This window comes from Amphiprion ocellaris, chromosome 11 (assembly GCF_022539595.1).
Source record: "Amphiprion ocellaris isolate individual 3 ecotype Okinawa chromosome 11, ASM2253959v1, whole genome shotgun sequence".
NCBI classification, from domain to species: Eukaryota; Metazoa; Chordata; class Actinopteri; family Pomacentridae; genus Amphiprion; species Amphiprion ocellaris.
This window is the reverse complement of record NC_072776.1, coordinates 32,030,450-32,318,749: the sequence shown is the minus strand read 5'-3', so window position 1 is coordinate 32,318,749 and position 288,300 is coordinate 32,030,450. Positions and strand designations below refer to the sequence as shown.

General features: G+C 37.3%; 17 protein-coding genes and 2 long non-coding RNA genes across 25 annotated transcripts in view; 11 read left to right on the top strand and 8 right to left on the bottom strand.

Moving 5' to 3' along the window:
* Positions 1 to 2,387: 2,387 nt before the first annotated feature.
* Positions 2,388 to 4,525, bottom strand: LOC129349967 (uncharacterized). Its single transcript, XR_008603140.1, has 3 exons — positions 4,191 to 4,525; positions 3,406 to 3,564; positions 2,388 to 2,475 (listed from the first exon to the last, which is right to left on the bottom strand). It is a non-coding gene; the product is annotated as an uncharacterized LOC129349967 (long non-coding RNA).
* Positions 4,526 to 5,221: 696 nt separating this feature from the next.
* LOC129349966 (elongation factor 1-alpha-like) lies at positions 5,222 to 7,257 on the bottom strand. Its single transcript, XM_055014972.1, has 7 exons — positions 7,029 to 7,257; positions 6,771 to 6,950; positions 6,384 to 6,680; positions 6,163 to 6,313; positions 5,786 to 6,042; positions 5,480 to 5,714; positions 5,222 to 5,404 (listed from the first exon to the last, which is right to left on the bottom strand). The coding sequence occupies exons 1-7, from the start codon at positions 7,170 to 7,172 to the stop codon at positions 5,295 to 5,297; spliced, it is 1,374 nt and encodes a 457-aa protein (XP_054870947.1). The 5' UTR covers positions 7,173 to 7,257; the 3' UTR covers positions 5,222 to 5,294.
* A 17,183-nt stretch (positions 7,258 to 24,440) lies between these two features.
* Positions 24,441 to 26,691, bottom strand: LOC111587262 (mannosyl-oligosaccharide 1,2-alpha-mannosidase IB-like). 3 transcript variants are annotated; one of them, XM_023297171.3, is made up of 2 exons: positions 26,389 to 26,691; positions 24,441 to 24,984 (listed from the first exon to the last, which is right to left on the bottom strand). In XM_023297171.3, exon 2 carries the CDS (start codon positions 24,771 to 24,773, stop codon positions 24,456 to 24,458), a length of 318 nt encoding a protein of 105 aa, XP_023152939.2. In that variant the 5' UTR covers positions 24,774 to 24,984; positions 26,389 to 26,691; the 3' UTR covers positions 24,441 to 24,455. The 3 variants fall into 3 exon arrangements, with proteins under 3 accessions (XP_023152939.2, XP_054871372.1, XP_054871373.1); XM_055015397.1 differs by lacking the exon at positions 26,389 to 26,691 and adding an exon at positions 25,801 to 26,368; XM_055015398.1 differs by lacking the exon at positions 26,389 to 26,691 and adding an exon at positions 25,155 to 25,737.
* Positions 26,692 to 45,106: 18,415 nt separating this feature from the next.
* Positions 45,107 to 69,665, bottom strand: trim45 (tripartite motif containing 45). 3 transcript variants are annotated; one of them, XM_035955886.2, is made up of 9 exons: positions 69,005 to 69,665; positions 66,800 to 67,088; positions 65,649 to 65,794; positions 63,931 to 64,247; positions 60,115 to 60,244; positions 56,628 to 56,742; positions 55,446 to 55,572; positions 53,699 to 53,868; positions 45,107 to 45,611 (listed from the first exon to the last, which is right to left on the bottom strand). In XM_035955886.2, exons 1-8 carry the CDS (start codon positions 69,448 to 69,450, stop codon positions 53,714 to 53,716), a joined length of 1,725 nt encoding a protein of 574 aa, XP_035811779.1. In that variant the 5' UTR covers positions 69,451 to 69,665; the 3' UTR covers positions 45,107 to 45,611; positions 53,699 to 53,713. The 3 variants fall into 3 exon arrangements, with proteins under 3 accessions (XP_035811779.1, XP_023143160.1, XP_035811778.1); XM_023287392.3 differs by lacking the exon at positions 45,107 to 45,611 and adding an exon at positions 49,117 to 51,374; XM_035955885.2 differs by lacking the exon at positions 45,107 to 45,611 and having other exon boundaries at positions 49,117 to 53,868.
* A 153-nt stretch (positions 69,666 to 69,818) lies between these two features.
* vtcn1 (V-set domain containing T cell activation inhibitor 1) lies at positions 69,819 to 79,451 on the bottom strand. Its single transcript, XM_023287387.3, has 5 exons — positions 79,265 to 79,451; positions 77,433 to 77,497; positions 74,395 to 74,760; positions 71,927 to 72,178; positions 69,819 to 71,731 (listed from the first exon to the last, which is right to left on the bottom strand). Exons 1-5 carry the CDS (start codon positions 79,294 to 79,296, stop codon positions 71,619 to 71,621), a joined length of 828 nt encoding a protein of 275 aa, XP_023143155.3. The 5' UTR covers positions 79,297 to 79,451; the 3' UTR covers positions 69,819 to 71,618.
* Positions 79,452 to 85,156: 5,705 nt separating this feature from the next.
* On the bottom strand, positions 85,157 to 117,927 carry LOC111579880 (MAGUK p55 subfamily member 4-like). 3 transcript variants are annotated; one of them, XM_035955887.2, is made up of 21 exons: positions 117,557 to 117,842; positions 111,935 to 112,001; positions 109,715 to 109,836; positions 108,153 to 108,230; positions 107,225 to 107,308; positions 107,006 to 107,137; positions 98,487 to 98,568; positions 98,314 to 98,399; positions 98,139 to 98,210; positions 97,093 to 97,289; positions 95,707 to 95,765; positions 94,770 to 94,787; positions 92,760 to 92,801; positions 92,653 to 92,673; positions 92,217 to 92,255; positions 90,574 to 90,741; positions 89,987 to 90,067; positions 89,567 to 89,660; positions 89,352 to 89,460; positions 87,735 to 87,869; positions 85,157 to 85,791 (listed from the first exon to the last, which is right to left on the bottom strand). In XM_035955887.2, the coding sequence occupies exons 2-21, from the start codon at positions 111,954 to 111,956 to the stop codon at positions 85,609 to 85,611; spliced, it is 1,824 nt and encodes a 607-aa protein (XP_035811780.2). In that variant the 5' UTR covers positions 111,957 to 112,001; positions 117,557 to 117,842; the 3' UTR covers positions 85,157 to 85,608. The 3 variants fall into 3 exon arrangements, 2 of the variants coding, with proteins under 2 accessions (XP_035811780.2, XP_054871572.1); XM_055015597.1 differs by lacking the exon at positions 117,557 to 117,842 and adding an exon at positions 117,509 to 117,527; XR_008603331.1 differs by lacking the exons at positions 85,157 to 85,791; positions 87,735 to 87,869; positions 89,352 to 89,460; ... (8 more) ...; positions 97,093 to 97,289; positions 98,139 to 98,210 and adding exons at positions 101,612 to 102,895; positions 104,262 to 104,562 and having other exon boundaries at positions 98,343 to 98,399; positions 117,557 to 117,927.
* A 3,693-nt stretch (positions 117,928 to 121,620) lies between these two features.
* Positions 121,621 to 123,834, bottom strand: LOC111579876 (olfactory receptor 13C2-like). Its single transcript, XM_023287386.3, has one exon. It carries the CDS (start codon positions 123,741 to 123,743, stop codon positions 122,817 to 122,819), a length of 927 nt encoding a protein of 308 aa, XP_023143154.1. The 5' UTR covers positions 123,744 to 123,834; the 3' UTR covers positions 121,621 to 122,816.
* A 2,324-nt stretch (positions 123,835 to 126,158) lies between these two features.
* LOC111579875 (olfactory receptor 6N2-like) lies at positions 126,159 to 127,102 on the top strand. The gene has a single exon (XM_023287385.3). The coding sequence runs from the start codon at positions 126,301 to 126,303 to the stop codon at positions 127,084 to 127,086; it is 786 nt and encodes a 261-aa protein (XP_023143153.2). The 5' UTR covers positions 126,159 to 126,300; the 3' UTR covers positions 127,087 to 127,102.
* A 2,639-nt stretch (positions 127,103 to 129,741) lies between these two features.
* LOC111579874 (olfactory receptor 11A1-like) lies at positions 129,742 to 132,887 on the top strand. Its single transcript, XM_055015438.1, has 2 exons — positions 129,742 to 131,406; positions 131,587 to 132,887. Exon 1 carries the CDS (start codon positions 129,812 to 129,814, stop codon positions 130,757 to 130,759), a length of 948 nt encoding a protein of 315 aa, XP_054871413.1. The 5' UTR covers positions 129,742 to 129,811; the 3' UTR covers positions 130,760 to 131,406; positions 131,587 to 132,887.
* A 2,394-nt stretch (positions 132,888 to 135,281) lies between these two features.
* Positions 135,282 to 136,294, top strand: LOC118471415 (olfactory receptor 11A1-like). The gene has a single exon (XM_035955884.2). The coding sequence runs from the start codon at positions 135,378 to 135,380 to the stop codon at positions 136,290 to 136,292; it is 915 nt and encodes a 304-aa protein (XP_035811777.2). The 5' UTR covers positions 135,282 to 135,377; the 3' UTR covers positions 136,293 to 136,294.
* Positions 136,295 to 137,383: 1,089 nt separating this feature from the next.
* LOC111579873 (olfactory receptor 4S2-like) lies at positions 137,384 to 138,741 on the top strand. Its single transcript, XM_023287384.2, has one exon. The coding sequence runs from the start codon at positions 137,384 to 137,386 to the stop codon at positions 138,200 to 138,202; it is 819 nt and encodes a 272-aa protein (XP_023143152.2). The 3' UTR covers positions 138,203 to 138,741.
* A 4,603-nt stretch (positions 138,742 to 143,344) lies between these two features.
* LOC111579872 (olfactory receptor 6N2-like) lies at positions 143,345 to 145,624 on the top strand. The gene has a single exon (XM_023287383.3). It carries the CDS (start codon positions 143,423 to 143,425, stop codon positions 144,356 to 144,358), a length of 936 nt encoding a protein of 311 aa, XP_023143151.1. The 5' UTR covers positions 143,345 to 143,422; the 3' UTR covers positions 144,359 to 145,624.
* Positions 145,625 to 151,299: 5,675 nt separating this feature from the next.
* Positions 151,300 to 153,266, top strand: LOC111579871 (olfactory receptor 6N2-like). The gene has a single exon (XM_023287382.3). The coding sequence runs from the start codon at positions 151,357 to 151,359 to the stop codon at positions 152,290 to 152,292; it is 936 nt and encodes a 311-aa protein (XP_023143150.1). The 5' UTR covers positions 151,300 to 151,356; the 3' UTR covers positions 152,293 to 153,266.
* A 4,326-nt stretch (positions 153,267 to 157,592) lies between these two features.
* Positions 157,593 to 163,382, top strand: LOC111579870 (olfactory receptor 6M1-like). The gene is made up of 3 exons (XM_055015564.1): positions 157,593 to 158,010; positions 160,335 to 160,694; positions 163,352 to 163,382. The coding sequence occupies exons 1-3, from the start codon at positions 157,643 to 157,645 to the stop codon at positions 163,380 to 163,382; spliced, it is 759 nt and encodes a 252-aa protein (XP_054871539.1). The 5' UTR covers positions 157,593 to 157,642.
* A 2,777-nt stretch (positions 163,383 to 166,159) lies between these two features.
* Positions 166,160 to 168,140, top strand: LOC111579869 (olfactory receptor 6N2-like). The gene has a single exon (XM_023287379.3). The coding sequence runs from the start codon at positions 166,239 to 166,241 to the stop codon at positions 167,187 to 167,189; it is 951 nt and encodes a 316-aa protein (XP_023143147.2). The 5' UTR covers positions 166,160 to 166,238; the 3' UTR covers positions 167,190 to 168,140.
* A 13,511-nt stretch (positions 168,141 to 181,651) lies between these two features.
* Positions 181,652 to 248,048, top strand: itgav (integrin, alpha V). The gene is made up of 32 exons (XM_055015101.1): positions 181,652 to 182,248; positions 190,212 to 190,339; positions 200,895 to 200,986; positions 203,312 to 203,426; positions 205,020 to 205,081; positions 206,859 to 206,907; positions 214,920 to 215,042; positions 216,465 to 216,509; positions 217,125 to 217,168; positions 217,304 to 217,360; positions 220,176 to 220,228; positions 221,902 to 221,977; positions 223,040 to 223,169; positions 223,645 to 223,742; positions 224,038 to 224,131; positions 224,212 to 224,257; positions 225,385 to 225,492; positions 226,087 to 226,142; positions 227,545 to 227,699; positions 227,952 to 228,089; positions 228,822 to 228,889; positions 229,169 to 229,313; positions 230,370 to 230,462; positions 230,751 to 230,830; positions 235,910 to 235,990; positions 236,260 to 236,365; positions 237,197 to 237,355; positions 239,185 to 239,316; positions 239,643 to 239,756; positions 239,960 to 240,067; positions 240,715 to 240,834; positions 243,080 to 248,048. Exons 1-32 carry the CDS (start codon positions 182,079 to 182,081, stop codon positions 243,170 to 243,172), a joined length of 3,138 nt encoding a protein of 1,045 aa, XP_054871076.1. The 5' UTR covers positions 181,652 to 182,078; the 3' UTR covers positions 243,173 to 248,048.
* A 719-nt stretch (positions 248,049 to 248,767) lies between these two features.
* si:dkey-69o16.5 (Alpha-aspartyl dipeptidase-like) lies at positions 248,768 to 258,767 on the bottom strand. The gene is made up of 8 exons (XM_023269544.3): positions 258,427 to 258,767; positions 256,761 to 256,849; positions 256,061 to 256,135; positions 255,864 to 255,943; positions 254,965 to 255,138; positions 249,674 to 249,733; positions 249,487 to 249,569; positions 248,768 to 248,933 (listed from the first exon to the last, which is right to left on the bottom strand). The coding sequence occupies exons 1-8, from the start codon at positions 258,519 to 258,521 to the stop codon at positions 248,867 to 248,869; spliced, it is 723 nt and encodes a 240-aa protein (XP_023125312.1). The 5' UTR covers positions 258,522 to 258,767; the 3' UTR covers positions 248,768 to 248,866.
* Positions 258,768 to 260,509: 1,742 nt separating this feature from the next.
* tgfbr2l (transforming growth factor beta receptor-like) lies at positions 260,510 to 279,307 on the top strand. The gene is made up of 8 exons (XM_023269543.3): positions 260,510 to 260,742; positions 266,639 to 266,795; positions 271,567 to 271,778; positions 272,534 to 273,273; positions 273,736 to 273,873; positions 275,307 to 275,448; positions 276,740 to 276,867; positions 278,179 to 279,307. The coding sequence occupies exons 1-8, from the start codon at positions 260,694 to 260,696 to the stop codon at positions 278,380 to 278,382; spliced, it is 1,770 nt and encodes a 589-aa protein (XP_023125311.3). The 5' UTR covers positions 260,510 to 260,693; the 3' UTR covers positions 278,383 to 279,307.
* A 3,512-nt stretch (positions 279,308 to 282,819) lies between these two features.
* Positions 282,820 to 288,300, top strand: part of LOC129349953 (uncharacterized) — a 7,359-nt gene continuing 1,878 nt past the window's right edge. Inside the window, exons 1-2 of the long non-coding RNA XR_008603126.1 lie at positions 282,820 to 283,335; positions 284,499 to 284,795. This is a non-coding gene — a long non-coding RNA (uncharacterized LOC129349953). The remainder of the gene's footprint in view (positions 283,336 to 284,498; positions 284,796 to 288,300) is intronic.

Sequence of the window (288,300 nt, the reverse complement as noted above, 5' to 3'; positions counted from 1 at the left end):
CTGGAACTCTAAAAACCTAGCTATACTTTTCCACCCAAATTCTCTCCAGGACAGAGCAGATGTACTTTTCCACTGTTGACTAATTATTTTCTCCCATGTTTCCATCTGTATTGTGGTGTTACTCTCCTTCTCCCATTTCTCCTTTATATGCAGTATCGTCCCTTACTAGCTCTTGTAACACCTTATAAATTTTCGATACGTTTCCGCGTCCAGGGTCTGACCTGTAGCTGAGTAGAAATATTTTCGCTATACCCAGATTAGTTTGTTGCAATTCTTCCTTTTTCGTTATTTTCTCTAGGTAGTGTCTTAGTTGCAAAAATCTATAAAAATCTTGATTGGTTAAATCAAATCGATTTTTTAGATCCTGAAATTGTCGCAGTGTGCCTCCCTCATAAAGATCGCCATGCTTTATTAACCCTTTATCAGCCCACTGCTTAAATCTTGCATCCATCCTGTTTGGTAAAAAATCTGAGTCATATCCTATCCATCTTAAAATCCAGTATGGTTCCTTGGTCTTATTTTCACTGACTACCCTGTGCCAAATCCTAACGGACATTTTTATCCATGGGTTTATATCTTTTAAACAGGAATACAGCCCACTGTCCCCTATAACTGCTTGTAATGGGATATCGCTAGATATCTGACATTCTATGTCTTTCCATTTTGCTTTATAGGAAGGATCCAGCTGTGGAGGGCCCGCCTTTCAGCTTTTAAGCTTCATCAGATCCTCCCCGATCTTACATATTATATGATAAGTGTCATTAACCTAATCCAAACGTCTCCCAAGGCAGTGAATTTTTAGTAGTTTGTTCCACAGTCCCTGCTACCATGCCACCTTACCGTGGGGAATCTGCGCCGAGAAAAACAAGTTCACTGGTCAGAGAGTCTGAAAGCGTCCAGTCTCTTTTTAAAACCCTGTCTCGGAGCTTCTGGATGCCGCTCTGCTCCTCTTGGTGACCGGGTTTTGTGCCACATCAGATTTTTGTGCCACTCTGTCGACCCAGCTCGTCGGTGGTTTAAATATCGTCACGGACAAACCTCTCGTCACCATGTCCTTCGTGGCCTCCTCTGCAGAGTTGTACAGGCATGTCTCTCCCTCATAAAACACCCTCATTCTGGCTGGAAAAGGAATCTGGAACCGTATATTATTCTCCTGCAGCACCTTCTTTGCCTCCGCGTACTCCTGGTGCTTCCTGAGGGTCTCCGGTGCATAATCGGGGTCCACAAAAACTCTTCTCTCCTGATACAGAAACTCCTTTTTCCGCCACACCAGTTTCAGGATTTCTTCTTTAGTTTTGCTGCTGGAGAACTTAACAACTATGGATCTTGGGGGAGTCGGCCGGGGTTTCGGTCCCAATGCGCGATGTGCACATTCAATGTTGAGGTCATCGGTGAGAGGCAGCTCTAGTTTATCCCTCAGCAAATTTTCCATGAATGTTATCATCGATGTGGAGTTGCTCTCCGACCCCTCCTCTATACCGTGAATTCGTATACTGTCCCGTCTCGCTCTTCCCTCTTGATCCGTTAGCTTATCTACCAGCTTAGCTTGTAGCTTTAGCAGCTCCCTCGTAGCCTCCTCCAGCCCCTGCACTCTTTCCTCTGACTCAGAAATTTGCATTTCAGCTTCGTCAACTCTGCTGTTAGTTGCCTTAATGTCCTCTCGTATTTCTCGAAGAGTGTCTGCATTTTCACGCCAAAACTCTCTCAGCTCTTGCAATGTCACCTGCAGGCTAGCCATGTCCACGTCCACCTGTAGCTCTTCTTTGTCGAGATGGCTAGCCGATTCTTCCTCGGTTGTTTGAGCTCTTTCCTTCGACTGTGAGACGTTTTTTTGTTTAGGTTTAGGCATACTGTAAACGCCTCTCAAACTTCTTCTGTTCATATGAAACATTTTTTCTAGAAATACGGCGTTTGTCTTGAAGATCGAGGAGCTCTGGTAATATGCTACCTATCGCATGGCTGCTAGAGCGGAAGTCCAAAGTAGCACCATTTTAAATGTATTTATTACCGTAAATCAGTAAAAAATAAAATACTGATAATCAGTAAATCAGTCAGCCCACAATTACTACAATTCTACAATGTATGTCTCTTTCCTTTGACTTGTTATTTGTACAATATATGATGATGGCGTTTTTTCATACCAAAGGCTATACTATGATGTTTTCTAAGAGACATACGATGCTACTCTGGTTGTTCTCTGGGCCGCTGCACTCCTCCTCTGTTGTTTTCTGGATTGTACTCAGCTGCATGCCTTCGTCCACCCGGCCTCCGTTGACTCGTCCCGCCTGCCGTCTCTGGAGCTGAAGCTGGATTGGAACAGACCAAAGTACAGTCCAATCACGATGCCAGCTGCCTCTCAAAAGGCTCCTTCATCTGGCAGGTGGCGCACTTCTTCTGAGGGGAAGCTGAGCTGGCCCCAGAACTTTGGAGATGTGTTCCAGTGGTTGGTGGATGTGTGGGGAGATAGAGAGGGACCTTTGAATTGTTCAGAAAGGAAAACAGGGAACCCATTGGTAGTTTTAGTTTAGGGTGCTACTGCGGTGTGTTTTTGGGTTTTAAGAGGTGAACAGGAAGAGTTTTTTTGTATTGATTATCTTTTACTTTGTTCCTGGTTGGAATGCCCATCAATGTCAACATGAAGTTCACTTTTAGTTCTGTTTATTTATTTTTATTTTACTAACACCCATTTGTTTTTAACCCCCTCACATGTTGTGTTGTTGTAAACTTACTCTTTCAAATAAATTCTCGTCTAACCCTCTGGAAACCAGCGTTTGGACTGTTTTTGTGTTGCTCCTCACCTACTGACAGCTGTGGACTAAAGGCTATACTGTGACGTTTTTAGAGCGACATGCTATACTATGATGTTTGTTGGGCGACACGCTATACTATAGGCTTTTTTAATTGACATATTACTGACTTTTTTGTTTTAGTTTTTTTTTGTTTTTTAGCAACATATAAGAATTCGAACAGTTTTAAAAGTTACTATACTTTTACTTGTGCAATGAAATTATTATTCTATGGCATTTTTTAGATGACATATTATACTCTGATGTTTTCTTGAATTACATACTATTTTGACAATATACTGCACTATGACATTTTTTGAACCACATATCATACATGACAATTTTAGGCAACATCCTATCATTTTGCGCTTTTTGAACCACATAATAATCTATGTTTTGTTTTTTTTTCTTGCCAACATGCTGTACTATGAACTACAGGCCATACTATGTTATTCTTGAGTAAAGTACTATACTTTGACATTTTCTGAACTACATCCTATACTATGGCGTTATACACAGAGTGCTTTGGTTACATGTTGATTTATAATCTAGATTTTTTTCTGTTTTGTTTTTTGACAGGATTACCACAGACCTGACTGTGAACACCGTCGACACCCACCTCAGGGAGACGCTGCCTAAGATCTCAAGGCTGCTTGGTCGTGGTCTTTCTGGCACGTACTCTTCCAAGATGAGCCGGGAAGTTTAACACTGATGGAATGACACCAGGTCTAAGCCGACAAACTTCCAATTCCTCCTCAACCCATAGTCTCTGGGAAACCTACATGGAGTAAGAAAAGTAGACAGAGAAGTAATTAAGTCTGTACACAACATATTAAAAAGAAATCATGCTAATAAATTAAGTACAAAGAACCGAATTCGCCAATATACTGGAGACCAGAGCTATTTAATTTGATAAGTATAACCTTGTTTAGTAACATTTCAATTATTTGAGAGCAGTCCTAAAGAACTGCCTGTAATCCCAATCATAAAATGGGTTTGGAGGAAGAACATAGATGGTAATCTGGATATACATGAGTTAGGCTTTATAACTACTATTGGTAGTATTGGTGGTAGTAATAGCAATGTGACTACTACTAGTAGTAGTGGTGTACAACTACTGCTGCTGATACTGGCACTGCTACTACAACTTGTAATACTATTACAAATGCTGATACTACTTCTACGACTCTAACAGCTGTTTATACTACTACTGCTGCTTGTACTTTTAGTATTACTACTACTGCTTGTACAACTATACTACAGCTACTATTAATCGTCTGGTATTTGGTTGTCAAGCTGCTAGCTCGCCTTAGCGTTTTGCTAGTGGCTAACTAGTTAGCTCTCATAGACTGGAAGCTCTCAACAAGATTTCATAATGAAAAAAGAGCCAAAAACTATTCTTACCTATGAAAAGTCATTCCAAGTTTCCTTGTCTCAATCGTACGACGTAGTGTGTAATTGTATGCAGCACAGTGAGCCGGCATACTTGTTGTTTCCGTTTTCACGCCGTCTACATCAACGGAATGCACTGAAACTTTGCCCCCACTAGCTTAGCCTCGCTGTAGCACGCAGCTCAAAGGGGCGTGTCCTATCTACTCATTCATATCTATGAGAACAACGATGGCTGCACATAAGGACGCCTGACGTTGATTAGCTGCGTAAATACCATTATATACAGTCTATGGTAAATACGTATGTGAATCGCATCATTGGCTGCAGCAGCCAGTCACCGGTCACTCACTGACTCACATGAAAAATAGCACAGAATGAATTGTTACGTGTTTATTTTATTTACAATTTAGGTTGGATTTTTTTTTTTTGTGCGCAGCGCAGATTTTCTGTGCGCGGAGACCGTGTCAGCAGTGCGCAATTGCGCGCGCAGCTTAGAGGGAACAGTGCTTCAGACTGCCAGTGGAACACTAAAAATGACTCAAATTCTTAAAATTAGCATTTCAAAGAAAGCATTTCCAACCTTGAAACAGGCAAAACACTTGGATTTATCCAGTGTTGCTTTATTCAAGCAATAACTGAAGTTAGGTTTTTAAAATAATGATCAGTTATGTGGAAGTGCAACTTAACTCATTTTGTGCTTGACAAGATAATTTGCTCACAATATATTCAGTTGCCCTAAAATAAAACACTTCAGTTTGCCTCATTAATTCTGCCTCAGAGCAAACAGGTTGATGTCAAACCACTTCTCTAATTCTACAACTCTAATTGTAAAACCTTTAGCATAACTTGCAGTGGTGTAACAGTCAAAGCATTTCAGTCTTTCCAACTCCAGTTCAACATTCAAGACAATTAAAATTCTTCTCCAAATCACTTTATTTCACACTTTAACCAAAACACACTGGCCAACTCCCCAGCTTCTTTAGGGTTTAATATTAACACAGGAATACTATAAACTTTGAAAACAGAAATACTTTGTGTCACAAGACAAAAACTGCATCTACCAAATAAAAAGGTTCACATGTAGTATTACCAGAATACTGGTAGAAGAAAACAAACTCATTTACACACTTGGGCTTTTTGCGGCAGTTTCGACGTTTGGTCTTTAACCACCGTCTTGATGACCCCCACAGCAACTGTCTGCTTCAGGTCTCTTGCTGCAAAGCGACCTGGAGAGCAAAATTAAAGTTAGGAGGATGTACAAGTCAACATGGGGAAAACTTATAGAAAAGTAGATGCTGTACCTAAAGGAGGGTATGTGAAGAAGCTCTCCACACACATGGGCTTGATGGGAACCAGTTTGACTGTAGCAGCGTCTCCAGACATCAGGACCTGCGGATTATCCTCCAGCTTCTTACCCGTCCGACGGTCCAGCTTCTCCTTCAGCTCAGCAAATCGACAGGTGACGTGGGCGGTGTGGCAGTCCAGGACAGGGGAGTAGCCCGATTTGATCTTCCCTGGGTGGTTGAGGATGATCACCTGGAGACCAAAACGTCACATGAGGGAGCAAGAACAGTTTGAAGTTCTATTATTCAATGCATTCAACCAACCTGAGCCTCAAAGCTGCTGACGTCTGAGGGAGGATCCTGCTGGGCGTTGCCAGCCACATCGCCACGCCGCAGGTTCTTCACGGCCACATTCTTGATGTTGAAGCCGACGTTGTGGCCTGGAAGAGCCGTCTGCAGGCCCTGGTGGTGCATCTCAATGGACTTGACCTCTGCTGTGAGCTTGGCGGGGGAGAACATCAGGGTCATGCCCGGTTTGAGGACGCCAGTTTCGATTTTACCCACTGGAACAGTACCAACTCCTAAGAGAATCAAAACATGTAGATGTAGTTTTGTGCATCGTCTCCTGAATACCTGGACCTCATTTAATCAATCAAACGCAATGAATTTAGACCTTAAAAAAACGATTAGAGCAGTCTGACCTCCAATTTTGTACACATCCTGCAGAGGTAACCTTAGAGGCTTGTTGATTGTGCGGATAGGCGGGTGGATGGAGTCCAGGACTTCCAGTAGAGTTCTCCCACATGCAGTCCCTTCCCTTCGTCTCACTTTCCATCCTTGGAACCACGGCATCTGCACACACATTCATTATTTGACACATTGCACATCAACCTGTGGCAATTTAAGGCCTCAGATATTTCACCTTCTGGGTTGCAGTGATCATGTTCTCCCCAGTCCAGCCGGAAACGGGAACAAACGGTACAGCCGTGGTGTCGTAGCCGATCTTCCTGAGGAACCCGCTCACTCCCCGCACCACTTCCTCAAAGCGTTTCTGGCTGTAAGGCGGCTCGGTCAGGTCCATCTTGTTCACGCAGACTATAATTTGCTTCACGCCCAGAGTGTAAGCCAGCAGGGCATGCTCTCTGGTCTGACCGCTTCTGGAAACACCGGCCTCGAACTCTCCTTTAGCTGCAGAGACCACCAGCAGGGCAACATCAGCCTGCAATGACAGTCACACAACCGTTTTTTTTTTTTAAAGAAACAAAGCAGCTTATTCCTACTGAAAATGCTGGAACTTGTGTGTCTTTACCTGTGATGTCCCGGTTATCATGTTCTTAATGAAGTCACGGTGGCCCGGAGCATCAATTATAGTCATGGTGTATTTCTGGGTGTTGAACTTCAGCAGGGAAATATCAATAGTGATTCCTCGCTCACGTTCGGCTTTCAGCTTGTCCAACACCCAGGCAAATTTGAAAGAAGTCTTCCCCATCTAGAAAACAAGTTTCATTAGAGTTGAACACTTAAATTTCCTTTCCTCATTCCTTACAGAGCACCATTTCTTCCTCACTTGAGCTGCAGCTTTCTCAAACTTCTCCAGTCTCCTCTGATCGATGCCTCCACATTTGTAGACCAGGTGTCCGGTGGTGGTCGACTTGCCGCTGTCGACGTGGCCGATGATCACCACGTTAACGTGAGTCTTCTCTTTTCCCATGGCTGAAAGCGGATTTACTGACCAAACGAAGAAACTGCAGGGCTACAAATATCACACTTGTAGATCCTTCTATCAAATAGATCTGACCAGCTGCTTTAGGAGCAGCTTTATAGGCTCCAGAGACACTTAAGTGGAGACAGGTGTGCTGCTTAATCAGCCTTAATTGGTGTCAGTTGATGAAGAATTAAACGGCGAAGGAAACCATGAGACGAGGCTGGAATGCTTCTGAGAATTCTTCACATTTTTTTAAATAATTTTTTTGGATGCAAACAACATTGAGGATAATGAGTGGGACAAACGCTTCAGCTTTATCTTTGATCAGCGAGCAGCAGCTAAACTCTGCTCAGGCCTTCAGCCACAGATCATCCTAATGATCTCAAATTACAACCAGGTGCATCGTGTGGAGACGGGAGCCTTTGAACCAGAAGCCTCTCCCTGTTTATCAAACACAACAGTCACAAAGCATGAAAGGAAAAACAGGCAACAGACATATTTTCAATATTACAGGCTGTAATTGGGGAAGTTTGAATCTATGCTGCAGTAACTTTATAGTAGGAGGAGAAAAGGTTGAAAGAAGTCCTCATATCACTAATGGGGAAGGCCGGTATGATTGACACCATAAATAAATCGCAATAAATTTGCATTTCTGTTGCTGTTTTGTGCAAGTATGATCATCTCTTTAGTTCAGAATATTTACACACACAGTTTACATTATGGACATCATTGATGATTGTTATTTACCACTGAAAACATGCATGTGATCTGGTAATGAATAGAGAATAATAATACGATATACCTAATATTTGGCTTATTATTTGGTGACAATTAAAATCTTTACAATTTAACCATTACAGATTTATGTTGTCTGGTGTAGATTTCAGGTGGGATTCAGGGCATACATCAACCTTTGACATTTACAGCATGTGCATTTGGAAATAATTATTAGAATTCTTCCTTTGCTATTCTTGATGGAGCATTCTGGGTTTTCTTTGGACAGATATTTTCCTGATTTCAAGGTGGTTAGCAATGGTTCTCCCACCGCATCCCTCTTCTTTTAGCACCAGAATGGCCATATTGTATCTATTGGGTTATTACAGGACTTTTTCATGTCTTTCAGAAGATGCTGTAATTATTTAACCACTATATTAACATTCAAACAAAATTATTAATGTTGAAGGTGTGTTGTGCAGACTTTGTAAGGAAAACAAGAGGTGGTCTAATAATTTCCTAAGCTTTATATGTAGTTATGGGTATCTCTGCTGCAGATATCCTGCTGGGAGACAAAAAAAAATATATGACCTGACAGAAAAATATTTAACATTTTTTGAAAATTTGTCGGTAGCAGTTTGGACTTGAAAAACTCAAAGAAACACTGTGTCCATGTAAGACTGAAAATGGGCAAAATATGGGGCATTTAAAAACAAATTTTGTGATACTTAACACCCTAGTTATGTAATAAAATTGTTTAAAAAATTAATAGCACGAATTCCTGTCCAATTTAGTGAATTCACACTCAGCAAATTCCAGATTAGCCTAATTCACATTGAGTGTAAAAGAATTTTGGGGTCAAATAACACAACAGCGCCCCCTGGAGGCTCTATGCTAGCTTCTTGTTCGGTGGCACTTCGGTAGAGTTGATAAACCTCCTACTTCTGCTTCTGCGAAGGTCTATCTGAACGACTTTAACGTCTTAAAGTGCTAATAAAAGCAGCCGTCAGACATATTTATAATCTAGTTCAGTAGTAATCCGCTAGGAATGACTGTTGAAATCATCAGCGGGTGCCGGTTGACCGGGCGGGGCTATTGTCAATCAGATGGCGAAGGTGTGTCGGTGCCCCCCTCAACCGCGCTGAGAAGTGACACAAACCGAACTAGCTCCCTCCGGTCTGACGGCCGCAGTGACGCCGGAGAAGCAACCCGGAAACAACAGCAGCAGCAAATCGCTTTTCTTCTCCTTTCAGCCCGGACCGCTGCTTCTAGCGTGGTATCCACACATCGACTCCCGTGTTTCTCTACGAGCATCAAGGTAAAAAAAAAAAAAAAGACAAAACTAACACTTTACCGCTTCTTTTTCCGTCTCCTCCACCTGCCGCCTTTACTACCCACTGGTTGCCATTTACCGAAGCTTGTTTTTAGTGTTAAAATTCTGCTCCTCGGCGCGAAATTAATGAATCACGAACGGTAAAAAAAAAAATAAAATCTAACCCGGGTGTCGTTAAGTTGCTGTAAAATTCAAGTAGCGGTATCAGTGATTATATAAACATGTCTTCGGTATACCGTTAACTTCCCCTTTTCAGAAATGGGTTCTCAAAGGAGGCGTCAGGCTGCTAACTAGATTTTTTCCTTTATTTGGCCAGAGGCAGTGAATGTTACATGCTCGACCCAAAACATGCTCCTAAATCCAGGCTATCAGCTGTGTCTGGTCCCGGGGTGAGATTGTGGAACCGGTTTTGAACTTTAAACTGTGTGGCTTGGATTAAGACTGCTCAGTTTCAGGCAGCAAATGATGCATCATTAAAGCTGCGTTAAAGGAAATGCACACACTAGCAGCTGGGACATGTGCAGAGCTGGTTTGCCTTTGATGGTTTTCGTTCTGATCAGTGCCTTTCAACAGATCTTGCCAGTTTTCAAAGTCTGACTCATGTGGCAGGAGCTTAGATTTGCATCTACTTGAGTAGAAATAGGATTAGAGCAATATTAAAATACTGTTGTACAAGCAAAAGTCCTGAATCTGCATGTGTGGCATTGTCAGCTATTATTCTGTAATTGGTTAAAAGAACTGAGATCAAACTAGTAGTGTTGCTGCTGGGTAGTTTAACCCTCGTGTTGTCCTGCGGGTCAAAATTGACCCGTTTTAAAGTTTGAAAATGTGGGAAAAATATATATTTTCACAGTGAAACTTCTGATGTCCATATTTCCAATATTTTTGGGAAATCTTTGAACATTTTTGGGAGAAAAAAATGTTTAAAATGTTTCTTTAAGAACATTCACATAAAAATCAACCAAAATCCAAATTTGGTTGATTTTTATGTGAATTTTTTAAAGAAATTATTAGAATTTTTACTGATATATATATATATATATATATATATATATATATATATATATATATATATATATATATATATATATATTATATATATATATAAAAATCACTAGATATTTTTAGGATTTTTTTGGAAGATTTTTACTCATTTTTTGAAAATATTTACAAGAATTTTCTTGCCAAATTATTTTTTTTTAAATGAAACTTTTAAGGGAGTTTTTTTTAAAGGCATTATTGGAATTTTCTTCCTGAAGGTTTTGCAAATTTTCAGAAATTTGGGGATTTTTTTCTGCTAAATTTTTGGATTTTTTTCAGATGAGAAAACTATTTTTTGGTGCTTGTAAATGAGGACAACAGGAAGGTTAATTCATTGCATGGTTTATTATAGGGATTTCTTAAACATCCAGCTATGAATGCAAAACTAGCATAAAGTAATGCTGGGATCTTCTTAACTCAAAGATATTTCACTGCAGATTAGCTTTTTTTTTCATCTGTACAACCTCAGAACCGTAGCACGGAAGTATACATTATTTCCTTTCCGCCCACTCTCTGCATAGGTGCTGAAAGTGGAAGTGAAACGTCCAGACAGCCGGATTTGTTTATGGTATCTTAGGAAAGTGCAGCGTCTACATTAAATTCGTCTCAGAGCTCTCACGCTCTTTCCTCTTCAAGGTCTACAACACTAAAGCCAAAAAAAATTGCTCCATGTTTGGTTCAACTCTGCCTTTTACGATGGCAGAAGCATTTTCAGTGCATGTCAGCAAAATGTTGCAGACTCATCTGTTAGTTCACAGATGTTCACTTTGACCTTTACCTGCATGCATCACCAAAAATATAAACAGGTACCTCAGGCATGGCTTTAAAAAGGACTATATGAGGTGGAAAAGAGGGTAAAATTCTGCATTTTTTAGTGTCAGCCAACCTAAAGTCAGCCAAAATCCCACATCTTCTGCTGCTGTATGGGACACATCCCTCCAGGTTATTTGAGTTTTCCCTTCTTGCAGTTTTTCTTCTTTACATCTGCACATTTTTGAACAACTGTATTTTGTTTGTTGGACATTTTCTCTCTCCACACGTCTTTGCTGCCATGGTTCCCGTCAGTATAGACCTGGAAGACATGACAATACCTGACTCTTGTGGGATGTTAGACGTGGTAAAACTTGTTGCGCCCTGATTGTCTCATAGCTTTTTTTTTTTTTTTGCACTGGTGTGAACAGATGGAATAATGCATGGAGTGACTCTTGAAGCTTATTCTTCCTTGTTTTGATTAGTGCTGCATGTAAAAGTTGCAGAAGCACTTGCAGAAAAACTAACAGAAGAAGAGAAGAAATACAACAAAGTCTGATGATGAGTAATTTCTGGGTTCGGGTAGTCATGTGTGAGAGCTTTTCTATTCTCACAGTCTTGATTTGTGAAACAACTGAGAAACGAGAATTTGGCTCACTTGGCACTGTGTATTCGGTCATAAATCCCAGTTTGATGCAGGTATAGGCGTGCAGGTGTGCTTAGGCATGATGTTGCTTACAAATGAAACACAGATTGGATACTGTGCAACAGGAAAATTATCATTTTTAAGGTGTAATCTTGTCGTAACAAATCAATTTTTGCTGGCTGATTTTTCATGTACTGTACTGTAAAATAATCCATTTTACTAGTCAACAAAACAACCAGTAGTGATGCAGAAAAACCCCCAAAACAAAACAATATGCATATCTCTCCTCTGATCCACTTACCCCCGGAGCAAACCCACGAGGGGAGATTTTCTACATACCTTCTTTTAGCAGACATGTTTTCTAGTTCAGACAATTGAGGATACTGCAGCTGGTGTAATACCACGAGGATAAAGCGAGCGTAATGCTGGTTACTTTTAATTATTAATAATGTTTCCAGGAGTTCTCCAGGGCCAGAGCCGCTCGCATGTTTTCATTTCTCAGATTCGCAAAACAGACCCACAGCAGGACGAGGAAGACGACTTATCTTATTCTGGTGACAACTAACCAAACATTGAAGGAAAAAAGTAGCTCTTATCACAGATTTAGTGGATCGATTCACAGGAATGTCCCAAAGATCCGAGGGGCTGGGATCCCTCTCTAGCAGCACACACCCAGCGTCATTGCCGACTTCAGGTTGGGTTACTGCAGTTATTCTCGGTATGAGGTTTGCCGTCGGACTACATTATATGCTGTCAGCAGCAAGTGGGTCCACACACACTCAACATCCCGTCTAGTCGAGTCATTGTTCCAACAGGTCCAGCTCATGCACCATTGTGTGGTTTCACTGTGGTGTTGTGACATTTCGATAGCGACCGCTTGCCTCAAGGAGTTTAATACTTCTCATAATATCAGCTGTGTGGCCGCTCAGCCGAGCAGCACTGGGAGTTATGTCCCCCTTTGAGAATGTCATTTTTTTTTTTATTCCTGTCGGTTGTTTTGTGATCTTTGGTTTGAGGAAACGGCAACATGTGTGAAGCATCTTGCTAACCCAGAAAATAACCACAGGGTCAAACCATCAGCTCTCTGTCACAGCCGTCGCACGTCAAATGTCTGTTAGCGTTTACGTTGTAGTGTCCACGCTTTGTGTTTCATAAGCATGCCGTCTTAGGCTTATTGATCCCTTTCTCTGGCATAGTGCTGTTTGTGCAGTTATTTGGATTAACTTCCTCTAACTGATCTGGCCTGTTCAGCGTTCTGCTCTAACACCATTACCATGACGAAGCTTAATCCAGGAGAGCTGGTGACTCCAGCATCATTCAATTTCAAGTTGTTGTTTTTTTAAATTCAGGCACCTCAATTACAATTCCAGCCTTTCTCCACCATCTAACCATGTGATATACTGTATTTCAGCTCGTGGTAATTTGACACTTCATACAGAAATGAGTTTATGGACTTCTCTGTGTGCGAGCAGTTATCTCATTTTTCCTCTTGAGTACACACAATTCTCCTTCCACTGCATGTCTGCTCTTGTCCATAAGCAGATCAGAGTTGAATTGATGACATACTTGAGTTACTCAGTAGGAAAAGCTGACTGAATCCCCCCTTCAGAGTGTTACTGCCAGTTTCTGCACATGATCGAATTATTAAAGAGCAGAATTTCACATTTATCACGTGTCTGATTGTATGTTCCTTGAAAGAGAGCGTTGAATTTGATAGATCCTTATCAGCTTTACATGATCTTTTTGATCATATCTCTTTGACATTTCAGCTCTTTTTGTTTTTTGTGCTTCTGTCTTGGCCAAAACAATCTCAAGGATCTTCTACTGGTTAGCTAAGGGACTATATTTTATCATTATTTAATTCGCATCACATATTCCCTGCTGTTTGGTTCACACACAGATTGATTTAGCAGTTTGTTTTGTTGTTAAATGAGCAGAATAAGATGTTGTGGAGCTGTGGAGGTCCTAGCCGTGGCGGTTTGTCTTCGCAGCCTTCAACAGAACCGAGTAATGTACTTTTGATGTGCTGACTCTGATGTGTATGAGTCAGTGTGTGTGTGCCAGTTTCTGATCTGCAGCGCCGGCTGTGCCGGTAGACTCAAGCATTCCTCTCAACTTTCTCACTTCCGTCCTATGATGTTGGCTTATCTGAAGCCCTAAGCGTTGCACATAATGAGAAGAGAGAGCAGTCTTGTGTGTTTTTTATCCTCCTGCAGGCAGGCCATCTGAAGGCCTTCAACAGGATGCTTTCATTTATCCCTGGCTGTATGCAGCAGCATCTTCACAGTCTAAAAGCAAAGTGGACTTTGCATTGAATCTCCCAACATAAAGCTATAAATAACGTGGCCTACTCAAAAGAAAAAAAGCTGTGACTTTGTGCGCTCCTACCCCCACACCTTTCACACATGCACCGAAAACCCCTTCAGGCTCTCATCTGAGAACGGCAGAAGAGGCTGCAGTGTTGAGGATTTTCTCCTTTCACCACCACTTAAAGCAGATTCAGTTGCATTCAGCGATTTGTGACGATGCTTTTTAAACATAGCATGTTAAACCGGGCGGGCATGAGATCCTCGCGTGGCCGCCTACATGTCAGCAGACATAGAACAGGCGTGTTGCCACAGATGGCGAATCAGCATGACAGAAATTCAGTTTTTGCATGGAGCTGTTGCTGCGCTGCCCCCACACCAAACCTCCATCACACAGTGTTAAAACTGTCATATAAACCCGAGGTGGATTTCTGTTCCAATATCAGCCTGAACATTATTTAATCAAGCCTAAATTTTACAGGCATCCTGGTGTGTCACATAGGCATGTTTAATGTACCTCTTTGTGTTGTAGTGATGCATTATTTTTTTGCTTTTAGCATGAATACATTCCTCTTTTGGCCAAAGCTGTAAAAGCTCCTGTTTGTTTCTCAGTTTTATGTCATTTTAAACTGAATATCTTTGGGTTTGGGTGTGCTGGGAGGATAAAACAAGCCATTCTGGACACGTCACCCTGAATTCTGAGAACCATGAGGCAAATTCTGCACTATTTTCTGACATTTTGTAGACAATAAGCCACAAATCTAGAAAATAATCAGATTAATCGACAATGAAGAATTGTCACTTGCAGCCCCAGATTATTTGTAATGTCAATATCCAAATCACTGCATTATTTTATATTTCACTTTTGAATTTAAAAATCAGCCCCAATCACTAAATCTCTCATGCTTTGGGGACTCAGAAACTGAAAGTAAATATCTCAGTGACACCTCAGATGATGCTTTTACCATTTCAGACTGAATTTCTGAACACAGCTGTTTCATACCTGGGTTTGGTGCCCATCACTTCCAGAACTTTCTCAGTATTGGATCTAATGGCTGTGCCTATTTGCATGTCTGAATCATGGCTTCACGTGGAAAAGAATTCCTGGAGGAAATTAAAACTGTGATTGAGAAAATTTACAAAGATGAAAACATTTAGAGGAAGATCAGAGACAAACTCAAAATCAATCAAAACAGAGCAGCAGCTTTAATCAGGAGGTGTAGAATGAGTCATAGTACCACTAACCAGAACTGCAGTAGTTCTCCTCAAATGACGTCACAGACAGTGCATTACTTTCACAATCCAGCTCTGAAAAACAGACAGGAAAGTGCTTCAGACGTGGCACAGGGGTTATCAACAGACTTCTGTCTTTCTGTGACAGCTCAGACAGTGTCGAGGTAATAGCATAAACTCAGCCTCCATGGATGGTCTTGGCACAAAACTTCAAAATGAAGCTTTGCTAAATAACCTGTAAAGAAGAATGATGAATATTGGAAGCTTATTGTTTAATCTCATGAGATCAAGTTGAATTGGTTTAGTTCAGGTGGGATCCATCATGTTTGGTGTGAACCTGTCAAAAACCACAGTGAATGCATAGTCCTGACAGTGAAGCACAGAGGTGGGAGTGCAAAAGGTGTTGGGGAGAAGACATTTATATGGTACCATGAATCCTTGTGGACCTACCAAGATACTAGCTGACGAGATTACAGTCTGTAGTGGCTTCTCAGCAGAGGAATACTCCAGCATGAGCCTAATCCAAAGCACACTGCCAGAATTACACGAGTAGAAAACTACGACCTGGCCAAGTATGTCATCTGACTTGAATCCAATAGAATACCTCTGGGGTATTTTGAAGGAAAAAGTAGAGTAGCTCTACCCCTGCAGCAAAGAGTAAGTTAGGAAAAAAAAAGTTCCTGAAGAATGACAGAACATTTCTCCACAAACACTGACATCCTCCACGTCAAGGAGGATTACGTCTGTCATCAACGATAAAGGCGAACATGTGAAGAGAAAATGACAGATATGAATCCCAGGAATGACTGGCTTTTATTGCACTGAGTTCCTACTGTGAGGTCTGTAAAGTAAATTTAAATAATTTATTTTTTAAATTTGAAATAAGAGCAAATACCCTACTGTTCAACTTAGAAGTGATGCAGTTACTTTAACCCTCCTGTTGTCCTCATTTATAGGCACCAAAAAATATTGTTCCCTTGTCTGAAAAATAATCCAAAAATTCAGCAAAAAAATTCCCCAAATTTCTGAAAATTTGCAAAACCTTCAGGAAGAAAATTCCAATAATTCCTTAAAAGTTTCCCTTAAAAGTTTTCTTTTAAAAAAATCCCCCAAATTTGGCAAGAAAATTCTTGTAAATATTTTCAAAAAATGAGTAAAAATCTGCCAAAAAATGTCCTAAAAATGTCTAAAATGATTACATATATATCAGTAAAACTTCTAATATTTTCTTTAAGAACATTCACATAAAAATCAACCAAAATCCAGCGAAATTTGCTGGATTTTGGTTGATTTTTTTTTTTTTTGTGAATGTTCTTAAGAAACATTTTTAACACTTCTTTTTTTCCACCAAAAAATGTTCAGAAATTTCCCAAAAATGTTGAAAATGTGGACATCAGAAGTTTCACTGTGAAAATATTTTTTTTTCTCCACATTTTTAAACTTTAAAACGGGTCAATTTTAACATGCAGGACGACACGAGTGTTAAGATGAATAATTTGGCAGTTAGGTGCTATTGCCCAGGGGGTTGCTCACTTCTGTTGTATATAGCCCCGCGTGGTGTAAATCATTGTTTAGAGTCCAGCTGAGTGAAACGAGCCCTCAGCAAGTCGTTTGTTGTATCATTTCAGTTTGAGCGTCTCTAGCGAGTGTTACTGATCTGTGGGAGTTTTCTTAATGAAATGATTTTCCACAGAGGCTCCGCTGTGCTCTGTGGGCTTCAGTAACTTCAGAAACACAGTTGATACCCCTCTTTCGGTCGCCAGCTCTCTCTCTCTCTCTCGCCAGTAGGACAGGTTGTCATGGCAACCCAACTTTTAATGGAAGTTTTATTCAGCGGTGTTAAAACCGACACCGCAAGACTGATTTTTATTTATTTATTTTTTGTTCCAGTGGTACTTGTCACCTTCTCATGTGCACACAAATGCCCACGCTGAAGGCACACACAATTTTGCATGAATGGTGCCACTTCTGGTGTAGAAAACGACTTTCCACTCAAATTGCATAAGCTTTATTTGAATGCTAACTGTTACGTCAACATAAGCGCCTCTCTCATACGGCTTGCATTTTACAGCAAGACTGCACAATTAACTGAAAATAAGAGACAATCTTATTATACGCGCTTAAGCTTAAAAATTATGTAAGGCTGCAGCTATTAGTGTTCAAAATGAACTTTAAACATTCTACACTGGGGGGATATTTATGTATTCTAGACTTCAGTCTCATTGTAAAGCCCTTATAGTAGCGGTTTTGGACCTTTTAGCCCTTTTCAAACATGAGATACTTCACATTGCTGCTTCATCAATCTGTTAAAGCCATAATATTTGTAATGCGCAAAAGATTACATCTAAATTAGGAGCACGCTTATCAAACTGTCCAAATAACTAGCAGTCTATAACCCTAAAAATCTTTTATGTATAATTTAACTACTACTTTATTACCGCTATGCAATAAATGGTTTACCTGCAGCTCATAAACCCTGACTCCGTGTGTGTCAGCTCACCTGTCTAATGTGTAGGAAAGTACATAGTTTGAGTTCTTGTTGTTGTTGTTATTATTGATCCTGCCTTTATGTTGGGGAAAATTTATAATTACAAGTGTGGAAAAAATATATTTTCACAGTGAAGCTTCTGATGTCCACATTTTCAACATTTTTGAGAAATTTTTGAATATTTTTTGGTGGAAAAAAAAATGTTAAAAAAATGTTTCTTTAAGAACATTCACACAAAAAAATCAACCAAAATCCAGCGAATTTTGCTGGATTTTGGTTATTTTATATATATATATATATATATATATATATATATATATATTATATATATATATATATATATATATATAAAAAATAAAATCACTTTAGATATTTTTAGGATTTCTTTGGATGATTTTTCTGAATTTTCTTGCCAAATTTGGGGATTTTTTTTGCTGAATTTTGCATTTTTTTCAGACAAGGAAACAATATTTTTTGGTGACTGTAAATGAAGACAACAGGAGGGCTAAAGTGAGTGGAAAGCTTTATTTGTTTTCTACACTGAGTGAACTGATGATTAGTTTAAAGGCTAACCCATATAAAGGACATTTGAGTGACATTCGAGGTTTAAATATTCATGTATTCAACAACTATCTGCTCTGTAGAATTTTGCACCGAGGGTCATTTGCAGTTTAAAGTGTTAAAAGGTTAATGAGTATTCATTTAATCAGGGCCCAGTGGGACCAGTTTAACTCACAAACCCACCAACTAGCTCTTGTTAGGTAGAAAAAAATCATCTTTACCACAAGTATAGACTGAACAAAGTCGTATGTTAAGAAGCCAAGAAATAAAAACGTCACAGAACGATGGATTTAAAATTAGTTTCCTTGGTTACACATCCAAGCAGCTTCACAGAAAAACAGGTGAGAACGTAATAAATGAAATGCCTGAACTTAAAAAGAACATAAATAACATCAAATCAGAACAGCCTAAGCAGCGTTAAACTCAAATTACTTCCTTCCAAAATAAAATATCGTTCAGTGCAGCCAAACAGGAACACCCAGATGTGTGTGGAGCTACGCTCTTATTTTTAGGCATTTGTCAATATCTCCAAAATTCAGCAGAGCAGGCGGATTACAGCCCTAAAACAGATTAACAACCTTTGCTCCCTCACAAGCTTTTATAAGACTATTAGCAGCTTGAATTAGTGGGCAGATAGCTGCTTCTGCAGGCTTTTCTGTGGCCAAACCAAGTAAAAGGTGAGAATTATTACGAGCCCGTCGCGTTCCTGAGGGTCTCTTTAAATGTTAGTGCGCCTCATTTTCCAGAGGCTGTTTGAACCCGGATCCTCTGAAGCACAACGCTGATGATTTTAAGAACAGCTGAGGCAGCTGGAACAAAAAAAGCAAACTTATTTCCATTAGCGGTCACAAGTGGAGAAAAGAATAAAAATATAACACATCAATACTTGTGCTCAGGTAACCCTTTAAAACCTACCACTGTGCAAGTTTGCCCAGACAAATTTTTACATTTTTACAGACTGTAGTGCAGTTTTTTGGATTATTTTTATTTCTTTTACATCAATATAACCCTTATGTCCCAAGTTTTAATAATATCTATTGACTTATGTCTTAACTACTACAATAAATTGCTTAAAAGTGTATTACAGTGGTCCCTCGTCTATTCATTTTATTCATTGTTTTGTGCATCGTTTTTGTTCATTTATGGGGTTTTTTGTCTCGCTTGTGTTTTCTATTTTTTTCAGTCATTTTGTTTCTCGCTTTTGGCATTTTTTGTCTCGTTTGTATCACTTGTCCATTTTTTTTGTTGCTTTGTAACTTTTTGTCTAATTTTTTGTCTCTTTTTTGTTGTGTTTTGGGTCGTATTGTCCCATTTTCTTCACAGATTTTCACCTATCGCCAGGGGTTTATGTTCCAGACCTCACGCAGTAGGCGAAAATCCGCTAAGTATAAACCATATTAATCTTATTATGTGTATTTTATGCTTTATAAATCTCCCTTACACACACCATAGAGCAACACTATGCGCAGCGATCAGACGTGGATGTGAAATGGACAAGGCTGATGCTACAGGTCGCTGAGCCAATCAGAGCCCAGCACTGTAATGCAACGCATTTTTAATTAATGATTAAATATTTCTTTTATATGTTTTAATTATTATTTCTTGTACTTTTTGTATTGTTTCCAATTTTTAAGGCTAGAAAAAAGTTTATTTTACCCGCAAAAATTAATTAAAATAACATAGGGACTGAAGAGCTAGCGCTGTGAACTGCCTGTTGTGCTGCAATGCACCATGGGAGTTCAGGGTGTTGGGGGTTTAAATGTCATTACTTGGTTTATGTTAGTGCTACAGCCTTATTAGTGTTTGGTGTTTTTGTGGTTTTGTCAGCCTATATGGGTTTCGTTAAGTGTTATGTTGTCAGGACCATGAGTGTGAAGTGTGTTTCATACTTCCTGCCACATTTTTAACTTTACGATGTCTCTGTTTCAAAATAAAAAGCACCTGCCAGTTCCAGAGTGTATAAAGGCAGATATCTTTCTCCAGCGTCGCTCTTCAACGCCACTTGCCACAATAATAAACACATAAAAATATTTATATAGCGCAAAATCCCACGATTTAGCAAAAAATCTGCGATACCAAATATTTAAAAAATCCACCATACAGTGAGACTGCCAAAAGTGAACCGTTATATGGCGAGGGACCACTATAAAACCTAAAAAAAATTAAAAGAATTCATGTTTTTTTCACATACATTTAGAAATACAGAAATTGCATAACTGTATCCCTCAGATTTGTCAAAAAGTTGCCCAATATCCCGTGGTCTCATTTATAAAGATTTTTGTTATGTGCGCTTCATTGTGTATTTTTACAAACCCATGAAAGCAACGAAAAAGTGCTCTGAGACTTGGTAAATGTGTGAAATATTAGTCTAACTCCCAGATTTTACATGCAAAAAGAATGATCGATCTATCTTATCTAATTCAAACCTACCGCCCACAAAAAATCAATATGCAATCCTAGCGTCAGCGCTATGCTGGGCTCTATAAAGGGTTAAACACACGAGATGCAAGTTTCCTACGTTTAATTTGCATAAAACTAATTTCAAAAGGTACTCTTCGTCCACGATACTTTACATTGTAATCACGCAGACCATCTCAGCCGGCTGCCTTTTTAAATCACACTTTGGGCCCGCCCTCTCAATTTCAATAAAACACGTCCGGATACATTTTCTGTCTTGTCACATTCTTGAAAACTGAACTCATTAACTCGCTCATGAATGGAATGTCTTTATACGAGTTTAGCACAGCGATGTCATTAACCCCAGTGGAGGTGGGCAACACATCAATCACAAATCTGCACTCTCAGAAAAATGACAAATCTGTTGATCGCAGGGAAACCTTCTGCTTTGTTGTTGGTACATCATTTAGTGGGAAAAGACACTGCCTGAGACTTACTTTAACCCTTAGATGCATAAGTGGGTCCAAAAATGACCCGGCAAAGTCGTTTTCTAAATGAAAACTTTTTATCGTTTACACATTACAACCTACAGATCACAGTGGATTTACAAATGCACAAAACATTTAGTAACAGGTATCTGGAATTGACCAGTATAGTATTTTGTTTTATGATCAAAACGACAAAATTCAGAAAAAAAAGACAAAAAACAACAAAAACAAGACAAAATATTACAAAAACGAGACACAAAATGACAAACGCGAGAAACAAAATGACAGAAAATGAGACAAACAAAAGAAAACAAAAAAGAGACAAAAACTTACAAAGCAACAAAAAATGGACAAACGACAAAAACGAGACAAAAAATTACATAAATGGCACAAATGAGAAACAAAATAACTAAAAAATAGACAACAAAACACAAGCGAGACAAAAAAACCAAAACAACAAAACGATACAATGATAATGACAATAACAATGAATAAAGCGAAACAAAATCACAAAAATAAGATGAGAAACGCAAGCGACACAAGAAGGAAACGCAAAACGACGTAAACGAGAAACAAAACAACAAAAACGAGAAAAAAACAACAAAAACATGGACAAAGGGCAAAAGTCAGGCAAAATAAGACAAAAAAAATCACCAAAAACAAGACAAAATATTTCAAAAATGTGTCACAAAATGACAAAAACGAGAAACAAAATGACAAAAACGTGACAAACGACACAAGTAAAAGGACAAAAAACAACAAAAACAAGACAAAATATTACAAAAATGTATCATAAAATGACAAAAATGAGACACAAAACGCCAAAAATGAGAAACAAAACAAAAACATGAAACAAACAACAAAAACGACAAAAACATGACAAAACATTACAAAAATGAGACACAAAAACGACAAAAGACCAATGAACAATTGAGTATTTTACTTTAAGATCAAAACAACTTATCATGGTCTAGAAATCTATAGTTTAAATTACAATCTGCAGATTGATGTCTACAATTTTTTACACTTCACAAAGTCGTCCGCAGTGTTTGACAACCCTGATCTAAGGGTTAAAGTAACACTCATCAAAGAAATACTCGCTGCCCAGAGAATGCAGCGCCGTCACGTTTCACCCCAAACGCTCCCATGGTCAGTCCCGTCTCACTCTCACCACCTCTAAAGAAGCCTCCAAGCCTCCTGCTTCGTGTTCCCAGAAACCCTCCTAAATCCGACTGCAGCACAAAACAACCACTTAAAGCCCAAAACTGTCTGCTCCGTCTGAGTCACCGGACAACAATAATTATGTTGTTTCAAGCAGGCAGCATCCCAGGGACTGAAAGGCTTTCGGAATAAAATATGGAAAGGGAAATGTTTTCACCGAGCGACTCGGGGTTCTTACAGCTGTGGATAATTCATTCAATAAATCAAATTAGTTGTCTCGTCTATAGAGGGTCAGAAAATGGTGAGAAAAGTTTCTCAAAGCCCAAGGTGGGGTCTTGTTCAGTCCACATCTGAAACATATTTAATTCAACATCTAAAAGGTGTAAATAAACCAGAAAATATTCACATTTAAGATGCTGGAATCGGAGAATTTGCTTTAAGAAAATACTCAATTTAAAAAAAAAAAAAAACAAAACTCTAAAAGACTGTCTAACTTGCAAAAATACATGAATTTCAGTTTATAATAACAGTAATAGATCAACAGAATACAAGGGAAATGATCCAGCTGCAACTCTGCAGGCACAAAATGGAATAAAATACAAAATATTAATCAATCAAGCGACAATTTTCAATAACACAGCCCTAAAAATGACTCAAAGCCATTAATCGATTATCAAAATACTGATTAACTGCTGAATCGTCGCAGCTCTACAATGTTTATAAAGCTACCTGTAGCTCTGACTGATCACATGACCTCTAAAACACACCTAATGAACCAGTTAAGTCCTACAACAATGGACGACAGTTATTTTTTACAGCTAGAAAACATCCAATGTCTGAGTCACAGCACAAGAATAATTATGTTGTTCCAAGCAGGCAACATCTCAGGGACTAAAAGGCTTTCGGTTTAAAAAATATGAAAAGGCACCACAGGGGACGAGGAGGCAACACTAGATGGTCCTCCCCACTGCGAAACTGCTCGAGAAACTGCTTTTAACACCTTGTATAGCACTGAGGAGAAAAATAGGAATGACCTCTATTACAAGCATGTAGATGACCTTTCCGTGAAAATTATGCTTTTTTTGTCATCGCAAAATAATCAGAGGACACTGCAAGTTTTTGTCAGAGCATGCCAATATTACAAAACAGTCTGACCTACAGACTAAAATCAAGTATTTGTCCATCACATTGAAATGTCTACATGACAGAATTCCCTTTGAAAGTAACTTGGGAATGACATTTGATAGCCGGGCATGAAACTTGTCCAGCACAGTAGCAGAGAAGCCAAGTCTGAATTTGATTTAGGAGGGGGAAAGAGCCTCAGAACGGTGGCTGGCGACCGGCCACGGAGGCTCGACAAACTGCACGACAAATGTAAAAGCTGTGGCCAAAAATTTGCCAGTACTGAGCTCATGGCAGGCAGTAATTTCCAAGCCCGTTTAAGCAGTTGGTAAAGCTTTTCAAACAGCCCGTGTGTTCTCGCTCATCCGGTTCAACAGCGTCTGCCTGCAGAACGGTACGACAAAACCGGGGCCAGAGCAATAAAATTTCTGTTGTTAGACGATTTAATTACACCCAACGGGGACACAAAAATCCCTGCACAAAGAAGTGATGGACAAAAAGAGGTAAGAAACACCTGTGCTGATGTGAGTCTAAACAGCCAGGTGAGTTCGCATCGCTGTACAAACTGAGGCCCACCCTTGGATGTAAATCAATCCATCAATCCATCCATCCATCCATCCATCATCTATATACCGCTTAATCCTCAAAGGCAGGGGACATCCGGACAGGTAAAAGTCCATCACAGGGCTACATATATGGCATTTTTCCACTGGCACGTACTCGACTTGACTCAGTTTAGGTCATTTTTCACTACAATTGAGTACCACCTCATTGTGGGTGGAGTTGTCACAGAAAACCCACGCATGCACAGGGAGAACATGCAAACTCCATGCAGAAAGATCCCGGGAAAGCCGGGACGCGAACCAGGGATCTTCTCGCTGCAAGGCGAAAGTGCTAACCACTACACCACTGTGCAGCCTGGATGTGAAAACAGAACAAAAAAAACAAACTAGCAATTAAACCTCTATTTCAGGAAGTTTGTTGAAGCAGTTTCGCTTTGCGCTTCGTATAAAGATGAAAAGCTTTGCCAAAAACCCCACGCTTGGTCCTTACCTGTGTCTGTGCTCATCGTGTCCCCCCTGTCCATGTATGATCACCTGTCCCGAGGCATGCTTCCCCTCCTTGGGTGTGTCGATGTGAGGGATGAGCACGTCCTCCAAGCCCAGGTCGAACCGCTTGTGCTTGGAATTGTCCGGGAGGAAAAAGAAGGCCCCAAAGCATAAGGTGATGAAGGCACTGAGGATGAGGAGGAGGATGAACTTCTCGGACAGCCTCAACGTCGCCCTGTGATGCGGGAAAGAGGAGGCGCCCGGCGACAGGGTGGGTATCCTGCGGCCCGACAGTGGCAGGAGAGCCGGCGTCGTCATGTTTCGAGCGTTTGAAAAATTGAAATTAACTCGGGGGTGGGTCGGGGTGTGGGTGGGGGTTTTACGGGCACCACAGGTGTTGTTGTAGCAGCATGCACCGGCTGGTTGACTTTATTATCTCATCCCTGCGTCGGTAAATCCGGAAACCGAAACGGGCCGAGGTCCCTCAGTGAAGGAGTGACTAGTCAGCAGGAAAACAGTCATGATGATTCTGGAGGGGAAAAAAAGAAAGACACAGTTAGGAGACTGAGTCCACTGGGCTACCAGAAAATTGCCACCATTTTAGAGAAACCTTGTTTGTGCCTCCTTTCATTTCAACCACTCTATCATCCACGCAGACACTCGGTACTCTGTGTTCTGTCAGAAGAGAGGAGCTGATACCCTTTATAGTCTTTCCTGTAGCTGTCATCTCTCCACCTTTGCAGCATGTCCCTTGCAACCACTAGTACTATCACGCCGAGTGCCTCCTGACAGCCTCCCGTTGAGCCCAACAGCTCTGAATTGCAATCAAACACATGGTGACAACTCACGAATAAAAACGTTATGTCACGTGTGAAGGGTTAGCTGAAATATTAGGGGTAATAAACAATTCCCTCGCATGCTATGGGGGGGGGGGGGGGTTTACAGCATGTCATCTTCAGTATAAACACCTCAGACACCCTCACACAAAACACTTAATCCTTCGGCCATGAAAAAAAACATATTTCTCAGAGGCTTAAGGTATCAAAAGGCTGCGCAGGATCTATGATCAGCTGTCCTTTGTGCATCACTGTCAGGACTAACGCTGCAGAACTAACCCAGCTTCCTTACTTATATCTTATAGCTATCATATTGACAACAAAAAAAGATAATAGGGATGAAGAGCAAGATATGTCTGCATGCTCTTCCCACTGGCATCCACAGGAGTCGAACGGAATAACAATTCAGAGTTGTCTGCTGAAAACGGGCAACAAATGCTAGCTAACACACCGAAATGCATGCCCCCTGTGCTGTATTTAATGTTAATTTTAATCCTTCCATGTAATACCCATGTGGCTGTCTCTGAAAAGGTGCAGGTTTTATCCTCCGGTGCCCGCATATGTTGGAAGAATGTGTTGATTCCTGCTCCAAGTGTGAAGGATGGATGGAAATCAAGCCCCTTTAAAACGCCCGGAGGGTTCTAAGCGAACCGGGCAGTTTGTCAGAAATATTTATCTGAGCGTATTCATTTCTATCCCGTCCATCGGCTCGGTGTGAAGCTACGATGTCTCCGGCGTGTGTCCACACAGAATACCAAGTTCATTCTGTGACAGTGCCAGCCTGTGTGAGCTCATTAGCCGATGCAAAATGCTAGCTTACGAGCTAACCTAGCTGCTAATAACGGCTAGCGCGGGGGGGCAAAAAAAAGAATAAAAAAACAACAACGTAAAATGAACTACCAAATAAGAAACGTGGGTAGAAAGATTAAAAGAGACACTCGGTTTGTTGACATTACAGCTGTCCCGTGTGTGTTAAAGCCCGAGCTCAGAAACCAACAATTCCGTTAAGGTGCTAGCTAGCTAGTCCGGCTACATGCTAAGGTTGGCTAAGCTAGCGGGCTAGCGGCTGACAGAGGCGGTCTCCGGTGCTGCATCACCTCCTTTTCTCATTTGCTCGGTGAAAATCGATGCCAGTCACAATTCCCGGTCCGCCTTTTGGAAGGAGCCGCGGCGGCAGGTGTCCTCATGTCCGTGGATGTCCTCCTCCGCCTCCCCCCCCCTCAGCAGTCGTGACCCAGCGGCGGTGAGAGCCTCCGTTCTCCGTCGCGTTCAGAGCCACATAGCGTTACAGCGCTCCGGCGGACGTCGGACGGGAAGGATGCTGGGAAGCGGCCGCTCTGTCGGACTGCAGCGACGGACTGACGGAGCCCCTGCTGCTGCTCGGAGAAGCAGCATCAACTACTCAGCCTGACCCACTTAGGGACCGTCTCACAATTTCACTCAGCACAAACACTGTGTGATACGATGGAGAAACACATTTAAAATCCCTCCTATCCCCAAACCTGCTGTGGGACCTTCTTTAAATTCTGATTCAGACATAGTTTTTAAAGCTGCCTGATGCATTTTTTTAACTAGTTTTATTGGAATTATACTGCATACAAAAAGTATTCACCCCCTTTGGAAGTTTTTCCTTTTTATTGCATTTCAGCTTTGAATCATTGTCATTCTTATTTGCTATAATTGACAAGAATGTACAAAAAAGACTCTTTCGTGTCAAAGTGAAAGCAGAATCCTACAAATTAATGCCATTTAATTAAAAAATATAATGTGAAAAAATAAGGGACTGCATAAGTATTTAGCATCTTTAGTTTCATTATTATCTCAAACTAATGGCTTTTGAGTTTTTTATTGTTTTATGTATTGTATTTATTGTTCTTTCAGCATGTTTAACACCCTAATAACATTTTGACTGCAATAACAGAATTGTGGGAACATTAGATTCATTATTCCTGGTCTATTATCTCTATGAAACCTCTATTTCTTTTGTTTACTTTTAATTTACCTTAATGTAGTGTGTTTCTAATTCTCAGAAAGAGCCACAAGAAAGAAATGAGTGAGACTGGCCACCAAGACACCTATGAGTCCTCTATAGAAGTTCCAAGAAAGAAATGAGTGAAGGAAGCCACCAAGACACCTATGATTCCTCTGAAGGAGTTACAAAAAGGAGATTAATGTGTGAGGCCACAAAGACACATATGAGTCCTCTCAAGGAGTTACAAGAGAGGGACTGGTGAGGGAGGCCATCAAGACACCTATGACTCCTCTAAGTCTTCAACGTGTTGTCTTCATGTTGAACTTTAACAACATGTGAGGCTGATTCTGCCTTCACCAAATGTTCTCATGCATATAGTAGAGCTGAATGCTGAAAACTGAGCGTGAAAATACAAAAATCCCACATCTGAAAACATGGGAAATTCTCATAACTCTGCCAAAATATTTTACAAAACTTTTTTTTCTTGTCCCAAATAACAAATAACTCAACAGTGGAGCAAGATCCCTATCTGTAGTGAAAGCCTTGAATTAAAGTACTTATTTTATTGGAAGCTCAGAAGTATTAAAGTCCTCCTTTTGAATACAGCATTTTGTTCATTTTGTAAACAATGATTCCATTTACAGGAAAAGACATGATAAAGCAGGGTGAGGCTACTTTGTGATAAACAAGTCGCCCTCTTATCTCCATGAGTAGCGTCCTCTGGTTTTCAGTTAGATCCACCTCTTTAACAGCAAAATTGAATTATTAAGTAAAAGCACTAATTATAAAGCAGAGTAAAAAGTTCCTCTGTTGTACGTAGTAAGTATACATGGACTATTGTTGCTGCTATGTACAATATTGTGTGGATAATGTAGCTTGTTTAGGTTAAGTAGTAAAATACTCTGGTAATGGAGTAAAATAAAGTACTTCAATATGTGTATGTACCTTGTTACTGGAGTTACTGATGACAGAAATGACTCTTTGCTACTACAGTCATCTTAGTCACTAAACTAAGTTATTCTGCAACAGTGCATTTTCGAGCAAACCCTTCAAGCATTGCTGGGTTTTGACTAGTTCTGTTTGTTGGTTTTCTATTTCTTCAGATCAAAAATTTCTCCAAAACAGCCCTAGCAACACAGACACAGTTCCCTAAAGTTATCTCCATTCCCTTCAGTCCATATTTAACTAAACTGCTCTCAGCCTGGCAAAGAAAATGACTCAAGACTCACCTCAAGTGCTGAAGTATCCTGATTTGGATTTACTCCCATATGGCCCACGTTTCTGCTCTCTAAGGTATACAACCACTCTAATAACTCTTTTGTTCCTTTTGAGTATAAAGCTGTTGAAGTCTCACATGAATGACAGGAATGTTATCAGTATGTTATGCATTGTTACGCAGCTGCTCAGGACAAATGTTCCCCTCGGGACTCATAAAGTAAATCTGATCTGAAGTTTGACTAAGATCCTTAAAAAAATCTTAAGTTTCCATGATATCATGCATGACAGAGAGATGAATGAGGTTACACAGTTTCTTTGTGTGCAATAAATTCGGGCTGTAATGAATGATTCTACATAAGAACTGATAATAAAATTAGGAAAAGATGTGTGAAGATCATGAGATCTGATTGACTTCAAGAAGGCCTAAAACAAAATGCAAGCTGATTCAGTAATGCACATCTTAGGTGGCAACTAGGTTTAGTAATAACAATAATAACTTCAAATAAATGTCAAATTAGACCAATATTGATACAGCAAATTCAAACAAATCAATAAGGTCCTAAGCATAAAATAAAACTAGATATGGTAGTTATGTCTAATTTATTTTTTCATTTTTATAAAGCATGTTAAAGAGAACAACTGTTGAATCTGAAAAAAAGGTTATTACTTAAGCGTTAGGAAAGTAACATAAGTATTTAATCAGGTATAATAAACTTTAAGTAAATATTTGAGTTTAGACCCTGCAGTGTTATTTATGGTGTGATTTAAGCCGAGTAATTTACATATTAGGGATTAAACCTGACAAAGTTACATGAAATACTACTTTACTGGATGATAATACATATTATTCTGCACTAAATCCGTCACTTTATCTCATGGTCATGTTTACATTTCAGTCAGTTCTGCTTTCCTTAGTTCTTAGTTGTTGCTTGGCTCTAATTTTGCTTCCTTTGTTCTTTTTTGCCCTTTAATATCTTATTTTCTAAGTCTTTATTTAATGTCTACTGTTGCGCGAAGAGAGAGTAACGAAATTTCGATTCTTGGTATGTCATGTACATATTGAAGAATTGACAATAAAGCTGACTTTGACTTTGACTTTGACTTATGGCTGAGGCCCTACAGTGTTATTAAGTATGAATCACCTAACTAATGTAATAATACAGCTAAGACCTTACTTTATTATAAATTATGGGACTTAACCCAACTAATATAAATACTACAGCCAAAATCTCACAGCATGGACTGACATATTTAGTTTTGACCCTGACCTTTGACAAAAATATACATGAAAACCCAACAAATACAAAGGATTAACTGGATGCCCTATTAGAAAGCTTTTTCTATGTTATGTGGATTGTTTTGTGGTTTAGTTTTGCTTTATTTTACAGCATTTTATGTATTTCATGATGTGTTATTATATATTATTTGCTGCAGTGGAGAAGAACAAGACCTCCAGTGGAACCAGGCTCAGGGAGGGCAGACGTCTGCCTCAACTAGTTAGGATGAGGGTAAAGTTGAAAGAGAACAGGATGGCAGACACAAACAGGCAACAAGTTAGACAAAATAAAGACTGGACACTGCTAAAACACTGCTCCAGAGCCGGAAATACCTCCCTGAAAGGGAGAAAGAAGACAAACTGCAAGAGTGACAAGACACAAGTTAATGACGCACAATAGCAAATATAACTGCATAAAGGTAGGACATGGACTGAGATGTTATGCCAGCCATATAAACAGGCTTCCTGACAACAAATACCATCAGTTAAGAAAAAGCCATACAACAAAAATGAGTCTTAAGAAAAGATTTAAAGGAGGACATGGAGTTTGCCTGCATAGATCTTCAGGCAGGAAGTTCAACAGCTGAGGAGCCTGAACAGCAAAGGTCCAGACATCTTTGGTGACTAGTCAAGAGTTCATAACTATCAGCAAATCATTCTTCTGAGTTCATGCTTTGGATGTATATTGGATATACAGCTGATTTCATCCCTGAGAGCGACTGTCCAGATCAAGGAAACTTTGGTTCTGCTGGGTTTCTCTGTATAAATTTTGTACGGCCTTGAGATGACAGATGTTGTGAATTGGCACCATATAAATAAAACTGAATTGAATCGAATTGGGTAGGGTGTGGAGGCCAGTGTCAGATCTTCTGAATGAGACTCACATTAAGCAGTGACCGTGCAAATGCTTTCACCATTTTCTTTGCACAGATTTCCAGTGAACTGCAAATCAACCGACTGTTAAGAGAAAAACAGGGCCGTATAAAACAGAGAGATCTTTGTAAACTATCATTAGGCTGATAAGCGCAACTCAGCACTGGCCTCCCACGCACATAAAGAGATTTTATGGAACAATAGGGTACATGATGTCCCCTGGTTCTTTCCTCAATCGTCTTTCCTCAAGACGAACAACCTCCTTATGCAGAAAGTAATGAAGAGAGAGTGTAATGTGAGCATTTGTTCAACTAAAGTCTGAGCTGTGTTTGTAAAACATTTAGCAAATCCTTCGCTTCACTGGGGTGAAATTATACTGAGACACAGCAAAACAGAAACATGTGAACAAGAAAACACATGGAGTATACAATACAAAACCATCAGACAACCAAGTACAGTCACCAGTTCAATCAGTCAGTTGGTGTTTCTGAGAATTACACAGTGTTACTGAAAAGCATACACCAGGGGATGATACAAAAAAAATTCCAAGTCACTGAATTTGTCTTGGAGTCCAGTTGAATCCATCATTAAGAAATGGAAAGAATATGGAACATGTATAAATCTGTATAGGCAGGCAGTCCTCAAAAACCAAATGGCCGAGCAAGAAGGAAATTAGTGACTGAGGCCACCAAGACACCTATGACTCCTCTAAAGGAGTTACAAGCTTCAGAAGTGGGAGACGCCATTCATACAACAACTGTTAATAGTTCTTCCCCCATCAAAAGTTAATAGTAGAGTGGCAAAGAGAAAGACATTGTGGAAAAAAATGCCGTATTAAATCTAGAGTAGAGTTCACCAGAGGGCATAATCTATACTCTGAAGTCAACTGAAAGAAGATTCTTTGATCTGATGAAACCCCACTTGAGCTTTTGGAGACTAGACAAAATGTGTGGCAGACACCAAACACTGCACATCATCACAAACAGACTATCCCCAACCGAAAGCATGGTGGTGGCAGCATCATGATGTGAAGCATGGTGGTGGCAGCATCATGATGTGAAGCATGGTGGTGGCAGCATCATGATGTGAAGCATGGTGGTGGCAGCATCATGATGTGAAGCATGGTGGTGGCAGCATCATGCTTAGAAGCATGGTGGTGGCAGCATCATGATGTGAAGCATGGTGGTGGCAGCATCATGATGTGAAGCATGGTGGTGGCAGCATCATGATGTGAAGCATGGTGGTGGCACCATCATGCTTAGAAGCATGGTGGTGGCAGCATCATGATGTGAAGCATGGTGGTGGCAGCATCATAATATTCATTCAGTGTTCAATGCAATTCAGTGTTAAAAGGCAATAAAAGGGAAAACTTTCCCAGATGGATAAATAATCTTTAATGGCGCTGTAGCTTTTATCATTCATTTAACATTCAGTAGATCATCTTGATGGAACCGGACACATCATCAATGATGATTTCAGAGGTCGTCGGCTCTTTCAGCATCACTCTTGCCCACACAGATGACCTGATCCACCCCGGGCCTGAGTCCAGGTAGCATCACTCCACCCACCAGCATCTATTGCATAACATATTGAAATGTCTGTCAGAATGAAGCTATTTATGTGCCTGAAGCAAGTTGGATTAATGTCTGAACCTTAACACTAATGTTTTTATTTGGGATTTTGCAGAAACATTGACAGACCAACTGATGTCCTGTTTGTTTCCCAGAGCTCACTGTGGGTCTCATTTACTTTTTTTGTTTTAATAAAGACCTGCAGCAGAACAGTTAGTGCTTCTTTAAATAGAGAGTATGTGTACATTTTTATGCAAATACAGTACAAAAAAGTGTCATTTTAAGGTCAAATATTATAAAAGATCAAAAGTACAAAAAAAATATAGTATCAATAAAAAATATTTACTGTGGACATTATTTACAGTGTTGACCTGTTATTTTACAGTTAACATATAAATTGTGATTTTACAAGCAATAATCTGTAAAACAACAGTATAATTTTATTTTTTTTACATTTTCAATCTTTATTATAGATAAATCTTCTTTCAAATAATTAATAGTAATAATAATAAGAAAGCAAAGGATAAAACTGCAAAGACGAGGCAAAAAATGATAAAAAAAATACTAGCAATGGTAAATTAATAAAAATTAATATATAAATAAATAAAAGGTGAAAGAAAATGAAAATAAATCTATGAAAAGATGACAAAAATAGACAATAATAGTAAGTATTATTGTATGAATACATATAATATATCATTAATATATCACAACAATAATATGTAATTTATATTATATAATAACATAAAATATGTGTGGAAATCTAATAATAATAATAATAATAATAATAATAATAATAATAATAATAATAATTATTATTATTATTATTATTATTATTATTATTATTATTATTATTATTATTATTATTATTATTAATAATAATAATAATAATAATAATAATAATAATAATAATAATAATAATAATAATAATTATTATTATTATTATTATTATTATTATTATTATTATTATTAATAATAATAATAATAATAATAATAATAATAATAATAATAATAATAATAATAATAATAAGTATAGTTATTATCCCAGTTTTGCTAAATTAAAAATAATAACCAGTAAAATCACACAAAAAGCAACAATATTAACTATAATAATAATAATAATTATCATTATTATTTTTATTATTATTACTATTGTTATCCCTGTTTTGTTAAATTAAAAATAATAACTAGTCAAATCACACAAAAAGTAGTAATAATAATAATTATTATTATTATTATTGCTAACATTATATATAATATTTATATAATACTGTATATAACAACAACAATAATATAAATTTTATATTTTATAATAACAAAAGTAAATGTCAAAACCTAATAATAATAAAAATAAAATAATAATAATAAGATAATTATAATTGTTATTGTTATTATTAGTATTATTCCTATGTTGATAAATTAAAAATAATAACTCCTAAAATCACAGAAAAAGTAACTGTAATAATTATTTGAGGACTACTTTTTGAACAAAATTGAACAAAACATGGGAAATCTGTAAAACAACAGTAAATTATTGACAAAATTTTTTTACAGTGTAACTTATAAAGGAGAATCCCACTTTCACACACAAGATCCTCAGTGAACAAGGATGAATTCATGTATAAACAGCTTCCAGCATCAGTACACATAAAGCTGCTGTCTTTGCATACATATGCAAAACATAAATGAGTCAAATAACTGAAAGAAAGACAGAAAATGAGACATCAGAGGGTGAAATTGAGCTGATGTGTTGTGGTGTTTTGGCAGCTCCATGCAGCAGCTCTCTGGGTCTATACATTATAAATAAATGGGCTTATCAGATGCTCTCCTCTGTGGAGCCGGAGCCAGGAAGGACACGCTTCATCATATTTGTGTGAGCTGAGAACTTTCTTCTTCCTCTTTTTTTTTTTTTTGGCCTCTGACAACGAGTCCTCTGTCTTCCTCCTCACCGCTGAATATGAGACAGGTGTCGCTTTGCTTCCAGTTTTCCCTTCGCCCTGGCCAAAAGGCAGCGCTCCCGGCCAAGACCTCGCTCGGGCTTTTCTCAGCAACTGAAGGGTGTAATTTGTTAGGAACCTCGGCGATGACACTTCTCCTGCCGCTGAATGGCTGAGCTTTCCTGTGCTGGGACCTGGACCGAGGCCACAAACCTGGAGTCTCAGAGGTGACGGTGATTTGTTCCGCCGTGTCGAGTCTCAGAGCAGCAACCTTCTGTCTGGGTCTGTGGTAGAACTGAGTCAGAAACATCCAACCCAACGCTTTAACATCACAGTGTTTTACATAGATGGACAGCAGCTTGGTAGATCCTCAGGAGAGAGGAAGAAAAGGTGCAAAAAAGAACACAAAAACAGCAATAATAATAACTTATTTATACAGCAGAAGGAAAGAAAACAACATTGAACAACATAAGGCTGCTCAGTCCAAACAGAAGGAGAAAAATTAGAGGCACAAGTGTAGAAATGGAGTTAAACATGGTAAAAGATTTTCAAAATAAAACAATACAACACCAGATTAAGTAGCAAAATGCCACATCCAAGTAAGAGAAAGAACAAGGAAGAAAATAGAGGGTAAAACACAAAGACATGGATAAAAATAATGATATTAATAGTGGTAATGGTAAATAAATAAAACAAATATATTAATCAATAAAGGGTGAAAGAGAAAAAATAAAATAAATAAAGCTTAAAAAATCTATCAATAGATGATAAAAATAGAAAACCATAATAATAATAATAATAATAATAATAATAATAATAATAATAATAATAATAATAATAATAATAATAATAATAATAATAATAATAATAATAATAATAATAATAATAACAACAACAACAACAACAACAACAACAACAACAACAACAACAACAACAACAACAACAACAACAACAACAACAATAATAATAATAATAATAATAATAATAATAATAATAATAATAATAATGGTATCATTATTATATATAATTAAAATAATAATTATTATTATTTCGGTACTGTATCATATTTGCATGTTCTTGATTTTTACTTTTTAGGAATTTAATTTTTTTTCTGAGCAATATCTTATCTTTTCTTAAATAAACTTGATTTGATTATATTTAAGTTAAAGCATGTTAGTATCCTGAATGTAGCATCCTGAAGCTGCAATCTGTCACAAACAAAACTTCTTTCACTTTCACTATTAACGTTTTTTGTAATTTTTGGTCATTTAAACCCAAACCAAGGCTCCCTGTTTGAACATTTCTTTATTCTACTGAGCCCACATACCAGAGTGAGATTGTCCCTGACGGTACATCTCTCCGTGAATAAAGCTCGGCCATCAACACAGCGACGGTATTTCTGCTGAGTCTGGACAGCGAGTCTCTGAGGCCATCAGCTGGTCCTTGAGCTGCCACTGATCTGTGCAACAACAGGAACCACCAGGAACGTCTGATTTACAGGACGACCCCTCAGCCAGGAGTGAATTAGTGGCTGTGAAGTCCTCCCATCGCTGCGTCACCGTCTCTGGTTGGATATAAAGAAAAAAAAACAACTCAAAAGAGCTGAGCAGACACAAAAAGGCTGACAGTTTCCAAATCACAGCCAAGTTTGCAGAGAAAAGCAAGGCGTCCTTTGCTTCAATGCGTCTTTGATTATCATTGTCAGAGGGATGGATGGCCAGACCGGGGAGGGTTCATCACACATTTCACTCCCACTGAGAACAATGCTGCACAGACAAAGCTGTCTATCCTCTTTGCGGCTGGATAGGAGGAGGAATGTTTACAGGAGGCCTTGGCAAAGACGCCGTCCTCCAGCCTGTAAAGCAGAAATCATCCAGCAGCTCGTCGCATTATGACGGCTTCACCTGAAGGAACCCGACCTCAACCTCCGGCTCTGGTGGAGCGAGTGTGGAGGAGATGTGAAGTGTTAATCCCACGCTCCGGTGGCTGCAGAGAGGGGATTCTACCGTACACATGATGTTTGATGTTCAGGTTAATGGAGCAACGCAGCAGCAGAGATCATGAGGCCCTGCAGGGAGTTTACTGCACAATCACAGCAGACGTCTTCTTCAGACGGACGTAACAAGAAGCGTAGACTGGTGGGATGAATGAAACCAGACCTTCACTCCAGATTAGAGCAGTTTAGATGGAACTGAAATAGACATTTAGGCCTCCCAGACTCCAATATTCATCCTGATTTCTCATTAAATGACCTGAAAGCAACAACCGTCACCTCCATTTTATCACAATATTCCCACATTTCTGCTTATATTATTGTGTCATTGTAAATCTGTCTGCTGGAATTATTGCATTACACAAAAGCCACCGGGTTTTGAAGGCATGTTATCTTTTTTTCTTTAAAAAAGCACCAGAATTACACCTTCATTAGCACCACAAACCATAAAAATTGAGATAGTCCTCTGATTTTTCACCTGTGTCTCAACAGTCCTTGTACTAATCAGTAAAAATGACAGTCTTGGTGTCAGAATTTAAAATAACACAAACAGCAAAAGAGATTGTAGAGAAGTAAAATATCTATAGTATGTAGAGCAAGCTTTTTTTTCCAATGTTGGTGCTTTTGTGGTCTTTTGCATCTGTTGCCTTTGAATTAAACTATAAAACACTCTACTGAACATGTTTTTTCATTGCTAGGGATGTCCAAAGCCTGATCAATTTTAAGTGATTAGTACCTCTACCTGCTTATTTGTTTACATCTGTTCTCTTAGAAAAACTCAAGTAAAGCTACAGAATTTGCCATCAGATATTCTGTCAGGATAGTAGGATCCAATATTCCAGATTATTCCCACTTGATTTAAAGCTTGTGTGCTGGCCTGATCTCACTAAAGTCTTGTGGAAGTCTCTGTCATGGTTCTCCTTTACTTAACTTCAGGCCTCCTCTGGTCGCAACAGTAGGAAAACAGTATCAGCAGAAACTAAACACTAAACGGCTCAGCTCGAATCGGGAGCGAAATAAAGAAAAAGAAGAAAAACTTGGTAACTTTTAGCACATTTGATTTTGGAGTAGACGTTCATTTTCTTTGTTTAAGTTGTCAGAGTTTAGACAAAAAATGCAAGTACAAGGCCTATGTATTGTTTTGTTTGTTTGTTTGTTTGCTACTCTGCCAAGGAACACAGAGTAACAAATATGACGATCGGCTGTCTGTCTGTCTGTCTGTCTGTCTGTCTGTCTGTCTGTCTGTCTGTCTGTCTGTCTGTCTGTCTGTTAGCAACATTATTCAATAACGGACTTACAGATTTGGATGAAATTTTCAGGGAAGGTCAGAAATGACACAAGGACAAAGTGATTAGATTTTGGCAGTGATGCAGCTTATAGTCTGGATCCACAGATTTGTTAAAGACTTCTGTATCATGGCGAGATAGCAGGATGGCGTCACTGTAACCATGACAACAAGTGAACACTACGTCAGCTGCCTGCTGATGATCACATGATTGTGATCCTACTATAAATCAACGCTGTGGACTTATTGGGACAAATCTGTCAGAAATGATACAAGGAACAACTGATTAAATTGTGGGGGTGTTTCTGAGTCCCATCAATTCCTGCAGCCCGCTACATATTTAGGTCACGTGATTCGGTATCTGTACATAACGTACACATGCATAACACACACCTGTACTCAGTGCAAGGTCATTTTTATTAAAGATTACGTCCGTCGGAAATGATACAAAGACTGAGCAGCCTTGGCGGAGTACTGCGATCTCTGAGTGCTTTTCTTGTTGTTTTTTCTATAGATTCCCAATAAATTGAGTAAAAAATGCACAACTTTGGCTCTGTAATATCTTACTGGTTTCACACCATGAGTACACTGAAAAATAAATGGCATTCCAACAAAGTTTTGTGTTAGAGTTTGTGCTGTTCAAAATTGCAGTTGAATACTAGTTCCAAATATCTGTTATCAGTTGCCTTGATTACCAATAATTTGCCACAAAATCAACATATTGTTCGACCTTTAGACAGGAAGCAGCCGGAGTGAAATTAATTTAAACATCTGGGACACAGTGCCAGTAAAAACGCGGCTTCTTCGCCCTCACTGCTGCTGTACCGGCTTCATCTCTGGCTAACATCAAGGTTTCAATATTTTAAATAAAGTAGGAGGCTGCATGGCGTCGAGAACTGATCAATTTTTAATTATGAGAGAAACAGTGAGTCAGAAGACAGAACAATACCCGGTTCAGAAAGACTCTGATAACGCTGTTCAGTCGTCTCCTGAGTGTCTGGCTGCAAAGTATTCATTCCTTGTTTTGTGCGACACACTGAAGGCCATTAATCCTTCTGTGATTCAGAAACTTTGTATCTGTAACTGTGCTGTGTTCATCCTCATCTGGTCTTACTGTAGTATATCGATCAGTCTCTTATTACATCCTCACCACACATGTTGGTCTTCAGATCCATTAAACTAATTCCAGGTCTGTTTTCTGACTCTGGTCTTCTGTGATCAATCGTTTCTGCTGAGTCCTATTGGAAAACGATACATATCCATTTGCAAACACATCCTCTTCCATGATATCACCGCTCGATATCTTTAAAACAGAGGCCGAGATAACTTTATAACATCTTGTCAGTGACTTATAGCCCGGCAAAGGTAGGATGACAGATTACACTTAATTTCATTAGACTGAGCAGCTCTTCAGCTTCAGCTCACTTCTGTTTACTTGCACTCTATGTAGTTTGTTTCTAAATTACTTTGAGCTCAACACTTCAATAGACTCTCTGTGATAACAGCAATGAGTAAATTACCATTTACCTGAATTAACATGTGAAAAGAAGCAGGGGTGCCTCCAGAAATGAGCTGAAAATGAGGTCCACATTAATCACATACTGATATAATTTGGTTTATCTGATACAGGTCAGTTGTGGTTATTACAGTGACACCTGTTCAATATAATCTGGAGAAAAGATGCAGTACTTGAGGGGGAAAGTTCACCTAAAACATCATGGAAATTCTGCCCACGTGTGATGAAAATGTTTCTATTTACAGCCACTTATGTAGCAATAAAATGAGTTTTCAAGGACAAACTGACACATTTCACTATGAATAATATGCACATTTAAAAACTTACAGAAAATGCTGCAATATCCGCATTTTCAATATATAGATGCAGTCATAAACGGACACTTGTAAAGACCATGTACAGCACAAAAGTCATGAGTTTCCAGTGACTCCTATAACTCTGAATTTTAAAACATGCATCTTTGTCGCAAAAAACAATCATGTATTTTGGATCTTTCATAGATTCTGGAAATATGACAAAACCTGCTGAGTCAAAAACATACTTACAGCAACTTGAATTACCAGTTTTGGTGATGTACAAAGTTGTGTTAATCAAAATTTCTTGGTTTCATGGCCTCTTAACTTCTCATGAGTGATTAGAATTGACTAGAGCTGGTGACTTCTCTGAGCCAGTTTTAATAGAACTTAATAGACTCAAACACTGTAGTAGAAAAGTCTTAACTTCTCCTGAGTGATTCTGATTGACTACAATTGGTGACTCCATTGAACCAATTTCAATAGAACCCATTGGATCCACTCATTAGATTGAAATGCTATAATAGGAACGTCTGAAAAGCTCAACAAAGATCTGAAGAAGCAAATCACTGAATTGACTTTTCAACCGACAGCCTAACAGAATTCCTAAAATTCCATCATGACTCTTGGTTTTTGTTTCCCACACTAAGTTTTTCAGTGGCCCCAGTCTTCTAAGAACCATTTGTGGGAGTGCGTTTATCAGTGCTCATGAAAGTGTTGATTATCTCTATGAAATTCCAATCAGTGTCCATTTTATAGTTCTGTTATGGATTCTTTTAATTACTTTTCAAACCCTTCCTGTTTAATCTTTTCACCTCGCTCTCTATCGAAGCTGCTCAGGTCTGGAAACCAAACGCTGCTAAAAGTCTCATGGCTGAGGCTCAGGTTTAAAGGTGGACGGTGACTGTTTTAGCTCCAACACTCTGAAACTAGGTCAGCTTGAGTCAGTGCCACATTTATTAATCTTTTTAAAGCCCACCTGTACTCACTGGCTTCTTTCAACTGAATAACTTACCATTCCAGTGTATTGCTTATGTCATTGTTGTATAGATTTTTGCTTAAAATCCCCATGTCTGACCATTCCTTGATCTTTTTTTTAAATGTTTATGTCCTGTAAGATTTTAAAATTTGCTCAAGAAATATTGTTTGAATAAACCCCAAGCAGTTTCTAGATGTATTTTTTCTGTTTGTTTTTATGCTCCTGGCACATTTTTACCCACTGTGGGCTCATTTTTTTTCTGCAGTATAAACCCTGCACTTCTATGGAAACCATGCAGAAAATTTTGTTAATCAAATTTTCTTAATTTCATGGCCTCTTAATTTCTCATTACATCTCACTACAGCTGCAGATTTCTGGAGGCTGTCCCTACTCATATGGACCCTGCTGCTGTTTGATGCTGCAGGGATTTAAATAAATCATGTATTTTGGTTCTTTAATGGATGATAGGCCTGCTGGAAAAAAATTGAAAAACTGCTGGGTCAAAAATATAAATACATCAAGTTGAACTATCTAACTAATTTTGGCCATGTAGAAAGTTTTGTTAATCAAAATGTCTTAGTTTCATGGCCTCTTAAATTCTTGTGAGTGATTACATTTGACTACAGCTGCTGACTCCTCAAAGCTGCTTTAAATAGAACCCATTAGAGCCACTCATCAGCCTCAGTCTTCAGGTTTTTATCTTAAATAGTTCCTGAGATACTGTTGTTCAAAACCCTTAAATTTCAAAGCTTAAATGGTTAGACAACCAAATTAAAAATCCTCTAAAGCATTCAATGTATTAAGCTTAAAATTCACAAACAACTTTATAAATATTCACATTTTATACATAAAGATTTCAGACAAATCAAAGATTACCAATCAGAAACTGTTAGGAAATGAGCCAGATTAAGATTATGATTATTCAATGATTTTTTTCAGGGACAAAGTGTTTTTTAATTACACTTTTACATTGAAATAAACAGAACACTGCAAAAACTTTGAGATATTACAATTGTTTATAAGAAAAGCTAGATTTTCAGACATTCTTGTGATACATGAACATGCAACATTTTTTGCACTAGATTATATATATAGAAATGTCAAAATGATGTATTTCAGTAGCTGTACTTTTCTGTACATTTGCTGTTCTGCTTCATAAAGCTGGTCCCACTTCCTGTAACCCTTTTAAAAGCGGTTGATGTCCAATCTACTAACCAAGGTCCTCATCCTGCTCCATCGGCAGAGCGTCCATGAACTTGTGCGGCTCCATAAAAAACAGACTTTATTGGCTTTTATCAACTGTACTTGTTCCCGGTGTCAGCTGGCCGGGCTGCATTTAGAGCGCTGTAAGTGAATTACTGTCATGGCTGCGGTCTATAATCAGGTTACACAGTGTTCAACCTGAGTGACCTGCAGATGTGCCGTGCATCTAACACTAAGGCAGGTTTACCTCTGAGGAAACTCAGGTTTTCTCCTGGATGAAAGCTCAAGTTTGCAGGTTTGGATTGTTCTGTTGAAGTCTTTGCTTTCCTGTTTGAGGACTCTCTGGTCTTTAGTTTGATTCATTTGTACAATATTTACATTGTTGGCCTTATTTTGTTGAGGTGTTTTTTGGCTTAGGGTGTAAATAAATACAATATTTCCTTTCTTTCACAGGTGTTATTTGACATGAATCTCCATAGTGCAAACGCTTCATTTTAAATGTTTTTGTTTTTTAAACGAGACACGAAGAAAAAAGTCATTATGATGGAATATCACAATTTTAAGTTAAATGAAATTTAGATTTGATTAGTTTTTCTGTAAAAAAAAAATATGGGGGAAAAAAAGAACTGATAAAAGTAGAAAATGATGATTTTCATAGACATTTTTTTACAGTTTTTGCCTGAGGAATACTGTTAGTAATTAAAAATATAACAAATAATAATAATAATAATAATAATAATAATAATAATAATAATAATAATAATAATAATAAGAAGAAGAAGAAGAAGAAGAAGAAGAAGAAGAAGAAGAAGAAGAATAAGAATAAGAATAAGAATAAGAATAAGAATAAGAATAAGAATAAAAATAAAAATAAAAAAGCAAACACAAAAATGTACTAAAACCTTCATTTGGCCTTCCAGAAGTTTTCAAGCGAGTTAAATCCACCAGGTTAATGCTGTATATGTTGACTGTCATCGATGGATGGATGGATGGATGGATGGATGGATGGATGGATGGATGGATGGATGGATGGATGGATGGATGGATGGATAGATAGATAGATAGATAGATAGATAGATAGATAGATAGATAGATAGATAGATAGATAGATAGATAGATAGATAGATATACATTATATTGCCAAAAGTATTCGCTCACCTGCCTTGACTGGCATATGAACATAAGTGACATCCCATTCCTAATCCATAGGGTTCAATATGACGTGGGTCCACCCTTTGCAGCTAGAACAGCTTCAACTCTTCTGGGAAGGCTGTCCACAAGGTTTAGGAGTGTGTTTATGGGAATTTTTGACCATTCTTCCAGAAGTACATTTGTGAGGTCACACACTGATGTTGGACCAGAAGGTCTGGCTCTCAGTCTCTGCTCTAATTCATCCCAAAGGTGTTCTATGGGGTTGAGGTCAGGACTCTGTGCAGGCCAGTCAAGTTCATCCACACCAGACTCTGTCATCCATGTCTTTATGGACCTTGCTTTGTGCACTGGTGCACAGTCATGTTGGAAGAGGAAGGACCAGCTCCAAACTGTTCCCACAAAGTTGGGAGCATGGAATTGTCCAAAATGTCTTGGTATGCTGAAGCATTCAGAGTTCCTTTCACTGGAACTAAGGGTCCAAGCCCAGCTCCTGAAAAACAAGCCCACACCATAATCCCCCCTCCACCAAACTTTACACTTGGTACAATGCAGTCCAACAAGTATCGTTCTCCTGGCAACCGCCAAACCCAGACTGGTCCATCAGATTGCCAGATGGAGAAGAATGATTGGTCACTCCAGAGAAGGCGTCTCCACTGCTCTAGAGTCCAGTGGTGGCTGGTTTACACCACTGCATCTGACACTTTGCATTGCACTTGGTGATGTATGGCTTGGATGCAGCTGCTGGGCCATGGAAACCCATTCCATGAAGCTCTCTGCTGAAGCACTGTTCTGGAGCTAATCTGAAGGCCACATGAAGTTTGAAGGTCTGTAGTGATTGACTCTGCAGAAAGTTGGCCACCTCTTGGCACTATGCTCCTCAGCATCCACTGACCCCGCTCCATCAGTTTACGTGTCCTACCACTTGGTGGCAGAGTTGCTGTCATTCCCACACACTTCCACTTTCTTATAATACAGCTGACAGTTGACTGTGGAATATTTAGGAGCCAGGAAATGTCACGACTGGATTTGTTGCACAGGTGGCATCCTATCACAGTTCCACGCTGGAATTCACTGAGCTCCTGAGAGCGACTCATTCTTTCACAAATGTTTGTAAAAGCAGTCTGCAGCCTAGGTGCTGGATTTTATACACCTGTGGCCATGGAAGTGATTGGAACACCTGATTCTGATTATTTGGATGGGTGAGCGAATACTTTTGCCAATATAGTGTATATGTAAACTGCAAAAATGATAGTTTTTGCTGATTTACATGCTGTAAAAATAGTATTTTTTATTACTTAACATAGAGAAACATTACCACTTTTTTAAATTTACATTTTTGACCTTTTTTTAAATTAAAGTGTAAATAAATAATGCTAGTTGATTTATCTGTAGTGTAACAGAACCAGCAGTCAAAAGGTCAAATCATTTGTTAAAAACAGTTTTTATTTATTTATTTATTTATTTTACAGTGCACATGAAATCTCCACATGAAATGTTGTGTATCACATGAAAAAGCACAAAACTTCAATATATTTGGATTGTGGGGTCCAGTTATGGTCCCCGTAGATCCGCCATATCAAACACTAACGCACATTTACACCAGAGGGGACAGTTTTTCTCCTGGACTAAAGCTGAAGTTTGCAGGTTGGGACTGGTCTGTTGAAGTCTTTGCTTTGGTGTCTGACGACTCGTTGGTCTTTAGTTTACTTCATTTGTTACACAACTTGATTCTGTGTCACCTATTAATTATTTACACCATTTTTAACAAAATCAGGATGAATAATTCACAGCTGAACACACGGGATTCTCTGTGTTTGCATTCAGCCTCCAGGTGACCTTCAGCATACAGCGTTTCATGTCCTGACAGTGATGGAAGCTGCTGCTGCTCACTGATAAAGTGTCTCATGGAACGATGTCAGCTGCTGTCACAACACTGGATCTGAGGCGACATGATGCTGTGGTGGCTTACCAGCATCTCTGTCCTCAACCTCAGCTTCTGCATTGTTCTTTTTCTCTGAAACCCACTGAAACACCAAACAGGTTCAGTAAAGTCCTGCAGCTCTATGAACAACCACAAAGAAAAACAGAGACCCACAATTTAACAACATTTTCCCCAAGTTCCCACAGGAGTCAGCAATACTGCGCAAGAAATCGACCTCCAAATGCTATAAATATTTTACTTTATTTATATATATATATATATATATATATATATATATATATATATATATATATATATATATATATATATATATATATATACGACCTCCAAATGCTATAAATATTTTACTTTATTTTTTTTATATATATATATATATATATATATATATATATATATATATATATATAAACTGCAAAAATCTGTGAAATACTGATAGTCTTTGCTGTAAAAAGTGTATTTTATGACTAAACATAAGAGAATACTCAGCATTTTTTAAGTATTAAATTTACAGCTTTCGCTTGTTTTTTTAAGATAAATGTGTAAATAACTAATACTATTTATTATCTGTAATGTATCAAAACCAGCCATCAAAAATGTCAAATCATGAGTTAAAAACTGTTAATTTTTTACAGTGTACATAAAATCTCACATTAAATGCTGTTTATCATATGACAAACCCTAAATTCCAATACATCTGGATTGTGGGGTCCAGATTTGGACACACGTGTCGATAGAACACGCGTGTCCTGATGTAACGTGACATGTTGTTCCACATGTGATAAACTCTGGTGTGTTTTATTGATTCTGGCTGTAATTCCTGGATGTTTTCTCAGGATTTGATGGCTTTTATTGTCGTTATTAATCCCTGAACCTCCTGTAACTCTCCAGAGGAAAAAGCTGAACATCAAACCGTGGAAACATAAAAAGGCAAAAGATTAAAGAGGAGAAAAGGTGTCTGGGACAATATTGCAGCGTGATCACTGGAGCTCTCGGTTACTTGGAGGCTCGATGGAGGGTGAAGGAGGTTTATGATCTCTGGCAGACGTCCTTCACTCTCTCATTGTTCACTTCTGAGTGTGTTTGTGTCGGCGGCTCCACTCCTTATAGATCCTGAAGACAAAGGAAGACAGGAATCGATGGTAAAGGCAGCTGTTGAACCTCTCCGTCATCTTTAACCCACACTTGGCCTCAGCTGATGGAAGTGCTGCTGATCTCCAGTTTCCTGCTGTAAAAACCTGCAGCTCTGGTGATCACTAACCTCCAATTACCTCCAACCAACCAATTACAGCGTTTGATTAAACACCACTGCTGATGTCACTTCCTCTTAGACGACTTAATTAATCCCCAGAGGGAGCATGGTTATTAAAAAAAGGGGTAAATAATAACACAACACAGAATATCAGGATATAAAGTGAAGATAAAATAGAATAAAATTAAATACAATTAAAAGAATTAAATTAAGTTAAAATGAAGTGAAATAAGTTAAAAAAGAAAATAAGATTAAATACAAATAAAATAAAGTGAAATAAGATTCTAAAAAGTATATAAAATAACATAATTTAAAATAAAATAAAAATAAATAAAAAATAAAATAAAACTAGGAGAAATAACATTTTTAAAATAAAATAAAATAAAAATAAATAAAATAAAAATAAAGTGAAATAAGATACAAAATAAAACATATTAAATTAAAATTAATTGAAATAAGTTTTTAAAAATAAAATAAAAAAGATAAAATAAAAATATAATAAAATGAAATAAGATAAAAAATATATAAAATAAATTTAAAAAATATAAAATAATAAAATAAAATGAAATAAAACTAATTAAGATTGAACAAAATGAAATAAGATAAAATATATAAAATTAAAAAGATAAATTAAAATTAAATTTAAATGTAATAAAAGAAAGAATAAGATAAAAAATATATAAAATAAGATAAAATAAAAATAAAATGAATTAAGACAAAAAATATATAGAATAAAATAAAACAAAATTGAAATAAAGTGAAATAAGATGAAAAATATATACAATAAAATAAGATAAAATGGAATTAAATAAAATTAAATAAAATTAAAATAAAATAATGTGAAATAAGATAAAAATATCTGAAATAACAAAAGATCAAATAAAATTAAATAAAATTAAAATAGAATAAAGTGAATTAAGATAGAAACATAAAAAATAGGATAAGATGAAATAAAACAAAATTAAATAAAATTGTAACAAAATAAAGTGAAATAATATTAAAAAATATATATATAAAAAATTAAGATCAAATAAAATACAGGTATGCAGAATGTGCAAAGGAGAATGTGTTTGGATGTGTAAGTGACGTAAGCAGGTGCTGATAAGTTTACAGATATGATGAACGACGTTTAGAATGTAAAATGGTTTCGTTAGCAGCCAAAGTGATAAAGTGTTTTTGTGATCTGCATTGAAAGATCTTATTGCAGTGGGGAGGAATGACTTCCTGTACCGTTCCTTGGAGCAACAGAGTTTAATCAGTCTTTTAGTGAAGCTGCCCCACTTCCGGGCCATTGGATGGTCCAATCCGTCCCACAGGATGACTTTGTAAAGTATAAAAATTACAGAGAAGACATTAACTGCAAATTGTAAATTAGTAAAACTATAAATTCTAAATAATTTCTACACCATGACAAGTTGTTTTGATCAGAAAACAAAATCCTATATCAATCAGTTCCAGATACCTGTGATTAAATGTTTTGTTCCTTGGTAGACACTGATCTGGAAGCTGTAATGTGTAAAAGATAAACTGAGGCATAATGTTGTTCAAAATGAATTTATTTTTCTTACGAAATTTCAGGATGTTCATGATGTTTTGTAAAAACATTTTCAGAATGCATTAAAACCACGGGAAACATGTGCAGTTGTGGTTATTTATCAGATATTAAGCTCTGATTTTACTGGTCACTGGAGATCAAATTGTGGCTCCTGAACTAAAAGCAGTTTTTCACCAGTGTCTTAGATGGTTGTTAGAGGAACATTCATCAAACCTTCATAGCACCAGAGTCGATCCTGAACAGCTTTTTTTAAAATGATAAGGCAGAATTCATCAGCTGTGGTTGTGAGAACGTTGGTTATGAATGATTTGCAGGAACGTGTTGAAAACTTAACATGACTGGTAGATCTGGGAGAAGAGGAAGAGAGAAGTGACTCTCTCCTGCAGCCTGGTGGTTTAAAGAGGAACTTACACACAGGATCTAAATATTTACACTAACGTTCAAAAGTTTGGGGTCACCCAGGCAATTCCATGTTTTCCATGAAAACTCACACTTTTATCCATGTGCTAACATAACTGCACAAGGGTTTTCTAATCATCAATGAGCCTTTCAACACCATTAGCTAACACAATGTAGCATTAGAACACAGGAGTGATGGTTGCTGGAAATGTTCCTCTGTACCTCTATGGAGATATTCCATTAACACTCCTGTTGTCCTCATTTACGGGCACCAAAAAATATTGTCTGAAAAAAATCCAAAAAATTAGCAAAAAAATCCCCAAATTTCTGAAAATTTGCAAAACCTCAGGAAGAAAATTCCAATAATTCCTTAAAAGTTTTCCTTAAAAGTTTTATTTAAAAAAAAAAAAAAATCCCCAAATTTGACAAGAAAATTCTTAGAAATATTTTCAAAAAATGAGTAAATAGCTTTCAAAATTTCTTAAAAATATCTAAAGGGATTACATACATATCAGTAAAACTTCTAATATTTTCTTTAACCAAAATCCAGCAAAATTTACTGGATTTTGGTTGATTATTTTGTGAATGGTCTTAAACATTTTTACCATTTTTTTTCCACCAAAAAATGTTCAAAGATTTCCCCAAAATGTTGAAAATGTGGACATCAGAAGTTTCACTGTGAAAATATATTTTTCAAACTTTAAAACAGGTCAATTTTGACCCGCAGGAAGAAACGAGGGTTAAAAATCAGCCGTTTCCAGCTAGAATAGTCATTTATCACATTAACAATGTCTAGACTGGATTTATGATTCATTTATTATCTTCACTGAAAAATAAACTGCCTTTCTTTCCAAAATAAGACATTTCTAAGTGACCCCAAACTTTAGAATCGTAGTGTACAATTTGGCAGAAAAGTTCAAGAAAAGCCCAAAACATGGAATCCAATCCTGCAACCAACAGGAACTAGAGGATCTGCAGCCAACGTCCAGAAAACACCAGTGAAGTTCTGTAGGTTTGGATGTTGTGGCGGATTAAAACAGTCGTAACTTCTGTCTTCTGGTTTGAAAGAGTCTTCTGATCGATCAAAGGAGCGTTGGATCTTCTAGATGTTCCAGGTTCAAGAGGAAAACTGAAAATATTGTTGCTGTTGTTGCTCTTCAACTCTTTACCCGAAGCATTAAGGATCACAAACGATGGTTTACAGAAAGGCATCAAACTATTGGGAATCTTTTCTAAACACTTCTGAAGCACACTCACTTTTTAAAAACACCTCTAGGTATCATCACAGATCCTCAATCATTAGAAGAGTTACTTCTTGATGAATTTGTGTGGAACAAACACTTAAACAGCTAAAATATTTGTACAAACAAAAAGCAAAGACATCCTGTTAGTTAGTTTGATTAATGAATAAATCAGGATTTAAAAACTGTTTATTTCATTGTTCAGGTTTACAGGCTTCAGTAGAAAATGCTAGAAAAATGAAAAAGGCACTTTTTTTAACACACATGAACGTTCCGAAATGTCATAGTGTTCAGGAGGTTCCCTGTTAATCTGAAGATGTTGGACCTCAAGATGAAGAGATGTGAAGTATTTGCATAGTTCTATTTTACTTAGAAAACATGTATTTGTACTCACAGTTAACATATTTGTTATTCAGAATACACAAAAATACACAAAGTGGCTCAAGATGAGTCCCAGGTTTGTGGTTTGAAGTCTTTAAACGTAGCAGCTAAAAAGAAACTAAAGGAAAACCTGCCAGGTGCAGATTTTCTTAATCGTTCTACCAACAATAGTAAGAAATCTTCACGTGCACAAGTTGAGGTTGAACATTCTGAGCAAGTTTAAAAACACAGTGAACTCCAGTTTCTATTCAGGATGTTTCCATCCTGACCAGTGTTTCACAGTAATTTTACAAAATCTTGCTCTACAAACAGTAATATTCACAAACTGACAGTATATGGCACCACATTGTGACGATCAGCTCATAAGTACAAATATATGACGTTAGTACCACAAAAGTAACATTTTAATGGTGCAACAAATACATAGAAGGTAAATATGAAGTATTTGGTAATTTCATCACCTTATTGCATACAAGGAAGGCCAGAGTTAGGAGAGTTTCTATGACGTAAATTTCGTCACTTGTCCAACAGTATGTGTCCATAGTGGCATTATTAGACGCTTGATGGATATATGACTACACAATGTGGTAATAGACTAAACATTTATCCAACTGTGCAAATGCTGGCCGCACCTGATTGGATGAACACTTCACCGTCTGGTCCTGGATTTCCAACCGGACCAAAACGGTGGCGCATTTGCAAATTTAAATAACTGAAACAGCTCGACAGAATTGCTGAGAACATCAGACACAAAGAATAAGGAGTGCAACTACTAAATATGTCTTCATTTAAGAGTTTTTTGGTATTTTCCAGAGACACTGAGTGCACAAAGTAGTCAAGACCTCATATTAAAGCTACATGTCCACAGGGCCGTTTTTTTCTCACATAGAAACACATTGCATCTGAATATCGCCCACTTGGTGGGCGTTCATTAGTGGCCACTAGCTGGTCACATGACAGCCCTTCAGACCTTCAGTCCGGTAGATGCTAACCCTAACACAACATTGTGGCTCGGTCGCAAACTTCTCTTTTATTATGAAAACAGTTCAGCAGAAAGCATTTCTGAAAGCATTTGAAGTGAAAAATAAGCTGCTGAATCTGTCCTCGTTTTAGTTCAACGACGGCTAGTTTAGAAGTTTCACAAACGTTTCACAATGCGTTGAACCTCTGCTCCCTGCGCTGCATTTGCATAAAGTAGAAATTAAACTAATTTAGGCCAACGACCTCTGAGGCGATGCACCAGATTGCAGCTTGAAATGCGCTGTAACGTGCTTCACATAGACAATGACTGGGATGCGAGAAACTGACGAATCCTGTGGACATGTACCATAGGGCTAATTGGTAGCGGCGAATGTGACGCCCCGTCTCTTAAAACACAACGTGCTGCTACCAGAAGGCATTGCAGTGAATGGGAAGCGTGGAGATGATAGATCCTATCCCTAATCCTATGACAAAACCACTGCACATGTATGGACTAGAAAATAGTACAAGGTCAGTACTACACTGTCCATGGAAGTCCATAAAGACCCTCCATGGATGACTTCATGACGTTCATGCCCAGAATACCTAGATGTTGACCGACTATGCATGTATGGAACTGAGCCCTCGAAACAGAGTCAAAAAGTAGACTAATAAAAGTATAACAGTGAAAAAACAGCTACACATCTGTGGTGTGTAAAGCTGTAAAGGGAGTATAATCAAGGCTACAAGGGCAATTCATGCTTTGTCTGTAAAAGTCCACATGTAGCCCAATATTTGTGACCATACATGTGTGAGGAAAATGAAATGGTGCTGAAAACAAATGATTGTTACAAAGAAAGACTGTTGCGGAAGATTCTCCAGCATCCATGCCATTATAATTCACCACTGTAAGAGCTGTAACTGTAAATTAGTCTCTGCAGGATTTTGCAGTTGCTTTGATTGGTACATTATTTCCCATGACAACATCCAAACACAGTAGGAATTTCTAAATCCTCCAGATATCTTGTGCTATGTTCGCTCAATGTACTAGACACACTTGAAACCAATCTGGAACTAGCAGTTTTATCCTGTAAAAAGAGCAAAGAAACAGCTGTTCAAAAACATCCACAAACGAAATGGTGCTAAAAATGAATGACTGTTATAAAAAAAGACTGTTGGAGAAGATTTTCCAGCATCCACACCTTCATAATTCATTATTGAAGGAGTTGTAATTGTAAGTTAGTCACTGTTGGACTTTGGAGTTGCTTGATTGGTGCATTCTTTCCAACAACGACACCCCAACACAGTAGGAAGTCCTAAATTCTCCAGATATCCTGTGCTGCGTTCATGCAATGTACTCATCACACCTCAATCCAATCTGTAACTAGTAGTTTTATCCTGTAAAAAGTATAAAGTCACAACTTCCTGAAACATCCACAGGAGTCTTGAGTGTTTTTCTGGGCTCAATATGAAGGGCAGTGAAATGCTACCTGCTTTTTAAGTCAACATCGGTCATGTGGAAACCATGACTTGGCCTTTAGTTCAACCTACACATCCATGAGGTCCACAACTGTGAAGGCCTGAATACCTGCTGCTAATACTTCTACTGAAATCAGTAAAAGGCACATTAAATTCTAAGTTCTAATAACAAATGTGCAGTAGTTGTTTAGTATTAATGTAGAAATAAATGTACAGTAGTATTAATGGAAAAATATTCCCACTATATTAAATGACAGTCAATAAACTTCAAGTACAAGAACTGTACATTCATCACCTAATAAATTGAATACACAGTGGACACTATGTTGCTACTGTAAAGGAAATTCTAAATTAAAGTAAAATATTGATGCGGATATCAATGTTAAATATAAAGTTTATAGACTGCTATGTTTCTTACACAATATGAGATGCTAATTAACAGAAAATATTGTATATTTTACAGCATTATAATTGTACATGAACTATATTTCAGTAGGATACAAAAATACTTTCTAGAGATTCTTGCTATTTCTATTCTAATAAATTTTACATTTAAGATGCTAAATAAGCCTTTTCAGACTTTGGATATGTAACATTGCCGGATCCATCGTTGTTAAAGCGTCGGGATTTTTGCTACACTTGCGAGATTGGACAGACTGCGTGTTTATCCATCTTTTTTCAGATTAAAAAGCAAAAATACTCCACAATAATTCCTGTAAAAATGTGTGAATCAGCGTCCTCGTTTATCCCAGTTTAACTCAACACCGGTCTCCTGGCTGGAGGTCATTAAGTCTCTGTCATGGTACTCCTTTACTAGCTAAACATCCACAATGCTCTCTGCTGCACTTTCAGAACCACATTTCTAGGTCTGCATGTCTGAATCGCATTTATTTTGAAACAGCGTCACCTACTGCACGACTTATGGTTTCAAAGGCTGTTTCCACCCAAAATACTACTAGTATTCCACACAAAGAAGTACTACTTTTTGTCCAAGTTCCTATAGTTTGCAAGGTTATTTTAGCCAAAAGACTGTATGTAGTTTTAAAGGTTTATTTCAGCCAAAGATTACTTACTAGCAAGCTATTGATTTAAAGTGTTATTCAAGAAAAAATATTACTATATGTCCAAATATTTGGAATTTTAAAGATTCAATCCGCTGAAATAGTACTCTTTAACTAACAAGCTATTGTTTCAGGCATTTATTCCAAAACACTACTATATTTTTTTCTGTATTTTAAGTTGGTTACTATGAGTTGTATTTAGATAAATTGTGTATTTAGTATATTTAGGCCATTATCAGGTAAAACAACAGTAGAATCATATGCATATGGAGAGATGTTTTCAGCATTAAACCAATAAAACTTGATTCACATTCATTACTCACACTATGTTGTTTATCTTGATCAGAAAGTAGCAGTATTAGACATCAGGAGGCTCTGGTGGCGCAATCAGGTACTACATCTAATCTAATCTGTGGTCACGTCATTCCTTTAGAGTGATTTAAAACGTGTGTGCTGGCCTGATCTCACTAAAGTCTCATGGAAGTCTCTGTCACGGTGCTCCTTTACTTAACTTCCCACCGAAGAGGTTCCACCTGGTGGCATAAGCAGGTACTACAGCTAATCTACAGCTATACTAAAGGACTCCGCTTGAATCAGGAGCAAAAGCAAGAAAAACTTGATCAAGACATCCAAACTTTTACCACATTTGATTTTGGAGTAGACATTAAGGTGGCAGAGTTTTGTCAAAAAAGGCACTTTACAGCACAGATTGAGAGTTTCAACCTCACACTTTGGTGTTTGTCCTTGTTTGTCTCTAATGAGAAACTGGCTCCTGTATCTGTGTCTTCAGAGTTTTACTTCCTCTGTCTGATCTTTTCAATGTTTCCAACACAAACCCGAAGCTTTCTTGCTGCCGTACTGTATCAACTTACATCATCTCGCCGCCTTCAGAGCTCCACGGTTCTCAGGTGGCTTTGAGGGGAAACTGAAGCCAAAACGCTCTGAGGCAAACACTCGGACTGCTGCACTGTGCTGCCACAACAGGACCAGTGAGGCTTCCCTGGATGTCCCTTATGGCCGTGACCACAGCCTTTAAACCCTCCTGCAGGAAGACAGACATGAAGTGAACAGACGAGTCAGGACGTGAGATCACAGGCAGTTTTATTTAAGCCTTCTAGGGAGTGTTGATGGAACAAAAGAAGACAAAAAAAATAAAGGACTGTACTGTTCAACTAGAGATGATTTATACTGGACTATACACACTACCATTCGAAAGATTGAGGTCACCCAGAAAAACTCATGTTTTCCATGAAAACTCACACTTCTATCCATGTGCTAACATAGCTGCACAAGGGTTTTCTAATCATCAATGAGCCTTTCAACACCATTAGCTAACACAATGTAGCATTAGAACACAGGAGTGATGGTTGCTGGAAATGTTCCTCTGTACCTCTATGGAGATATTCCATTAAAAATCAGCTGTTTCCAGCTAGAATAGTCATTTACTACATTAACAATGTCTAGACTGTATTTATGATTCATTTAATGTTATCTTCATAAAAAAAAACTGCTTTTCTTTCAAAAATAAGGACATTTCTAAGTGACACCAAACTTTTATACATATAAAAGTGTATATATGTGTGTGTGTGTGTGTGTGTGTGTGTGTGTGTGTGTGTGTGTGTGTGTGTGTGTGTGTGTGTGTGTGAAGCAGGCCTGCATGTGTTTTCGAAGACAATTAATAATCTTTACTATATATAAAACAATCTTAATATTCAAAACAACACACAGAAAAGCTGTACATAAGAGAAATTACCGCAGGAAAGGGTAATTTTAATGGAAAAAAAACATCTAAATTGGTCATTTTCACACACAGACAATTTTTTAAGGGTTTAATCAATGAGTAGAGGAGGACTTTAAGCATCCCTAATGGTTGTATCAATCAAATAACCTTATAGAGTACTTCACATGCATTACACAAAATCTCAAAAAACTTGTCTTAAAAACAAAGACATTTCAGTCAAAATGCCCAAATAGTAATCCTAGCAACTGGATTCTCTTTGAGGTTCTTGAAGATGTTTCACCTTCCGGTTTTCTGTTTCAGTTGCGCTTGTAATATTAATACATTAATTATCATGTGCCACAATTTATTTTCATTTGCAATATTTTGATCACATGCAGTATTGCATTTTCAGGCACAACATTTCATATTTACGTGCAAAATTTCAGTATCATGTGTGATATTACTTATTACCTCAGTATAATTGCCAGCATTTCTTTTGACTTTTCTATTCTAGTCTTATTTTAATTTAGTTATTTTATTACAGTAATGTATTGTATTTTCTATATTGTAAGTTATTGCTTTTCTACTTTTTAGACACTGAATTATGTTATACAATTTTGTATTTTTCTGAGGTTTATCCTGCACAAGAATTTCTGTCTGGATTGACAAAGTCTATCTTATCTGATGTGATCTGATCGTATCGCATCATATCTTCAAGAAGCTAAAAGAGAAGTCCAGTTGATTTCTACTGAAGCATCAAGGATTACAAGATCTGGATGAATGAGAATCTATACAGACGAAGTGACTCCACATTGTTCTTCCAACTGATCTTTCTCCATTTTTCCTTCCTCTTTATCAACTGAAACCCCCCCTAAACGAACCCCTTCCCTCTGACAGACCTGGCATCGTTCCTGTGCAGCCACATCGAGCCTCTTTAGCTCCTCCACTGGAGCAGAATGAGCAGCAGTGAAACGTCCCACTGTGACGCCTCAACTTCCTCTTTACAGTCAGAACAAATGGAGAACCCTGCAGGAGGAGGCAGGAAAGAGTCAGACGCTCTACTAACCAGCGCTGCACTGACCCTCTGAACTCCAAGCAGCTTCTGGGTGATTTTTTTTTTGCTTCTTTGAAACTCATTTTCCTGCAATATAAAGTCCACCTCTATATTGGTGTGCGCACCTCCATGGAAACAGAACAAACATGAAGAAGGAAAGAGAACTCAGAAATGTCCTCTGTGCAGAACGACACATTTTAATGGCAGAAATTATAAAATAAAATAAAACACTGAAGTTTAATTTCTTCTCCTGGTTACTTCTTTTACAGAACTTGAAGAAAACTGAAATTAACACATTAAATTTTTCCCCTAATGGGTTCCAAATAGTGGAAAAAAAGATGTCTCCAAAAGCTTTATTTAACTACTGACATTTTTAATTTGTTAACTTTTCTCATTTCTGCTTGTGGGAAACACAGCCTGCAGTTCAACCTAGAAAGATTTTTTTCCCCCACATGATTGTAGGTTGCAGCTGAATCTCTCATGACTTTTCAGTTGCATCTGGTGTCACAGAATGGATCGAGCACATTACTTATTTTTGGCAGTTTTAAATGTAGAATTATTTTAAAACATTTTTGCAGAGGATTTTAAGCCTTCATTTGGTTAATTTTCCTGCTGCAAAGACAAGTCCTAGATGAGCAGTTCAAGAACTGTTGGAAAGTTGAAAATCCAACTATTTTTGTTTTCACAGTTTCTTTCTGTAATAAATGCCAGGATTTTGGTGATTTTTAAAAAGCCAACAGACCTTTGAATCTCACCAGAGGATTAAAACAAAAAAGTGGCCAAATTCGGATAAAAGAGGACATCTGACAGTGTGTTAATTATTAAACATCCCAGGAGATAAACTGAACATCAGCAACGGTTTAGACAATTTTTTTTTGCCTAAAGACAATTTAATTTGTTGGGATGATGTGAACGTCCCTGAGGCGAGTCTTTGTCCAGCTGTCAGCTCACTGTTCTAACATGCAGCTGTGATTAAACAAAGACAATAAAAACACAGATTTACACTCAGATTACAGTTTTTTTTTACCTTGACATGCTGAGCTTTGACACAAACCCACACTGAATAAACTCCTGGTTCTTCAGGTGTGAATGAAACACTGTAGGATCCATCATTGTTGTCCACCACCGTCGTCTCCACGGTGCTGAAGGAAAACAAACAAATCAGCTTGTTAATAATATAAAATGCAACAGATGACCAATGTAGCATCACCGAAATCTGTTTTAAGAGCTTCAGTCTCTTGTTTTTCATGTCTTGACATCAAATTTCTAAAAATTTCATTCCATGTTGTCAAGCAGAGACCACTGTGGGAGTTTAGCTAGTAAAGGGGCACCATGAGAAAGACTTCTGTGAAACTTAATGACATCTGACATGTAGTAAATCGAGTTGGGGTTATTTAGGATGCTACTCCAGTGTCTCAGTAGCTTTTGCAACATCACTAGCAGAGTTGGTGCATGATCAATAAGAAGTGACAGCAACTACAGGGAAAAATTTGGGAATTACAACTGACATAAAAAAAATTAATTTAAAAAAAGATTGTTCTCATATTATAAAAGTAACTTTGTGCAAAAAGGTCAATGTAAAAAAGCATGATAAAGAGCATTTCCTATTTCAGTGACAGAAGTATTGCACAAACTAGCATTTGCAACATCACCAGCAGTGACATAAAAAGTTCCAATAAAAAGTGAGCTGATTTTAACGATCAATTAACTACTGTCGTCTCCACTGTGCTGAATGAAAATGAAACTTATCAGCTTGTTAATAATGTAAAATGCAGCTGATAATCAATGTAGTGTCACCATAATCAGTGTTAAGTTTCTTCTTTTTCATCTGATGACATCAAATTTCCAAATATTTCATTGAATAACAGAGCAAACAGACAACAAACCATTCGACATGCAAAAAATCTGTCTGATATTGAATCGGCTGATTCTTCAAACAGAGATCAATGCATATTCTCAGTTCAGTGGCACAGAAAAGACAATACAAATGCAGCAACCACAGCTGGTAGAGTTAGCTACAGCTAATGTGCTCATAGCTTTTGTGAGATTTTGACACCCATAAAGTAGAAAAATTTGTCGTCAGAAAAGCTTCTTAAGGGGATGCACTAAATAAGAAGAACACTTCTCTAGTCAATTTACAAAGCAGGGAGGAGACGCAAAAAAACAAGAAAAAAGAAAACTGGAAAAGACTAGTTCAATTTAAAGTAACTGAGTTGTATATGAACAAGCTTTGAGACACTCTACATGAAGCAAACAGCAACACAAATGAGTGCGACAGAAGGAAGAAAGTCGAGGGCAAAATAACAAGAAGAAACATTTTGGGAAAAAGAAGAAAATTCTAAAGAGCATGTCACATAAAACTTAAATATCTAGGATATAAAACATCTTAAAAACACAACTTAGCATGACAAGAAAGCAAAGACAGCTAGTCATCATTCATTTAAGTTAAGAAATATATCTTCTAATTGCTCCCATATTTACCAGCAACCCCAGAATAGTGTATTTTACTCCAAAATCCAAACTCGCTGAAGCTCATTTAGAAATTTTTAATATTAAAGTGACTAAAATCAATCCAATGCATCTGTTTGACAACTAAACAGCTCTGAAATGCGCTAAGAAACTTCAGGTTTCTAAATGTCATTTCACTAAATAACCAACAGACTCATCACGGTTCTATTTAGTGCAGCTTTGTTTTGTTATTTTTTACTAAATAACCAAGTAAACTAATTAAAATAAATAAAAGTTTAATGCTGTGTTCGTGTGGTTGTTTAACAGCAGTCTGGTGCAGTTTCATAATGAACATCACTCAGATTACAGACTGGAGACGGGAAACTCCCACATGTTCTGTCATCACATGGCTGGAAGAGTTCATTAACCAAAAAGGCTCCTACATGCAAGTTGTTGTAGCTGCTGGTAAGAATCAGACCTTCCAGATACGGTTGGAAAACTGAGAATAAAACTGATCAAAGACTGTTTAATCGAACAGACAAGCAAAAACAGGAATAGAAAATATGAATGTGAGGTTATGGAGGTCAATTACAATGAATTTCCTGTTACCAATAGATTCCCTTTCAAAAAGTTTCATCTTGTCTAATTTAATCCCAACAACTAGCTGAATTTAGTTTAGCTACTTTCATAATTAGGCAGATATTAAGCCTCATTAGGAGTTTGTTTGGATGAAACAGAGGTGAAAATATCTAATTACAGTTTTTCCTGTGATTTAGTTCGTGCGAAAGTCTTTGTGGGAGTTTAGCATGTAAAGGGGCACCATGACAAAGACCTCTGTGAGGCTTAATGGCATCCAGCTAGTGCACATGTAGTTAAAGTTGGGATCAACTGAAGACTTTTTCTTATGTCCCAGTGGGTTTTATAATGTCCAGTTTTGCTGATAATGTCAACAACTACATTGGGGATTAATGAACACGTGCTGATCTCATATTGCTGACACTGATCAGTTAATCAGTTGTACACTTTTTTGTTCACTCTTGCACACTATTTGCATTATTTATAAAATACTAACATTTGTAAATACTGTACACAGGACATTTTGCATTTTAGATTTTTCTTACTGTTTATTGTTATTTACTGCACAATTTTGCTTATTTATCTGTATTTTTAGTGGTGGGAATTGTACTCTTTGTGCTGTAGCAACCAAGTTTCCCCAAAAGAAAGTATTTCTATTCTATTCTGTTCTATTAAAAGTTGTCGTGTTCGACCCAAACCTTGTGTCAGACGTGCTGCAAAGCTTATATTGTAAATTGCAGCTGTTGCAATTTGCTAATTATATTATTTTAAATTATGATTTTGACTTTAAGCCGATAAATTTTCCACAAACAGCTTAGCTGTTCGTTAGCTTGTTTTGAACTGATTTTGATTCACTCCAAGTATGATTTGTTTCTCAGTTAACTAAAGACTCCAAAAGAACTCTTTAGACACCTTTTTCCTATTTGTCTATTGTTTCCAGCTTCAGTTTTCACTATATTTACAATAGTAGCGTTAAGTAGAATGTGCATAATATATCTAAGCCTCTATGATGATGCTATGTGGCTTAGCTTTGTGCTCCAAACTGATTTTATTGTCACTCTGTTGCTCTAAAATGGGCGTAGATTGAGCTGAAACCTGAATTCTCTTGAATGACCAGCAGGAGGCGACATCTCTGGTTATAAGACTGTATGGGAAAATGATTATATTGTCACTTGATTTGCTACTTTAGTGGACATTTTTCTGATGAGTTTGTGATCTCAATTGTTCGTTTCAAGACTTTTTGAATACAGCATGATGTTCTTTTTTGTAAATTATGGTCCCACGTAGAGAAAATTGAGGATACACCAAGCACAAATCAAATAAAACTATCTCATGTGTACAGTCAATGGCTCTAATCCATTTGCTTCACATCAACAGCATGAATATAGAGCCATCGGTGTCTTGTTCCAGGACATTTCTGCAGCTGCTTTTCTACAACTTACTGAATCAGAAATGCCTTCAAAGCCGACCACACGCTGTCTTGGACTCACCATTTCTTCTTCTCTCTGTGGACGATGCTGACCTGGACGTTCTCTCCACCTCGGACCACCTGCTCTCCAGCCGGGTCTCGACACACCAGGGTGAAGTTTCCTCTCTGGCCCTGAACGCCTCGATGCAGACCTGAGAACAGCAGGGGTTAAAAGTTAAAGGTTAGAGGTTAGACAGTTGTTCTGAGTGACTAAAAAATGTGCTACATGGACGAAATTGCACTAATACTCATTGGTGAAGGTTGAACATCTTCAGCAACTGACTGAAGCAGGAAATAAACTCCTACATGCTATAGTCAAAGACTGAAAAACCTCTACTGGATGCTCAGATTGTCTGAAAAACAAGTACAACCAACAATAATCCAGGGCTGATAGGTAACATTAGTTTTTAACTTAAATATTTCTAAAGACAGTGGAGTCATGTTGGCAGTATCATGCCATGGATCAATGTTTAAATAGCCATAACTTGAGAAATAATGTGGCTGGACTCCAGAAATTTTGCAGGTTTACTGATATATACATATGGTCTCCAATAGTAAAACCCTGCTTTGATAGAATAATACAAACCAGTTATATGATGGTGCAAATTTGCTTTTTCTCTATTCTGAAACTTTTTTTTTTTCACTCTGACAGGCAGATTTTTTTCCTTGTGACTGGCACCAATGGGAGCTTTAAAAACGCAGAGCATGGTGCCAGTTAGAGGCATACTTTATGTGAAAACCAGTTGAATCTTTTTGTGTTTATGTCCAATATTTGAACATGCATTGAGGAGGTATGATGGTAAAACTTCTCCAACAGTGCCCTAACTGGAAGTTTTAAATATTATTGTTACTGGGCCGAGGAAAGGTTTTTGAACTCATAGTGCTTCAAATAACTTTCTGAAGATTGGTTCCATAAGCAATTTCTTAGCATTAGTTTTTGACTTAAATATTCTCAAAGAAGGTGGAGTCATGTTGATTTCTGCAGGGCATGGTGGTGGCAGTATCATGCTGTGGATCAATGTTTAAAGAGCCATAACTTGAGAAATAATGTAGCTGGAGTCCTGAAATGTTGCAGGTTTATTGATAAATACATCTGGTCTCCAATGGTACAATCCTGCTTTGATAGAATAATACAAACCAGTTATATAATGGTGCAAATTTGGTCAGAAATGTCCATGTTTTTGTCTATTCTGGAACCTTTATTTTTCACTCTCAGAGGCTGATTTTTTTCCTTTGTGATCGGCACCAATGGGAGCTTTAAAAATGTAGAGTATGGTACCAGTCAGAGGTATACTTTATGAGAAAACCAATTGAATTTGTTGCATTTATGGCCAATATTTGAACATTTAAGCAGGTATGATGGTGAAATCACTCCAATAGTGTCCCAACTGGAAGAGTTCTATAATAAATACTGGGATAAAAGAAAAAAACTCAGTAAACTGCTGTTAAATACTGAAAACCTCTCAGATGATCATATTTTCCAGAGAACAACTACAAATGCAAGTTCATGGAAGGACTAATGCACAAACACTAAAGAAAACACCCAAAGATAGGACTTTTTTTGTGACAAACACACAAGCAGCTAATGTGAAAAAACACAAATTAAAGCAGAAATCTTTCCCAAACATGAACCCCTAGAGTTCCATATATTCACTGTGGAAGAAGAACCTGCATTAAAAGACACACTTGGATGTTTGTCACCATCTCAGCCTCTAAACTGAACCACTTTCCTGCTGCTTAGGAGTTTTCCAAATCCTCCCATCATCATTTAGAGTTTCATTAAGTCGCTGTAGATATTCATCAGGGTCTGTTGTCGTGTTAAAGCAAACATCGTCTGCGTTCACGTCGGTGATTAATCCCACTCTGAGTCTCCCCGTCAGGGTCTATTAGCCATCCCATAACAAATCGTCCTGTTTTCATCTGGTCGTATTCAGCAGCTGCAGCGTTTGGATGCTGCTAATGAAACTAGCTCATGATTAAGAAGAACTAAGATTTTTCAGGGCACCATTGAACCGTGATCTGTGAGAAGTAAAGAACCCCGTCGCACTAAATATAGACACAAATGTTCATTAATGGAGTTAATAATGAGATAGAAACAAGGTTTATTGGGGATTTTTGGTTTCTGCCATTTTTGGATAATTAAACGTGACTCAGGAACTTCATTACTGCTAATGAGAATCAAACCTAACAGGGAGGTTAAAGTGTCAAAAGTCGTTCCTCCTTCCTTAACTTTAACTTCCTGAAATTTCTAAACCTCCAGAGGTCGGAGCTGTTCTGGCAGCACGAGGAGAAACTTCACAATATCATGTTTTGGTTTGTTGTGGTCGAGTTAGAAAAAAGAACTTGGGTATAAATTACTCTCTAGTTCCTCTTTTACTCACTTTCCTTTTTCTTTTTTTAACTCTGCAGCTGCAGAAACGTCACTGGTCCAACTTCCTCTTGTTCAGGCTGATCACAATCTTCTTTTATTTTGAAACTCTGCAGCTCTTTAGTCTTTGAACGAGTGCTTCCTGAAGTTTTCCTATTTGTGTGAAACGTCCCCTCAGGCCTCCACATTCCTTCAGTCCCAGAGGAATGTTTGCTTTGAATCCTCAGAGGGAACAACAGTCTTTATCTGCAGCTGAACTCCAGGTCCACCTCTGGAAATAAGAATTCTCTCCATCATCTAAGGAAAAGGCTGAACAAATGCTCTGCTTTTCTTCCTCTAAAGACCAAAACTAAGCACTTATTACTCATTATATTCTTTTAACTGTTTCTTTTCTATTTTTGTCTCACTTTGCTCTTCGGATTTGTGATTTTTCTGGTGTCTTCCCACTGCAACTGTGTAAAATTCAGGCTTTTATCATGTTTTTTCTTTTGTTTTTGTTATTTTTTTGCCATTATTTGTATAAAAAGTGGTTTATAAAATAATAACGTTCCTGGTCGAAGGCATTTATAGACCTGAATGAAGACGTTTTGGTTGCATGGTGAATATTTACAAAACCATTATTGTGGTTTGTGAAAAAATACCATTAAAGAAACAATATTGTAATAAAAAAAGACACGTAAGCAAAGGCAATTTTCAATTTTGTGCATGATAAACACTATTTATTGCCAGTGTAGGTCTTCTTCTAGGATTCGTCAAAATTCTATGAGAGTCCTGCTGTTTTAATTGCTAAAATTCCACCATTTATCAGAGTACTGAACTCAACTAAAATTTAAGAAAATAAATCTCTGTGATGTTGAGTTTTGTCCAAAAATGAAACAAATCTAAGCTTGAAAATAGCAAAATTTTCTTGTTCGATGACAGAAAACTCATTATCTTTGTTATGTTGGACACTCTGATGGACATTTCTTACTATTTTTGAGCATTTTATAAACCAAAAAAGTAAAAAATTAAATAATAAAACATTAATTCACTCTAATATTAGATTTTTCATTTTTGTGACAAATTATTTCACATTACAAGTATTTTACATGTTTAGTTTTGTATTAGAGTGACATGCAGCTACGTTTGGTTCAGAAAATATCAACAGTTGTCTTCTACATTACCATTTATTTTTGTTAATGTGCTCAAAGATGTAACTTTTCATGACTGTTTCATTGTTTTTCATATTTCAACCCAACCACAGTCAGAGATTATTTGATCTACTTGTCCAATTTTGCAGATTCTGGTTTGTTGTTTGCAAATGGTTTATTCTACATGTTGCATTTAAAAATTTGCCAAAACTAACCTAATTGCACTAATCAGATTCTGTAAAAAATTAAAAATTCTGCGCTTCTCCGCAGAACCAAGAAGATATAAGCGACTCAGCTGTGACTAACAGTGACAAGATAAAAATTCTGAATATTTTCCCACCTTCCCCTTCGATGGTGCACCTGCTGACGTCCACCGTCCTGGAGTTGATCACTCCGACCACCGGGTATCCCTCCACCTCGCCCGCCGGCTCGCCGGGCACGAAGCAGATGCCGCCGCCGTCGTCAGGGGCGACGGTTGCCGGGTGGGGGTCGTAGCCGCTCTCCGATAGGCTGGTCAGCCTCCTCAGCGTCACCCCTTTGGCGCTGAGGATCTCGGCGTCGGAGCCGCAGCTCAGCAGCCGCTCGGCGAAGTCGACGCCGCCGCGGACGTCCAGCAGCGCCTGTTGGAGCTGCGCCCTCTGCAGGTGGAGCTGGTTCCTGCAGGACGGAGGAATTAAGAGTGTTCTAGACTCTGTACACCACAGTTATACAACATTACGACCACTGACAGGTGAAGGGAAGAACATCGATCATCTTGTTCTAATGCAACGTTCTGCTGGGAAACCTTGACTCCTGACATTCATGTGGATGTTTGACATGTAGCACCCACCTAAACAGTGCAGGTCAAGGGACCTCCCAACCACCAACCACCAACCACCATGGGGCAACAGCAGTCCTTGATGCCTGTTTCTACCCTCAGCAGGACAATGCACCCAGACACACCGCAAAAACTGCTCAGGAGTGGCCCAGGGAACATGACAGAGCTAATGTGTTCACCCAGGTTCCACACTCCCTAGATCCAAATCTTATTGAGCATCTGTGGGACCTACCAGGATAAGCCTGATCTAGGTAGATCCCACCCTGCAACCCACACGACCCACAGAATCCACTGGTGCCATCCCAGTGTCCAGAGGTCCTGTGTCCATGAACCACTGGGTCAGAGGAGTTTAGCAGCATAAAGAAGACCAACACAATATTAGGCAGGTGGTCATGATGTTTTTTATCGGTGTGTCTGCTTTTTGCACGTAATTTGTGATTCCAGTGCCCTGGCTTTTATGGGGCTTTGCAGTAGTTTCTACAGGCAGAGTCGAGGTTTCACAAGGTCCTTTTCTGTCCAGTCGTTTTCTACCTACACTATCGTTCAACAGTTTGGGGTCACCCAGACAATTACATGTTTTCCATGAAAACTCACACTTTTATTCATGTGCTAACATAACTGTACAAGGGTTTTCTAATCATCAATGAGCCTTTCAACACCATTAACTAACACAATGTAGCATTAGAACACAGGAGTGATGGTTGCTGGAAATGTTCCTCTGTACCTCTATGGAGATATTCCATTAAAAATCAGCTGTTTCCAGCTAGAATAGTCATTTACCACATTAACAATGTGTACACTGGATTTATCATTCATTTAATGTTATCTTCATTGAAAAAAAACAGCTTTTCTTTCAAAAATAAGGACATTTCTAAGTGACCCCAATCTTTAGAACGGTAGTTAAGTCCAGTCCACTCACTTAGTGTGCTAAATATTCAGATACCACGACTGAATATTCGCATATTCGGGTCCAGCCTGAGTGATTAGTCAGGTAAATGTGCATAATTATTAATAATATGGGGTCTTAGGAGTAGATGGTAGTCAGGTAAAGTTGTATTTTCTATAACTTTTGTAGGGTTTTAATACTTAGAATTTAAACTTCTCCGGTAAATCACACCCCCAGCATTTGAACTTTGAGGTAAATTTGCAGCTGCAATCTTCACTGCAGAGCCCTTTGGATCTACGTCTGTTGTTTTAAATGATGGTGATATATGAACAGCTCGGCGCTGGTCGTTTCCTACCTTCGTTGGACTCGGAGCTCCTCGAGGCGACGCAGCAGCGACAGGCAGTGTTCCTCCACAGCGCTGGCGTAGCTTCGTGCGAACGACCTCACCTCGCTGGCCGTCGCCTCCACTCGCGTCTGCAGAGACTCCTGGGAAGCTTCTACCTGCAGCAGGAAGACAATTCAAATTAGATTTTAAAAAGTGAAACTGGATGAATCATTTGTGTCATGACCGGCCATGAGGATGATTGAGGAGCTGGTTTGGGAGTTAATACATTACACTGAAGTAGTAAATTCAGCCATAATCCAACATTATTTGATCTATCTGTCCAATATTACAGATTCTGAATCAATGACATGATAAGAAATAACAGTAAAAATTTCAGGCTTTTATCTTTAATAGCGCCTGAAATACTGTCCTTCAAACATAGCCACAAATTTTAACAAGCGAAAAAACGTGTTGAAAGTGTGTCGACATATTTTTAAGGAATGTTAAAGGACCTAAACTAGACAAGACGCCAACAAAGTAAAACAAAAAGAACACATGACGCAAAACATACATAAAAAGATGAAAAACAACAAAAATGAGACACAAAGAGAAAGATGAAATGGCTACTAATAGACATAAAAAGATCAAATGAGACACAAAACGACCACAAAGAGTTGTAAAATTACTAAAATGACACACAAAAGACCACAAAAGATGCAAAAGGACCAAAATATGACATAAAATGACTATGAAGAGATGTAAAAGGACCAAAATGAGGCTAAAGCGCAACCATGTGATGTAAAACAATCACAAACGAGACATAAAATGTCCCACATGTGACACAACACAATCAAACTCATGAAAAAGGGCCAAAATGACAAACTATACAGAAACAGGGTTGCAAAAAAACTCAAATGAGACACAAAATCACCAAAGCAGAGCAGAAAACAATCAGAAAGATATGCAAAAAGCAACAAAGAAACACTAAATAATTAATTATTTCAGTTTTTAAACCAATTGCGCCGTCTAAAAGTCATTAAGCACCACAGGAGTCTTTGTCATGGTGCCCCTTACACCACCCATTTGGCCTGTTCAACATCAAAAATATTTATAAAGCACATTTAAAACAACTGGAGTCACAAACACACCCCTTCAGTTTGTAGTAAAACTACTTTTTTAACCTTCTGAAGCGACTGCTCCAGACGCTCCAGTCGAGGTCGCAGTCGCCCGGCGACCAGCTCCCGGATGCGGTCTCCGTGGCGATCGATGACGTCCTGAGTGGGGCAGCATCGGTGGTCGCGGTGCAGCGTGGCGGCGCATTCCAGGCAGACGGGGAGGTCGCAGGGCTGGCAGAAGAGCCGGAGCTCCTGTCCAGGGTGGAGGGAGCAGAGGACGGGCCGGCAGAGGCGACCTCCAGCCTTCAGATCCTCCAGAGGCTGCACACAATGAGACGATGTTCGCTTCTGACGCCTGCAGGCACGTACATAAAATAAAAAAATGGAAAACTTCATCAGTCTAAGATCTGGTTTTAAATGTAGCTGGAGATCAGATGTTATTTGCTATTGGCTGTGAGAGAGAACAACACAAAAAAAGCACAAAATACAGAGTGTCCCTGAAGTCTGGACACAGGAAATCTCATTAACGCCACAGATTAAATATGGCTTTGTCCAAAGAAGAAAGAGTTGAACTGGTACTCAGTAGATGTTAAGGATGGACATATGGAAAGATAGGGTTAGGGAAGTGATTTTTATGCAGCCTAAACACCGAGTTTCACATTATTATTATATATTACTCACTTTGAATTAGGTGAGTCACTTAAAAGGAGGCGAATAAAGTTAAAAAAATAAAGTTACTTACATTTTCTATTTCTAGTTAATTTGTAGAAAAATTTGAAATCAGTTCTCATTTTGACATGAAAGAGTTGTTTTTTGAAGTTTCTTGTCTTAAAAGTCAAATTAAATTGATCACGAATGTTTAAAATTTGAGCATAAAACAGGTGAATAATTTCTTACATTTTATATTTTTAATTATTTTGCAGAAATCAGCTCTCACTTTGACATGAGTCATTTTTTGTAGATTCTTGCTTTAAAAGTCACATTAAATTGAGTAAGATTCGATTTTGAAAAGCAATAAAAGGGGAAAACTTGCAAAGTTATTACTTTGCAGAAATCTGTTCTCAGTTTGACTGAAAGAATCTTTTTTTGGGTAAATTCTTGTCAAAAAAGTCAAACTAAATTGACCATGAATGTTTCTCGCTCTGCACTGAGCTTCAAATTTTAGCAAATAGCAGGTGATTACTTATGCAATCATTTTCATTTGATATTTTAAAAATAATTTTGCTATTACTTTGTACAAATCTATTCTCAATTTGACATGAAAGGGTCTTTTTTTGGTAATTTCTTAAAAAAAAAAAAAAAAGCCAAATTAAATTGACAATGATGTGTCTCATTGTGGCACTGAGCTTCAAATTTGAGCATAAAGCAGGTGAATGATTTCTTACATTTTACATTTTTACTTATGGGAAGTCAGTCCTTACTTTGACATGAAAGAGTTTTTTTTGGGTAAATTCTTGCCTTAAAAGTCACATTAAATTGATTAAGGTTTAATTTTGAAAAGTAATAAAATTGGAAAACTTGCAAAGATATTGTTTTGTAGAAATCGGTTCTCACTTTGACATGAAAGAGTCTTTTTGGGTAAATTCTTGTTTTAAAAAAAAAAAAAATTACATTGACCATGAATGCTTCTTGCTCTGGCACTGAGCTTAAAATTTAGCATAAAATAGGTGAATAATTGTTCGGATTTTATATTTTTAATATTAATCTGGTTTGACTTTGCAGAAATCAGTTCTCACTTTGACATGAAAGAATCTTGTTTTTGGTAAATTCTTTTCAAAAAGCCAAATTAAACTGACCATGATGTGGCCATGTTTCTCATTCTGGCACTGAGCTTCAAATTTAGCATGAAGTAGGTGAATCATTTCTTACATTTTTAATTAATCTGCTTTTACTTTGCAGAAATCAGTTCTCACTTTGACGTGAAAGAGTCTTTTTTTGGTAAATTCCTGTCAATTTTGACACGAAAGAGTCTTTTTTGGAAAGTTCAATTTTGAAAAATAATAAAACTCAATTTTGAAAAGTAATAAAATGGAAAAACTTACAAAGGGAGTTGATATTTTATGTAAGAACTGTTTGCACTGTATGTTTAGACAATATTTTCATACTAATGTCAAATTAAACCAGAACACAGTTGATTTAATGGCATCTTTTTAAACATTTAAACTACTGAAATATTCAAAAATTACTTCTTTTTCTTTCATTTCACTTTTTCGGACCATAATCTATGTTGAATGAACTGTTTTTTGCTCTCTGGTTCCGGTTCTGACCCACCTGTGCGCCTGGCAGCAGAACTCGCACAGGTTGACGCAGCAAACCTCGCAGCGGCTCCCGGCGCCTCCTTCCCCGCACAGGTCGCAGCCCAGCGGTCCGTCGCTCACCAGCGTCTCCAGGAACACCTCATCCAGAGCCAGGTGGTCGGTGCTCAGCCCGGCCGGCCCGGACGGAGGGAGCTCCACCTCGGAGTCGCAGTCGGGGCAGAGCACGGTGACGGTGACGGCGGATCGGTCCTCGCCGCTCCGATCCTCCGCTGCGTCCCGGCGGCGGCGCGGCGGAGACTCGGAGAACGGCTCCAGCTGGGCGATGCAGTCCGAGCAGAAGCTGTGCAGGCAGGGCAGGATCTTCGGGTCCCGGTAGAGGCGATCACACACGTTACAAACCGCTCTGGGGTTCACAGAGTCGCCTCTTTGTTCCGGTTTCTCTGCGCTCTGCTCCGACATGGTGCGTTTTTGGAGACTTTTGGTGCCAAAAACAAACCAGACAAACTCAACAGACTGTCAGAGCTCAGAGGAAACTTCTGCACAGTCCCTCTCCTGCATAATAAGACAGTTTTCTTCACTGTGACAAGAACAAACTCACTAATTATGATCTCTGGGAAACTTTCCTCAGGTTGCGTTCACGGCTCCACGGACATCCGACACCCCAGTTCCCACCAGACCAATAGGAAGCTCCCTGCAGACTATCCGGGGTGGTCCAAAGACTTCCAGGACTCTTTACCAGCAGCTGCACCTCTGACTGACCCCATCTACTGGCAGCACAGAACAATGGAGCTGGAGGAAGTTTTATTACTTTTTTAAAAATAATGCAGCAAATGTTGCAAGGAAATGGAAAAATTTATCTATTTTTTAAATTTCCTTTTTATTTGTCTCAACAGGTTGCATAATTTTAAAGCTACACCATCACAATTTACATCACAAACAATAAATCCACTTATTTCAGAAAAAAGAACAATTTCTTCCTGCATTTAGGAAATTAAGGAGTTATAGAAAGTCTATGAAAACAATGTCTTCATGCAGAAATATGCGGGCAGACAGTAATAAACAATAATATAAAATGTAATGTCTAAATGCTGAAATTTGAACCTCAGTGTCAGAGCGCGAAATGTCATCATGATCTAATAATGGTTAATTTAATTTGGCTTTTTATAAACAAGCATTTCCAAAATAAATGCTCTTTCTGAAACAGATTTCTACAAATAAATGCACATTAATTATAAACATAAAAGCGAGACATCTATGACTCCTCTGAAGGAGTTGCAAGCTTCAGTAACTGAGGTGTGAGAGACTGTTCATACAATATCTGTTCCTCACTGGTCAAACCTTGATGGGAGAGTGATAAAGAGGAAGTCACTGTTGATAAAAGCTCAGATTACATCCAGATTAGATTCACCAGAAGTCATGTGGAGACTCTGAAGTCAACTAGAAGATTCTTTGTTCTGATGAAACCAAAACGGAGCTTTGTGTGTCATCGCAGTAGACGTTATGTTTGGTGAACACCAAACACTGCCCATTATCACAAACACACCATGTGAAGCACAGTGGTGGCAGCATCATGATGTGAAGCACGGTGGTGGCAGCATCATGATGTGAAGCATGGTGGTGGCAGCATCATGATGTGAAGCATGGTGGTGGCAGCATCATGATGTGAAGCATGGTGGTGGCAGCATCATGATGTGAAGCATGGTGGTGGCAGCATCATGGTGTGAAGCACAATGGTGGCAGCATCATGATGTGAAGCATGGTGGTGGCAGCATCATGATGTGAAACATGGTGATGGCAGCATCATGGTGTGAAGCATGGTGGTGGCAGCATCATGGTGTGAAGCATGGTGGTGGCAGCATCATGATGTGAAACATGGTGATGGCAGCATCATGGTGTGAAGCATGGTGGTGGCAGCATCATGGTGTGAAGCATGGTGGTGGCAGCATCATGATGTGAAACATGGTGATGGCAGCATCATGGTGTGAAGCATGGTGGTGGCAGCATCATGGTGTGAAGCATGGTGGTGGCAGCATCATGATGTGAAACATGGTGATGGCAGCATCATGGTGTGAAGCATGGTGGTGGCAGCATCATGGTGTGAAGCATGGTGGTGGCAGCATCATGATGTGAAACATGGTGATGGCAGCATCATGGTGTGAAGCATGGTGGTGGCAGCATCATGGTGTGAAGCATGGTGGTGGCAGCATCATGATGTGAAACATGGTGATGGCAGCATCATGGTGTGAAGCATGGTGGTGGCAGCATCATGGTGTGAAGCATGGTGGTGGCAGCATCATGATGTGAAACATGGTGATGGCAGCATCATGGTGTGAAGCATGGTGGTGGCAGCATCATGATGTGAAGCATGGTGGTGGCAGCATCATGGTGTGAAGCATGGTGGTGGCAGCATCATGGTGTGAAGCATGGTGGTGGCAGCATCATGGTGTGAAGCATGGTGGTGGCAGCATCATGATGTGAAACATGGTGGTGAAACATTACACAACAACACCCACTGGAAGTAAACACTGAATCCAACACAACCTGTACACAACCAGGTGGAGTTTTATGAGGGAATATAATATTTATAATCTAATATAACAGAATTATTGAAGCATATTTAATGTACGTCAGGTCATATAATAGATACAGAGGATAAGGGTTGTAACGTTGAGGTAAACTGATGCCAGCAGGGCTGAAGCAGCGTTGAAGGTGATGTACGTCTTCCCTGAAACACCACTACCTGCAAAATAATGGTAACACTTCATCTGTATAGTACATTTTATTCAACAAATACAGGTCAAAGTGCTTTAATATATAAAATAAAGTAAGCTACAGAAGTACAAGCAATAAAAATAACAAACATATTGTAGTAGGTGTTACTAGATCAAGGCCATGGTGTGTTTTTATGTGTTTGGAGGCTTTTAACCCAGTTTACCGTCTATGGTTTCCTCAGAAGTAACGACCACCAGCTGGTTTTCGATCCTGCAGCTGTAGGTGTCCTGGATGTGAACGTCCTGCAGCCTGCTGACCAGGCTGAACAGTCCCGCGTTGCTTTCTGTGTAAGTCGTCGTCCCGTTTAAGATGCTTCCAGACTGGTTCAACCAGGTGACGCTCGGTTTGGGGAACCAGCGGCTCGCCTTGGCAACCAGAGTGTCGTTAGAGAAGCTGAACTTGGGGACTGAAAAAGCTGAGAGAAGAACAGGGGGACATAAGAATAATGAGTTCACTCTGAAACTTCAGTGAAGGTTTTCTAATCATCAATTAGCCTTTCAACACCATTAGCTAACACAATGTAGCATTAGAACACAGGACTGATGGTTGCTGGAAATGTTCCTCTGTACCTCTATGGAGATATTCTATTAAAAATCAGCTGTTTCCAGCTACAATAGTCATTTACCACATTAACAATGTCTACACTGGATTTATCATTCATTTCATGTTATCTTCATTGAAAAAAACTGCTTTTCTTTCAAAAATAAAGACATTTTTAGTGATCATGATGTACATAATTTGTCTTTCACACCTGAAAAATATATTTCTATATTTTTTGTTGACTTATACCAATATCATTTTATGGTCAAATTATGTAAAAGAACACATTACCATTTGTGAAACTGCCAAATTTTGATTTTATATTTCAAGCTTTGGCCTCTTTTCTTGTGCTTTAATTTGCAAATTAATGCTTTTTCTGTGATTTTATTAGATATTATCTGTTTAACAAAACAGGGGAAATCTATAACATAACAGTTTAAAAATGTTTTTACCATTTTTTCAATCCTTAATGTATATAATTTGTCTTTCAAAGAATGGCAAATATCTGAAAGATAATAATTTTTTTTTACAAAAAGATAAGTGTAATTGTACGATCAAACTTTGTAAAGGAACAAATCCCCATTTGTGAAACTACATTTTGATGCAGACTTTATTTACAGTTTTTGGCATTTAAATGAATACATTTTTTCTGTGGTTTTACTATTTATTATTTGGAATTTAACAAAAGGAAATTCTATAACATGACATACTTTTTTTTTAATTATCTTTTTTTAATCATTTTTCAGTCCTTAAAATACATATTTTTCATTCAAATAACAGCAAAAATATGTAAAATTATTATTTTTTTGCTCATTTAATTACCTTTAAAACACTGCAAGAGAACAAATTTATTAAAATACAGATTTTTAAAAAATTTTCCTCATTTATTTATTTTACCATTAACATGTACATTATTACTTTCTCCATGGATTTTACCAGTTATTATCTGTAATTTAACAAAAATGGGAAAATTTATTTGGAAAAAAATGACTGACCATTTTTTCAATACTAAATATAGATATTTTTTTTCTTGCAATTTACAGCAAATATCTGTAAAATAACAATATTTGTTGATCATTTAACCCTCATGTTGTCCTTATTTATGGGCACCAAAAAAACAGTTTTCTTTTCTGAAAAAAAAAATCCAAAAATTCAGCAAAAAAATTCTCCAAATTTCTGAAAATTTGCAAAACTTTCAGGAAGAAAATTCCAATCATTCCTGAAAAGTTTCCCTTCAAAGTTTTATTTAAAAAAAATCCCCCAAAATTGGCATGAAAATTTTTGTAAATATTTTCAAAAAATGAGTAAAAATCTTCCAAAAAAAATCCTAAAAATATCTAAAGTGATCACATATATATCAGTAAAACTTCTAATATTTTCTTTAAGAACATTCACATATAAATCAACCAAAATCCAGCAAAATTTGCTGGATTTTTTTGTGAATATTCTTAAGAAACTTTTTTAACATTTCTTTTTTTTCCACCAAAAAATGTTCTAAGATTTCCCAAAAATGTTGAAAATGTGGACATCAGAAGTTTCACTGTGAAAATATATATTTTTTCCCCACATTTTTAAACTTTAAAACGGGTCAATTTTGACCCGCAGGACGACGCGAGGGTTAAATACAGTGAAAATGGTGTAAATTTATGAGCAAAGATTACAAAAAGTATGATTTATGAAATAAAGATTTTTGATTTGAATTTAATACAGTAAAAATAAATACGTTTATGAGGTTCCATTTAAAAAATCTGTATTTTTGCTTGAATGTTTGAAGTTATACTGTTTGTGTTTAAATCAGCTCAAGATGTTTTTATTTTATTATATTTTTATGTTATTATATTTATTTTTACAGTTTATACAATTTTTTGAATGTAACAGTATTCCGATGTTTTTTAATGTACATTTTCTGGCAGATTTTTACCATTTTCCTACGTATTTTGTTCTCTAAAGTGAACTCTGCACTGTGTTTTATTCACCAAATGCCTCTTTTCTACCAGTTAATGCTAAACAGTGGTGGTTTGACTGGACCAGTTTTGTCAGAGGCTCCTCTAAGGTAAACAGACAGTGAACTGGAAGGGCGAGTCTTCCTACCTGCTGTTCTCAGGTGAATGCTGACCCGCCCGTTGCCTTCTGCAGACCTGATGCTGCAGGTGTAAGTCCCTTCGTCGCTCCTCCTCACGCTCCTCAGCAGCAGAGATCCGTTACCTTTGGTCACATCTTCGGGGAACAGCTGAGTCCTGCCTCTGAACTGCGAGGCCTGATCCCGGAGGACCGGAGCGGCGTTCTCGTACAGGTAGACCAGCCCCGTCAGGCCCGCCTTCTCCCAGGTCACCGACATGTCTCTGAATTTGTCCTCAAAGGTTTCCACGTGGAGATAGCAGCTGAGGAGTTCGTCCTCGCCGAGGTTAACGACCGGCTTCGTTTTGCTGCTCATCACCGTAGACCCTTGGTTACTTGCTGGACCAAGACACGCACTCAGAATTAGTTTATTTTAGCACCATACGCCATAAAAAGTAGACATTCAACTATATTTTTGGAACAATTTACTGCTTGTTTACAGATTTTCTTGGATTTTCTTTTTGTTAAATTATGGACAATAACTAGCCAAAACATAAAGTCCACATTGAAAATCCATGTTTTCACAGATGACCGTGTGTTTTCATTTCCATCCATCCATCCATCCATCCATCCATCCATCCATCCATCCTTCCATCCTTCCGTCCAATCAAGTTGTGGAGGCAGCAGATGAAGTAGGTCACCCCAGATGTCCCCCAGCAACATTTTGGAGTTCTTCCTTGTTGAGCCCAAGGCGTTCCTGGGCCAGATGAGATATATAATCCCTCCAGTGAATTCTGGGTCATAACCCTTAGATGCACGACTGATTGGACCCTACACTCTTCCATAAGTAAGTCAAAAATGACCCGTATAAGAATCAATGTGTTTTTTTTTTGACATTTTTTGTCATTTTGGTTGAGGATAATCAGTTATATTATTGCTTATATTATATTTTTGTCTACACAATAATGGTTTCATGCTTGAAATATGTTTATTTTTCATTTTAGAACAGATTTTGAACATTTTGATCACTGAAAAAGAATAATATTACACAACAAGAACAGCAATAGACGAATGTCAATATCCATTTTGTTGATATTTTTCCACTCTTTTCCTCTAGCTGTTACAAAGATATTGCAAGAAAACGACCTCACCGGGTCATTTTTGAGCCACTTATGCATCTAAGGGTTAATGTGTGTCCACTCGATCCATCAATTCCTCGCATCCCATTCATCATCTATGTCAGGGGTGTCAAACATACGGCCCGCGGACCAAAAGAGACAACATTAACTGCAAATTGCAAAATTTGTAAAACTGTAAATTTACAGTAATTTCTAGACCTTGACAAGTAGATTTGATCATAAAGTATAATACTATATTGTACTATATATGTTCAGTTCCAGATACCTGAGACTGAATCTTTTGTGCTTTTGTAGATTAACTGATCTATAAGTTGTAAGTTGAGGCATTATGTTGTTGATATTTCATTTATTTTTCTGAAGAAATTTCAGGATGTTCATAATTAAATGTGAACATTTTCAGAATTGTACTTTTTTTGCACTAAAACAAAGGGAAAAAATGGAGTTTTACAGGTTATAATGCTTTGATTTTACTGGTCTGACCTTTAGGATCAAATTAGGCTGAATGTGTCTCATGACCTAAAATGAGTTTGACACCCCTGATCTATGTGAAACACCCTGCATTGCTTGCTGGTTGCGTTGTGATTCGAGCTACATTGGAGTGCGCCGTCTTGGAGTAGCCTGCAGATCAACTTCATAAAATTGACTTGACTTCTACCTTATGCAAATGAGACACAGGGAGTAGAGGTCCGACGCCTCATGAAACTTTTGTAAAATGTCTTAACTTGTTGTCGTTGAACTAAAATGAGGACAGATTCAGCAGCTTATTTCTCGTCTCAAATGCTTTTACAAATGCTTTTCGCTGAACTGCTTTCATAATAAAAGAGAAATCAACCGAGCTGCCATGTTGGTCCGACGCTTCTACCAGACTGAAGGTGTGAAGGGCTGTCATGTGACCACCTAGTGGCCCAGTAGTGCTTCCCACCAAGTGGGTGATATTCAGATGTGGCACATTTCCATGCCAGGAAAAAGCCCCTGTGGACACATACCATAACTCGTAGTATCCTGCCAGGTGGATGTGTTCAGAAAACCTCCAAATGAAGTCTCCCAGGAGGAATCCAAATCAGATGTCCAAACCACCTCAGCTGCCTCCTTTGACACAAAGAAGCAGCGACTCTACTCTGAACTCCCTCCAGATGTCTAAGCTTCTCACCCTATCTCTAAGGCTGAGGAAGCTCATTTCGATGCTTGTACCCACAATCTTGGTCTTAAGGTCACCACCAAGAGCTCAGGACAATAGGTGAGGTTTGGGTAGTAGATGGTCTGGTAAATCAAGAACTTCACCTAAAAACTCCATTCCTTCTTCACCACGACGCAGTACAACGCCTGCATTACTGTTGATACTGCACCAACCCGCCTGTCCATCTCACGCTCCATTTCCCCATCACTCGTGAACAAGATCCTGAGATACTTGAACTAGAATAAACTTTCCAGGGGACACTCTCTGGTCCCTCTTTTTAAAACATGTGTTTCCAACGTTTGACTCTGAAGTTACTCAATTTTGTAGAAGTCTAGTTTCCTCGCAGAAAATTTGGTTAAAAAGGTTAATTTCTGTTGTATGATGCCGATAAAGTACTGCCTACCCCAGCTTTAATCTGATCCTAAAAACATGACATATGGAACCAGTCAAACATCAGAGCTCTGTAAAAAAAAAAAAAAAAAACCCACATAGAAATAGTTTTATTTATATACACATCTCATTTCTATCAAGTAAATGAATCATAATTAAATGTATATGTAGCATAAATAGCAGCCTTTAGCGCAAATATAAACTCAGATACACGACACCTGCATGCAGCTGGTTAGAAACACTTGGTGGTTTTGTTGTTAACCAAAAGCATTAAGAGCTTTTTAGTTTAGACAAACAGAGCTGAACACACCCAGAATCCCCTCAGGACACCACTGAAGACAACAGAATCCATGTTAGGGTGTTACCTGTGAAGGCCAGAGCCAAGATGAGGACGATGGTGGCTGTGAGGAAGATGATGATGACCACCATGCTGCACACAAAGAGGAAAATATAAGCAAACAGCTTCAGATTAAAACCAACCTGGAGATAAATTTCACAGCAGAAAGTTCAGAAATCTGACATTTACGAGTAAAAGATGTTAAATAAAAGTATAAATACAACAATTGAGTAGAAGTTTTGCATTAAAAATCCAATTATTGAAAGGTGAGGCCAATTCTGTAGGTTAACAAATCGTCCCATGTTATATTATTATTGTTAGATTATTTACTGATGCATTAATGAATAAGCAGCATTTTACAGGTTTTTAACTACTTTATATACTGTTCATTAGTCCAGTTCTTACCAGCTGAATGTTGAGTCTGAGCTATAGATTTATGTATGTCTGATTATTTATGTCTAAAGACACTGTAGAAAATAAAACTGTATTTTTTTGGTTTGCTGTAAATAAAGCAAAATACAGTTTGCTGTATTTTGTATTTTACGATTTCACAGTTTTGTTAAATTCAAATACATTAAATTTTAAAAAATCTAGTAAAAACACGCAAAAAAGTAATTAATTAGTTAATTCACACATTAACTGTGAAATTACACTATTTTTACTGTAATTAAGTCAGCAAAAAATAATGTTTCTTTACAGATATTTTTCGTTATTTGAAAGAAAAAAACTAATATTAATTATTTAAAAAATTGTGAATAATTTTGTGATTGTGCAGATGTTCCCTGTTTATTAAATTACAGATATCTAGTAAAATCACAGAAAAAATGGTTAATTTACATGTTTACTAAAAAAACAAACAAAAACACGACAAAGCTGTTCATAATGACCACATCAAAAATCTGCGTTTTCACAAATATTCATTTATTCTTTTGCAGTGTGTGAGCATAAAATTTGACTCTTTAAATTGTATCAAAACCAGCTAATACCATCATTATTTACCTTTTTTTGCGATTTTTGTTTAAAAAAAGTATGAAAAGGGATTGAAAAAATGGTAAATATACATTTTTGCTACTGTTATCTTACATATTTTCCTAGTTTTGTAAAATTATAGATAATATTTAGTAAAATCACAAAAAATATTCATTTATATGTTGATTGTAAAAAAAAACAAAATAACAACAATAACAAAAACAGGCACATTTTTGCTGGTATTGTCACTGTTGCGTGTTTTTTTTATGTTGCAATATTCCACTGTTTTTTAACGTGGTTTTTCTGGCATTCTTACTGTCAGATTATCACAATTTTTTTTAATAGAAGTTTTTACAGTGTAGCTTCATGTAATTTTCCAACATTATAATAAACAAAAATCGAAAATAATTTGCAAACTGGTTAAAGTTTGGGACCGGAAATGCAAGAAAACTGCTTTAATAACAGGATGCAGTGACTTGACGTGTTATTTTAAGGCCTTTTCATGACAAAAACACTCAATATTTTTGGTTATTAATGGAAGGAAATATGTTCTGCTCAGTTTTATTGAGTTTTTCTTTTGAAATGTTGGATAATTTTGGGGTCTACAAGAGTTATTTACATGAAACTGTCTGAAATAGTTCACAACAAGATACTACTTTTGAGAAAATCTGCAATATTTTGCATCTTATACTCACCAGAAACAAGAAAAACGACACTTTTTGAGTAAAAATTGCAAAGTTTCCCAAGTGTAGTGAAAGCATAAAATATTATAATACATGGGGAAAGTACAAATGGTTAAAACTGTACTTCAGCACAGTATTTGAGCTAATCTACTGAGTTAGAAATTTAAACACCAGATGCACAGAACATCTTTAAAGTTTATGTCCAAACCTGTAGAAGATGATTTGCCCAAAAGTCGCCATCTCTTAAAAACAAGACGAAATGATTCTGTCCTGTTGCTTGAGTCAAAAATCCATCATATTGTTCCTCCTAATGTCCAAGTTTCCTTCAAATATCATTTCCACACATGTTCTTCTTCATATCTGTCTGCTGCTCTGCCTGTTCGTCCTCCTCGCTGCACTTTACACTCAACACCATGAGTAAATATTGCATTTAAGGCGTGTGCTTCGTTGTTGTTGACATGTCGACACGGTCACTCGTTTATCTTCATTAAAATAGTAAAGTTAAAAGTTAAAAATAGTAAAGCTTATTGCTGCTAATTTACAAGAGAAATGGGCTCCAATTCTGCAATTAGTTTCCCAGAATGCCATTACTAATATCTGACGTATTTGAAAAAAGAAGTTAAAAAGTCACTGTAATTCTGAAATGGAATATTTATCAGATATTTATCTAACATCTTATGTTCATATACGTAAAGGAAAAAGAATGTTAAGTGCCCTGCACAGTTTTCATACAATTATTTGCTCATGGTGGGTCAAATGAAGCCTGAGAAAAAGCAGGCGTTTGACAGACTAATGACATCTCTTTAGATAGAAAAAAATATTGAGTGGAAAATGTAGATACATATTGAATTTTACAGTATACTTAAAATTAAAAAAATGAAACCATCATAGAACATCATACAATTAAATAAAACATGACATTAAATTACTATTACAGGCATCAGTGACCCCTTGAGATCAGACTACAGTAATTTTACTTTATTATTACTGGTAAAAAGTGGTATATGAGCTTAAAAAACAATGAAATCTACATTTAATTCCCAAAATTTTTGAAGTAATAAAAAACGCTGTGAGTATGTTCCTGCTGATCGTCGTCTTCTCCATCCTGCAGTACATATTCAACATGCATTTTGTATGCTCTTGCAAAGAAGGCCTACATGTGAATGGCGTACTGTACATGATCATCCCTCCTTTGATCCTCATCTTTGTCGTCAACATCGCCGAGCCTTTTCACAGAAGGAAGATTTTTTCCAGTCGATGTTGGTTCATTTCCAAGAGCTACAAGAAGTCTTTCTGCAGCTATGTGATCAAGATGATCATCAAGTACTTCGGCCTGATTGCTGTGTGGGATGCTGTTGTGCTCTTCGATGGAGATTGGTACATTGCCTGATGACAAACCTCAACAAGACTCAGACTGGAATTCCTTGCCATGAAACACTGACCTTCGAGGAAGAACTCACTAAAAACCGTTATAAGACCGAGTCACTTGTAAGTATATTCGGTATTCAAATAATCTAAATTATACTAACATGATTTAGGATATGAAAAACAGCACTGATACCTCCTGGTTAATCAGCTTGGACACATACCTACTGACCTGTGGTTTCTTGATATAAAACAGTAAACTCTTATTAAAGCTGTAAGCAGCGTTGAACAGGTCCTCGCACACCCATGCATGTCGGGACGTGCATGTGCCGACGTCGGGCACATCGAGGTGTGGTGTATGTGTGTGACAGAAATGTCAAGGTATTAGGACATAAATGACCAATTTCAAGGATTATGTTACCAAGTTTCTAGCCACAGTATGTGCAAATATAATGCCAATAACTTCCTGTTACCAATAAGTAGTGCAATGACTATGACTCACTTTTAGAAAGTGGATATCTTCAGACCTGAACTCTTGTCCAGCACATGAAATTTGACCAGATTGGATCATGTGCAGCTGAGATATGAACTCTTTAGTAGTCATGGCGAGACATCAAAATTCATCGTTCCATGACATTTGATGAAAACTCACAATTTCCCCTATGAATAATCATCAACGTCTTCAGGATTATGTCATCACGTTTGAGGTTAATATGGTCAACCGGTTAACAATAGTACATCAAAATGTAAAACATATTAGTTCCTGTTGCCACCAGGTGGTGCTATGACTATGAATGGATTTTGGCATATGGATGTGTTCAGGGCAGGACTCTGATCAAACATGTCAAGTTTGAGGCCGATTAGAGCATTTAGAGGGTTGTTAGACAGCACTTCCTGTTTCATGGTGAAGCATCAAAGTTCAGAGGGCCGCCATGGCCACACCCTGAGACTTTTGTGTCAGATTTTGATAATTTTTCATCATTAAGGCCTGTTGTATGTACTGGCAAAAGTTTGAGTTCTCTTGGAGTCCGCTCTTGAAAACTATCAAAAATAACAAAAATCTCACAGTTAAAGCAAAATGATGGACTACCTGTTGGGTTTAGGGTATGGCTCCAAGAGGCTGTTTTGTTCACCCTGATGTGCTGCATGTGCCTAATATCAAATGTCATAGATGCCCATAGTAGATGGTGCAAATATTGTAGGGGGCGCTATGGAGCTATTTTTCCACATAAATATTTGAGTCCCATAAAATATTGCATTTTTAACCAGTAGTAATGTGTGGACAAGCTTTTCATGAGTTCTTGAGCATGTTTAGGCCCTCAAAAAATGAAATTGTTTTGGGTGAAAAATTATTTTTTGAATTCCAGTTGGATCCTACACTCTGTCAGTGCTCGGGCCCTAATTAATGCAGTAAACTGGTGCAACACTGGAACGATGCAGAGAAACTCACCAGAAAAGATGAAATTTACCTTGTCCAATTAAATTAAACTTGCAGTTGCTACAATAAACATTTGAAGTCTTGTTCTTCAAAGTCCTTTTTGATAGTATATATACAACAGGGCTTAATGATGAACAGTTATAAAAATCTTACGCAAAAGTCTAAGGGCTGTACTGGCCTCTAAACTTTGAAGCTTCACCATGAAACAGGAAGTGCTGTCTAACTACCCTCTAAATGCTCCAATCTGCCTCAAACTTGACATGTTTGGTCACAATCCTGCCCTGATCGCATCCATATGCCAATATACATTCATAGCCATAGCATCACCTGGTGGCAACAGGAAATGACATGTTATTTTTTGTTTATATACACAAAACAAACAAACTCTGCACAAATCATTCTATATAACCTTTTTTCCAAGTACCCACAGGTGTTACCAATACTATAGATACTATTTTCTTTTTTTTTTACAACCTCTCCAGACTTATTGTTGTTCAACACTTTTCTAGCTCTAGAAGGATGTTTCACCTGTTTACTGTCTCCACTCTGTGTAAACCACAAAGCCTGCAGTTCAGCCAAAAAGTTCTTTCATGCATTTCATGTATGCTGGTGTCTCACAACATAGTAAAGTGTCTCAACCAAGTTTGAGTTCGAGTGACACCACATAACTGATTAATACAAGTACTGAATAAAAGCTGATCTCCTTTTTCTTTTCCAGGACTTGGGCCTTTATGTGATCTCTGGTTTTCTACTTCTTTGGAGCATCTGTGAAATTAGAGCAGCCTACTGCAATTCAAAAGGTCAATGCTGCCGTCTTCGTCCTTACTACAGTGTGGTTTATGAAGAACTTCTGGCAGAGCAAGTCAGTGTCCATCTGAATGATGAGCTAAAGGAAATAGCAACCGAAAAAGCTAAAGCAATCTGTCAGCCCTACCTCCAAGTTATCAAGAATCACGAGCTGCCAGTGAAGAACAGAGCTGATGATGTCATCAACAAGATTTCAGAATCCTGGGGAACAATTTCATCCTCACATTTCTATTCCATGGAATCTAATGAGGAGGAGGTGCTGTTGACGACACAGCGTAATGGAATGGACACTCCTTTCATTCATGTTTAGAATGAAAGGTCAAAATTTTGAAAAATGTGCATTTATTTCTTTATTTATTTGATCAGGGACCATGCAATAAACATAGAAAACATCTGATGTATTGCATATAGAGTGTATAACATTAAGCTAATTTTCTACTCCTGTCCCTGGTTGGGCTTTTCAGAGAAATCCAGATTAAAATAACATGAAATGAAGACTTTTATTTTTTATTCTTTAAATGCATACAGTGTCCTTATGCTCACTATGTACATGCTCTTTTACTTCAGTTGGATTTGAATGCTGCACCTTTAATTCAACTTAAAGTCTGAATATTTCTTCCAACTACACGAGACAGAAGCCTTGATTGAAAGCACCACAGCGCCATCTGCTGGTGTTACTGGGTAAAATACACTTCTACTGGGTGATCAAGCTGCTGGTTGCATTGAACATACTGCATGTTGATGTACATTAATGACATTTAACTTTATTAGAATATTGGTGTTGAAAGTTATATTTTGATGATTATGGAAGTAAAATGCATAAATTCTATTTAAAACTACTGATCTAAGGGTGAGTCTGATCAATACAGGAGCTTACAGTATGTAGATTTCAGTTCTAATATATTATGTGTAAAGAAATAGTTTTCAGAATGTTAAATGTAAAAGATGCAACATTGGTCAGTTCAGAACTTTGTTCCTGAAATATTTCAACAACTGTAGACATTTTCCTGACATTTCCTTTGACTAGCAAATGAATCCAATTTATTTCCTTTAGCACAGACTGACATTTGTGGTTGAAAGTAAAATATTTCGACATCCTAAAAGGGGGAAATCCATTTGTAACGTGTTTTGTTTTTCTTAAAAACTTGCAGGTGCAAAATAAAAGCTGTATAAAGAACAACTGCTGTTGTGTTACTTTTACGTTATGCTTCACGGCAACCTAAACACAGTTGATGTTTCCATCTGTTCACTTCCCTCCTGCTCTCTGTTCCCACATAAACTGTATTTTAATGCAGCCAAATCCCAAGTAAAGCTGAGCTGACTGATATATTTTTCTCTTTCTCTCATACAGAACATGTATGAAATCGTGGATAAAATTTAGCTTTTAGTGCTTTCTTATGAACTTAAATACAAAAAAGAAACTTTTTAATAAACTCCCTCTGTCTTTGATAGAATTCCTAAAAAATGACATATATCCTGATGATACTTTAGAGCTCAGTAGCTACATCACATCAATAAATTCACTTCAACTGGTAAAGTTTCAAAACTGTGAAGGCAAAGCGGCTTCCTCCTGTTTCTACTCTTAATGCTAAGCTAAGCTAATGACATGCTTGAGGATAATAATAGAGGCTTTAAAAAGAAAACACTGCTTTTCTTTAATCTAAATTTAATTCCCACGTGACTAAATTGTACAGGCCAACAAATGGCACCAGTGGTGTTTTTATAACTGATGCATGTGCTACAAAATGTTTTAATTAATATAAATTTTTTCCTATTTCTTTTTTCCATTTTTTATTTTATTTCCGCTTTTTTCTCCTTTTTTGCATTGTTTTTTTATATAAAAATAATAAATTAAAAAATATACATTTTGTCCTTTAACACATTTTAATTTTTGTAAAGCAATTTTCTTTTTGTTTTTATACAGTTTATTTTTTTTAAAAGAAAATAATTATTTTTTAATTTAATTTTTTTCTGTCCTTTTCATCCATTTCCAATTTTATTATCAAGAGCAAAAAATGTGTTTGGTTTTTTTCCGTGTTATTTTCATTTCGCATTCTTTTCCTAAACCTTTCTTGTTTTCCCCATTTTTTTTCTATTTGATATTATTTTAAAAACTTCATCATCTTTTGGATTTTTTTTAACTAAATGTATGTTATCTGTTATAATTTCTAATTTTTTCAGCCATTGTTTGGTCTTTGATTTTACTGATTTACTGAGTGTTGCCATGGAAACAGTTTTAGCCCAAGTTAGGCAGTGTAAATAATGTAAATAGAAACAATTTCTGTATACAGTTATATAAGTGCTAACACATATTTACTGGAATGCAATTTTTTTTATCTCTTGCCACTGTATAGAAAACTAAAAGGGAGGATAAAATACTTCACAGTTGATTAATACAGAAACTCAGAGTACAAAAGCTAAAATCAAACTTTATTTTTTCAGCATGCATTTTAGGGGTGGTGGGAGAAAAACAAACACCGAACATCAACATTATGAAAAATTGTGATTTATTGAATGAAATCTAAAGTGCAGCTTTTAACAGAAGAAATGAGGCAACATGAGACACTTGGCCTTTATTTAAGCTAACTTTGTAGCCTGAACATTCCTCAGAATTTAAGATAATTAGAAGCTATTTACTACCGTTGTTTATCCTGACAACACTGAGAATGAATCGAGGGCTTCCTGACTGGTTATTCAAGCAAGTTTACTTCAGCCGTTGAGGTTAAATATTTGCTAACACAATTTAAGATTTTTGTTGCAAACTTTCAGGAGTATTTTTTTTACATTTCTGTGCTTATCTTCTCCTCATTCTCATTCATTTTTTTTCTTTCCCTACTTCCAGGTTGCCTCTTCATCTTCCTCTTCCATTGCCTTAACCCTTGCTTTCACATTTCCCTCATTCTTTTCCATATGTGGTTTAATTTTCCTCTCCTGGGCTGTTCCTACTCGGTTCGGCCCCAGCTAACAGGAATCCACTGTGGTTCGTTCTGGGCCTGCTGGATGATGGAGCAGAGCTGAATGCAGGCGTCCTGGAGGTCGTCGTTTACAAGAACGCTGTCGAAAAACTGCCTGTACTTCGCCTCCATCAGCTGGGAGGCCTCCTCCAGCTCCACAAAGTCGTCTTCCTGCCAGGACATAAAAGGTAAGATGAGGCCGACTGTAGTTCTAAAACTATTCACCCTTCTTGGAGGTTTGACCCTTTTCAACATGGAATCATGGTCACTTTAATTTGTCTTTGTTTGACAAGAATTTACAAAAAATGACTCTTTCATGTGAAACTGAAAACAGATTTCTACAAAATAATGCAAATCTATTAAAAATATAAAATGTAAAATATGTGATTCCGTAAGAATTCACCCTCTTTAAGTCAATATTGAGTCGATGCAGCTGTGTTGGTCTCAGTCAGTCTTGAACATTTGGATGCTGCAATTTTACATGTTTCTTCTTTATAAAACTGCTCAAACTTTGTCAGGTTCCACAGGGATCATGAAGGAACAGAACCTTTCAATTCCAGTCACTAATTCTCAGTTGGATCGAACTCTAGGATCTGATCGAGCAACTCCAGAACTTTCACCTTGTTGTCTTTAAACCATTTCTGTGTAGCTTTGGTTGTTGGCTTCAGGTTGTCCTCCAGGATTTCTCTAGACTTTACAGCATTCATTTTACCCTCGAACTTTACAAGCCTTCAAGGACCTGCCGCTGAGAAACATCATGATGCTGCCACCACCATGCTTCACATCATGATGCTGCCACCACCATGCTTCACTTCATGATGCTGCCACCACCATGCTTCACATCATGATGCTGCCACCACCATGCTTCACATCATGATGCTGCCACCACCATGTTTCACATCATGATGCTGCCACCACCATGCTTCACATCATGATGCTGCCACCACCGTGCTTCACATCATGATGCTGCCACCACCGTGCTTCACATCATGATGCTGCCACCATTGTGCTTCACATCATGATGCTGCCACCATTGTGCTTCACATCATGATGCTGCCACCACCATGCTTCACATCATGATGCTGCCACCATTGTGCTTCACATCATGATGCTGCCACCACCATGCTTCACATCATGATGCTGCCACCACCATGCTTCACATCATGATGCTGCCACCATTGTGCTTCACATCATGATGCTGCCACCACCATGCTTTACATCATGATGCTGCCACCATTGTGCTTCACATCATGATGCTGCCACCACCATGCTTTACATCATGATGCTGCCACCATTGTGCTTCACATCATGATGCTGCCACCACCATGCGTAACAGTGTGGATGGTGTGTTTGAGATGATGTACAGTGATTGGTGTCCATCAAACATAACGTTTAATTTGAAGGACAAAAACTCCATTTTGGCCTCATCACACCAATGCACCTTCATCCAGTTGACTTCTGAGTCTCCCACATGTTTTCTGTGAAGCTCTTGTCAAGATGAAATACGAGTTTCTAACAGTGACTTTCACTTTGCCAGTCCCCCATAAAGCTTTGACTAACTGTTGTTGTGTGAACAGTCTCTTCCATCTCACCTATTAAAATCTGTAACTCCTTCAGAGGAGTCATAGGTGTCTTGGTGGCCTCCCTCACAAGTCTCTTTCCTGCTCAATCACTTAGTTTCTGAGGACAATCTGCAGATTTATTCATGTTCTATATTCCTTCCATTACTTAATGATGGATTTAACTCTTTATAATAATCTTTTCATAGAGTTTCTTTGAGTATCCTTCAGTCTTCATGGCGTAGTTCTATCCAGACGTACCACCAGAGACTGGACCTTCCAGAAACAGGAGTCTTTATACTACAATCATTGAGACACATTCACTGACCTCAGATGATTTTAATTTCACTAATTGTGTGACTTTTAGCACCAATTGGCTGCACCTGTGTTGGATTATATGAGTCCTTTAATGGGGTGAAAACTTCTGCAATCACTTATTTTGCATTTTATATTGATATTACTTTGTAGAAATCTTGTAAAGCTATAAAAAGTGTTGTTGTTTGCCCTGCAATGTGATGCAGAACTGTAATTTTGAGAGGAGGTTTGCTGTATTACTGTGAAAGCTCTGTTGATGGTGAAGTTGGTGATGATTCTGGCGTCTCTCCGGGTTTGTCTCAGTCTTTCTGGACTCGGAGCTTTGACAAAAATCACAAAGGGTTTCAGTTTCTTCGTCCTCAAAAACTGGATGCTCTGAAAACCAAACAATCACAAAAGGTTTTTGGTCAAATTTGTCTCAGAGAACTTTACTATTTGCAAAACGTGACTTCCACATCATGTGACAAATCTGAGGTGTATCTATGTCATAGGCTGTATGTTAGCACTGACTGGCTTCTCAACAGGTGAAAAAGGTCAACTCTTCAATAGATACTGACATGAAGTTCCCCCAGTTGATTATTTGCAATACAACAATGATTTGTCTGTCTTAAATGTTTCCTGAAGTTGTACATTTAAATATGCAAATGAGCCATTATACACGTAAAAATGTCCTAAATTGCATTAACTTCCAGAATGCAAACCTCAACATTGAATTACATTAACTTTAAGAATTGCTGTTTGATTTTGTTGACATATGAGAAGCCATAAATCAGAAAATAGTTTCAACAGGTACAAAAAAACATATTTTCAGTATGCTTTAATGAATACAATGTTCGATAAATCAGGCTGTGAATGATATATGAACAAACCACTCTGTAAAAAAACCCATCAAAATGTAGACAGAATAGAAAATAAGGAGTAGTTTGGTGTATGGAAATGCTACTGAAGTGAAGATGTCTGGCTTACATGAGGAGAAACTTTGAGAAAACCACCTTTACAGATGTGTTTTGTAAAATTCGCCATTTGTTTTTCATATAAAATCTGTATTTTAATCATTAAACATCGCTATGAAACTTGACCAATTGATAACTTCCATTGAGAAAACTATATTAATCTAAACTTTCCTGAAATGTAAAGTCTAAGAAAGCAAATGAGGCAAAATCTCATAAAATGTGCATTAATTTGCGTTAATGTCCAGTCAAACTGAGTCAACGCCTCAATGGAAAATCACCTTTTGGAAGTTTTCTTTCCACTGGTTTGTTATGAAACAAAAATATACCAATATTGACCAGTGCCTTAAAAGAACTATGTTGTTTCCTGTATTGTTTTGCCTTGACCAACCCTCTTGTTGTACTCATTTATGGGCACCAAAAAATATTGTTTCCTTGTCTGAAAAAAATCCCAAAATTCAGCAAAAACTTCCCCAAATTTCTGGAAAATTGCAAAACATTTGGGAAGAAAATTCCGATGATTCCTTAAAAGTTTCCCTTAAAAGTTTTATTTTAAAAAAATCCCCCAAATTTGGCAAGAAAATCCTTGTTAATATTTTCAAAAAATGAGTAAAAATCTTCCAAAAAATCCTAAAAATATCCAAAATGATTACATATATATATCAGTAAAACTTCTAATATTTTCTTTAAGAACATTCACAAAAAAATCAATGGTTGATTTTTTTTTTTGTGAATGTTGTCAAGAAACATTTTTAACGTTTCTTTTGTCCACCAAAAAAAGTTCAAAGATTTCCCATAAATGTTGAAAATGTGGACATCAACAGTTTCACTGTGAAAATATAATTTTTTCCCCACATTTTCAAACTTTAAAATGGGTCAATTTTGACGACACGAGGGTTAAACTCACATGTGGTTCAATATCAATGATACACATCCGTCCTCGTTTCAGGACTTCGTCGATGGCGTCGGTGCTGGTCCCGTACAGCTGACCTTTACTTTCCCCATATTCCACAAATCTGAACACAAACAGACACACAGTTAGAGATAAATATTCATTAGATACAACACTGTAGACATAAATAGTCATAATAATAGTATATAATAGTATATAATAAAGCTCACCTGTGGTTACAGACCAGGTACTCAAACAGCTCCTTGGTAACAAAGTGATATTCTCGACCCGACTGCTCCTCTGGTCTGATTGGACGAGTCGTATCTGGAGGAACAGAGCGACAGTTTTCCAGGTAATAAAGGTGTTTAATCATCAGTGATGGTGGTGAGGACAGTCCAGCTCTAGAAACTAAAACCTAAACGGGTTGTTTCTGAACATTATTCTGTCAGAGTGTCTGGAGGCCCATAAATACGAGAAAAGACCATTCACTGGGTTCTTTCCTTTCTCCATGGATCAGAAAGTGTCTCTGAAGGAGCTGTTTATTGTTTAGTTTATTGCTACCAATCATAAAAAATGAGAGGAGCAGCTTTTATTGTAATTTCTCTCTGAGCATTTTAAACACATATGTTTTCATGTTGTTTGTCTCTTACGAGGGACGGGACTCTGGAAGGTCGAAGGGTTCAGTTTGATGAGTCTCTTCCTCAGTTCGTTCACTCCGACTCCTGGAGCTCCTTCACAGAGGGACAAACAACACAGGAAGGGGTTTAATTCACTGATAAATAATAATACATCACAATTATAAAACACACTGGAGAAGAAACATGTTCAAACACTGAAGAAATTATACAAAAAGTTGTACTGAAAAATAATATTATCACATGGTCAGATGCTCCACCAAATAATTCAAAGATGGACTTCATACTTTAAATTCAGTAAATCTGTGAAATTCATCAAACAGGGCTGAAATATCCTGATTTTTAGCTCCACTTTGGACATTTCCAATAACTCGGTTGCATTTTGTTCATTATGTCCTGCCTTGTATATGAAATAAAAAGGTTTTCTATTGGATATGTATGCATATTTTTACTGCAGATGTTTATCAGTTATCTGCCTCCTTCATTACTAATAACTGGAATCGACCCTAAAAAACACATTGATCGATCCGGATCCTGAAAATGTAAATGTCTACGTTGGACAGGACTTAGAGAACAGACTCTCCGATTGGCCGGTTTCTCACCGACGAGGATGATGAGGCGGTGGTTCTCCTGCGGGGGGCGCTGGTACAGAGCCACCTCCTCGTATGGAGTGTTCAGGGCGTTGCTGTTGGGCGAACAGGTGGTGCAGGACTGACGTCGCTTCCTGTAGGACGTCCTCCTCCAGAGACGGAAACTCCGCCGGAAACCAGCTGACGAAAGCCAAGAAATATTGCCAATCCAATCATGAACGAATCTCTTTTTTAAATATTAAACTGCCTGACACACCTTTCCTATTAATACAGTTTTAAAGAAGCTTTACAGGCTGGAATTAATGGTTTATTACTGATTAATAAAATGTTTGAGAGATTTATAGATCATTAATAACAACAATTTTTGCCTTTAAAATTGAAGCAAATCCTCATCCAGTTCTGTATTAGTAGACAAATGGTTAAACTGTAGTAGGCTGTAATTGATAATAAATTATTTTGCCAATTAATTTGGGTCCAGATGTCCTGCAGATGTTTTTCCACAACATAAGTGGCTCATTAATGTGATTTCCCTGAACTCTTTAGGAGTTTCCTCAACTTTTTCTTATTAATTGTTTAGAAAACAGTCGTAAATCATTAATAATGCTAATTTTAATCACAGAATAAATGCTTTAAAGGTATCATACTGTTTTTAATTGGGTCTTCAGATGCAAATAACTTTAAAATATAGACATTAACATACAATCACAAACCAAGCGAAGAAGCCTTGAGGCAATGGAAGGATGTAATCAGTCTTTGATGGTGGATATTTTTGCTAATTAATGATAAAGAAATCTTTTATGACAGCCTGGTATCCTGAAATAGTGAATAAAAAACCCGCTGAGACATTTTGTGAGTCAAAACTGTGCTTATTTTTGCTTTTTGTGTGTCATTTTCATAGATGGTATCTATAAAAGATGGACTGAAAACTGAACCAAGTGTCTCAATACATCTAACAGCCAGCAGGGGGCGACTCGTCTGGTGTCTGAGTGTATAGAAACATTAATTAAGAGAACATTAATCTACTTCTCAGATGATTTGTTACCATAGAGAAATGAGAAATGAGTTGAAATACAACAAAAATACACATTTTGCTGAAACAAAAGCTCATTAAAATCATATTTTCTCTTCTAAGCGGCAGTTTAACTCCATTCTCGTAACGTCCACCAACATATAGAGCTGCAACGATTAATTTTTTATTTGTCAACTATTGAATCAATGTTTTGGTAATCAATTTGAGTATGTTTTATAAGGGAAAAGAAAAGGCATATAATGGTTTGGCAATGGGCCCAATATCGAGCCCTGAGGAACTCCACAAGTAGAGCTACAATGATTAACCAATTATTTGTCAACTAATAAATTATTTTCATAATTAGTTAACCAGTTTGAGTAATTATCCAATGAAAAAAAATCTAATTCTCTGATTCCAGCTTCTTAAATTAGAACATTAACTATTTTTTTAGGATTGAATATCTTCGGGTTGTGGACAAAACAAGACATTTGTCATTTTGGACTTCATGAAACAATAACTGAAAGTTTTCACCATTTTCTGACATTTTATCGACCAAACAACAAATCAATTAACCAAAGCAGTAATCGACAGATTAATTGACATATTAACAAGCTATCTAATTATGCGATTATTGGATGCGTCTTACCGAGGTAGATTCCTTCAGTGATATCAGAGTCAGCCTCATCTGAAGGAAAGAAACGTTCGCACTCTTCATTTTGTGTTCAGGAATTAAACACATTTGATCTGTCTGAACACTAATTTTCATTAAGCACACAAGGAAACAGTTGAAATTTACTGTGAGGGATCTAAAATGCAAAATAACAATCAAAGAAGACGTGGAAGTGCTGCATTAAAAGTATGCATTAAATAAACCAAATCCCAAAGTCTTCTCAGGTTTATATTACCATTAACTCCACATGCTTGTTATTCATTTCTGTTGTGAAGCCTGAAGTGTGTTTGCGTCTGTGTCGCTATTAACACCATTTAGATTCTATAAACTTTAGGCTAAATGTTTAAAAACAGCACAAAGCATCAAAGCTGGTCAACAGTTTTTCTCTGCAGACATACACAGACTTACCTACCAAAGTTTATTTCTTCCAAAGCTGCAGAAAAGAGAGAAACAACGGTCACTTCCTTTGTTTTAAAGCAGAATCGTGAGCTTAAACCAGTGTTTATGATGTGTTTTTACCTGTTACGTTGCGTTTATCGTCGCCATGTTGTGGATCATCCTCTGAAAGCAGATAAAAATGGATGTTTCGGTTAGTTAAAGCTCGCTTCCACATAATCTGGCTTTAATATAGCAACTAAACTGTACCACAGAAGGTTACAACACTCACAAATACAATCGCCACATGGTTTTTAATGTTGTTGGACAGTAATAATAATAATATGATTTAAGGACCAGCAGGACATAAAATATGGGTTTTAGCACCCAAAGCTGCTCAGGTTAAGTAACACTATGCATCTATTTAACATCAATGTTCAGTTTGGAGACCTGGAGACGCCTTAAACCAGCTTAAAAGACTCAGTACAGTTTAGACAATAGTCGGTTTGAACAATTTAAGAATTAATTTCAGGATATTTGCTGTCCTTTGGCTGAGAAACACCTGATTTAGCTGCATTTTGATTGAAAAAAGGTGCTTTTTTTCTCAATTACATTCATAATGACTTTTAATTTGTTGAAAACTGACTATAAACATGATTTTGAATTAGATTCAGAGGTTTGCGTCAGGAAATAATCAATATTTAGATGTATGGTTCCACACTCAGCCATATTTTACACAAGGTTAAACACATTTAATGCCTAAAGAGCCCATATTCTGCACATTTACAGGTCTATAATTTTATTTTGGGGGTCTACTAGAATATGTTTATGTGCTTTAACATGATAAAAACGCATTATTTTTCTCATTATGTACATTCCTGCAGTGTTTCTTCTCAGCTTTAATTTCAGCTCCCGTCTCTTTAAGGCCCAGTCTCCTCTGATTGGTCAGAAGGGGTTATGCAAAGGTGTGGTGTGGGATTTGTAAGTTAGCAAACCATTAACATGAGCAAAAAAACATATCACCCAGAAATCAATCTATCAACCTCCTGAACAGAGAGAGTTCTCTTCCTGAAAATGGAAGGAACAGCAGCAGCTTGTTGGTTTATTGAGCAAAGCTCCCCATTTAAAAGAGCCGTAAAACCAGGATTCAGACAGTCAAGGTAAAATATGCCATCTTTGTAGTATTCTGAACTGAAAAACTGAAAAGAGAAGGAGTTTTCTTCCTGAAAACGGCAGGAACAGCAGCAGTTCATTGGTTTTCAAAGCAAAATTGCCCATTTCAAAGAGCCCTAAAACCAGGATTTAGACAGTCAAGATAAAATAAGTCTCCTTTGCAATATTTTGAGCTGAGAAACTGAAAATAGAGAGAGTTTTCTTCCTGAAGGGAGTGGAAACAGCAGCAGCTCATTGGTTTTCAGGGCAAACAGGCTGTTTGCCCTGGTGTTGACCCCAAGATTTATACAGATGTGCAGAAGTGAAGCATGTTTGCAGTATTTTAAGCTGACAAATTAAAAGCAGAGAGAGTTTTCTTCCTGAAAATGGCGGGGACAGCAGCAGCTTGTTGGTTTATTGGGCAAAACTCCCCATTTAGAAGAGCCCTAAAACCAAGATTTAGACAGCCCAGGTAAAATATGTCATCTTTGCAGAATTCTGAGACGAAAAACTGAAAACAGACAGAGTTTTCTTCCTGAAAATGGCAGGAAAGGCAGCAGCTTATTGGTTTTCAGAGCAAAATTGCCAATTTAGAAGAGCCCTAAAACCAAGATTTAGGCAGTCAAGATACAATAAGTCTCCTCTGGAGGATTTTGAGCTGAAAATCTAAAAATAGAGAGAGTTTTCTTCCTGAAGGGGGCTGGAGCAGCAGCAGCTCATTGGTTTTCAGGGCAGAATGGCCCATTTAGAGCAGACCTGACCCCAGGATTTATACAGTTGTGCAGAAGTGAAGCATCTTTGCAGTAGTTTAAGCTAAAGAACTAAAAGACGTGAGGTGAAGTGGACACACTGAAGGAAAAGACGATCCCATAAAAGCAGAATATGAGCTCTTTAAGGCTGCATTCAGATGAAATAACAACACCAAAACAGTCACAAAACCCACCAAAATCACATGAAACCATACTAAATTGTTACATTAAATGAGTAGAAACAACCACTCACCATTATCCGTCATCGACACTGACAGCAGGATAACAGAAGGAAAAGAAACACAAATATGAGGAAAATGCCGACTAACTTCTCTTCAGTGGGTGAATGAAAGTACTCTGAACTACACATGAGAGTGTGGAAGCTTCACAAGACATGAGTTCCAATGAAAATATGTTTATTTAATTTTGGGAGGCTATTTTCTACTTCTCCACCATGCATAAAATTAGGCTATATGACGAATGCACTTTGACACTGAGGCAGCGTAATATCATAAACTTCCTTTTAACTCATAAAATCAGAAACAAAAATCTAATATTCTTGCTGCTAACTGCTGTGAAACCAAACAGAAGAACAAAGCCAAGACTCTGTGGTGCAGAAAGCAGATTTCTTATTACTCATATTCTCATTTAAAGGAATAATATTGAAAAAAGTGAAATCAAGTGCTTTTCAAATGTATTGTTTGTTAAAAAAAAAAAAAGAAAAAAAAGTCAGCCTTTTCCCCCCAAAAAACATGGTTTACTTCACACACTGCAACTACTAACGCCACACTGTAGAAATGCTTCAATGTAAGAACAAATACTGCAGTAAAAGCTCTCAGTCCAGTTCATCAGCTGGTTTGTCTACCAGAAATAATCAGAAATGGCATCAAAATTAAAGAGAACCTCTGCAAAGACGGCTTAAATATAGTTCTAGATGCTGCATTTGTTATTTTCCGAGTTTATTTTGTAAAAATTAAATGTTTAACTGTGATAAAGTACCACATTAATACACATTATACAGATCAGCCACAAAATCAAAACCCCTGACAGGCAGAAAAACACTGATCATCTCATTATAATTCAAAGTTCTGCTGGGAAACTTTCCGTCTTCCTCCAAACTCCACATTCACAACAAACTACACAATATCAAGGTAATAATAATAATAATAATAATAATAATGAGTCCTCACAGGGTCTGATACAGGTATGAACCTGTAACGGTTGACGCCACCACTGTTCCTTCTGTTTGCTGTAAAAACAGAGAAAAAATGTGTAAAAATGAGTAAATAAGATATGAAAAATGCAAGAAAAAGAAGTGCAGGGTGTAAGAGAAGCACTTGGATATTTCACTTAAGTAAAAGTACTAAAATGACCATCTAAAAATATTCTATTACAAGTAAAAAATCTGCATGTATGATCAGCTTTTTGTAAAGTTCTCAGGAGTTTGTGCAGTAAAATGACTCCAGTGATGTTGTCCAGAAATCTAACATAGTTGGAAAGTATAAATGATTTATGAACAGTCAGTTGAAACATGCAAAAACAGTCGTATATCTCTTTAAAATGTGTTCAGAACGGTAACAGTGACAGAGTTTCTCACTGTGTTGTACTGTTCCAGTTCAAACCTACCATTATTAATATTTTGTCCATTTAAAACACTATACAGCAGTTTTTTTTCTGTGTATACAAGAATCTGTGCAGTATTGGTATTTTCCTGCACATATAGAATAAACCTGTGCAACAGTATATATTATTTCCTGCATTTAGAGGAATCTGTGCAACTTCAGAACTTCTACATTCAGTACTTTCACATATTTGTTGTTGATTTTGGCACTGATGTTCTGACATTTTTGCACAATACTGAACTGCAGATTTCCCCTCTGTGGGATCTGAGTATTTACTTACTTAATGACTTATTTATTTACTTACCTATTTATTTATTTCCTTATGTACCTACTTATTGACATATTTACTTATTTACTTATTTCTTTGTTCATTTATTTACTTATTTACTTACTTACTTGTGTACTCATTTATTTACTTACTTATTTCCTTCCGTTCTCACTTATTTACATATTTACTTACTTATTTAGTTACTTCTTTATTTATTTAATTGTTTAATTATTTATTTAATATTACTTAATTATTTACTTACTCAATTATTTATGTATTTCGGTAATTATTTTTATATACTTACCTATTTACTTATCTAGTTATTTACTCACGTATTTACTTAGTTGCTTATTTACTTACTTATTTAGTTACTTTTTTAAACTTATTTATTTAGTTACTTGCTTGTTTACTTGCTTAATTACTTATTTACTTACTTAATTATTTATTTACTTATTTATTTATGTATGTATTTATTTATTTACCTGCTTACTTATTTGCTTATCTACTTATTTACTGACGTATTTACTTACTTGATTACTTATTTACTTACTTATTCATTTACTTACTTGTTTACTTACCTAATTACTTATTTACTTACTTATTTATTTATTTACTTAGTTACTTATTTACTTGCTTATTTCCTGACTTATCTACTTATTTACTGTGCAGCTTTCGTTTAGTTTCACCTCTTCAGCATGCTTGCGGAGGGGATGAGCCCAGCGCAGGAGGCAGCACAGGGCAGCTTCCTCGCCTGCCACCAGTGAGCGTCCGACTGGTCCACCACCTCCAGCAGGTCTCCTCGGCTGAACGCCATCCCAGCGTCCGGACAGGGGATGCAGGCGTCCTGCAGGGGGCAGTAGTCCACCATCGCCTTCATGTACACCTGGAGACAGACAGGCACAGAGACAGGAGGGGAGATGTCATTTATCCTGATTTATTTGCAGAGTAGAGAATATAAATTACATATTTGCAAAGACTCTCGCATGTACAAAAGCTCTGTTTTCACCACATCAAGTCAGATATAGATTAATTGTAAGTACAGAGTGCAGGAGAGGCAGGAAGTTCAAGGTAAGAGAAACTGCATCAAATAAAATAAAACAAATTAAAATAAAATAAATACAAAAAATGTAATCCTATATTAAGGGACTGGAAAACTAAAAAAATCGGTATCAATCATTTCTGATTCCACAATATTTAATGAAATATTTAAATGTGAAATAAGTTCTACAAATAAAGAAACACACAAATCTGTAGTTTATTAGAGTTATAAGCTAAAGACATCAGACTAGAGGAGTTGTTTGTAATCTATTATTTACTTATTTAGTTATATTCTTCCTAATATATTTACTTACTTATTTATATTTTTACTTATTTATGCACTTACTTATTTATATTTTTGCTTATTTATTTAGTTTCTTACTTACTTATTTAATTTCTTACCTACTTATTTAATTACTTATTTACTTATTTTTTTAACTTACTTTTTTAATTATTAATTTGCTTACTTACTTACTTACTTATTTGCTTATTTACTAACCTACTTATTCATTCATTCATTCATTCATTCATGTATTTGTTAATTCCATAAAGTTTATAGAACCTTTGAAAGTGAATTTCCTCACTAACGGCGGTTTGGTATGTGACTGTAGCTTCACCAGGACACAGTGATCATGTGATTCAAGGTGTATTTATTATTCTTCATGATGAGAAATGAGGTGCTTGAGTTTCTTACCGGCTTCTGGTTGCTGCTGATCTGACCTGGATTAGGAATGACTTTAAACAGGATGGTGCCGTGAGAGTTGGTCTGACCAAGAGAAAAATACACAAAAACCTATGTAGGAACCAGGTTTGTATTGAAAAATAGCGTAACTTAAGCATCCTGCGGTTCAATGAGCTCTTCTTCCTACCAGTATCTGGATGACCTCTTCTGGCTCCAGGCCTCCCACTGGGTTTCCATTCACCTCCACTAACAGATCACCAGAATGCAGGAGTCCTAACACCAAAACAAACACACCCATGTTCGTCCACCATGTTGCACATTTACATCTCTTTAGCCGACAGTTTTACAGATTTATCTCACCGCTACGATCAGCCAGACCTCCATGAATCACCCTGGCGATGTAGATCTCTCCTGTCTCCTCGTTTCTCCTTATTGTCGCCCCCTGACAGACAGAAAAGTTATTTAAGTTCAACAACCTTTAAGAACCACAGCAGCAGAAGCTACCAGATTCTAGTACAACTCAGTATGAAAAAGTGGAAGAAGATGGGAATAACAATAATGAAGAAAGGATGCAGACTGAGATTATGATGAAAACAAACAAAGAATGCAAAACCTGAAATCCCTTAACAAGTAGACAGCCTCGGCGATGTACAACCTTTTGTTTTAGTCTTTTATCATACTTAGCCACCATATGCCACCAAGAAAAAACACATAAATCAACTGTACTAAGAGTCGACAACCACACTAGTAGAGTGTCTTTACAGATCCTCCTGTGTGGGACAATAAAACACCAAATGTTGCTGCAAAACATCCAACAGTTGTGCTGTTATTCCACTTTAAACCACATGGGTCAACCAGCCGATGGTGGTAAATGAAACATCTATGGACTACAACACTGGTCAGGTTTCATTTCCTGGGTATTTTATGCCAATCAATCCAATAATTATCAAGACATTTCACTAAAAAAAACAAATGATTAAGGATCACCAAAGCAAATAGACTCAATCTTTTAAGGAAAAATGACTGTCCAAATGAAATATTATTGCAAGACTTTGGATGGTTGAGATATTTTAGACTAGAACAAAGCGGTGAACCAACAAATCCACAGGAAAACAAGAACCAAGCAGTTAATGCAGCTAAAACCGCAATGGGAAGCTTTAGAAGGAAATCATGAAATTCTGTAAATCTGTAAGAAAAAATATCCTGGAATATTGGAAAAATATCCTGCACAAATCTGTCAATCCAGTGCCAAGGAAACTCTAAACACAGCTTAGAAAGAATGACAGAAATGGATTCAAGCAAAATTTCTGAAACATTTGTAGCACTTGCAAATGGTAATAGGCTACCATTAGTTGGGCTATGGGCTAGGATGTGATTAGGTTTGGCTCTGGGAGCTGTGTGAAAATTAATGAAGACAAAACACAGAAATTAGTTTACTGGTAATGTATTAAAAATAATCAACAGAAAATACTTGAATATATCAAGGCAAAAACAATGATCAAAATAATAATACAAAATACAAAACAATAACAGAAAATCTGAATCAGAAAATCAAAAAAAAAAAATAAAAAATCAACCTTCACCTGTCCTTCAATCAATCCAATTAAGAATAAGCAGCTTCACTTTCAACAATATAAAGTGACTATGTGCTTAGTTCAATTATCAATAGTCCACTGACAATTCCTGGTTGAAGTGAACGATAAGCTGATTCAATAAACAGTTCCAACAAATTCCTACAAATTCCAACAAAGTCCAACAAATCCAACAAAGTCCTACCACACCATTCTGGAAGGGATGAAGCTGTGGGGCTTTAGACCTGCCAATGAGTGGGGTGGGTGAAGGGGTGAAACGTGTCAAACGGTTTTCCAGTTTGGTTCAGGGTAGCTCGCTATCAGTTCAAGCCTAACCTGTTCAGCAGACAGGCTTCATAATTATCATCATCATTATCATCATCATCATTAGTCATTCATCATATTAGTTGCTCACCAATATTCAGTGTTCAGCACAATGTGGGTTCAGGTGGGTGACATCCAGAAATCCAAAAGCAGTTGAAGGCCTGTTAGCATTAGCATGAGTATTATAATGAGCCATGGCATAATATTAACCAACTTCCAACATGCTTAACAGGAGTTTGAACTCACATCCTCTTTGATGCTGTGATATCCAGGTTTCCAGACTTGTGAAAAATGAATGGTTTCCAGAGATGAGTGATGTGGGGTGATCCTGCTGTTCAGCGACTGTCTGTGACTGAATGAAGCTGATGGGCTTCAAACAAAGGAACAGGGGTGGATCCCAGGTGTGAGAGGTGATTGGCTGAGGTGTTGAGAGTGACTGTGAGAAGGTCCAATAATATGGAAGTGACTGACTGCAACTGATTGTGACTGATTGTGACTGGCAGGTGTCTGTTCATAACTATTCCAGAGTGAATGCTACACATTTCTGTCCAATCTTCTTGCTGCCTTGGACCCAGTTTTCCAAACAATATTGTTAGTCAGATTAAAATAATGGATTCAAGTTTCTCACCAATCCTGCCTCCCAAAATGGAATTCCTACACAACTAAACTGCATTGTTATGTTTTGAAATAAATTCATTTCTTCCAAAAATGCAAGACTGACATAATAGGAAAGACTTCCAGTTTGAAGGAAAAGCAAGGTCTGCATAAGGAGATATGTATTCCTTGATTTGGTTTCTTACTAGCTGTTTTGCTACATTTAGTCACCAAAACTAGATGGTTCGGTTGACACTTCTACAACAATAACTACACGTTAGAAGCTTAGCTAAGTTTAGGTACCAAAATTACTTGGTTAGCTTACTGAAAATATTATGTTTTGGCACCAAACTACCACCTTGTTTTGGTTTTATTTCTATCAGAACCAACTCTCCATGCAGTTGATGTATTGATATATGTATGAAAATGTAAATAGAACATATTCTTACACCAAGCACAAAACCATGAGAACATAGTCTTACTCAGACTCACTAAAAAGAAAACTAAACATATCTGATGAAGCATTCTTTAACATGTTTGAAACTTTTCTCAAACATTTTTTGAATTTTCAGTGGGGATTCCCATGAGTCCCAAAACATGAGTTATTGACTAAAAAATGGGGACGATATAGCAATAAAACAGCAAAAATATGTTAATTTGAAATGTATTCGTGATGCATTGCAAACAAACAATGCCACAGAAAATATGTGTCCTTCAAAATGTATTTGACAATATATCTGCCCAGGTCATTGTTTGGTTTACTGTCATTTAACCTTCCTGATTCCATTGAAACAAAGTATGGAAAGGATGGTTCCTTATTGTGCAGATGACACCCTAATTTACTCTCTCTCGAAGAATCTCAGAGACTCAGTTGTATTCAGTTGTGTTTGGACATTGTGATAAGAAAAACTGGAAAGAATGAAGTGGAGCTGATGAGCAGAGTGATAACTGAAGGACAGTTGGATGAAGTGGGAGTAAAATGTAATTTCTTTTTACCTTTCAAATTATTTGCTTTTTTCTCTTTGAGTGACCGTTCCAGGAATGTTAGAACAGAAAAAAAAAGTTCTCTTGGAAATGTTTTGTTTTGTGCTTGTATGTCCAAGAATCTGAGATAAATCTGCTTGTTGTATATGGTGAAATACAACGAATCAACTAATAGTTCCAAAAGTTATACATCAGCGTGGTTCTTCAATATTACTAGACAAACTGGACATATTAAAGTCATATTCTTTTTCCAGTACCAAAGAAGGTAAAAGAGGAGATTGTTTGGTTACTTCTTTTTCTTCGTTTTCTTCTTTGTTGTCAAGCATCCTGTGCTGTTACAGTCCTGTTGTTCCTCCAGATGAGCTCTAGAAACTGTCCCATTGTTGAACCTCACCTGTCCGTTGCTGCCACTACCACAAGCTGCCCTCTGGGGAGCACCGAAGGTTGCCATCATCCTTTTGGATCCTCCATTCAATCGTTTTGGACTTCTAGACATCGCAAAGCCGTCCGCACCTGGGCTAGGAGACGTAGACGAAGAAGAAGAAGAACGAGAAGAAGATGAGGAGGGCGAGCGCTGGTGTGGGTATGGCGTGGGAGGTTTGCGGACTACTTTTGGGGATAATGAGGAGACTCGCGGAGGTGGCGTGGGTTTATTGAGGTGTTTTGGTCTGTTTGGAGGTGATGCTTCATGGTGTTTTTTGGCCACAATGAGCCCCTGGAGCTTGTCGACCACCTCAACGAGCAGGTTGAGCGCCTGGGCATTGTCTTCCACGCTGTCTGTGATCATCCCTGTCGCCGCCATCATTTTCTGGCCGAGGTGGTGAACGTCCTGACTACTGTGCTCCATGCTGCGAGCCACCGTCTGCACAGTTGACCTCAGCTCTTCCACGCTGCACTGTTTGGTGAATTCTGGAGGCTGTGGAGGCTCATTTCGATGAGGATCTATAGAGCAGTAGATCCTTGAATGATTTAGAGGATCTTCTTGGTATTTGCTTTGGAGTCCATGGTGCCTCAGAGGGGTGGGTAGAGTACTAACCCCTTGCTGCCGGGTCGAACGCTGAGTTGCAGGACTAGAAGGCGCAGTACGGACTCTAGGAGGCCTCGTCCCGGGACAAGAAGGGGTTCGTCCGGGTGTAGGAATATTCCTCGATTGGCCCCCTGTAGTGCACTTTTTGTACAAGATGGGAGAGTTGGGAAGGCTAAAACTGTAAGCAGGAACCGGTGGAGGAGGATAAGCGTAGTCATCACTGCTTCCTCCAATAGAGGCACCCTCTTCCCTGTTGAGTTTGGGTCTCTCTGAAAATTAACCACCACAAAAGGAGGCAAAAGAAGACGTTTAATGCTCACAGGAAGGCAGGAAACTGTTAACATGAAGCCAAATGATGGAAAGATGAAAACATGGTGGCAACTGAAGGATGGTTAAGGGGGATTAGTGAACTTGTGAGATGAAAGATGAGGGATGGATGAGCTGGTTGATGTTTTCCAATGTTGATGAATGAAAAGATTGGCCAAACACAGACGTCAAATAACTGGTGGACTAAGCCACCATCGGTTTGTGGTTGGGATGTCCTGGTCAAGTTGTTCTTTCCTTTTGATCTCATGCTGGTCATTTCATATCTTGTTTTATAAGTATTTTTATTGACTAGTGTAGATTGTCTGTAGTACCTGCTGGCGCTACCAGGTACTTATTTACTTACTCAGTGCTGTGACGAGAGTAGGCAAATAATTCCACATTTGTAAGAAGAGAGCAATGTGGGGGTTTAACGAAGTAAAAGGGCACCATGACAAAGTTTTCAATGACATTTAATGACCGCCAGCTACCTAACATATAAAAAACATCTTGCTTTTGTTATCTTTATTATGTGTCTTCAGCTTTTCCAGTGATACTAGCGTGCAAACATTAAAAAAGTGTGTTGAATTATTTTTATCTGTTCAACAATTACTAATTGAAAATGCTGCATATATTAAGTAAATGGAACATTAACAAAGGATTAGGTTCCTACTGATACCAATCAGTTAAAAATTGCTTTGACCGACCCCAATCCTGATATAAGGACCCCTTGTTTGTGGACTACCATTTTGAAGCCTCAAGTTTGGAATTTGTCACTATCTTGGTCTTTTGAAAATAGACATAATATTGAGGGGTGGATCTGACCGAGCTCCAGAGGATACAACAGCAAATAAGGTAGCCCTGCGTTAGAACATCCTTTATTGTTTAATTTGCTCGAAATGGAGCCATAATTTACAAAATTAACACAATTCTGTATTCAAAAAGTCTTAAAGCTAGCAATAGAGATCATAAACTTCTTGGGAAAATGTTTACTGGGTAGTTTTCTCATGTTGCATGTCTTTTTGCAACCAGAGGCGTCAATCCCCTGATGGCTATTAGAAGAAATGCAAGTTTAAGACATTTCTGTGTTGGCTTACTTTTCAGAACTTGAGGTTGCTCAGTTGTTTTTATAGGCTGTTTATCATATAGACAAAGGAAAAAGCAAAAGAACAAATGGACTGATGGAAGCAGGGATGGACTGAATGATGCTTTCATAGATGAATTTCTTCACCGATGCTTCTTTGGTGACGAAATACATTGGTGAGAATGAAGAAATGGACAGATGACTTGTGAATGCATGGAATGACTGTCTCCTCTTCTTCCTCCTCTTACCCATAGAGGCTGCAGGACTAAAGACAGAGGGAGCTGATTGGTTCAGTCTCTTCTTCTGATGTTCTGCAGCTTGCGGACACAAACAGCAGCTTCCTGTTGACTGATATCGGGGGAGGAAGGGGTGAGGCTGGCCTTCCCTGGGTAGAAGTCTGGCGTCACTTTCGTCAACTCGGAGCTCCTCCCCCGACCAGGCCCGCCTCGCCGGGACGAGGCGTTCCAACGTGAGGCGACGGAGACTGTTCCAGCGGCTACGAACCAGTCCTAATCCATCGCCTACACTCCCTCCATGATCCTCTCCTCTCTTTATGAACAAAACATGAGAGTTTTTGTCGTTGGAAAAGAATCTTTGAGAATAAAAACTCTTATCTTCAAGGATAGATTTATGAGGATGCTTCTAAAAGTTGTTGGCCTCATCTGGAAACAAGGGTGCAACTCTCATTTTAGGGCATAACGGTGCGCTATTTTCTTGTAATTCACTTCAGTTTCACTTACATAGCGCCAACAAATGTCATCTCATAGCACTTCACATAAGTAAGGAGAAGACATTACAAATTTTAAACAGAGAAACTCAGAAAATCCAAAGCATCTGTTGTGGATAATTCATCAATCATAATTTTCATACATAGTATACATTCATTTACTAATATTAATAGTCATAATAGTACCAATGATAATGATATTAATTTCTAATATTGTTAGTGATGAAAAGCAAGCTTCCTTTTCTGCCCTCTCCTCCAGGTCAGGCTGACTTTGATTCACTGGAGATATATCATCTTAGGCAATTGAAACCAACAGCTGGTTCAGAAAGCCCCTAAATTTCCTGCCTCAAATGCAAATAGTAGACGACAGTTGGAAGGAACCAAAAACCTCCCCTGTACCAGAAAGGACAGAAAAAAAAAAAAACTTTGGCAGAACTAGTCTCAGGGAGGGCAGCCATCTGCCTTGACTGGTTGGGGTAAGAGTGAGGATAAATACCATGAACACTATGCAACCGTAAACACTACAAAACCTTATATCATTGTCCACAAAAACCCAAATGTTAGTTGTTATTTCTTTTTGTTTTGCTTGTTCTACCTTTGCTATGTGTCTTTTCTTTCCATTTTCTTTTGTGGACACTGATGTAAGACTTTATAGCATATAGCAAGTATACGTTTGTGAGTAAAAGTTTACATCTACTTATAAAGACAATATGCATATGGCTGTTATCAGTTTCCAATGACTCCTATAACTTTGGTTTATTTATTTCAGTTTAACTGCACTAGTTGTGTCAAAAGGAGGGTCAAAGATACAATCAGAAGCTTGTGGACGGAAACCAAAAGTGCCTAGTTGAAGTAAAAATGACGGAGTAAGAAGCAGAGTGGTCTAATCTACAGAAAGTCCAAACTGAGTTTTATATAATTTCTGTTATATTTTATGGTCTAGATTTTAGTGGCAAACTGGTCTAAACCCACAACCCAAATATAGCGTTACAGTGGTGCTTTGACTGTTAGACCATTCTTGAAAACACAAAACTTCGAACCCATTTTTCTCAACAACTACAGAAAGTGGGTTAGACCACTCTGCTTCCAAACTTTTATTGTCCAAGATGCTTCAAAAATGATCCAAAACGTGTCCAAAATGACTTGAAAATGATCCAAAATTATGGAAAATTTTCCAGAAATTATATAAAATGACAAAAAATTTGTTCAGGATGACAACTTTTAGACATGAAAATAGTCTAATATGACTGAAGAATGATCCCAAATCAGTCAGAATTTCTCTCAAATGATTAAAAACGATCCAGAACAACTGAAAATTTGCAGAATGACACTAAATTTGTCCAAGATGCTTTAAAAATCATCCAAAATTACTTAAAATTTGTCTAAACTGACTCAAAAATGATCCAGAATTGCAGAAAATTTGTTAGATATCTTCCCAAAATGATTTCAAAATGTACAAAATAATTTAAAAATTGTCCAAAATTGCTTAAATCTGTTGAGAATGAACTAACAATTACTTAAAATGACTGAAAACTTGCAGAATGATATGAGGGGGTTAGAAGTAGAGTGGTCTGACCCACAAAAAATCTGAACTGAGTTTAATGTAATTTCTGTAATATTTTATGCTCTGGATTTTAGTGACAAACAGGTCTAACTCACAGAAGCCCAAATTTTGCATTACAGTAGCGTTTCGAATGTTAAACCATTCTTGAAAACACAAAATATTGAGCCCACTTTTCTCAAGAACTGCAGAAAGTGGCTTAGACCACTCTGCTTCCAAACCCTTCAAATAGCAAAAGGAAGTTTAACCAAGTACTAGAATTGTTGTGTGTATACTTTTGACCCAGCAGATTTTGTCATATTTCCAGAAAACCTGTAATAAATCCATGAAAGAATCAAAATACATGATTGTTTTTTAGTGATTCCAGCACAGAGAATTCAGAGTTTTAGGAATTGTAGAAACGTAAGACTACCATCATACATTTGGTCTTTACAAGTGTATGGAAACTTTTGTTCACGGTTGTAAATGGGAGTTATGTTGAGAACTTTTTAAAGTACTAGTCGGTGATGTAAGAGTTAATTGGTGGGCTGGTGAGGCTCCATTCTTTCATTCTTGTGCTAAAGAATTTGTTTTGTAACTATAGAGTAGGTAGATTGCAATTACAACTTTGGCAAATGACGTCACATACAATCTATACACATGGGTTAAATGTTTACCAGCAGATCTCTGATGGCGCTAGACTGAAAAAGATGCTTCTTTCTCACCAGAGGCTGGTTGTTCTTCACGAGACAAACGATCCTCATGGCCTCCTCGTCGTCAGGCAAGTCGTCAGGTAGAGGAGGCAGGACGGGTTCGTAGTCCCACTGAGCTACACTGTCGTGGGTCGATAAAAGAGCCTGGCAGGAACAGAGTGAGTCAACATGAGCTTTAACAGAGCATCAGATACCAGGTTTGGAAAGATTATACGTATTTAATGTACAGACGTGGATGTGAGGCGAGCTGAGGAGGCTGTAGAGCTCTCTGGCTTCAGGTGAAGGACGGTGAGTCTTCTGGATTACAGTCATAATCTGACAAACCAACAAAAAGTCCAAATTATGTTAAAACTCTATATTGTAAAAATAGACTATGATTCTTGCAACTGAGGCACCAAAAACATACTGCAAGGTAAAAAAAACAGTGATACCTCATAAATAAAATACATCTTCTCATCATCATTTCTAAGATCAAGTGTATTTTTTGACCTTTTAACATTTAGTGATGGATATTTATATGTGTGGCATTTTTGTGAAAACATCTGTAATTATACAAGATATTTCTCATACAACAAACTAATCAGTATAAAATTACAAAACTGAAACAGTTAATTGTCATCAGTTGTACCTAATTGTGCTAATATATTTATTATATTAAATTTAAATATAACAGTTTCATCTATTAAATAAATATAAATATCTGAGTGCAATAAATATATTTCATCTTTTATGTAAAAATATAACACATTTTATGAATATTCAGTTACATATTAGTAATACAAACTCACTTTTATAGACATTTTAGTTTTGTTTTTTTTTTTTTTAAATCAAGCAAGTCCTCAAAGAATCTTTCTAACATCTGGATTAAAAAATATTCGCAATAATAGAAATTTTTTGTCAGGTTATGTTAAACCTTCATTTCAGAAGAATCAGAACAATGAAATACGGTTTCAAATGTGCAAATTGTTGTTCAACTACAATCTGTTAAGTAAAACATTTTACTAACTGCACCATATGTTAGATGCAGCAACACTGGACCAAGAAAAATTCAATAAGAGAACAATAAACAGGCTCATATTCCTTCAGTGAAGGATCTGAATACTTCTTCCACACCTGCTTGTGTACTTGTACTGTGTGTATTTATGTACAGTATATGTACCTCATGTGAGAGTCCTGAGGCATAAGGCAGAAAGGGGCTTGGTGACAATCTCTGGAACTGCAGCAGGCACTCATAAATCTACAAACAGGACATTAAAGGTGAGTGGGTTACTTGAGTCATCCCTTGTTTCCAGAAAAGAAATGGAAGAAATTGTTCATGTGACCACATATTTTGGAAGAGGAATCCATTCTGTTCTCCCAGTGAAGAGGAGAGAGCACATTTTAGTTAACAAAACAGGTTTTTTTTGCTGTTCAAAATAAATTTCCCATGTTTATGGTTGTATGAGTGTTGTGTCTGAACAGTTATGGAGACACCTGAAACTATTTCACACGTGTTAGTGCATTAGTGAGCTACAATGTGAGGCTAAAGTGTTAGCATGACGTTAGCTCTAAACTGCCTTGATGATGCAGGTTTGTTAAAATGATGACATCTTATGATTAATGGTAAATAATTACATTGCTGTAATTCTATGTTGTATCTTTACATTCCATAACCAAAATGGCATTTTGATTTTGAGACTACTGGAAGACAGGCGGAGCTTTAACTTCCACTTAAATGTTTGGAGAGAGCTGTAGGAGGAGTAAAGAATGGGAAGTCATACATCAGGTGGGAGATGAAGATTGACAGAATGACTTTGAAGCGAATCATGGACAAACCCCCCCCCCCAAAGGATACGTAACCAGAACAGGATTCAGGAGGACAGGATATGCCCACCAGGTCTTGGATGAACAAATGGAGACAGTTCCTGCATTAAATGAGGGATAAAATTTGCAATTTTACCTCAACATAATTGATTACCTCGACATATGTTCCCCAAAGGCTGAATTTACCCTTTGCTGGGGGCAAATTGAGACAAGAAAATACTTTATTTTGGAAATCCATATTTTTATAAGTTTATTTTAGATCCAAACGAATTATTCAAAGGGATACCCTGCATCCTAAAGTACACCGATCAGGTATCCCATTATGACCACCTGCCTGATATTGTGTTGGTCCCCCTTATGTGGTCAAAAATGCTCTGAACCATTGGGCCTGGATCAGAGTACCTCCCAGGGTGTCCTATGGAGTCTGAAACCAGAAGACCTTTAAGGGTGTCCTATGGAGTCTGGACCAGAGGACCTCTAAAGGTGTCCTGTAGGGTCTGGAACCAGAGGACCTTTAAGGGTGTCCTATAGGGTCTGGACCAGAGGACCTCTAAAGGTGTCCCATAGGGTCTGGACCAGAGGACCTTTAAGGATGTCCTATAGGGTCTGGACCAGAGGACCTTTAAAGGTGTCCTATAAGGTCTGGACCAGGACGTTGGCAGTGGATCCAACCAGCCAGTGGCATTTGGAATTTCCACTTGCATGAAGGAGTGATCTAGTTCTGGGACAACGTTTATTTGGGTGTCTAAGTCTCAATGTTATTTACCTCACCTGTCAGTGGTTTTAATGTTGTGGCAGATCAGTGTATATGTACATGTTTCAAGGAAAAACTGTCCCATTTTACCCAACCTTCCCCTAAATCATCAGTACAGAGATGGATGGTGTTTGTGTTTTACTGCAGGACGGTGGGATCGGTACCTTCAGTAGGGCTCTGAGCCACGGAGCACTCAGGAGTTCATACAGCAGCTGAGCGCCGTTAATGTTTCTTTCGACAGCTTGACCGACGTCGTCCACCACGCTGGACAGAACCTCAGTGACGCCTGCAAACACAAGAAAACATGTAGAAACAAACACTGTTGGAGAGTTTAAGGGCTATTTCATGTCAATATCAGGTACTTTCCAAGACATTTTTCTATTCCAAACTGTCCATCGACCCACTTTTAACACATTTTATCACACACTGACTTTTAGGCTATGTTTCAACGACAATATCTCAGGAACTATTATAGTTAAAAAAGAGAAGAAACAGCCATTTTTACAGTTGAAGAACCTGCAGTTTCCAAGACCAGAGAAGGAACATCAGGTTTCTTCAGCATCCAAGTGGTTGTAAAACAGGGAATTAGTTCCTCAGAGTCCGACTGTCGAGGCAGAGTTCTATTGTAACATTCTGAGGTGTTTAAAGGAGAATATTTGGCAAAAAATAACCTGAATTGTGGCAGGAAGGCACTTCAGTTTTTGGCCACATCAACGCAACTGTTGTTTCCCACCAGATTTGACTCCCAGGTTGCAATTTTGTCAGAGTTTAGGATACAGGTGACTCTTAAAAGTATGTATACTGGTTGGAAGTTTTCCCCATTTGTATTTTTCCCATTTATTGAATCAAAGTCATTTTTATTAGTTTGTGCTTGATGAGAATTTACAAAATGAAACGCTTTGAAAAAAAAATATTTCTCATGTCATTGATTCACAATCTGCAATATTGGACAATTTGAATAATCCCTGTTTATCGGTGAGTTTACATATGAACGCATGGAGGTAAAAGCATTGAGAATTCTCAAAGAAATAACACAAAACTACACAAAAACACTATTCCAATCCAAAGTAGCATCAAAAAATGAGAAATATGCACACATTTAAAACAACAATAAAACAAAAACCTTTAAAGAACCATATTGAAACTCCAGAACTCTACTGGCATCAGACTATTTATGGGTATTTTTGTTATCGTGCTACAACTTGTCAACCCCGATCAATCAGTTATGAAGTTTCAACAAAAATAACTGTTTGCAGTATTTCATATTAAAACTATTCTATATGCTTTGTTTTGTATTATTGTGACAAGCACCTACATATGAAAATATCACTAGTTGACTTCTGCATTATCATTTTTTATTGTGAAGAGACCTCATTTACTGATTTGCTTGTCCAGTATTGCAGAAATATTATCTTTAATAGTTCCTGAGATAATGTTGTTCAAATGTAGATTAAAATTTCAATGTGTGAAAAAACATAAAGTGCTTAAAGTAAATAGATGATCAAATTTTTAAAAAGGTATTATCTCAGAATATACTTGATATGTTAATGTCTAAATATCTTTTTAAATATCAATTTTTATGCTATAAAAATTCAGGCAAATCAAAGATGGTCGAGTATAAATTGTTCTAAAAAACTGATGATTTGAGAAGGAACATTTTTAACCACAGGACAAATAAATTCATGCTACTGAACAAGCAGTGATCTCACATTTGTTATGAGGAAAAAGCATTTTGATGGGAAACAATTTAAATACTAACACACTATTTATTGTAGTAAGTAGTTAAAAATCTTGAAACTTCACTACAGATGTTCCATCAATGCATCTGCAGCTCCATTTTTTTATTTTTTTATTCTTACTTTCTGTATAAATCAAGAATTGACGCTGTTGATGATTTGATGATGAGATTATCTTGTTTGAGTTTGGAATTAATCTGACAAAAGTGGTGAAAATGTTTGCACAGCTCCTCTGAGATCTCGTTCATGTGCTACAAATGTATACTTATCAAATGTGACAGACTACCAATGTAAATCGAGAGTATTACAACGCCGGCGCCCCCCTGTGGTAGAATAAGCTGCACTGGTCAATAACAGATTCTAAGATGCTGCAGCCTGAATGTTGTCTGAAATGTCGCAGCAGATGATGGAGGCTTGGAGGTGAAAAACAGACATGTTTGGGCCAGACGGGATTAGCATGACAGAGAAGCCTTGACCCTGCAGAGAAACACTAATACCATCAGAATTAGGTTTTAGACTAGATTACATTCAAATTAAGCCCCCTGTCAGGATTCAGGCCTGAGTTCGGGATTAAAATCGAACTCAAGCAAAGACACCACGAACAGAATGGAGCTAATGAGGATGTAGTGATGTACGTTTGTTTCTCACCATCGTCCATCGCTTGTCTCATGGTGACCGTCCAGACTCACCAAAGAGGAAGGAAAGGCTTCTTCCACTGAAACAAAATGAAACAGACGGCAAAAATATGAAGCAACGTCCTCATAGCAGTTCAACAATCTTATACTACCGTTCAAAAGTTTGGGGTCACTTAGAAATGTCTGTTTTTCTGAAAGAAAAGCATTTTTTCCAATTAAGATAACATTAAATCATTCATATATCCAGTCTAGACACTGCTAATGTAGTAAATGACTATTCTATCAGGAAACAGCTGGTTTTTAATGGAATATCTCCATAGAGGTACAGAGGAACATTTCCAGCAACCATCACTCCTGTGTTCTAATGCTACATTGTGTTAGCTAATGGTGTATAGGGTATAAAGAACAAACAAAGCAACAGTCAAACCCAAAATCAAACACAACAAAAGAAAAAAAAAGCTCCAAACATGTATAAAAAGCATGTAAAAATTATAATAAAGACTGGCATTATGTACATACACAATAGTCTAAAGAAAGTTCAAGTTATTGAGTCCATCCACAAGTCCTGATTCATAGAAACTCAGAAACTCAATTCCTATTTAAACATCTATAAATCGAAATAACATCTAAATATCTATCCACTGCTTGTGGAATAATCTGGCTGCAAGGTTGCTAGGGAAAAAAATGTTAATAAAATATAGAATACTAGAAAAAAGGTGAAAATAACTGCAAACATCTGTGAACTACTGGTATTTTTTAGCTGCTTTAATGCAGAGAACAGTGTGATTTTGAAGAATGAATTACTATTTGTGAAAATACAACAAAGGCCCTGGTGTGGCAGCTAGAAAAGCCATTCATCTAAATTAGTTTATTTGTTTATTCAGGTTGTCCTGCATACTCATTATTAATCCATGAGTGCTGCTGCGAAACTGAAATGTAAGATATAAAAAATATGTAGGTTTGTTTGCAGTTTGTGATCATTTTCTGAAAATATCCATCTCAGTTTCTACAAGGTAATGTCTTCAAATGTCTTGTTTTGTCTCACAAACAGTCCAAACTTCAAAGATTTTCAATTTAACTTGATATAAAACACAGAAAAGCAGGAATTCTTCATATTTGAAATGATAAAAACTGCATTTTCCCCCATTTTTTGCATTAAATATTTCTTTAACAAATAAATAATTATCAAAATGGTTGATCGTTGTTTGTCTATTAATAGATTATTTCACTCTGAGTGAAACAAGCAAAGGGGAAAACCGAAGTGAACGTTCAGCTTATTTTAGTGCTTCCTCTTACAGCAGCGGGTTTCTAAATGTGGGCTAATTTACTTTAGCTTCTTATCTGATCTCAGCTTCCGTTTCCACTTACACTTTCCAGGACCTGAAAGTCATGAAGAGTCAACTAATCAGGTCACATGGTCTCACAAGACAGAGCTACGCAATGTAATTTAAAAAATACTGCAAATTTAAAATCGGGGGTGTTTTTCTTTTTAGCTGCATAACAGATTAAGTGTTGTGATACACGTTATACTTGTGCTAAATTACACATGAAGCTCACACTTTCATTCATGTGCTAACATAATTGCTCAAAGGTTTTCTAATCATCAATGAGCCTTTCAACACCATTAGCTAACACAATGTAGCATTAGAACACAGGAGTGATGGTTGCTGGAAATGTTCCTCTGTACCCCTATGGAGATATTCCATTAAAAATCAGCTGTTTCCAGCTACAATAGTCATTTACCACATTAACTATGTCTACACTGGATTTATCATTCATTTAATGTTATCTTCATTGGAAAAAGTGCTTTTCTTTCAGAAATAAGGACATTTCTAAGTGACCCCAAACAAACAGAAGTGTAGTTGTAGCTTTTACTTTGAACAAAGCTTTTTCTTTCTGTAATTTAAGCAAACTTTAACCAGAGATGAATTAATATCATTGTAATTTTTGTATTTATTTCTTTATTCTTTGTAGGAAAGTCATGCCTGGCTTTAAGAGGCACTGAAACTAGTCACCACTGTTTAATATCTTAATAAACTCAAGATCTGCGTAAATTTAATTAAAATCCTTTACATGACCACCAAACACCTGCTGATTCACCAACTAAAGTATGTAAATTGGTTATGAACACCTCTTAAACTTGTAAAATCTGACAAACTTAACTAAAAATTGATAATTAAGTTCTTTCCGCAGCACTTTGGTTAACTTTAATCATTTTAAAACATGTTATATTAATAAATGTCATATGATTTTTGATTAATGTGGTCGATAAAGGCAATTCAGTGAAAAAACTGTGTGCTTATACCTTATATTACTTCTATTAGATGTTCCAAAATTGAGGATGTTTTACACAGTGTTGTCATGGCTGAACATGACATCTTACATGCCCATTTTTAAGTTTGTTCTATACTTTTGTGCAACATTTTTAATTTGTTTTTTACTACAAATATGTCTTTTGTAATAAATAATCAACATTGGGATGAGTTTCAGCAAAAAGAACTGATAACTATTTTCCTTGTAATTAAAACCAAAAAATTACATTTATATACAACTGAACTGCATTCTCAATTGAGTTCTGAGGGAGACATTTGTTTGTGACACATGACAAAATCACATTTATCTTATTGTTTTGCTGTCGATTCTAAACAGCCAAGCACTTATTTATTAAATGGGGAAGGATTCATCACCTAGAAAATGTTGTGAAAAAGACGTATTTTAGCCCAAACCATGTACTTTTAAACTTAACAAAACAGACAGTGAAAGCTGAAAGTAAACAATAAATCTCTAATTGTTCAACACAGAATGGAATCCAAGTTCCTCCTGGGTAAAAGTCTTTCCTACTATGTCACCTTTTGGGGGATAAAAATAATACATTTCTTTCAAAATGGAGGTTATGGCTGGATGTTGGTCATTAAACATGGAGATAAAAGCCTCTAACTTGGTTTTCACGGCTCTGATTCTCAACCAGTTGTACCTGGAAAGATCTTCTCAACTAATCTGACATAAATAAAAATCAATAAACTGTTTCTTTGGGTTGTGGATAAAACAAGACATTTGAGGACATCATCTGGGACAACACTGATTGACATTTTTCACCTTTTTCTTACATTTTGTTGGGCAGCTACTGATTCATTAAGAAGATAACCAACAAAATCCTGAGTCACAGCACTAATATATAAAGGTATCAGAATATTTTTCCTTCTAAAACTGGCATCTGTCCCAAAAATCCAGTATCAGCTAGCAGAGAGTGTTAAGTTTTGAATTCCTGGTGTCTGTTTTACCCCCTAAAGGATTCTCAAAGTATGTATACACGTAAAGTTGAGGTCTTGGCCACTTTATGCAAACAGGAGCATCAAGCAAGATCCGCCACCTCCAGAAACTTCCAAAGAAGTTTGAAACTAACCATTATCGCTCTAAAATGAGGACAGATTCAGTAGCTCATTACTTGCACAAAGATTTTCTGAAACGCAGAAAGTTTCCAAATGTGTTGGTTTGGTTTGAAACGCAGGAGCAGGCAGCCTCTGAGTGAGGCGTTTGTCCAGTCAGGTGCAGGAGGAAGAAGTCTGGATTGGATTCATGTTGAAGAGCACCTGTCGATTACATAGCATGACACTGCCAAATCTCATGCCATCAACTGTTCAATGCTGGGATGAGAACCAAACTCAAACCTAAAAATCTAAACCTCTAAAAATGTCCCCAGGGACACGTAACATCAGTGTGTGACACCAAAGAGTCCTGACAAAGTACCTTAAACCCAGGAATTATTCTGTATGTAACTCCTCCTTCAGATGTCCTTTCTTGTTTAGGTGACGTCTAGGTACATCAATAAAATCTTAAAAGTAAACAAACAAAAAAAAAAATCATAGTGGGCATGTTAGCCTTTAGCCTAAAGCAGCTCCTCACATCACTTTTAGGATGTGCTTTCTGCTAAATCTACAACCTTTTTGACCTCCTAAGAGTTGCAGCCCTACATGAATAAGCCTGACCTTCTTAGTAATTCATCACTGATAAACGGAAAGAAAAGGAAAAGAGGATTATTCCTCTAAACTGTGGCTCCTGGCATATTTTTACTCAGTTTTTTCACTGCAATATGAAGTCCTGCACCTGTACCAAAACAGCTCAACTATGACTGCTCAAGATGACACATTTGTAAGACAAGAAATCATAAAAAGAACAAAAATGAAAGCTTCTTTGATTATTAATTTCACAAACATTTAAATAACTGAAAAAGCATATAGCGAGCATGTTAGCTTTTAGCTCAAAGCAGCTCTTCACATCACCTATAGAACATGCTTTCTGCTAAGTTTATAACCTTTTTGACCTCCTAGGATTTCCAGCTTACATGAATAAGTCTGACATTCTTATCAATTCATCAGTGATAAAAGGAAAAAAAAAAGTAGTTGCAGATCAAATGTATAAAAAGAGGATTATTCCTCAAAATCCCAAGCACTTTCTGGACATTTTTTATTCATTTTTTGGCTCCAGTCACATTTTTTCACTGCAATATAAAGTCCTGAACCTCTTTGGAAACAGAAAATGGTGTCTGTTCAGTATGACACAGTTAAAATGCTAGAAATCATAAAAAAAGACAAATACGAAGGCTTCTTTGATTAGTAATTTTACAAAAATTTAAATAATTGAAAAAGCATAGTGAGCAGGTTAGCTTTTAGCTTTAAGATGTGCTTTCTGCTAAGTTTATAACCTTTTTGACCTCCTAGGATTTCCAGCTTTACATGAAAAAGCCTGTCATTCTTATCAATTCATCAGTGATAAAAGGGAAAAAAAGTAGTTGCAGATCAAATGTATAAAAAGAGGATTATTCCTCTAAACCACAAGCACTTTCTGGCCGTTTTTCATTACTTTTTTTGTCTCCTGTCACATTTTTCCTCAGTTTTTTCACTGCAATATAAAGTCCTGAACCTCCATGAAAACAGAAATGGTGTCTGTTCAGTATAATACAGTTATAATGCTATAAATCATAAAAAAGACAAAAATAAAGGCTTTTTTGATTGTGATTTTTACTAAAAGTGACAAAACTGAAAAAGCATAGCAAGCATGTTAGCTTTTAGCTCAAAGCAGCTCTTCACATCATGTTCAGGATGTGCTTTCTGCTAAGTTTATAACCTTTTTGACCTCCTAGGATTTCCAGCTTTACTCGAATAAGCCTAACATTTGTATTAATTCATCAGTGATAAAAAGAAAAAGTATTTGCAGATCAAATGCATCAAAAGAGGATTATTCCTTGAAACCACAAGCAGTTTCTGGGCATTTTTAATTTATTCTTTGGCTTCTGTCACATTTTGTTCACTGCAATATAAAGTGCTGAACCTCTATGGAAGCAGCAAATGGTGTCTGTTCAGTATGACACACTTACAATGCAAGAAATCATAAAAAAAGACAAAAATGAAGGGTTCTTTGATTATTAATTTTACAAAAATTGAAAAAGCATAGCACACATGTTAGCATGTAGCTCAAAGGAGAATTGTGCACAAGTACAGCCTCACAGCCTCACAGAGCCACTAGGAAGTCAGATTTTTGAGCTGTTTTTGTCTAACGACTGCACACAAACACACATACAACTACTCACATATCGTCAACCTACGAGAGTTGAAAATGTTAAACCAGACCGACTAACCTCCTCCTCCTCCTCCTCCTCCTGTGGTCCAGGTTGGTGATGTTTCTGATCTCTGGGCTGAAGTGAATCAGCAGCAGCCAGTGCTGACTGACACGGATGTGAATTTACTACCAAACCAAAACTGACACTAATCCTACTAACCCGACTTAATCCACCAACCTCTCTCTCTTTCCTGCCTCCTGTTCCTCTGCTTCTCTTTGCTTTCTTTAGGGATATTTTAAATCTTTTTCTTTCTCCCAGCTCGCCCTCTTCTGCCGCTCACCCCGTCTGTTTCTGCCTCCACGTTTACTTCACCCTCTTGCTCGTGTGTCGTAAAGCTTCCTCATTTTATCTATATCTATTTTCTCACTCACTTTAAGTACATCAACAGATCACAAAGCTTCTTAACCCTTCGCTGCTTTTAGCCGCACACACAGTACAAACACACAACATTTCAGACGTGTTCAGCAGTAGCAGGCGATGCAGTGTTAGGATGGCAACACACAATGATAGTTGTGACGCATTAAATCCCGCTGCAACATCTGCCATTATGTGTTTATATGCTTGTGTGCGTTGGGGGTTACAGCAGGGTAATGGTCACTGGGTCACCTTCACGGAGATTAACACTGATCCTTCAGAAAGAGGCACAAACAGAACAGGAACAGAAATAGGAAAACACAGAAACCCAAAAGTCAAGCCTGTTTCCAGAATTCACAAACCGAGGCCCACATTGATTTACATAACTCCTCTGACATCTAACATTGAGAATATTGTAAAGATAATTCTGAAAATGGTGCCATCTGTAGTGTTTGTATGAGCACGTTTCAGATAAAAACAAAAAAGACTCATAAAAATGTTGAACCTTTTAGCAGTTTTATTCTTTAAAAAAAGACTAATAATGTTTTTATCTGTGTTTTATTTCCTGCCTGTTTGTTTTCTATATTTTGTTAATCGGTGCTGGTTGATTTCAATGGAAGTTTTAAAGATATGTGTGTATATATATACACTACTGTTCAAAAGTCTGGGGTTACCTAGACAATAAAAATACTGCAAGTTTAAAATCAGAGGCAGTTTTCATCTACGTAGCAGATTCAGTATTGTAATACATGTGATACTTGTGCTAAATTACATATAAATATAAATATACACTACTGTTCAATAGTTTAGGGTCACTCAGACAATTTCATGTTTTCCATGAAAACTCCCACTTTTATTCATGTGCTAACATAACTGCACAAGTGTTTTCTAATCATCAATGAGCCTTTCAACACCATTAGCTAACACAATGTAGCATTAGAACACAGGAGTGATGGTTGCTGGAAATGTTCCTCTGTACCTCTATGGAGATATTCCATTAAAAATCAGCTGTTTCCAGCTACAATAGTCATTTACCACATTAACAATGTGTACAACAGGGGTGTCAAACTCGTTTTAGTTCAGGGGCCACATTCAGCCTAATTTGATCTCAAGTGGGCCGGACAAATCAGAGCATAACAACCTATAAATAACCACAACTCCAAATATTTCCTTTGTTTTAATGCAAAAATGTTCACATTAAATGAACCATCTTTTTACAAAACATTATGAACAACCTGAAATTTCTCAAGAAGGTTAAATTCAATTTCAGCAACATTTTGCCTCAGTTTGTCATTTACACATTACAACCTACACAACCACAATGTCTCTACAAAGACACAAAACATTTAGTTATCTGGACCTGAACAATATAGTATTTTACTTTATGATCAAAACGACAAGTCACACAAAAAAACCCAAAAAACAACAAAAACAAGACAAAATATTACAACAAAAGCGAGAAACAAAACGACAAAAAATGAGACAAACGACATGAAACAAAACAAAAGAGACAAAACATCAGACAAAAAAGTTACAAAGCGACAAAGAAATGGACAAATTACATATATGACACAAACGAGACAAAAAATGACAAAACATACATGAATACATGAACATGAATACATGAACAAACCTGACATTCTAATTAATTAATCACTAATAAAAAGAAAGAAAAGTAGTTTCAGATCAAATGTAACAAAAGAGGATTATTAAACCACAAACAGTTTCTGGGTGTTTCTTATTCATTTTTTGGTTTCTGTCACATTTTTTCCTCAGTTTTTTCACAGCAATATAAAGTCTTGAACCTCAGATGGTGTCTGTTCAGTATGACACAGTTTTAATGCTAGAAATCATCGAGAAAAAACAAAAACGAAGGCTTCTTTGATTATTAATGTTTCCAAAAATGGAAATAAGTAAAACAGCATCGCAAGCATGTTAGCTTTTAGCTTTAGGATGTGCTTTCTGCTAAGTTTATAACCTTTTTGACCTCCTAAATTTGCAGCCCAACAAGAATAAACCTTACATTCTGATTAATTCATCGCTGATAAAGGGATGAAATAATTAATCAAATGCATCAATAGAAGATTATTCCTCTAAAGGAAATATAAATGAATCAGATAATATACATTTTTTAATTAGAACATTGATATTAACAAAAAAAATCTAAATTAAAGCAAGCAGCCACATGTACTAACTTTTAATAAGCCAAACTCTTTTACTGTTATCATTATTGCTGTTGTTGGCTAATTGTCATGTTTGTGAGGGTTAAGACCAACCTGGAGATTAATTATTGTCTAAGGACCAAAGAGATAATGACCTGTTGACCACCTTTGTTATTGTGACGGTTACTTTGCTTAAATTAGCGACTCATTACAGAGGCAATTATAGTGAAAGTTCTCTGGTGTCAAGGGTGAAAAGCAGTATTTGTAATAATGTTGCATCAGTTTGACAGATGTTTTGGAGGTAAATGATGGCAGAAGGTCCCACGAGTCCAGCTGACTGTGGCCACTGGGTCATAATTAGCTGTTGGCTGTAGTCGGACCATCCCCTGAGGCCTGTTATTTACCTGAGTGCAGGTATCACACATGGGAGATCACAGTAAAGGACACTAACTGCAATCATTACGGCATCCTTACATCATCTCTAATACATACTGCTCAATATTACAAATCAGAAATCTGTTTCAAGAGGCTGTTACAGTAAATAAGCTGCTAATTCATTCCTCTGAGGCTCACAAACCACAACAGCTCTTCTGATCACTTTTAAAACTTGCTTTCTGCTAACTTTCTGCCAACCTTCTGACCTTTTCATCTCCTATTTGCAGTGCTACATGAATAAACCTAACATTCTAAGTAATTCATCACTGATAAAGGGAAAGAAGAGTAGCTGACGAACAAATGCACTGAAAGAAGATTGTCATGTGAGGTGTAGGACTCTAAATACTTTCAAAAGCAACAGATTATGCACATGTTAAATCTAATTATTATCATAATCACTCCTAAAAACAATGTCAACCAGAGAAGATGAGACTCCCTGTCCTCATTGGCAACCGTGGGCCTGAACATTATTCCTGGTTGGCTTGTAACATTATGCAAGATTTATAAAAAAAAAAAAAAAAAAAAAAAAAAAAAGCAAATCTAACCAGTAAATACAGGTAAATAAAAAGTAGGGAGGTTAGGGGCAATGTAAGCCAGGAGGGTTTGAAGAAAAGGAAAGTAGTTGCAGAACAAATGCATTAAAAGAAGATTATCCCTCTAAACTCCAAGCAGTTGTATATTTTTACTCATTTTTTTAAGTGCAGTATAAAGTTTTGCACCTCTATGGAAAAAGCTCAGTCATTCTTGTACATTTTTTTTGTAAAAATTTCTATTTCCATCTTTTACTCCACTATTTAGTTATTTGATATTCCTATTTTATTTTCTTATCTTATTTGTCTGGTGTGTTTAAAAGGGAGAAAGTCATCCGTAATTTCATTGCACACGTGTATAATGACAATAAAGCTTTGTTATCTTATCTTATCTTAAATGTGGGTTATTTGATTTAAAGTTACATATTATTTCTATAGCACCTCCAAAAGCTGGACTTACAAAACATATAAATGTATCAACCATTAGAAAACAACAATTGCAGTTTACACATATATTTGTAGTAAGAAGGACTTTAACACACAGCAACAAAATATTGTTTATTTAAATGATTTTATTTTGTATTGTGCACACAATCCAGCAACATGCTTTTTCAGGTCAGAAATGCCTCTTGCGCTGTTTTTTCAATCCCAATAATAAAATGCTGCTTCTGACAATATATAGCCAATATAGGAATTATTTAAAATGTACTTTCACAGAGACAAAATGTGCTTGACAACATCTATAAACAAAGTCAAACAGAAAAGACATATTTTACTCATAGACACATATTTGCTCTCATAGGTGGAACCAGACTGAAACAGAGTATATTTCTATTTTACAAAACTTGTTTCAACAACATTTATAGTTAAATATATGAGAAACTTATTATTATTGTTATTATTATTATTATTATTATTATTATTATTATTACTATTATTATTATTATAATTGACATAAAGCATATTAGCATCCACATTCAAAACAATTCACTTTTAAATGACAGTCTCATTTTAAGGCCTTTCTGCTGCTGCACAATCATGCTGAAAGATGTGTGAATTCATCACATAAAGACATATATACACCACTGTTCAAAAGTTTGGGATCATCAAGACAATTTTATGTTTTCCATGAAAACTCCCACTTGTATCCATGTACTAACATAACTGTACAAGAGTTTTCTAATCATCAATGAGCCTTTCAACATCATTAGTTAACACAATGTAGCATTAGAACACAGGAGTGATGGTTGCTGGAAATGTTCCTCTGTACCTCTATGGAGATATTCCATTAAAAATCAGCTGTTTCCAGCTAGAATAGTCATTTACCACATTAACAATGTCTAGACTGGATTTATCATTCATTTAATTCTATCTTCATTGAGATAAACTGCTTTTCTTGACCCCAAACCTTTGAACGGTGGTCTATATTTTATCACGTTACATGAGACATTTTGCACACAGAGAAAAAGTGTCAAAACAACACAACCCTCAAAGTTTCACCACTTTTGTCTCTCCTTTTCCAATTTTCTGACCAAATTAGTTAAATTTATCTGAGTTGCTTTGATATAGGAGGAACAAAAAAAAGAATATGCAAAATTCACAGTGGGACAGATGTGATTATTCATTTAAGCTTTTAAATAACGATCTGCACAATGGCACTAATGTGGAGGTCTTTTTCATGTGATGGTTAAAATAAGTGTAATTACTTAACTAAATGAAATGCAGCACATTTATCAATAATTGCAAATAACACATCTCTTTGCTATCATAACAGTATTACAGATAATTACAGATAAATTAGTTCACTTTGACTTGAAAGAACAGCAATGTGAGATGTTTGGAAATTTCCTTCATTTTCAGTCCATATATGATGGGATTGAGGAGAGGATTATAAATCACTATCTGCAGCGTCATTACAAAACGTGCGGTTTGTGAAACGTCGGACTCCATTCTCACGATAATCAGGTCATAAATGAGCAAACAACTGTAGTTGATCAAAACAAACAAGTGAGGTAAACATGTCTGTGCAGCTTTTTTCTTGACTTCCCCACAACTCCGATAAGCTATCACGAGTATCTTTGCATACGTGAAAAGTATTAAAAGCATAGGAAGAAGTGTAACATTGAACATGACAGCTGCACCGTACATGAGTAACGCTCTTGAATTTGCACAGGGAAGACTTTGAACTGCATTGTTACAGAAAATACCTTTCAGAGTGAAGCTACAGAGTTTGAGATTTGCATTTCTCACAACTGGCACCGCGATGTGACAAGCAGGAACCAGCCAGGCCAAAACCAGGAGAGTAGTAACGGTCCTTCTTCCCATGATAGTTGGATACTGCAGAGGTTTACATATAGACACGTATCTGTCAAAGGCCATGGCTGACAACAGTAAGAATTCAGTGCAGGCTGAAACATAAAATAAAAACACCTGAAAGAGACAAGCTCGGTACGAGATCATCTGTTTTTCAGACAGAAAGTCGATCAAAAGCTTGGGGTAAATCACGGTGCTGAAAAAAACAGAGTTCAGTAACAGAGCGGCGATGAAAACGTACATCGGCTTGTGGAGGCTTTTGCGAATCACGATAAGACACACGATAGTGGAATTGCTGCAGATGATCAGAACATACATTGTAAACATGATTGCAAAGTAAAGATACCTGTATTTGTCTATTTCCACATGACCACCGAAAGTTAAACATGTTACATTAGATTCAGTGTTCATGCAGACTGTCAAAAATGAAAGACAGTAAACATAAATAAACAGAGAAACGGCATTTTACTCAACTGTCTCGTTGGTTTACAGATGTCTAGCTATGAACTGTACTTGGTGTGTTGATCTCAGAGAGTGAATTGTGTGAGTCAGCACAGATATCTATAAGGACTTCATCTCCCTCCAGGAGCTGCTTCCATGGTAAGAAAAAACAAACAAAAAAAACTTCACCTCCAGCTCTGGAGACCTGAACTTACAGGTATTGGGCCTTCTTTACAGGGGTGCACATTTTTTTATTATGATATTTTGGAAAACAAACATTTCCCCCAACGTTTGGGTCTCATATCTGCATGTCAATGTCACTGTGGCTCATAAAGACAAAGATATTTTTCAAAATACCTTCTAAAGTGAAGATCTTATTAAAAACTCGAGTTTCTGTAGACATGTAATATGATTTGGTGCTACATCTCAGTTCCTGCATGTTCATTGCAGCTGTGTGCAATGAACATGCGCTTGAAACAACAACAACAATTGAGAATACGCTCATTGGTCACTTTATTAGGTACACCTTGATAGTACCAGGTGGGACTTCCTTTGCCTTCAGAACTGCCTTAATTCTTCTTGGCAGAGATTCAACAAGGAAACATTTCTCAGAGATTCACCACATCCCAAAGATGTTCTGATAGATTGGTGACTGTGGAGGCCACTGGAGTACAGCAAACTCATTCTCATGTTCAATGGTCACAATGATATAGTATTCAGCAAAGGTGAGCACACCTCTGTTCAACATCACATAAATGTCAAAATATTCACAATTGTATCACCTTCCAGTAACTGCATTACTTCTAAGCTGAGCAGCGGCAGCATCATGATGTGAAGCATGGTGGTGGCAGCATCATGAGGTGATGCCTGTAGGTGGCAGCATCATGATGTGAAACATGGTGGTGGCAGCATCATGATGTGAAACATGGTGGTGGCAGCATCATGATGTGAAGCATGGTGGTGGCAGCATCATGATGTGAAGCATGGTGGTGGCAGCATCATGATGTGAAGCATGGTGGTGGCAGCATCATGATGTGAAGCATGGTGGTGGCAGCATCATGATGTGAAGCATGGTGGTGGCAGCATCATGATGTGAAGCATGGTGGTGGCAGCATCATGAGGTGATGCCTGTAGGTGGCAGCATCATGATGTGAAGCATGGTGGTGGCAGCATCATGATGTGAAGCATAGTGGTGGCAGCATCATGATGTGAAGCATGGTGGTGGCAGCATCATGGTGTGATGCCTGTAGGTGGCAGCATCATGATGTGAAGCATGGTGGTGGCAGCATCATGATGTGAAGCATGGTGGTGGCAGCATCATGATGTGAAGCATGGTGGTGGCAGCATCATGAGGTGATGCCTGTAGGTGGCAGCATCATGATGTGAAGCATGGTGGTGGCAGCATCATGGTGTGATGCCTGTAGGTGGCAGCAAAACAATGTGGAGATACTTCTCAGCAGCTTTTTTTGCTAAACTAAGTAGTTTTTGTTTCTAAACCGAACCAGAAATTGAGAGAAAACCACAAGTAAACAAGAGGAAACTGAACTCATTTCTGTCGTCATCATGTCGACGATCCATTTTATTTTGAAAAAGAGTCATATGATGCTTCAAATGCCACTGTCTGATTAAGAAAACCCGGTAAATGGAGAAAGATGACTGTGGTTTTTGGTTTTGTCAACCCAGTGTACACAAAGAAAGCCTGACTTTATTGGACTTCATATTACAAGGCCATGTTTGCCCTGATTGATACCAACTGTATTGAAGTTTTGCGTAGCTTTGACTTTTGAAAACACAATTAAAGGTCTGCTTACTGATCTTTTCGTCACCACACTGGGTAATCAGGTCTCTCCCTCTCTCTCTCTCTCTCTCTCTCTCTCTCTCTCTCTATATATATATATATATATATATATATATATATATATATATATATATGAAACATTTATTGTATTGTCAATCTCATATCAGATCTAGATCACAGCAACAAGTGGATCAAAAGTCTGAGTAAAAAATGGTAGCTTCATCTTTGTCAGGAAAAACCTCATTCATTCATTCATTAGAGCATTAAATAAGCTCAGCCATTACAAACACAGCAGACACACACACACACACACTCTCAGTTCACGGTGCATATTTGCTGAAGCCGAGATGTCTATAGCAAGTTCTAAGTCCTTTGGGGGATAAAACAAGCTTAAAGAAGTGTTGCACGGCGTTGCACTGTTCACTCTGAAAGCTGGAGATGAACAAACACCACATGCATGTTGAGATCAGGTATGAATACGACGCTGCAGCTCAACTGTAAAGTCTGTTTTACATCTTTACTAAAGTGTGGCTGTTGTGTGTGATCTGCCTGTTTTGTTACTGAACATTCATTTCAGACGTCTTTCATGGGCGGTGAAGCTAATGTGACGTATTTAACTTTCGATGGACTCATGGAATTGCACAAGTACAGGTATCTTTACTTTGTGAGCATACTCACTGTGTATATTTTGATAATCTGGGTAATTCTACCATTGTGTACCTGATCTGGATGCACAGAAACCTCCACAAGCCCATGTATGTTTTCATTGCAGCGTTGCTCGTGAACTCTGTCGTTTTCAGCACCGCCATGTACCCTAAGCTGCTGGTCGACTTTTTACTTGAAAAACAGACCATCACATATTCAGCATGTCTCTTTCAGTTTTTTTTGTTTTACTCAGTCGGGGGTTCTGAATTCTTTCTGTTGGCAGCCATGGCCTATGACAGGTATGTGTCTATATGCAAACCTCTGAAATACCCGACTCTCATGGGAAGAACCACCATTAGAGTTTTGCTGGGCTTAGCCTGGTTTGTTCCTGCTCTTCAGCTCGCTGTCTCAGTAATCCTGAGCTCTGAAAGAAAACTCTGCAAACTGACTCTGAATGGCATTTTCTGCAACAATGCAATTTACAGTCTGCACTGTGTGAGATCCAGCATTCACTCTGTAATTGGTGTCGTTTGCCTGGTAAACATTGTGCTTTTCCCTCTGCTGTTCATACTGTTCACCTACACCAGAATACTGATAATATCCTCCCGCAGCAGCAGGGAAGTCAGGCAGAAAGCTGCACAGACCTGTCTACCTCACCTGCTGGTTCTAATCAGCTTCTCCTGTTTGTGCTCGTACGACGTCGTCGCAGTTCGACTGGGATCAGATTTTCCAAAAACCGTACGTTTGATCATGACTTTACAGGTGATTTTGTATCATCCTCTGTTCAATCCAATTATTTATGGAGTGAAAATGAAAGAAATCTCTAAACACCTGAGAAAGTTGCTTTGTCAGGGCAAAGTCACAAGTTGAGTTTGTTTGCAATAAATATGAAATATATTGATGCAAATCTTCAAGAATCTTTTCCATTTGTTGAACCCTATAGAGTGGAATTCATCAGTGTGTGCGTGTCAGACTAAGGTTTTTCCTCCATGTTTTTATCTTCCATTGTTACACATCATTGCTTTTAGACTTTGTATTTGTATGGTTCAGAAAATATCACTAGTGGACTTCTGCATGATCAATTTTTATGCTAACATGAGCTGAAAGATGGGACTTCTCAATTCGTTTTTAGATTTCAACTCACCTATAAATAGCACAGTGTGTTTGTATTGAGTTTCTGTTATGGCAACTATCAGTACTTCAGGAATAAATGCCAAATACTAGCTTTGTTATATGCTGATGTGTTACAACTAATTAACTCCTTGCTGGCGGTCGTTATTCTTCCTGATCTTCGACTGTTCCTGGACTCTGTAAAAACCAGCAAGCTCATAATTATAAAGCTGTGGTCCGTAATATGCGTTTGAATAGATATTTTCAACCTCTTCACGGTGTAGAATTCATATTTCCCCATGGTAAAATAGGCTCTGGGGCTGCACAGTGGCTTGGTGGTTAGCACTGTTGCCTTGCAGCTAGAAGAGCCCCGATTTGTGTCCTGGCCTGGACCTGGGATCTTTCTGCATGGAGTTTGTATGTTCTCCTTGTGCATGTGTTTTCTCCAGGTACTCTGGCTTCTTCCCACAGTCCAAAAACATGCTGAGGTTAACTGGTGATTCTATGTTGTCTGTAGGTGTGAATGTGAGTGTGATTGTTTGTTTCTCTGTGTAGCCCTGTGATAGACTGGCCTGCATTCACCATCAGTCAGCTGGGAGATGTGTGTGTGTGTGGGTGTGTGTACATACACACACACACACACACACACACACACACACACACACACACACACACACACACACACACACACACACACACACACACACACGCATTAGCAGTCAAAAGTTTGGACACACCTTCTCATTTAATGTTTTTTCTTTATCTTCATCACTATTTACATTGTAGATTCTCACTGAAGGCATCAAAACTATGAATGAACACATATGGAATTATGTGACAAACAAAAAAGTGTGAAATAAGTCAAGACATGTTTTTTATACTTTAAATTTCTCAAAATAGCCACCCTTTGCTTTGATTACTGCTTTGCACTCTCTTGGTCTTCTCTCCATGAGCTTCATGAGGTAGAACCTGAAATGGTTTCACTTCACAGGTGTGTCTTGTCAAGATTCATTTGTGGAATTTCTTGCCTTCTTAATGGGGTTGGGACCATCAGCAGTTCAGATTAGAGCCCAGATAAATGCCACACAGAGTTCTAGTAGCAGACACATCTCTACATCAACTGTTCAGAGGAGACTGAACCAATCAGGCCTTTATGGTCAAATAGCTGCTAAGAAACCACTACTAAGGAAAAGCAACAAGCAGAAGAGATTAGTTTGGGCCAAGAAACACCAGGAATGGACATTAGACCAGTGGAAATCTGTGCTTTGGTCTGATGAGTCCAAATCTGAGATCTTTGGTTCCACCGACCCAGAAGAGGTGAACTGATGGTCTCTACATGCATGGTTCCCACCATGAAGCATGGAGGAGGAGGTGTGATGGTGTGGGGGTGCTTTGCTGGTGACACTGTTGGGGATTTATTCCAGATTGAACCAGCATGGCTACCACAGCACCCTGCAGTGACATGACATCCCATCAGGTTTGGTTTAGTTGGACCATCATTTATTTTTCAACAGGACAATGACCCCAAACACACCTCCAGGCTGTGGAAGGACTATCTGACCAAGAAGGAGATGATGGCGTGCTGCTTAGATCAGATGACCTGGCCTCCACAGTCACCTGACCTAAACCCAATCTAGATGGTTTGGGATGAGATGGACCACAGAGTGAAGACTAAAGGACCAACAAGTGCTCAGCATCTCTGGAACTCCTTCAAGACTGGTGGAGAACCTTTTCAAGTTCTACCTCATGAAGCTCATCCAGAGAATAACAAGAGTGTGCAAAGCAGTGATCAAAGCAAAGAAGAATCTAAAATATAAAACATGTTTTGACTTATTTCCTTTTTTTACTACATGATTAAATATGTGTTCATTCCTAGTTTTGATGCCTTCAGTGAGAATCTACAATGTAAATAGTCGCAAAAAATAAAGAAAAAACATTAAATGAGAAGGTGTGTCCAAACTTTTGACTGGTAGTGTATGTGTGTATATGTAGTATCAAATATATGCATACCACCTCAATATGGTTAATTTTGACATTTTCAAAAATCTTTGTAAAATAAATTAAATAAGTTCAACTCAATAATTTTTTCCAATGTAATTTCTGGCATTATATCTGTGTCATACTGCACATATGACATTTCTGACTTCCCTCTACTTCTAGCCATGGTTGTTCTGTTTCCATAGAGGTGCATGATTTGTTTTGCAGTGAAAAATGAGTCCACAGTGAGTACAAGTGTGACAGGAGCAAAAAATAAATCAAAAAATTAAACATTGTCAGGTGAAGGAGGTTGGATGTTGCATCAGGCCTCCAGAGCAGAGATCCTCAGTGGACGAAGAAGCAATCTGATAAAAAAAAACTCCCTCACACTCTTTTCTAGAAGTGTACCAATCGCTTTCCAAGTTCAGGTATGTGCAGTTGAATATAACAGGTAGTAACTGTTCTCCATCTTCATGTACAATCTGTCTGCTCCAGGATTTATTTTTTAATGGCATTAATGGATGATGACTTAAATGTTACTCATATAAAACTTGGTGGGTTTGTGGAAATGGACAAATACAGATATCTTTATTTTTTAACTCTGTTTGCAGTATATATTCTGATAATCTGCAGTAATTCTACTATTGTCTTCCTGATCTGCATTCACAAGAACCTCCACGGGCCCATGTATGTTTTCATTGCAGCTTTGCTACTCAACTGTGTCCTTTACAGCACGGTGGTTTACCCAAAGCTTCTCACTGATTTCTTATCTAAAGAACAGATCATTTCATATCCTGCATGCCTCTTTCAATTTTTTGCATTTTACTCTTTAGGTGGTTCTGAGTTCTTGCTCTTATCAGCTATGGCCTATGACAGATATGTGTCTATATGCAAACCTCTGCAGTATCCAACTATCATGACGAAGAATGCTGTGACTGCTTTCCTGGTTTTGTGTTGGATTGTACCTGCCTCTCACGTGGCAGTCCAAACCATACTGAGCGCAAAAGCAAAACTGTGTGACTTAAATTTAAATTCAGTATTTTGTAACAATGCAATTTACAGACTTCAATGTGTTGAATCAAGAATAATTCGTATTTTTGGTGTGGTTTGTTTACTGGATCTCGTAATACTCCCTCTGCTCTTCATAGTCTTTACATATGTGAGAATACTTGTAATATCCTATCGAAGCTGTAAAGAAGTCAGAAAAAAAGCTGCTGAGACCTGTTTGCCTCACCTGCTGGTATTAATCAGCTTCTCCTTTTTGACTGTATACGACGTGAGCGTGGCTCGAGTGGATACTGATTTTCCAAAAACTGCACGTTTGATAATGACACTACAAATAGTTCTGTATCATCCTCTGTTTAATCCATTTATATATGGGCTGAAAATGAAAGAAATTTTTCAACGCCTCAAAATTCTGCTTTGCAAAGCCCAAACCATCAAGACCGATATCTAATGTGCAATCAGTTTTATTGCTGTTGTGAAAGAAAATATCAGCACAACTTTCATTCAGATTGTGTTTCACTGTATTTTACGATATTTTAACTGTCAAGAAATTAGTTGGTAAATATTAACCCTGTGCCTTCCTGTATTGGTATATTTGGCTGTGCCTGTATTGCAATTTTTCTCAATTGATAGACACTAAATTCCATTCACTGCACTCAGCCACCAACTGACTGCACACATTTCTCAACAACAGGACTCTGCTGTCCAAATTTTGGACACTATTCATGGTTTGTACACAGTTTCCAAAACTCTTGCACTCTTTTTGCAAAAGACTGAACATGTTTTTTGCTCATTTGAACACACTTTTTCACTCATAGCACACATTTTTCAAAAAGTGAACACTAGAAGGTAGAATTGGGACACTGTTCCAACACTGCTGTCACAATTAAGACACAACAGGTCAGAACTGAAAACACTTTTACCAATGAACTGCACACTATAAAACCTGCTGGGAAACAGAATGAGCTGTTCAGAATGGATGTCAGAGGAGCAAGAGGTCATGTTGGAAGAAGAGGACATGGACAACCTAGACCACGGCCAGAACCAGAACCAGAACCTGGACCTGGACCTGGACCTGGACCTGGACCACTTTACATGGTATATAAATGTTGTTTGTCACTTCAGTGACATGTCTATACTGGAACAATACAAGCAGTCAGAAATGTTCTGAGAATACTGTAAAAAATCTAAGGCATAATTCTGGTTCACAAGTGCTGGTAAAATTACAGAAAGTGTACATGACTGACTTTTTCTGTGTTTTGTGTGCGTTTGTTCCAGAGAGTTTTTCAGTTGAATTCTGATGATACACATGAATACATCTATGTGGAAGAGGCCAAGAGGAGGAGAAGAGGGAGAAACATCATTGGACAATGGGCTATAGTCAACGTCCAGGTCAGTGTGGGGCAACGTAACCCTCTGTGCTGCAATAAACAATCTGGGAGTAATTCACCATCAAGCAGTTCTGGGACCATAGAACAGCCAGCATTTGTTGACTTTCCTAGATGGACTTAGAGGATCTACTGGCACAGTGCAGCAGGACGTTTGGCAAAAATACACGGCTTTTGTTGTTGTCTGGGACAATGTTAGTTTTCATAGAGGACTATTGATTCGGGAATGGTTCAATTTGAACCCTCAAGTTATTGTGGTTTTCTGCCGCCATATTCTCCCTTTCTGAATCCTATAAAAGAATTCTTCTCTACATAGAGCTGAGGCTTGTCTTGTATGTATGTAAAATACTCACAGACTTGAAGGTCGGAGTGCAACTGTGATTCAATAGCCATGTTAATGTCCGACATTCTGTGTTCAACCGTGTGGTGGGACAGTTAGATGTCTGATACCATTGGTTTTACTTTGTCGTTTTCAGGAGACAAGATTTCAACAATGTCACTGAGGCATGTTTTGACGAACACTCCTTCATTGTATGGCTTTTTAGCCCGTGCAATGTTCCAAGCAAGTTTATACGATGCAAGCGTTACCGTCTTTGAGTGCTTTGTAAATTTTTGGAACAATTGTGTCTGCTTTTCTGTCTGACCTTTCAAAGTGACCAACTTGTGCTTACGAAGTTCAGTCCCCTTTGGAAATTCCTGGTCGATGTTAGCATGGAGTGAACTGAAGTGCCGCTGAAGATTTGAAGCCTTGAAATGCGCTAATGATGCCTGACATATCAGGCAGATTGGCTTGCCATTACGTTCAACAACAACAACAAAAAAACTCTCCCACTACGTTAAAAACATCCTGTGTTCATCTTCATATTTCCTTTGGTTGTGCATTTTTTTCCCTGCCATTTTGAGAGTGAATTTGGTAGGCCTACACTGCTCAATGGTTTTTGCCTCCAAATCATTTGCGTCAACGTGCATGTACGTGAGATACATGTTCCGTAAAAAAATAACACAAACACAAAATTCGATGTGAATGTAAGAACCACATGAAACCGGGCAAAGAGCTGCATGCGGCTCAGGAGCCATTGGGTTGGCCAGGCCTGCTCTAGAGGGTATCTAGTTCAGTTCCACATTCAGCGGTTATTCATAGTTCCGTTTCCGGTTTCCTAATTCCGGTTCCTAGTTGTAGTTCTTTGTATTTATCTCTTGTGTTGTAAATAAAAGCATTGTAAAACTGTTCACTCGTCTGCTTTCTCATTTCCTGCATTTGAGCCTCGGTACCCGCCGTAACAGTGAAGAGTGTTTTATATTTAGCAGTGCAGTGTCCTACTTTTGCTTTGTGTGTCTTAATTTTGAAAACAAAATTCAAATTTTGACAATGAAGTGCGCTTTTGACACAAGTGTGCAGTGCTTTGTGAATTGTGTCCTAATAAAGAAAATAGGGTGCAGTGTTTTGGGAAATGTGTGCTATTTTTCAGGAACAGTGTCTTATCAATAGACAAAAACTGTAATAAGCTGCATATTGATCATAGGATAAATATTTCAAAGTGTATTTTTTGAATTTACAGTTTCATGATATTGTAAAAATTATAATAATGCAGACACTAATGTCTCAGGTCTTCAGAAAACTGAAGATAACCATGTTATTGTACATAACAGAATTTGTTTACCTTACACCAAGTGGTTTACTGTCTACTCCTGCACATGATAATTTCAGACAAAATTCCTTATTTTTACAACAAGTTGTGACTTTAAGACCCAAAAGCTGGAAGAATTTGTCAGATTTTGTGTGTAAAGCACTATTCAAAAGGCAAACTTAACTACACTAACTAGTGTTTTCGTTTCCTCCAGGCAGATAGTTATAAAATCTGCCCATTGCTACTTCAAATGTCAAATAAGTCTTTGAACCCAAAAGTTATGTCACAGAACGACACAGGAGGAGAATGTTAGTATTCAGGAAGGAAAACTCCTGTAGTCGTTCAGTGTTTGAGCACTTTGTGAATTTGTCTCTCTGTGTCATAGACATTTGTGCTGAATATTAAGAGGACAAAAGCTGCTACTGCTGCAGTTTGTCGTCTTTATTAAAACAACATAAATTCTTTTTTTGGGTGCACTCTAAACACACAAAATGTAACCATGTATTTTTGCAGTCATTTGTGATGTTTTGGCTGCTTCACAGAATGGTACAGTATTCAGCAAAGGTGAGCACACCTCTGTCCAACATCACCTAAATCTCCAAATATTCACAATTGTATCACTTTCCAGTAACTGCATTGCTTCTAAGCTGAGCAGTGGCAGCATCACGATGTGGAGCATGGTGGTGGCAGCATCATGATGTGGAGCATGGTGGTGGCAGCATCATGATGTGAAGCATGGTGGTGGCAGCATCATGATGAGAAGCATGGTGGTGGTAGCATCATGATGTGAAGCATGGTGGTGGCAGCATCATGATATGAAGCATGGTGGTGGCAGCATCATGAGGTGAAGCATGGTGGTGGCAGCATCATGAGAGTAGCATGGTGGTGCCATGCTTCTCTCATAATACTGCCACCACAATGCTTAAAGGTAGGTTTGTAGTTCTTGGAGTTAAAGGCCTCACCTTCTCCCCTTTAAACATATTACTGGTGATTGTCCACAGAACTTTCCTCCAGAAAGCCTTTTCTTTGACAATGTGACGTGGTACCCAACTTTACCATGAACTTTATACTACAAGCAGTTGTTTGCACAGATGAATTTGGTCTGTAGCTGATTTGAAATGACTCCAGGTTATTTTCAATTCAATTCAGTTCAATTCACTTTAATTCATATAGTGCCAATTACAGTTCTGATTGTCTCAAGACGGTTTACAGAACCCATATGGCCTGAACCATATTCCACATTCCTGGCTTGTTCAAGTCAGTGGTTTACTTTTTCAGAACTTTGCTGAGCTCCTCAGACTTTCCCGCTGTAGTGTTTTAGGCTGAGGCTAATGACTGTATCAGATGGGCCCTATTTAAAGTAGCTTCCAAGAGTCAGCAGCTGTAGTCAGTTGTAATCATTCACGAGATGCTAACAGGCAATCCCATTAAGAAAATGTATTTACCCCGGCTTTCTACATCATCAAAACGGGTAATTCCAATTGTTACATGTGTATTTTTGACCCAGCATATTTTGTCATATTTCCATAACACCAATAACAAATCTTTGAAAGAACCAAAATGCATGATTGTTTTTTATAACAAGGCACATTTGTTTCAATGTTTCCATCACAGAAAAATAAGAGCCACTGATGAACTCAAAACTGCAACGATATCCATGGTCCTTACAAGTTCATGTGAACTTTTGTTCACTACTACATATTTAGCTATAATTTCTTGTCTGAATAAATTCAGTTGTGACATTTTGTGACTGTTGTGCTGAAGGCATAGCAAGACAACAAACAACACCAACACCCATGGGTTCAGCCTCAAGAGTTGGTTTGAAGTGTTTACATGGTAGCAGGTCAGTTGGATTAATGAGATCCATAGAGAGGAAAAATGCTTTATAAAATCATTCCACTGACTTATTTTACTTCCTGTGATCTGGAGATGACAGTGGATCTCATGGTCAGGTATCTCACACTTGTGTGTCTATGGAATCCTGATATCTTTTTCTTTACTGTTATCCACTCTGCCTGTTATGTTCTTTAATGTCTAATTGTTGATAACATTCATGGATGATAAGTTCAATACAACATATATAACCTTTGATGGTTATGTACAAATTCACAAATACAGGTATCTTTATTTTATACTGATGATTACACTTTATGTTTTAATAATCTGCAGTAACTCGACTATTGTGTACCTGATCTGGATTCACCAAAACCTCCATGAGCCGATGTACATTTTCATTGCAGCTTTGTCAATGAACTCTATTTTATTCAGCAATGCCATTTACCCAAAAATCTTTGTTGATGTTTTGTCAGAGAGACAAATCATACCTTACTCAGCTTGTCTGTTTCAGTGGTTTTTATGGTATTCTTTAGGCCTTTCGGATTTCTCGATATTGGCAGCGATGGCCTACGACAGATTTGTGTCTATATGCAAACCTCTACAACATCCACTTATCATGAACAAATCCACCATCACTGTTTTACTGCTTTCAGCTTGGCTTTTCCCTGCTTGTCACATGCTGGTTACAATAGTACTGAGTGCTGACAGAAAACTCTGTAGCTTCAGTCTGAACGGAATTTTTTGCAATAATTCAGTTTTCAAACTCCAGTGTGCGAGCTCAAGAGTGCTGTCTGTGTTTGGTGTGGTTACTGTGATGAATGTGGTCATTTTTCCTCTTCTCTACATACTTTTCACCTATGCAAAGATAATGAAAATAACCTATAAAAGCAGTGGAGATGTCAGGAAAAAGGCTGCAGAGACTTGTGTTCCCCACCTGCTGGTTTTAATCAGCTGCACTTCTTTGGCTGTATATGAGGTCATCATAGCTAGAGTGGAATCAGATTTCTCAAAAACCACACGTTTACAAGCGGCTTTATATCAGCCTCTCTTCAATCCAATTATATATGGACTAAAAATGAAAGAAATCTTTAAACATATCAAGAAGATGTTCTGCTCTGTCAAACTGAAATAAGATTTTAACACTAACATCACATGGGTCATTTCACTTCAATGTGTGATTTTCACATTTAACTGACTGTTAAGATAAAATTAATTCATGTATCAAACTGATATCTAATGAAAGGTGACTTTTTTGTCATTACAGTGCACAGTTCTTGCATTTCTCCATGTAAACTATTTATTGCGATGACTGTTCTCTGTAACCATTTAAAGAATAATAAGACTTACACTCTAATCATCTGACATATGTGTTTGCTGTGCTGGGAAAAAATGCAACTCATTTTTATTCTGTTGAGTGATTACTAGTTCTGTTGTTTTCTTTTACTAGTGAAGATATTCACACAGTATTGAAACACTGTCTGGCACTGATGAAGTTTACTTTGGTCATAAAAATGTAAATGTAGAAAATGTTATCATGCTGACTATCAGTGTTGACAGGCAGATTGAAGACCTACAGCTTACAACAGAAGTGAGTACATCTGTTTGCAATGTCACATCATTAAATGTCAAATGAATCATAACTATTCCACTCTCAATAACTGCCTTATTTCTATGTTAAACTGTACATTTTTGTTTTCATGTGAAATTGAAAACTAACTGTTTAGATTTATTAGATTCAAAATGAAGGCTTGACAGCAGGAATTTGGTGCAATAAAAGTCAGTCCTGACATTGAAACATTAAATATTTTACTTCTTTGTATGTCTGCCTTTATTTCTGTGTTTCTTTAACGTACACCAAAGGTGTTCTTTGCGATTCAAGTCAGACGACATACTCTGCCAGGTCATAGTTTTCACTATTGTCTTCTTTAGAAGCTCTTGTTCGATTTTGTGTTGTGAATAGTTATCATGCTGTGATATTCCTCTTGTTCAAGCTTCTGCAGACAGGGACTCATCTTGTCAGACAATGTTTTGGGATATTCACAAACATTCATAGTGTACTCTACAAATGTCATCTTACCAACAGACTTAGCCTTCATGCAGCCCCATATCATCACACTTCCACCTCTGTGCTTCAGTGCTGGGCCTATGCTTTCACTGTGGTGATCCTGAACAGGTCCACAGCAAACATACTGAACCTCATCTGAGTCAAGAAAATTTATCTTGATGTCATCTGATCAAAGAATGTACTCCCAATATTCATCAGGCTTATTTTCCAGACTTTTAGCAAAGCTAAAAGTCTGGAACTCTTTTCTTTTCAGCACTGCAATTTACCCGAAACTTTTTATCGATGTTTTATCAAAGAAGCAGGTCATATCCTATGCAGCCTGTCTGTTTCAGTATTTAATGTATTATGCATTGGGTGGTTCAGATTTCTTACTGTTAGCAGCCATGGCTTATGATAGATATGTTTCTATATGTAAACCATTGCAATATATAACTGTAATGACAAAAAGAACCATTAATGATTTACTATTTTATGCTTGGTTTCTGCCTGGCTGTCACATCGGAGGGGCACTGGCACCGGCACTGGCACTGGGCGGCAAAAAGCAACTCTGTAGCTTTACTTTGAAAGGAATTTTCTGCAATAATTTAATCCAGAAACTTCACTGTGTGACCTCCACAGCAGTACCAATATATGGTTTCATTGTGTTTCTCAACATTGTAATACTCCCTGTGCTTTTCATACTTTTCTCATACACAAAGATACTTACAGTATCGTACCGAAGCAGCAGAGATGTTAGGAGAAAAGCTGTCGAAACCTGTTTACCTCACCTGATTGTTTTAATCAGTTTCTCCTGTTTGTGTGCATTTGATTTCATTATGGCCGAAGTGAAATTTGATTTTCCAAAAACTGTGAGATTAATTATGAATTTACAAGTGGTTGTGTATAGTCCTCTCTTTAATCCAATTATATATGGAGTCAAACTGAAAGAAATCTCTAAACACATAAAGAAGATGTTCTGTAATGTCAGATTAAACTAAATAACACTAATACCTTCTCAAATAGCCTCGCAGGAGTTTGACTTGCTTGTAAGAGAATTGAAATTTGTTTCTATTACTCACATATATTAAGGACAATAATGTTAACTTCACTGATATGATAACATGTATGCAGTGTTCCCTTCATTCTATGTACCCATTTATCCAATAAATGCTTGCTTGAACTCAGTAACCAGTGAGTGTATTTCAAGATTCAAGACATTTATTTTCTTTACACAGAAAATCACAGTTACACTGTACAATGAAAGGCTTACTTTGTTGATCCTCCTCAACTAAATAAACACAATGTAGAAAACACTAAAGCAATTCTAAATACGTAAGCAAACTTAAACTGACAACAGCAGTGGTTGTGAAGTGTACTGTGCATTTGTAAACTTTGTTTTTTGTGTATTGATGAAGCGCAGGTGTCAACATTTTATTTACAGAAAATGTCAGGTATATAAGCTGTGCTAACAGCAGCGAATAACTGCATTCTCTTTATTTTCTTGTACTGACAGATTTTTTTTTGTAATTTCAAGATGTTTAAGCAACAAAACGAACTTGTGTACTTGTGTATGTTAACAAGCTAAGTACTGGTAGAACAATAACTTTCACATTCCATAAGAATTTTCTCTTTGGTATAAATAGATTAAAAAAAATTGCATTACTAACCACAGTGTTGCTGGTGTTAAACAAGTATCTGATTCATATGGAGGCGGACTGTGAACTTTCAGTAGCTCATCCGTGTCTGCAGCACATGCACACCTGGGAAATGAACACACACACACACACACACACACACACACACACACACACACACACACACAGTGGTACAACCCTGGGGAAGTTCCATAAAATATGAGAGGAAAAGTGGGGATGAAAGTCCAACATCTGACTTGAATGAATGTTATAAATCTGTTGGGACAAAAGTGATTCCATGAACACAATTTGGCAGCATTATGTCTTCTGGTAGTAATAATTTGAACATCTGATTAACAAAAAAACAGCAATGTAGCTCCCATAAACAAAACCAGAGAGAAAAGCTGCAAGAAACTGGTGATTAACTGAAAGCAAGTAGCAATTTGGTTGAAATGTACAAAGCATTTCTCCCTCTCAGAATTTTTAATCTTTTATCGCTTTTCAACAATGAATCATTGTACAAGTACTTTTTCACTTTTAAGTGACTCATCTAATTCAACTCAGGTGCAGCCAAGTTGTGTTAGTCATTCAGTGAAATGGAATTAATCTCAGTGCAGTGAATGTGTTTTGAGCGACTTTAGTATAAAGACGCTTGTAGCTGGAAGCTCCAGTCACTGGTGAATCAGTCCTCCTGGATATATCTACACCATGAAGACAAAATAATAATCCAAGCAGTTCAATAAAAAGATTATTGAAAATTATAAGTCAGGAGTCCAAATTAATAAAGGCTTATCTTATCCTTAAGAAATGGAAGACAAATGGTGCATGCTTGAATTAGCCAAGAGCAGGCCAACCTTTAAAACCTGAGCGACTGTGCAAGGAAGAGACAGACTTGGAGGGTGGCCACCAAGACACCCATGACTCCTCAGAAGGAGTTTCAATACACGCGTAGTGCAGGTGCAGACATTGCTTTGGAAATATTAATTTAAGAGACTACAGAACACATTCCATGAGCTGATAATTTCAACAGCCTGAAATACTCATGCAGCAGTTGTGCTGTTGTGGTCAGACACTAGCAGTTTGCAGAGTTTACAGATAGAGGGCACTAAAAGCAGGGGGCCAGTGGGCCATTCAGCTTAAAACGTGTAGTTCTGGTGTAAAGTTGGACATTTTTATGTGGGGTCTATTGGGGATTGATCTGGTTTCGGAACCAGCCTCAAGTGGACATTTGAGGAACTGCCAGTTTTTGGCACTTTTAAATATTTTAAATGTAATTCGTAATGTAAAGTTCTGCATTAGATAAACCTGCATGGAAACGGGAAAAAAAATCACATAAATCTAAAATTTTTCAAAAACATTTTGATGCTTGGCTGAGGTGGAAAAGTCAAGCCATCTCTAGATTAAGAGCCTCAGATATAGAGGAAGATAGAGCAGTCGTGCTATAACAGCTGTTCAAGTGCCTATGAAAAGTATTCTCCCTCCTTGGAAGTTTTTTTTTTTCATTCATGGTCAAATTAATTAGACTTTTTGACAAATCTTTACAAAAAAGACTGATTCGTGTCAAAATGAAAACAGATTTGTACCAAGTAATGAAAATAATAATAATGAAAAAGTAAAATAAGTAATTGTACAAGTATTCAGCCCTTTGAAAGTGACTGACCTAATTTCACAGATGTAGTCAGTTGGTGCTAGAAGTCACACAACTAGTGAAATGGAGTTTATCTGACGGCACTGAATGAGAGTTAAGTAACCGTGGGATAAAGAAACCTGTACCTGGAAGGTCACTAGTGAATTAGTAGTCCTGGCTACAGGAAAGAGACTAGTGAGTGATGCCATCAAGAAACCTATGACTCTTCTGAAGGAGAGAGTGTTCATGCAACAACTGTTGCCTGAAGTAAAAGACACTGTGGGACTCAATCCCCAAAGTGGAATTGGGAACCTTTGTTTCCCATCACATGCATCAACACATATTCTCAAATGTACTCAAACTAAGGAAATGAGTACATTGTCAAAGTGGGTGAAATTCTTTTCTCGTGAAAAGTGATCACAGTGTTTTAGGACTAAACTATTTTACATTTTATAAAACCTCATATCTGTATATTTTGATGAAAAAAGAATCAAGTCATGGCTAAGGAGACTGGTTGCCTCAGCAAGTAGTGTGTCAAATAGCCTCTTTATAATCTCAAGGCATCCCTGAGGCAACAAGCCGTGATTTTAGCATGGTTCAAAACATGACATAGAGATGACTGGAAAAATTACCTCCTTTGGCTCAGCAAGACACTGTTGGCAAGCATGTAATGACACTGAGGTCCACAGTTAGATAGGAAGTGAGTGAAGCCACCAAGATACCTTGACTCCTCTGAAGGAGAGATTGTGCATACAGCAACTGTTTCCTGTTCTTCAAAGACACTGTTGAAAAAATCTTGAGTACAACAGAGGGTTTGTGGTGAACTCAGAAGTCAACTAGAGGAAGTTTGTTTTTCTCTGACAAGACCAAAATTGAGATTTTTTTTTTTTTTTTTTTTGGAATGGAAAAATAAACCCGCATCCTTTGCTTAGCTCTGCCATGATGACTGCGATTGTTTTAAAGAAATATAAACAAGCCAGTACGCTTTACCTCCTATAGCAGAATGATAGTGTGGTACAGCCAGACCATTATATTCCACAGAATGGGCTGGGGAAGTGAGACTACATCATCCAAACACACAGGTCCCCAACATGAAGCATGGTGGTGGCAGCATCACAATGTGAAGCACGGTGGTGGCAGCATCATAGTGTGAAGCATGGTGGTGGCAGCATCATGATGTGAAGCACGGTGGTGGCAGCATCATGATGTGAAGCATGGTGGTGGCAGCATCATGATGTGAAGCATGGTGGTGGCAGCATCATGATGTGAAGCACGGTGGTGGCAGCATCATGATGTGAAACATGGTGGTGGCAGCATCACAATGTGAAGCACGGTGGTGGAAGCATCATGGTGTGAAGCACGGTGGTGGAAGCATCATGGTGTGAAGCATGGTGGTGGCAGCATCATGGTGTGAAGCATGGTGGTGGAAGCATCATGGTGTGAAGCACGGTGGTGGCAGCATCACAATGTGAAGCACGGTGGTGGCAGCATCATAGTGTGAAGCACGGTGGTGGAAGCATCATGGTGTGAAGCACGGTGGTGGCAGCATCACAATGTGAAGCACGGTGGTGGCAGCATCATAGTGTGAAGCACGGTGGTGGAAGCATCATGGTGTGAAGCATGGTGGTGGAAGCATCATGATGTGAAACATGGTGGTGGCAGCATCATGATGTGAAGCATGGTGGTGGCAGCATCATGATGTGAAGCATGGTGGTGGCAGCATCATGATGTGAAACATGGTGGTGGCAGCATCACAATGTGAAGCACGGTGGTGGAAGCATCATGGTGTGAAGCATGGTGGTGGAAGCATCATGGTGTGAAGCACGGTGGTGGCAGCATCATGATGTGAAGCATGGTGGTGGAAGCATCATGGTGTGAAGCATGGTGGTGGCAGCATCATGGTGTGAAGCACGGTGGTGGAAGCATCATGGTGTGAAGCATGGTGGTGGCAGCATCATGGTGTGAAGCATGGTGGTGGCAGCATCATGGTGTGGGGCTGCATCTCAGCGGCAGGCCCTGAAAGGCTTGCCAAGGCAGAAGGTGAACTGAATTCAAGAAAGTCTAGAGAAATCCTGGAGGACAACCGGATGCTGTCTGAAAGAGATCTGCTAATTAGATGGAAGTTTGATTTGGAGCAAGACTATGATCTGAAACATACAGCGACATAGAAATAGTCTAAAGATGACAGGGGAATGTTCTGGAGTGGCTGAGACAGAGCCCAAACTTCAATCCAACAAGATGGACTTGGGGCTGTTCTTCCATGGTTTCTGAGGTAATGGGGTAAAACTGACACCTATCTACATAAATGCAATGCTGTAATTGCATCCAAAGGTGCATCTGCTAAATACTGACTTGAAGGGTGTGAATATGCAGTCCGTTATTTTATGTTTTCTATGTTTGATTATTTGAAAGGACTTTGTAGAAAACTGTTTTCATTTTGACATGAAACAATCTTTTTTGGTAAATTCTTGTCAACAAAGTCAAATAAATTGACCATGATTCACTATTGAAAGGCAATTAAAGGAAAAACTGCCAAAGTGGTTCATAGCCACTGTATTTAGTTCCTATCATTTGTGTTACAACCTCAGTAAACTAATGTTCACATGAGAGCAGGGGTTGTGAACTAGCACTGACTCACTTTTTTCTCATTAATACTCTGGAAATTTGGTTGAAGTTTGAGCTTTCTGGAAACTTGGCTACTCTCATGTAATGAGGTGTGGAAACAACACAGTAAACAAGGTCAAACTTTCAGTCTCCAAGGTTTAATGAGTTTGTTTCCAAGGTAGTTACGAAGAGTTTAATGAGATCCATGGAGAGTAAATCAGTCAGATAAAAGTTTTCACAGGCTCGGACGTTTCACTTTGGGGTCAACACTCGAAGTGTGTTGCTGGTAAAAGTACAAGTTGTATTTTAGTGCAAGTTAGACTTCTGTAATCTGTTAAGTTCATTCATTTTTCATGGACCAAATGAATGATGAATTTAATGCCACATATCTAACCTTCAGTGGACATGTGGAACTGCACAGATTCAGATTTCTGTATTTTCTGGTCATGTTTATTGTGTATGTTCTAATACTCTGCAGTAATTCCATTATCTTGTGCATCATCTGGATTCATAAAAGCCTCCATGAGCCCATGTACATTTTCATTGCAGCTTTGTTACTAAACTCCATTCTTTTCAGCACCAATATCTACCCAAAGCTTTTGATCGACTTTCTATCTGACAAGCAGGTCATAACTCATTCACATTGTGTCTTTCAGTTTTTTGCCTATTATTCTCTAGGTGGATCTGAGTTCTTACTGTTGTCAGCCATGGCCTATGACAGGTATGTGTCTATATGTAAACCTCTGCAATATCCAGTTATCATGAGAAAATCAACTGTCAGTGTTTTGCTGCTTTTAGCTTGGCTTCTGCCTGTTCTTCAGCTTATGCTGCCAGTTTTAATTAGTAATGATTTACAACTCTGTAGATTTACTTTGACTGGAATTTTTTGTAATAACGCAATTTACAACCTTTTTTGTGTGACCTCAAGAACTCTGTCAATATATGGCATGTTTGCTTTGCTTAGCACAGTGCTTCTCCCCATGCTTTTTATACTGTTTACATATGCAAGGATTCTTATAATATCCTACCAAAGCAGCAGAGATGTCAGGAAAAAAGCTGCACAGACCTGTTTACCTCACCTGCTGGTTTTAATGAGCATATCATGTTTGTCCTCTTATGATATCATTAAAGCTCGGCTGCAATTTTATTTCCCCAGTACTGCACGTTTAATAATGACTTTACAACTGATCATCTATCATCCTCTGTTTAATCCAATCATATATGGCATAAAAATGAAAGAAATCTCTAAACACCTAAAGAAACTGTTGTGTGAAGGGAAACTGAACTAATATGTTAAAACTAAAGTAAATTCAAACAACATTCTTTTGTAAAGCAAAAACAAATTGCACAAGTATTCAAAATGATAGACTATCATTAGCCTTCATATAGCTAGATGTTGTTATTATATGGATTTTTTTTAGCATGTGCAGTTTTTATACTGTATACAGTATGTACTATTAAATAACAGTGTTTTGTATTTCCACTCTTGGTACATCACTAAATGATAATAAATGCAAATGTCACTTTTTTCATTCATAGCTTTACCATTAAACAATAGAAAATGTCCTGTTTTTCATTAGGAAAGTACAAAATTAATTTCTTGAAAGTGTCCTGTATTTTACTGGTCAATATTAACCAAGCAACTGTATGTTTATTTGTATGTGAAACGTAGAAGTGAGGTCCAGTAATAAGTCATCACTCGTGGAGATGTGTGTTGATGCCAGGAGTGAACAAGGCCTCATAGTCAATGTGGCTCTTATTGTGCTATGCCATAGTATAATATGTGTTGATCATAATAAAACAAGTACCTTAATGTCTGCATTTCAAGTCGGTATTGTACAAATTGTATATTGTCACTATACTGATGTAGGCACTGCGTGAAAAGCCAGATTATCGGCCCTTTGAACTGCTGACAACCTACCAAGTTCCCAGCAGTTACCAGCTGTGAACTCCAAGTTTGCCTGTGCCATAAACTGTCTGAAATACACCCTGTCTGTGGGGCAGGGGGTGGGTGTGTGGGGCAAGGTGGGGATGAGACTTCATACCTATATGGCATGACAGAAGTGTGAAAAACTAATTAGCATCTGGCCTGCCTGACTGGCGACACTCAGGACATCCACTGAATGAAACGAGGCGCGAACACCAAAAAAAACCAAACTGTGTCATGATTGGTTGAGAGATCTGTTCCTATCGGTCGACCCCTGGGCCATCATAATCAGTTCATAGCTATTAATGTCATGTTAAACAGTACAACTTTTAGACATGTAATTGCAGGAGTTTCCTGGCTTCATCCCCATCCAGAGAGACATTTTTATGGAAAGTCAGTAGAAGTTTGGAACTTGAAGGGAACAGATACTTCATATCATCATCATTTCTCCCTGTTGAGGGCATTGCTGGAAGATGTGTGGTAAACACATCCACTGTACACGTAAGCAACATAAAAGAAAAGGTGGTTGTTTGAGATTTAAGGTACTGACAGTGTTGAAAGTGCCTGTGATTTGCTTTGATTTTATTTTTATAAAAGCTGTATAAACCCTGTGTAAATTAAAGTTTAAACTGTATAATTTTGTTTGTGTGTCCTTATTCTCTTAAAAACCAATGCTAGTGTGTAAAGTCAATCCCCTCGCCCCCACCACCCACCCAAGCCCTCAACCCCCCATCCTTGGAGCTGGGAGATCAGCCGTCCACGTCAATTCCTGGTAATTCCTGCTAGTTTCTGTGCTGCCTGCGAGTTCCCGTTAACAGCCGCTAATTTGAAATTTCACTGCAATTTACAGTGCTGTTTACTGACAAAAATCCCTCCTTTCATTCAGTGTGGGAACCTGTGTCATTATATGCCATCCAAAAGGGGAATTGTATCATTCCACCAGAGGAATTTGGAACCTTTGTTTCTCATCATATGCATTAACACATACTCTCAAATATACTCAAACTAAGGAAACAAGTATATTGTTAAAGTGGGTGAAATTCTTTTTTAGTGAAAAGTCATCAGGGTGTTTTTAGACTAAATATGTTTTTTTTTTAAAGGCTTCTTTTAAAATACTCATTTAACCTTGGCTTCTGGATAACCCTTAATCTTAATGTAATGTGAATGTCAATGTCAGATTTATTTATATAGCACTTTTAAAGGCCTATGGCCAACCAAGGTGCTTTACAGTAAAATAAATCTTGAACAACACAAGAACAATAAAAGCAAAACAATAAGACAGTAAAATAAAACAAATAAAAGATCCATTAGAGGTGACTCTGCTCAGCCAAAGGCCAGGGTGAACAAGTGGGTCTTAAGACATGTTGTAAAAATGGAGAGGCTATTTGCAGACCGCACAGAGAGGGGCAATGCGTTCCACAGCATCAGAACCACAACTGCAAAGGCTTGATCTCCTCTGGTTTTCATGAGGGATCGAGGAACCTCCAGGACCATCTGGTCAGCTGACCTAAGGGCCCTGGAGGTTTGATGCACCTTAACAAGGTCAGACTAATATTCTGGGGCCAGTCCATTCAGAGACTTAAAAGCAAATAAAAGAATCTTATAATCAATTATGTACTTAACCGTAACCCAGTGAAGTGAGGAAATCACCGGCATTATGTGCTCACATTTCTTTGTCTCACTTAGGATACGAGCTGCTGCATTCTGAACAAGCTGCAGATGGTTGAGTTCCGACTGGAAGATCCTTCTGTTCCAACCCAGACATTCTGTAGAAATGCCAAGCATTCACACTAGTCACATCAAGGAAGTGAAAGAACACTGGGATATACCATCATTTGTTTCTGCATCTGTGGGGATACATTGCAACATACTGATCCATATGCTGATTGTACAGCTTCACAGAAAATAGCCTGGGGATGTTGAGCATCTTCATTTCTTTCTTGCTCCTTTTCTGGGCCACTTCTAATGGAGACTGGCCCGCACAGGAAGAGGCAGGCATGTTGAGGCCTTCCAAGGAGTCTGTCTGAGAGGACTGAGTGAGGCTATGAAGGATGAGCTGGCTTCCAGGGATGAACCCGCCACAATGAATCAACTTATCTCCCTCTCCACCTGGGTGGACAACAGACTCTGGGAATGCTGCCAGGAGAGAGGGACCCAGGCCCTTGCATCTGTCACCCCTACACCTCAGTCACCTCCTTCCTGCACGCAGCCCGCCATGAGCTTTCCAGCCTGTCTCCGCTCCCTCTGAAGGAGAACCCATGCAACACGAATGAGCCCTAAACCTGAAGGCTAACATTTGCCTCTACTGTGGCCAGGTGGGCCATTACGTTGCCACCTGTCCTCCCCAACTGGCACAAGGCCCAGCTCATCAGTAACAGGGGAGTACTGGTAAGCCAAACCCCTGTGCAATCTCCCTTTCACCTATTGGTCTCAGACATCCTCTGTTGGAAGGATCAGTATATTACGCTCTCCTCTGTCATTGACTCTAGAATGGAGGGCAGTTTTATGGACCAAGCCCTAGCCTCGTAGCTGGGCATTCCCACTGAGCTTCTCCAGTCGCCTCTGGAGGCCCAAGTCCTGAACGGCCAACAACTTGTCCAGATGTGCCACAAAAACATCCCAGTAACCCTCCTCTTCACTAGAAACAACCAGAAGCTTCTCACTTTCCATCTCATAGACTCACTACACTCATCTTGTCTTGGGCTTCCCCTGGCTGCAAAAACACAACCCCCATATTGACTGGTCCCTGGGCAAGATAATGGCATGAAGCTCCACCTGTCACGGCCGTGGTTGCGGGCCCCAATAGTGGCAGTACTCTCTCAGAACAAGGACAAGAACAAGGGGCTATCTGCAATTCATAAGTGGCCTTCGTTGGCCGGACGAGACGCAGCCACATGCATGATGACATTGCACCAGGAGTCCCAAAGCGTGGTGGAATATTCTATGGCGACTTCAACTGGTTGAAATGATGTGGCTATACGGGGGATCTTCTACAAGGGATTACAGGAAGCCTTATGGGACACTTCGAGTCATGCCTTTTGGCCTCACCAACACCACTGCCGTATTCCAGAATCTGATAAATGACATCCTCTGTGATGTGATCAACCGTTTTGTCTTTGTGTATCTCAACGACATCCTCATCTATTCCCAAACTCTGGAGGAGCACGTCACGCATGTTCGCCAAGTCCTAGAATGCCTGCTACAAAATAAGTTGCACCAGTGAACCATCCTGTCTCAACGTTCCCCAAAGGACCAGAAACGCCATCCCTGTGTGTTCTACTCCCGTCGTCTCTCACCTGCGGAATGTAACTATGGGGAATAGGGAATTTTGTTGGCTGTGAAGTTGGCCCAAGAGGAATGGCACCACTGGCTGGAGGGGGCTGAATAACCCTTTATTGTTTGGACAGATCATAAGAATCTGGAGTATGTTAAGCCTGCCAAAAGACTGAATTCCAGGCAAGCCTGTCGGACCTTGTTCTTTGGCCGTTTAAAATTTTCACTGACCTAACGCCCTGGTTCCCGCAATATCAAGTGTGACGCCCTGTCTCGCCAGTTTTCAGCTTCTGAGGACCCTGGAGAACCTGAGACCATCCTGCCTCAGTCCTGCTGAGGCATCATGGCCTCCCTGACTTGGCAAATAGAGGCCAAACTCTGACGGGCCCAACGGCTCATACCCGACCCAGGAAAAGGTCCAAATAACCGCATGTTTGTACCAGATTCCATTGGTTCTCAGATCCTACAGTGGGGTCACCCTCCTTGAGAACCGTAACACCACCCACCAGGCCAATTGCCTCTGCTCATCCGCAACACCAGCCACACTTGTTCCACAGCCCCAGCCTGAGCCTGCTGACCTGTCAAGAGTGCCTCCCAATTCCAGTAACCACCCATAGTCCAACGGCCAGACAGAGCAGCTCAACCAGGAGCTGTAGACTGCCCTCCGCTGCCTCACCTCCGAAGACTCATCTTCCTGGAGTTGTCAGATCCCCTGGATGGAGTCCACCCACCACACGCTCCCAAATGCCTCCTCCGTATGATCCCCCTTCCAATACTCGCTCGGCTACCAAGCCCCTCTGTTTGCAGCCCAGGAGGAGGAGATCACAGTCCCGTCCGTCTCCACACACAACCGGTGCTGTGCAAGGACCTGGCGACAGGAATGTGCTGCCCTCCTGAGAGCCTCTCTGAAGATGCAGGACTAGGCCAGCCACCACCGCACCACTGCTTTTGTGTACGTCTCAGGTCAGTGTGTCTCCACTAGAAGGACTTGCCCCTTCCAGTGGAGTCCAAGAAGCTGGTCCTTCTCTTTATTGGGCCTTTTGAAATTGAGGCTGTCATCAATCAATGCACCATCAAGCCAAGACTGAGTTGCTCCATGAGGGGTCACCCCACCTTTTATGTCTCTCAGGTCAAACATGTCCAAGACAGCTACTCAGACCCAGACATTCTGTACTGCCTCTTATGCCACCTAGGACCCTGGATAACCACCATCTACACTGTTCAGTGGTTGCTGGATGTGTGATGATGAGGCTGAGGTCTTCAGTACCTCGTGAACTGGGAGGGCAAAAGACCTGAACAGCATTGCTGGTTTCCCCGTCAGCAAATCCTGAACCCCAGCTTTATTTTGGACTTCTGCCGCCAGCATCCCAATCAGCTCCATCGTGAGCCAGGAGATGCCCAACCACTGCATTTGCCCCCATTTGGCCTTCTCCCTTCTTTCCGTCCCTCTCTCTTCTCTATTTCCTGCTCTCTCTCTCTCTGTCTTCCTCTGTTCCTCCCTCTACATTGCGTCCCTGGCAGTCCTCATCTGCAATCTCCAGGGATTGAAGACAGCTACGGACTGACCACATGGACACAATCACCATAAAGCCCAGCTCCTCAAACCACCCTCTGCTAGATCGCAGACTCAACGACCTCAGTTAGTCAGTCAGGTCACTTGTATCTTGTTGCTTGTGTTAAACTGGGAACTAATATTGTTCTGCTCTGCCCGTAGTTCTCTGCTGGTCCAATCTGTCTTCTGCCTGCCTGTCCCAACAAGTCGCTGATGCTGGCTTCCTCTTCGGATCTTAGCACGTACTTATGGACTTTGCCTCGCCGCCAAAGGCAGCTTGTCTCTGCCTGCACCGATGCATCTCCCCCTAACCTCACCCCCACCCCACTTAGTTTTCCACTCAGTGTGTTCAGTTCTCCTTAATTCGAACTCTTTGTATTTGTATTCCAGAGTTGTTTACTTCTTGTTAATTTTGAATGTGATTGTTTTTTAGTATCATCATTAATTTCTTAACTGTAGTTTGGTATTGCCCCGTTACCCCCCCCCCCCCCTCGCCAATTTTGCTCCATTTGGTATTTATTGGTGATTTAATAAAGTATTTTGTTAAAATGCCATCGATCTCCATCTGCTGCTGTGTGTTTGCTCTCTGGGTTCAAACCTGACAGTAACCATATTTTTCTTACCTGCAAGGGTTCCTTTAATAGAAGGTTTGAATAGAAAAAGAGCAATTTGTGTTTCTGGCTGCCTGTCAGCAATCGCAGTTTCACTTTTTAAAAAAAACAATTCATTTGCAATGGCTTGCCACTCGGCGGCCGTGCATGTGCATGATATGATACAATAGCATACACTGTAGTGGCTGATGTGCAACTATGCCATCAAAACTCATGCATATACAGGAAAACAGCTTTTGAATAGCTGTACACTCTAGTGACGTCTATGCATGAAAGGGTTAAGAAATACAAATAAGCCAGCACATTTTAACCTCCTTTCACAGAATGATAACATGGCAGAGCCAGACCGTTATATTCTACAGAATGGACTGTCAAAGTGAGACTACATTATCCAACACAGTCCCCAACATGAAGCATGGTGGGGGCAGCATCATGGTGTGGAGATGCATCTCAGCAGCAGGCCCTGAAAGGCTTGTAAAATCAGAGGGTGAAATGAATTCAACAAAGTCTAGAGAAATCCTGGAGGACAACCTTATGCAGAAGAGAACTGCCACTTGATCGAAGATTTGTTTTCCCAAAGCTAATATTCACATGACAGCAGGGGTTGTGAACAAGCATTGATTCACTTTTTTCTCATTACATTTCTGTAAATTTGGTTGAAGTTTGAGCTTTCTGGAAACTTGGCTACTCTCATGTAATGAGGTGTGGAAATAACACAGTAAACAAGGTCAAACTTTAAATCTCCAGGGTTTAATGACTTTGTTTTCATGTTCGTTGTGAAGAGTTTAATGAGATCCATGGAGAGTAAGATAGTCAGATAAAAGTTTTCACAGGTTCAGATGCTTCACTTCGGGGTGAACTCTTGAAGTGTGTTTCTGGTGAATGATTCTGTTTTCTGTAATCTGTTAAGTTCATTCATTTTTCATGGACCAAATGAATGATGAATTTAATGTCACATATCTAACCTTCAGTGGACATGTGGAACTGCACAGATTCAGATTTCTGTATTTTCTGGTCATGTTTATTGTGTATGTTCTAATACTCTGCAGTAATTCCATTATCTTGTGCATCATCTGGATTCATAAAAGCCTCCATGAGCCCATGTACATTTTCATTGCAGCTTTGTTACTAAACTCCATTCTTTTCAGCACCAATATCTACCCAAAGCTTTTGATCGACTTTCTATCTGACAAGCAGGTCATAACTCATTCACATTGTGTCTTTCAGTTTTTTGCCTATTATTCTCTAGGTGCATCTGAGTTCTTACTGTTGTCAGCCATGGCCTATGACAGGTATGTGTCTATATGTAAACCTCTGCAATATCCAGTTATCATGAGAAAATCAACTGTCAGTGTTTTGCTGCTTTTAGCTTGGCTTCTGCCTGCTCTTCAGGTTATGGCATCGGCTGCAATCATAAAAAATGTACAAATCTGTAGATTCACGTTGACAGGAATTTTTTGTAATAACTCAATTTACAACCTTTTTTGTGTGATCCCAAGAACTCTGTCAATAAATGGTGTGTCTATTCTGCTTAACACAGCACTTCTCCCCATGCTTTTTATACTGTTTACATACGCAAAGATCCTTATAATATCCTACCAAAGCAGCAGAGATGTCAGGAAAAAAGCTGCACAGACCTGTTTACCTCACCTGCTAGTTTTAATGAGCACATCATATTTGTCCTCTTATGATATCATTAAAGCTCGGCTGCAAGTTTATTTCCCCAGATCTGCACATTTGATCATGACTTTGCAAATTGTAATCTATCATCCTCTGTTTAATCCAATCATATATGGCATAAAAATGAAAGAAATCTCTAAACACCTAAAGAAGCTGTTGTGTGAAGGCAAACTGAACTAATTTGTTGAAACTGAAGTAAATTCAAACAACAAATTTCTCTGTAAAACAAAAAAAAAATTTTTTAGATCTACAACTATTCAAAATGATAGACTATCATTAGCCTTCATCTAACTAGAATTTCAACTCCAAATCCCTGTTGCTTGTTTCAACTGATGGTACATCAATCATGTAATATTGCACCGTGATACTCAGGATGGAATTGGGCTGTTTGGGTCTCAGTCTCGACACAGTCATTCTTTATTGTCATGTGTTTTCAACAATGTTTTTTTTTTCAGCAATTCTCAGTTTTACTATTTCATTCATCATCCTTTGGGCCTATCAGCTCCAGTCTAACTGCAGCTGCAGCGTGTATACACTTGTGCATGTTGAATGTTTCAGCAGGTTTCCTTTCAGGTTCACTAAAAGAGATATCAGTGTATTAACAGCTGTATGACTGTGTACTTTAACAGAAACAGTCCAGAGTATGTCATTGATTTTCATGTACATCTATTTACATTTTAAAACTGCATTATTTTCAGATGGTGTGATTGTTTTTGGTTTATGTTTGTAATGTTCAGAGAGAATGCAATGAATCTGTAAAAATTTGGAACAACTGAGAGATTTTTTTGTCTTCAAGCAACATTTTTTTTAAATGAAAACATGAAAGATAAATATGCCAATAAAAACTCTGTTTTTATCACGTAAGATTTAACTGAAGAGTTGTCAGCACTACAGGCATATCATGAAAGACAGAAATGTTTTATTGCTGTCAGTATCATACTGACACAGTTTTCTTTTTTATTTACATTGCAAAACCCCAAATTACTAGAAAGTGTCCATTTAAAAAATATAAATACAGGAAAAAGTCTGAGTAATGAGCTGCCAGCACATTTTTTGTTATTATATGAATTAATTTAATATGTGCAGTCTTTATACTGTGTACAGTATATACAATTAAATAACAGAGTCTTGTATTTCCACTCGGTGCAGCAATAAACAAAAACAAATGCAAATGTCACTTTTTTAATTCAAAGCTTTACCATTAAATAATAGAAAATATCCTGTTTTTCATTCAGTAAATACAAAATCAATTTCTCGAAAGTGTCCTGTATTTTGCTGGTCAAAATTAACAATGCAACTGCATGTTTATTTGCATATGAAATGTAGAAATAAGGTCCAGTAATAAGTCATCACTCAGGTGGAGATGTGTGTTAATGCTAAGAGTGAACAGGGCCTCATAGCCAATGTTTATTTTAATTTTGTAAAATAGACATCGGCTCTGATTGTGCTATCCCATAGTATAATATACATAAAATATGTATGAGTATATTTATTCGTCACTCATACTGATTTACATACTTATTTCATGTTTTTAGAACACACACGGTAACCAGAGATGTTCTGTTATCTTATGTACTTTTAAAAAACACACACTCCTGCTCTATTCCAAAAGGGTTCAAGTTTTCACAGCAGCAACTTCTAGCAAAAAATGACACTAGATTCAGGCTCTGTACATCCACAACAGCCCAGGTTGATGATTATCATATTAGAATTATTTTAATCTAAAGTCAATAGATCATAATTTTCATTATTTTTATTATTATACATATCCATTCTGGAATGTGAATATCACTCCATGCGATCTAAGTGGAAACGTGTCATTATAAGCCATCCAACAGGGGACTTGTGTCGTTACACCAATGAAATTGGGAACCTTTGTTTCCCATCATATGCATCAACACATGTTCTCAACTGTACTCAAACTGAGGAAACAAGTACATTGTCAAAGTGGGTGAAATTCTTTTCTTGTGAAAAGTGATCAGGGTGTTTTTAGACCCAACAAATTTAAGTTTTATAAAAGCCTCATATCCGTGTTGACTTTGAAAAGAAAATATCATATCACAGGTAATTTTATGTATATGTTTCTTTAAAGGTTCTTTTTAAATACTCATTTTGCCTTGACTTCTGGATAACCCTTAATTTTAACGTAATGTGAATTTTAAAGAATTTTAGGAGAAAGTTGAGCCTGTATACTATGATCCAAAGAGAATCAAATCAAGTCTAAAGAGACTGGTTGCCTCAGTAAGTGTTGTGTTTTTTTTTGTTTTTGTTTTTTTTTTTTTTTTTTGGGGGGGGGGGGGGGGGGTTGCCTCTTTTGACAGTCTCAAAGCCTCCCTGAGGCCACAAACTATGATTTTAGCATAATTCAAAATATGACCAACAGATAAGTGGAAAAATGACCCCTTTTGGCTCAGCCGTCCACTGTTGGCAATTGTGCAACGATGCTAAGGGCCACAGTTAGATAGGAGGTGAGTGAATGAATGAGGCCACCAAGACAACACTGGGTCTTCCTCTTGTCCATGTGTTGATGGATCCTACATTTATCAGTGCATGAGTTGTAGATGTCTTGCAGTACAGAAAATCCTTCTGTTCCAACCCAGACATTCTGTAGAGGTGCCAAGCATTCACACTGGTCACATCAAGGAAGTGAAAGAACACTGAGATATACCATCATTTGTTTCTGCATCTGTGGGAATACATTGCAACACACTGATCCATGAGATCTACTCCTCCCATATACTGATCATACAGCTTCACAGAAAATGGCCTGGGGATGTTGAGCATCTTCTTTTCTTTCTTTCTCCATCTCTGGACCACATCTAATGGAGACTGGCCAGCACAGGATGAGGCAGGCACGTTGAGGCCCTCCAAGGAGTCTGTCTGAGAGGACTGAGTGAGGCTATGAAGGATGAGCTGGCTTCCAGGGATGAGCCCGTCATACTGGATCAACTCATCTCCCTCTCCACCAGGGTGGACAACTTACTCGGGGAACGCCGCCAGGAGAGAGGGACCCAGGCCCTCACATCTCTCACCCTCATGCCTCAGCCACCTCTGTCCTGCACGCAGCCCACCACAAGCTCTCCAGCCTGCCTCCGCTCAGCCTCATGACCTGCCACTCTGGTTCCGCAGCCCCAGCCTGAGCCCACTGACCTGTCATGAGCGCCTCCCATTTATCATGAGTGGCTCCGGTATTCAGTAAACACCAGGCCCTGTCTCTGCCACCATACCGCCCCTATGACTGTACGATTGACCTGTTGCCCAGAGCTCCCCATCCCAGTAGCCACTTGTATATCTTGTACAAACCGGAGCAGACTGCCGTGTAGGAGTATATGAAAGACTCCCTGATGGTCGGTCTTATTTGCCCCTCCTTGTCACTGGTCGGAGCCGGGTTCTTCTTTGTGGGGAAGAACGACGGGACCATCTGACCCTGTATCGAATTCTGGGGCCTAAACAACATTACAGTGAGGAACAAATACCCTCTGTCTCTGCTCAGCTCTGCCGTTGCCCCCTCCACGGAGCCACAATATGCATTAAGTTGGATCTCCGGAACGCCAACCACCTGGTCCGTGTCCCGGAGGGGGATGAATGGAAGAAGGCTTTAATTACCCTCTGGTCCATTACAACTATCTCGTCATGCCCGTTGGCCTGATCAACGTCCCAACCGTCTTCTGGAACCTGGTCAACAATGAGGTCTGGAACTTCTTGAACAGGTTTGTGTTTGTTTACTTGGATCATGTCTTGATCTCCCCAGGACCTCAACATGTCCACCAGGTCCTGGAGTGCCTTTTGAAGAACTGCCTCTAAGTTTGAGATCCATGCCCGGACAGTCTCCTTCATGGGTTACATCGTGTTGACGGGGGAGATCAAGATGGGCCCAGTAAAAATTGCAGCAATGAGGGATTGGCCCAGGCCTGAGAACTGTAAACAGCTCCATCGCTTCATCATGAACTACAGCCAAATTGGGGCTCCCCTGACTGCTCTCACCTCCATGATGATCAATTTACTCTGGACTCCAGGGGTGGAGAAGGCATTCAAGGAACTCAAGTCTCGCTTTGTGTCAGCCCCCATCCTCACACTGCCAGACTCAAGCCTCCAGCTCGTAGTGGAGGTTGATGCCTAGGACACTGAAAAAAGTGCGATCCTATCTCAGCGGTCTTCCTCTGACAGCAAATTACACCCATGTGCTCTCTTCTCCGGAAGCTGACATCAGCAGAGAAAATTTATGACATCGGCAACAGGGAACGGCTGGCAGTGAAGCTGGCCTTGGAGGAGTGGCGCCATTGACTGGAGGGTGCTGAGCAGCCGTTTCTGGTTTGGACCAATCACTAAAACCTCTTGTACATCCAGACAGCCAAAAAGTTGAACTCCCAGCAAGCCAAGGGGGCCCTGTTTTTTGGGCACTTCAATTTCTCTCTGTCTTACTGCCCTGGCTTTGTTAATGTTGAATTTGATTGTTTTTTAGTATCATCATTAATTTCTTAACTGTAGTTTGGTTTTGCCCCGTTATTTTTCCCCCGTCACCAATTTTGTTCTGTTATGCATTTATTGTTGATTTAATAAACTCTTTTGTTAAAACCCGATCGGTCTCCATCTGCTGCTGTGTGTTTGCTCTCTGGGTTCAAACCTGACAGTAACCATATTTTTCTTACCTGCAAGGGTTCCTTTAATAGAAGGTTTGAATAGAGAAAAATGAGCCACTTGTTTTTTCTGGCTGTCTGTCAGCCATCTTGGTCTCACTTTTTTTTAAAAATTCATTTGCAATGGCTTGCCACTCGGCGGCCGTGCATGATATGATGCAACAGCATACACTGTAGTGGCTGATGTGCAACTATGCCATCAAAACTCATGCATATACAGGAAAACAGCTTTTGAATAGCTGTACACTCTAGTGACGTCTATGCATGAAAGGGTTAAGAAATACAAATAAGCCAGCACATTTTAACCTCCTTTCACAGAATGATAACATGGCAGAGCCAGACCGTTATATTCTACAGAATGGACTGTCAAAGTGAGACTACATTATCCAACACAGTCCCCAACATGAAGCATGGTGGGGGCAGCATCATGGTGTGGAGATGCATCTCAGCAGCAGGCCCTGAAAGGCTTGTAAAATCAGAGGGTGAAATGAATTCAACAAAGTCTAGAGAAATCCTGGAGGACAACCTTATGCAGAAGAGAACTGCCACTTGATCGAAGATTTGTTTTCCCAAAGCTAATATTCACATGACAGCAGGGGTTGTGAACAAGCATTGATTCACTTTTTTCTCATTAAATTTCTGTAAATTTGGTTGAAGTTAGAGCTTTCTGGAAACTTGGCTACTCTCATGTAATGAGGTGTGGAAATAACACAGTAAACAAGGTCAAACTTTAAATCTCCAGGGTTTAATGACTTTGTTTTCATGTTCGTCGTGAAGAGTTTAATGAGATCCATGAAGGGTGAGACAGTCAGATAAAAGTTTTCACAGGTTCAGACGCTTCATTCGGGGGGGTGAACACTTGAAGTGTGTTTCTGGTGAATGATTCTGTCTTCATGGACCAAATGAATGATGAATTTAATGCCACATATCTAACCTTCAGTGGACATGTGGAACTGCACAGATTCAGATTTCTGTATTTTCTGGTCATGTTTATTGTGTATGTTCTAATACTCTGCAGTAATTCCATTATCTTGTGCATCATCTGGATTCATAAAAGCCTCCATGAGCCCATGTACATTTTCATTGCAGCTTTGTTACTAAACTCCATTCTTTTCAGCACCAATATCTACCCAAAGCTTTTGATCGACTTTCTATCTGACAAGCAGGTCATAACTCATTCACATTGTGTCTTTCAGTTTTTTGCCTATTATTCTCTAGGTGCATCTGAGTTCTTACTGTTGTCAGCCATGGCCTATGACAGGTATGTGTCTATATGTAAACCTCTGCAATATCCAGTTATCATGAGAAAATCAACTGTCAGTGTTTTGCTGCTTTTAGCTTGGCTTCTGCCTGCTCTTCAGGTTATGGTATTGGCTGCAATCATAAAAAATGTACAAATCTGTAGATTTACGTTGACAGGAATTTTTTGTAATAACTCAATTTACAACCTTTTTTGTGTGATCCCAAGAACTCTGTCAATAAATGGTGTGTCTATTCTGCTTAGCACAGTGCTTCTCCCCATGCTTTTTATACTGTTTACATACGCAAAGATCCTTATAATATCCTATCAAAGTGGCAGAGATGTCAGGAAAAAAGCAGCACAGACCTGTTTACCTCACCTGCTGGTTTTAATGAGCATATCATGTTTGTCCTTTTACGATGTCATTATAGCTCGGCTGCAAGTTTATTTCCCCAGATCTGCACATTTGATCATGACTTTGCAAATTGTAATCTATCATCCTCTGTTTAATCCAATCATATATGGCATAAAAATGAAAGAAATCTCTAAATACCTAAAGAAGCTGTTGTGTGAAGGCAAACTGAACTAATATGTTGAAACTGAAGTAAATTCAAACAACAAATTTTTCTGTAAAGCAAAAAAATTTCAAAAATCTACAACTATTCAAAATGATAGACTATCATTAGCCTTCATATAGCTAGATGTTGTTATTATATGGATTTTTTTTAGCATGTGCAGTTTTTATACTGTATACAGTATGTACTATTAAATAACAGTGTTTTGTATTTCCACTCTTGGTACATCACTAAATGATAATAAATGCAAATGTCAATTTTTTCATTCATAGCTTTACCATTAAACAATAGAAAATGTCCTGTTTTTCATTCAGTAAGTACAAAATTAATTTCTCGAAAGTGTCCTGTATTTTGCTGGTCAATATTAACCAAGCAACTGTATGTTTATTTGTATGTGAAACGTAGAAGTGAGGTCCAGTAATAAGTCATCACTCATGTGGAGATGTGTGTTGATGCCAGGAGTGAACAGGGCCTCATAGTCAATGTGGCTCTGATTGTGCTATACCATAGTATAATATACATATAATATGTTCCGAGTGTATTTATTCTTCACTCCTATTGATTTTCATGCTTATTTCATGTTTACAGAATGCATATGGCAACCAGAGCTGTGCTTATGACTTCTGTACTTGTTGTCTAAACCACACACTCATGCTGTATTTCAGAGTATTTCAAGCTCCAGATAACATTCAAAATAAAATAAGGTACACCACATTTTATTTAGATTGTTTTGTATTGATTATCTGCACTACTGTAGCATAGAAATTCGCCAATGGGGTCAATTAATTGTTGTTACCAGGAATGTCCATCATTACTTTTCATATTAATGTAACTATCTCTCATCATTAGATATCACAAGGGTGATAAAAATGTGTAAATATTGTGAATTAAAACACCTCTTGTCTCTAATATGAATGGATTTTTGTTTCATTGTTACTCAGAATGTTTCACAATTTACTTTTGTATGATTTGAATGTGTAGATTATCATAAAACAAGTACTTTAACGTCTGTATTTCAAGTAGGTATAATTGTATATTGTCACTACACTGATATAGGAATTTTTTGATCATCTCCCTCCACTCGAAAAGCTTCAGTGCCTACTGTCCTGTTCACTAGGAATATAAAAACACGGCATCAACGTCTAGCAGCAAATGACACTAAATTCAGGCTCTGCACATTCACAACAACCCAGGTAGCACAGTAGAAAGTTACGATCAAGCATTGTGTTTAGTTGTGGATTGATGATTATTATATTTATTCTAATCTGACACAACAACCTATGTTTTCATTTCTTTTACACTTATCCCTTGTGGAATGTGAACATCACTCCATGCTACTGTAAGCAACATGGGTGTTTGGGTGCATAAAAGAATCACTCATCACACATTCTGGATCTTCCACTTACACCAACCCTCTGCTACCTCAACAACTGTCATTTCTGTAAACTTACGTACTGCATGTGCAACCAACAGCACAAACATAATGAAGAATAAATACGTCTCCAACATTACAATAATTATGTCAAACCAGTGTTTCCTCTAGGATTTTTTCCTGCAGCGGCGGCACACATCAACACATATTCTCAAATGTACTCAAACTGAGAGAATGAGTGCAGTGTCAAAGTGGGTGAAATTCTTTTCTAGTGAAAAGTGTTTAGGGTGTTTTAGGGCTAAACAGTTTCACAGTTTATAAAAGCCTCACATCTATGTTGACTTTGAAAAGATAATATCCTGTCACTGGCAATTGTTGTCAGCCATGGCCTATGACAGGTACGTTTCTATATGTAAACCTCTGCAATATCCAACCATCATGAGAAAAACAACAGTCAGTGTGTTGTTGTTTTGTGCTTGGATTGTACCTGATTGTCAAGTGGCACTGCCTGTGCTTATGCTCACTAAAGTGAAACTCTGCAGGTTTACTCTGAACGGACTTTTTTGCAACAATACAGTTAACCAGCTTCACTGTCTGAATTCAAGACAGCTGTCAATAATAGGTGTAATAGTCCTGCTTGATGTCACAGTTCTTCCTGTGCTTTTCATAATTTTTACATACATGAGGATACTCATAATAGCTTATCAGAGCTGTGGGGAAGTCAGGATAAAAGCTGCACAGACGTGTTTACCTCACCTGTTTGTTTTAATCAACTTTTCTTGTTTGGTGACTTATGATTTCACCATAGTTAAAATACAATCAGATTTTCCAAAAAATGTACAATTTGCAATGACCATGCAAAGAGTGATATATAGTCCTGTCTGTAATCCAATTATCTATGGACTGAAAATGAAGGAGATTTCTAAACATCTTAAAAAGCTGCTCTGTCAAGTCAAAGAGAACTGATGTGTCAACACTTGCTGATTCATTTTCAGTTATTTCTACTGTTATAATAATGAAAAGGAGTGGGGGGATGATGTCTAATTCTAGGAAGGTTTATAATGTTGGGACATATATCGCTAAAGCACCACTTCTAACTGTGAAATTACTGATCATTTACTGCAGGTATTTAGATGCCCCACAGAACATTTTTATTCTGTTTTGTAACTAAAGCAAGTCACAATTGTTGTCACCACAACAGGAAATAAAGCATTCCTTTCAGAACCATTGTCTTTGAAATGACAACCAACACAAGAGTTCTTTCTTTTTCCTTTGTAATATCACGGATTGTGTTGCTAAAACCCATTCTCGATGTTGTTTACATGTTACTGAGAATACAAATCAATATTTAAAACCCTAAATCAATTACAAAAGAAATACTGCCTGATTTCACTTTTATATGACAGGATGCCTGTATAATAAATGTGTTATCTTGTTAAGTGTGAGGTGTTTGCAGTTGCTTATTTGCTGGTGAATATATATTAAATTGACTTTTTTTTCACTTTGTTCTCAGGCAGAACATGTGTCTTTGTGGCCATTTTCTATAATGAAAACATACACTTCCAACAGCTGTTTTGATATCTGACATTTGAGACATTATCCCTATGAACCCAAAGCAGTTTTATGCATTTCTTTCTCCTGTCACACTTGTACTCATTGTGGGCTCATTTGTACTGCGCTCTAAAGTCCTGCACCTCTGTGGAAACACCACTAGATGTCTTCTGTGCTGTATGACACATTTGCATTGCCATAAATCATTAAAAAAGCAATAAGGAAAGTTGAATTTCTTTGATTTCTGTTTAACAAAAATAGAAAAACCTGGAAACATGTTCAAGGTGGCCACAGGTGATTCTACATACTATAGATGTTTTACTGTTTGCATTTTAACTAGTTCCATAAGGTGCAAATTATTGTTTTTGGTGAATTTTTAAACAAAACATGTAGAATAAAGTGATTTTGAGTAACTATCACAATTTTAAGCTTAGATATGTTTACTATTACTATTAAAACACCATGTCACAGTTGAGTAATTCAAGGAAAAACAAAGGTGTTGGTGTAATGGTGGCCTGAAGGTTCATGAATTGCAAATTTAAGGGTTGGTTGTAAATCAATTGTCAAAAATAACAAAAGAAAGAGAAGCAGAGCAAAAGTGTTGAACACAAAATACATTAACAATGTAAAGACAAGTGTACAGCTCCCAACACACCTCAATCAAGCACACAAATAAGCAAATGAAGATTAAAAAGACGTTTCACCACTTTTGCCTTAATAGGGAGCTTTTGAATGTTTGATGCTTGTAGTGGAACAGTAGTGAAGTTTAACAGCATTCAGTTTAAATCTAAATTTACAGTGCAAATCTAGTTCATCACTACTGTCAATACAGGATTAAAATGCAAGTTATAAGAAGACACTCGGCGTTGAAAGTATGAAAGTACGTCAAATGCATGTGAATCATCATGAAGCGATTTGACCTTAAGGGTAATAGTAACATATTTATTTATAATATTAACCTTAGGTAATAGTCGGATGGGTCAACAAAAAATTATGTACTGACAGGGGGATAATCAGGAAAGAAACCAAATGCAGACACACACAGTAGGCAGGCTGTAGCAACAGAAAAAAATATAAACAAACAAACGTGCTTAACAGAAGTAGGGAGCAATCAGCTGTTCTGAGCCACTTGTTTTAGTTTACTTTTGTTGGTTATGGGCATTGCTGTGGTGTTTAAGTTTGGCTAAGGAGTTAGTTGTGTTGCTTTTCTTTCACTAGCTTTTATGACTCTGTTAGCCTTTGGGTTTTTTTTGTTGGTTCTTTGATTTAGCAACATCCACCAGCCATGTTTCTTTGTCCCTATTCTTTTGTGCAAATTTCATCACTAAGTAATAAATTCCTTTACCCTAACCAATAACATCTATTTTTTTGTTGCACCCAGCTGACCCTAGAGCCTGGATCGTAACAGATGGAAAATCACAAAACTATATATATACAGAAAACTAACTGGGGAGACAAGACACAGGTCGTTAATGACACAAAGCTGAAACTAATCAGGCAATCAAAAAAGGAGGGCAAAAGACAAAGGACGCAAGTAAAGCAATAAACAAGGATCTCATTTAATATAAACATAAAGACCATGACACCTAAAGCACAATCTGATGGTCTACTGCTCATATTTAAGGCCTTAAACAAGCTTGCTCCTAAATAAATCTCAGATTTGATGATGTTTTTTGTGCTCCCTCGACCACTGGGATCCACAGATGAAGCCCTGCTGGTTACCTCCAGGTTACTGTTTGCCATTAGAACCTCTTCACTATGGATCTCTGTACCGACTGAATTCAATCACACCAAAACGAGGGCACACTATTTAACTCACCTGTGAGTGACATTTACACGACCTTCTGCTGTCTGGTCATTTCAGGAGCTATGTTTCTACAGGTTACATGGCTTGAGCCCCATGTCTTCTGCAGTTTCAAGCGCATGATTCTCTACAAAACTTTTCAGTGGAAAGACCTGTGGATGTTTATTAGTTTAAGTTTGCAGGCATCTTCCGGTGCACGCACTGGGACATATCAGTTTTGCCTCCTGGAGTCATTAAGTGATTCAGCTGCCCTCATGGTTCCCTCCTCTTCATTTTGAGCCATCTGGATGCTTTCTCTGCTGATTCCATGTTGTTGCTGATGACTTTCTTCCTGTGTACCCAGAAGCTCATCACCGTAGGTGAGAGCTGAAATGTAGATCCATTGGTAAATCAAGGTCTTCGCCTTGGATTACAATTCTGGTACCCCATGCTCCTGCAGCAATCCCCACAGAACCCTCAGGGGACACATTAGTTTGCCTTTTCCATGCCCATGAAATACATGTAGACTAGCTGGTATAACTCCCATGACCCCCTCAGCAGCTCTGGAAGGATAAAGAGCTGGTCCACTGGTCCACAGCCAGAACGGAATCTGCATTGCTCCTCTTAAAGCCGAAGTTCCACAATCAGTTGGAGCCACCTACCAGCACCCTGAAGTAAACTTTCTGATAGCTCGAGCACACCATCCCAAAAACCCCATTTAAAAAATGGGAACCGCCACCCCGATCTGCCACTCCTTAGATGCTGTCCCCGATGTCCATGCAACATTGAAGATGCATCAGCCAAGAGAGTCCAACAATGTTCAGAGCATATCATGGCGAATCTCATCCACACCTGGCTCCTTTCTACAGAGAAGGTTTTTGAGTACCTCAGCAAGCTCTGCCATGGACATCTCAGAGGTTTCCCCGAAGTTTTCAGGCTTTACCTCCTCAGAAGGGGATGCGTTAACCAGGTTGCAGTGCACAATGATGGGCCCACTGGGTGAAAGCCCCATATGGTCATTTTGGGCTTCACCTGACTGAGCCCCATAGGCCAAGGTTCAGCCACCAGGGGCCCACTGGCAAGCTCCCTTTCTGGGTCTGGCTGTGGTAGAGAGCTCCAGACTCCCTGTTTCAGGTGAGATGATGCCATTCCTTGGTGCCAAATTCATTGGGGTTTTGTAAATCGCTCTTTTTCTGGTCCCTCTTAGTGGATCAATTTGCCCTGAGAGACCATGCCAGGGGGTATTGCCCTAAACAACATGGCTTCACAATAACCAGGTGGCCATTCTTTGGAGAAGACTAGATCATGTGTTGTGGAATTTTTAGCTGCCTCACCAGATCACCTTTTATCACCCAGACTCAGGCTGTGCTGAGCATACGTACAGAGCAGTTTCTGGTTTTCTTTGGCAACCTGTCCCTCATTGACAAACCTGATGGTCTTGGTTCCAGCATGGAGGAACCCCTTGCAAATTGCTTCAGTCATAGACTTAAGGGTCTGGTTGTGTCTCTCGTGACAACAGCCCTCCCCCAGTGTCTTCAGGCAGGTGTTCAGGATGCATTCAAGGTCATTTAATGTATCATGTATGTCGGTGTTCCTATTTTGCCTAATGTGAACAAGTTGGATGGGCTGGGGGAGGAAATCACAGACACTCTACATTAGAAATTTGATCACCTGAGGATTCCACTTCCAGATGTCCTGTAAGTTAAGATTCCACTGCATTGCCGGTGACCATATGATCAAGGCGCCCTTTCATCGAATGGCCACTGCTCTGCTGGTTTGGCCTTCCTCCACTGAGGCTTCCACTTCATCTTACTGCTGGCAGTGTCATACCTGGTCGTCTGTGGAGATCGCTGCTCACCTTGTGTATGAAGCATTACACTTAATAGTCACACTGATGTCATATTGCAAACGTTACATAAGTGACATCTTTCATGAATTATTCTAGGTATTTTAATTGTATCTAAACTTCATTAAATTTGGGCTGTTAAAATTAACGCGTAAATGCAGAGTATGCATGATTAATCTGATGAAAACTTTTAAATATCATTAACCCATCTGCAGCGCAGAATGACTCAAAATCCCTGAAACGTCTCTGGCAACGCATTTCGGGCAGTTTGTCCAACTAGACTTACTGTTGCACATGCCGCCACACATGCACAAATGGCCAGTTGATCCCATAGTGGCAGAAACAAACAACTCAACATGGAAGATACTAAACAGCACATTGGCTGTCCCAATGAGAAATATGAATGACATATTAATCTGATTAAAAATTTTAATCGTTTGACAGCACTACATTAAATTTAAGTGGAAATGAGAAAATTCAGATGACCTTGCAATTTAGCAAAATTGTTTTTGTGCATGGCTGAGCTGGAGAGGTGAAGCCATCCCCAAGTAAACAGCATCCAGTATAGAGGAAAGCAATGCAGTCTCATGACAACGGCTGTTTCATGGTTCCTTTAGTGTATGTCATACTATATGCACCAGTAAAGTAATATTCTTACTACAATAGGGGGTATAAACAAGTGTTTGTTCAGTTTTCTTGATAATTTAAAAATTAGGTTTAAGTGTGAGTTATTTGGACACTTGGCTACTCAGTAAACTAATATTCAAATGACAGCAGGGCTTGTGAACCAGCATTGATTCACTTTTTTCTCATTAAATTTCTGGAAATTTGGTTGAAGTTAGAGCTTTCTGGAAACTTGGCTACTCTCATGTAATGAGATGTGGAAACAACACAGTAAACAAGGTCAAACTTTAAGTCTCCAAGGTTTAATGACTTTGTTTTCATGCTCGTTGTTAAGAGTTTAATGAGATCCATGGAGAGTGAGACAGTCAGACAAAAGTTTTCACAGGCTCGGACGTTTCACTTTGGGGTCAACACTCGAAGTGTGTTGCTGGTAAAAGAACAAGTTGTATTTTAGTGCAACTTAGACTTCTGTAATTTGCGTGTTAACATTCAGTTATCATGGACCAAAAGAATGATGAATTTAATGCCACATATCTAACCTTCAGTGGACATGTGGAACTGCACAGATTCAGATTTCTGTATTTTCTGGTCATGTTTATTGTGTATGTTCTAATACTCTGCAGTAATTCCATTATCTTGTGCATCATCTGGATTCATAAAAGCCTCCATGAGCCCATGTACATTTTCATTGCAGCTTTGTTACTAAACTCCATTCTTTTCAGCACCAATATCTACCCAAAGCTTTTGATCGACTTTCTATCTGACAAGCAGGTCATAACTCATTCACATTGTGTCGTTCAGTTTTCTACCTATTATTCTCTAGGTGGATCTGAGTTCTTACTGTTGTCAGCCATGGCCTATGACAGGTATGTGTCTATATGTAAACCTCTGCAATATCCAGTTATCATGAGAAAATCAACTGTCAGTGTTTTGCTGCTTTTAGCTTGGCTTCTGCCTGCTCTTCAGGTTATGGCATCAACTACAATCATTAATAATTTACAAATCTGCAGATTTACTTTGACTGGAATTTTTTGTAATAACACAATATACAACCTGTTTTGTGTGATCCCGAGAACACTGTCAATAAATGGTGTGTCTATTCTGCTAAATACAGTGCTTCTCCCCATGCTTTTTATACTGTTCACATACGCAAGGATTCTTATAATATCCTATCAAAGCAGCAAAGATGTCAGGAAAAAAGCTGCACAGACCTGTTTACCTCACCTGCTAGTTTTAATGAGCATATCATGTTTGTCCTCTTACGATATCATTATAGCTCGGTTGCAAGTGGATTTCCACCGTACTGCACGTTTAATAATGACTTTACAATTGATCATATATCATCCTCTGTTTAATCCAGTCATATATGGTGTAAAAATGAAAGAAATCTCTAAACACCTAAAGAAGTTGTTGTGTGAAGGCAAACTGAACCCGTTAAAAATAAGGTAAATTCAAATGACAGGTTTTTCTGTAAAGCAAAAATATTTTATATTTCTACAAGTATTCAGAAATAATGACTATCATTAGCCTTCATCTAACTAGAATTTAAACTCCAAATACCTGTTTCTTGTTTCAATTGATGGTACATCAGTCATGTAATACTGCATTCTGATATTTAGGATTGAGTTGGGCTGTATGAGTCTCAGCCCCGACACAGTCATTCCACATTATCATCTGTTTTCAACAATCTACGTATTTTAAGATTTCTTGGTTTTTAATATTTCAAGCAACAATTACACTACTTCTTCAATTGTGCCATTACGTCTAAAAACTCCAGTCTAACTGCAGCTGCAACATGTATAAACTTGTGCATGTTGAATGTTTCAGCAGGTTTCCTTTCAGGTTCACTAAAAGAGATATCAGTGTTTTAACAGCTGTATGACTGTGTACTTTAACAGAAACAGTCCAGAGTATGTCATTGATTTTCATGTACATTGATTTACATTTTAAAACTGCATTATTATCAGCTGGTCTAATTGTTTTGGTTCATATTTGTAATGTTCAGAGAGAATGTAATGAATTTGTAAAAACTTGGAGCAACTTCGGCATTTTTATTCTATCTTGTTGCAGTCTTATTTTATGGATAAAATAAGAAAATAAGATAAATATGTCAAGATTATTATTTTTTTTTTTTTTTTTTTTCCATTTCACAGGGCCTCAGAGCCAACGACTAGTTTGCTTTTGGGTCAATGCAAATATGAAAAGAGATAAAAACACACTAAAAACACAGAAGGGAAGTCATAGCAGGCTTCATTCTGCATGCGCTAACATGCTGATGTTTAATAGGTGTAATTTTTCTGGCATATCTTTCTGCTGCTACATGTGAAGTCCTACTTGAGCACAATGAAATTCTGTTATTTGTAATAGCAGCCATGACTTTTTGTATTTGTGTTACTGGTTGTCATCAATAAATACCATTAAAGTCATAAAGAGGTGTCTTCATTTCAAATTTAGCAGTGGCACAAGAGCCCACATACTGCACTATAATTTTAACTGCATGAATTATGCAATTACTTCATGTAATTATAAGCATGTGGGTACTGAAGCAAAGAAGTCGCAATTTTCTTGTGTTGAAAACAAAAAATACCTTGTGTTTAGGTTAAATTAAACAACGTGACATGTATATGGCCTCGGGTTTGTTTTACCAGTGTTGTTGCATGTAGGATTATACACTGCAACAGGCAAATAATATCCCTTTGTTGAACACATACAAAACTCTAATTCGATGCAAAATGTTATTAAATTTCATTCCTTAGTGCTTAACAAAGGAAGGGAGAGTCTATCTTTCTGAGGGCAGCATACATGTACCATATTATACTTTCAAAGACAACTCAGTCAATTCTAAAATGATACTTTTGTGATGAGCTGGATGTGGGGATGTTTTTGTGTTTTTTTCCTTCCTGTTCTGCACACATGAAAAGTGATTTACAAATAAAGTCTCACTGACTGGTTAAATAGAGCCATGCTTCTTTTCTCTCTTGTTTCTTCAGGGCAGCCCCTGGCCTTCATATTTGCTCCGACCGAAAGAACCACCCTGTAGAACTTATCGATGAGCTGCTTTCAGGGAGAAAGAATTATCTCTACCAGGATCGATACTTCTTAGCAGCTCTGAAAAACCTCCTGGGTTAACAATAAACTTTAGTACTTCCTGAGATAATGTTGTTTCATATCAGATCAACATTCAGTCTGTAAAAATGTTATGAAAGTTTTTTTTTCATATGATATATACAGCTACGGTTTCATAAGGGTTGGGTTGTGGAGGCAGTAGATGAAGCAGGTCATCCTACACATCCGTCCCCACGGCAATGCTTTCCAGTTCTTCCTGGGGGATCCTGAGGTGTTCCCAGGCCAGACGAGATATAGCGGATTCTGGGTCTAACTTGGGGTCTTCTCCTAGGCGGACGTGCTTGAAAAACCTCTAAAGGAAGTCTCCCAGGAGGCATCCAAATCAGACGTCTGAATCACCTCAACTGGCTCCTTACGATGCAAAGGAGCAGCAATTCTACTCCAAGCACCCTCTAGATGTCCAAGCTTCTCATCCTATCTGTAAGGCTGAGTCCAGCCACCTTATGGAGGAAGGTCATTTTGGCCATTTGTACACAAGATCTCGTTCTTTTGGTAACTACCCAGAGCTCATGACCATAGGTAAGGGTTGGGTAGTAGATGGTCTGGTAAATAGAGAGCTTGGCCTTCCGACTCAGCTCCCTCTTCCCCACAACAATCCCATACAATGCCCACATTACTGCTGATGCTGCACCACGCCTGTCCATCTCATGCTCCATTTTCCTCATCACTCATGAAAAAGATCCCTGCCACTAGGCTAGAACCCAAGTGAAACCCTCCCCCCAAAAACTTAGTTTCAAAGCAGTACTTGGGGTCAATAAACCTTGAATATTATATATACTTGGACATGAAGTGGTACTTTTTGGTGGATACATCTTGAAAAAACCTTTGAGAAGATACTTCTTATGATAGTTTGAGTGGAATGTTCCTTTCAATCCAAAAGTAGCCCTTCTGTTAACGTTCCTTCCTGTAGGTGGCGCTGTCTGCTGAGTAATCAAAGGATCTAAATGTGCGGCCCCAGTTGTGAGAGTGCAGCTTCACAGCTGCAGACACATACTGTTGGATGAGGACAGAAATAGTGTACAGCACCTGGTACTCCCAGGCAATCTCCCATCAAAATACTAATCAGGCCCGACCTTGTTTGGCTTCCAAGATCAGACGAGATCTGGCTAGATCAGGGTGGAACGGCCGTAAGTGACAGTACAAGCATCACACAAGCATTTTATAGGTGACCAAATCCCACAAGTTGTTTCTCATGTTGGTTGTTGAACTTGTCTGGAAACATTTTATGTCGTGTTGAGACGACAACAGTTTGGCAACAGTGTCAAGCTCCAAAAAGTCCATTCTTGTGTGGCACAAACTTTTCAAAGTTTAAACTCCACCAGTTTCCGGGTCGGAAACCATGGCCTTGGACTCGGAGATGCTGACCTGCATCCCAGCTACTTCACACTTGACTGAAAACTGCTCCCATGCATGCTGATGGTCACAATCTGATGAAGCCAACAGCACCACGTCTACTGAGATGTGATCCTAAGATCCCCAAACCAGACACCCTCCTCACCCCAACTGCACCTTAAAATCCTGTCCTTGAACACCACAAACAGGACAGAAGACAAAGGGCATGCCTGGCGGCATCCAACACCCACCCGAAATGTGTTTGACTTTGTGCCGAGAATGCAAACATGGCTCTCACTTTGGTTTTCCAGGGAGCAGATAGCTTGTGTCACCTCAACTGGCTCCTTACAACACAAAGGAGCAGCAATTCTACTCCATGCTCCCTCTGAACTGATTTTTCAGAAACTTTTGTAATTTCTTTACAGGCTGTAATGTAGAATCCTCTCTTTATCATCCTCTCTCTTTGCAAACGTGATTTCTACGATCCCTGGATTATGTTTAGTGTAACATGAGAGCACTGTTGGCTTCAGTAATATGTGTCAATCTCCTGCAGATTTAAAAGATTATTTTTATTCTCCATCACACATCTCATACTTAATTCTTGACTTTATTTTTTGTTGTAAAATACAAGCAGTTCACCACTATGGAGGATTTCTTCACATTTTCAAGGTGAAAATTTTCATTCTGTCGATGGATGTGGAAAAGAACTGATTCTTATTTTAATGTCAAAAAATAAATTGAAAAAACTATGTTCATGTTGCTGTTGTGCAATGTTTTTATTATTGCCAAGACCTTTTCCAGTGTGCAGCTACCACACACACACAAAAACACACATGTATCTATGCAACCACAATGACCAACAAGAAAAGTCTTCAGGGAAGCAAAGAGAGGACAATTAATGACAGTAATTGTCTCTCCTGGGGTTTTGTTAATGTGCTGTGCATTTTTTCTTTGTTTTTCTGTTCTCTTTGTTCTTTCTGTGGGTTGTTGAGAGATTGTGAGTGATTTTAGGCTACAAAAACAATGTTATAAAGTAATGGATTTAAAGTATGGATACCGACAGCGATGACATTTTAATGTGTTGAAGCGGAAAAAAAAACACATCAGCGCAACTGCTGCTAAAGTAATGGAAAAAAGCTTGATTTTAATCAGGTTCAAATAATGCTAGAAACTTAACACAAAGATTTCACAGTAAATCTAAATGAACCAACCTTAAGATGGATGGAAAGTCTTCAGTTTATCTGTCAGACGTTTCCCTTGCACTAGGATTATATGAAAGCAACAAATGGTTTGGAAAATTCCTGTTTTTTATTTAAATTTTTAAAACAAAAAAAAGACAGAAAATGGTGGCTGTAAATTGTAGTTTTAAATGTTTGTAATTTAATAAAGTATGTCCACCTATGGGAGCAAAATTGCACTAAATGTTACTGTGATGCGATAAAAAATCTGAATTAAAACACTGACAAGTGTAAAGTACGGTTCAAAAAATAAGAAGAAATGCATTTTAAAAAAGGTACAAGTACAGTGTCCAGTAGACAGTACACCCCTGTGAAATATCACATATAAATAATCACATATAAATAACTGCACTTTTTCTAAGTTAACAGGTACAAATACTTATTTACTTATTTTCTTATTTACTTACAGACTATATTGGCCTCAAAGTAGAAACAACGAAAGTGAATCCAGCTGTCATCACTGACACTCAAGATCCCTGAAACTAAACTGAATCCACCTGTGGTTTCCTGTATAATCCTGAATATGGCTGTAAAATGACCTGTGAACACCGTATGTGCTGTATGTCTACATCATGGTGTCACATGGAAAAGTGTTTTAAGACTTCGAAAAGGTGGAATAGGATGCAGGAAAATCAATTACCAACTAAAAGTCAGTGGAAACACAGTCGGAACAGTGATGAGGAGGTATAAAACGAACTGTGGAACCACTAATGAGAGCTGCAATGGTCTAAAAAGCAGGCTGGCAGGGGTTTCAGTGCAGAGGTTATCAGTGGAAATCTGAGTTTCTGTGAAGCTCAGACAGTGTGAAGGGCAGTAAATGGTATCAGACTTTATAAATGGCATCCAGGAAACGCTGCCCTGCTTGCTGTTTCGCACATTAATGAAACTTTGCTGAGCAACATGTAAAGAAGTCATGACGGTGAGGAACGTGGTCAACGACTCATCTCAAGATTCAAGACCTTTATTTGTCACAAACACAATAGTACACAGTATAACTTGCAGGGAACTGCATCGAGCACCTGCTCCAGACAGCAACAACAACAATAAGAATAAAGAATAAAAATTGTGTTATTTATGTGTGACTATATATAGAGAGAGATAGAAATAAGCAAAATAAATAAGTGAATCAAAATGTCAAATAGTGCAAATATATAGTCATGGAAAAATGATTAGACCACCCTTGTTTTCTTCAATTTCTTGTTCATTTATAATGCCTAATACCACTAAAGGTATTTTACCTGAAAAATACAATGAACACGGCAAAAAATGCAGCATATTCCATAATACTTTATGTCCTATTTGACCTGCTTCAGCTTCATTATATTCCCAGGGTATATAAGAGGACATTTCATGTCATCAGCAGCACATGTAAAGGCCTAGAGGGGTTTCCTGCTGACATTCAAGCTGTAGCACAACTCAGAAGCTGTCAGCTCTCACATAATGCCTAAAATAAAAGAATTATGTGAAGCCACAAAGGCAGCCATCTTTGCACTGCTGGAAATTGGGATGAGTGAGAAACAGGTAGTGAAAAAACTGAAGAAGGTTTCCAGCCATTCATTTTATATATATATATATATATATATATATATATATATATATATATACACACACAATTTGCAGCCTGATTGTCTGTTAAATCTATTGTTCCAGGTTCAGTTAAAGGTTAGGCATAACATTATAACACGTAAAGAAGGTTGATGGATATTGGGAGCACATTCTTTGACCAGATAAGACCAGGATAAATTTGTCTGGCTCCAGTGGGGTTCCATATGTTCCATCCAGGACTACGACAGTGAATGCATAGTCCTGACTGTTGTGGAAGTTCAGCGAGGTCGAGAGAGGACGAGGAGGCAGAGACGGAGAGATAACTTATAATTAAAATGAATGCAGCATTTGTTGAGCTTCATTTGTGTTACAGCAAATTTGGTAGCAAATTTTAGTCTATTTTGACATTTTTTTTTCATCCCAAGTAAAAACGGTAGCTCTGTTGGTGTTTCTAGTCCAGCTGATACCGAGACTTTTTCATGTTTCTCTGATCTTACACTCTAATATTATTCATTGTCACAGTTTTGCAGTTTTGAAATGCTTTCTCTGGTGGAGATTTTAAAAAAATATAAAGACAACAATGAACAGAAAAGCTTCATGTTTGTAAATGTTCATGTTGTCAGTTCAGTTTCAATGAGGAGGATCTGCTGGACTGCAGTCTCTGGTTTTAACCACTAGGTGGCAGCAGAATTGTTAAAATGAAGACACTGCTGTTGATGTGAAGTTTGTGTGTTTTGGCTTCATTCAGTTTATCAGGTTTGTGTAGAGCAGGGCTGTCCAACCTTGTTTGACCCAAGATCTACTTTTCAAATAGCCAACCTCCCGAGATCTACCAGTCCAGTGTCAACATCACAAACCCACACACATCGTTTCCAGCCTGCAGTCACTAACCGAACAACACTTTCTCTTGTTGTCACACAACCACTCGACATCACATCACAAACTCCCCCTCTCTCAAACACACACACAGACAAATTCCTCTCACACAGTTGCCAGTTTGCATAGTGCGCTGTAACACAAACCAACTCTCTCTGCTCCTCACACACACACACACACACACACACACACACACACACACACACACACACACACACACACACGGCAATCTGCATGGTGAGCAATAGTCATAACTGACCTTAATATAAACTAAACCGATAAATAAACGAGATACAAAACAGGTAGATCTCTGAGTTTTAAAAAGGAAATCTCTTCCTACCTTAGTGGGAGACCTGGCAGTGGGAGGAGGAGGCTAGCTTCTCGTAGAGAAAAAATGATGTGATAAAAGACATAAACTACACTACAAAGTAAGTCAGAATTCAAAACCAAATAAGACAATAATAGAAACTAAAGGTCAAAAATAAATATAACACAAAAAAGAATGAAAAAAATGATGTAATTGAGAATATACAAAATACACGTAAAAGTAACTTGAAATTCAAAAAGTAAATAAGATAACAATAAAAAATGAAATATATATATACAATACGCAAAAAAAAACAATAAAGAAAAACAAAAAAGATCAATATAAAGATAGGCAAAATAAACTAAAAGTATGGAAATAATCATAAAAATGAAAAATTCACTACTAAAAAAAGGAAGTAATAAAAGAGAGATAAAACTGACCAAAATGCAAGTTAAATTTCACAAAAGTAAATAAGATAACAATAATAATAATAATAATAATAATAATAATAATAATAATAATAATAATAATAATAATAATAATAATAATAATAATAATAATAATAATAATAATAATAATAATAATAATAATAATATATAAAGAAGACTAAACATTTAATGAAAAAGTAACAAACAAGAGAAAAATATAAAATGATGTGATAAAAGATGGATAAAATGGAATAACAGTATGGAAGAACTAATAAAAATAAATGATAAAATGATAATATAAAACTGAGTGACAAAAGAGAGATAAAATACACGAAATAAGTTTTTTTTACTAAAAATGAAGTAATTAAAGATATACAAAATAATTTAAAAATTAAGTAAAAATAGCAAATAAGAGAAGAATAAAAATGATGTGATAAAAGACAGGTAAAATAGATTAAAAGTATGGAAAAATAAAAAGAAATCAATCACTAATAAAAAAGAAGAAAGAAAAAAGATAAAACTGACTAAAAAGCAAGTTAAATTTCACAAATGTAAATAATAATAATAATAATAATAATAATAATAATAATAATAATAATAATAATAATAATAATAATAATAATAATAATAATAAATTAATTAAAGATATATAAAATAAACAAAAATATTTTGTATAAAAATCTATGTGATGGTCCATATGATAAAAGATGTATAAAATAGAATAACAGTATGGAAAAGTAATCAAAATAAATGTTAAAATGATTTTTTAAAAAGGCAAGTGATTAAAGAGAGATAAAATACACAAAAAACAAGTCAAAATTTAAATTAAAAAATAGTGAAATCATAAAAGATATGTAAAATAGACTAAAAATAAGTAAAAATAATAAATAAGAGAAAAATGTATATGATGTGATAAAAGACAGGTAAAATAGATTAAAAATATGAAAAAAAAGCCACTGATAAAAATGAAGTAATGGAAGAGAGATAAAACTGACTAAAAAATAAGTCATAGAAGTTATAATAACAATCATAATCACAAGAGAAGAATAAAAAATGATTTGATTAAAGATGTATAAAATAGAATACCAGTTAGAAAGAATTAATAAAAACAAATGAAAATTGATAAATAAAACATGAAATGATAAAAGAGAGATAAAATACACAAAAAATAAGTCTAAATTTTGTTAAAAAATAATAAAATAAATATAAAATAGACTAAAAATTAAATTAAAAAATAACAAATAAGAGATGAATAAAAATAACTGTGATAAGACAGATAAAATAGATTAAATATTTGAAAAAAACATAAACACAAATAATTAAATATTAAAACTTAGATAGACCAAAATGTCAATGAAATCATAAAAAAGGCTGATAAGATAATAAAAACTGAGGAAATATATAGTAGATAAAATAGTCAAAATGTATAAATGAATGAAGAAAGAAAAATCTTTTTCAAAAATTATATTAAGAATAAATTTTAAAAATAATTTTATAAATCAGAAATTGGAATAATAAGTGAGTGTTGTGGCCACCATTTTTTTCTGCTGCATGAATGTGGTAATAATGAATAAATAAATAAACCCGTCGTTGCTGGTTTTTACCATCAGAGCATCAAACTGAGCCACAATCTGCATTTTCTTCAAACAGCCCAGAACCAGCCAGGATGTCCTCACTTTCCAAAAATGCACTCATTCCCTGCATGTAAACTTCAAACTGGTCCCCGTAAAGATAGAAAACCTGCAGCATCTGAGCTCGACATGATCTGCATAGCTGAGAGTTACACAACGTCAGTTACACCATCCGCCTGTTACACAAACACATAACATCTTCACTCCACTCACTGCTGCTGGTTTCACTCCAACACTCTCTTTTCTTTTGTATGCACATTTAAGGAGGAAATTTAAACCAAATGTTTGACAGCATCGACGCTGTTCGTGTCCCACCTCCCCTCCTCTTCCTCCTCACACAAACACACAACCTTCCCCCCTTCCTCGGTGGATCTCGGGGGAGTTCTGCCACACATTCTTGAGCGCACACTTCATTGTAGTGGTGATTCAGAGCAGCTCATGGCCAAATAAGACGAAAAGAGCCCTCAGCTGGCTCTGGATCTGAGCTGCTCCTGTACACAGACCTGACTGCATGTGGATTTACGGACGGAGAAGAGGTGGAACTTCTACGTTGGACAGCTTGGTCCATGTATGCTTTGCTTTTTAACCTGTTTGCCCAAGAAACATTCAAGTTGCAGTTTGAAGTGCAGAATCTCAGCTTTAATTTGAGGGTTTTTACAACCAAACTGGAGGAAGAGTTTAGGAGTTCCAGCTTTGTTTTCATTGACAGGTGTGGGTTATTCCTTCATCATGTCATCATCAGTTAACCCTCCTGTTGTCCTCATTTACGGCACCAAAAATTATTGTTCCCTTGTCTGAAAAAAAAAAAAACGTTTAGCAAAAAATTCCCCAAATTTATAAAAATTTGCAAAATCTTCAGGAAGGAAATTCTTTAAAAGCTTCCCTTAAAAATTTTATTTTAAAAAAAAAAAAATTTGGCAAGAAATAAAGATTTAAAATTAAATAAATAAATAAATAAATAAAAATTGTAAATATTTTCAAAAAATGAATAAAAATCCTCCAGAAAAATCCTAAAAATATCTAAAGTGATTACATATATATCAGTAAAAGTTTTAATATTTTCTTTCAGAACATTCGGGAAAAAATCAACCAAAATCCAGCAAATTTCGCTGGATTTTGGTTGATTTTTTTCTGAATGTTCTTAAAGAAACTTTTTTTAACATTTCTTTTTTTCCATCAAAAAATGCTCAAAAATTTCCCAAAAATGTTGAAAATGTGGAAGTTTTTACTGTGAGAATATGTATTTCATTCCACATTTTCAAACTCTATTTGACCTGCAGGACGACATGAGGGTTAAGCAGGTAAAAGAGGAAACGATTTCAACAAGTCCAGACTTTCTTTGTGTAAATCGGCTTGATAAAAGCTGAAACTACAGTCAGAAATATCAGGTATCATGAAGGTGATTTGATAATTTTCTTTGTTAAGTCAGACTTTCTGCTTCACATACAAGTTTAATGTGTTTAACCTGCACTAAATGGACCAATCATGTCCTACTTCAGTCAACAGGTTGTTTTAAAGTAATGATGTAATGATGCAGGACAGGAATGTTGGCAGAAAACCGTTAACTGAGTGTTAATATATTGATTTTACTGATCAATGCAGCTGATTATTGATAACTGACAGCTGCACAACTGTTAAACTTTAAACTTCACATATTTAAACATGATATTGTATTGAAGTGTATTTAGGTCTGACACCATTCCATAATGCAGGATGTTAATCAAAGTGAAATTAATGTTACTGATTGAATATTCTCTGTAATAAATACCAATAAAACAATCAATGTTCTATCAACTGCAGGAAATCAAACATAAAAACATATTTATGTGATTTGTGCATCACTGGCTGAATACATGTCGGGTTTTCGTGACAACACGATGCATCCAGTGTGTGATACTGTAACTACACGGCTTCATTCTGTGGTTTTAGTAACATACAGATCAACAGGTTTACAGATAAAACAGAATCTGAATCACTCAGAGAATCATCAGGAAACCATCTGGTTAAAGAGAGACGGAACTCTGAACAGAACCTGACCAGCATCAGTTACCATGGAGATCTAGCTCTGCAGCATCAGTTACCATGGAGATCTAGCTCTGCAGCATCAGTTAATGGAGATCTAGCTCTGCAGCATCAGTTACCATGGAGATCTAGCTCTGCAGCATCAGGTACCATGGAGATCTGTCTCTGTAGCATCAGTTACCAGCCTGGAACAGGATTCTCTGGACAGATGATTGGAGAAAAAAGTTTGGAGAAGACGCTAGAAAAGCTTCTGATCCAAAACATCATCTCTTAAACATGGTGGAGGGAGTTGGCGTTGGTTCACTGGTGTTTACTGATGATGTCACTGAAGACAGATGGACGAATCCTGCATCCAAAGTCGACCAGACGTGCTTCACACTATAGACGACCCAAGACACACTGCTTCACATTATCCCTTATAAGTACAGTATGAACTTATTCAGACTTTTAGAGCCAATAAAAACACCTTAAATTTTCATCCCGTCAGAATAAAAGCATCGAGTGAGAGCGACATTTGGGGGTTAAAACAAGTAAAGAGGTTCATAGATGGAATGATAGTTAAGCTGCAATAATACAAATGTACAGAGTTCTATAGACATAATTAATTTCTAGCAAAGAGGACTTGGACAGAAAAGGACTTTGGGTGGCACGAATGTTGTGTTCTCTCTTTTATTCAACAGCCATCTGCAAAGTTTTAAAATGTTTTCATTTTATGGGTTTACAACGACAGAATGTATGTTACCTACATGATTCTATTGATGCTTTACAGTATTCCAGATTTTACCCAGAATAAGTAAATGTGGTTAAAAGTGGATCCAGGAGAAAGCGATATTTTAAAACTTTTTAAAATTTAAAAAAGAAGAAAAAAGGAAGATAACTTCTTTAAATACAAAAAAACATGACCAATTTGAACACAATTGTAGGGCACTGAAATGTTACATATAACACAAATTTATTAGAGTAATTTAAGATTAAGACCTAACGTCTCTACAGTATTATTGAATATATTAATGTACCTAAGACCCTGCTATATTATTTTTAGCACAAACAGCACATTAATAGGTGCAAAGCTTTGGTCCAGTGCATGCTTTCTAAATATTACACCTATAAGAAGCTGCATCTGCTTCAGGTTAGAGCTGAAATGACGTAATAAATCTATACTGAGTGAAAATTGCATTCATTGGACAACTGTGCTCTCGTTAATGTGCATTACTAACTCTGATGCGCTCACGTTTGGCTCGTTTCTGCACATTCCTGACAGTCCATGTCACCGTTTATAAAAAAACAGACGTGTTTAATGGATTACAGAACAGATTACATTCTGCAATCGGCCTGTAAAAGAACCTCTGTGAGTGTTTTTCATTATACAGCCTAAACTCTCTCTAACAAACAGCCAAAGTTCCATGTTTTACCGTCACATCCAGGTCACAGAGCCTCACATTGGTTTTCTACAAGATAAGAAACAAATGATTGAGTTCTAAAGGTCTTTGCAGAATCCTTCATTCATTCACATGGGTGTGGTAGCTGGTACTTTACTTGTACCATGTGACACATATTCTTTATCAGTTATAGTCGTCTGCCCGCGCTATTTTATATTTTTATTTAAAATTTTATATTTTTCTAAGCAAGAAGATATGATTTTTCTTCTTCTTGGATGGACAGGATGCATAAATAAACCTTCCAAGTAGCAAAAATTAAGAAAAAAAAAAAGCCCGTCAGTAGCCTCTGAAGCTAGTTCAAATATTTGGTTTTTTTTTGTGTGATTAATATAAACCCAAAAATGGTGAATTTGTTGTGATTGAAAACTGCGAAAACTAGTAAATATTCACATCTGAAAAGCTGGTAAAAGTAGCAAATAAAAGTGGAGACAGTTTTAGTAAAAGTACAGACAAGTTTACACCAGATGCTACATACATTTAAACCAGTAGGAAAAAGAGACATTAATTATGCAGTCTTTAAATATAACAGAGACTAAAACGCTAAAGAGAGAAAGTTTATTCATATGGCATAGCTTATACAGAAATTAACGAGTAAAACTTGTAAAATCTAATTAGTGAATAAAAACATGCTAACAAGTTTAAGAAAATGTGCTCTTTTTTTAAAAGAGAATAATTAAAACTGCAGAAAATTAGAAAAGATTGGAAAAATAAAATAAAAACTTACACAGAAAAAAATATTTTGAATTTTATTGCAAGATGGGGAGTTTGAATGAGACTTTATAATAAAATACTATAAACGTAAAATGACCGTTCTTCTTCTTCATCTTATTATTATTATTATTATTAACAACAACAACAATAATAACATAAAACTGATTAATTAAAACTTAAAGCAAGTTCAATTTTATAAGAGAGCTAAAAGTGATTTCATATAGATATCATTACAAGACAGAGAGTTTGGACGAGATTTTATAATAGAAATGTAAAATAACTTATTATTATTATTGCTATTGTTATTAATAATAATAACAATAACAATAACAACAATAACAGCAATAAGAATAAGAACAATACAAACGTGATTAATTAAGACTTAAAACAAGTTAAATTTTAATTGACAGCTACACTGGAGTTTGGACGAGACTTTTGAATTAAAAAATAATATTAATGTAAAATAACAGTTATTAACAACAACAATAATCTGATTAATTAAGACTTAAAACAAGATCAATTTAATTCAACAACTACACCTCCCAGCATGTCTGGCGGTGGAGCTTTATTTTGAAACGTCCTAACGGGATGTGCTTTATTATTAATATTATTAACAATAATAATAATAATAATAAACAAAACTGATTAACTAAGAATTAAAACAATACAGTTATTTAAATTTTATACAACAACTACACCTCCCAGTATGCCTAGCGGTGAGGCTTTATGTGGAAATGTCCTAACAGGATGTGCTTTATTATTGTTACTATTATTATTATTATTATTATTATTATTATTATTATTATTATTATTATTATTATTATTATTATTATTATTATTAATAACAACAACAATAACAATAATAGTAATCATGCAAAACAGATTAATTAAGAATTAAAACAAGTTAAATTTTATACACAACTACACCTCCCAGCATGCCTAACAGTGAAGCTTTATTTGGAAATGTCCTAACAGGATGTGCTTTATTTTTATTATCATTTATTGTTATTATTACTAACAACAGCAACCATAACAATAACAACAACAATACTACTACTACTACTACTCATAATAATAATAATAATAATAATAATAATAATAATAATAATAATAATAATAATAATAAACTTATTAATTAAGAATTAAAGCAAGTTACATTTTATACAATTACTACACGTCCCAGCATGCCTGGCGGTAGACCTTTATTTTGAAACGTGCTAACTGGATGTGCTCTCGTTAGCTCGTTCTGAACGTTAGCTTGGCTTTAGCCGCTCCGGACGCTCCTCCGCTGACACACTTCCATTCACACTCATCACACACGGCCTCTGTCAGCTCTCGTTCCCGTCACTCCGCAGCGTTTTTTTCGGACAAAAGAGGCTAACGACCCGCCCGCCGACACCCGGACCGCATTCAGACTCTCTTCGCCGGCCCCGCTCGGTTCCTGAACGGTCGCTAGCTCCGGTAGCAGCCGGGAGTTCGACACTTACATGACGGCTTGTTCTGTTCGCGCCTGCGGGGGAGAGCTGCTGCTTCTCGGGAGGTTTTAGGCAGTTTAGTGGGTGGATACGACCAGCTAACTAACTAGCTAACTAACTAACTAGCTGACTAACTAGCAGACTAACTAGCTGACAGGCAGCATCTCCGGTGGCGTCTCCAGCAGCAGCAGCAGCAGCAGCAGCAGACATGGCAGGAGGACGCGCCGCCGTCGGGCTGCTCGTCCTGGCCGGGTTGTTTCGCTTCCAGCCCTGCGGCTCCTTCAACCTGGACGTGGACAAACCATCCGTGTTCTCCGGACCGGAGGGGAGCTACTTCGGCTTCTCCGTGGACTTCTTCAAGCCCCAGGACAACCAGAGGTAAGATAACTAGCAGAAAACATGATGATGGAGGCTGTAAAGGTCGTCTGTCCCTTTAAACATCGTCGTCTTTACTTCATTTGTTCTCAATTTATACTACTTGTGCTCAAGTGCAGTTTTGCAATATTTGTGTTGTACTTCAGTCTTTCCATTACTTTGTATAAACACTCAGCTACATTTCAGAGGGAAAATGTTGCACTTTTTACAGCATTAATTAGTTTTAAGACTTAAATCTTACAGTTAGAACACATTATTATTATAAAACACAACATAATATTCACATTAAAACAGTGTTTGCCATTAATGCCTTGTCATTCCTTCACATTTACACACTGTCTAGCTGTATATGATCAACAAAAAGTCACGTTTTGTGACTCAAAGGTGGAAAAGTCTCATATTTTTAAAAACACAGAGCAAAAATGACAGAAAAATCATTAAAATTTATATTAAAAAATCTATTAGGATTCACTTTTCTGTCCCAATACTCCTACTACTACTACTGCTACTACTACTACTACTACTAATAATAATAATTTTATACTCAACTACATGTATTTGACAGCTTTAGTTACTTTAAAAGTTCACATTAAACAGATTATTATTATTGTAAAATACAGTATAGTGTTCATATTATACCAACATTTTCCATTTTGGCTTGTTATTCCTACACATTTAAACACTGTCTAGTTGAGTATGTTTAATCAACATCAACAAAAAACTCACATTTTCTGGCCTTAAAGACATAAAAGTCACATATTTCTCAAAATAAAGAGCAAAAATTACTAAAAAATCTTCAGAATTAATCATATCAGGACTGCTTTTCTGTCCCAATAATAATAATAATAATACTAGTAATGATAACAATAATGATAACAATAATAATAATAACTTTAATCTTCACTACCTGTATTTGACAGCTTTAGTTACTTTTGAAATTCAAAATTCACATTAAAAAACACTGTTATTATTATTATTATTATTATTATTATTATTATTATTATTATTATGAAGCACAACGTACTGTTTGTGGCCATGTCAACCAAAAACTCACATTTTCCCAAAATTCAACAACTCTTTTGTGGTTTAAAAGTGTAAAAGTCTTACATTTTAAAAAAGAAAGAGCAAAAATTACCAAAAAACTTAAAAATTATAAATTTAACATTTACACATTGTCTAGTTCTAAGCATCAACAAAAAAGTCACATTTTGTGGCTCAAAGTCATAAAAGTCTCATATTTCTCAAAACAAAGAGCAAAACTTACAGATTATTATTTAATGTAAAACACAACATAATATTTAGATTAAACCAGTGTTTCCCATTTTTTAAAACACTGTCTTGTTGTGTATGTTTTCTCTGTTGCTGCCAAAAAAGTCACATTTTGTGACCTTAGAGTCATAAAAGTCTTGTTTCTCAAAATAAAGAGCAAAAATTACTGAAAAATCTGAAAAATAAACAAAAAAATTCTATCAAGATTTGCTTTTCTGCCCCAATGATAATATTTATAATAATAATAATAATAATAATAATAATAATAATAATAATAATAATAATAATAATGATAACTTTATACTCCACTCTCTGTATTTGAAATCTTTAATTACTTTCAAAATTAAAAATTCACATTGAAAAACATTTTTATTATCATTTCACAAATTCCATCAACTCTTTTGTGGTTTAAAGGTGTAAAAATCTCATATTTTAAAAAAAAGAAGAGCGAAAATTACAAAAAAAGTGAAAAATTTAGCAAAATTTTACTATCAGGACTCTTTATTTTTCTGTCCCAATAATCTTTAGAGGGACGTGAACCTATCAAACTAAACTAGTTAACTTTTATAGCTTTTTATATAACTTTTTATTTTATGTTGTTAATAGAAAAAGTCTAAAATTGGCTCTAATTAAGGTACAACTTTGATCTAGTCCAGTCTCTCTGTTATTTTATTCAAATTTTCTACTGCATGTTAAAGGAAAATAATGCACTTTTTACTGCACTGCACTTATTTGACAGCTTTAGTTGCTTTTGAAAATCTAAATTTACATTAAAAAACACATTAATAATATAAAACACGACATACCGTTTACATTAAACCAGTGTTTACCATTTTGTCTTGTTATTCCTTCACATTTAAACACTGTTAGTTGTATATGTAGCCTCAGCTGTGGTCACATCAACAAAAAAACCCCACATTTTCTACCTTTTTTCTTGCCTGAAAATGTAAATGTGTCATATTTTCAATAAAAGGGCAACAATTAGAAACAATCTGACAAATAGAAAGACATTTTTCTGCCAAGATTCCCCTTTCCGTCTCATTTGGGAACTATTTTTATATTTGATTAATCAGACTGAGCATTTTTTTTAAACTTACCTCTTATTGAAGTACAACTTGAGTCTTTTAATTATGTCATACACATATTCTACCGCATGTTAAAAGGAAATACTACACTTTATCTCCACTACACTTATTTGACAGCTTTACTTAAAATTCAAATTTTACATTAAAAAACATCATCTTGTTATGATTTTTCAAAAATATTCTAATGTTTAATGAAAAATAAATTCAGAAAAAAAACAATCAACGATGAAAGTAATTGGCCCTAATTAAACTTTAAAGAGCTTGAATCTTTCCATTACTTTATATCAATTCTCAATAAAATATATAAATACTTTTTATTAATGTTACTAAATTAATTTATTTATTATACTGTTGTGACTTCCAACTACTACTTTCCTCATCCCTTTGTTTGTTAAGTTTATATTGGTATAAAAACAGGCTTTTGTTTCATGAAAATTCTCATTTTGTACCAAATATTGCCACTTATTATGGATTAAGTGGGTTAAACCTTTAAATTTAAGGTGTTTTTAAAGCAGTTGTTCTCTTAAACTTGCAAACTTAAAACAAAACTAAGCCATGCAAAGTGATTTAATTAAGTTACATTGAGTTGTGTGTTTACAAATTAAAAGATGTTTAAGGGTTTTTGTGCATATTTCTGCTGATTGATCACTGGCACATTTCCTGGTCTTGTTTCCTGTTGAGTTTCTGGTTAAACAGATAGCAAAACGCTGCGTCTTAAACAAAAAAACACGTCTTAATCACACAGTGACGAGCTCACAGGGTACTTTTTATGATTCATTTTAGAGTCATGCTGAATATTTGACCCGAGTACAAGAACACAACCAACATACAAAAGCTGAAGAATAGCAGGAAAAATGAAAATAAATGCCACAAGGCTGAATGTAATCCTGATTTTGTTCATGTCTAAAAAGAAACTTACTGTTTTTATTCTACTAAATCCTGTATGTAATGAGTGATATCCATCACTGGGAGTTCTATTTAATTTTTTAACTTTCTACCTGCACCAGAAATTAGTATGTATTTGGCATTTTGATCATTTGCAAGAAAACAGCAGCTGCTAATAAGCGCCACTAATTAAATGAGCACTGGAATCCGGTACTCGTATTGCCTTTCTAATAAACTCAGAGTGTATTTGTGCAGTAATATGACACCAAAACAAAAGCTGCCTGTTGAAAAATGTGTCTTAATAGAACATTTCTTCATCCAAAACAGAGCTCCAGGAGAATTTTTCACATTTGCTGCACCCAAAACTATTTTTTTTTTTGTCAGTTCCCAAACACATTATGTAAATAGTTAGAATTTAATCTAATTTGAACTCGTTCTTTTTCATATGCATGACAAAGACAGCACATTTTAGCTGATTAAAAGCACATTTTAGATTTTATTTCTGACTCCTTACTGCTTCGATTATTGGGAATAAATGTAATGTGTTGCAATTTTAGCACATCTTAGTGTTTTCCACGGGTTCAGAATTTATTTGTGATCGTGGGTTTTGCAAAATGAATTGGAAAAAAATGAGATTTCAGATTGTTTCTAGATGCTACACTTCACAGATTTTTAGTAGTTAACTTTTAGTCTCCACTCAGTGCAGCTTTGTGACCAAAAATTACTTTAAAAAGAGGAAAATAAAGCATTCTCATGTGAGATTTGACCTCAGTTGAACAGACAAACACGCTAAATGTCAGACACACTGGTGGGACTGAAATGTTTGGTCGCACTTGACACAGTTTTTGGTTGCATGTGTGACCACAACGGTTGCACTGTTGAGCCTTGCAAAACAGTCGTAGTTGGTTTTCAGTTGCACTAATATCCAGTTTCTCTGTAAAATAGCCTTATTGTGTTGCAAGCTAGTTATTCCGAATTATGTTATCACTAAATTAGAAGTTATACGAGCAGGTTTGGGGAACTTCTGTGGCAAAAGCGTTCGATTTTCCCCCACAAAAACAAGCTGATACAAGGTTAGCTATTTGAGTTATTTGTAAGCCAGTCAATGTGTTTGATATCTGTGGTGGATGTGGTTGCATCCATACAGGGGTAGCTAACTTTTAGTCTCCACTCAGTGGAATTCAGACAGCTTTGTGACCAGAAATGACTTTAGAACAAGGGTAATAGGGTGTTCTAATGAAAGATATCACCTCTATTGAACAGACAACAACTCTAAATGTCAGACACACTGGTGGGACTGAAATGTTTGGTCGTACTTGACACATTTTTGGTTGCACGTGTGACCAAAACCTTTGCACTGTTGAGTCTTGCAGTTGGTTTTCAGTTGCACTAATATCCACTGTCTGTCTGTCCGTCCGTCCGTCCGTCTGTCCGTCCGTCCGTCCGTCCGTCCGTCCGTCCGTCCGTCCGTCCGTCCATCCATCCATCCATCCAATTGTGTTGCAAGCAAATTATTCTAAATGATATTATCGGTAAACTAGAAGTTATATGGGCAGGTTTGGGAAACTTCTGTGGCAAAAGCATTCGATTTTTCACCATAAAACAAGCTAATCTGCTGCTACAAGGTTAGCTAGTTGAGTTATGTGAAAGCCAGTTAATGTCTTTGCTCTCTATGGTCACATCAGGTTACAAGTTTGGAATAATTATCAGACTTTTTGAGCCCAATCAGAACCTCTGAGTGGAGTGAAAACAGCAAAAATGTGGGCGCTGCATCGGATCAATGCCAGTAGGTGTCCTGATTGGTTGATTTGCTGTCGACTGTGCTTCCTGACAGCCTACTAAATGGCCACATAAATCAATAAAACCACCTCAGCTTGAATGAACCGTTGCCCTATAAACACAACAGGGTCGTCGCCTCTTTTGTTGTGAATCCAGTGAACGGCTCTTTCTAGATATTTTCCTCCAGCAGTTGAACTGAGCCGCTGTGAGTGAAGAATTTCTATTCTGTCGACCGTCTTCTACAGCTTCATGTTTTAGGATTTTACTGCCTGATCTACAGACAGTTGATGAATTATTTTCTAATATTCTAGATTTAGAAAGTTTGTTGTATCTGGAGCCTGATGTTTATCTGGAGTAGATTTCCAGCTGGTATGTTCAAATAGCGTTTGCTCTGGTATTCCATCAGTGTGATTAATGGTGGAGGATATTTGAGAGCTGTGTTAAAGGGGGGTTACACCAAGTTTACTTGTGAAAATGGGTTCATCAGTTATATTTTGTGCTCCTCAACCTATCAAAGTAGCAATACAGTGTCTGAAGTTGCAGGAAAAGAGAGTTTTAACTCCTGAGAAAGTCCCTGTTTGGAAAGTCTAGTGTAGGAGTAGTGCTTAGAGTGCTGAACATCGCTGATAAGACAAGTATGCTGACATGAATTTGCCAAAATTACACCATTTATCAAAGCAAGAAACTGCATGAACAGAAAAAATTGCTGCATTTTTAACTGTTCGACGGTCTTACAACTCGTGTGACTTTTAGTTTCGCTGGGGAAAACAACAAAATCTAAGCTTAAATTCCTGCTGTTTCATCAAAATCACTTTTTTCTACATGTCCCGTTTAAAATTTGTCAAAAATAAATCATTTGCATTAACCTGACTCTACATAAAACAAAAAACTGTCCACTTGTCGGTGCAACCAGTAAGACTTTACTGACTCTGCTATGACCAACAGTCACATGACAAAAATTCAGGGACTTTTCGGCTGAACTACATGCTGTGTTTTAGTAAAGCCTATTGGAGATAAGTATGGAAACGCATTTTAAATGTAAGTAGTAAAATATCTATAGTATGTAGAGTTACCATGTTTCCCCCAGTATTGATAACACCTGTGTGACACATGGGAAAAATGTTGGTAACACATTTTTTCAGCTTTTATAAGGAATAATCAAAGACATTCAACTTCAGATAATCCATCAAAATATTTTTTTTTACACATCTACACCTCATTTAAAAATTTGCCAAAAATAAGTCATCTGCGGTGACCCAATTCTAGAGAAAAGCATGGAATAATAATAATGTTAATAATAATTATAACAAGGAAGAATCAAAGAAATAATTTAGTCATTTGCTCTGCAATGATTTCTGCCGTTTTTAACTTTTTAAAACATTTTTCTGTTCCTTCTACTCCTAGTGATGGTTGTGCTTTTTCCACAGAGGTGCAGGATTTTGTATTGCAATGAAAATGAACTCACGCAGGGTAAAAATGTGTCAGAAGGAATAAATAGGAATGTAATTTTAATTAGCTTAAAGAAGCCAGTGACTATCAAGGTCCAGAGGGGCAATAAATCTGCAGCTGTGAGCAGAATTCTTTAGTTTCTTGTTTTGACAGAAGGCGCAACAAAAGAAAATCCTTTCACACAAAGACCAGTGATCAAATCATGGCCTTGGTATGCATTAAAAGCAGGAATTTGAGGAAATGTTATTCACCAAAGTGGCTGGTAACAGAGCTGAAGGACCCGTTATTATCACCTCAGTCCGATGTCCTGATGACTTGGTCTCTAAATGACCACATATGGGTCATTCCAACTCAGTTCACCAAATTTTTTAAAACATTCAAATGTCTTTTTTTTCTGTGCATGCATATGTTTTAAAGTAAAACATGTAAAATTATTGGTCACAGGCGGTATAAAAATTAAATAACAATATATCGGGTTCTCGACTTGCGTTGGAGTTCCGTTTCTACAGCTTAACATAAGTCGATTTTCTCTGTAAGTCGGAACGCCAGTGAAAATGTAAACAAAGCCATTAATTACATCACGATATCGAGCAGTTCGTTGGAAAAGTCATGTTCCGAGCATTTTATTAGATCTAATTTCACTTCCATGGAGATGACTTTCCTTTTCTTCGAAGCACTGCCATCAGAAGAGCCTGACTTATGCTTGAGAGCCATAATGAAGGGAAAAAAGTTAGAACGTAGCACAGTCCAAGGTGGCGTACAACCGGAGAACGTAAACAAAGCCGTCTTAGAGTGCCGTGTGACTACATATTCTTCTGCTCCGTTCGCCAACTAGTTCCACGTAACCAGTTCCGACGTAACGACGAAACATTGTAGGTTGAGTAAAGCCGAGGACCCCCTGTATTATAGAACTCTTCCAGTTGGAACACTATTGGAGTGGTTTCACCATCATACCTGCTCAATAATTGTCCCATATTGGCCATAAATGCAAAAAAAAAATTTCAGTATTGTTTTTCTCTTAACATTTGTCTCTGATTAACACCATACTCTATAATTTTATTATATTTTGAAATCACAGGAAAAAATTCAGCTTCTTTGGGTGAAAAATAAAGACAGAAACAAGAAACTGTGAGAGTTTTTGATCAAATTTGCACCATCATATAACTGGTTAGTGTTATTCTATCAAAGCAGGGTTGTACCATTGAAGAGCAAATGTACAAATTAATGAGTCTGTAAAATTTCAGGCCTCCAGCTGTGTTATTTCTCAAGTTATGGCTCTTCAAACATTGATCCACAGCATGATACTGCCATCACCATGCCTTGCATAAAGGGCCAGATTTTACACATAGTGAACTCAATCAATTTTCACCACTTAAAAAACAAATCAGTCAGAGTGCAGACAGTCAGGCGTGGGGCGTTTGGTGACAGACATGGCCTTTTAGTGTGAGTTGATGCCGTTGTTTCTCCTGTTATTAAACTATTTTTCCCTCTCTCCTCAGGTCAGACGTGCTGATCGGAGCTCCTCGGGCCAACATTTCGTCCTCCAACGTGGTGGAGAGAGGAGCTGTCTACAGCTGCCCGTGGAGAGCCTCCTCCAGCTGCCAGATGCTGCAGTTTGACAACACAGGTACCAGAAACTCCCATGATGCAGCTGTGGCGACGTGCTGAGAGCAGCCCAGCTTTGGCTCAGTTAATCCGTCTTAGACACCCTGCAACTGTTCCACTGAATGAACCCAGTGACCCTCAGCTGCCCCCTCCCATCTTTCTTAATGTAAATCAGCAGGAAATGTTGTGTTAGCGTTAGCAGTAAGTCGATCCAGCTCTGATACGGCTGCAGGAGAGGTTAACAGTGAAGCTGAGGTCAGTCGTATCAAGTCACCAGAGCTGTAGTTAACCAAAGAACACCTTCTGCCAATAGGTTGTTCACAGAGTAAGAAAAAGTCTGCAAGTTATCTTTAGATGAACGAAGTCGACTGAGAGTGCTCTACCTGCTAATTTTATTAGCCTAAATCAGTGTTTCTCAAGTGGTGTTGGTGGTGGGGGTGTGGGGAGGTGGATTAATCCTGGAATGCTGTTGATGCAGTACTTTCCTCGTTAGGAAAATAAAACAGGTGAATATTAAAAAGGTCGGCCAACCAGTCGACCTGGAAACGGCCTCAACAGCCGCACTTGTTTATATGCTTCATTATTTTCTGTTGTGTGTGAAGTCAGACCAGTTTAAATCGAGCATTTAAAGGCTGCTAACGATGCAGAATTTAGAATAAAAAACTGGAAAAATTGGGGCGTTGTAAAACTTTTGACCGGTAGTGTATATAATGTAACGAGAAATTTGGTTTAAATTTCTATCTTTCAGCATGAAAACTTAAAGTGTTTACTTCAATAACTGCTTCTGTAAAGACACATTTGAGCTAAAAAGTTCCTTCAGAGTTGATGGGACCGTCCTTCGCCGTGTCGGCTTCACTTCTAATCACAGACCTTTCCCAGTTTGAGGTAACAGCGTGTTATTGATGGAGTAACGAGGGTTCAGCTCAGTCTGCTGCTGCTGTCTCATGTCGGGACACATCCAGGAATGTTTGGTGGAGGTGGAGGTGTGTGGACTCGTCCGTGGACTGTTTCTGTCATCAAACTCCCTTTTTTAAAGTCTTCTGTTTTTGCACAATACCAGAATCTCCAGCCCACAGTGATAATAATAGCGTAATTAATTCATTCTGCTGCATTGTGAAAGCGAACAGGAGCAGAGAAACGCTCACCGCATCACTGTAAATATTGATTTAATGCAGCGTGTCAGTGTTTGTTGGGATGCTCCTTTGTGAAAACACACTTCTCAGGGAGATTTCTGTTTTCTGATGCAGTTTTGTCTGTGCTTTGAATAATATTGTAGAAGAATGTGAAGGATGAGAACTCTTATCAGCAATTCATGCCAACAAAAAGCAGCAGTTCAGCCTGTTTCCTGCCTGACAACAATATGTTTTGAGCCAAAAAGAAGGCAGGAGAAGAAATGATAAGCAGGATGTGTATACAGGATATAGGATAGCTGAGTTAACCAGCATTCTGACAAGTTCAAGTTGTATTTATTTTATCTTTTTGTCATTTTTGCTTGAGGAGTCCACAACCTTACACAGAGGACACCACAGGCATGATATTGCTGCAGTGGTGTTGTTTTCATCTATTCTTTGTTAGCAAAAGTGGCAAATATTAAGACAAAAAAAGCTACAAAATGCAGTATTTATGGAAGGTGTTCGGGGTTCATTCACAGCTGTGTAGAATTCTGAGCAGGACGGGTGTTTCCTTGTGTTGATCTGCGTTTTATTAACAGGTGTTTCTGAGTTTTTCTGTCCTTCTCCTTCGTATATATGATGTAGGACGGACTAACGCCGCTGAATACGATGCAGTTCAGTTGTTTTGGATTGCATTTAGGCCGATTAATTCAGCTGGTTTATTGCCAACTTATCGCCTTCTCACTGGGTGTGGACACCGTTGCCTCACGATAAAGATTTTAAATCAACTACTGCACAATGTACGACAGGTAGCATTTCAAAACACGCCTTATCCTCTAAATGAAATGCTGCAGCCTCTTTATGGTGACTACACTCAATATAATGTGACTAATGGTTTCATAATCAACCCAGACAGGGATATGAATCACTTTTTTTTAATCTATGGTTAAAATCAATTGATTGTCTTGTGTTAGTTTAGTTTGATTTCGTCTTAAATCTTCTGCAAACTTCAGTGCAAAGAAAAACCTAAAGATCCAGTGAAAAGCTGAGAGAAAACACGGAGCAGAAACACCCACGTGGGGATGATATAACTTTAAATGTTCCCTCCGGGCAGCACGGTTCATGTAGAAACCACTGACTGTTGCACCGATGATGACAATGCATTGACTTGCCCTAAAGGAGCAAATAAAGTTATCTTTGATGTGTTGGTGCAGACTCAGATTTCTTAAGCTTTGTACTACGTGTAAAGCACAACTGCTTCTGATTAAACTTTCAGAAACAAAAGCCTCGTCTGTATCCGCATTAAAAACTTTGGTGAAAATGCAGAAAAATTGAAAAAGAAGGTTTCAAAAGGTTTTTAGCATCAATAAATGCAAAATGTACCAAAGTGAAGTGGAAACAGATTTGGTTCGAAAGACAGAAAGTACGCAAAAACATCAGATTAGCACATTAATAACAGAAATTACATGTTTTCATCATGATTTTTAGATTCTCCATTGAAAGTTTGCTTTATCTGTTTCAGCTATTTTGTTGTGTTCCGTTTCTGGAATTGTTTAATTGCACCTAGCAAGAAAAATTAGCTCCATCAACCGTTTATCTAATATCTAATATTCACATAGTGGGCAAAAGTGGACAAAAATGGGCATTCATTTTTTAAAAATTTCTTAACATTTGCTTCTAATTTCCTGTACAATTGGATGAAAACTGATCTGTTGTCTGTTGTAGTTGGTTACATTAAATAAAAACTAGAGAACAGTTTGCTTTTGTCAATACTAGTTTTATTGATTCTGTTTGTTTTTTCCATTTCCTTATAAAATTTTCTAATAAAAAAAAGGAAAAATGGCAAAATTTGTGATTTAATTTACATTACCATGTGATTAAAACAGGAATAAATAGTAAAATAAATCAAATACAACATAAAAATGCAAAAATTACATAATTAAATTTAATTTAAATTTAAATAAATGAGTAAGTAAATAAATAAGTAAACAATGAAGTGAATAAATAAATAAGTAAATAAACAATTAAGTAATTGAATAAGTAAATACGACAATAAATTAGTAAGCAATTAAGTCATTAAATAAATAAACAAACCAATGAATAAACAAAAAGTGTCATTAAATGAATAAATAAATAAATGAATAAATATATAAGTAAATACGACAATAAATTGGCAAACAATTAATTAAATAAGTAAACAAATAATTAAATGAATAAGTAAATAAATAAGCAAATGCATAATAAAATAAATAAATATTAAAATAAATAATTAAGTAAATAAATAATTAAATAATTAATTAAATAAATAAATTATTAAGTAAGATACAATGAAATAAACTAAATTCAAAAAAATACATTGAAACGTATATCTGTGTTACGGCCAAAGATACATCTACTGCATGCTAGACTTGAAGGGTGCGAATACTTATGCAATCACCTATTTTACATTTTATATTTTTAATTAATTCACATTAATTTGTAGAAATCTGTTTTCACTTTGACATTAAAGAGTCTTTTAAAAATATTGAAAATTATTTTAAATTGACCATGATTCAGTGTTGGAAAGCAGTAGAAGGGCAAAACTTACAATGAGGGTAAACATAAAATATATTTACAAACAACAACAACAATAATTATAAATTCAGAAAAATTTAGAGATCATCCATCTGTTTTCTGTATCTAACTCATCCTTTTCTAAAAATTAAAAGCTTCTCTGCATCAATATTGTTTGATTATGAGCGTCTACACAGTGAAGTTGTTTATAAAACTGAAGTTGTCGTTCTTATTATACAAGTCAGGTTTTCTAAGCCCCTACAGATCATTAATCCAAGGACTAGATTTAGGTCATTTTACTACACTTTTGGCTCGTTACAGACAGAACTGAATTCTTCACATTCCCTGCGTTTGCTGCTAAATCTTCGGATTGAGTTGGACGAGACGTATTTCAGCTTCAGCGGGAACAACGCTTTGGCAGTCTGTTCTAGTGAAGAGTAAGAACATTGTGTGTGAGTCTGGTTGGTATTCTGTGGGAGACCTCAGCCTCGAAAATAGGAAGCAACAAATACACCAGAGTCTGAAAACAGCGACGCCCTGCCCCCTCCAGATACACAACACAGACATCAGTACTGTACATGCACTGGCTTTGTTTCCTTTCTGACGGAGGTCGTTCAGCAGAAAAAATGCCATTAAGTGGAAGTTTCCTCTTTTCTTGTGGGCGACTTGAAGTTACTTAAAGAGCAGTTTGTTTTCATAGGAATCCACTGATGCAAATCTGTTACTGTTTCCTCATTTTAGGCTATTATGCAGCAAATTAATTTAGCATTCATATAAAGCAACTTAACTCATTTAGAGCAACTTTAAATAATATAGAGCAACTTCAGCTATTATAGAGCAACTTTAAATAATATAGAGAACCTTAACTCATTTAGAGCAACTTTAAATAATATCGAGCAACTTTATCTAATTTTTGAGCAACTTTAAATAATATAGAGCAACTTCAGCTATTATAGAGCAACTTTAAATAATATAGAGAAACTTAACTCATTTAGAGCAACTTTAACTAATATAGAGCAACTTTTACTAATTTAGATTAATAATAATATAGATTTTATCTATATATCTAATAAGATAGATTAATAATAATTAATATAGAGCAACTGTAACTCATTTTTGAGCAACTTTAAGTAAGAGCAACTTTAACTATTATAGAGCAACTTTAAATAATATAGAGCAACGTTAACTAGTATAGAGCAACTTTAAATAATATAGAGCAACTTTAAATAATATAGAGCAACTTCAACTCATTTTTGAGCAACTTTAATTTTTGAGCAGCTTTAACTAATATAGAGCAACTTTAATATAGAGCAACTTCAACTCAGTAAGAGCAACTTTAAATAATATAGAGCAACTTTAAATAATATAGAGCAACTTTAAATAATATAGAGCAACTTGAACTAATCTAGAGCAACTTTAACTAGTTTTTGAACAACTTCAACTCATTTTTCAGCAGCTTTAACTAATATAGAGCAACTTTAGCTAATATAGAGCAACTTTAATATAGAGCAACTTTAACTCATTAAGAGCAACTTTAAATAATATAGAGCAACTTTAACTCATTTTTGAGCAACTTTTATTAATATAGAGCAACTTTAACTCATTAAGAGCAGCTTTAACTAATATAGAGCAACTTTAACTCATTAAAGTGTAAGTCAACCTTAAATAATTTTAGAGCAACTTTAACTAATATAGAGCAACTTTAACTAGCATTGACATGTCAGAAAACATGTCGTAGCTTTGGTGCAGCGGCTCTTTTGCTGTTTATTAGTTACAGGTGTGTTTGCTGATCGCCCATAAGAGTTGCATAAAACGAACGCACCTCTCTGCTGTCTAAATACTCACTGTGGCAGGTTGTGTTGATGAATTCTGTGAAAGTGTCTGCCAGCTGTGCAGTGCAGCTAGCTACCTGAGGCTAATGCTAACGATGCTAAGCTAGGATAGTCAAATGCTAACGCAGCGTCTTTCAGCAGGTCGATAATGAAGCATATCAATGATGCTCTGCTCCGATTATGAATACATTTTACTAACATTTAATAACTTTACTGGTTATTTATTGTTTAAAACTGCACGTTTTTTCTGTGTTTAATATGTTAAAACCGTTGTTGAATGGCAGTTTTTGATAATTCTTTTGTCATCGATTATCATGGTGTTTACTTTATCTATCCTTTATTATACTACTGCAGCTGAGCTGATTTTGCTGCAAACTTGAATTCTCAGTGGTTAAAAACAGTTTTACCAGTACATAGAACTAATCGATTGTTATTGTTAACATGGCCGAGGATTGGTTAAGGTAATTGCATGTTTGCTCTGCTCCCAATATAAATACCTTTGACAGTATTTTACAACATTGCAGGTTATTTACTGTTAAAAACTGCAGGCTGAATTTGCTCCAAACTTTGAGTCTCAGTTAATTAAAACAGTTTTATCAGTATATGGTCAACTGTATTTCACTCATTGTCGTTCTTTTTGTTTTGTTTGTTAAGATGCATACTAGAGGACAGTGATGTAATGTAAAATAAACCTGGAAATACTCTTTCTGAATTACCTCAGACCTATTGTACTTGTACTTATTGGCTGAGATGCATACGGCTGCATTTATGTCTTTAATAAGCTCATATGTCAGACTGTGATTTATAGCTGTAGCTCTATTACCACTGGAATACCTGCCATCATGCAGTGTGCCGTTTCAGGCCTGTTATGTCCATAAAAGGTGAATTTGTCTTACGCTGCCTCAATAAGTCTTGCAGAGCAGGATGTTTACTTTTCGGATGCATTCAGCTTGTAGCCCCACGTTTACATCTGCCCCGCTGAGGTGCCTTTGAGCAAAACACAAACCCTTTAGGCTGCGACAGAAACCAGAATCGCTCGCGGGCTTCGTTCCCTCCGGCTGTAATACTGTTAGCGAGTGGCCTAGTTGCGTTGCCTCGTGTATGTGCGTGTGTGTGTGTTTTCTAGCACAATAGAGGCCTTTGTTGTTGATTTGACCTGCATGATCGCTGGCCAAAGCTTTACTGGACCAGAGAGGAGAATTAACTGGAATTCTTCTGTGTGTGTGTTGATACGACTCTGACTCAGTGTTTTTCTGTTCTGTTCTGGCCGTCTCACCCGTGATGCACCGCTAGCTTTTGTTCCTGCCGGGGTTTTTTTATTTTACTTTTAGAAGTGTGACTCGGCCAGTCGTGGTGTGGTCTGTATTTATATGTCTGATGGGTTTACTTGGCAGCTTGTTTCAGGAAGCCTGTTGAAAAAGAGAGATGTAATTATGACCCACATTCTCTGTAGATATAAGATATACGAACATTATCACTTAGTCTGTCTGATTAAATGTTCTATGTGTCTACCTGTTCATTAGATCTCGACAACTTTTCTGCAGGTTTTAAAAGCATGTTTTCTTTAAACTATTGCCAAATTTACACCATTTATCACAGCTCGAAAGAATAAAAACACAAAGAATCATCAGACCTTTAGCTTCCTGACTGTCCTTGAACGTCACAACCAGATCTTGAAAATAACAAAAAATACAGTCTTCTTCTTCTTCTTCTTCTTCTTCTTCTTCTTCTTCTTCTTCTTCTTCTTCTTCTTCTTCTTCTTCTTCTTCTTCTTCTTCTTCTTCTTCTTCTTCTTCTTCTTCTTCTTCTTCTTCTTCTTCTTCGTCTTCTTCTTCGTCTTCTTCTTCGTCTTCTTCTTCGTCTTCTTCTTCTTCGTCTTCTTCTTCTTCGTCTTCTTCTTCTTCGTCTTCTTCGTCTTCTTCTTCTTCGTCTTCTTCTTCTTCGTCTTCTTCGTCTTCTTCTTCTTCGTCTTCTTCTTCTTCCTCTTCTTCCTCTTCTTCCTCTTCTTCTTCTTCTTCTTCTTCTTCTTCTTCTTCTTCTTCTTCTTCTTCTCGTCTGTGGCATGTTTTCTTTGATGATCGCCAAAATCTCACCGTTTATCACAGCCAGAAAGAGTTAAAACACAAAGAATCATCACACTTTTAATTTCCTGACTGTCCTGGAAAGTCACTAACCAGATTTTCTTCTTCTTCTTCTTCTTCTTCTTCTTCTTCTATGTCTGTCTGGTTAAATGTTTTATGCTTCTTCATAACCTGAAAATTCAAAAATACATTTTAAAAGCATGCTTTCTTTAACCTATCGCTAAAATTGCACAGTTTATTAAAACTAGAAAAGTAAAAACACAAAGCGTCATCAGACTTTTGACTTCCCAACTGTTGTTGAAACCCAAAATTTGTCTGCAGGTTTTAAAAGTGTGCTTTCTTTAACTGATCGCTAAAATTCCACCTTTTGTTAAAACTAGAAAGAGTAAAAGCAGAAAGAATCACCAGACTTGTAACTTCCCGTCTGTCCTTCACAGTCACTAAACAGATCTTGTGCAAAAACAAAATATACTGAGCCAAACATTGTGACTGAGAAACCATTTTTGCCTCAGCTGCAATTAAAATCACATGACAAAAATCCTGTAAGGTGAAATGCCAGTTGTGTTTACACAGAGATATAGCAGAAATAAAACATTCTTAAGCAACAAATTAAATGCAACATGGCTTAGAAGTTGTATACAGGGGAGCAAGTACCTGTAGGGTTAATAATAAAATATATTCGGCTTTCAATTAGTATATTTTTTTAAATTTATGGCTTTATGATTTTGTGAAACTGCACAAAACGTGTTAGAGAGTTTCCTCTGCTTCTAGCCAAGGTTGTGCTGTTTCCATAGAGGTGCAGGACTTTATATCACAGTTTAGAAAACAGTCCACAGTGAATAAAAAGGGTTAATTCATAACTGCACCCTCAGATTGCATCCACGCTGATTAAATTTGTTCTTTATTTAATTTAAATTACTGCGGAGCAAATTCAGTTTCCTGCTTCATCATATCTGATTGAGTGAATTCTACTTTTCCTCCAGTGCCGCCGCCATGAGTTTAACATGTGATTATGTTGAATCAAGCCTTCTTGTTCCGCTTGACATGAAATATAATCACTTTATTGGCTTTTTATCTAACCAATGTTATGCTCTGACAAAAACCTGTCAAGTTAAGTGCTACTTAGCAAATGCTAGCATGCTAACACATTAAACGTGTGGACATCGGCATTAGCATCATTAGCTTTAGAGCATCACAGAGCTGCTTCTCATGATGTTGACACATGCTAATTTCGTTGGTTGAGGCGTGAAGTCCTCCATTGACAAACATAAACAAAGAGACAGTTGTCATGGCGACAGTGCTGTTAACATGGTAACTAGCTGGCAGCGAAACACTTGCTGATTCACCAGCCATAATTGCACATTAGGGATGAAATAACTCGGGGAAACTAATCCTTTTGTGCTTTCATCCACACAGTCTGGTGAAACTGATCTCAGCTCCGTCATCCAAAGTTATTCCTGAGAATCAGAGGAAGTTAAATTTAGCAGCCACAGCCAGGGTTTGTCAGCAGGCTGGACTTCCCGCCCCCATGGAAAAATCCCAAACATTTCCTCACTGTCTGTGTGTAACATGTCAACCAGGCTGAATATTTATCCGCTAATGGTGGCTACGTTTCATCATGAATGTTAAGAAACCATGTGAAGTACAGGAAACACAGGGCTGTATGGCTGCATGTGTGATTTTCTTCTGTCTTTCTTCCAGTCCTTCCTCAAATATCCATCCCGTCTGTCCATCTGTTGTCAGATTTAGATCCTGGAGACGGTTAAAGCACCACAGGGTCATTTATAGCCTCAGCTGTGTGTCATAAGGCCGCCTGAATTCTAAGTTTATCCTCATTTCAATGGAAAGTTAGGTGAAGGGAAAAAAACATGCCACTTAAAATGATTAGAAACAATAGTCAGGCTTCCTTCATTGAACAGCTGCTGCGTGTTTTACTTTTTTAAAAGCTTTTTTTTATTGTGATTTGGCAGGAAGATTTTAACTACTTTATCATTAGATCATAAAATGATCACAAAGAGACACAAAACAGCCACAAACAGACACAAAACTAACACAGACGCAAAACTACCACAAAGAGACACAAAATGACCACAAAGAGACACAAAACGACCACAAAGAGTCACAAAATGACCACAAAGAGACACAAAATGACCACAAAGAGACACAAAAGGACCACAAAGTCACAAAATGACCACAAAGAGACACAAAACTACCACAGAGACACAAAATGACCACAGAGTCACAAAATGACCACAAAGAGACACAAAATGACCACAAAGAGACACAAAATGACCACAAAGAGACACAAAACTAACACAAAGAGATACAAAGCGACCACAAAGAGACACAAAACGACCACAAGGTGACACAAAACGACCACAAAGAGATGGCGATAATGCCCCAAGCTGCTGCAACTTTACGAAGGAGAAAGTAATTTTTTTCCTATTCAACGTGGTTTCTGAGCTAATTTTTTTGCATTTATTAACAGCTTAAAACTGAAGCACCGTTTAGATTTATTTCTCAAGGGAGAATTTCAGAATCAGAAAGGATTTATTGCCAAATAGATTTTCACACACAAGGGCTTTAAATGTTAGTGCATAACATTAATGTATAGATTAAAAAATGTTGCATGTATTAAGTGTAATGAGATAAAAACGAAGCACTGTTGTAAGTGAAATTAGCAGTGAGTGTAATGAAGGGTTTGTAAAATACAAAAAGCAAGAGAAATAGTTTAATTGTGGAGATTTTGTGCAAATTAGTCACTGGAGAATATAAATAATACATTTAAGTTTGCATCGTTTGTAATGTAACTTTGTCATTACCTGCTCTGTTATTGATTTTTAATCCCGTCAGACTTTTATTTTGGTAGTTTGAGTCTTTCATCCTGCTGTCATTGAAATTTGCCATTTCTTCTGGTCCATGTTTTTCCCCTGGATGTTCTCTGATATTTGTGTCATTTAAATGAGTGTATAACAACATTTCTGTGTTTTTCTTTGCAGATGACAGGAGGAATACTGACGGGAAACAGATGGAGTTTAAATCCAAGCAGTGGTTCGGGGCCTCGGTACGATCTGATGGAGAACACATCCTGGTAAGAAACGCACCGAAAGTTAAACCTCATGATGCATTTCCACCACAAAAAGCTTCCCAGGACATCAGTTCTTCTGCCTGCGTATCTGAACCCCGAGGACTCTGTGTTAAGCTTAAAAAAAGGTCTCTACTTAGGAGGTTTGCAGTTTGTAAAGGTTTATAAACTCCTGGATTGGTAAATGATGCTGGCATCTTCTGCAGCGTTGTCACACACCCAGCATTGGAGAGAAGAACAAATCATCCACTTGTGCAGCTTAGTTTTATCTGGACAGTACATATTGTTCTGTTCAGCACACCAGCTGTTCTCCTGTACAAGCCAGTTAGGCTGCAACATCTGGAACATTTATTTTCCTCATTTGTTGCCTCTTAAAGTCTCTGTTTTTACTGCAAACAGGTTGCTTTGCTCATAGTGGGATCAACCAATTTCAATTCTGTTTACATTACGTTCTACATCTGCAGCTCCAATTCACAACAGAAGTCATCTCAGTGCATGTTTCATTGTTATGTAGCATGGAGAAACCCAACGAATCCAACAGTTCTGCTTGAACAAGCACTTGAAGAAACTAATTTAACTACTAACATTAAGGGATCCTGTCAGTGTGTTCACAAAACTTTTCAAAAATGCAGCAAGAAATGTGCAAATGTAACATATAAGATAAGCCTTTATTAATCCCACAGTGTTACAACAGCAAAGATAGTGCAAACATTAAGGAAATGAAGTAGTACAAAATAAAAAAAATATCCCAAATAAACCAAGATATACAGAAGTACTGAATAGAAATAACATCCTTGCACATGCCAGTAGCTTTGCAGATTCTTACATAAATGGAAATATTGACATAAATATTAGCGTTGCACATAAACATCTAGAAGAACAACAGTATGTGAAAATATAATTAGGAAAACAGTAGGAGGAGATTATTATTTTAAAGTTTGCTCATGTGGTGTATTAACCATTTTAGACCTACCATTGTGCAAGTCTGCAATTTTTTGGAGTATTTTTATTGCTTTACATCAATATAACCCTTATGTCCCAAGTTTTAATAATATGTATTGACTAATGTCTTAACTACTACAATAAGTTGCTTAAAAGTGCAGTAAACCTAAAAAAAAAAGAATTTTGTTTTTTTCCACATATATTTCAAAATACAGAAATTGCACAGCTGTAGCCCTTAAATTTGTTAAAAAGTTTTACAACATCCCATGGTCCCATTTATAAAGATTTTTGTTATGTGGGCTTTATTGTGTATTTTTACAAACCTATCACTGCAATGAAATAGTGCTCTGAGACCTGGTGAATGTGTGAAATGTTTGTCTAGCTGCCTAGATTTTATATGCAAGAAGAATGATTGATCTATCTTATCTGGTTTCAAATCCACCGCCAAGCAAAAATGAATATGCAATTGTAGCGCCCGCACTACGCTGGGCTCCATAGGGTTAAACACTATAAAAACAGTAGTGTAACTGATGTCGCACTTCTGGATAGTGCACATTTCGGCACATATGTGAGAACGTAATGACTTTAAGTAGTGCAGAAATTACATACAAAGTGCAGTTATATATAAATGTGTCATTTCTGTAAATAAATACGGTAAGGTGCATAAGGTAGCAGGTGCAAAGGGGAAGATAGTTCCAGATTATGCAAATGTAAGTGAGTAGTTTAATTAAATCGACTTAAGTTACTAGTAGATACTCAGTTCCTGAAACACTTAATGTGAGTGTTTCTGTTCAGTTTTCTTAGTATTATTTATTATTCACATGAACCTCACTACCTTTAATTTTAAGGTAAAGACCCTACAATAGTAAATACTGTACCAAATTACCTTATTAATGTAGAAATTAAAGTTAATAGCCTACATAATCATACACGGAAAACCCCATGAATCTAAAGAAGAAGAACCAGGCTCAGGGAGGGCAGATGTCCGCCTTGACCGGTCGGGGTGAGGGTCAAGGGGGAAGAGAAAACGAAGCAGAGGCAACAAACAACAGAACAATAACACTAAGGAGATTGGTGGATAACATTCAGAGGCTCAGATCCTCACAGGATCTCCTGAGGCTTTTGGCCTTGCGGTGGAAACACGAGTCACAATTCTCTGGAGGAACTTTAACTTCTGGGAAAGTTCCTGGATGTGTATTTAGTGGAAAAGCACCTTAGCTGTAACTTTAGCAATCCAGCTGGAATTACTTTCCAGGGCAAACATCTAAGGAGGAACTGCTAGATAACATTAGTTTCCTCACGTCATGTTCTCTGCTTACAGTAAAATGTAGACTGAAGTTTTTGCTTGGAGTGTTTTTTACTATATGTTGAATATTTGTGTGTTTCCAGGCCTGTGCTCCCCTGTACCAGTGGTCGACCTTTGGCGTCTCTGAGCGTGAGCCGGTGGGAACCTGTTACCTCAAGAAGGGAGACAAAGTAGTCGAGTACTCGCCCTGCAGATCCTGTGAGTTCTTTTCTTTTGTTCCCCTTATATGTCTGACTTTTCTGCGGTTAATAGATAATTAATATCGAACCGTAGTAACTTCGGTTGAGAAGCTGCAACTTCAAATTTCACGCCGGTTTTACTTCAATAGTTTGTAGCATCACCGTGTAATAGAGTAAACCTGTACGTCACCTTAGCTGTCCAGCTACACTCTCACAGCTCACATACTGTTCGCTCAGGATATTATTTACAAAGTGCAAGCTATTAAAAGACACTACCTGCTCAGTAGAGAGTTATATCTCGCTAATTAACAGGATTAAACAGTTCGAGTGTCAGATATTTCCAATCAGGGGTTGGTCGAGACTAAGGCAGTACCAGAGCTACATGCATGGGAGAATCAGATGACAACACTCTAAGCCCAAAGTTTAACCACCATGTTGACTAATCAGTCCAGTCATAAAAACAAAGTGCTACCAGAAAGCTCGGTTTAACTGTGATGGCAGGAGCGTCTGAAAACATATCAATCACAAAGCTCTTTATGTTGCATAAACTAGATCCTGATTGAGTCACATTCAGGGGAATTTGTTTTTGTTTGAGTTTATCAATACTGACAAACTACAGTGGGGTAAAAGGTAAATAATTTTAAAAATGTGAATGAATGAAGAAATTAGTTCTAGGTATCGACCTATATGTTTTATTGTTTTTTAAGTCTCATACCGATGTTGATTATTGGTAATCCTGAAGGGCCGATAACCAATATTTGGGACCAATACACATTAAAGTAATGTTTTAACATCATGTGACAACAGAGAGCTTGTCATTCATATCAAGACTTCTTTATTAATAAGGGTGACTATAACTGAATATGAAAAATGAACCAGGAGTGATTAAATCAGGACGCTTTTCTCTGTTTATGTGGGATCAGCTGACAAAAATGTTTCCAGAAGGATTTAAAATTTGACAAAGATGACTTAAAATTCTGTAAAATGACTCAAAACTTTGTCAAAGTGGCTCACATTTTTTTCAGATTAGTTGAAGAATCGTCCAAATTGGCTTCAAAGGTGACAAAAACGACTCAAAGCATTTCCAGAGTGATTCAAAATTCTCCAAAATAATCAAGAACTTTTCTAGTAACTCTAAAAAATCTTTAAATTGGTTAAAAATTGTCCATACAGACTTAAAAATGGACAAAAATGGCACAGAATGTTTCCCGAGAGGCTCAGAATTCTCTAAATACTGTAAAATAGAAACAGGAATGATTAAATGAGGACGTTCACCTCTGTTTGTGTTGGATTGACTGAGATTGATCAGTTCGTCTCCTGCTGTTCTTCTCTATTATTTCAATGTTCTATCTCTTTTATTTTCCACTAAGGTCCAGATCTGAAAGTTTAATTAATTACTGTTTTCCAGATTCTGTTTCAGGTTAATTTGTGGCTGCCTTCTCACTTAGCCGCTAGCCGTTAACATAGCATTAGCCACTGTAAGAGAAGCTAATTTCCTTGTTTGTAGTTCTAGTTCAGGTTTTTCAGTCTGTGCTTGAGGCTGCATCACACCTGATTATTTTTATTTTATTTTATATGTGATCTAAAGTTGCTGTTTTATTTCTCTGTTCAGCTGCCAGCTCACCTGAAGGGCAGGGCTTCTGCCAGGCCGGCTTCAGCGCCGACTTCCTGAAGGTAGGAAACCAGCACTGATGTGGAAAACTCAACATTCACTGCTTCACCGTGGAATCAGGTCAACTCACATTCATATTAGATTAAACTTCACTCTTGTTGCAAGTATATTTTGCTAGTTGAGTAAAACAGCGGTCTCCAACAACCAGGCTGCACAGACAGAATAAAAACGTTTTATTTGTTTCTTTAGTTCCAGCGGAGTCTGCAGGGTGTTTTATTTGGAAAAAAGATTAGATCATCTTCCCGTCACTTCCATCTGTGCTTGTTTCCTGCACAAAGTAGTAGATGTAAGTGAGTAGATTAATTAAATTGAGTTAAGCTACTCATCAATACTCGGGTCCAAACAGTTAGTGTGAGTGTTTCTGTTTGGTTTTCTTCTTAGTATTTAGTATCTAAATTTAACTCACCAGCTTCGATATTAAGGTAAAGGCCCTGTAACATTATATACTGTACCAAACTACCTTACAAATTTATTAATTAAAGTTAATACCCGACAAGGATATTTGACTGGTAGAGTAAAGCAGCGGTCTCTAACCACTGGACTGTACAGAGAAAATAAGAAAGCACTCAGACAGTGCAGTTTTCCACCAAGGCTGCTCAGTCGTTTCATTTTCAATGGCTGAAATTTCGAAAAATTTTGTGCCAGAAATCACGGCAACATAGAATGTGTCCATTTAATATAGATGAACCCACAAACAAAATGATCTGGCGCTGAGCACAGGTGTGTGTTATGCATGTGTACATTATGTACGGATACTAAATCACGTTACCTAAACATGTAGCAGGTGGTGGGAATTGATGGGACTCAGAAACACCCCCACAATTTAATCATTTGTTCCTTCTATCATTTCTGATGGATAAGTTCTGATAAGTCTGCAGCGGTGGATTTGTAGTAGCATCACAATCGTGATCATCAGCAGGCAGATGACCTAGTGTTCACTTGTTGTCATAGTTACAGTGACGCCATGCTGCTATCTCGCAATGATACAGAAATCTTTAACAAATCCCTGGATCAAGACTATGAGCCGCATCACATCCACAATCTAATATGTTGGATCTTGTGTCATTTCTGACCTTCCCTGAAAATTTCATCCAAATCTGTTAATCCGTTTTTGTGTAATGTTCCACACAGACAGACAGACAGACAGACAAACCAGCACAGATCGTCACATAACTCTGCTGACGCTCCACCTCCTTGACGGAGAAATAAAAATGTTTTATTTTTTATTTTGTTTCCAGTGGAGTCTGCAGGGTTTCTTATTTTGAAAGTTTATCACTTCCTTCTGTGCTTGTTTTCTGCATTGATGCTGTTGATCTATCCCCTGCCAAAATTAATAAATAACAAACGTCTCCAGAGAGCTTCTTTGAAAAGAGGGAACGACTTGATACATATTTAGCAATAAAAATGCAATTAATTTTACTTGTTTAGGGCACTTTTTAAAATAAAAAACTATAATTTGTTGTTATGTGGGTGATGACCAGTCCGTAGAAAATTGTCTTGCTTAAAACCGGTCCGTGGTGCAAAAAAGTTTGGAGGTCGCTGACTATAAAATGTGACACTGCATCAGGAAAATAAGTCAGCAGTGTAGCGTCAGGTTCCACAGTAACTAGACTCTTGGGTTGGTGGCTGGTTCCAGACCAGCAGTACATGTTTCTCCATGTAAACATCACACATCTGGGAACAAGAATGTGGCCTCCACTGATCCGGGGGACTGAATAAGAAGTGAAAGCTGCTAAATGTTTCTGATTTTCTCTCCCTTTGTCCTTGTTGTGGCTTCAGAAGAACAACAAAGTGGTGGTGGGAGGACCTGGCAGCTTCTACTGGCAGGGTGAGTGTCGCACCAACAGACCGACTGTCTGAATGTCTTGTTGTTGTTGCAGCTTTAAAGCAGGTGTGGAGACTCAAATAGAAACAGTTCTGCACCAAACGGCTTCATTTTCACTTCATCCGTCTGCTTTCACATTTCCACCAGCTGAAGGTCTCTGTGGCGTCTCACTATGAATAACAAACAGAACCAGAACGAGGATTCCCCCTGACAAAGTTGTGCTGCCAGCTGGCGGACAGACTGATAGCAGGTCTCCATGATCGGGGTTTCCCACAGGCCTTAAAGGACACTTGCCCTTTATTACAGCTTCAATAGGGCTTTTACTGTAGTCGTCTGCTCACAGGTTTCCTGTTTAGTGAAGGATTATGTTAGAATCTCACCAATGATATACCAAGCTGTGTTTTTTGTCCTTTTTTCAATAATAATTAAACAAAATATCATGTTGTTCAGTGAACTTTCGAGGTGGATTTTGTTGTTTGACAGAGCCAAACTAACGGTTTTTCAGTCTTTATGCTAAATAGCACAGTTCTAATGTCACTGATGATATGCCAAAATGTGTTTTTTGTTCAGTTTTTAATAATTAAACAAAACATCACGTTATTCAGCGAGCTTTAGAGGTGCTAGAAGGTGGATTTTTCTACTGAACAGATCCAGACGAATTGTTTCAAGTTAAAAACTCACTGATGACATACTGAGCTGTTTTTTGTTCTTTCTTTATATTTATTGCACAAAACGTCCTATATTCAGTGGTGACACAAGCGAGACAAAAAAGACACAAAAACGGTACACAAAACAACAAATAAATCATAACAGAAGATGACAAAAATAAGATTAAAAGCACAAGCAAGACTAAAAGGAAACATAAAAGGACAAAAACGAGAAACAACGACAAAAACAAGAGACAAATCACAAAAATCAGACAAAGAAACAAAGGAAACAACAAAAACAAGACAAAATATTGCAACAAGGAAACACAAAACGAAAAAAACAAGAAACAAAACAACAAAAACATGAGACAAAAGACAAAAGTCAGACAAAACAAGACAAAATATTACAAAAATAAGACACAAAATGACAAAAACAAGACACAAAACGACAAAAGCGAGAAACAAAATGACAAAAAAATGAGACAAACGACACGAAGCAAAACAAAAAAGACAAAAATGGGACAAAAAAGTTACCAAGTGGCCAAAAAAATGGACAAATGACAAAAATGAGACAAAAAAGACACAAAATGACAAAAACGGGACACAAAATAACGAATAAAGCAAAAGACAAGATGACAAAAAAGGCAAAAATCACAACTGAGACAAAAAGGATACGCAAAATGACAAAAATAAGAAACAAAACGACAAAGGCATGAGATGAATGACAAAAGTCAGACAAAAAAAAGACAAGAAAACAACAAAAACATGACAAAATATTACAAAAATGAGACACAAAATGACAAAAACAAGACAAAAATACAAAATGACAAAAAATGAGACAAACGACACAAAAAACTAAAAAGAGAAAAAATGTGACAAAAAAATGGATAAATGACAAAAACGAGACAAAAAAAGATGCCAAATGACAAAAACGGTACACAAAACAGCGAATGAAGCAAAGCACAAGATGTCAAAAATAAGACAAAAAAACGCAAGCGGGACAAAAAGGAAACACAAAACGAGAAACAAAGCATCAAATGCACGAGACAAACGACAAAAGTCTGAAAAAAAAGAGAAAAAAACGCCCAAAACACAAAATATTGCAAAAATGAGTCGATAAAACAAAAATGAGACGCAAAACTACAAAAATGTGAGACAAATGACAAAAGTCAGGCAAAAAAAGACAAAAATCAACAAAAACAAGACAAAACATTACAAAAATGAGACCCAAAAGAACAATGAGCAATCTAATATTTTACTTTATGATCAAAACAACTTGTCAAAGTCTGGAAATTATTTTAAATTTGTAGTTTTACAAATTTACAATCTGCAGTTAAAAATCTTCTCTGTAATTTTTGTACTTTAAAATGGTCCTGTGGGCTGCATGTTTGACAGCCCTCATCTAGAGGTTTAGTAGGTGTGTTTACCTCAGTTCCATCTTCGTTTAAAATACTACAATTTGCCAATTAGCACTTAGCAGAGGCTGATGGGAATGTAGGTAGTTTTAGGATTATAACTGCAATGGTAAAAGGATATAAAGAATCAAAGTTGTTAAATTCATCCTAAGAGACAAAAAATCTGTCAATCACAAACATGCCACAAGATTTCTGCTGCTACCAGAACAAACAGCAAACATCCAACTTAAAGTCCAGCTCTGGTAGAAAACAGTAAAGCTGCTTGTGTGTTGCCGCTGACGACAGGACGAGCTGTTGGTCTAGACGTTCTGCTCGGTGGTTTCCAAAGCTGCTGGATCAGCATGAGCAGCTTGTGTTGAGTCACTGTGGCGTCTCTGTGCAGAAATATCGGCTAGAATCTGAGGATAGTTCTGGTGCTGTGTCTCTCATCAGTACATTTACTCAGGGACTTTTCCACTTTATTTTGCACATAAACTTCAATACAGAGGGAAAATAATGTACTATATGCTGCTATTTTTGACAACTTTTAAGATTCAAGCTTCACATAAAAGCGTGAGTTTATAAAATCCAACACTTGAAAGTCATGTTTTCTTGTCATATTTCGGACCTGTTTCAACTTCATTTAGCTCCTCTGGGGCTGAACAGTGAATCAGTGTTTGTGTATCAGAACAGTTTTACTTCTTCCTTCTTTCATTAATCATCTCAGCATTTATCCAGTGATGCTTTAGAGGGGCTTGACTAGCTGTCGACCAGTTTGTTGTTGTTTTTTTAAAGCCGATACCAATTGTTTATTAAAAAAATTCAATAAATGGCGACACATATTTAGAGCCGCTACACAGAATTAGTAAAATATGAACCACTCGTTAATGAAAACATGAATCATCAGTGCAAATACAATAACTTTGTTTGACCACTAACCCTAAATGAAAGAAAAGTTTTTCCACATTTTCTAAAAAAAACTGGACGATATTTAACACATTTTGCCACAGTATGTAAACTTATAGACACAATTGTATTAGTTTAATCACACATTTGTGATTAAAATGAAATTTTTTGCGTCATAATAACACAAAATTTGGTTGAAATTCCGCTGCTTGTTTATATTTTATATATGCTTAACTAACTCTGACCAAAAACTTAGATTTTTCTCTGTGTTTTACTATATTTATGGTTTATATATATAGTTTTTAACGGATTTCTTAACGTTTTTATGTAGTTTTGTTACCTATGATGTGAGATAAACCAAACAAGCCACAGAGTTTTGACTACAGATGGATAAAAATGGCTGCATTGGAGCCAGATTTATTTATTTTATCTAGAATTGGTTAAAAAAAATCTAGATAATCCAGCAAAACAAAACTTAAATCTGAAAAAATGCTAAATACTGGCTAAAAATCAGTTAACACCTAAAATAATATGAAGTAGTTCAAACCAAATTCATCTGGAGCAGCTTTAACAATAAAATGCTGAAGCTTTGATAACTCAGGATTAATAGCGATTTATTTTATCGGAAAATGGTTAGTGTCACCATTTCTGGAGCCCAAATGTTTAATTAAAACTGATGTATTTATTTTTTTGCAGTTTTTTTGGTGTTGTTCCTCGCTGATTTTGCTGTGCAGTCTGGATGTCACATTATTTCTAAATGTATTTAATTTATCTAGAATTGGTTAAAAAAAATCTAGATAATCCCAAAAAAAAGGATCTGAAAAAATACTAAATATTGTATATTAAAGTAGTTAAAACTACTTTCATCTGGAGCAGCTTTAACAGTAAAATCCTGCTTGAAGCTTTGACAACTCAGGAGTAATAATAATGATTTATTTTATTGGACAATGGTTAGCATCGGCATGTCAGGAGCCCAAATATTTAATTACAACTGATGTAGCATTTCTTTTTGCAACCCACTCTTACTTTTTGGCGCTTATGTCTTGTTCCTTGCTCATTTTGCTGTGCAGCCTGGATGTCAGATTATTTCTAAATGTATTTATTTTGTCTGGAATTGGTTAAAAATCGTCCCTATAAACCAGAAAATCTGAAAAATGCTAAATATTGGATCCAGTACTCAGACATTCACATAATCAGTTAACACACATATATAATATAAAATAGTTAAAACCAGCTTAAACTTAACAATAAAATGATGCTTGAAGCTTTAATAACTCAGGATAAATAATTAATCAACTTTAATAATCAGGTTTCACACAGTCGACATGAGGAAAATATAAAAAGTAGAGCTGCATAATATTAAAAAACTGACATTGTGATGTTTAGTTTTTCTACAATCTGTAGAGATTTGAATAATAAAATACATGAATTTCCTGTTTAATGTCTCTGTTTGGAAAGAGTGATTTTATAGGGAGTGGATCTGCCTTGAAAGTAAAACCTCATTTTAAAAACAGCTGTTTGGAACCTTCCTCATTGGGTGTAACGCTGGCAAAGTCTCTGGTAAAATCTTTTTTTTTTTTTTCAAACTTTGGATGGCATTCGGTTTGCAGAGCTACACAACTCATTATTTCTTCAGGCTCCGGCAGCACCAACAATCTCAAGAAACTGTTGACAGAATACAAATTATTGGTCAATATTGTGTTTTCTGTAGCTGAAATATTTAATTTTTGCAGCCAAATCTTTATTTTCTGTGTTTCCAAACTGTTTCTGCTCACTTTGCTGTACAGCCTGCAGGTCAAAAAACTCTTATGAATCAGGAAAAGATCTCAGTTTGTCCAAGAACCTTTACATTTTAATAAAATATGTTCTATCAGAGAGGCTAAAATGAGAATTGTGGTAGTTTTTTTCAGTATTGAGCAGCAAAAAACATTTCACCATGATGTGTTTGAGGTCATTGAAATGTCAAAATAGTATATTGTGCCGCCCTAGAAACAGAAAAACAAAACACCATTGCAACATTCTGCAAGATAATTTTGTAATTTTTCTTGTCATTTCCTTGTGCATGAAATAACACATTAGAAACATCACCCGTTGCACCAGAGTGTTTCTACTAAAAAGATTGTTATTAGTGTTATGAAATAAGCTAATAAGTCTAAACATCTACACAGGGAAAGTTTGAGGTCACTTAGAAATGTCCTTAGTTTTGAAAGAAAATTGATTTTTTTCAATAAATATAGCATTAAATGAATCATAAATCCAGTCTAGACATTATTAACCCTCGTGTTGTCCTGCCAGTCAATATTGACCAGTTTTAAAGTTTGAAAATGTGGGGAAAAAAATCTATTTTCACAGCGAATTTCGCTGGATTTTGGTTGATTTTTATGTGAATGTTCTTAAAGAAAATATTAGAAGTTTTACTGATATATATGGAATCACTTTAGATATTTTTAGGATTTTTTGGAAGATTTTTACTCATTTTTTGAAAATATTTACAAGAATTTTCTTGCCAAATTTGGGGAATTTGTTTAAAATAAAACTTTTAAAGGAAATTTTTAATGAATTATTGAAATTTTCTTCCTGAAGGTTTTTTGCAAATTTTCAAAAATTTGGGGAATTTTTTTTGCTGATTTTTTTGGATTTTTTTTTCAGACAAGGAAACAATATTTTTTGGTGCCTGTAAATGAAGACAACAGGAGGGTTAATGTGGTAAATGACTATTTTAACAACACCTCAGGTAAGAATTAGCTCATTCTAAACCTGTCTCCCCTATTGGGTTGTGAATTGTCCACTTACTATTGAACTTTTACACTTTAATGTGGTAAAAGGACACACAAAGCTCTTCCTGCGTTGATTTAAAGCTGCTCAATTTACAGCCTGATGATAAAAACTTGTACTTTTAAATCGTCAAAATGCAGACAAATACAGAAAAATAAACTAACAGTCCTTGACTTGTGGCTGACTCATGGCTGGACCGCATCATGCATCAGCAGCACCTTTAATGTTTTAATGACCAGGTGAGGTCCAGGCGTGTTATTTGCAGACGCTGTGTGTGTGTGTGTGTTTGTGTGTGTTTGTGTGTGTTTGTGTAGCTGCAGTGTGTCGTAATCCCTGCGTTTGGAGGGTGTGACGGCGGCTGCATCCCCAGCGCTGAGTCAGTCCACACATGTTCCTTTCCCAGTATGGCGAGACTCTTCCTGCGCCGCTCTGTTAGCCTAATTATTACTTCCTGTCGAGTCAACACTCGCAATTACACAACCAACCACACACCAAAACACACACACAGCGACACACAGCTCTGCTTCTGATTAGACGGCTGTTAACGCTGCGTCTCTGTGGCTCCTTTAATTACATGTTTGTTGGTTTTTTCTAAACCCAAAAGTGTATCAGCTTGTAAACAAACCGATGTAAAATCTCAGGTTTTTTTCGGTTCTTAACGTTCTGTTTTACTGTTGTGTTCCCTCGTATTGTTCTCCACGATGTTTAGGTTGATTTGTTTTTATTGTATGTGCTGTTTGTTTCCTTGTTCTCTAAGAGTTCTCTTCTTCTTTGTTTTATTTGTTCTTTATTTCCCTCCTTGTTCTCTTTGGTTCTGTAATAGTTCTCTTCTTTGTTTTGATTGTTCTTTATTTCCGTACTTGTTCTCTAAGGGTTCTCTAAGATTTCTCTTCTTCTTTGTTTTTTTTGGTCCTCCTTGTTCTCTTCTGTTCTCTAAGAATTCTCTTCTTTGTTTTATTTGTTTTTTCCCTCCTTGTTCTCTTGGGTTCTCTGAGAGTTCTCTTCGTCTTTGTTTTGATTGTTCTTTATTTCCGTCCTTGTTCTCTTCAGTTCTCTAAGGGTTCTGTTCTTCGTTTTATTTCTTCTTTATTTCCTTCCTTGTTCCCTTGGGTTCTTTTCCCTCCTGTTCCCTCCTTGTTTTTTTCTTGACCTCCTCTGTTATCTCCTTGTTCTCTCCTGTTCTCTCTCTTACCTATTTATCTATAAAGTTTTCTGCCGTCTCTCCTTGTTCTTCTTCTTTTTTCCATAAAGGTTCTCTTGTTGTCCTTTCCCTCTCAGAGTTTTATCCTTGTTCTCCTTTATCTTCTTGTCTTTTTTCTAAAGTTTTTCTGCTCTTCTTGTTCACCTCTCTTCTGTCCTCGTTCTTTCTGGTTCTCTTCTTGTTCTCTTTTTTATAAAGGTTCTCTTCTTGTTGTGTCCTTTGTCTTTTCTCTAAAAGTTCTTTCTTTGTTCTCTTTAGTTCTCCCGTTTGCTCGTTGTTTTCTCTTTATTTGACTTTCTTCGCTCCTTGTCTTCTCGTGTTCTCTCCTTGTTCAGAGAGAACAAGGTTTTTCCTGATTCTCCTCTTGTTCTCCTCCGTTCTCTTCTGGTTTTCTTCTTGTTCTCTTTTTTCTTCTTGTTCTCTGGTCCTCTCTCTTTGTTGTCGTTATTTTTTTGTTCTTATTTTTACCTTGCTCTCTTTTGTTCGAAGGGTTTTTTATTTTTCCTCTTCAGTTCTGTCATGTTTTCTTCTTGTTTTCTCCATGTTCTCCTCTCTTCTCTCCTTGTTGTCTCTTTTCTGTCTCCTATCTCATCTTCTGGGTTCTCCTCCTCTTGTTCTCCTCAGTTCTCCTCTGTTTTTTCTGGTTCTCTCCATGTTCTCCTCTCTTTATTCTGTCTCTCACCTCTTCCTCCCAGTTCTCAAATGTTCTGTTCTTGTTCTCCTCAGTTCTCCTCTGTTCTCTTCTTGTTTTCTCCTTTTCCTCTCATCTCTCCTCTTCTGGTATCTCCTTGTTTTTCTCATGTTCTTTTCAGTTTTTTTCTCTTTGTTCTCCTCTCTTCTCTCCTTGCTTTCTCCTTGTTCTCTTCTTGTTCTCTCCATGTTCTCCTCTCTTTATTCTGTCTCTCACCTCTTCCTCTGGGTTCTCTAGTGTTCTTCTCTTCTTGTTCTCCTCAGTTCTCCTCTGTTCTCTTCTTGTTTTCTCCTTGTTCTCCTCTCTTCTCTCCTTGTTCTCTCCATGTTCTCCTCTCTTTATTCTGTCTCTCACCTCTTCCTCTGGGTTCTCTAACGTTCTCCTCCTCTTGTTTCCTTCAGGCCAGCTGATTTCTGATGACGTCGCCGAGATTTTCACCCGCTTCGATAGAAACTACATCACCCAGTATTCAAACACCATGGCGACCAAGTCAGCCGGCGCCCAGTATGACGACAGTTACCTAGGTAACCACACACACTAACATCAGTACGACACACGGATGAAGCTCCGATCACAGCTGGACGACACGAAGGTTTCATCCACAGGTTTCCTACAAATGATGATACTGAAGAATCTTCCAGGAAATACTTCGATCGGCTCTGTGAAGGTTTAGTTTACCAAAATGCCAGACAGAACACTGTTGTGTTCTGTAAGAGGAGAACTTTAAAATACAGAAGGCTGTTTTGTTCTGTTGTAGGGAGGTTCAGGTTGGTTCCCATTGTGTGTGTTCTGACTACAAGAACCACCTCGGTAGAACCTTTTTCAGGGCTGTTTTTAAAGAAGAACTCCAGGATCAGTACCTGGAAAAAAAGGGTGTCAGCGGTGACTGGTCAGACTTGGTGAGAACATCGTGATCCTAAATGTAAAATTCTCCATACAGGCTAACAAACCTCCATTGTTATTTATCCCACGTTGCTCATAGAAATCGTGCTAAGTCCAGGAACTGTGTTGTCGTTTGGCACATTCACAGCTGTTGGATTCTACTCTGTAATGGAAACAGAAATGCTAAAAGAGATGATTACTTTGCTCCTTCTTTGGTGAAAAGACATCATCTCCTCCAAAAAAAGTGTTGCTTTTAATCAAAATTCAAGATGAGGCCGCATAAAACAACCGACTAGAAACAAATCGTGTTATTGAGTTTGTGCTAAAACTAAGCAAGCAAGCTGACAGGCTAAACAAGTTAACCATCGTCCAAAATTAAACCTAAACAAGTGTGATGTGGAAACCTGAATCCTCCAGAGTGCAGCCAAACACTTGAAACTTTTCTGTTAAGCTGTCGAGTTGCTAAACATTATGGCAAACAAAAACAACTAGAAAAGCATTGAAAGAGTGCAGTACTCTGCCAAGGCTGTTTATTACCCCATATGGCATTGTCAGAAATGCAGCATTTTTTCTTTAGAAATGCAGCATTTGTTTATTTACTAGTTACTGATGATCAGAAATCATGGCACCATAGAATGTGTCCATTTAATACAGATGTACCCACAAACAACATGATCTTGCGCTGAACACAGGCGTGTGTTATGCATGTGTACGTTATGTACGGATACCGATACAGCTGAGGTAGTGTTCACTTGTTGTCATAGTTCCATAGATCCAGACTATAAGCTGCATCACTGCCAAAATCTAATTACTTGGTCCTTGTGTCATTTCTGACCTTCCCTGAAAATTTCATCCAAATCAGTTTGTCTGTTTTTGAGTAATGTTGCTAACAGACGGAATAACAGATGGACAGACAAACGTACGCCGATCGTCACATAACTCCATAACAAACACAAATTCCCACTCAAAGCAAAGGTTATATATATCCTTAAGCATTCAGATAACAACGGAGAACGTGTTGTTTGTAATTTTACTGAGTGAATCCTGGTCTTTTTATTCACCAGGATACTCTGTGGCTGTTGGAGACTTCAACGACGATGGGAAAGAAGGTAAGAAGATCATGATTCAAACTCTCCTGACCTCTAAATACCATTTCTCTGAGTAGCCAACGTAAAGAAATCTGATAAAATGCAGAAGAAATGCGAGTTTACTGCAAACAGCTCAAGAATTTCCTCAGAGACTGAGTCAGTTTATTCTGTATTTACAAGTATTTTATTTATTATTGGCTCAGATAATCGGCTAAATTAATTGCTCCGTTGACATGCAAGATGTGGTTGTTAAATGTTAAGGTGATTAGTCATTGATAGCAACTGTTTTGTCTTTTATTTAGCAAAAATGTGAGATGAATGAACAGTTTTGGGTCTGGGACTGATTGGAAACAAGCTCCACAATTAATAATACCGTAGAATCTCAGTGTTATTATGTAGTACAGGCTGAAAAAGTTGTATTTTATATACTTTCTGTAGGGTTTTAACTTTAAAGTTACACCATAAATACCCCCATAGGATCTCAACTTATAGTCCAAAAAGTGATGAATTAATAGAAGAAAATATCTGGATTATTTTTAAATTTGTTAAAATTTTTTTTTTTTTATATCAGCCAAAAATAAAAATTCTTCAGGTGAGAGTTTTGAAGACCTTTCTTGTCTTTCCTCACCTCCACAGATTACGTGACTGGAGTACCGAGGGGGGACAAAGCACTCGGTTATGTAAGTAGTTAAACTTCATATTTTTATCTCCACTCTGTGAAAAATAAAACTTTCTGAGTTTTAAAACTGTCAGTGTTGAGTTTTTGAAGCGGTTGGCGTGAAACTTGGCTCACGTTCTCTGTTTTAATCTTTCAGGTGAACATCTTCAACGGCCTCAACATGGAGTCAATGCTCAACTATACCGGCACCCAGGTGAGCAGCAGGACAGCAGATAGTCCCATCAGCATCAGGACCAATAAAAAAACAAATAAAACAAATGAAAAACTGTTGAAAAAGGTGGAACTTAACGATGCAATGCAATGCGACACCTGGATTTATTCTCAAGGAAGGCAAGCATTTAGACGCATTTTATATTTACTGTTAATTCTACTGTCAAGCACCAGAACAATGCATGATAGTTTAAATAAATATTGGTCATTATCACAACATCTCTGACAAACTGAAGAAAATTTCAGGTTTTTGAGTGATATTTGTTGTAGCAAAAACAGACGGTGCAACGGTATTTGGCACCTTTCAAAACAAATCAGTGGCATTTAAAGTACTTTACATTTTGACTGAAAAATACATAGAACATAAAAAGTAAAACCAGGAAAAGGACTTGGAGACCAATGGACAAGGTGTCATAAAATAATGTTAGTTAAAATAATAAAATATTGCTAGTATTCAGCCCAAGTCTGATAAAATGTTTATTGGTGTTTTTAGCCCTAGCTGAGTTCAAGATATAGTCTAATATTCAGTGGTGTTTTTGGTCCAGTGTTTACTGAAATTCTAGCCCTGATTTGGTCCAATATTCTGTCATGATTTAGCCCTGTTTTGGTCCAATATTCTCTCATAATTTAACCCTGGTTTGGTATAGTATTTATTGGTATTTAGCCCTGTTTTGGTCCAATATTCTCTCATAATTTAACCCTGGTTTGGTATAGTATTTATTGGTATTTAGCCCTGTTTTGGTCCAATATTCTCTCATAATTTAACCCTGGTTTGGTATAGTATTTATTGGTATTTAGCCCTGGTTTTGTCCAATATTCTGTCATGATTTAGCCCTGGTTAGGTATAGTATTTATTGATATTTAGCCCTGGTTTTGTCCAATATTCTGTCATGATTTAGCCCTGGTTAGGTATAGTATTTATTGATATTTAGCCCTGGTTTGGTCCAGTATTCTCTAGTGTTTTAGCCCTGGTTTGGTATAGCATTTATTGGTATTTAGCCCTGGTTTGGTCCAATATTCTCTGATGTTTTAGCCCTGGTTTAGTGACAATATTTTCTGATGTTTTAGCCCTGGTTTGGTATAGCATTTATTGGTATTTAGCCCTGGTTTGGCCCAATATTCTCTGATGTTTTAGCCCTGCTTTGGTATAGTTTTATTGGTATTTAGCTCTGGTTTGGTCCAGTATTCTCTAGTGTTTTAGCCCTGTTTTGGTATAGCATTTATTGGTATTTAGCCCTGTTTTAAAAAAATCTTAAATTAATCTAAGTGAGACTAGAATAGAAAAGTAATAAATAATAAAATTTGACATGGTGTTAAATAGTGCAACATTTTTTTATCTTGTGCAGTATTGCTTTAAAACTTCAGAGTGATTCGACTGTTGAAACCCAAGAAATAAATATATTATAAAGAGCAGTTCCTCATTTCAGCTTGCTGCAAGAAAATATGTGAACTGAGAGAATCTGTAAAAGCTTTTGTGTTCTTTAATTTTAATTTTCTTCTGAACCGTTGCAAGGATCCAGATGAGCTCTTCTCGAAGTCTAGAGCAGCATGAAAATACTGAGCTGAAGTGAAAATATGAACTAGTGCTGATGGGTGAGAGAGATGGGGGAGGGCTGGGAGGGAAACAGAGGCTGTCATCAGCAGAGATAATGACAGAGTTTCTCCTCACTTTCCTGTCCGTCCTCCAGAACTCTCCCTCTGAACCCACCCAACTCTCTTTTATCAGCTTCCTGCTTCTTTCTTTGAAGATCTCAGTATTTCTGTCTAACCTGTTCCTCCTTTAAATCTGTATTTAACCTTCTTATCCATCTCTATCTTTTCTCTCACCTCTGATTTCACGTCCGACTTGTGGTTTTGGCTCCGAAGCTGCTGATTCACAGTTTTCGCAGTGACGTAAATCTTTCTGAATCGTCTGTTTTGTTTCTTGGCTAATCATGGTTTCTGCTAGAGCCACAACATTGACTCAGGTTATCTGCAGACTCTTATAGACAAAAAAAATTCTAAAATGGGCCTTAAAATGTCTTATTTTCAATCACAATTAATTTCTACGCCTATTAGAAATCATAAAAGCAAATGTGTATTTGACATTTTACACATAATTCTTGTTATTGTTGAGGATTTCATGTGAATTTTACTTACATCTGCCAAAATTAGTCACGTCAGGTTTTGCTTTTGACGTATAAAATGTTGTTTTATGTAATTAGGAACCCAGTTTATTTCATTACACATATTGATTATTATATTTTAACAAATATAAATATGGTTTTACATGTTCGTTACCTGGACATGCATGTCAATATTGGGAAAAATCTGTATTATTATTGACACAAATATGACCCAGCTCTAACATGAATGAGTTCTGCTAAAGAAACAGCATTAAGATTCTTTTTGGGGGTTTAGTAAAGTCTTTTAAAGCATTAAATTTGATTTACAGGAACAGTAGAGTGATAGTTAGGGAGTTTACACTTTGATTTAGTTACTTTCATGCATGGCAAAGATTATAACATGCTCTGATAAATAATGTGAAGAAAAAAATCTGGCAACTCGCTGAACTGTCAGTAGCTTTAACTACAAAGAACAGGAGTCAGTGAACTGGAATTAAAGACAAAATATAGTTATAACTCTTGTTTTCAGAATGTGAGAATCTGTTCTGAATCTAACTGTGACACCAAGAATTGAATGAAATATTGTAGAAGATTCCAGTCCCTGCTAAAATACAGTAACTGTGATTGGGTAATGCAGAATGAAACTTGAATAAAACCTTTGTTAACTCACTATTTCATCTTTCTGTCTCGTAGATGGCTGCCTACTTTGGACATTCAGTCGCTGCTTCGGACGTTAACAATGACGGGTAAGTCTTGTCCCTGCTTTAGGTCCTCTAACGAACTAAATCTTCTGCTGCGAAAGCTCCTGGCTGCTGAAATTAAAGGCACATGAGGACTTTTATAACCTCAGTTGTCCTCCGGAGCTGCAACTTCCTCACGCTGCCCTCCTGACACCTCCAGCTTTGAAGGGCTTCTGAGTGAAACCAGATTTAAGATCAGAGTTTGTAGATGAGTTTTGGTGTCACTGCTGGAACGAAGCTACAAAAGAGGCGTTCGTAGCTCGTCAGAATGGAAGAAGGTAGACATGTTTAGTCTTTATGGACGAATTGAGCTCTTGTTTAAATGAAAACAGTGTGCAGGAAATAAAAAAAGACCTGAAGAATGCTGAAATCCTGCCAGCTGACCAACCTCAGTGAGAAAAAGGTGCAAATGTTGGATTTTAAGATTCTTTCTTTCTACCAATTCTTAGTTTGTGGATCCTCCTGAACCAAATAGACACAACTTAAGAGAAACTATGGCATTTCTAAATAAAAAAGCACCTAATCCGACAGCAGAAGTGGTCATAAAATGCACTGTACATTATTGTAAACCTTGGTTTGAATATATATGGAGTCTCAGCCCAGTATAAAACTTTATCTACTCAATTTATTTTTATTCATTGGTGTTTAGTACTCGTTTAGTCTAATCTTCACTCCTGTTTCTTGCCCTGGTTTTGTCCGGTATTAGCTGGTTTTTAGTCCTTGTTTGGTCTGATGTTCTCTGATGTTTTAGTCCTGGTTTGGTCCAGTTTTTGCTAGTGTTCAGAACAAATGTTGATTGGTGTTTTTAGCCCTAGTTGGGTTCAAGATATAGTCTAATATTCAGTGGTGTTTTTGTTCCAGTGTTTACTGAAATTCTAGCCCTGGTTTGGTCCAGTATTCTCTGATGTTTTAGCCTTGGTTTGGTCCAATATTGTCCAATGTTTTAGCCTTGGTATGGTATAGTATTTTTGGGTATTTAGCCTTAGTTTGGTCCAATATTCTCTGATGTTTTAGCCTTGGTTTGGTCCAGTATTCACTGATGTTTTAGCCTTGGTTTGATATTGTATTTATTGATGTTTAGCCCTTGTTTGGTGTAGTATTTTTGGGTATTTAGCCCTGGTTTGGTCAAGTATTCTCTGATGATTTGGACTTGGTTTGGTATATTATTTGTTGGTGTTTAGCCCTGGTTTGATCCACTATTCTCTGATGTTTTGGCCTGGTTTGGTACAGTATTCTCTGATGTTTTTAGCCTTGGTTATTAAAGGTATTTATTGGTGGTTAGCTCTGGTTTGATCCAATATTCTCTCTGGTTTTAAATAGAACAAAATAAGAACTAAAATAAATTAACTAGACGATAACATAGATGCAATGCAACACATCAGGCTGACGCACATTTCTGCCAGCTGCAGCGCGCTAACAGCTGGTGGTTTGTAACGTGTCATAAAACACTGCAGCGTGCCAATAAAAAGGAAGAGAAGAAGACCGCAATTTCATGTAAAAAATGCAGGTATCAAGCAATCAGAACAAGAACTTTCTAAGTGTTTCATGAGGCAGGAAATGGATTCAGCATGAATATTTGGCCTAAAGGATGTATGACAGTTTTGTTTTGGTGAGAAACATTAATGTACAAGACACTGAAAGTCAAATAGTAAATAGTGTTCTTCTTCTTTTGTTGCCAGTTTGGTGGATCTGTTGGTTGGAGCTCCTCTCTTCATGGACAGAGGCTCAGATGGGAAACTGAGGGAGGTGGGACAGGTAAGAAAACACACATTCACCACTTTGCAAGGTGTAAAAACGTTTATTAACTGAGGCTTTCTGTGTGCATACATGAGTGAAAATGCAGAAGATGAACAGAGTGGCTGTAAAAAATGCAGACAGATGAGTGTTAGCATTAAGGCTAGCAGGCCGAAATGCTAACTCTTAACAGGCTAGTAAGATTTTTCAACAATGGTATAGATTTTCATGCAGGAAAGTCATGCAGCCTCCTAATTTGCAAACCAAGTTTAACACTAGTTTAAAACTGACTTCAGCGGTCTGAGTTTAACAAATCAAGTTGACATCTTCTAGAGTTACGTTGTTTTTCAGTGGTACTGTCCGTCTGCTACAGCAACACAAGAAAACACTGTCTGTATTCAAACCAATAAAAAGGGAATTTTAACTAAAAACACAACATTTTTCAGAGGACTAACCTCATTTAATTGAACAACTGGGGACGTTTCTTAGTTACCATCAGAATCCTTATTTAACAGAAATTGTAAAAAGTGAATGTTTCTGGTTTTGTTAGACTTTTAAGACTTCTCATTGTCCTCAATGTATGTATCATAGACTTCTTAATCAATCAATCAGTCAGACTGTATTTGTAAAGCCCTATGAATAAGTAGCGCAACCTCATAAATGTGGATTAACTCATTCTCACAAAGTATAAGGTGATGTTTTTGTTCTGCTGTGTTGCCTTCAGAGGAACCAGAGATACAGATAAGAAGCTGTCAGATCTGATATATAAAGTTCCTCATAACAGACTGAACTTTACAGCTGCTGTCAGATTAAACTAAGGATTTATACATATCTAGTCCTCCATGGTCAGTTATAAACTTATTTTACATTTTAATTTCCTTTTAATGAGATGTTTCATTTTCTTTTTAATGTTGTTTTAACTGCTTTAAAATAATTGTGGCTGCATTATGAACTGCCCTTGTCTCTAATATACAAATACCCCATGCCTTCCAACAGATATCAAAATATCAACCTAACATCAACACTAGTAAACATTGCCAGACAAATAACTAATAATTATATGACTGTGTGTGTGTTCTCCAGGTTTCCGTTTATCTGGGTCGAAGTGGGTTTTCCTTCCACCCGCCTCAGCTGCTGACAGGGTCGGAGGTTTATGCCAGATACGGATCCGCCATCGCAGCTCTGGGAGATCTGGACATGGACGGATACAACGGTAAAAGATGTTTGGTATTTGTTTCTTATTGAGGACCCTCATTGTGTAGCCTGTGGAACCAGTGCTACACAAGAGTCTGCACTCTGTAGATTTAATCACCCGTTGAGGTTTGCAAATGTCAGTCTCCGACTGCTCTACAAGGCTTCAGTGTGCATGTAGATGCCGACCTACCGCACATGTATTAAATCTCCCATTGGACTCCAAGCAGCCTGGGAAGTAGCGTAGCATTAATTACAACAAGAAGTACACATCCGTGGTGTCCCCAGCTGTGCGTATGCACCTCTAAAAGTTAGTATAATCAAGACTAAATGTTAAAATGAACTCTAACACCAAATCTGATACCTCAAACATCCCTTTAAAATTATGGATACTGTCCAAAATATCCTCACTACGATCGTGTAGTAGTGAAATTTCTCCACACATACATGGAAAGACTGCAGGCTGCTGCATGACCTCTATAATTCCTTCCCTCCAGATGTGGCCATCTCTGCTCCTTATGGAGGCTTTGAACGCAACGGCTTGGTCTACATCCATAATGGTGGCCCTCGGGGGCCCGACTCCACGCCCTCCCAGGTAAACACCACAACCATGTCCAGCTTTTAGTCTGTTTTCATAGACTTCAGTACCTAGGTCATAAGCAACTTTCTGCTGCAATCTTCTCAAATTTTTCAGACGAATTTGTCAAATTTGAGTCTTTATGATGGGAAGCCCTGTTGAACATTGACGGAAAAGTATGAAAATCATGTTCGTTGCTAGTTTAGACCTTAGATTTTACGTTGGGATTATATTTTTTAAACATGAGGCGAGGTTGAACCTATAAATACAAGATTAAAAAACAAAACTCTCCAATGTTTGCCTTTCCTCTCAGGTCCTGGAGGGCAAATGGGCATCCAGCTACATGCCGGCTAGCTTTGGCTACTCCCTGAATGGAAACACCGACATAGACCAGAATGGATATCCAGGTACAAACACACACAAACTTCTATCTGCAGAGGCACAGCAGGAGTCGAATGAAGTGCTGATGTTTGCTTCTGTCTTACAGATTTAATAGTCGGAGTGTTCGGAGCAGACAAAGCTGTTTTATACAGGTAATCAAACCCTAAATCATACTGTGAGTGTGCGTCTGTTTGTGTGTTTTTGTGCCCCCATGCTGTGAGTGTGTGTGTGTCTGTGATGCTGCTGATAGAAGCTGAAGGGTTTTAATGAGCGAGGCCACCTCTGATATCAAAGAGCTGCTGTTTTCATTCAGTTTGCTCCTACTGGCTTTATAGATGCTATTAGAACATGCTTAAGCCTTTTTAGTGCAACGGTGCACTCTCATGCTAATTTATTTATCCCTCTTTACTGCTGCAGACAGTTATATCCTAAACATTTTATATATCTATATTAACCCTTTGCACACAGATTGATTTGTCCATTCACCCATAAATGTGCTTCAAAAATTATAAATACAACCTACTTGAGAGTGTGAATGATTTTTAGCTGGTTGGTGTTGTTGTTCTTGTTCACTGATTATTGCAAAAATAATGTAAATGTGCTACTTTCTCTCTCTGCAGTCACTCTGTGGTTTCAGGCAATATCCCACCTACAGCGTTATCTGATTGGTTGTCACAAGTTAAAGCCAATCACAGCGATTGTTTACATGGAGAGAAAGAGAACGCATTTGCAGAGCGCTAGTAATGAATGACAGTTTTCCTGCTATCGCATGCTTTTAATACATAATTTTAAATGTGTATTGGTTCCAGATATCGGTTATTGTCCATTCGTGATTACCAATAATCGATATTGGCTTGATCCCTAGTATTACAGTAATCCAGTGATAGTTGTCTCTACATCTGTTAGCTCACTGCAGAAAGCTGTTAATGGCTAAATTGGAAGATCTCTTAGCAGAAAGAAGAATTAATGTGTGTTTGCTGCCCTAGAATTTTTATCTAAAGAGAGAATTGGTCTCCTTTCACAAAGTGCACCATGTTGCACCTTAGATTAGAGCTGCAATAGGCAATTACATGATCAATGTATTAGTCATAGTCATTTTAGTCATTTTTTTAAGGCAAAGCACCAAATATTTCCTCTCTGTGAGAATCTAGACATCTTGTAGACACTGCTGTACATAGAAATCTTTATGAGTTCTTGTTCCGTCATTCAAGTAAAACTCAGGACAGACTAAACACGATAAACAATTATACCCCGTCACTGACCCGTGTTTGTGTTTCAGAGCCCGTCCAGTGATCAGCGTGAACGCCACGTTGGACATGACGCCTCAGATCATCAACCCGGAGGAAAAGAACTGCAAACTTCCTGGTACCAACACACCCGTGTCCTGGTGAGTTCTACAAGATTCATCTAAAATCACCAACATTTGGTTGGTTTGGGTTGTTTTGACTCTTAATAATAATCGTAATCTTAGCGATAAAGAAATCAGTTTTTTGAGTGTATTTAACTGTATTTTGACAGCATGATAGATATTTTACATGAGCAGTGAGTCCCAAACCATTATTGCCATCCATCACGATACTTGTGGAGCACTATATTTACTCCAAAACCACATTTCCCAGCATTCACACATAAACACACACAGTCTTTCTTCGTTCAGACCTTCTAATTAAGTTGCATTGTCTCTGAAGTTTACACAAGGCTGGAATTGTCTGTTTATTGGTCAGATCTTTGTTGGCATGCAGCTGCTTTTATATGAAATATTTCACCCTTTATAGTAAAATGTTGTCATTTTTACACCTTATTTTTGCTCACATTAAACACAGTTATTAATAATTAGTGATCTTTACAAGTTCTTTACAATTTCACTCTGTTTCCTGTCATTTTTTACCAAATCGATGATCAAAACAATACTCAAGTTGTACGTCTGACTCCCTTCTCTGAGACAGAGTGTTACAGCCACCTGTGTTTGTTTGTTTTACAGTTTTAAGGTGAAATACTGTCTGAAGGCCAGCGGTCGTGGGGCTCCCGCTACGCTCAGTGAGTAACACTTCAACAGCTATGAGGGTCTTTAAAAAAGGTTCTCAGCCTCACCTGGAAACAAGAAGCATAACTGTATACTGTAAAGCCTTCAATCAGTGTTCAGAAAAACTGAAATGTTTGAAGCAATCAAAGAAAAAAGGAGTCAGAAGCTTACAGCTGCCAGCTATTGCTCCAAGACCGTGCATCCATCCCAACAGACAAACATGGCTTTGACATAGGGGTAGACAGATTACCGGCCTGGCTGATTATTGTGACCGATATTTGGCATTTTTCCAATTATCGATATTGTTGTTTTTATTGACGGACTAGTGATGATTTCAATGCGCGATATCAAGTCTGATCAGCCTCCTTAATTCATCTGCCGTCACTCTGTAGTCTCAGAAATGTCTCCGAACAAGAAACACAAACCAGGAAGTTAGCTTCTCTCACATTGGCTAATGCTACACTAACGACTAGCAGCTAACGGCTAACAGCTAGCGGCTAAGCTAGAAGGCAGCCACAGATTAACCTGAAACAGATTCTGGAAAACAATAATTTGTAAAGCTTTAAGATCTGGTCTTAGTGGACAATAAAAGTGATAAAACAGTAAAAGATTAAGAAAATAGAGAACAACAACAGACTTAACAGTAGGAACCAAACTGATTTATATCTGTTGATCCCACATAAACAGAGGAGAGCGTCTTAATTTAATTGAATCACTCATGTTTCTATTTTACAGAATTTGCAGATTTCTGAGTCACTTTGGAAACGTTTTGAGTCATTATAGTCAATTTTTAAGTCATTTTGGGGCATTTTTGTAACCATTTTGAAGATTGTTTCAATGACTTTGGAAGTGTTTTTAATTATTATGGGGAATTTTAAATCACTTTTTGAGTTTTAAGTCATTTTAGAGAATTTTAACTCCCAATGGATCACACATAAACAGAGGTGAGCATCCTGATTTAATGACTCTTGTTTCTTTTTGACATATTCAATTATAGTCACCCTTATTAATGAAAGAGTCTAGGTATGATTGACAGGTTCTCTGATATCACATCTGTTAAAACGTCACATTTAATGTATATCGGTTCCAAATATCTATATATTTCTTGAGTACCAATAATCTGCATCGGTAAAAAACAAAAAACTAACCCATATCAGTCGATCCCTGCTGCTTACTTTCTTCCATGAAGGAACAGTGAAGCTTGAACAACTGTGGACTAATTGCACTGAAGTTAAAAGAGACTATGTTGAAATATAACATAAGAACAATCTTTCTCCTGTGATGTTTGATGTTGAGGCTGAGAACTTTTTGAAGAGCCCTTGTACCTTCCAGTTTCTCAAAGCAAGAGCTGCATCACAGTGACGTTTTTCACTCTGCAGCTTCCACACCTCGTCATCTTCTTTTGTTTCTAATCAGACTTCCGTGTGGACCTCATGTTGGACCGGCTGAAGCAAAAGGAGGCGACCAAGCGAGCCCTCTTCCTCCACAGTCGGAGCTTTCAGTACTCCAAGAACATGACGGTGAACAACGGAGGGACCACAGCCTGCGAGGAGCAGGAGGTCTTCCTCAGGGTGAGGAACAACAGAAGGAACTGATGAAAACTGCTAGAATAAATGCTCTGATAAAGGAGAATTGTCTTTAAATGTGATGTTTGAACTCTTAAAATGAGCACACAGGTGTTAACAGTGATTTCAGTTCAGCTCAGAAATGCAGGCTGGACCAAAGTGACGGTTTGATTGCAGAAGAAAATACTTCTCGCACCAGAAAGTGTCACAGGAAAGCTAAATTAGGGGACTGTGTTTTTTTTTTTTTATCCCTCTCAGGATGATGGTGAGTTCCGGGATAAGATCACTCCCATCTCCGTGGTGATGGAGTACAGTCTGGACTACCAGCGGGCTGCAGATCAATCTGGACTGCTGCCCATCCTAGACATGTCGGCGCCGTCCAACGTCACCAAGCAGGTAAATCCACCGGGTTGGTTCTGGTTCATGGTGATCACATAAGATAGACTGTTTTGATCCCACACTTAGGAGCTTCACATATTGGAGCAGCTAGATATGAACGAAGAACAGTAAGAAACAACACAAGATAAACTAAAGATGCCATGAGGACCTTGTGTTGAGTTCACATGTACAGATATGTTATGATGGATATCTACAGGTATGACAGGATTGATAAAGTACCCAACTGTAGGACACATACATGATACTGTGTTTAGGAATGTGAGCCATGTGAGCACAGAGCTTCTGTAAAAGTCTGACTATTGGTTCAAGTTCTTGTTTAGTTAATTCAGTGACCAAAAAACAGATGACAGCCAATGAATCTGTAGCTTTTGTGGCAGATGAGATGAGATAAACTTTGTTGATCCCTCACTGAGGAAATTCACGTTACTGCACCTGGATACACGTGAAAGAAGCAGGACAAGAATTAGTACAATACTCCTAAAAATAAAGATGTAATAAAGGTCTCATAAAGACAGTGTGCAAGGCGTGATGAATTTACATCTGGATATGTACAGATGTGACATGATGAGTAGTGGTCTTTACTACTTCACAGTGTCCTGCTTTGCTACGGCTCACTGTAGAAACTGATATTGATCAGTATTGTCTCATATCTGTCTTTATTTTTTGTTTTGTTTCCTTCCTTTTTTCATTTTTCCTCTGTCTTCTGTTTCTTCTTCCTCTTTCTGTCAGGCTCACATCCTGTTGGACTGTGGAGAAGACAACATCTGTAAACCCGACCTCAAGCTGTCGGTGAAGAGGTCAGAAACTGATCATACTTGTACTTCCTGTTTATTCTGCAGTCGGCATGAAGTCTGTGTTTTATCTCAGGAATAAAATCTTACAGTACTCAGACTCACATTGAGATTAAAAGTCAACAAAAAGACACCATTTGACCATGATGACTAATTTGTGTTTTCATATTGAAATGGGATCATATTTCTTGTTCCTTTATATGAAATCATTCCAGCATTTTTTGCTTAAAGTTTAGTCTGACGCTGTACGTTGTTAACTCTTCCTGTTCTTTGTTTTTGCTGTAGTGATCGTGAGCAGATCTACATCGGCGATGACAACGCTCTGACGCTGGAGGTCAGTGCTGAGAATCAGGGAGAAGGAGCCTACGAGGCCGAACTTCACGTTTATCCTCCTCAGCAGGCCGACTTCACCGGAGTAGTCCGCAGTCAGGTAACATGCTCATTCAGACAGATTAACATCACAGAGACGCTGACATAAACAAGAAAAGCACTCAGAGAAGTAGTACTCCTCCAAGGCTGCTCAGTCGTTGTATGATTTCCAACAGATGAAATCTTGAAAAAATTTGTGGCAGAAATCACAGCAACCTACAATGTGGCCATTTAATATAGATGTACCCAAAAACAAAATGACCTTGCACTGAGCACAGGCATGTGTTATGCATGTGTATGTTATGTACAGATACTGAATCACGTGACCTAAATATGTAGCGGGCGACGGGAATTGATGGGGAAACACCCCCACAATTTAATCAGTTGTTCCTTGTATCATTTCTGATGGATCAGTCCAGATAAGTCCTCAGCGGTCGATTTGTAGTAGGATCTCAACTATGTGATCATCAGCAGGCAGCTGATGTAGTGTTCACTTGTTGTCATGGTTACAGTGACGCCGTGCCGCTATCTCACAATGACACAGAAATCTTTAACAAATCCGTGGATCCAGACTATAAGCCGCATCTCTGCCAAAATCTAATCACTTGGTCCTTGTGTCATTCTGACCTTCCCTGAAAATTTCATCCAAATCCGTTAGTCCATTTTTAAGTAATGTTGCTAACAGACAGACAGACAGACAAACGTACACCGATCGTCACATAACTCCACTGTTCCTTGGTGCAGTAATTATAGTCAGAAATCATACTCCTTCTTAAAGACGTAACTCATTCAGATTCGAAAGGCATATTGATAATGTGACTTGCACTGAGGATATAAGAATAAACATCTGTAATATCCACCTGGAAGTCATAGAAAAAAGACACTTCAGAATCATGTCAAGTCTCACAACAATCCAGTGATAGCTGTCTGTACATTCATGGATGTATTATAACAGGGTGTTTTAACAGGAACTGCTAATAGCCAATTCGGCATGCATGTAATGGCACCAACTTGACCAAAACAGGCTGACAAAATGTTAAATTAGCATCAGTGAACTGAGTTAAAGCTGAGATGGTTGCAAACTGAAGAGCGTTGTGTTGTTTTTATTTTTCTACAGACTCTCTCCAGACTGTCCTGTGCTTACAAGAAGGAGAACCAGACCAAGATGGTGGTTTGTGATCTGGGAAACCCCATGAAAGGAGGAACTAAGGTCAGTGAAGCAGCAGCAGGTCGATCAGAGTGGAGCTGATCTGATCTGTGTGGACAGTTCTGACTGGGAGAGTAAACAAAGTGAAGTTTTAGGAAGTAATGTTAAGATGACAACAAATAGCTGTGGATGATGGAGGATGATGAGGACATGACATAATTATTCTTTATACAAGATATTATATAGAAAGGAAACACTGAACTGATTTTTAAGGTCGGTTTGTGACTTGATAACTTCTTCCTGCTCTCTGATTGGGCTTCGATTTTCTCTTCCTGTGCTGTGATTGGTCAGATTCTGGCCGAGTTGAGGTTCAGCGTCCACCAGCTGTCGGAGGACGACACATCTGTCAAGTTCGACCTGCAGATTGTCAGGTAGAAACGGTTTTTATTGTATTATTATTATTTTTATATTATTATTCATCAGAGGCTTCCTCCTTGAAACTTTTTCAATAATAAACTACAAGTATTTAAACAGTGTTTTTTGACATTTGAGATTGATATGTCAAGTATTTTAACGTAATTGTAAAAACAAGTACCCATTTATCCATGTTCAGCAGGTTTTTTTGCACGTTGTAATTTGTGGCAGTTTGAACAACAACATTTCAGCAACTATTAAAGCTAAAAGCCTGAAATTTTCACTCTTATTTCTCATCATGTCATTGATTCAGAATCTACAATATTGCAAAGCCGAGAAGCATCCCCACATGATGATACTGCCACCACCATGCTTCACTGTGGGGATGTTTACTGTGATATACAGTGTTTGGTGTCCAGTAAAAATAGCATCTATTTTAAACAATATCTGAGGAATTGTTTAAGATAAAAGCCTGAAATTTTCACTCTTATTTCTCATCCTGTCATTGATTCAGAATTTGTAATTTTGGACAAATAGATCAAAAAGTCTCTGATTTTGGGTGACTTGAAGTATGCAGGAAAAAAATGAAGCCCATCTTTGAGCTCACATTGACAAAAAACCTGATAATGCAGATGTCAACTAGTGGTATTTGTAGCTGTGTGTCACAATAATACAAAACTAAAGATAAAGAATGCTTTTTTTATATGAAATACTTGGTTATAAAAATGAAAAAAAGGTATTTTTGTCGAACTTTCATAACTGATTGAGCAGGTTTGACAAGATGTTTCAATTTTATTTCATATTTCATGTCACTTATTTCCCACTATTTGATCCATTTGTCCAAGTTTGCAGATTCTGAATCAATGAGATGATGAGAAATAATGGTGAAAATTTCAAGTTTTTATCTTTAATAGTTTTCTAAATATTCTCGTTTAAACATCACATTTCAGTGTGTAAAAAAACGGGCTCATCAGGGAGTTTTCTTAATCTTGGACAGTATTTAATAAATCAAGGTAAAATTACAGAAATATCTTTATAAATATCCATATTTATGAACAAAACACACTGGTTATTTGGAGTGACTGGGGCACATCTTCACCTGCTGGCATCAAAACAAGGTTTGGTTTTAGAGTAATTAGTAATTAGACTGAAAGTAATTCGAAAGAAAGCTGGCACAGATGTGATTCCAGAGGTGGAGCTCACTGAGGTTTACCGAATACTGCTGGTGTCAGAAATCACATTTCAGCATTTCAGTTCATGATATTTAACACATTTGCATATTTATAATAAAGCTGCAATGATTAACAAGTTAATCATCTTTTAAATTAATTGCCTATTGATATTTTTAATATTTTTTTTCTAAAATTTTTAATTAGATTAAAATAAATATTTTTCCAATATTTTGAAAATGTTTGTCTGATTTTTTTTTTTTTCTAAAATTTTATTTAAAAAATTGTCAGATCACATTTTCACACTTTATTAATATTTTTAGGACATTTTATTCTAATTTTATTTAGGTTTTTCAGTTAGTTTGCTTTTTTAAAATATTTTTTTATTTTTACATTTTTCAGATATGCTTGATATTTTTAACATTTATTAACATTTTTGAGATATTTTATTAATACTTTTATTATATGTACTGATTTCCTTTACATTTCTAGATCATTAAAATAAAATTTTATTTAAAATAATTTTAATCAAAATTTTTCTGATATTTTGTCTATTTTTTTCATTTTTTAAAAATTTTTTTCAAATATTTTTTTTGTTATATGAAAATTATGTTAATATTTTGCGAGACCTTTTAGAATATTTTTCAGTCATTTTATTAATATTTTTCAGATCTTGTTTTCACAATTTTAAATATTTTTGGGATATTTTATTTGTTTTTCTGTTATTTTTAATGTATTTTATCTTTTTCTCCTCTTTTTTTTTTTTTTACATATTTCAGATATTGTAAAATTGTATTTATATTTGCTGATTTCTTTTATAATAATTTTAATCAGGGTTATTCTGATATTTTATTTATTTTCTTCTGTTTTTGGCAAAAAAAATATTATTTTTTCATTATATGAAAATTTTATCAATGTCTTTCAGATATTTTAGAATTTTATTTCAGATGTTTCTTTCCAAATTTTATTAATATTTTTCAGATTGTGTTTTGAAACTTTATTCATATTTTTGGAACAGTTTATCCACATTTTATTTTAGCGTTTTTAGATTTATTTTAATTATATTTTGGGGGATTGTTCAGCATTTATTTTTGTAACATTCTTTTAATATAGTAATATAATAATAATAATAATAATAATAATAATAATAGTTTGTTAATATTTTTGGTATTTTATTTATTTATTTTAGATACATTGTTCAGATATTTTACAAATAATTTTATTAAGATTATCAATATTTTTCTTATATTTTGCTCATATTTTTGATATATTTCAGAACCTAATATTTTACATAGATATAGTAATTTGGTAGCTTTGTTCATATTTTATAGACTGTTGTTATAGACTGACTGATTTAGGATTATTTTTCTGACATTTTTTCAGAAAAACATGACCTTCCAGTATTTTTTCAGGAAGCTATAATAAGTACAGGACTCCAAAATGTAGACTACAAAGGGACAGAAAACAAGTATAAAATTAAAATATAGTTTTATTTCTTGCAGTGTTATGGAGGAATTTAGTCTGTTGTACTATTGCACAATAAAACATGATTAAATTAGCTGTACCCATAGGAATCTTAGAATCAATAAATAGCTGCTTTACTGTGCAAAAGTTTTCCTCAGCCAGTGTGCCATTTTTCTCCAGTTTTTTGGAAATATAAATTACAGTAGTTAACATTCCAACTGGAACAGAGTCTTAATATTTGTAGAAACATGTTTTCACTTTGTAGAAAGCAGCTTTAAAACGTGGATCAGAATACTTTGCTGTATCCAGGAAGCATGTCTTAATTATCGTTTGGTAGCAGCCACAAATATAAACTTAGCAGAAATCATAATTTACAGCTTCACAGAGAAGAAATGAAGGAATTAACTAATGACAAAATTACTCAAAGAGCTGAAAAGTGACTGAAAAGTAGAATCAGCTTTGACGTGTCGTTAAAAACCGTGACACAAACATCCAATCTAACATTTATTCTGTGACAGAGTGTAAATCCAGCTTCATTAATTAAAGCAGCGACACTTTTTCCTCCTCAACTGAATGACAAAAACTGTGAAGGAAAAGCTGTCGGTCGGCCTCCACATTCCTCCGCAGGTCAGAGAGTGTTTGTGTTTCTGTGGGGAGATGGAGGAAGTATGTTAATGAGAGGGTTCAGACGTCTTTGGTTACACTTCAACTCGACACTGAATGCTATATTTACTGGCCTTTAAATGGGTTTTATTTTTTTATTGTTGTGTATCTTTTAACAAATGAATCCTGGGTAGATTACAAACCTCCTTTTGCTTCATCATAGTTCATAATTACAACCTAAAGCCACTGTTTCCTCCACATTTCTTCACTTTTTATCTAGTTTTAGTCTTTTCTTGGCAATGTGTGTATTTTAGCCATTTGATTTGCTTGTTTTAAAGCAAAAACATTTCTAGTGTAGTTTTTCTTAGTGAAATTCAATCATTTTTGTTACATTTACAATTTTTTATGTCTAGTCTGTGTTGTGTGTGAACATTTTAGTCATCATTTTCACATATATTTAGACAAAGATATTTTTCAGGAATATTATTAATATGCTGACAATCGTCCGAGTTTTTTTTTTTTTTTTTTTTTTTTTTACATTTAATTTGTATTTTTTAGACATTTAACATTATTTTATTAATATTTTGAAAATATTTTTGCGAATATTTTTCATTATTGCAACAATTATTTAATATATTCAGATTTTTGTTTTGGGAATGTCTTTCAGGTGTTTTTTCACATTTTTTTTTTTATTTTTAAATTCATTTTATTTATATTTTTGGGATATTTTTCAGAATTCTTTTTTTTCATTCTATTAATCGTTTTGAGAATTTTGGATAATATTTTATTAATATTTTTCTATTTTTGTCAAGATTTAATTTAGATTTTTTTCTGCTGCTTTGGGAATATTTTTCTGATGTTTCTTTCAATAATTTTTTATTCATTTTGATTTTTATTTTTTGGACAATCTTCTGATATATTTTTTAAACATTCTGTTCATATGTATATATATAAAATAGATTTTTCAGATATTTTATTAAGAATTTTATGAAGATTTTATCTATAATTTAAAATTTTCTGATATGTTATTTCCATGTTTCTGTTATGGTTCGCTGCCTATTGTTTTTTAGACATATTACTAATATTTTCTGTAATTTTATGAATATTTTACAGACTTGTTGGGACAATTTAGGAATATTTTTAGACATTACATCAATATTATTTCACCCTTTATACCCCTTTTTATATACATGCCTTGCATGTCTCCCCAATGACTCTTACTCTGAATGACCTCTACAAATAAGTCATCGTTGTGTCAATATTTGTATTAGTTTAAACAAATCCTGTTGATATATTAGTCAAATAGGAAGTCATAATTACAAACGACCTCAACTGTTCTGTCTAGTCTGCCACCTAGTGGCTGCTTTTAGCATAGCAGCAACAGAGCTTGTTTTTCTGTCTGTTTATTTCCATCCATCCATTATCTATATACCTCTTAATCCTCACTAGGGTCATGGGGGGGCTGGAGTCTATCCCAGCTGACTCAGGTGAAGGCAGGGGACACCCTAGACAGGTCACCAGTCTGTCACAGGGCTACATACAGAGACAAACAATCACTCTCACATTCACACCTACGGGCAATTTAGAATGATCAATTAACCTCAGCATATTTTTGGACTGTGGGAGGAAGCCGGAGTACCCGGAGAAAACCCACGCATGCACAGGGAGAACATGCAAACTCCATGCAGAAAGATCCCGGGAAAGCCGGGACGCGAACCAGGGATCTTCTAGCTGCAAGGCGAAAGTGCTAACCACTACGCCACTGTGCAGCCCCTGTTTATTTCCATAATTGTATTTGTTTTGTATTTTTTGTGTAGTTTTTTTATCACATGAAGCTGATTTATCATGTTTATATTTCAGTTCCAACCAGTTTGACAACACCAGCCCTCGAATCTCCAGCGTCACCAAGCTGGCCGTCCTCGCCAAAGTATCCATCAGAGGGTAAAACACACTTCTATTTATATTTTTATGTCGTCAATAGATTACATGACAACATGAGTGTGAATAAGAATTGTTCTTTTGTCTCATAGTGGGTAGAAATAAACCTTCAATGAGACAGTTTGATAATCTGTTATGAGTCCAGTACTTGAATAATTTTAGTTTATAAGTAGTTTAGTGTGAACAACTTCGTATTATCTTTTCTGATTTGTTTGTGACTTTAGCTGCAGATTGAACAGAAATAAAAGCAGTTGGTCGTGTTTTTTCTGCAGGTCGTCGTCTCCCGGTCAGGTGCTGCTTCCCATCGCTAACTGGAAACCCAAAGAGCCTCCTGTAGTCGGAGACGACATCGGACCGCAGATAGTCCACGTCTACGAGGTACAAACACTCACACAGAGGAGACAGAGGTGTTTTTAGCTCCTCTGTTTATTTACATGGGATGGACAGACAGCACAATGTAGTTCTAGGTTTTTATTGGTTTCACTATGAACATCTGCTGGATATTTTTTACTTTCTCAATACATCATTTCCTATTTTTCTAGCAATTTCAAATGTAATACGCAGGTGGTTGTGTTCTAAAAAACAGCACATTCTTTATTGTTCTACTGTAATCAATTAGCACTAAACTGTGTTGAATGTTCTTCAAAATATCCCATCATTTACAGCCAAATACAGCAAATGTTTTAGGTAAAGTTTCTAAGAAATTACCTGGAAAATATAAAATCCTTTCACAAGTTTTCAAGATCCCTTTTTTCCCCACATTTTTAATGAGAATTAAAGTTTGACTGCATAATTCCACAGTGGTATTATCTTATTTTAAAATGCAAAACTTAAAAAAAATACTTTAAAATTCAGCCATTTTGCAGTGCTTTGGTAATTATTTAAACATTCTTCCCTTTGTGTGCAATATGAGATTCTATGCTTTAGATTATTATGTTGTTTTTCAGTGTTTTATTGTTTGTTTTTGGCCAAATACTGCTTGTTTTCAAAGCACTGCATGGAATGAAAGGTGCTAAATGAATAAAACTGTTATTTTAGGATTCAGCAAACCTCCCGACAGACATCGGACATGAATCATTTTGCTCCCAAATGAGTCGTAGTGTTTGTTTTTGGAGCTTCCGAACCTTTTCTAACCAGTTTCTGTCTGTTAAAAGTGTTTTTGGAAGGAGAAAGAGATACCAGACTACAGTTTTGACTTTATTTACTCAGCTCCTGAACAGTGGACCCAGTACGTTCAGCAAGGCGTCGCTGGAGGTGGAGTGGCCGTACCAGTTCAAGAACGGATCTCTGCTCTACATCACCAGCTACGAGACCGAAGGACCCATCAACTGCACCACCGAAGTTCAGATCAACCCACTGAACGTCTCCGTAAGACACAAAACACACAAACAGGAATGAAAACAGAGACAAAAACACACCTTAGAGCTTCTTTATGGCTCCATCAAAGCTTTGCTGAGTTCTAGAAAAGTACTTTAGAAGATATTTTTATAATCCTGAAGGGAATGTAAAGCAAACTGTTTGAAACTTTGGACTTAATTGAACTGCTTTAGAGTAAATAAAGTTGTCAGAAAATGGCGCTAGAGACAACATGAGCAGAAGAAGAAGCTGGAATTAGGGCTTGACCCGGATATCCGAATATTCGGCCGTGACGGTGGTATCCGAATATTTATGTTGAGATCCGAATATTCGGATCACACACACACACACCCCCCCCCCCCCCCCCCCCCCCCCCCCCGGACGACGTCGCACGCTCAGTATTCGTCTCGTCAATTCGCCCGCTGTGACCCTCCGTCAGACGTTATGATACGAACCGATTCTAATATTCACCTCTCCCCCCTCACTTTTAGAACGTTTCAACATTGTAATTGACAATATTTATTCCGAAGTTAATTCTTTAACGCTCCAACCCATTTACACAAAAGCTGGCATACCATGGTGGTAAATTAGCAGCAGCCAGATACTGGTTTAACATGAAGTGGTTGGTAGATTTAAGGCACAAAATGATAATTTACTATTGACTGAATCACATTTGGACATCTCTGTCAGTGGCTTAAAAAGTTAATTTCACTTCCTGACACACGTGTTCACACACACACGCTCACGGCTTGTCTGGTCAGTTAACAACAAAAGCATTCAGAGAGCAAAGTACTCCCCCAAGACTGTTCATTACCTGACCTTGTGTGTGTTGTGCACGTGTAGGTTATGTACGGATACTGAATCGCATGACCTAAATATGTAGCGGGCAGCGGGAATTGATGGGACTCAGAAACACGCCCACAATTTAATCAATTGTTCCTTGTATCATTTCCGATACGTCCACAGTGGTGGATTTATAGTAGGAGCAATAATGTGATTATCAGCAGGCCGCTGAGGTAGCGTTCACTTGTTGCCATGGTTACTGTGCCGCTATCAGACGCCGTGCTGCTATCTCAATGGGAAATCCTAAACAAATCCGTGGATCCGGAATAATTACTCTAACTTCCCTTCATTCTTTCAGAGCTCCAACAGATCTGGATGCAACAGCTTCCATTACGGTGATCTGTCTGGTCTGTAGTCTGCTAGTTTCAGCCGTTCTCCTGATATGTTTCTTGGTAGAAAAGTGTTCGACAATCGATTTTTTTTTTTTTTTTTTTTTTTTTTTTTTGTATTCCACCACAATATTACACGAGTGTAAAACAGTTTACTTCCGCTTTGGTGAAGAACATCAGGGAATGAATTGTTTTTCACGGTCTTCAGCAGTAATTTTTGCTAGCAAATGAGAGACATTAGAATCGGACATGTTTGCATCTTCAAACCAAAAACAAGGAAGTGAATTCAGTGACGTACGTGCATTATGTTTGCGCTGGGGACTGCTATGATTGGTGGAACGCATGGGAGGCGGGCCAAAAATGCAGAAAAGCTGCGGTGATTGGACAAAATTGCAAGGTCGCACAGAATTCGCAGAGATTGGTTGAATTCGTGTGAATTTGCACGATTGCAACATCGCGAATTCCTGGAGGGACTGATTAGTTTAGGTCTAATAAAGCTCTAAAAAGCGTTTTTCCTCCTCACACAGTTAGAGGTCAGATTTTAGTTGCTAAAGAGACAGATATTTCCAGATTAGAGCCAAATGAGAAAGTTTGGCTTAGATCCATGAGTTTACTCCCTGTGGTCATTACTCTGAGCTGCACTGTACAAACTCTGTGTGTTTGTTTCAGAACCCGTTGACCTCCCAGAAGAACACCAGCGTTGTTCCACCCAGAGAACGAGAGTCGGAGGGACGGAACCGAAACCATGTCATGAAGAGAGATGTGGAGGCCCGAGACGCAACCAGCGACTTGCAGATACTGGTACAAACACTTGTAAACACTAATCACTAGATCTCCATGGTAACTGATGCTGCAGACATAAATTTCCATGATAACCGATGATGCAGGGCTAGATCTCCATGGTAACTGATGCTCCAGAGCTAAATACCTACCGACAACAACCTGCTGCATCTTTAATACCTCACAATCTGTCTGTTGGAATATTTTTTAACCCTCTTTCACCTCGAACTTCTACAGTTTCTCTGATCTTGAAGAAAAACCTTCGTTTGTGTTCTTCCATCAGGTATAATTTCCTGTTGGAACATAAATGGCTGAATAAATGGCTATCTGTGTGTGTCTTTGTGTAGGACTGTAACACAGCCGAGTGTTTGCGGCTGAGATGTCAAGTCGGCCGTCTGGAGAGGAGGAAGAATGCCATCCTCTTCATCTACTCCCGGCTGGATGTCAACAACTTCCTCAGGGTAAACAAACAAACAAGCTAACAAATTTGTCTTTTTTTAAAGAAAATAATGCAGAGTTTTTCAGATTCAGGCTTCTTAAATTTCAATATTTTCTGGTTTCTTTCCTCTGTGATGACAGTAAACTAAACATCTTTGGGTTGTTGGATTTCCAGGATGGATTTGTTTGACGTGACTTTTTAAATTTTTTAAAATTTTGTTTTCAGACTGAGAACCAGAATCGGTCGTATGTGGTTCGATCCACGGCCTCCTTCAGCGTGATTGAGATGCCGTACAAGAACCTGGAGACGGAGCTGCCATCCAACAGCACAACTGTGAGACGCTAGCAGTGACTGATTGATTTTGGTGTTTGAAGTTAGATTTTTAGGGAGATTTCTTGAAGCCACAGCTGCACTGATCTCAATGGTTGTATTAAACACAGTCTGTCTGTCATTATTACCAACACAGGCAGCAAAAAGTCCTCATCTGATGTTTAGAAGATGTCAGTGGAGAACTTAAATGAATTAAATATGAATATCCAAAGCCTGTTTCAGACCTCAAATATGTAACATTGCTGCTCCATCAAGCCAAAGAAGTCTTATTCAAACTGTACTATACTTTTAGATTGGTGTTCCTGATCGCATTTTCAAACATTCATCAAATGTTCTGGAAAGAGACACAAACTAGTCAATAGTTTTCAACTAGCTGAGATCGGTTTTGGTCTTAAAAACCTCTCGAGATCACTTCTGTAAAGTCTTGTCTCAGAATTTACCGCATTTTTACTTGTTTCAATGTCAAACAAAGAGGACTGTGGGTTTATTTTGAAGTCTGGTTTCAACTACAACTGCAGATATTTATGACTAAATAGCTGATTCATTGTCTGACTATGACTACTTACCTAATGCCAAGGGGTTAAATGACTTGTTAAAGGTGTAAAAGGTGAATTTTCTGACTTATTTATTGCTGAATGTTGTGTTTCCAGGTGAGCGTGTCGGTGATATGGGTGACCGACGGTCCTCCGCCGGTACCGGGTTGGGTGGTGGCTCTGGCTGTTCTGGCCGGACTTCTGCTGCTGGCGCTGCTAATCTTCATCATGTACAAGGTGAGAAACAAAAACTACGAACACAACTAGATGTCCACCGATCATCTGTTAGCTGCTGTATGTTGTTTTTTTTGTTTGTCTCATTTCTTGTTTTTAGTGCTGCACTGCTCACACTGTAAGATAATTTCTTCAAAAATAACTGGATTTCTGCCACAGTTTTGTTAGTTAAGATTTTTGAAGCGCTAGGAGTTGGATGTTTTTTATTTTATCCCAGTAACAATATTATAGAACTCTTCCAGCTGGGACACTATTGGAGTGGTTTCACCATCGTACCTGCTGAAAGAATGTTGAAATATTGACCATAAATACAAAAAAAATAACACAACTTCAAGGATTTTTTTCCTCATAAAGTGCCTCTGACTGCCACCATACTCTACATTTTTAAAGCTCATATTGCGAGTTCCTCTTAAGGTAAAAAATAAAGGTTTTAGGAAACTGACAGAAATTTTTTGACCAAATTTGCACCATCATATAGCTAGTTTGTATTATTTGATCAAAGCAGGGGCTGCACAGTGGCGTAGTGGTTAGCACTTTCGCCTTGCAGCTAGAAGATCCCTGGTTCGCGTCCCGGCTTTCCCGGGATCTTTCTGCATGGAGTTTGCATGTTCTCCCTGTGCATGCGTGGGTTCTCTCCGGGTACTCCGGCTTCCTCCCACAGTCCAAAAATATGCTGAGGTTAATTGATTATTCTAAATTGCCCGTAGGTGTGAATGTGAGAGTGCTTGTTTGTCTTTGCATGTGGCCCTGCGACAGACTGGCGACCTGTCCAGGGTGTCCCCTGCCTTCGCCCGAGTCAGCTGGGATAGGCTCCAGCACCCCCCGCGACCCTAGTGAGGATTAAGCGGTGTATAGATAATGGATGGATGGATGATCAAAGCAGGGTTGTACCATTAAAATCCAGATGTACATATCAACAAACCTGCAAAATTTCAGGACTCCAGCTACATTATTTCTCATTTTATGGCTCTTTAAACATTGATCCACAGCATGATACTGCCACCACCATGCTCTGCAAAGACCAACATGACCCACCTTCTTAATAACATACAAAAAAAATTGGGCAAATATGAGATGGTCAGTCGTGAACTTTTTTTTTTTAAATGTGGTGAATTAAGGTGGAATGACTCTTGGATAAACATCCTCTGATTATTTGTGTCTTTGCGCAGGTTTGTTGTTATTGAAAAAAGTTTAAATAAAGGTTGAAGAAGAGGATAACATGTTGTTGAAGAGAAACCTCACATTCAGGACTAAATATGTGATTTCTATTTGGTTTCTTCTTGATCTGCTTCTTCTTCTGCTTTTTCTTCTTCATCCCTCTGCTATACATCTTTTTGTTTTGTTTCTTACCCCTCCTCTTCCTCTTCTTCCTCTTCATCTTCTTCTTCCTCCTCTTCATCTTCTTCCTCTTCATTTTCTTCTTCTTCCTCTTCGTCTTCCTCTTCATCTTCTTCCTCCTCCTCTTCGTCTTCTTCTTCCTTCTCCTCTTTGTCTTCTTCTCCCTCCACTTTGTCTTCTTCTTTTTCCTCCTCTTCTTCTTTTTCCTCCTCTTCATCTTCTTCTTCCTCCTCTTCATCTTCTTCCTCTTCATTTTCTTCTTCTTCGTCTTCCTCTTCATCTTCTTCCTCCTCCTCTTCGTCTTCTTCTTCCTTCTCCTCTTTGTCTTCTTCTCCCTCCTCTTTGTCTTCTTCTTTTTCCTCCTCTTCTTTTTCCTCCTCTTCCTCTTCGTCTTCTTCTTCCTCCTCTTCGTCTTCTTCTTCCTTCTCCTCTTTGTCTTCTTCTCCCTCCTCTTTGTCTTCTTCTTTTTCCTCCTCTTCTTTTTCCTCCTCTTCCTCTTCGTCTTCTTCTTCCTCCTCTTCATCTTCTTCTTCCTTCTCCTCTTTGTCTTCTTTTCCCTCCACTTTGTCTTCTTCTTTTTCCTCCTCTTCTTCTTTTTCCTCCTCTTCATCTTCTTCTTCCTCCTCTTCATCTTCTTCCTCTTCATTTTCTTCTTCTTCGTCTTCCTCTTCATCTTCTTCCTCCTCCTCTTCGTCTTCTTCTTCCTTCTCCTCTTTGTCTTCTTCTCCCTCCTCTTTGTCTTCTTCTTTTTCCTCCTCTTCTTTTTCCTCCTCTTCCTCTTCGTCTTCTTCTTCCTCCTCTTTGTCTTCTTCCCCTTCCTCTTCTCCTTTGTCTCCTTTGTCTTTTTCCTCTTCTTCTGCTTATTCATCTTCTTATACTTCTTCGTCATCTTCTACTTCTTCTTCTACAGTTGGGTTTCTTTAAGAGAGTGCGCCCCCCGCAGGACGACTGCACCGAGAAGGAGCAGCTTCAGCCGGAGGAGAACGGCAACACTGACGCTTAGAGGACCGACTGTGATGAACTGAAAGTCCAGGAGAGAAGAAGAAGAAATCAGGGTAAAAAAAAGGCCTCTGAGAGAATTCACTGTATTAACTGTTGGATGGCAGATAATGGTACTGGTTTAGGGTTTAATGAGGTGTTTTTATTTTTTACTAAATCATGTTGTGTTTGTGCCAAAAGAGAAGCTGGGAAACACTGGTCACATGTGAAATCCTCAACGTTAAAGGAAGAGTTTGACATTTATGGAAAATAAAACCCATCAACGAGTTCACACGTTTAGATCGTTTATGCTAAGTGTGATGCTACAACAGACAGCTAGCTGGCATTAGCTTAGCATAAAGACTGGAAACAGCTCGGTCCTCAAATTTTACAAACAAAAATCCAAGTATAAAAGCAACAATTCGGCATTTTACAAAATTAATTTAGCGTTAATAAACCACATATAAACATGTAATTAATGCTTCATAGCACACCATAATGGAAGCAGAAGAAATACTTATTATAGTATTTAAAAAGTACTTCCTGTGGACACACATTTGTAATATATAATACAAAATATGTCCTTGAAATACAGAAAGGTTATTAAACACTTTAAATGTTGTTAAATATGTCTAGATTATAGCAGATAAAGAGTGAAAGCACAATTTGTCATTTGTATGTTTAAATTTTTATAAAAATTAATAAGATCCAACTAAAAATCTACTAAACAAGCAAGTTTGTATTCAAACTGAAATGGAGATTTGGTGTAAAATTAAGTTTGAGATTTATTCTCATTATTATCAACATGAGATTTTCCTTCTAAGCAGCGTTTTTGGTTTATTTTGAGCTAAAGAAAGACTTAAGATGTAAAAATAAAACCCCAAAGTTTGGTTTACATTTTCTATATTCATCATTTCTTCAGAAGTGCTTCCGGGTGGACCCTTGCTAGCAGTTTCCCTTCATTTCCAGTCATTATGCTAAGCTAAGCAAACCGGCTGCAGCTTCTTATAGTTTCCAAACTGTTGAACTGTTCCTTTAACGTATTAGTCAACACGTCTGGATGCTTTCGTGGGTTCGTTCCAACACGTAAATGAGGTGACAGTGTCAAAATTTTTTTGTCTTTTTGCACCAGATCACATGGAGATTGGCCTGAATTTGCACATATTTTTATTTGTCCAAACATAAAACGGCTGCTGAGCTGCAGGTGCCAGAAGTGCTGATAGACGTTTTTCAGAGTTCTCTGGGTTCGTAAAGGACACCAGGGAAGTTTTTACCACGTCTAGATGAAAAAAAAAGCAGTTTCAAAGTCACACAGAATCAATGGATGAATGAAAAAGAGAAAATAAATGATTGTGCAAGAGAGAGATTAAATTATTGAACATTTCTGATAAAATCTGCTCAATTTAAAGCTGTAAAACGAGATGACGAACCAGAGGATTGTGGGTAACTGCATTAACCTCCTTTAAACAGATCGATCTGTCATCGTAACCTGATTAATTGACAGAAAACTGCAACATGAAATCTGCTGATGGATGTTTTTGGGTGAAGATGGTTCAGTTTTCTGTGACTGGGGACCATGGTGGAGTTACACGAGTAAACGTACTCCTCTTCAACTTTTCCTTCCTGCTTCGTGTGTCGGGGAGCTGGTTTCACGCTTCGGGATGCTGGTTTTCGGGTGTTTTATTCATTTTTTTAATGTTTTATTCGTAGTGGGTCCAGCTCATTTCAGTAAGATCGAGAAACTGTTTTTTTTTTTTTTTGCAGAAGCTATTATGTCTTTCTTTTGTTGTTCAGATCAATGCAAATGTTACGTTAATAATTCGTCCTGTTGAATTAATCGTTCGCTAAACTCCAAACCCGAATTTTTTTGGATTTGTCAGTATGTTGAAAGCGGTGCGCTGCCCCCTACAGGCCGAGGTTGCTGTTACACTTTTTGGAAATTGGTGTAAAAGTTGTGTAAAAGACGTTACGCTACGTTAGCCAAACTCATTGGTTAGCCTCATTATCAGAGAGTGCCATTTAGAAGAGAAAAATATATATTTACTGAGCACCTTTATGCATCAGAAATCGGAAATAATTTTGTGATAAATAACAAAAGGAAGGCAAGAATATGCTCAAATCGTCAACTGGTGGTCATAATAGCTTTCTAGTATCACTGTGTTAGCATGTTAGCATCATGCGTGAAGCAATCATAATCACATTTGCAACCATTTTTGCAGTAATCAAAAGTAAAAATCAGTTGACTTTTATTCGCAATGGAGTCAATGTTAGCTTAACTAGCTAACTATAGGGTTTCCGCGGGGTCACTAAAGTTAACTTTAAATCCTTTTTAATTCCATATTGAGCGTAATTTAACACATATTTCACCAACATCTACAAAGTATGAAAATATGGAAGAATTAATTGCAATTATTTGTTGTTATATCTTAAGTTCCAGCTCTATTTAAGAATAATTTCTAGAGAGGGAGCCCTGATGAACAGCACAAAATGTGTTAATGGATAAACAGACAACAATTACAGTGATTTGTTAATCAAAAGGAACTTAATCTGCAGCAGTTTTGATAATCGATTGCTCATTTTTCATGCTGGATTTAGCAGCAACATGTAAAGATGTGAGTTTTGGACTCATTAATGGACAAAAGGAATAAAAACAACAGATGAATTATAATATTTGACATTTATAAAGACGCTCTGCAAGTGGCTGCAGCCATAGCAACAGTAACTAAGGGAGGCGGGGCTTAACGAACGGTCAGTTACAGTCGTTACTTTCCCGCCTTTTTTCCTGCACTGAGGCCTCTTTGTCCTTCCACTTCTGGTGTTTTTAAATAATGTTATTTTTCCTTAAAAAATGGCAACTGAGAACAAAAATGCAACAAATGCAGGTTGCTGTTTTATGTTTTTTTTGTTTGTTTGTTTTATTTTGAGTGTGTTAATATATCAAAAAAAAGAAAAAAAAACAACTTTGCTATTTACCCATATTGGGTTTGCATTATGAATTAATGTTTAAGGTCGATGATAGTTTTAAAAATATATATAACTCCAGTTAGCGATCACCATGAAATAACTTCACAGAACACTTTAGTTAGAACTTTATATCCGCTGCTTTCATCCTTCTGCTGCCTCCAAACGCCGCTTTCATGTAGTTCGTTTCCAGTCAGACCTGAACTAAAACTACTGGTGATATCACTGAAATACTGCAGATACAAACCCTGATACCACAAAGGACAAGAGTTTATTGTTTGGTTGCCTTTTTTACACTGAGACGAGTGTTGAGTTTGTTAAAAAACTATTTGAAGGACTTTCAGATCCAACAGAATTGGCTAAAAAACAGGAGCAAAAATGATGAATTTGTCAATCATTTAACAGCAAATTAAAATTCAGAAGAACTATCTTGATATTTCTTTATTGTTGCAGTCATTTTTCAAACAATAGTCAGTTTTTCTTGTCATTCTAAACAGAAAAGTCTTTGGTTTTAGACTAAAAATGAGGCAAAGTTGAGCACTTTGGAAAGTGTTTAAATGTCAAAACTGAAGTATTTCTCTGCAAAAATCACACGTAGATGTTATTTCTGAAGAGTTTACTAATAAGTCAACTGATCAGCTGTAGTTTGATCACAAGTCATTGAAAAACAACCAGAAAACCAAATATTCACAGAAATACTCCAGAATTTCCATATTTCAAGGGAAACTTTAGCATATTCCTGGCAGACTGGCAGAGTTTTTAACATGAATTCTCACTTTTTTGATAATTCTCTGCAGATTCCTGTGAAATTCTGCACCACATTTGAAGAAACTTTGAATTACTGGTTAAAGAGACTGAAAACCGAACATTAGGGATGAAAAATGTTGTATTTTTGCTGGTATTTGCTGATTTTTAACTTTTTCTACCACTCTCTGTAGTGGAAATACCATTTATTATAACTGTGCTTGGCGTGCAGACATTAAACACAGTCCTTTATAAATGCACACATTCACTGAGCATAATAATAATAAATCTACTTCACCATACATAGAAATCACACTGTATTTATTTTTACTTTTTCAAACAAAACTGTACATTTTTAGCCAAATCAACACAAATCCCTGCTGAATATTATCGTTTATTATCCAAATCAAGCCTTTTCATCTTCAGCTTTGGGAGCTGGTAACAGGAAACTCTCAGCACACATTTTATAGACCTTCAGAGAATAAATATTTCTTACTTGCAGCCCTGCTTAGCTCATATTTCCATTTAAATGTTGGTAAAAATTTCCAATTTTGACATTTTTCTATCAAATTTAAGACCGAAACTCGTCCAGCTTTGGCAGAAAGTCGTGTTTTCCAACAGAAACTTTCTGATAAAGTCCATTTCAGAAACTTTAAGTCGACTCCGTTTATTAAAGGTAACACATGGGTTGTTGGGAGCACTGATCTGAGGTCAGCGGTATCTGACAGACTGGCTTCACTGCACTGTTCAAACCTTCCATGAAGACTTTTCTAAGGTGGTATCAGACATTTGTCTCGTCACCAGGGTTCAGCAGGACCCAAATCAATTCACTTTGACCTCAGTTGGTTCAAATTGCTCACATTATTTTAAAATTTTACTGCCATGTGAATGTTTTGAATTGAATTTTTGACATTTTAACACAGCAGAATAACAAAAGTTCCAGTAAAGTCAAAGTCAAACGTTCCTGAACCAACTGAATCTGGTGGTTTGATGTCGGTCCTGCAGCTGTGTGTCTGTGTTTGAGGGTTTTATGTTTTCTATTTAATGCCACTCTGTCTGTCTTTCTTTCTGCCAGGAGAAAATATTGACTATTTTTGATGTATGTATTCTTTCACCTAGAGAATAAAAAAATAACGATTTCATAAAGAGATGATTTCACCTTTGAACTGAAATAAACTGATTTGTTCACATTTTCATTTTGTTTTGTCTTGATGTTCTTTCTTTTACGTCTTTTTTAAAATCTTACTTTATTTTACTGTTTTCTTTCACTTCTTTTTTTTTTCTTGGTGTAAGAATTTTTTTTTTTCGAACCAGAAATGACCCAGAATTGGTCCAAAATTACCCAAAGTTGGTCCAAAATGATTCAAAATCTGTCCAAAATGTTTTAAAATGTGACTAAAATACTTTAAATCTGTACAAAATTACCCAGAGTTAGTCCAAAATGACCCACGGTTGGTCCAAAATGATTCAAAATTTATCCAAAATATTTTAAGACTTGGCTGCAATAGTCAAAATCTATCCAGAATGGCTCAAAATCTGTCCAAAATGTTTTAAAACTTGACTAGAATTGTCTAAATCTGTCCAAACTGAACCAATGTTGGTCCAAAATTATTCAAAATGTATCAAAAACTACCCAAAATTGATCCAAAATAAGACAAAGTCTGTCCAAAATGATTCAAAGTTGGTCCCAAGTGACCTGAAGTTGGTCCAAAATTACCCAAGGTTCATGCAAAATTTCTCAAAATCCGTCCAAACAGGAATTATTGAGGGTTTTTTTTAATGATTGTGTAACTTATATGGACTAAATGATTGATGTGATTTTTGTTCTGTCTTTACGTCAATAACAAGACTTTTAAATTAGCTTAAATTACAACATTTAGCAGGTACAATGTTCACCAAACAGACACAAAACAGGTTTATCCTTAAAATATTTATTCTGTTTGAAGCAGAAACATCATAAAGAGAACAGTCTTGTCTCCGTGGTTACGTCCAGCTGATGCTGCCCTGTGATTGGTCAGTTTGTGTCTGTCAGCAGGAAGCTGAGGTCGCTGCCCGGCTCGTACTCCACTGTGGGCTTCCCCCTGAAACACACAAATACACAACGTTTGTACGTACAGCATGATGAAACAACTTGTACAACAGTGTCTAAGTGCCTCCAAGAGTTACCAACACAGGAAAATATAATCAACATACTACTGATATTTATCTGCTTAAATGTTTGATTTGTCTCTACACAGCCTGCAGTTCAACCTAGAAGTCTCTAAATTTTTGTTACATGTCTGTTGATTGTAGCAACGTTAGCTAAGGCTTCCCGGATGCAGCAAAAAAAATGCAGAATTTTTGTTTTTTATTACAAAATCTGCTTTTATTTTTGACAAATTTTGAAATGAGACATGTTTTCGCCAAAATAAATCACAATTTTAAGCTTAGATTTGGTTTATTTTCCCAACAGGACGTCACGTTACAGGTGAGTTCAAGGACCAGGTGTAACTTTTAAATCCACTGTTGGGTTTAGAGGGTTGAGGTTTGGTTTAAATTGGAGTCAGAATAAGGCTAAGTTTGGCTTGGATTAAGGTTACAGTAAGGTTAAGGTAGTATAGTCATCGTATTATCCTTTAGCTGATGGTTGGTTACCTGGTGAACAATCGGGCCTTGGTGGTTCCCAGCAGCGTGGCCTTATTTCCCTCCACCAGCAGCATGGATCCCTCCCTCAGGCCCTGGAAACACCAACAACACCTTTAATTCTCTTTTTAAAGCTGCAGTTTCACCTGTAAGGATGTCTGAGATCTAACCGTGTGAACTTCCCTTCGCTGTAACTCACCAGGACTGATGGAGTGTCGGATTCCTCGTGGTACTGAGTGATCCTCTGCTCTCTGGTCTCCTGCAAGACGACAATACTGTCAGCAAGGTACACAAGGTTTGTCCAAAACGACTCAAAAACTGTACAATATGACCAAAAGTTTGTCCAAACCATTTCAAAACTTGACTAAAATGGTCAATATTTGTCCAAAATTACTTGTTAAACCCGTGTTTGTCCAAAAGGACCCAAAGTTTGTCCAAAATAACTCAAAAACTGTCCAAAATGTTTTAAAACTTGATTAAAATGGTCAATATATGTACAAACTGACTCAAAAATCGCTCAAAATGACTCAAAATCTCAAAAATGATTGAAAAACTTCAAAATTTTTAAAACTTCACTAAAATGGTAAAATTCTTTTAAAAAATGACTTGTAAAACCCAAGGTTGTCCAAAATTACCCAAAGCCTGTTCAAAATGACCCAACATTTGTCCAAAACGATTTACTGTCCAAAATGTTTTGAAACTTGACTAAGATGATCAATATTTGTCCAAAATGACCCGTTTGTCAAAAGTGACTCAAAAACTGTTTTTGAATCACTTTGTTTTAAAACTTGACTGCAAAATAACTTGTAAAACCCAACATTTGTCCAAAATGACCCGTTTGTTGAAAATGTTTTGAAACTTGGCTAAAATGGTCAATATTTGTATAAAATGACTCCAAATCTACTCAAAATGACACAATATTTGTCCAAAATGACTAAAATTTTGTCTGAAATGTTGTAAAACTTGACTAAAACAGTGAAAACAGTGAATATCTTACAAAATGACTCTGAAACTGTCCAGAAGGACCTCAAAATGACTTAAGGTTTGCGCTTCTCTTATTGTTGTAATAACCATCAGTGGCCACCAGGGGGCGACACAACACAGGAGGAAGAAATGTTTTTTGGAGCCAGAAAATTACTTTGTGTTTTTATTAGACAAAGTGGTTTTAATAAGACATCACAAAGTTGTTCAATGAAACGGAACATCACAGATAAGTAGTTTTTGAAATGATAACTTGCCTTTTAACTCTGGGGTTCAGAGAGTCGTTCAAGGACGAAGAAAATTCAAGACACCGTCAGTAGTAGCTGCTCCAGTTGTTGTTGTTATTATTATTATTATTATTATTATTATTATTATTATTATTATTATTATTATTATTATTACACTGCAGGAGTAATTACTGGGACAATATTTTCTACAGAGAGGATTTCATTTAAATGCTGTAGAAACATAATAAAAGTCTTTCCTGGAGTCTCCAAAGTGTGACAACGTCAGAACAAACGTCTCTGTTTGTTTGCTGACGCTGCATTTTATTTATCAGCTGCTGCAGTTTCACAGTTTCACGTGATGCTGAACTTCCTCAGAATGACACAAGAGAACCAACAATAAAGCAGCAACTATCTGCAGCTCAGACTGAAGCTGCTGGTTTTTCTGCAGGAGTTTGGATTTTTACAGCTGCTACATGCATCATTTTATTGTTTATATGCAGAAAAAAAGACAGACTTTATGTAAAAACTGAATATTTCTCATCTTTTTACGCCTCAAATCCTGTCTGGAAACAATTCTGACTTTCCCTCTGACGCAAAATGTCTTTAATTTCTGTTATTTTTCACGTCTGCAGTGATTAAAACACAGAATATGAAGATAAAATAATGCAACTCTACAGTTTGTTTATGTGTGAACATTGTTGTGCAGTAATAGATTACATGTAGTTGGGATTACATGATCAAGTTTTTAATAATAAATAACTAAGTCTGAGTAGAAATGTGAAATTCTGGGAGTTTCTGTAAAAATCAAACAGATTTCTCTTTTAGGTTGTTGAAGTGTTTTTTCCCCGAGGCTCAGAGGATTATTTATGATCTGAATGTGTTCAAAGTACTCTGAGATCTTCTTTTCTTTAGAACTTATCGTTTTTTCTTGGACCCTGGCAATAAAGACGATCAGTGATAATGCTGATGCAGCAGATAATCGACCAATCAGAGTGACTAGAATGATCTAATCAATCATCCTGAAAGATAAAGAAGCTCAGCAACATTTTACTGCAGCTTCTTATCAGAGAGGAACTTTAACAATTAGCATCTGACTCTGAACCTCCAGGAGATTCTCAGTAGTTTATTTGTCTTCTGTCACACTTTTACTCTGTGGGTTCATTTTCCACTGCAACATAAAGTCCTGCAGCTCCGTGGAAACAGAACAATCGTGAAGAAGGAGAGAAAACTCCTGCAGTACGGCATAGTTGGAAGGCATAAAATCTTTTTAAAAAAGGAAAAAAACTAAAGCTGAATTTGATATGTTTGTCCAAAGTCACTCAAAGTTAGTTGAAAATGACTCAAAATCTGAACAAAATGACACAAAGTTGGTCCACAGTGATTAAAACACTGTTCAGAATGTTTCAAAATTTGACTAAAGTAGTCAATGTTGGTTCAAAATTGGACAAAGTTTGTCCAAAATATTTTAAAAGTTGACTAAAATGGTCAATATACGTCCAAAAGGACCCAGTTTGTTTCCAAAATGACTCAAAAACTGTCCAAAATTAATTACAACGTGACTGAAATAGTCAATATCTGTACAAAATTACTGAAAACTTGTACAAAAAGATCCAAAGTTTGTCAAAAAGTACTCCAAATCTGAACAAAATGATTCAAAGTTGGTCTGAAATGATGCAAAAATTGTCCGGTGATTCAAAACCATCCAAAATGTTTTTAAACTTTGCTAAAATAGTTCATATTTGTACAAAAATGACTTGTAAAACCCAATGTTGGTCCAAAAAAGACCCAGAGTTTGTTGAAAATGACTCAAAAGCGGTCCGAAATAATAACTTGACTAAAATATCATTATCTGTCTAAAGTGACAGACAACAAAATGACTCAAAGTTGCTCCAGAATGTTTCAAAACTTGACTAGAACAGTCAGACCCAATGTTTCTCAAAAATAACTCCAGGTCTGAAGGAAATGACTAAAAGTTTGTCCAAAGTGATTCAAAAGCGGTCTAAAATCATTGAAAACCCGACTAAAGCAGTCAATATCTGTCCAAAATGACCCAACGTTGGTCCAAAGTGATTCAAAAATTGTCCAAAATGATTCAAAACCTTTCCAGAATGTTTTAAAACTTGACTAGAACAGTCAATATTTGTACAAAATGACTTGTAAAACCCAACGTTTGTCCAATATTACCCAAAGTTTGAGAGAAAACTGCAGTACTGCATAGTTGTAATGCATATAATCTTTCAAAAAAGGAAAACAATAAAACTGAATTTGATATTTATTTTCCAAAAATGCAACAAAAAACACCAGTTTAGCCAAAGAGTCTCTGAATTTTTCTAATGTGATTATTGGTCTCACCTGAGTCACTGATAGCTTCATGGTTGAGCTGATTAGTGCAGAAATTTTAGCTTTTTACAGAATCTAATCAGTGCAAATACACATTTTTCTGCAATTTTAAAAAATAAGACGTGAAATAAGTGATTTTGATGAGATTTCACAGATTTAAAGGTTGGATTTAGGGGAGTTTTTTGACAAAATGGCATGTTGCAGTTAAGAAAGTTGAAAATCTGATGATTATTTCTGCTAATTTTCAAATAAGACGTAGAATAAAGTGATTTTAATGAAATATCACAGATTTGTGCAGTTTTGGTGAAGGAGAAAAATGGGAAAACACACAAAAGTAAATAGTAAAAACTACATTGAAATACGTGAAGACAACGAAGAAAGACACCGAGGGAAAAAAAACACACAAAAGACTATTAAAATATACACAAATACATAAAGAAAAACCATCAGAAATAACAATAAAGAAAAAATACAACAGGATAAACAGGGAAATGAAACTGACAACTCTACAGAAAAGTACAAAGAGAAAATACACAAAAAACATGGAGAAAAAAATACAAAAAACAAGAGAGAAGTTGCAAAAAAATGGCAGAGTAGTGCAGAATTTTTAGTTTTTTACAGGCTCTGATTAGTGCAAACACACATTTTTCTGCAAATTCTTTTAAAAAGACGTGCAAAATAAAGTGGTTTTAATTAAATATAAGTACGTCGATTATACAAAAAAAATCATCAAGACAAGTGAAGAATGAAGAACAATGCTCAGAAAGACACTGAGAAAAAAATCACAACAAAAAACACTCCCAAAAAATACAACTACACAAAGACAAAACAATCAAGAAAATACACAAAAACACATTGACAAAAAACACCAAAAATCAAAGAAAATACACAGAAAGACGTAGATGAAAAAATACACAAAAACCTAGAAAATTACACAGAAACAACACAAAATTACATAGAAAAACATGGAATGCATGAAGAAAACACTGAGAGCTGAAAATTTCAGATTCTTGGTTGAAGTTCTGCAGTTTCTGGCTCAGAAATGTTGTCATTGTGGTGATTCTTTTTTAAAGTTAAAATATATTTTAAACCCAGTGGTGAGGTTTGCAGTTTGGGTAATGCATAAATAATGTAACTTTGAAAAACGACTCCCTGTAAAGTAAAAGTCCTGCATTTAAAATCACATTCAAGTCCAAATACGCAATATGAGCTGCATGTAGTGAAGTAATCAGAGTTAAAAATCAGATTATTAGATGTAAAATATAGAGCAGTGGATGTTTAAATTATCATAAAATAGTAAAACTAAAGAAGAAGCACCATAAAGCTGAGCTTTAATGAGCTTTAACCAGCTTTAATGAGCTTTAACGAGCTTTAAGGAGCTTTAACGAGCTTTAATGAGCTTTAAGGAGCTTTAACGAGCTTTAAGGAGCTTTAACGAGCTTTAAGGAGCTTTAACGAGCTTTAATGAGCTTTAACCAGCTTTAACCAGCTTTAACGAACTTTAACGAGCTTTAACCAGCTTTAACCAGCTTTAACAAGCTTTAACCAGCTTTAACCAGCTTTAACGAGCTTTAACCAGCTTTAACCAGCTTTAACGAGCTTTAACCAGCTTTAACGAGCTTTAACGAGCTTTAACCAGCTTTAACCAGCTTTAACCAGCTTTAATGAGCTTTAACCAGCTTTAACGAGCTTTAATGAGCTTTAACCAGCTTTAACCAGCTTTAATGAGCTTTAACCAGCTTTAACCAGCTTTAACGAGCTTTAACGAGCTTTAAGGAGCTTTAACGAGCTTTAATGAGCTTTAAGGAGCTTTAACGAGCTTTAATGAGCTTTAACCAGCTTTAACCAGCTTTAACCAGCTTTAACCAGCTTTAACCAGCTTTAACCAGCTTTAACGAGCTTTAAGGAGCTTTAACCAGGTTTAGGAACGTCTCCGACTCACCCCCATGTGGCGGCTGTTGGGGTCGGCGTCCAGGAAGTGTGGGTTGATGTTGAAGGGCACGAGGCCGATGGCAGAGAAGGACGGCGGGTAGACGATGGGCATGTCGTTGGTGGTGTTGATGCTGACGGTGGCCACGTTGGTGCCGGCGCTGGAGCCCATGTAGGGAACGCCGTCCTGTAAACGACAAGGAAGAAAGACTCTAAAGATGGAGGACAGAGGGACGGACGTTTATACAGTTTATAGCTTAGTCCTTTTTATTTGTTTCCTGCATCAGAAAGGGGATTTTGTTCATTTTCTGGCAGCAGAACTTAGTTTAGCTGGACTTTATGGAGTTTCTCAAAGGATCCTGCAGCAGGTTTGGTTTCTTCAAATGAACTAAATCGGCAACAAAGGATGATTTTTATCATCAAGTGCTTATTTGTTTCATGAATCCATTCATTATTTGTCTATAAGGCACCAAAAAATTCTGAAATCTGCAGATATTTGGGATTTTTTTCCTCATTTTTTACTTGAAAAATGAGAAAAACTCCCAGTTTTGTTCATGGACTTCTGCAGCAGTTTACATTCAGTTTACAATAAAATATGACCTAAAAAAAAACTGCAAATCTACACTTCGGAGATGCTGAAATCTGCAGATTTGGGGGATTTATTTTTCCTCATTTTTTACTTGAAAAATGACCAAACATTCTGCATTTATTGTATCAGCACAAAATTCCCTGTTTTGTTAATGAAGGTCTGCAGAAGTTTACAGTCAGTTTACAATAAAATATGAACAAAAAACAGTAAATCTACACTTCTGAGATGCTAAAAATCCAAGAACTGAGAGAACAAAGTTGATAGAATCTGTCCTCTAAAAGTCGTCTCATCATCAGCCTGTTTTCAGATATAAACTGTTTCACCTCCATCACTCTCCTCCTGATCTCCGTCACCACCTTGTTGTCATAGAGACTCTTCAGCAGCCGGAAAGTGTTTCCTCCTCCTGAAGACAGAAGCTTCTGTTAGTGTCTGGATGCTGAGAATGATGGCAAACAAAACAATCTGCAGGAATCAGCAGGAAAACTCTTCACTGCTGCTTTACTTTTTATTTTATTCTCACCTATAAAAATGCCTTCAGCCTTCCTGACGGCGTCGACGGGATCTGAGGCCTCGTGGATGCTGCTGACGTCATAACCTGCAGAAAAACATCAGTCTGTGTTTTCAAAAACGAGGATTTAAAACAACAAATACACAGAAAGAAAAAAAACATTTAAAAAAACTAAGAAAACACACAAATATATATATTTTAAAAAAAAACTTTCACTAAAGAACACGCACACAAAAAAGCGAAAAATACAAATACATTAAGACAAAAACTAGGAAAATGCACAAAATTACAGAGAAGAAACTAAAATGAAAAAAACACAGAAAGGCAAGGACACAAAGAAAATACACATTAATAAACATATAATAAAGAAAAATATAGAAAATGGAACAAAAGTGCACAGAACAGCTCAGACAGTAGACAGAAATACACATAAATACACAGAAAACACTACCCAAATATATAGAAAAGCAAAAAAACTAACAAAAAAACACACACAAAACAAAAACAAAAAAAGGCAAAGGGACAAATACATAAAGAATACACAAGGAAAAAACAGGAAATACTCAAAATGCACATATAGACAAAGTCAATATGTAGAACAACTAACTAGAAATTCATAAAGAAACTACACAGAAATGTAAATAAATATTTAGAGAAAGTAAACTGATAAACTTAAAGAAAAACAAAGACACAAATGATCCCAAAAACCCACCGAGACTCTTGAACTTGTCTCTGGCTGTCTTGGTATAAGCGTCTCTGTCATGGAGAGCATATGGAACAAACAGAACCTTCTTCACATCTCTGAAATACACACACAAAAAAACAAAAACTGTCAGTAAAATAAAATAAATTCATACAATCAATATAAAGACAAGACAGATTTGATTACGTGAGCATTAATCCTAATTCCAGCTAAAAAAAAATTACATTTTATTGGCTGTTTAGCAATTAATACACACTTTCTGTAGCACGACACCACAACCGCTACACTTAAACACAAATCTGAGGTACATTTGGTTATTATTCACGCTCATAGAGGCGTGTATGTTTGGTATTAAAGGTTTGATTTGCAGCATAATCTCCAAACCAAACTCCATTTGAAAATCTGCCATTTTAAGGATCGTTTCACTCGTCATTTACAACATGACTTCAGATTTGTGATTAATTTTTTCCACCAAAAATAATCCCCAGAAACTGCAGTTTTATGCCGGATTTCATCACGTGTATGTCACTTAATATTATCATTATATTATTATAATAATATAATATAATTATAATATTATCTTAATTATTATCAAATACGTTCATAAAAATGCGGTTGTTTCCCGTTAAAGAAGAAAATATTACATTTCTCAATTTTTAAATGGAGTTTGCTATTGGTTTTCTAGAATACAGAAAAAAATCCTGAACTCCTGGTGTATTTTCTACTTAAACTGAGCTTCTTACAATAAATAAAACATAACATAATAATAAATATCATGTTTTTATACAGTAGCACCCTTAATTCTTAACATGCCAAACTCCATTTCAATATCTGGAGTTTTAGTGTTTGTTTTGGGGTTAATACACATCGTCTATAACAGGACTTTGAGCATTTTTTAGATTAAATTGTCCATAATAAACAAATATTTGTATGCTGAATTTTATCACATTATCATAAGTTCACGAATCATTACCAAACGTGTTCATAGACATATGTTTGTTATCTGAATATTACAGAAATCTAAAATTACCCATTTTTCCAATGGAATTCGCCATTTCCTGACTGTGCTTACTTGTCAACTTTTAGTTCCACTACCAGACAACTGCTGAGTCAGTTTCTTTTTCTGAATGTTTCTTAAATATATGTAATAATTAGAATCAGAAATACTTGAAAATGCCTATATTACAGTTGCTCCCGTTCCAAGTCAGAATATAAACAGTACAAAACATACAGATAAGTCCAAAATATGAACATAAGTACAAAAATATGACCTAAAATGTGAACATGAGTAGAAAATGTGTCCTAAAATATAAACATAAGTAGAAGCAGTACAAGCATAAATCTAAAATGTGCTTAAATTTAACTTGTTTCCAAGTTTCTCGTACCAAACTCCATTTACAAATCTGACGTTTTAATGGCCGTTTCCTGTTAAAAACAAGGCTACCTCAATATGATTTTTGCCATTTAAAATTAATTCTGTTAAAATATGAAAGTATTGCTGCAAGCCGAACTCTACCACACGCCTAATAATTAACAAGTAACTATCAGACATATTTATATTTTTATTAATATTGCCTGATTACCTCGATAATACTAAAAATGCTCAAATTTTAAACGGAATTCGTCACGTGTCTAAAGCGACTTTTTTAAGCGCTTTCTGTCCAGTAAACCTTACTTTCCGAAGAAGCTGGAGATGTTCTGCTGACAGTGGTCCAGGTACCCGCTGCCGTGCAGGGTGGAGTTGGACACCAGCAGCAGCCTCCTCTTCATGGTGACACTGGCGGAGCTCCGGCTGAGAGACGCGGCTTCGGTCCTCCGGAGCTCCGGGGTCAGAGTCCAGCTGAGAGCCGCTGATGGTGCCTCTCTGTCGTGTTAAATCTGCTCCGATCTCCGCTTAAAGTGTTTATTAATTCATTCAGATCAACACACTCTGCTGCTGTTTTTATGTTTTTAAAGTTTATTTTGATCAAAAACAACAACTTTTATTCTGCAGACTGTTAATGTGAGCTGCTTTTCCACCGGAAGCAAAACAGCTACTCACATTGCTTCTTTCACAATAAAAGCTCTGTTTTCTTGACTTCAACTCTATCAAAATAAAAGCTTCTCATTCATCATTTTCTTTCTCCTTTTGTTCTTTTTTCTTCATCGTGGGTCCACATCTGTCAAGAGTGATAGAAATTTCTTCATCAAGCCACTTTTATGAGAACAAAAGCATCTTCTTCTCATCTCCTTCCTCTTCTTTTCCATCTTCTCTGTTTTCCTGCTTTATCTTCTTTTGTTCATCATCTTCTCCTTCATTGCCATTTTCTTCTTTTGTAGCTTTTACATCTTTATCTTCTTATTCATCTTCCTCTCCTCTTTCTTTTTTCTTCTTCTTCTCATCTTTTTTCTCCTTGCTATCTTCTTCATCTGTTTCTTCTTCTTCCTCATCATCTTTTTTTTAAATTTCTCTTCATCACCTACTTCTTCCCTTTCTGCTACGTCTTCTTTGGCCCATTTTTTTGTCAGGGGAAAAGCTTCTTTCTCTTCTTCTTCCTTTTCTTTTTACAACACTTTACAGAGCAAATTAAATGAATGTATTATAGATAGATGTTATACATAGATTAATGAATTAAGTAGCAGGTGTGAAACTGCTACTAAAGGTAAATATAAAAACTAATTCTTCACTTTTATTGATATTGATCTGTGCAGTGAAGCCAACAACATCACAGAATAAAATCATCATAAAAATCAAAAGTTCTTAAATGCAAAAAGGGGGGGTTTAAAGGATTTAAAAAGGTTTTTAAAAAGTACATTAAAAATAGGCATTATTATTATTTTAAATTTGTCCCATGTTAAGTTTAGACACGTAAATTGTGATTAAAACTAATATGTTTAAAATAGAATATATTATTGAAATAAAATTCTCCAACTTATTTCTTTTCAGTTTATTCTCTGTAAATAAATAAATATAAAATCTATTAATAAAATAAATATTTTAAAAAAATACTATGCATTTGTTTATCAGATGATTTTTTTCTTTCTATAAACATGTAACTCTAAAATCAAAATAAAATTTGAGAAACAAATCAGAATAAAAGCTATTAATAAAAGAAATGCTTTTTAAAAATGCAATATATTTGTTTGTTATATGTGTTTTTCTACCTATAAACAAGTAACTCTAAAATCAATATAAAATAAGACAAATAGATAAAAATAAAATCTATGAATGAAATAAATAGTTAAAAAATACAACATATTTGTTTTATCTGTTGTTGTTTTTTTGATCTATAAACATGCAACTCTAAAATCCATGTAATAAATGGCAAATAAATAAAATAAAATCTATTAATAAAAGAAATTGTTTTAAAAATACAACATATTTTTTTGCTTTATATAAATTATGACAAATAAATAAAAATTAAATCTATTAATAAAAAATAGTTTTTAAAATACATTATATTTGTTTATTTTATCTATTTTTTCTGTCTGTACATGTGCAATTGGACAACAAAAATATCACATTGTTTGATTTTTTAAATGTTTTTTCTATCTATTAAAATCTAATTTGTAAAATAAAATGATTTAAAAAATGTAATCTATTAATAAAATGAAGCTATAAAAACACAATAAATGCCCCCAAATCTATTTATTAGCTCGCTGATTGTTTTTTCTGTCTATAAAAAATCATCTAAAAAAAACACATAGTACAAAGACAGTAAAAATCTGAATTAAATCTTGTTTTCTATCTTTAAATGTAATGAAATCCCTGCAGATGTGAGTTCTGCTTCCACCGCTGTGTGTCTCACATGTGGATCAGCAGCAGGAGGAGGCGGGGCGAAGCCACATCTGGATGAAAAACATCTGGAGTCCCTCTGCCCTCCGCTGGAACCGGGACTCAACACCGACTCGACGACGCAACGACGGACCGAGCGCCGCTGTCTTTCTCCGGCTTCACCCCCGATGATGGTTCGGTGCTTCTGGACCGGGACCCTCGTCCTGCTCGCAGCCGGTGAGTGCAGCCCGATCTCCGGCTTCTGCTCTCTGCTCCTCGGGGTGTTTGCGGAGCTGTGAGGACCGAGCGGAGGGATGATGGAGGGGGAACGCTCTGTTTTGGAAAAAACTGTCCAGACCCTTTATCGAAGGAAAAGTAGCAGTACTGCGAGGTAAAAGTACTACAGTAGGAGTAAAGGTCACGTTTTCAAGTCTTATTTAAAGTATAGAAGTTTAATGCAGCTGTAAAAGTAGCTCAGTGTGTTTAAATACTAGCAAAAGTACACAAGTATCATCAGCTACATGTATTTAAAACAGCAGTAGTAAAAGTACACAAGTACTCTCAGATTCATGGAGTTAAGTAGCAGTAGGAAAAATACTATAATAATGTATTACCAGCTTTTTGTAGCTAAAGCATCAGCAGTAAATGAACAGATGTTATAAGCTTTTGTAGTAAAAATACACAAGCATTACCTACTTCATGTAGTCAAAGTATCAGAAGTAAAAGTACACAAGTATTACAAGTTTTGAGTGGTTAAAATTTCAGCAATGAATGTGTTAAATGCTTTTGTACTAAAAGTACACAGGTATTACCTACTTCATGTAGTTAAAGTATTGGGAGCAGAAGTACACATGTATCCTCAGCTTCATGAAGCTAAAGTACAAGGAAATAAAAGTACACAACTGTTGTCACTTCATGTGGTTAAATATTCAGAAGTAAAAGTACACAATCATCCTCAGTTTCAAGTAGTTTAAGCATCATTAGTAAACCACGTAGTTCATTTATCTGTTGTAAAAGTACACAAATGTTGTAATTTAAATGTGATTCACCTGGATAACATAAACATTTCTACATGTTAATGATGATGCCACCACCGTGCATATTATAAAAACATATGTTTATATAGATTCCTGTTGTTTTGACTGAAAATAAACAGGCAAAAGATAAACATGATATATACTATATTTTAATAAAATTATAGTATCATATATTTAACTTTAAGAGACTCTGCTTTCTGAAAAACTACAATACCCATGAGCCTCGGCTGTTTTTGTCAGTCAGAGCAGCAATGAATTCGATAAACTTCATCAATACGGACAGATTTCTTGTCCACTAATAAAATATTAGTGTAAATTTTTTTTTATCAATTAAATATTTTTTTAATTCAAAAATAAGCATCTAGATGTTTGTTTTGTAGATTTTTTTCCTTTAGAAATTTATGATTTTAACATTTCTTTTATTCAAGATTACACATTATTATTTTATCACTTGAGCACTTATAGATCCACAATATGGACATTTTTTTAAAGCTAACATATGACACAGTTAGATTATTATATAAGCAGCATTTCAACTCTAAATGTTCAGTTTGTCAAAAAAAAAAACAGCAGATTCTTAAAAATAGAAAGATTATCAGCTTCATATAGTTAAAGTATGAGTAGTGAATGTACTCAAGTATTATCAGCTTCATGTAGTTAAAGTTATTGCATTTCCCTTCGAGGATTAATAAAGTTATTGTATTGTAAAGTATCAGCAGTAAAAGTACACAAGTATTATCTAAATCTAATGTCTAGAACGACCAGCAGCTGTCAGATGAATGAGCTGCAGTTAAAAGTCTGTCTGAAACGTTGAGTTTGCAGTAAAAGTACTTCTTCCTCGCTGTCATTTACTGTTTAAAAGCAGCTATTATCTCATATCTGACAAAGAGCGAGTGTATCTGATGAATCGCTGCACAAACGCCGGCTTCTTTAAGACGCTGGAGAAGACTGAGACTGGCACTGAAAGAAACTGTCTGTCTGTTTGTTTACCAGAGAATCAGAAGATTTAGACGCGAATACGAGAAAATCATCAGAACACGCAGCTGAACCAAGACAAAGACGGACATTAAGTCGCTGCAGAGTGAAAAATATAATCATACACGAGATAATAAATCAGTGGTGACAGTTTAAAAAAAACAGAAGGGGATATAGAGAATTTGTGGTTTCAAAATTTAGCCATTAAAATGTAGAAAATGACGATTTGTTGTTATTATGTTTGGACAAAACCCACATTTAATGGTTCCAGCTTCTCAAATATGAAGCTTTCGTGATTTTATTTTCAGATTGTTTTGATTTTTATTAATAATTTTGTAGTTGAGATGAAACAAAGCATTGTTTTTATGCTTACAGTAGTTTTATTTAGTAATTTATGCAACATTAAACTGAGAAAATCAACTGTAATCCATTTATTATGAAAAACTTCGAACCAGAATCAGCAGAAAGACAAGAAGTTAAACTTATAAATATAAGAGGGACTGAAATTATTAATTATCTTTACCATGGTTAGTTATTATTATTATTATTATTATTATTATTATTAATATTATGATTGAATGTTAAAAAACTGACATTTATTGCTTTTAGCTTCTCAAATATTAGAGTTTTGTGATTTTGAGGGGGGATTTTTAAAATCAATTTCGTGTTTTATTAATAGTTTTATAATTTGGACAAAACAACTGTCAATCAATATTATGAAAAGAATCAACAAATCAGTTTAACAAGTTGGTTTAATTTGACATAAAATAAAGAATCTGGCATCATTTCTGTTTTCTTTAAAATACAAAAAATGAAGTAGAGAAGTGAAAATCTCCAGAAATGCATGCTGGGAAGTCAGATTTTTAGTCTTTATAATAATAATGATGAAGTAAGTTGAATAAAGTCATGCACTCTGCAGATTCACTCATTAAACATGTAATTTTACTGTGCTGAAGATCACAGATCTGATTGATGAGACTCACCAATAATTAATGTAATCCAGTTTTGTCTAAAATGAGCCAAAGTTTAGTTTGTTGATTCCAGCTGTTTAGGATTATTTCCTCTGAGTTTATTAAATACCTGCAGCATCGAGCAGCAGCAGGATCAACACAAGATTCTGCAAACTGCTGTTATATTAGATACCATAAGGGAACATTTCCTTATTATATTATAATATAATAATGCTTATTATATATAGTATTTTGACTTATTTCTTTTGATTTGTTGTGTTTATTCATTCACCTTTTCCCCTCATCTGCACCTGCATTCATTCTCCTCTACTATATTTAAAGGATCAACCATCCAAATTACTTTTAACTAAAATTTGTGAGGCTTAAAATGAGTATTAATAACCTATAAATCATACAAATTCCATTCCAGCTGCTTGCTACAACTGGAAAAGTGGCCTAGCTTTGCTTTTCAAACTTTGCTGTCAGAAGGCACATCTTTATATACGATTAAAGCTATAAATAATCACAAATAAGACTAATTTCAAGATACACGGCCTGCATACACTGTGAAATTAATGTTGGCTAAGCATTGAAACAAAGTAGTGTGACGTATCTTTGCCTAGAGTTTAATGTCTTACATATAATGTTAGTTATACTGAAAATATGGTGCAATTATCATGTTAAAGTCCAAAAATGTCTTGCATGGATCAACACCTTTTTGTGTACCATGTATGCATTTTTAAGCTGATATTCATCTTTTTAAATGTCAATGTCATTTTTTTATGTAAAAATATCTTTATTTATGCTAACATGAGTCATTTTGTAAGACAACATTAGCCTGTGTGATGCTAACTTCACATTTTATACACTAAACTTAACATTTTCTCTGCTAACAGTGCAGTAAATGAGCTGCAGCCTCGGTGAGTCCGTCCCAAAGGGAGGAAAAAATCTAAATTTCTTCACTTTCTCCAGACATCTTCACTCCCAGAGTCTAAAAACCAACCACGGCCCTCACAAAGACAGACACACAACTGCACACACACCGAGCTGCTGATTCTAATTACAGCAGCTTTTTGCTCCTCAGCTCTTTTAGTTTTCTTCTTCCTTTGTCTTCGGCTCCGTTTGGAAGAAACATCTGGAACAGCTTCAGTGTGTGTGTGTGTGTGTGTGTGTGTGTGTGTGTGTGTGTGTGTGTGTGAGGCAGAGTTAATGAAGTGTTGTGTGTTTATGTGTACAGTCCAGTGTGTGTGCATGAAGTATATATAATTGTGATGCAGTGTGGTCGGGGTTGTGTGTGTAACTGATGCATGTTTGCACAGATCTGCAAACAACACTGACATTTCTGTTTGTGTTTGTGTAAATGTAGGTCTATCTTTGTGAGGACTGATTTGACTTTTATATTTTACATCTGTGAGGTAAATATTGTACTTTTTACTCCACTGTATTTATTTCAGAACTTTTATTAGAAGCTGCTTGTACAAATTTGCCATAAAGTCACCTAAAAAGATTTAAAGTAGCTCCATCTTTACTAGCTGCTAAACTCAGTACACATTTATCCATGCAAAAATCTAAATTATAAAGTATACTTTTTAGTTTTAAATGCACTACTTTCTTTGTGACAGTATTTTTAGACCATATGTGGGTTAGAATCAGGCTTAGCTTAGGGAAAAGCCTGTTTTCCTGACAGAGTAGAAGTGCAGCGTGTTGTGTTTTGGTTGTCGTTTCTGTCATCTGGGTGTGATCATGATGTGGCAAAGCCACACACGCAACTGTAGACACACACAGAAAAGCACACACACACACACACACACACACACACACACACACACACACACACACACACACGCTAAAGCCTACAAACCGCACACACAATGACAAAAACCAGAGTTTCAGTATAGCCCGGCTGCATGCTAACAGCTAATAGCATCAGAGGGACACACCCGAATCCAACAGCTTCACGTGAGGCTGAACGTGGCAATAAATACGTCCTCTGTGGATTAAAAATAGCATCATTTTATCAGCGTGTTTTAGTATTTATTAGGTAGTGCATTAACAACACAGCAGAGCTTCACATAGAACTCTTATCTTTATATTTTATATAAAACCTCGTTATATGTCCCTCCCAAATCTACACTGTAAACAAAACTATTAAAAAGCCTGCTTTTCTGGCAGCTGGGATGCCAAAAAAAATGAACAACAAAGAAACAACACTTTAAATACTTTAAACTTGTTTCTTCATCAGTCCACAGGTTCTTGATGGGTTTAAGTCAGGACTTTGGGGAGACCAGTCTAGAACCTTCATTCCAGCCTGATGGAACCATTCCTTTACCACGTCTGATGTGTGTTTGGGCTCATTGTCTTGTTGAAACATCCAACTGTGTCCAAGATCAACTTTCTGCTCATGATTTTCCTGAAGAATGTGGAGGTGATCCTCCTTCTTCATTATTCCATTTACTTTGTGGAAAGCTACAGTTCCACAGAGCATGATACTGCCACCTCCATGCTTGATGGTAGGTTTGGTGTTCTTGGGGTTAAAGGCCTCACCTTCTGTCCTCCAAACACATTTCTGCTCAGTTTTTGTTCCTTTTCTTTGGCCTTTTTCCGGCCTTTTCTTTGTTCATGTGATCAGCAGCAAACTTCAGTCCAGCCTTAAGATGCCATTTCTAGATGAGGAACTTCCTTCTGGCATGGCAGCCTCTCAGTTCATGTTGATGTAAAACTCGTTAGACTTTCCCACAGTTGTGTTTGAGTCTAATGAGCGTATCAAATGGGCCCTAATTTCATTGGCTCAGAAGCTGTAGTCAATTCTAGTCATTCAGAAGAAGGTAAGAGAGTTTATCACTAAGAAAATTTGATCAACACAACTTTTCACATCACCAACACTGATAATTCAAGTTGCTGTATGTATATTTTTGAGCCATCAGATTTAGTTATATTTCCAGAAGACCTTTAATAAATCAATGAAAGAACCGAAATAGTTTTTTGTGACAAATGATTCAATCCTAAACAATTAAGGGTTGTTTAAGTCATTGGAAACTCAAGACTGCCATGATGTGCATGGTCTTTTACAAGTGTTGTTCATGGCTATAGGACAATAATACTAGTGTATTCTCAGAGGGTGACGTGTTTAACATATCTACTGCAGCTTTACAGTCTTTCCATCTGTTTCAGGTCTTCCAGTTGTCGCCGAGTCTTTCAGCCACCTGAGCTACAACTTGTGTAAATGGTGTGAAGTTTCCAGTCCGGTATGTAAAGACAACGTCTGCCTCAGTAACTGCAATCTGTCGTCCTTCTGCACCGTCATGGAGGAGATCTGCATCGCAATATGGTCAGAACCTGCTACATTACTGCACTTATGATTTACTCTTTTCTGCATCTGCTGTTAATATAAACTTCTGTTTATTATTTAGTAAGTTCTCAACTAAACTCAGACATCACAGAACTATGTTTAATGGTCTAAACTGAAGACACAACTTGTATCATTAAACATTCAGACATAAATTAAGTAATTCTCTGTGTGAAGGACATGAAATGCACAGTTACTGATTTGTGTCTCTATGTTTATGTTGTTTCTTCTCATGGTTGGTGGTTAAGGTTAGTTTCTGTCCGTTCGTGTGTCTTTGTTGTCATTTTTTGTTTTGCTGTTGTTGTGTAATGACTGTGGTTGCTTTGTGTGTCTGCAGTTGTTTTGTGTCCTTTTGTAGTTGCTTTGTGAATCTTTGTGGTTATTGTGTATCGCTTTACAGTCTATTTGTGTCTATTCAGGGTTGTTTTGTGTGTTTGTGTGTATTTTGTGCCTCTTTGGAGTCATTTGCATGTCTTAGTGTTTGTTTTGTATTTCCTTAAAGTTGGTTTGTGCCTCTTTTTGTGTCTTTGTGGTCATTTGGGGTTTCTTTGTAGTGGTATTATGACTGTTTAAGGTTGTTTTGTGTCTCTGTGGTCGTGCTGTATGTCTGTAAAGTTGTTTCATTGGTCTTTGTCGTGGTTGTTTTGTGTCTTTGGTTGTTTTGTGTCTCTTTGTGTGTCTTTGTAGTCATTTGGGGTTTCTTTTTAGTTGTGTTTGGACTATTTGTGTTTTTTTTGTGTCTCACTTTGATTTGGTCTGTCTTTTTGTGGTGGTTTTGTTTCCTTTGCATTGTTTTGTGTCTCTTGCATGTCGCTGTGTTTGATTTGTGTGACTTTGTAAACATTTTGTGTCTCTTTGTGTCTCTTTGTGGTTGTTTTGTGTCTTTTTATGGTAGTTTAGTGTGTGTTTGTAGTTAAGTTGTGTCTCTTTGTAGTTGCTTTGTGAGCCTTTGTGGTTATTGTGTATCTTATTGTGGTTGGTCTGTGTCTCTTTGTGGTTGTGTTATGACTTTGTAGTTGTTTTGTGTGTCATTGTAGTTGTTTTTTGTCTCCTTGTGTTCATGCTGTGTGTCTTTAAAGCTGTTTTGTTGGTCTTTGTTGTTGTAGTTGTTTTGTGTCTTGTACTATGTCTCTTTGTGGTCATTTTGTGTCTCTTTGTGGTAGTTTAGAATCTCTTTTTGGCCATATATTGTCTCCTTGTGGTTGTTTTATGTCTCTTTGTGTGTCTTTGTAGTCAATTGGGGATTTCTTTGTAGTTGTGTTGTGGCTATAGTTGCGGTTGTTTGTGTCTATTGCATTTCTTTGTGTTTGATTTGTTTGTCTTTGTGATCGTTTTGTGTTACTTTGTAGGTGTTTTATGACTCTGGGTGTTTTGTATCTCCTTATGGCGGGTAGTTATGGTTGTTTTGTGCCTCTTTGTGGTTGTTTTCTGTCTTATTGGTGTATTTTGGAGTCTGTAGTAAAGTTGTGTCTCTTTGTAGTTGCTTTGTGAGCCTTTGGGGGTATTGTGTATCGTATTATGGTTGGTTTGTGTCTCTTTGTAGTTGTGTTATGACTATTTGTGGTTGTTTGTGTGTCCTTGTAGTTGTTTTTGTCTCCTTATGGTCATGCTGTCTTTAAAGATGTTTTGTTGGTCTTTGTTGTTGTAGTTGTTTTGTGTCTTGTTCTATGTCTCTTTGTAGTAATTTTCCGTCTCTTTGTGGTTGTTTAGTGTCTCTTTGGTACCATTTATTGTCCCTTTTTGGTAGTTTTGTGTCTCTCTAGTGTCGTTTTTGCGTCTTTGTGGTTGGTTTGCATGTCTAGACTTTATTTTTATTTATTTTTTTTGTCTGTCTAGACTTTAGAGCTTGGTGGACCTGCTCAGAAATCCGTCTAATCAGTGCAGTAATAAATACTAATATTCCCCATGTACAAGTATAAAGTAGCAGATTGTACCTCAAATGGTTCGTATACACAGAACTTTTTTACTTTCACCGTAGTTCCTATGCCACTGTAGAATCTGACTTTCAACTTTCACTCAGATTGCCTTGAGTCTGGCTGATGTTTTTGAGATTTATTGTGTTGTGGCATTGTTTTTATGAAATTTAATTACACCACAGCCTGTCCTGAAGCCTTTAGTGTCCATAAAAATGCTGGCTCTCCACTGAGCACTCATTGTTATCCTCCAGCTCAGCCAGCAGAGAACAGAACAGTACAGCTGAGCCACTTCAATATGCAGCAGATCAGCATTATGAAACATCCTGGAGTGATTTCTCTCAACTTGCTACTGTTGCAGGAAAGAAAAGAAAAACATGTCACTGGTTTTCTTTATATTTGCTTGCATACAGTTGTTTTTTTTTTTTTACATTTGAGAAAAGCGCTGCAGCATTAGACCCTCACAGCAGCCCTCTGCCGTGGCTTTTCTTTACGACTGGAAAGTTTCTGCTGATTGGTGCTTTTGTTTGGATAGCAGTCCTACGCTGGGATCCCCCCTCGCTGCTCCCCCTCTCATTTCCTGTTGGCGTCAGTCAGCCGACCCTCCCAGCGTTCTGCAGGAAACCAGTGAGAAGAAGAAAGTGACAGAAGAAAAGAGGGGAGGAGAGGAAAACAATGGTTTACTCGAGGCAAACTTTAAGATTCACAGTCAGAAACAGTGATTTGTGCTGCACCAGTTTCAGCAGTGATGCAAAAATAACACTTACAATTTACAAGAAGTACAAGTTTGAACTGCTTTAGTTCCATTTTCTTCTACTTGGCTAGATTTCAGGACATGATTTGCTGCTTATTGCACCAAACTTCTAAAAAGTCATTACATCTGGCAGCTGCCAGATGTAATGACTTTTTAGATTAATGTTCAAAAACAGAGAAGATAATATAATAATCTGACTTATGAGTGCACCTTTTGGACAGCACAGGTATTACTATCTTGCCAAATCTGCTTATTACTTTTATCATTATTATTACTATTATTAGTGCAATATGGAATTTTTTTGTGTTTTTGGAGTTGTTTTGTGTCTATTTGTGATTGTTTCTTATGTTTGTTGATTTTGTATCCCTTCGGAGTCATTTGTATGTCTTTGTTTTGTGAGTCTTTGTGGCTGTTTTGTGTCATTTTTCAGTTGTTTTGTGATTCTGTGGTTATTTTATGTCTCCTGATATTTGGTGTTTATGGTTGGTTCGTGTCACTTTCTGTCTTTTTGTTGTCATTTGGTGTTTCTTTGTGGCTAAGTTGTCACTATTTGTGGTGGTTTTCTGTGTATTTGTGTCACTTTGCTGTTGTTTTGTTTGTTTTTGTGGTTGTTTTATGTCGCTTTGTAGTTGTTTTATGTGTATTTGTTGTTGTTTTGCGTGTCTCTGTAGGTGTTCTGTGTCTCTTTGTGGTTGTTTTGTGACTCTGTGGTTGTTTTGTGTTGCTTTGTAGTTGATTTGTGTCTCTTTGCAGTTTTGTGTCTCTGGTGGTTTTGTGTCTTTTGTAGTTGTTTTGTGTCTCTGTGGTTGTTTTGTGTCTCTTCATGGTTGTTTTGTGTTGCTTTGTATCTCTTTGCAGTCGTTTTGTGTCTCTGGTTGTTTTGTGTATCTTTGTGGTTGTTTTGTGTCTCTGTGGTTCTTTTGTGTCTCTGGAGTTGCTTTTGTGTCTGTGTGGTTGTTTTGGGACTATCTGTGGTTATTATGTATCTTTCTATGATTGGTTTGTGTCTGATGTTTTTGTCTTTTGAGTAGTTTTGTGTCTTTTTATGGTTGTTTTGTCTGTTTGTGTCTCTTTGGAGTCATTTAAATGCCCTTGTGTTTCCTTTGAGTGTCTCTGTGACTGTTTTGTGTCACTTTGTAGGTGTTTTGTGGCTCTGGTTATTTGATATCTTCTTATTGTTGGTGGCTACGCCTGGCTTGTGTGTCTTTGTGATTGTTTTGTGTCTCCTTGTGGTCATGCTGTATGTCTTTAAAGCTGCTTTGTTGGGCTTCATTGTTGTGGGGGTTTTGTGTCTCTTTGTGGTGGCTTTGTGTCTCTCTTGATTTTTTTTGTGTCTTTGTGGCTGGTCTGCATGTTCAGGCATTGGAGCTTGGTGGACCTGTTTAGTAATCTGTCTATCAGTGCAGTAAAACACACACACATATATATATATATATATATATATATATATATATATATATATATATATATATATATATATATATATATATATATATATATATATATATATATTCCCTCTGAAATATGTTGGAGTACAAGCATAAAGTAGCAGACTTTTTATTAGTTTAATAGGATATAGGTGTTTCTCGTACATTGTTGAAGCTTTGTATTGATCACTAGTTACACTGATCATCTGAGTGTACAACAATAAAAAATGGAGTTCCCCAAGGCTTCGTACTCGGGCCTCATTTGCTCTCATGTCGTAGAAAACAACAAAACACAACATCAACAAGGGAGTGTACTATGAAGCGAGATTGGTGCGTTAGCAGGTATGTTGAGCTTAAAGTCAGAGTTTTTAGCGTTGTAAAAGTGGTTCTCTTTTAACCTGCTACATCTCCATGGTAACTGATGCTGCAGAGCAAAACTGATCTGGAAGAGGTTCTGCTCAGATTTTTGGATTTAAATTGTCTCTAGGAAGCACCACTCTTTCATCAGTTCCTCTCCTTACAATATTCTCTCTGAGCAATACAATCCTACTAAAAATAATGAACATCACTTTACTAAACTTCCTCTGATGTAAATTTGTATTTAAATCAGGTTGACCACATCATTTTATAATTTGGCCACATTTTGTCTGCTCCTACAGGAGGAAAACCAACTACACGGTGACGGTGCATACGATGTGTCACCACCAGACTCTGCCTCTGGAGGGCGTTGACCCCGGACTGCTGCTTAACTTCACCACCAGGGAGTGTCACATGGTCCAGCAGCCGGCCGAGGAGGGCACCATGATGGTCTGTGGCTGCCACGGCGAGCACGAATGTAACGACAAGCTCATCTTCGAAAAGGGAGCCAACGGTGAGCAGAGGGAGGAGGTTTAAATACACCGATCAGGCATAACATTATGACCACCTGCCTAATATTGTGTTGATCCCCTTTATGCTGCTAAAACTCCTCTGACCCAGTGGTTCATGGACACAGGACCTCTGAGGATGTCCTGTGGCACCAGTGGATTCTGTGGGTCCTGTGGGTTGTAGGGTGGGACCTACCTAGATCAGGCTTATCCTGGTACATCCCACAGATGCTCAACAAGATTTGGATCTAGGGAGTGTGGAACCTGGGTGAACACATTAGCTCTCTCATGTTCCCCGGGCCACTCCTGAGCAGTTTTTGTTCTGCTGAGGGTGGCAGGACAGTGCACCTTCAATCTGATGATGTATGTATGTGTTATGTGTAATGTTTGGGATGCGCAATGCTGTTTTGTAGTTGTTGAGATGGCATTGATGGCACAGCTTTTGAGTACAAGATACATTTCCCCAAGTGGGACAATAAAGTATATTGTATTGTATTGTATTAACTGGCATCAAGGACTGCTGTTGCCATGGGGATTGGTGGTTGAGGGGGTTGCTTGACCTACAATTTTTAGGTGGTGCTACATGTCAAACATCCACATGAATGTCAAGACTCAAGGTTTGCCAACAGAATGTTGCATTGCAGTAAGATGATCGATGTTGTTCCTGTCAGTGGTCATAATGATGTGGCTGATCAGTGTTTATGGATTTTAAATGGTAAAATGAAGGATGGGAAGTCAGTGTTTTCATGTGTTCCCGCAGGTTTCTCCAGGCTGCACAGTAAAGACGTGATCCCGGTGGTGGTGGTTAGTCTGGTGCCTCCTGTCCTGGTTGCTCTGGTCGCCACCGCCGCCTTCTACTTCTACCGCATACGCCGCCCCGACAAACCAGGCCCTCCTGCACGCCCCGACTGGCCGACCAAACACACCCCAGAGCTCTACCAGGCTTTGGACCTGCAGGGTCAAGGCACTCAGAGGGAACATGGAAGTCTGATGGGTCCTGGTGGCGGCGACGAGTACAACGCCAAGGTACCGTCTCCTCATGATGACACCATCCGCGATGTGACGGACTGGCAGGGCCAACCGGCCGAACTGCTGCCCATCAAGCTGGAGGTTCTGGTGGGGAAGGGGCACTTCGCTGAGGTGTGGAAGGGTCGGCTGCTGGAGGCTGAGCGGGGCGGAGTCAGCAGCTATGACACCGTGGCGGTGAAGGTGTTTCCAGCCGTGGAGTACGCCTCCTGGAGGAACGAGTGCTCCATTTTCTCTGACCCGGAGCTGCAGCATGAAAACGTGGTTCAGTTCCTGGCGGCTGAGGAAAGGGGTTCGCCGGGCCACGCCCTCCGGTCCTACTGGCTGGTTCTGGCCTATCACAGCCTTGGAAACCTGCAGGCTTTCCTCACTGCGAACATACTGAGCTGGGAGGAACTTGTTGCCATGGCAGGAAGCATTGCTAAAGGATTAGCTCACCTCCACAGCGACACGACGCCCAGTGGGGCACCAAAGGTAAACTCACCCTCTGAAAGTCCATCACTGATGGACTATGTGTCTGTCCTGGCAAAGAACGAGTCAAAGAGAAACCAGAACTTTTAGCTTGTGTTCTGGAGTGGGAAAACCTCAAAACCTCATTCAAAATCCTTTGAGCTTCAATAGAAAGTAACTGGACTTCTCTGTTTAGGTTCTTGAAAAAGTATTTCATTTGACCCCACAAGCAAATCCATACAAATTCCTTTATTTTGGTGTACAATTGTTAACACGATGAGTCTGACTTTTCAAAACACATTCAGAGTACAAGATAGATTTCCTGTTACTGTCAGCTTTTCTTTAGCCCTTTGCTGATATGAACATTTGTTGTTCTGATGTGGATTTATTAGCGCCTCTAATTATTTTATGGTGAATGCTTTTCCATTTGGGCAATAAATTCAGCTCTGTGACGGTGCTTGTTGCCGGTTTCCTGTGTTGCTGTAGGTTCCAGTTGCCCATCGGGACCTAAAGGGCAGCAACATCGTGGTGAAGAGCAGGAACGAGTGTGCACTGTGTGACTTTGGTCTGGCGTTAAGACTGGATCTCTCCCTGACAGTCGACGACTACGCCAACAGTGGACAGGTAAACTGAACTGGTTAAATACACTGATGAACATTCTTTGCCCATACTGATGATGCTGTGGGTATTTCATAAATTTAGAGGAAAAGGTCCTATAAACAACCGGAAGCAACAAACTAAACTGCAGTTCCTGTTATTCAAAACCTGGATTACATTTATCATCAGTGAATCTCATTAATCTGACCTACAACAGATGCCGTCTTCATCACAGTAAGGTGTATGTTTAAAGAGCATTTAACGGATGTGAATTTGTATTTTGCTAAAAACTAATGCTTGTATAAAATAGACTAACATGAACTCTTAAAAGTACTAATGTTACTATAAAAAGCTAACTTTGGCAAAACAAAAAAAGAAACCTTTTAGCAAAGACGTAAAAGCATATAAAGAAAAGGCTAACGTTACCTTAAAAAACTAATACATCCAGAAGTTAGCATAGAAAAGGCAAAAAATAGCTTAAAGAAAATAATGTTAGCATTTAAAACAAACATTGAAGAAAAAGCTAAGGTAACACAGAAAAGACTAACATTAGCTGAAAAACATATATGTTAGCATAAAAACCTAATATTAGCACCTAACATAGTGTACAAAGACTAATGTTAGCATAAACAAACTAAAGTTACCATAAAATAGACTAAAATTGTCTTTAACATGGAATAATGTTATCGTAGTAAACTAATGTTGGCATAAAAAAATAATCACTTTAGTTGAGACCCAAAAGCATATAAAAAATGTTAACACTTGGTTAAAAAATGAATACATACAAAACAAAAGTTAGTGTAGAAAAGAATAAAGCTAGCTTAAAGAAACTGATTGTAGCATATGCAACAAAAGTTAGCATAAAAAGACAAACAAGCACATAAACAAACAGCTAATTTAGCATGAAAAAGACTGACATTAGCTGAAATAAAGACATGCTAGCATCAAAACCTAATGTTAGCACATAACATGGTATTCTTGGCGAATTATCACAAATGTGTTTCAAATCAACATATCCCTTCCACTCATTTCAGTATTCTACTGTTGCTCCTTTTCAGCCAGCCAATCACATATTGGATGGGGCGGGACTTGTCACCCTGAAAACCCAGAAAATGAAAGAGAAGCGTTCAACATGTGTGTTGTGACCCAAATTGTGATGTTTTCCTCAACCTTACCCCAAGTAACCAAAATGAAACTTAAGTCTAAGAATAATGGTCCGACTCCAGTGTCTTGGTTGGACGTCCTGTTCCTGGTCTGTTCCTTCTTCCACCTCTTTGTGGTTCCTTCAGACTGGAAGCTTCTCCTACTATGTCACAGTCTTACATTTTTGGGAGAAAATTTGTTTCTTTTAAAACAGAAAAGAGAGATATAGTTTAGTTGTATACAGGGTTGCATGTAATCAGCATTATTTCCTGTTCTGGCCGTCATGTGTTTGGATTCCACTGTGACTTCCTGTCCAGGTGGGGACGGCTCGCTACATGGCTCCTGAGGTGCTGGAGTCCAGGGTGAACCTGGAGGACCTGGAGGCCTTCAAACAGATGGATGTTTACTCCATGGCTCTGGTCCTGTGGGAGATGGCGTCCCGCTGCCACGCCATCGGAGGTAATGTGAAGCTAAGTATCAGTTCATTCAGGTTCAGGCCAGGAACACGCTTTAACCTTAACCATTAGCATATTTAAGGTTCTTCTGCATGAGGTGATCAGTCCTCAACAAGGTGACAATGGCTCGTAGATATAAGCTAGTCTGAGCATCTCTTGCCCCTTCTCATATTTCTCAGTTTGTACATCCTCGATTTCTCAGCTTTATCTGTCACAGCTGCTGATAAAACTTCTGCAAAGGACGCTGTGAGGATGGACAGGGTTGTCCTCACTGTGTCCTGTAATTTTCCCAGAATCTGAACTTGTAAGGCAAAGGTGGTCGGTTGTGCTCTGCTTTTCCACACAAACTGGAAGGATCAAAAGTTGACAGTGAGACAGGCGTCATATTTGGATGTGGATGCTGTTTTATTATATGTCCGTCAGTAAGATTGCACCCAAACTACCCAATTCAATTTAGTAAAACTTGCTGGAGAGGTGGAGCATCAACACAAGAAGAACTTGGGTCACTTTACTTAAAAGTTTGACGATGTCATATGTCATTGCACTTCTACTTCTGTACAGTATGTGTCCAAAATCCAAAGTTGGGCTCTCCACTGTTCTTCTTCCTAAATATTTCTATAGAAATCATCATTGATGTACACAAAAAAATGAAAAAGTGATGTTTACCACAGTAGCCACGTTTCTGTAATTTGTTTTTATGTACAATCTGAAATATCACATCGCAAAAAGTTAGTGGACAATGCAAAAGACAGAGAAACTTCCACAATTTAACAAGCAACATTCACCTGAGATGGTTTTTTATTTACTTTTTGAAAGAAAATCAAACTGCAATAAACCCAACATTTCTGATTGTAAATAATCTTGAAGACTTCTCTCCATTTCTATCTTGTCGATGGATGGAGTTTTTGCTTGTTTCTTCTTCGAGTTTTTTGTTATTGATTGGGAAACAACTGGTTTTGTTTGCGACTTTTCTTCTGATGACACTACGTAGACTCTTTTATTTGCTCCAAAGAAGTTAATGGAAACCAGCTCAAGTCGCATTTTTATGAGTTCACTTCAAATTCACTACATAATTATGTGGAAACATGGCTAACGTAGCTACATCTTCTCATATCTGACACCTGGAACTCAATGACCCACCAAATTCATGATTATATTTAGCTCCCAGAACTCCAAAGTGGATAAATGACAGCAGACCAAAGTTGATCTCATGACAACAGGTCCAAATTTAGCGATGCATCATGAATTTCCTGAGGTGGAAATGGTTTCTACATAATTGCGTGTGTTGGTTTCAGAGGTGAAGAGCTACGAGCCGGCGTTTGGCTCTAAGGTTTGTGAACAGCCCTGTGTGGACAGCATGAGGGATCTGGTGTTGAGGGACCGAGGACGACCGGACATCCCCTCGACGTGGACACAGCATCAGGTCAGACGCAGAAAAAGTTACAGAGCAACACAATTTATGCCAAAGAAACACAAAACAACAGACCGAGAAGACAGATAACCAGAAAAAGAGAAAAATATTGACAGAGACACAAAACTACCCCAAAGGAAGAAATAACATACATGCAATAAGCACAAAGACCAAAAATCCAGCAAGAAGACAAAAACAATCAGGATGACACACAAAATTACCATAGAAACACAATGATGCCAAGGAGACACAAAATAACATCAGACAAAAAAAAATCCACACAGACATAATTACCCAAAAAAGACACAAATCTACCACAAGAAGACACAAAGCTACACACAAGGTCCCAAAGATACACAACATGACCTCAAACAGACATAAGACAACCCCAGAGACACAAAACTACCACAAGCTGACACAAAACAACCACAAAAAACTATTACAGATAAACAAAAAACTATCACAGAGGCACAAAATGACCACAAAGAGACACAAAACTACCACAAAGACACACAATTATCTCAAAAAGACACAAGTCAACCACAAAGAGATGCTCATAACCCCAAAGATACACAAAATGAACCCAAATAGATGTGAAATAACCCTAAAGAGACATAAACCAACCCCAGAGATACAAATACACCACAAACACAAAACTTGCACGAATACACAAAACACTGCCACAGAGACACACAATGACCCCAAAGAGACATGAATTGACCCCAAATTGATAGCAAAACTACCCAAAGAGACACAAAACTACCTGAAAGACAGACACAATTACCCCATAAAGACACAAATCTACCATAAAGAGACACAAAATGACCCCAAAGACACATTAAACTACCAAAATGAGACACAACTCTATCACAGAAACACAGAGTGACTTGAAAAGTATACAATATGACCCTAAAAAAATGCAAAAGAGAGGGACAACAAGGGACACAATTATCCCATAAAGACACAAATCTACCACAAAGAGACACGAAAATACTACAAATACACAACAAAACTACCACAGAGACCCACAGTGACCACAAAAAGACACAAAATGACCAAAAAAGACACAAATCTACTGCAAAGAGAAACAGATCTACAACAGAAGCAAAGCAACTTCAATGAGACATGAAACTACCACAAAAAGAGACACAATTTCTCAATAAAGACACAAGAATATGATAATGAGACATATAATGACCCCAAAGAAACATAACATAGCCCTAGAGACACCAATCAACCATAAAGACACACAAAACTAACACAAAGAGGGACACAGATCTACCACCCATGTGTTTGTTCTGACTGAGTTCTGGTGTCCTTCAGGGGATGAACATCTTCTGCTCCACCATCACTGAATGTTGGGATCACGATCCTGAAGCCAGACTGACGGCTCACTGTGTGGTGGAGAGACTCAGCGCCCTGCAGCAGGCCCAGGAGGAGGAGGAGGAGGAGGAAGAGGAGGAGGAGGAAGAACAGGAGGAAGAGGAGGCCGGGGAGGAGGAGGAGGAGGCAGGAAGGCAGGAGTAAGAAGAGGAGGAGGAGGAAGACAATGACCACAATCATTCCTTCAGCTTGGTTTTCTCCTCTTCTTTCTCTTTCTCTGCACACTACAAATGTTTCCCATAATTCCCTGCTTCACACTGGTTACTTCCTGTTGTTGCTGGCTGTGTTTTCACCATCTGAAAAAAAGTGTTTAGTTTCTCCACTAAAACCGTTACTCACAGAAAAGTGGCTGACAGGCAAAGAATAAGCTCTAGTGGCAGAAACTGGATGAATTTCTATGAATATGTGAGAAAAAATCTCCACTTTAGTTCCATTTTTGGTTTGTTTAACATGTCGGGGATCAAATACTCAAACAAAATCCATGATTCAAGCATGAGACTTTATCATAACTTAAAAAAAATATAAAAAATCCACAAAAATATTGGAAATTCAAGTTAGATAGTAAAGGATGTCGTAAAAATGTGAAATTTTCATATTAATCCAAAAAAAATCCAAGAAAAGAGTTTTTCGCCAAAATGGAAAAAAAACTCTATAACTGGTCACATGCTGGCGCTATTGCTGCTTCTGTTTGTATCAGTTGAGTCAAAATTCAGAAAATATTTTGCTCCACCATCTTAGATTTTGTTTAAAGCCGACTTATTTGTTATATGGAACCCAAAAACTAAAATATTTTTTGGCAGAATTTAGAGAATTTAGTATTTTTAGACCTGAGAATTTAAAAAAAAATACCTTGGAAGCCATTATAAGAGTTCCATATCTCCAGAAATAAAACTCCCACCACCATGAAGTTTGGTGAAGCCACAGATTAAATAGTTTCCAACAGATCAAAATAAGTAAATGGCTCCAACAGAGGCCAACATTTTCATCACTGGCACTTGAAAATGGTAAAAAGTGCAACATTTTCAAATGTTTGGTACTGGAGCCCAAGAAAGCTCCTGTCAGTGTAAGTATATATATATATATATATATATATATATATATATATATATATATATATATATATATATATATATATATATATATATATATATATATATATATATATATATATATATAGAAATACAGAAAAAACTTGCTGAAGCAGTAACTGTGACTTGAACTGAAGCAAGAAAAGTCCGAGGCACTCTGTACTTACTCAATTAAAAGTCCTTTATTAGCTACATGGACACCACCAACATGTTTCGACACCAAGTCTTCGTCAGGGCAACACATCTCTCTCTCTCTCTCTCTCTCTCTCTCTCTATATTTATATATATATATATATATATAAATTTTTAAAAAAAAAATATATATATATATATATATAAATTTTAAAAAAAAAATATATATATATATATATATATATAAATATAGAGAGAGAGAGAGAGAGAGAGAGAGAGAGATGTGTTCATGTTTCTTGGTAAAATGCAGTCTTTGGTCGACGTTTCACCAATTTTTGAGGGTCTAACATCAGTGGGATTAGTTCTGTGACAAATATGGCAAGACAAGGTTCCAATTTTTCACTATATTGACTTGACACCTATCCAAAGTGACCCAAATCTGTCCAAAAATGGCAATAACGAATAACTATTGGCCTTTGAAAACTGATGTATCCATATTTCCTGCAACAAAATGCAGTCTTTGGTCAACATTTCACCAACTTTTAAAGCCTCTAACATCACTGGGATTAGATTTTTGACAAATATGTCAAGATAAGGTTCTAGTTTTTGGCCATATTGACTTGACATCTGTCCAAAATGACTCAAAATTGTCCAAAATGACTTGTAAGTTATGCATGATTCAAAATCGTCTAAAAATGCCAATAATGAATAATTATTTACTTTCAAACTTTGGTGGTATTGCAGCCACAGAAAGTTTATGTAGGTGTTTAAATATGGATGTATCCATATTTCCTACTAAAATACAGTCATTAATTAGCATTTCACCAACTTTTGAGGTCTCTAACATCAGTAGGACTTAATTTGTGACAGATATGGCAAGACAAGTTTCTGTTTTTACTACATTGACTTGACGTGTCCAAAATGACTCAAAGTTGTCCAAAAATCCCTTGAAAATTGTGCAAAAATAATTCAAAATTGTCCAAAATGACAATTGTGAATAAATATTGGCCTTTGAAAATTAATAAACGTGCAAAAATGTTCAACCAAAGTTAGTATTTTAGCCCCAGAAAGTTCCTGTAGGTATATATATATATATATATATATATATATATATATATATATATATATATATATATATATACATACGGATGTCTCCATATTTCCACTAAAAATACAGTCTTTGGTTAATATTTTACCATCTTTTAAGGCCCCTAATATCAGTAGGATTTGATTTGTGGTTTTTTTGCTATGTTGACAAAATGTTAATGTAGAGCATGAAACCTGGGGTTCATAGTTCCTATATATTGTCATTGTACGTGCAAAGTATCAGGTTGCTTCCATGTTGTCTTCAATTTAACATATGAAGCTGATTTCACCTTATTGAATGTTCCAAGCCACATACTTCACATAAACTCATAATTCAACAAAGACAAGCAAACTCTGAACTGAATCTGAGATAATGGAGCAACACCTCCATCTGAAATAATCCAGACTGATTTGATGTTTTTGGTTTTTGTAGTTTTTGAGTTTTTACACAAAAATTTGCCAAGTGACGCCTTCTTCCTTTGTTTCCTATGGGACCAACAGCTCTATTTTGCAGTAATCCTGCAGTGTGAATGCAGCCGATAAAGAGATTATTAAGAAGCTAGATGTTTTCTCTTTGGTACCTCCTGGATTTTAAAGGGACAGAAACAAACCAAAGACTGAACTTGTGCCTTAAACAACTAACTCAGTCGGCATTGTGACGCCTGAAGTCTTCTCAAAGTCACTGATCTGCTGGCAGAGAAGCAGTTTGTTATATGAAAATGATTCATTTTTTCGGAGCTGGTCTCCCTTTTTGTTGTGGTATTTGAATAGCAACTGTGATTATCTTTCCTCTAACCTATGATGTATGAAGAAACAGGAGAGTCTTTCCTGCCCTGTGGATGGTGTCTGTTTAAAATGCAATAAATTGGACTGTTATGACTTTAAACACTGAATAATTGGTGTGATTTTCCATTTTCAAACATAATATCTCTGCTAAACAGTTACACGTCCAAGGATTAAAAGTGCATCATTTTGTTGTTGGCAAAATGTAAAAATGCACAAACTTACTGAATACAAACACTGAAAAAAAAATCACTGAAGGATGGAAAACGGTCCGTGTACGGATCTGGTAACTGGATTTTCCGTTCTGAAACGGGTATTGAAAAACAAAAAAACAGTGGTTATTTGATTTTCGTTTTAAAATACAAAAATTAAAATTGAAATTCAAGGCGTTTTTACTTTTCATGATCAAAAAGGGATATACGATTTATTTTTTAAATGCTTTGATTTTCGTTTTATATTTAGAATAACAAGAAAGTAAAATCAGTAAGAGACAGAAACGAAAAAAGGTCCGTTTTTTCATTTTCTGAGACCGGAAGTGGTCATCAGCAAGTGTGGAGCCAAACTGAGTACGGTGCATAGACTGGATATACATTTTTTTTCGTTAGTTTTCATGGTCAAAATGAGAGATCAGGTGGCTGATCCTAAAATAAATCAATATTGATTTTTTTATAGAGCGTTAAAGTTTTGCGAAGCCAGGGGGCGGGATTACTTGACAGTCCGGTCTGGAATGATTGACAGGTCCTATGGAGGAAGCAGCAGAGACTCTGCTCTCCTCGTTTGGATTAATTCTGATATAATAACTGTCGGTTTATTTATCAGCGGAGCAGCAGAACATTTTCCACAGACAGTTTTTCTGCCCGTTGGCTTGTTTTAACCAGTTTTCTACCTTCGGCTGATTCTATCAGCAGACACTGAAAGGACTCTGATAGTTTGGTAAGTTAATGTTTATTTTCGTATCGGTGCCGCTTTTATTGCACTTTATATGCAGCTTTAGTGTCAGATATAATGTGAGCCATGCACTCCAGATGTTGGTGGAGTTTATTTCTGTGTGTGTTGACCAGAGAAGAAAGTTAGTATCCAGTAAATATTAGCTTTAATGTTAGCGATGCTAACCGAGCTAGCTGCTCAGTAGTAGCCTGATTAAAGCTAACGTAGCATCAAGCTAACGATGTTTGTGTGAGTTTCATGTAAACAGCTGAAGTGTGTTGTGTTCCTGTAATGTGGTTCATTAAGTTCATAAAACCGTGGTTGGTTGACGTTAATGTAATGTTCAGGAAACTTAAATGTGATTAAAACAGTAACATTAATTTTCTAGTTGTCAGTAATCAGCTTTAATTTGACACTAAAACAGACTCTGATAGTTTTAAATGACATCAGTTTAATTAATTTGTTGAAAATTGTCTCATTTGTTGTTGTGATGTTGCTGCTGATTCATTAAAACCAGATGATCCATGTTGAAGATACGTTTAGTTCTAGTATAAGAAGTAGAAGAAGGAAAATGGAAGTTTAGTTCTGCTACATCAAAGATTTCAGGATTAAAATAACTAAATGAGTCTTTATGCCTCAAACTTTATTTGACAATAAAGAAATAATGAAATAATCACAGATAATCAAAATATAAATAGCAGAGAAAACCTGAGAGAATAATTTCCTGAAAAGTCTGTGAAGGAAAAGCAGCTTTTTATCCTGAAAGGTCAGAATCAGCTCCAACATCTGCATCTGACAGCATCAAGTCAACCAGAAAGAAAAGAAAAAAGAAAATGACTTCTTTCTGATCACATCTGTTCTGCTGCTGCTCACATTCTTCACATTTCTAGTCCACTTTTAAAAGTTCAGCAGACAGGTGCTCTGCTTTGGAGTGTGACGATGTCGTCGGTGATGTGGAGAGTCAAGTTTCCGTTTCAGCCACAGCGTGCTTTAGGTCACGTAGTTGATGAAGGCGTTCTGGAGCAGGACCAGAAAGACCACGACCAAGCAGCCTTGAGATCTTAGGCAGCATCTCCCTCAGGTGGGTGTCAACGGTGTTCATGGTCAGGTCTGTGGTAATCCCGTCAAAAAACAAAACAGAAAAAAATGTAGATTATAAATCAACCTGTAACCAAAGCACTCTGTGTATAACGCCATAGTATAGGATGTAGTTCAGAAAATGTCAAAGTATAGTATACTTTTCAAGAATAACATAGTATGGCCTGTGGTTCATAGTACAGCATGTCGGCAAAAAAACAATCTGATTATTATGTGGTTCAAAAAGTGCAAAATGATATGATGTTGCCTAAAATTGTCATGTATGATATGTGGTTCAAAAAATGTCATAGTGCAGTATATTGTCAAAATAGTATGTTTTTCAAGAAAACATCAGAGTATAATATGTCATCTAAAAAATGCCATGGAATGATATTTCATTGCACAATTAAAAGTATAGTAATTTTTAAAACTGTTCAAATTCTTATAATATGTTGCTAAAAAACAAAAAACTAAAACAAAAAAAGTCATAGTAATATGTCAATTTAAAAAGCCTATAGTGTAGAGTGTCGCCCAACAAACGTCATAGTATAGCATGTCACTCTAAAAATGTCATAGTATAGCATGTTGTCCAAAAAACGTCAGAGTATAGTCTTTGGTCTAAAAACGTCATAGTATAGCATGTCGCTCTAAAAACGTCATAGTATAGCATGTCGCTGTAAAACGTCATAGTATAGCATGCCACTCTAAAAACACCATAGTATAGCATGTAGCTCTAAAAACGAACGTCATCGTATAGCACGTCGCTATAAAAACGTCATAGTATAGCATGTCGCTCTAAAAACGTCATAGAAAAGCCTTTGGTCCACAAAACGTTGTTTTGTCCCTGCTGTCTGAAGTAGGTGAGGAGCAACACAAAAACACTCCAGAGGGTTAGACGAGTATTTATTTGAAAGACTAAGTTTACAACAACACAACACGTGAGGGGGTTAAAAGCAAATGGGTGTTAGTAAAATAAAAATAAACAGAACTAAAAGTGAACTTCACGTTGACATTGATGGACATTCCAAGCAGGAACAAAGTAAAAGATAATCAATATGAAAAAAAACTCTTCCTGTTCACCTCTTAAAACCCAAAAACACACCGCAGTAGCACCCTAAACTAAAACTACCAATGGGTTCCCTGTTTTCCTTTGTGAACAATTCAAAGGTCCCTCTCTATCTCCCCACACATCCACCAACCACTGGAACACATCTCCAAAGTTCTGCTGGGCCAGCTCAGCTTCCCCTCAGAAGAAGTGCTGCCACCTGCCAGATGAAGGAGCCTTTTGAGAGGCAGCTGGCATCGTGATTGGACTGTACTTTGGTCTGTTCCAGTCCAGCTTCAGCTCCAGAGACGGCAGGCGGGACGAGTCAACGGAGGCCTGGTGGACGAAGGCATGAAGCTGAGTACAATCCAGAAAACAACAGAGGAGGAGTGCAGCAGCCCAGAGCCAGAACAAGCAGAGTAGCATCGTATGTCTCTTAGAAAACATCATAGTAGAGCCTTTGCTATGAAAAAATGCCAGAATATACATCATATATTGTACAAATAACAAGTCAAAGGAAAGAGACATACATTGTAGAATTGTAGTAATTGTGGGCTGACTGATTTACTGATTATCAGTATTTTATTTTTTACTGATTTACAGTAATAAATACATTTAAAAATGGCGCTACTTTGGCTCTGAACCTTTATCTTCCTGTGGTCGCTCTGTCTTCTGGAGTGATTTGATTGGTTATACGTCATGAATAAAACTCCTTTAACTTAACATCTGTAAAAAAAAAAAAAAAAAAAAAAACGTATCAACAAAGTTTTCTGTTAGAGTTTGTGTTCCTCTAAGTTTAACTCCAAGATTTTAAATATTTTCATTTACTGCAAATGAATATCTACTCCAAATGTTTCACTAATAATCATTATCAGCCTTAAAACCCCACAAAACACCCCTCTATACTCAACCACACTTAGTACAGTCCGGTTCCCCTTCTATAAATCTGCTTGGAATCTTCCACTTCCTGTTTGTCAAAGTGGCCTTCTACCTGGACAGGTTTTGTTGGAGCTCATGCAACAAACATTTTGGGTAACTGCACTTTAATATGGATGGATGACACTGAATTAGAGTCTGTTTTAATGAGACTGAGTTAAGATGTGTAGCTCTGTCATTAAATAGGAAATTATTTCTCAGAATTCACAGAGAAAAGTCTGAAATGTTTGCTAGGTTAGCGTCCCACATGTTCTTTGGCTCAGCTAAAGCTAACTCTCTCCAACTTGTGGATCTCTTTAGTTGCTTGTTGTTAAAATATCTTGCTAGAGGTACTGAAGATGTTTGTTCAAAATTAGCTCATTCTCAAGTCTGATCTGAACTGTCCTCTTTTGTTTGAACTTTCCCTTAACTTAGGAGTTAATGACAGAGCAGCACATCCAGACTCAGTCTCATTTATGTAGAGATTAAACTTCAGTGTCATTTATTGATGTTAAAGCGCAGTTTTTCAAATGTTTGTTGCACATGCTCCCGACCAAACCAGTCCAGGTGGAAGACGATGTGAAGAGAAAGCTCCAGAGGATGAATATCACACATTTATGTTGGAAATAAATGTCCTTTAATTAGACATTGTCATGCAAAAGTTGGATTTCCCTTTAATGATGTTCAAATCTTTGTTGAGTGTTTTGTTCATGTTGGTTTCTAAATGTTTTTTGACACTCGGCCCCAAAGATTAAAACCTTCTACGGCTCACAAGCTGCAACAATTCACACATTATCAACTATCTTTCTGACTAAACTAAGATAAAAAGTGAAAAACTGCCTGATTCCTGCATCATGAATGTAAATCTTTTTGGTTTTTATGACAGTAAACTTAATATATTTGGGTTTGACATTTTATAAACCAAAACAAGAAATGAATTACTGGAGAAAACAACAGATTAATGGACAAAGAAAATGTGTTTTCCAACATATATGGCTGAATTACTCCAACATTACAAGATACATACAACTGTAATTCAATTTTATTTATATAACACCAGTTACAGGTCAAATTGTCTCAAGATGCTTTATTTTTATATATTTTTTTTGTCATATCTAAAATATGACAAAGTAAGAAATTTAAACCTCTTGACTAATCCAATTTATTATTTGGTTTTTAAGAGACTAATGGACAACTAAAATAACTTTCTAAACTAAAACTAATAAACATGAGGTCAAATAGAAGGAAGAGTTTTAAATACTGCAGTCCCACGACGACAAGAATAAAGTTTGTCAACAAAAACTAAATCTGCTGGTGGATTCCATTAAAGTCCTAATAAATGATAATAAAGTGTGATATTAAAGGTTTCTGGTGCTAAAAATCTCAAAGTAAAGATATGAAGTTTAACATCTGGATGGAGGTTGATAAAAGTTGACCTCCCTTCATTTCTCTGGAGCGACTCCATGGATTTTATGGATGGTGGTTAAAGACCTGCTCTTCTAGTAGTCTTCCTTCTAGTCGCTGTAAAAAGTCAGTCCATCCTGGCCGACTTCAACACCTCTTCATGACAACTGCCTCTGACCTGGAAACTCGAGAAACTCGGGAAAACCTGTGGAGACTCGAAGAACTCGTGGAGACTCGAAGAACTCGTCGGGCGGGGGAAGGTGTGGTGGGTGGTGGTGGGAGGTGGGGGAGTAGAGGGGGGAGGCCGCCACCCACCTCCCCGCCTACTCTCCGCCCTGACTCCACCCAGACTCCGCCTCAGCTCCACCCACGTGGTCACTTCAGGAACTACGATGCCAAAGGGACGACGAAATTATTTCTTTGTATCTGATCTGTAGCTCAGTGAGTTAAGGATTTGCCTATGGAGCTGCAGGTCGCTGGTTCAAGACCAGACACTTCTTAAATTTTCTCAAAATTCTGGCAAAGACAAAGAAAGAAAACTGCCAGTCGTGGGTCTTGAACCTGCGACCTTCCACTCTGTAGTCACTCTTCTTATCCCCCTGAGCTATTCGCTCAGATACTAATTCTACTTTTTTTTGCGCATTTGTCATCTAATTTTTGTTGTTTTCGAGTTTTTTTTTAACTCAGGTCTCGACTCGACCGTTTTTCTCAGGAGGTTGGACTTCAGCCTTTGTTCTGGAGGGTGGAACCCTCAGTTCCAAGACTTTCCAAAGCCTCCAGACCTCCCGAGTCCTCAGGACCTGAGCTTTCACACAGTCTGAGGGCTGAAATTTTCTAAGTCCCACAGTAGTTCTCTGTTTGATTGAACTTTCAGACAGTCCAAGGACTGATATCTTCTAAGTTCCTGAGTAGTTCTCTGTTAGTTTGAACCTTCAGACAGTCTGAGGGCTGAAATTTTCTAAGTCCCACAGTAGTTCTCTGTTAGTTTGAACCTTCAGACAGTCTGAGGACTGAAAACCTAAAACTTCTTGAGTAGTTCTCTGTTAGTTTGAACCTTTAGACAGTCTGAGGAATGAAATCTTAAAAGTTTCTCAGTACTTCTCTGTTAGTTTGAACTTTCTGGTTAACAGAAGCCTTAAAACTTGTGACCATGAGTCTTGATTTCACATTTAGATCATCCATCTGAGTTCTTCTCAGACCTTCACCTGTGGGTTTTTTAGAAATCCTCAACAAACTTTGATTGTCTTCACTGAACATTAAAGATTGTGGAGATCAGAAGGTAACATTAGTTTGATCGATGCCTTCAACTACTAGTAGACTTTATCTGGAAAGCAGTTTTCTTGAATGAGTTCTTAGTAAATCTGTCCACAATCAAACCAAGAACATAGAAAGAGGAAATGTTTGAAGAAACAACTTGATGTTTTCATTTCAGACTAGAAAACACTTGAAGACCTTTATCTGTTTTTGCTCTTTATGATTGTTTTATTGTCTTCTGTTTAATTTGATCTTCTAAAGTCTAACTGGTGTCTTTTCAAATGTTTTGTCTTTAGTTTGATTCTTCTTAAATGTTTAGTTTTGCTCTTTTCTCACCTTTTATTCTTTTCT

Bases quoted from the DNA above. Each gene is read 5' to 3' on its own strand.
- LOC111579880 (XM_035955887.2), bottom strand. From the start codon at position 111,956: ATGAGACAAGCGATGGACGATG. The intron at 89,661-89,986 runs GTAAGAGACAAA...CTGTTCCTCCAG, and splicing joins CTTCCAGAGTCCCGTCCCTC to ATACGACTCGTCCAATCAGA. The intron at 85,792-87,734 runs GTAATACAGCAA...ATGTCCTGGCAG, and splicing joins CCATCAACAGAGCTTTCACA to GAAGACGACTTTGTGGAGCT.
- itgav (XM_055015101.1), top strand. From the start codon at position 182,079: ATGGCAGGAGGACGCGCCGCCGTCGGGCTGCTCGTCCTGGCCGGGTTG. The intron at 216,510-217,124 runs GTAAGAAGATCA...TCACCTCCACAG, and splicing joins CAACGACGATGGGAAAGAAG to ATTACGTGACTGGAGTACCG. The intron at 239,757-239,959 runs GTAAACAAACAA...TTTTGTTTTCAG, and splicing joins ATGTCAACAACTTCCTCAGG to ACTGAGAACCAGAATCGGTC.
- LOC111579872 (XM_023287383.3), top strand. From the start codon at position 143,423: ATGGACCAAATGAATGATGAATTTAATGCCACATATCTAACCTTCAGT.
- LOC111579876 (XM_023287386.3), bottom strand. From the start codon at position 123,743: ATGAACACTGAATCTAATGTAACATGTTTAACTTTCGGTGGTCATGTG.
- LOC118471415 (XM_035955884.2), top strand. From the start codon at position 135,378: ATGGATGATAAGTTCAATACAACATATATAACCTTTGATGGTTATGTA.
- trim45 (XM_035955886.2), bottom strand. From the start codon at position 69,450: ATGTCGGAGCAGAGCGCAGAGAAACCGGAACAAAGAGGCGACTCTGTG. The intron at 64,248-65,648 runs GTAGGAAACGAC...TCCGTCCTGCAG, and splicing joins GAGCTCCGAGTCCAACGAAG to GAACCAGCTCCACCTGCAGA. The intron at 53,869-55,445 runs GTCTGTCAGAGG...GTCTTCCTGCAG, and splicing joins CTGCACAGGAACGATGCCAG to GAGGGTTTAAAGGCTGTGGT.
- tgfbr2l (XM_023269543.3), top strand. From the start codon at position 260,694: ATGATGGTTCGGTGCTTCTGGACCGGGACCCTCGTCCTGCTCGCAGCC. The intron at 271,779-272,533 runs GTGAGCAGAGGG...GTGTTCCCGCAG, and splicing joins CTTCGAAAAGGGAGCCAACG to GTTTCTCCAGGCTGCACAGT. The intron at 273,274-273,735 runs GTAAACTCACCC...GTGTTGCTGTAG, and splicing joins CGCCCAGTGGGGCACCAAAG to GTTCCAGTTGCCCATCGGGA.
- vtcn1 (XM_023287387.3), bottom strand. From the start codon at position 79,296: ATGGCGACTTTTGGGCAAATCATCTTCTACAG. The intron at 74,761-77,432 runs GTAACACCCTAA...GTCTTGGTCCAG, and splicing joins CTTGGCTCTGGCCTTCACAG to CAAGTAACCAAGGGTCTACG. The intron at 71,732-71,926 runs GTAAACTGGGTT...ATTATTTTGCAG, and splicing joins TTCTGAGGAAACCATAGACG to GTAGTGGTGTTTCAGGGAAG.
- LOC111579869 (XM_023287379.3), top strand. From the start codon at position 166,239: ATGGACCAAAAGAATGATGAATTTAATGCCACATATCTAACCTTCAGT.
- si:dkey-69o16.5 (XM_023269544.3), bottom strand. From the start codon at position 258,521: ATGAAGAGGAGGCTGCTGCTGGTGTCCAACTCCACCCTGCACGGCAGC. The intron at 255,139-255,863 runs GTGAAACAGTTT...TGTCGTTTACAG, and splicing joins TCAGGAGGAGAGTGATGGAG to GACGGCGTTCCCTACATGGG. The intron at 249,570-249,673 runs GTGAGTTACAGC...TGGTGTTTCCAG, and splicing joins CCGACACTCCATCAGTCCTG to GGCCTGAGGGAGGGATCCAT.
- LOC111587262 (XM_023297171.3), bottom strand. From the start codon at position 24,773: ATGACGACGCCGGCTCTCCTGCCACTGTCGGGCCGCAGGATACCCACC.
- LOC111579875 (XM_023287385.3), top strand. From the start codon at position 126,301: ATGCACAGAAACCTCCACAAGCCCATGTATGTTTTCATTGCAGCGTTG.
- LOC111579871 (XM_023287382.3), top strand. From the start codon at position 151,357: ATGGACCAAATGAATGATGAATTTAATGTCACATATCTAACCTTCAGT.
- LOC129349966 (XM_055014972.1), bottom strand. From the start codon at position 7,172: ATGGGAAAAGAGAAGACTCACGTTAACGTGGTGATCATCGGCCACGTC. The intron at 6,314-6,383 runs GTGAAATATCTG...ATGTGTGTGCAG, and splicing joins TGATCACTGCAACCCAGAAG to ATGCCGTGGTTCCAAGGATG. The intron at 6,043-6,162 runs GTCAGACTGCTC...TGATTCTCTTAG, and splicing joins GGATGTGTACAAAATTGGAG to GAGTTGGTACTGTTCCAGTG.
- LOC111579874 (XM_055015438.1), top strand. From the start codon at position 129,812: ATGGCATTAATGGATGATGACTTAAATGTTACTCATATAAAACTTGGT.
- LOC111579873 (XM_023287384.2), top strand. From the start codon at position 137,384: ATGTCATCTGATCAAAGAATGTACTCCCAATATTCATCAGGCTTATTT.
- LOC111579870 (XM_055015564.1), top strand. From the start codon at position 157,643: ATGGACCAAATGAATGATGAATTTAATGCCACATATCTAACCTTCAGT. The intron at 158,011-160,334 runs GTATGTGTCTAT...GGCCTATGACAG, and splicing joins TCAGCCATGGCCTATGACAG to GTACGTTTCTATATGTAAAC. The intron at 160,695-163,351 runs GTTTGTTTTAAT...TGGTCATTTCAG, and splicing joins CAGACGTGTTTACCTCACCT to GAGCTATGTTTCTACAGGTT.